A 288,358-nucleotide genomic window follows, 5' to 3' on the forward strand; every position below is an offset into this window, starting at 1 on the left:
CCTACTCCCCAGTACTTTAAACCTGTGTCCTCTTGTGGCAACCATTTCAGTCCTGGGAAAGATCCTCTGACTATCCACACGATCAATGCCTCTTATCATCTTATACACCTCTATCAGGTCACTTCTCATCCTCTGTCGCTCCAAGGAGAAAAGGCCATGTTCACCTGTTTTCATAAGGCATGCTCCCCAATCCAGGCAGCATCCTTGTCAATCTCCTCTGCACCCTTTCTATGGCTTCCACATCCTTCCTGTAGTGAGGTGACCAGAAATGAGCACAGTACTCCAAGTGGGGTCTGACCAGGGTCCTATATAGCTGCAACATTACCTCTCAGCTCCTAAATTCAGTAATGAAATAGTTTTGAAATGTTGTCATTGTTGTAGTGCTGGGAAAGAGGCATCCAGTATACATGCAACAACCTTCCACAGACAGCACTGGGATAAAGGCCAGATCACTTGTAGCTGCATTGAGTCAGAGATAAATATCAATCTCTCCCCCTCCAGGGATAAATATCAATCAGGGCAGTTGCCTTAGCTTCCCTCCTCTTTTTCAAAATAGCACCATAGGATCTTTCACATCCACCTGAGGGAGAAGACAAGACCTGATGTTAATGTCTTATCTGAAGGAGTTTAAATAAAGGGGAAATTGTTAGGTGATGCCAGCTCACTGCAATTAGATCGCAATAAACTGAAGGTCACAGCTGATGCTGTAGACCTGGAAGAGGATTGCAGTATGATGGAAATACTCAACAGATCAGGGTGCGTCTGTGGAGGGAGAAACTGAGTTAATGACTCAGCTCAGAATGGCCATTGTTGTTATCACTGGATTGAATCATTTGATGAAGCAGACACAAAGCTGCAAGAGGAAAGCCTTTATGAAGGTTTGTGTCAGAGAAAGTACTGGCAAAGTGTTGCAGCAGATGGCGCTGCTCTCTCACAGTTCCAGTGGACCCAGGTTCGATCCTGACCTCTGGTGCTGCGCGGGTTTACCTGGGTGCTCTGGTTGGTAGGGTAATCGGCCATTGTTAATTACCTTTAGCACAGGTGGGTTGTAGGAGAATCGGGGTGGAGTTGATGGGCATGTGAGAGAGAATAAGTTACAGAAAAATGTCGGGGTATGTGGTTCCTCTGAGAGTCAGCATAGATTCAATGGGCTAAAGGACCTCCTTCTAAGTTGCATGAAATATTTGAGGGTGGGGGTAGAAGGTGTAATCCCCAAGTAGACTGTAAAGTTCTACCATGACTTGCATGTCTACTTAGGCACGTTTTTTGTCTGAGATCTTTTTAGCTTAGATTTCAGAAATTGCATCTTGTCCAACTACTAGTCTTCAGGGAAGGGAACATGCTACTTTCAGCCCAGTCTGGCCTGCCTGCTGTTGCCAGCACACTCCACACGGATGTTAAACAGCATCCTTAGCGCTCAGGGAGGTAAAAACTGCCGGATGAGGAAAGAGAAAGCTTCCACTGTCCTCCTGGTCAGGCAGTGTTAGTGACCAAGTCAGTCATTGAACACCAACAATCCGCCAAGAGTCAGAAAGCAGTGGTGATGGATTATTTTTCAACTGGGATGGGTGAGCATACTGTGATGTTCCCCGGAGACCGGTTTGAGGATCATTGCTTTATTCAGTATTTAATAATGAACTCAAGCCTGGGTAAACATGGCATACTTTCAAAGTTTGCAGGAGATGCATAATTCGGAGAAGTATTAAACATGATAAGAGCTAGCCTCTGGCTCAGCCTCAGCTGAGAATCTTGTGTGCAGTTCAAAGGATGTGTCAGGGTTGAGGAGTTTGGTCTTTGGGAGAGATTGGAGATGCTGGGATTACTGGAGAAGGTTAAAGAGGAGATTAATAAAGGCATTCAAATTATCAGGGGGTTTGTTGGAGTAAGCTGGAGGAAACTGTTTCCTCTGGAACAATAACTAGAGGTTCAAAATAGTTGGCAGTAGAACCAGAGAGGAAAGGAGGAGATAGGCAGGGTTGTTATAGAGTCATAGAGTAATACAGCACAGAAATAGGCCCTTTGGTCCAACTGGTCCATGACGATCAAGATGCCCATCTAAGCTAGTCTCAGCATTTGCCCACTTTTGAACCTGCCTCAGCCACTTCCTCTGGCAGCTCGTTCCAGATAGGCACCACCCTCTGCATGAAGGAGTTGCCCCTCAGGTCCCTTTTAAATCTTTCCCCTCTCACCTTAAACCTGTGACCTCTAGTTTTTGATTCCTTTTCCCTGGGAAAAAGACTGTGCATTTACCTTATCTGTGCCCCTCATGATTTTATACACCTCTATAAGGTCAGCCCTCAATCTCCATCACTCCGGAGAATAAAGTTCTAGCCTCCCCAACCTCTCCCTGTAATTCAGGCCCTTGTAAATTCTCGTAAATCTTCTTTGCACTCTTTCTAGCTTAATGACTTCTTTCCCATAAGAGGGACACCAAAACTGTATACAATACTTCAAGTGTGGCCTCACCAACATTTTGTACAACTGCAACATGACATTCCAACTCCTAAACTCAATGCCCTGACTGATGAAGGCCAGCATGCCAGACGCCTCCTTCACCACCCTGTCTACCTGTAATGCCACTTCCAGTTATGATCCAGAGCAAGCTGCCCAGTGGGCTGGAGAATTCACATTCCATCGCAATGTTTCAATTGCCATTGGACGTGTTCTTCAGGAGAATTTATCAGCAGAGCTGGTGGGAAAAGCTGAATCTGACAGTTCCCTCAAAGGACCAGAGAGGCAGATAGGGCCAGCACTTGTGCACCGTCAAATCACCTCCAGGGCCAGGACCTCACCCAGAAAATATGCTAAATGCCATCAGTGGATCACTGGCCAGTATGCTGTGTGTGTTACCCATACATGGTCATACCTGGGCCCCTCAGCACTGTATTGCCACTGTTGCAATGTTATGCTATTTTTATGCTATGTTGTTACATTTCCCTTTTGGGAACACTGTGTTTCTTCTTTAAGACTACATAGAATCCCAGTGTCTCGGCTATGGTATTCAAAAAAGTAGCCATTGTTTACATTGTGCTAAGCAGTGAGTCTGTATAATTAATCACAAATATAAGTGGGAACTTAAAGTGTTCAAGCAGTGACTAATGGCAGAGAGGTAGATCACTGAGTGAATAAGGAGTCCTTCAGCAAAGGACAGCAACCAAGAAGATGAATTCTTTGTACACAGCATACCTTACGTGCAACTTGCTAGTCACAAGAAAAAAATAAGAATAAAGGTGCTTGGTGGCATGTTGGAAGCCACACTTGGTGGACATGCCAGCACCGCCAGAATTGCTCGGCTCATTTGTTCCAGAAGATCCTTTCAGGAAGAATGCGTGCCCTAAGCCAGTTTGCAAAGATTGTTGCATCTGCAGGCAAGAGGTTTTTTTTGGGGGCCATGCAGCATGTTGTTTAAGCAAACATTTACTGAGTAAGCCTTCTTTGGCTTATTTACCTGGAACTGCAGTCAGGCTTTTACTCAGCTGACAGAGTTTCAAGGTCAGATAACTTAGGCAGAACAAACATCTCAGCTGAGTGGTTGTAATGTTCACATTAGATCCAGAACTCTAACACAAAGCACTAAAATATCCCCACACTTCCTGTCCTTCAGGTTCAGGTGATAGATATGAATCTGAAAAACTGCCAACTCCTTTTCCACTTCAAGACATATTAATAACTTTGGAATTTTTAGTCATTTTCTCTAAGAGGCCTTGATGATATTGCAAATATTACTTTGCCAAAGCCTATTGTGACCTCCATGTAAACTTTGTCATAGAGTCACTGAGTACTGCAGAACAGTACCTACTGTATTTATATTAATCCCATTTACCAGCCTTTGACCCATAGCCTTCAATACTTTGGTGATTATAATGCTCATCCAAATGCTTCTTAAATATTGTGAGAGTGCCTGCCTCCACCACCCTCTCATGCAGTGCGTTCCAGATTTCAACAACCCTCTGGATGAAAAAAAATCTTCCTCAGATCCCCTCTAAACCTCTTACTCCTTACCTTAATTGTATGTCTCTGGGTCTTAGACACCTCTGCTATGGGGAAAAGTTTCTTAGTATCTATGTCTCTCATAATTCTGTGTACCTCTATCTGGTCCCTCCTTATGTCTGTGGTATGGCAACCAGAACTGCACACAATATCCAAGCTGTGGCCTTATAACGTACCAAGACCTCTTTGCTCATATAGTCTAAGCCCCAGCAATAGAAGGCAAGTGGCTTGTATGTCTTCACCACCCTACCTAGTAGTGCTGTTGCCCTCAGTTTTCTTTGATCTTGTACACCAATGTTCCTCAATGCTCCTTCGGAGTTTAAGAGTTCATTGTGCATTTCCAACCCTTATCAGACCTCCCAGAATGGAGACATGAGAGACTGCAGGTGCAGGAATCTGGCAACACACAAGATATGGAGGAACCCAATGGGTCAGGCAGCATCTGTGGGGGGGAAATGGACAGTCGATGTTTTGGGTTGAGACCCTCCATCTGGACTGAAGGAGAGAAGAGGAGATAGCTAGTATTAAAAGGTGAAGGGAAGGGGTGGAGCAAGAGCTGGCAAACGATAGGTGGATCCAGGTGAAGTAGGGTGATAGGCAGATAGAGCAGGGGAGAGTGGGAATACCGATAGAGGCTGGGAGGCATCATGTCACACTTATTAGGATTAAGTTCCATGCGTATGAGGAAAAAGACTCGCATTTACTATTTTCTTGTTATTCAGAAGATATGTGTTTTGCTGGCAAAGTCCAGTCATTGACTCTGAAAGACAGTGACAGCTACATTGCTGTTGTACACTTGAGACCACAAAGAGCTGAGCATTCACTGCTGAGAATCACCAGGGAACACAACTACAATCACAGCATTTAAAAGGCATTTGAGAGGTATGTGGATGGGAAAGGCTTAGAGAGGTGTGGGCCAAACACAGGCAAGTGGGACTAGCTCGGATAGACGCCTTGGTCTGCATGGACGGGTTAGGCTGAAGGGCCTGTGTCTGTCCTGTATAATTCTCTGACTCTAACACAAACCAAGCTTCATAAGCAAGCTTGGCAGCAAACTGTGTCCTTTCCTCCTCTAATTAGTAGACGTGCTTTTACCATGAGAGACCTGCTGGTCTGAGATTGACCTCCTCTCTTTAATATCCACCAGAACAGGCAAAAGGAATTTTGTCTCTATAAAGCAGGACCTCCCTCAATACAGCACTAACTCAGCACTGTGCTGAATGCCATCCTGGAAAGTATATTCAAAAATCATTAGAGTATTGTGTAAAATACAATGAAAAATAAAGCATGATTTAGAACCTATTCCGCAGCCTTCCCTATTGATGCACAATCCTCTAGAACTGAGGTATAGTAAGGCCACTTTTCTTTCCACTGACGCAACTGGTGAAATCATTGATTTTTACTGTGTTGACATTTTAACCCCAGCATTAATATGAAACCTAAACTGGATTTTTATGAAAATTATAATTTTCCAATTGCAGCCATGATACAAGTAATGGAACTTACCCCATAACAATTCAGATTATTATTTTATTTGTTGGTTTGATAAACAAGCAGGTCATAATGTACAGGACCTTAATTTCTCAATCGTTGGTCATGCACACAGGTTTAGATGCCACATTATTATAAAAAGGATATCAAAGCCCAGTTATCAAGACAGTATATTCACCAGGAAGATGCAAGGGAAGAACTGATTCAATTAGTTATAATGGGCCAGATTATGCTCAATCCAGCCAGCTGCTCGCATTTGCCGTCCATGGTATCGGTGCGGCCACACCGACTTTCTGTTGCACCTTGGGTCCAATTGAACCGGAGGACTCATTGTCGTTGTTGTCCCGTGTTGCAAAACAATTCACAAGTGACAACAGGGCCTCAGGAAGTGAATTCTGATGCACCACACCCCTCCACCCCTGCCCCCCCCCCATCCCCACCCCCCACCCTCATTGCCCTGGTGACTTTGGGGCGGCTGGCTGCAATAATAGGCTTTGAACTGCTTATACATCTCTGATGATCAGCAGCATTTGAAAAGGGCCCAAATGGATTTAAATAATGAAAAGGAACAAAAAGGAATTTTCAAAAAGATAATACATTTCCTTAAAAAACACATTGAAGTGATGGGAAATGTTAAAATTAAATAAGACAAGGAAATAAGAACAATAAAGCAAACTTCTGGAGGAACTCAACGGGTTAAGCAGCATCTGTGGAAGCAGAGGGGTGGTCGCATTTCAGGTTGAGACCTTGCATCCAGGAATCCAGCAGTTTGCTTTTTGCTGCAGACTATGGCATCAGTGGTCTCTTGTGTCTCAATAGAAACATTAAGCTGCACTTATCATTTCTTAGAACCATAGAACCAGAGAACAATACAGCACAAAACAGGCCATTCAGCCCACCATGTTGTGCCAACGTTTAAACCTCGCTTAAGACTATCTAACCCCTTCCTCCCACACATCCCCCTATTTTAAGTTCCTCCATATGCTTATCTAACAATCTCTTGAACTTGACCAGTGTACCTGCCTCCACCACCACCCCAGGCAGTGCATTCCATGCATCAACCACTCTCTGGGTGAAAAACCTCCCTCTGATATCTCCCTTGAACCTCCCACCCATTACTTTAAAGCCATGCCCTCTTGTATTGAGCACTGGTGCCCTGAGAAAGAAGCGCTGGCTATCTACTCTATCTATTCCTCTTAATATTTTGTATACCTGCATCATGTCTTCCCTCATCCTCCTTCTCTCCAAAGAGAAAAGCCCTAGCTCCCTTAGTCTCTCCTCATAATGCATACTCTCTAATCCAGGCAGCATCCTGGTAAATCTCCTCTGCACCCTTTCCAACGCTTCCACATCCTTACTATAATGAGGCGACCAGAACTGGACACAGTACTCCAAGTGTGTTCTAACCAGAGTTTTGTGAAGCTGCATCATTACTTCGCAGCTCTTAAACTTGATCCCACGACTTATGAAAGCTAACATCCCATAAGCTTTCTTAATTACCCTATCCACCTGCAAGGCAACTTTCAGTGATCTGTGGATATGAAGCCCCAGATCCCTCTGCTCCTCCACACTGCCCAGAGTCCTGCCATTAACCTTGCACTCCGCCTTGGAGTTTGTCCTTCCAAAGTGTACCACCTCACACTTCTCCGGATTGAACTCCATCTGCCACTTCTCAGCCCAGCTCTGCATCCTATCAATATCCCTCTGCAATCTCCTACAGTCCTCCACACTATCCACAACACCTCCGACCTTTGTGTCGTCTGCAAACTTGCTAACCCACCCTTCTACCTCCTCATCCAAATCATTAATAAATATCATGAAAAGTAGAGGTCCCAGAACCAACCCTTGTGGGACACCACTAGTCACAGCCCTCCAATCTGAATGCACCCCCTCCACCACAACCCTCTGCTTTCTACAGGCAAGCCAATTCTGAATCCATTCGCCCAAGCGTCCCTCGATCCCATGCCCTCTGACCTTCTGAAGAAGCCTACCATGTGGAACCTTGTCAAACGCCTTACTAAAATCCATGTAGACCACATCTACTGCACTACCCTCATCAATCATCCTGGTCACCTCCTCAAAGAATCCTATCAAACTTGTGAGACATGATCTTCCCTTCACAAATCCTTGCTGGCTGTCCCTAATCTGTCCATGATTCTCTAAATGCTCATAGATCCTATTTCTATGAATCCTTTCCAACAGCTTGCCCACCACAGATGTAAGGCTGACTGGTCTGTAATTCCCTGGACTATCCCTACTACCTTTTTTGAATAAGGGAACAACATTTGCCACCCACCAATCCCCCGGTACCATTCCCGTGGACAACGAGGACTCAAAGATCCTAACCAATAGTTCAGCAATCTCCTCCCTCACCTTGCGGAGCAGCCTGGGGAATATCCCATCAGGCCCCGGGGACTTATCTGTCCTAATATTTTCTAACAACTCCAACACATCCCCTCTCTTGATATCTACATGCTCTAGAACATTACCCTTACCAACACTGTCCTCAGTGTCATCAAGGCCCCTCTCCTTGGTGAAAACTGAAGAGAAGTATTCATTGAGAACCTCACCCACTTCCACAGCTTCCAGGCACATCCTCCCACCTTTGTCTCTAATCAGTCCTACCTTTACTCTCGTCATCCTTCTGCTCTTCACGTACGTGAAAAAAGCCTTGGGATCCTCCTTAACCCTACTCGCCAAGGCCTTTTCATGTCCCCTTCTCGCTCTCCTCAGCCCCTTCTTAAGTTCCTTCCTTGCTACTCTATATTCCTCACGAGCCCTATCTGATCCTTGCTGCTTACACCTTATGTATGCTATCCTCTTCTTCCTAACTAGATGTTCCACCTCTCTTGTCACCCATGGTTCCATCACCCTGCCATTCTTTCTCTGCCTCACCGGGACAAATTTATCCCTAACATCCTGCAAGAGATCCCTGAACAATGACCACATCTCCATAGTGCATTTCCCTTCAAAAGTGTCATCCCAATTTACATTCCCAAGTTCTAGCCTTATAACCTCATAATTTGCCCTTCCCCAATTAAATATCTTCCTGTCCTCTTTGCTCCTATCCTCGTCCATAACAATACTAAAGGTTAGGGAGCGGTGGTCACTGTCCCCCAAATGCTCACCCACTGAGAGATCTGTCACCTGACCCGGTTCATTACCTAATACTAGATCTAATATGGCATTCCCTCCAGTCAGCCTGTCAACATACTGTGACAGGAATCTGTCCTGTACACACTCAACAAACTCCGCCTCATCTACACTTTTGACACTAAGTAGGTGCCAATCAATATTTGGGAAGTTGAAGTCTCCCATGATAACAACCCTGTTATTTTTGCACCTTTCCAAAATCTGCCTCCCAATCTGCTCCTCAGTATCCCTGCTGCTACCGGGGGGCCTATAGAATACTCCCAGTAGAGTAACTGCTCCTTTCTTGTTTCTAACTTCCACCCATACTGACTCTAGAGAGGATCCTTCTACATTACCCAGCCTTTCTGCAGCTGTAATAGTATCCCTGACCAGTAACGCCTCTCCTCCTCCTCTTCTGCCCCCCTCCCTATCCCTTTTAAAACACTGAAATCCAGGAATATTCAATATCCATTCCTGCCCTGGTGACAGCCAAGTATCTGCAAGAGACACAATATCATAGTTCCATGTATTTATCCAAGCTCTCAGTTCATCACCCTTATTCCTGATACTTCTTGCATTTAAGTAAATGCACTTTAGCCCATCCACCTTTCTACTTTTATACCCTGTACTCTGCTTCTCCTTCCTCAAACCCTCTCTACATGTTAGATCTGACTTTTCCACATCCACTTCTTCCTCTGACCTACCCCTCCAGTTCCCATCCCCCTTGCAGACTAGTTTAAACCTTCCCGAACCACACTAACAAACCTGCCTGCAAGGATATTGGCCCCCCTGGGGTTCAGGTGTAACCCGTCTTCTCTGTACAGGTCCCACCTTCCCCAGAAGAGATCCCAATGATCCACAAATCTAAAACCTTGCCCCCTGCACCTACTCCACAGCCATGCATTCATCTGCCATCTCCTCCTGTTCCTACCTTCACTATCACGTGGCATTGGCAGCAATCCTGAGACTGCTACCCTTGAGGTCCTGCTCTTCAGCCTTCCACCTAGCTCTGTACACTCACTTTTCAGGACCTCATCCCCCTTCCTACCTATGTCATTGGTACCAACATGTACCACAACTTCTGGCTGTTCTCCCTCCCGCTCAAGGATACTGTGGACCCGATCAGAGACATCCTGGACCCTAGCACCTGGGAGGCAACATACCATCCGGGATTCATGCTCACTTCCACAGAATCTCCTATTTGCTTCCCTGACTATCGAGTCCACTATCACTACTGCCTTCCTCCTCCTCCCTTCGCTTTTGAGCAGCAGTCCCAGAGCCAGAGACCTGGCTACTGCTGCTGGATCCCTGCAGGTCATCCCCCTCAACAGCTTCCAAAGCAGAAAACCTGTTACTGAGGGGAACAGCCTCTGGGGTCCTCTGCACTGTCTGCCTGTTCCCTTTCTTTTTCTTTTTCTCTCCCCTGACAGTCACCCTTCTATCTGCTTCCTGAACCCTAGAGGTACCTGCTCTAAGGGGGGTGACTGTCTCCTGATGCACAGCATCTACATAACTCTCTCCCTCCCTGATGCTCCATGGTGTTCAAAGCTGCGACTCCAGCTCATCAATTGTGAGCAGAAGTTCCTCCACCCTCCAGCACTTACTGCAGAAGTGGTCACCGTGCAGCACAGCAGGGTCCACTAGCTCCCACATCATGCAGCTGCAGTACATCGCCATGTCCTCCATCTGAAACTATTCTTTCCCAACCTAGCTGTATTCTACTTAAAAGTTACAACAATAAAGGTAAACCTTACCTTTACTTACCAGCTACTCACCCGCCTCACCCCGTTACCACCTAAGCCCGTTGAGCCAAAGCGCAATCACTCTGCTCCCTCTCACTCCGCAGCCCACTCCAAATGCTGCCCACTTGATTTCAGTCAATGTTGTTGACCCAATTCAACTGAATGGGGCTCTGTGACCAACACCAGCTGGCATAAACCTGAGGGTTTGTACAATGCGCTGGCTTTTGACCTCCGTGCAGAAGGCAGGAATGGGCTGTCCTGCAGACAACAGCTACCCAAAGTTTCTCTACTGATGGACAGCCCGATCTGGCCCCTTGGAAAGTGCAAAGGAAAAGGTACATTCATTAGGCAGCAAGAATTAAGGGGACAAAGAATTGTTCAAAATAATGGAAAGGTTGTGCAGGATATATTGTGAAAGATTATTTCCAATGGGTCAGAGCTCCAGGATTTGTACAGTAATTATCCATTAACCTGAAGCTTGGCAGTAATGCAATTTATCTGTTCCCAACTTTTGATCGTGGCTCTAATCTTTATCTAAACACTTTGTTTAAGATTAAACTAACAGCAGTGAACATGATTGGATAGTCATAAAGTGAGTACAATTCTAAACATTTTTTCCTACAAGGTAAAGAACTAAAATAAACAATTTATTTGCAGTACAGGTTTCTGAGTGGTGCAGACATATTGCAACCATCTAAATGACCTTCCAGTTGCTTATTTTAAAATCCAACTGTATCTGCAGTCTAATTAACATCTGAATTAAATAACACAATAGTAATTCATTCCCTGCGTCACTGGTGCACAGTGGCTGCAGTATGTACCATCTACAAAATGCACTGCAGTTACTTACCCATGCACCTCCCAACCCCCGCACCAAGAGGTTTCAAAGGGAGCAGGTGCCAGGAGTGGTAGTGGAGGCAGATACAATAGAGGCATTTAAGAGGCTCTTAGCTAGGCATATGAATATGCAGAGAATGGAAGGATATGGACATTGTGTAGGCAGAAGGGATTTGTCTAGTTAGACATTTAATGAGTTTGGCACAACGTCATGGGCTGAAGGGCCTGTTTGTGTGCTGGACTGTTCTATGTTCTATGCCCAATGTCCTACGTAAGTACCTGTGGGGTCCCCTCCAAGCTGCACACGATCATGATTTGGAAATATATTACTGGTCCTTCATCATTACTGGAACTCTCTAGCTAACAGTGCTGTGGGAGTTTCTTCACCAGGAGTACTGCAGCTGTTCAAGAAGGTAGCTGCCACCACCTTCTCAAGGGCAAATAGGGCTAAGCAATAAATGCTGGCCTTGTCATCGATGCCCTGCTGTGAAAAATGATAACTTTTAAAATGGACTTTGGGACAACTGCAGAGTTCAGCTCATTAACACCTCCGTTAATGAAACAGCAAATATCGGCACAACAGCAGAATCAGCACTACCCCACACTTGGGATGGTAAATACTAGGCAACAACAACCACAAACAGGTAAAGGCCCAAACAGTGATCTTCATCACCATTCTTCAACGACGCTGCCATCATTTTATCCCTCGTGACCTTTGCCATCACTGACCAGGAGCTTAACTACAAGAGGGTAGAGTCATAAGGTCTTTGAGGGGAAAGTTCTTTTTACACAGAGAGTGGTTGATATCCGGGCTCCCAGAGGAGGTGGTGAAAACAGATTCAGTCACTGCATTTAAGAGACATTTAGGCAGGCACTTGAATAAGCAAGACATAGAAGGACACAGACCTATTGCAGGGAAATGGGCTTGGTGTAGATGGACAAAAAGGTCAGCATGGACATAATGGGCCAAAGGGACTGTTCCTGAGCTGTACAGCTCCTTGACTGTGACTTGAATTCTCTAATCTTCTCCAATATACATGAAGATCTTTTGTATTTGCCTTTGGGTAATACTGAAAAACGCCACATTTATTACCAGTTCCCAGTGCTCCTGGAAGCCTGACACTTTTCTTAAAATTAATTTTTGAAATTTCAGCTCACTTAACACTTTTGGAGAAGGGAGTTCCAGGATTTGGACCTAATGATGGTGAAGGAACAGTGAATAGATCTCCCAAGTCAGGATGGAGTGTGACCTGGAAAGAATCCTGGAGTTGGTGACATTTCCATGCACTGCCTGTCCTTGTCCTTCTTGGTGATGGAGGTTGAGGGCTTGGAAGGTGCTGTTGGAGTCGCCTAGGCAAGTATCTGCAGTGCTATTTGTAGAGGGTGCATACTTTATAGGTTTAAGGTGCTGGGGAGTAGGTATAGAGGAGATGTCAGGGGTAAGTTTTTTACTCAGAGAGTGGTGAGTGTGTGGAATGGGCTGCCGGAAATGGTGGTGGAGGCTGATACGATAGGGTCTTTCAAGAGACTGTTAGATTGGTATATGGAGCTGAGTAAAATAGAGGGCTGTGGGTAAGCCTTGTAAATTCTAGGGAAGGGACATGTCCGGCACAGCTTTGTGGGCTGAAGGGCCTGAATTGTGCTGTAATTGTTCTATGTTCTATGTTCTATGCACTAGTGGTGGAGCGAATGAATAGTTACAGTGGTGAATGGGGTGCCAATCAAGTGCGCTGCCACGTCCTGAATGGTATTGAGTTTCTTGAATGTTTTTGGAGCTGCACTCATCCAGGCAAGTGGACAGTAGATGATGGAAAGACTTTGGAGTGTGAGAAGATGAGTCACTCATTGCAAGATGTTAAGCCTGTGACTTGCTCTTGTAGGCACAGTATTTATGTGCCCATTGAGTTTTTGGTCCGTAGTGACACTTGGATATTGATGATTTGTGGTTTGGTGGTGGTAATGTTATTGAATGTCTCGGATGATTGGTCAACTCTCCCTTGCTGGAGGCGATCATTGTCAGACACTTTGGTGACACTCATGTTACTTGCTATTTATTAGCCTATGCCTGAATGCTGTCCAGGTCTTGCTGCTTGCAGGCACAGTTGCTTCATTTACTGAATGGAATTGAATGTTGGGCAGTCATTGACAAACATCCCTACTTCTGCCCTGATGATGGAAGGAAGGTCATCGATGAAACAGCTGAAGATGGTTGGGCCTAGGGTTCTGCCCAGAGGGACTTCTGCGGTGATGTCCTGGAGCTGGGAAGATTGACTTCCATCAACCATTTCCATCTTCCTTTGTGTAAGCTAATACTCCCGCCATTGGAATGTTTTCCTTTGATACCTATTGACTTTAGCTTTAACAGAAATTCTTGATGTACTTGGTTAACTGCTACCTTGATGTTGAGAGCAGTCATCTCACCTCACCTCTGGAACTCAGTTCTTAATCCAAGCCTGCGATAAGGTTCAGAACTGAGTAGTCCTGTAAGACCCAACCTGAGCATCAGTGAGCAGGTTATTGGTGAGGAAGCACTGCTTTATGGTGCTGCTACTGACAGTTTCCAACACTCTGCTGATGATTGAATGTCAACTGATTAGGTGGTAATTAGCTAGATTGGATTTGTCCTGCTTTTTGTGAGCAGGACACACCTGGGCAATTTTCCATAGAGTCAGGTAGATTCCAGTGTTGAACCTGTGGTGGAGCAGCTTGGCTCAAGGCACAATTAGTGCTGGAGCACAGGTCTTCAGCACTACAGCTGAGATGATGTCTGGTCCCATAGTCTTTACTCTATCCAGTGTTCACAACTGTTTCTTGATATCACAATGGATTGAATCAAATTGGCTAGAGACTGGTTTCTGTATTGGTGGGATCTCAGGAGGAAGCGGAGATGGATCATCTGGAACATAGAACAGGACAGTGCAAAAACAGGCCCTTTGTCCCACCACGTCTGCGACGACCATGATACCAGTCTACCTAATCCCATCTGTCTGCACGTGGTCCATCTCTCTCTATTCCCTGCCTGTTCATGTGTGTATCTAAATGCCTCTTAAACAGTGCTATCGTATCTGCTTCTACCACCTCCCCAGAAAGCATGTTCCTGGAACCTGCCACTCTCTGTGTAAAAAATGTGCCTTGCACATTTCCTTTAAACTTGCTGCCTCTCACTTTAAATTTATGTCTTCTAGTATTTGACATTTCCATCCTGAGAAAAAGACCCTGACCATCTACCGTATCTGTGCCTCTCATAATTTTATTCACTTCTATCGGGTCTCCCCTCAACCTCCGATGCTCCAGAGAAAACAATCCAAGCTTGGCCAGCCTCTCCATATAGGTAATACACTGCAATCCAGGCAACATCCCGGTGGACCTCTCCTGCACCCTATCAAATCCTCCACATTTCCTATAGAGTGGCAACCAGAACTGCACACAGTGCTTCAAATGTGCCCAACCAAAGTTTTATTCGGCTGCAACTTCACATCCCAACTTTTATACTCAGTGCCCCGACTGATGAAAGCAAGCATGCTGTACACTTTTTTTACCATCCCACTTTCAGGGAGTTATGGACTTGCACCTTAAGATCTCTCTGTACATTAATGCTTTTAAGGGTCCTGCCATTAACTGTATACTTTGCATTTGATCTCTGAAAATGCAACATCTCAGTTGCAAATTTGTCCAGTTTGGACTCCATCTGCCACCTTTCTGCCCAAATTTCCAACTGATCTATATCCTGCTGTATCTTTTGACAACCTTCCTTACCATCCATAACTACACCAATTTTCTAGTCAGCATTTCTGACTGAACGTGGTTTGCAAGTGCTTCAGCCTGGTCTCTAACACTCACATGCTGGGCTCCACCTTCAGTCAGGACGGGAATGTTCTTGTAGCCTCCTCCTCGTGTTAACTATTGACAGCAGAACTTTTATCTGATCCATTGGTTGTGAGATCACTTAGCTATTGCCTGCTGTTTTTGTTGTTTATTGCAATGAGTTTTTTGGCACCCCACCTTCAGATACATTTGGTACTGCTCCCAGCATGTCCCTCTTCACTCATTGAACCAGGATTGATCCCCTAACTTGATGGGAATGCAAGTGTGAGGGATATGCCAGGCTATGAGGCTACAGATCATGTGGTGTACATTTCTGCTGTTGCCGCTGGCCCACAGTGCTTCACGTGTCCTCAGTTTTAAGCTTCCAGGTGGGTTCTGAGTCAACCCCATTAGCATGCATTGTGTGCCACACAATATAATTGGGGGGTGTCCTCAGAGTGAAGATGGGACTTTGCCTCCAGAAGAACTTCCATCACTAACACTGATGCAATCGTGGACAGATGCACCTGCCGTGGGCAGTTTGGTGAGGACCAGTTCAAGAAGGTTTATCCCTCAAGTAGATTTGCTGACTAGCTAGTAAGAGTCCGACCTTTAGGACTCAGCCATCTCGGCCAGTGATGTTACCCACAACTCTTGGTGTTGGAGGGGAAGACTCCCATCCAGACTGCATTCTGTGCCCTTGCTACTTTCAGAGTGTTGTTCTCTCAGATTTTCTGATCTAAGAGGCTTTTCAATGTTCTCATTTGTTACCATGACACACCATTACTTGTACAGGTGGGGCTCACAGAAACATAAAAATATTGAGGACAGGAATAGGAATAAATTTATGGTCCAATAGTGCAGAAAGTAGCCAGCTCTTCCTTTCTCAACCACAGCACATGAGATGGCAACAGCCAATGTGTAGAGATTTGGTCTGTATAAACCTTAGGAACTGGAACAATCAGCAAAAGAAAGAGACAGCACAGTCCGAGCTGTCGGCCCTCTGAAATCCATAACAACTGGGCAATAAAGGGAGGCATGGAGTTGAGTTGCCTCCCCTCCCTACAAGGCTCGGCAGAATTCAATGGTTACTTTTTAATGACTTTCCTAGAAAATAAAACAAAGCTTCGTTTTCAGCATTTGTTTCAATTTTTGTCAATTTGAAGTTTCAGGGCTGCACAAACTTAGCCGAGTTTGGGTAGACAATACATCAATGATGGTTTAGCATTGACAGCTCTATGCAGTCATCTGCCAAAATAAAAGCAATAGGTATGTGTAACTCAGAAGTATAAATCTTAGCCCTCTATCACTGTGTTCATTTGTCAGTTACATTACAACCATATAAAAAATCGAAGTATAGAAATACGACTCATTTGGGCAGTCTGCTTCATCTTAAAGGGTTTATTTTATGGACAGTTTCATAATGAATTCCAATTATTCATGATTTGTTTCCATGGGGTGTGAAGTGAAATCAATATTTATTGATCTACTTCCAATAGAAACACATCCTGACAAGTGCAGTTATTACAATCCAAACAGTGAAACAACCGTTTCCATGGTACCAAAAGCCACGTCTTCTGTGACTTACACTTCTTCCTATATACAGTATAGTTGGAAAGCTTCAGTCATCAGCTGCACCTTCCATTTGTTATTTTGCAAAGAATTATCACAGGAATTTTCAGCACGGAAATAGATCTATGCAGCTGTTTGTACTCTGAACGAGCTGTCAGCTGAGGAGTGCACTTACCTCTGAGATGGAAGGTTGCAGGTTCAACTCCCTCTCCAGAGACTTTAGCACAAAGATCTAGGCTAAAACTCTAATGCAACATGGAGGGAGAGCAGTACGATATGAGGTATTAAACTGAAGCCCATCAACCCTTGTAAAAGGTAGCAGGGCACTATTCCAAAATTATCTCTGGTGTCCCGGCCAATTTTATATCCCCAATCAACATCACTAGAACAAACATAGAACAGTACAGGACAAACTAATTGAACTAGTAATTAAAAGTCCACTAAACTAATCCCTTCTGTTTACACAAGTCCATATCCCTCCAGTCTCTGCATATTCATGTGCCTCTCTAAGAGCCTCAAACGCCTCTATCATATTTGCCTCCACAACCACCACTGGTGAATGATCTGATTATTATCATGTTGTTGCTTGTCTACTTTTGCCAGTTGGCTGCCATGTTTCCAACTCTAACCAAACTTCAGAAACACTTTATGGTTTTGAAATAAACTGGGACATCCTTAGAGTGTACACAGTGTAAGGGGAGCGTAGCTTGTGATATGACTTTGTATGTTGTTGTACCTGGCCTCATTAGCCACTTCGGGACCCACAAAACTGGAGTGAAAGTGAGGCATCCTTGACCCTAATGGTTACAGGTTACCTCCAGGTTTCAGCAGGGTTCCGTTCCTGAGAACTGTTCGTAACCTGAACAGTTTGCAAATGTGGAAATGTGGCTGCATTTCGAGTTCCTGTATGGCAGAAGATGCCTGCAGCTCTGCAGCAGCCAACAAATCCATCCGCCGGTCTCCCAAACGCTCGTTTGTATGCACAGGCTGTACATAAATCAGGCGTCATAAGCTGGGGAAGACCTGTGGTTGGGAGTTTCTGTCGGGAGGATGTTCTACCTCTTGCATTGCCTCAGTCAGCAGCAACAGTGAGAGCCTGAGGACAACTCTAATCCTGAAATAGAATAAAATGGGATTAATATGGGATTGATGGAAATAGGTTCTCAATTGTCAGCATGGAGTGAGTGAGCCCAAAAGCCTGCTTCTGTGTTGGACAACTCTATGACTCAATAGTTATACTGAAAATAAGAGCAGTTGTCCAGGGTCCTCGAAGCTGCAACCCCATTCAATAAGATCATGGCTAGTCAGATTGTTAGCCTTAAATCATTCCTCTCATTCAAATGCCTCTCTTCCCACCACACTTCGTCTCACTGACTCCTTATAATTCCATTCCTTTTTCAGTTTATTTAATTAATAAACATTTATTCATGATCTACCATAATGTTAAGGCCAGATTCCCAGTTTTAAAAAACAAAGAACTTCAAGACCTACAGGAAAACATAACAGTTTGGATCTTAAGATACTCCAGCCCAGGTTTTACTGGCAGTTTGTGTCATCCTTAACAAGTAAACAATTAGATACTTAGGCCTCAAGGGTCTCAGATTAATTGATGCAAAGATTAACTTGTTATTTACTTGGAGGATTTCAGAGGGCTTGGGCCATGTAGAATGCCCATTCAAACCTCGCTGAAAAGTGGGGAATAATGAGCATCTGAAGGCATTACTGGAAGCTTTCTTTGAAGGTTAGCTCAGTGCAGACTCTGAAAAATCAATAATCCACCCCTGGGCTTCCAAAGGCAAGAAGTAAGTATGCTCACTTGTTTTACAAGCTCTTCATTATGTTTTGTAGACTTTATTAAGCAGTGATAAATACTTATATTGCAAGTTTTAAGTCCTATTTAATGAAGCTTTGCCTACACCTGACCAGTGGCTTTGCACATTCCTTATTTATGAAGTTATTATAAGTCAGTGGTTTCCCAGTCCCGTTGCTGGTCTCCAGTGTCGCAGTGACAGCTCCAGCAGAAGAATCAAAAATGTGCTTATTTAACCTTTTCCTAGCTTGAAAACTCGTTCCTAAATATAATCTTGGTGCTATGGTCCTCTCATTAACAATTTGCTAGCTAGTGTAAACAATATTTACCTCTGATCAATCCAAGCAACCTATTCCTTTATTTTCCACGAATCTGTTAACTCCTTCTTGAATTGTTTCAATTCCTTTATAACGATAATGCTCGTTCTCAATACAGTTCTTCATTCTACTCTTATGGAGCTAATAAGATGTCTGTAATCAAATGTCCCAAACTATATGAAGTTATATATACCTTTTGGCCTGGTGTAGCAAATAATTGTGCAAGAACATCAACTGCCATTTTTTTTATTGCAATTTCCATCTGTAATTTCACTTTTGAAGACTAATGATTCTGTAAAGCGATCTCTGCAGTTTATTATGTTCCTTCTCGCTATTAAGAACCTTGTTACTTGGTTACTAGATGCTTGTTACTTAGTTTTACTTCCTTCCATTGGTCCTTTACTCAAGTGTACTGAATTCCTCCTCTGAACTGGGCTCGCAACCAACCTTCCATTTTTTTTCAATGCAACCATGTGTCACTAGAACACAGAATGAATGACCTGGATCTCCCCAGAATTTCTCAGTACAGGTTCCCATGTATTGGAATTGGTTTATTATTGTCACTTGTACTGAGGTCTTGCATACCATTCGTATAAATCAATTCATTACACAGTGCAAAAACAGGGTAAAAACAATAACAGAATATAGCGTAAAGTGTCACAGCTACAGGGAAGTGCATTGCACATAGACAATAAGGTGCAAGGTCATGACGAGGTAGATTGTGAGGTCAAGAGTCCATCTCATCATATAAGGGAACTGTCCAATAGTCTTATAACAGTGGGATAGAAGCTGTCCTTGAGCCTGGTGGTATGTGCTTCTGTACCCTCTGCCTGATGGGAGAGGGGAGAAGAGAGAATGACCCGGGTGGCTGGGGTCTTTGATTATGCTGGCCGCTTCTCCAAGGCAGTGAGAGGTATGGACAGAGTCCATGGCGGGGAGGCTGGTTTCCATGATGTGCTGGGCTGTGTCCACAACTCTCTGCAGTTTGTTGGCTGGGCTTCACCAGCCATTCCCTGGCAATGCTCTGCGGTGAAGTTGGGTCTTGCTGAGATGCCCCAGCACTTATGCTGGACCAGGTTAGACCTGGTGCTGTGTCCACGTGCCCATTGACCTCAATGGGGTTTGTGCAGGTGGAGAAAGAAAAGAAGTAACTTGCGTTGTTTAGTTATTTTTGGCTTTTATTATTATTAATGCTTTTATTATTATTATAGTTTTGGGTTACAATACGTGAGTGATGGAATCCTAATATGGTATATCTAGCACAGAAACAGGCCACTCAGCCCAGCTATTCATGCTAGCATTAATGTTCTACTCAAGCTTCTACTCCTGCTTCACAGAATCATGGAATTGTACAGCACAGAAGCGAGCGCTTTCAGCCCACCTCTTCCATGCCGACCAAGATTCCTCTCTCCACTAATCCTATTTGCCCAAATTAGGCCAATATCTCCCTCTGCCTTTCCTACCCAAGTACCTGTTCGAATGCCTTATAAACGTTGTAATTGTACCCACCATTCCTCTGGCAGCTTGCTCCATATAGCCATCATCCTCTATCTGAAAAATGTGTCCTTCAGGTCCTCTTTCTCCAATGCCCTCTTGTTTTAGACTTGCCTACCCTGGGGAAAAAGACTGTCACTATCTATATTATCTATGCCCTTCATAATTATATAAACCTCCATAAGGTCACCTCTCATAGCAGTGAAAATAAACCTAGCTTCTCATAACTATAGGCCTCCAGTTCAGGAAACATCCTGCTGAATCTCTTCTGCACTCCTTCTATTGTTACCACATCTTTCCAGAACTGTACTCTGTATGGTCTAACCAATGTTTTGTATAGCTACAACATAACGTCCCAATCCTTATACTCAATTCCTCGGCCTAACAAGGCAAGCATACCAAGTGCCTTGTTCCTCTAAATCTATTGGTGTAACCCTCTGTTCCCTTCTCCCTCTTGTTCTTGTCCAACCTCTATACATTTCAAGCACACCAGAACTGTCCACAAGAGTAGTCTGACCAAGATACTATTCTGGTTTAGCACAAACTCCTACCTTTCAACTCTTACCCCTCCAGAAATCAAGCCAAGTATTTGGTTTGTGTTTTTTTTTCTGGCCTCGTTAACCTGTGGTGCAATTTTTAATGATCAGTGCCTTTGTATTTCAAGCTCTGGACTCCATCCTACCCTAAGGATTGTGCAAAATCAGCATCTAGATTTGTAGTGACAATTGGAGTATCTTGCTACGATGTCAGCTGTGGCTCATTGGGTTGCATTCTGGCCTCTGAGACTTAAGGCCATGGGTTCAAGTCCCAGTCCAGACACTTGAGCACAAAAATCCAGGCTTTCACTTTGGTGCAGTACTGAAGGGAGTGCTGCACTGTCAGAGGAGATGCCGTCTTTCAGCTGAGATGTTAATCTGAGACCCTGAAGTGAATGGAACATAACTATTCCTACCTAGTATTTATTCCTCAATCAACTTGATCGTTATCACATTGTGGTTTGTGGGAGTTCGTTGTGAGCTAGTTGGCCTTCCCTGTTGCATGTGGGATTAAAAACATCAGAATGGTCTGATATTGCGTAAATCCGTGAAGTTTTTAATAGAGCTATTTACTGGATTTCCTCTTCTGACTGGGACTGCTCTTGACAAGAACCAGTGTGGTGCATTTGTCAAAGGCCAGGAATGCTGTCAGGTTCTGCCTTTGGGCCTCCCTTCTCTCTGGGGCCCAGTGCCAGCAAAGGAGGGGGGGGGGGGGGGGGAGGGAGAAGAACTAATACAGCTGTAAGCGATTGTGGTTCCTGCCAGCCAGCTGCCATGGGCCTCCTGTTGCTGTTGGTGACTAGCAGCCAGGGGGCCCAGGATTTACTAGGAACACACATCTTGCTGACCATTAACAGCAGCAGTCTTCCAAAATGATGAATTTTGGTGAGGGGGGGGGGAGGTGTGGACAGCATATCCTGTCACAGGACATGGGTTTCAAGCACAACACTTATCGCGCCCACCCGTAACCAGCCAAAATGTAGTTCACCATGTTTTTTCAGAGTCAACCGACTTCTTGAGGGTCTGGAGTCGCATATAGGGCAGAATAACCGATTCCCTTCCGTTAGTAAATGAGAATCCAAAAGCAAAGTAATGCAGATGGTGGAAATCTGAATTAAAAACAGAAAATGCTGGAAATACTCAGCAGGTCAGGCTGTATCTGTGAAGAAGGAAACTGAGTGAACACACTTTCATCTGTTCTGTTCTGATGCAATGTCATCAATATGAATCTTAACTTCTTTTCCTTCCACAAATGCAGCCCTCCTGCTGAGTATTTTGAACATTCTTTAAATTAGTGAACCAGATGGATTTTTAGAACAATCTGGCACTTTCCAAGCAACCTGTAGGATATTGATCTTTTAATTCCATATTTATTTAATTAACTGAAATCCCCTGCTGCCATAGTGGGATTTGAACTTGTGTATTCATGTCAGTAATGCAGTAACGTAACAACCATGCTCCATTTGTTAGCTTGTGTGGCCCTTGAAAGCCCATTGCAACAGGTAGGTTCACTGTTTAAAGTTTACCCAAGCACCCCCAGAAATTAAAAAAAATGTTCCATTTCAAAAAACACCCAAATGACCACATTTGATTCAAAGTTTAGAATTCAGGATTTGCTGGAATTGCCCTCCTAACTTTAACGGAAAATTGGAATTGGTTTATTATTGTCACTTATACCGAGGTACAGTGAAAACTTGTCTTGCATACCGTTCATACAAATCAATTCATTACACAGTGCATTGAGGTAGTACATGATAAAACAATACAGAATGCAGAATAAAGTGTAACAGTTACAGAGAAAGAGCAGTGCAAGTAGACAATAAGGTGCAAGGTTATAACGAGGTACATTGTGAGGTCAAGAGTCCATCTTAATGTACTAGGGAAACATTCAATAGTCTTATAACAGTGGGACAGTAGCTGTCCTTGAGCCTGGTGGTATGTACTTTCAGGCTTTTGTATCTTCTGACCAATGGGAGAAGGGAGAATGCCTGGGGTAAGTGGGGTCTTTGATTATGTTGGCTGCTTTACCGAGGCAATGAGAAGTGTAGACAGAGTCCATGGAGGGGAGGCTGGTTTCCATGATGTGCTGAGCTGTGTCCACAACTCCCTGCAGTTTTTGGTCCCAGGCAGGGCAATTGCCATACCAAGCTATGAAGTATCCGGATAGGATGCTTTCTATGGTGCATTGATTTAAAAATTGGTGAGGGTCAACGGGGACATGCCAAATTTCTTCAGCCTCCTGAGGAAGTAGAGGTGCTGGTGAGCTTTCTTGGCCGTGGCATCTACGTGATTGGACCAGGACAGGCTATTGATGAAATATTGGTAGGAAATTACAGAGAAGCAGCCAAGCCTGCTGTTGCTCTAGGATCTCAGCCCAATTGATGGCACGAGGTGAGGGACATCACCTACCTCACCATTCTCCTCATTGGTAATTTTTGTCAGTAAATTTTCTGCAAGTTAATTGGAATCAAACAAATGCACTGGTTAAGTGATTATCTTCTCCAAAATAGAGCAATAATAATTATAGTTAAGTGGCTTTTAGTGTAGAATTGTAGAATTGAAATGCCACAGAAGGAGGCCACTTGACCCTTCGAGTCTATGCCAGCTCCTAGTACAGCGACAGCCCCCTCCCTCATCGGTCCTATTCCCTGTCTTTTCCCCATAACTTTGCAAGTTACTCTCTCTCAATTGAAAAACACTCTGGTGCTGGAGGAACTCGGCAGTCCAGGCAGCATCTGTGGAGGAAATCAGACGGTCAACGTTTCGGGTCAGGACCCTTCTTTAGGACTAAGATAGAAAAAGGGGAAGTGCAATATATAGGAGGGAAAAACAGAGCAGTGATAGGTGGACAAAAGAGGGGAGGCGGGGTGGGCACAAGGTGGTGATAGGTAGATGCAGGTAAGAGATAGTGATAGGCAGGTGTGGGGGAGGAGGGGAGAGCAGATCCACTGGGGGATGGGTCAAAGGTAAGGGGGGAGGAAGAAAGAGGCTAGGAAAGGGAAGAAGAGAAGCATGGTGGGGGTGGGGGGGTTGTGGTGAAGTGGGGTGGGGATTACTTAAAGTGGGAGAATTCAATGCTCATGCTGTTAGGCTGCAAGGTTCCAAGATGGAAAATGAGGTGCTGTTCCTCCAGTTTGTGCTTGGAATTCTGCCTGGCAGTGGAGGAGGCTGAGAATTGACATCAGTGATCGTGTGGGAGGGGGAGGTGAAGTGACTGGCGACGTGGAGGTGCAGATTGCGGTTACAGACAGAGCGCAGGTGTTCTGCGAAATGGTCACCTAGTCTGCGTTTGGTCTCGCCAATGCAGAGGAGGCCACACTTGGAGCACCGAATGCAGTAGATGATATTAAGGGAGGTGTAGGTGAATCTCTGTCTCACCTGAAAGGACTGTTTGGGTCCCTGGATGGAGGTAATGGAGGTGGTGCATGGGCAGGTGTTGCACCTATGGCAGGGGCAGTGGAAAGTTCCCGGGGTTGGAGCAGGATGGGTTGGGGGGTAGGAGTGAACTAGGGAGTCGCGGAGAGAGCGGTCCCTGTGAAAGGCAGAAAGGGGTGGGGAGGGGAAGGTATGCTTGGTGGTGGGGTCCCGTTGGAGATGGCGGAAGTGGCGGAGAATGACGAGTTGGGTACGTAGGCTGGTGGGATGAAATATGAGGACAAGGGGACCTTATCCCTGTTGGCCCTCTCTCAATTGCCTATCCAGTTCCCTTTTCAAGGTTCTGATTGATTCTGTTTCCACCATCCCTACTGACAGTGAATTCCGAATCGTAGCTAATATCTCCTTAGGAACACTTTTCCTCAGAATCTCCTTGTGGCTTTTGTCCAAAATTTTAAACCTCTCTCCCCTAGTGCTTGAACCAGCTCCCTCTGTCTCCAGTATCTAAACCAGTTTTTCTCATGTGCACTTTTATCAAACCTCCTCTCAACCTTCGTTGTTACAAGGAGAACAATCTGCAGTCTAAGATTCCCAATAATCCAACATCTGATTGTTCCTAAATCCTGAGGAACAGCAGCTGGCTCACTCATTAGTCTGGAATGTGAGTCGGGGTCCAAAGTGCAAACAGGGCGTGTGGTCAGAGCTGGGGGTCTGAAGTGGGGCTGGGGCCAGGGTACAGCTGGAGCCTGTATCTTGAGTCCAGAACACCAGGGGTCTGGAATGTGGGTAGGTTTGCATGTAACATGTGAAATAAAAGTCCGTTTGCATCTTGTTAGGAGTTACTTCCAATAGTCTGGAAGATCTGCTAGTCTAGCATCAGCAAGCCCCAAGTGTGCCAGATTATTGGAGTTTTACTGTAGTTGCAAATCAGAAAAGTGTCTGCTTGAGGAGTTGGAGTCACACAGCACGAAAACAGGCCCTTTGTTCCAACTGGTCCATGCTGACCAAGATGCCCACCCAAGCTAGTCCCATTTGCCCATGTTTGTCATATAACCTTCTAAATATTTCCTAGCCATGTACTTGTCCAACTATCTTTTAAAGACAGTTCTTTAAATTATCATGGAGAATTTTCTGCCCAATGTTTTTCTGCCCAATTAGTTTGTTCCTCAGTTATAAACAGCCTGAGGTGGAAGAATCCAACAATGTAGACAAAAGTACTGGAGATGAAGACGTTGATGTATCCAAGTAATCCAACAATAGCTGAAGTTGGTAGGAATCCAATGAAAGTTGCAGAAGAAAGCTCTCCTGCCACTTTCAATGAACCTAAACACAATTGGCCTGGAACTCCCAAAGTAAGTTAATTCATCTGTTTGACAGCCATATGTTATCTTTCTCAGATGGGGAATGTACAATATCCCTGATATCCTGCTGACTCTCTATAATGGTGCTTTAAATATGCACAGAATTACGTGTGGTCTGTGGCCCAAGTTAGTCAAGCACAGAGCTTTCAATGTTGTTACCCCGCACACTCCAGATTGTCAGCAGAACTGCAAGGACTGAGCTCAGTATTAACTCTTAACCATTACAGTTTGTTCTGTTAACTCCCTCTGTGACCTTGGATTAGACCAAAGAGAAAGTCTCCACAGAATGGGGAATAAAATGAGTCATGAGAATTTTAGTGAGGCTGCGGGGAAGGTCCTGATCTTTTGGGGCAGGACATTCACTGACCCCTCCAAGCACTGGCCTTTCCCTGGTTCTGTAAAGTGAGCTCTGGCTTTGTTGGATGTGGTGTGGTTGAGTGTGACGTGGTGGATAGCAGGAGAAGATGAGCAGATGTCACTGGGGTTGGCCCACAGGACTGGGGGCAGGGAGTTAGTTGATCCAAGAGGACAGTCCTGTTTCTTGGCCCTGAAGCAATGCTGTACATGCGGTTTCTTCACAACTGCAGCCCTCAACACCTCCTTTCACCTGGCAGGTTTCCTGAGGCCATGGAACAATATTTGGATAAGCATCCTGCCTCCTGTGAGTAGATTGGTTGCTCACCCCATCTTCTAGTTGTGGGCATTTGTAGAGTCAGAGTTATACAGCATGGAAGCAGGTCCTTTGGCCCAATTGGCCCATGCCAACAAAGTTGTCCACTTGAGATAGTCCCACTTCCCCTCGTTTGGCCCATATCCCTCTAAACTTTTCCTATCTATGTACCTGTATAAATGTATAGAGTTGTACAATGCAGGGTTTCGATCTGAAACATGGACAATTCCTTTCCTCCCACAGATGCTGCTGAGTTCCTCCAGCAGATTATTTGTTAGTCATAGAGTTGTGTTGGTTTCTTTCAGATTTTTAGCATTATAACCTTTCACCCAAACCAAGCCCACCCATTGTAAGGGGTGTGAATTGCTACACCCTGATCTCTGCATTACCACTATGTAACCACCAGAATCCCATCCGGTATACCTCTCTCCCTAAATCAGCCAACCTTGCCTAGAGATGATGGGCTGTCCATTCACGTGCAGCTGTTCCCAATATTATAAACCCCACAAATATCACAATCCTTCCCTTCTGCTGTTTTGAAAATTAATTAAAAAAAACTGAACTGAATACACACCGAATACATTCGCTCAGTCTTTTCCATACAGTTAAGGGTTAAGTTGAATTAACTTGAAGGGTTAATAGTTGATCCACCTAATGGTATAGCTGATGGTGGAAGAAAAATGTCACAATGGGCTCTGAATGGTAATGGCAAAACTTCAAGGAGTCTCAATCTAATGGCCGTGGAACTAGTGGGAAGAGGGAAGGTTGTAAAGAAGAGTCAGTGAAGGAAAACCATGGGAGAGGAAGGTTAAGTCAGTTGTGGCCCAGCATCTGAACCCTGTCTCAAAGCAGACAGGAGCTGTGGGAGTGCCTAGTGGCTGGGAGGATTGGGGTGGGTGCTGGGAAGGAATGCACAATAATGGCTACCCTGAAGTGGAGGTGGCACCTCGAGAGGCTATTATGAGTATGGCAGCCTCCTTCGGGGGAACAGGATTGGCTACATGCCTGCAAATAAATGAAAGCAGATTTGAGGTTGTGTTTGATGGCCCTCCCATTGGATGCAGCACTTTTGCCTCTTGATCATTGATTCTGGATGGACCTGAGCATCCAAAGGCATGTTTGCCAGGAGTTGCCAAAATGCTCAGCCACTTGGTTTGTTTATTTGATGCCCTACCCTGGCATTCCTACCTTCACGCAGCTATCAAATCCAGGACATATGTGGCTACAATGCTCCTGAGGAAATCGCCAGTACAGTTTGACAGCCATTTGTATCTTGGGTGTACAAGTGCCAGAGAGAAGGATCTTGGAGGAGATGTACAAGAAATGTTTGAAGAATAATTTTTTTGGGGGGCATCCCAACATCAGTAATATCTCAGCCTTTCACCTTCCCAGCTTGCCACTTTAACATGCAAAGCCATGACTACCACTTACATATGAAGAAAGGAAGATATGAATGAGGAGCAACAGTAGACCATTCAGTCCCTTGAGCCACTCATTAAGATTATGGTCGATCTGATTCCAATCTCAGCTCCGCATTCCCACCTACTCATGGTAACCTTTCAACCCCTTGTACATCAAGGGACTCTGTTTCCATCAGCCTTTGGGGACAATGGTTCCAAATTTGCACAGCCCTCATTTCTTGAATGTGCGAGCCTTCTGTTTAGGCAATAACTCCTAGTCAAGATTCTCCCACAAGAGGAAACTTCCTCTCCACATCCATTCCATCAAGACCCCTTGAGATGTTGAATGTTTCGCTTGGTGAGTACCTGAAGGAGTATGCCATGAATGTTTTTATTATCTTAAAATGGACAGAGACATGGAAAGAAAAGATTTAGAAGGATATGGGCTAAACACAGGCAAGTGGAACTAACAGATGGAAATCTTGGTTGGCATGGACCAGTTGGGCTGAAGGGCCTGTTTCTGTGTTATGTTACTCCATGACTTTGAAATGGTATTTTATTATTTCACACACTAGTGTTGATGTTTTTTATATGTTTAGGTTTCTTTAGCTGTAGTTCTTGAGCTCTTGATCACAATCAGAGCTTTTACATTGAAATTAATGGAAACTCTTCTCTAATTTTGAAGGCAATATTTTTTGGGAACACAACCCTTTCTTAAATCGAGGAATACCTATACTAACACTCCAAACAATGTTTCATTTACATAATGACTTTGCTCCAAAATAGTTTAATAATATGAGCTTGCGTATGAGGGCAAAGTCTTGGTGTGCAAGCAACAAGAACTTTTAGTACCATAATGGAAATATACCTGATGTGTATTGTCACAAAGCTTGAGGCACTGACTACTTCAGATGAAAGATTTGGAGATTGCTGGGTTGAAGACATGTTGGCAGTGGTGCAAAATAGAGTAATGCTGGAGACGATTGAAGTGTACCACTGACCTCCTGCTGTCTCGTATATATCAACTGATCTCTTTTCACTATTTGACACTTCAGCAGAGATCACTGTCACTTCTAGGAATATGTAAATTGACCCTCAAACTATTCTGACTTAAAAGGAGATAGATATGAGAGATAATTTATAGAAGCAGGCAAGAAATTAAGAGGATAGAAAAGATTAGCCAGCAGCATTGTTGTCAGTTAAAGAGTGATTGCAGAACATGAGGAAAGCACTTGGCCCAGATGGTGTCCCTGGCCGTGTGCTCAGATCTTGTGCTAATCAGCTGGCAGAAGTACTTGCAGACATACTTAACCTCTCCCTGCTTCAAGCTCAGGTTCCCACCTGTTTTAAGAAGACCACTATCATCCTGGTACCGAAGAAAAGCAAAGTAACATGCCTCAATGACTACCGACCCTGGCTCTGACATACACCATCATGAAGTGCTTTGAGAGGTTGGTCATGGCTCACATCAACTCCAGCCTACCAGACAACCTGGACCCATTGCAATCGGCCTATCGCCGAAACAGGTCTACAGCGGATGCCATCTCCCTGGCCCTACACTCAGCTCTGGAGCATCTGGACAGTAAAGACACCTACATTAGACTATTGTTTATTGACTACAGCTCTGTCTTCAATACAATAATCCCAAGTAAGCTTGTCACCAAACTCCGAGACCTAGGTCTCAACACCTCCCTCTGTAACTGGATCCTTGACTTTCTTAAAGACTGCAATCAGTGAGGATAGGCAGCAATACCTCTGGCATGATTATTCTCAACACTGGTGCCCCACAAGGCTGCGTCCTCAGCCCTCTACTCTACTCCCTATACACTCATGACTGTGTGGCCAGATTCTGCTCTAACTCCATCTACAAGTTTGCAGATGATACCACCGTTGTAGGCCGTATCTCAAACAGCGATGAGTCGGAGTACAGGAAGGAGATAGAGAGCTTAGTGGAATGATGTCATGACAACAACCTTTCCTTCAATGTCAACAAAACAAAAGAGCTGGTCATTGACTTCAGGAAAGGGGGCAGTGTACATGCACCTGTCTACATCAATGGTGCTGAGGTCAAGAGGGTTGAGAGCTTCAAGTTCCTGGGAGTGAACATCACCAACAGCCTGTCCTGGTCAAATCATGTAGAAGCCACGGCCAAGAAAGCTCACCAGTACCTCTACTTCCTCAGGAGGCTAAAGAAATTTGGTTTGTCCCCCTTGACTCTCACCAACTTTTACCGATGCACCATAGAAAGCATCCTATCTGGATGTATCACAGCTTGGTACGGCAACTGCTCTGCCCAGGACCGCAAGAAACTGCAGAGAGTTGTGGACACAGCCCAGAGCATTACGGACACCAGCCTCCCCTCCTTGGACTCTGTCTTTACCTCTCGCTGTCTTGGTGAAGCAGCCAGCATAATCAAAGACCCCACCCACCCGGGACATTCTCTCTTCTCTCCTCTTCCATCGGGTAGAAGATACAGGAGCCTGAGGGCACGCACCACCAGACTTAAGGACAGCTTCTACCCCACTGTGATAAGACTATTGAATAGTTCCCTTATACAATGAGATGGACTATGACCTCACAATCTACCTTGTTATGACCTTGCACCTCATTGCCTGCACTTTCTCTGTAGCTGTGACACTTTGCTCTGTACTGTTATTGTTTTTACCCGTACTACATCAATACACTCTGTACTGACTCAATGTAACTGCACTGTGTAATGAATTGACCTTTACGATTGGCTTGTAAGACAAGCTTTTCACTGTACCTCAGTACAAGTGACAATAATATACCAATACAACCAACCAATAAAAGGCACACTCAAAACAGAGAGATTATACTGTCTGTTGTTCCTCTTCTATTCTCTCTGCCTACTTTTCATTGATAATTCCTCATGTTCAACATATCTGATAGAAGACCAACTTCCCTATTGGGCCTTTGCCTGAGCACTTGGGAATTAGATCATTATCTCCTTAAGAATCTGAGTGGCTTAGTTTAATTTTACTTTCTGCAGGCATGTGCTCTTTTGGTAGAAGTTGTCAATTGGGAACCACCTCATTAGGAACTGTCACTTCTGGTTTGCTCTTTTGTCCACTTGTGCAACCACTCGCTAAATAGCAGTTCCTCCAAGGCACTATCAGAGAAATCTCAGTTGACCATTAATTTATAGGAATGCTTAATGGTGCTGGCACATCCCTGTCCTAAATGCAGTGTGGGTGCATGAAGAATTAGCCTTGCACTACCAGCAAAGAACCTTGCTTTACCAGACCGGAATGGTTAAATTACAGGACTATTAATCCAGACTAATCCCTGACTAACAACCCAGCGGAATTAAAAACTGGTAACTAAATCTCGAAAAAGCTAGCCTTAAGGAAACATGAAACTATTGGATTATTATAAAAGTTCATCTGTGTCATATTCTCTTTATAAGAACTGACCTTGCCTGATCTGACCTCTATGGGACTCCAGACTACAGAGCAGTGTAGTACACTCGAAGTTATTTGTTCATCAGCTTTTTGTGCAATTAAGCATGGGACCTATAATTGATGCTAGAAATGTATCCAGCATGATTCCAATAGTATTCTCAATGGGCAAAGATCTCCACTGGGAATGTGAATGTTAATCCCAAGTGATCAGCATTTTGGATCAGAATCACAATCCCAAGCAAGGCATTTTTATCAAGTTAATACTATAAATAACTCTGATCATGTTTCTAGGGGATATAACTAAAATAAATGTTGTCTGATGTCATATACTATCCCACCTGTGCTCTGCACTGAGGTACCATTCTTAATTGAAGCCAACCGTGCAACTGGTGTGTAATAATTTCTGCTACCCTCCAACTCTTTAATTTCCACATCCAGCCAGATACATGGAGAATAAACAGTGGTGCCAAAGAAATTTCCTCTAAATCTGCAAAGAGGGACCATGTTAATCAATATTTGGCCATTACTTTACTGCAATATCCTCTTCTGCTGATTAGGACATGTGACATAGTTCCAAAAAAATAACATGTTGCTGGACCTGAAATAGCATCCAGCTAGCCTACTGAAATTCCACAATTTGTATACTTTACTATTGGAAGTTATAATTTTATATAATTAGCTTAAATTAATTGATTAAAGCCTTGCTTTTAATTTCATACATCTTTCCTAAGTCTTGCTTTATTAGAATCCAAGACTGTGCTTGGAAAAACCAACTTTTTTGTTTTGAACTGTTATACAGGCTTGTCATTCTCCAGTTATGAGGTAGGGACTGTGCTGCTGGTGGGAATGCATTTCACTACTGCAAATTGCTGGCAGTAACATACCTCTTAAAATATCTTAATAAGAGTGACTGATATCAACTTTCCTCGGATAAACGCACTTCCAGTCCCATCTCTCTCAATTCCAAGTAAGAGTTAGTCACCAATGGAAGTGGTAGAGGTGGGTACAATTACATTTAAAAGTCATTTGGACAGGTGCATGGATCGGAAAGGTTTGGAGATATGGGTCAAGTGCAGACAATGGGACTAGCTCTGTTGGGCAACTTGGTCAGCATGGATGAGTTGGGCCAACAGGTCAGTTTCCATGCTGTATAACTCTCAGTACAAAAGGTTATTAATCCCATTTTGAATTCTTTTCTTTAATTTTTTTCAATGGGCCATCAACAGACCTGTTCTGTTCAGTTTTTCCAAGACAGTTTGCTCATGGCTGCCTGTAGTCTAAATAATAGCTCTCAGCCACTTTTACTTATAATATCCTTTGCTTCAGCATCTTCCTTTTTCTGGTGTAGAAACTCTATTCCAAAAGCTGTCTCAAAAAGATGATTTCTAGTTTCTGTTTGCATGAAGAGCTGTTACCTTTAAATCTCTGCAGCCAAAGTTCATCCAGGACTTGAATACTTCTCCCATACTATGACTGAAGGAATAGAACTTGTTTTCTCTCAGTAAGTTACGGAATAAAAAGACATCATATGGGTAAAACCTTTTCTCTAATTTCTCTATTACATTGGGTCTTGCTGGTTCACTTTTCTCAGTCTCTGGATCTACGTTATGTTGCTTCCCAACTCTCTCAGTCGATGAATCCTGCAGCATCTTTATTCTTTTCATGATTCAAGTGTGGAAGGTCCAAAAAACTCTGTTCTGATTCACCTCATGAATTATAAGCATACCTATGAGAATCATAGAACTATACAGTACAGAAACAGACCCTTCAGCCCAACTGGTCCATGCTGACCAAGATGCCCATCTAACCTCGTCCCACTTTTCCTGTGTTTGGCCACTATCCTCCTAAGCCTTTCCTATCCAATCCATGTATCTGTCCAAGTGTCTTTAAATGTTGTTATTCTACCTGTCTCAACTACTTCCTCTGGCAGCTCATTCCATGTACATACTACCCTCAATGTGAAGAAGTTGCCCCTCAGGTTCGTATTAAATCTTTCCCCTCTTACCTTAAACTAATGCCCTCTAGTTCTTGATTCCCCAACCTTGGGAAAAAGACTGTGCATTCACCTTATCTATACCCCTAATTATTTTACACATCTCTATAAGGTCACCCCTCAATCTCCTACACTCCAAGGAATATAGTCCTATCCTGCCCAACATCTCCCTATAACTCAGGTGATCGAGTCCTGAGGGCCTGTGAATCACTTAATTCACAGCCACTAGAAAATTACTTTTCTCATATTTTCTCATCAAAGTTAGGTTAATGGTTGACAACAAGAGAGACTTGCATCTTGCCCAGTGAAATGTGACTATATTCAGATATATGATGGTGATAATAGAGCCCTAGCTGGCAGTATATTCTTCAGGAGAGTTGCCTCATTTGGCTCAACAGGTCAGAAAGTTACCATAGAAGAAGGGAAGTGTCAGTTTTCTGAAGAAACCTGGTCAGGTCAGGAAGTGGCACATGGGCCTTTCCAACATGTAATGCTATCAGAGAACAGTCAGTGAATATCAGAAAACTGCAGACATGTCTGCACTGAGCCAACAGATCCCAACCTTAACAGTGCCAGTAGTGGTAAGCCATGGGCAAGAGATTTCAGTGAGGAAGGTGAAACATATGAGGGGAATCTGAGGGGGATATCACTCAGAGGATGGTGCAAGCATGGAATGATTTGCCAGTGGAAGTGGTAGATGCCGGATCAATTTTAACATTTAAGAGAGGCTTGGATAGGTACATGGATGGGAAGGGTTTGGAGGGATATGGTCCGGGTACAGGTAGATGGGACTCGGCAGATGATCAGGTCAGCATGGACTAGATGGGCTGAAGAGCCTGTTTCTGTGCCATAGTACTCTATGACCCTATAAGGGAAAGAAGTGCTGCTTTGTGCTTTCAACATCTCTGGTGGTTTGTGTAAGCTTTAAAATATTTGCACACTGGTTAGAGCAAAATAGTGTGCATTTACAGCAGGCTACATGGTAGTTGCAAGTAATATGGATTCAGTAGGCCAACTAATTGGTTGTTAATCAGTTCATTAGCAGCTGCAGGAGTGAGTACTGAAGGATATATTGCCTGCCTGGTGTCAGGTTTGGGTCTCCTCAGTACTTGGAGGGGTAGAATCCAGTTCTCAAGGTCCTCATGGGAACCACAAATAGAACTAAAAATAAGGTCCTTATAGAGTCATAGTCACACAGTACAGAATTTTTTTTTAAATTAAATTTTTAAAAAACTTTTAATTACAGCGTGGTAACAGGACCTTCTGGCCCAATGAGTCCGCGCCGCCAATTTTAAACCCAAATTAATCTACCCATACGTCTTTGCAATGTGGGAGGAAACCGGAGCACCCGGAGGAAACCCACACAGATACAGGAGAACATACAAACTCCTTACAGACAGCGACGGGAATTGAACCCCAATCACTGGCGCTGTAATAGCATCACGCTAACCGCTACGCTACCGTGCCGCCCCCTACGCTACCGTGCCACACAGAAACAAACCTTTTGGAGGGAGTGCAGATTGATTTCCTTGGATGGCAGGACTGACTCCTGAGAAGAGATCGACCCAATTAGATTAAAATTGAGAAGAATGAGAGGGGATCTGATAAATATTTTTTAAAAAAAGTAACAGGACTGGACAGATTAGACACAGGAAGGATGTTCCCAATGGCTAGAGGATCCAGGACCGGGTTCAAGTCTAAGGATAAGGGGAATGAGAGAAGAAATTTTCTTTTCCCAGAGATTGATGAACCTGTGGAATTCTCTACCACAGACAGCAGTTGAAGTCAAATTATTGAATATATTCAAGAAAGAGTTGGATATTGTCGTTAAGCTAAAGGGATCAAGGGATACGGGGAGAAAGCTGAAACGGGGTATTGAATTTGGATGATCAGCCATTGAACGGAGGAGCAAGTTTGAATGCCCCCCTCCTGTTCCAAATTTCTATGTCTATGTCAAAACAGAATCATGTAAAATTTATGATGCTGGAAGCTACTTATCCCACTGAATCCATGTATTTGCAAAAGAGTTACGCAGCCTAAGCCCATCTTCCAAGACCATAGCCCCTGAAGGTCACCGCTCATCAAATACACATCCAAGTACTGTTTAAATTTGATGACGGTTTCTATGTCTACCATCATTACATGCAGTGAGTTCCAGACCCCTACCACAAACTCTTTTCCCCATCTTCTTAATTCTTCCACCAACTACTTTAAATTTATGGATGGTGCAGTAGCAGAGCAGGTAGAGCTGCAGCCTCACAGCTCCAGGGACCCGAGTTCAATCCTGACCTTGGATGCAGTCTGTGCAGAGTTTACATGTCCTGCTCATGGACTTGCCCTGAGTGCTCTGGTTTTCTCCCAAATCCCAAAGATGTGCTGATTGCTTGGGAAGTGACAGAAGGATCAAAGGGGAATTGATGGACATGTGGGAGAGAATAAGTCAGGTTACAGTGCAACAGGGAAATAAAGAGAAAAGGGGATAGGACTGATGGAATTGCTCTGTTGGGAGCTGGCATGGATCCAGTGGGCTGAATAGCCTTCATCTGTGTTGTAGTATGTGAATATGCCCTGGTTTTTGACCTCTCTTACTTAGAATAAATGGAAAGGACCCGTTTCTCTATCTAGGCCCCTCGTAATCTTATTCACTTCTCCTAAATCATCCTCGGCCTCTTCTGTTCCAAACTACCCCGATCTTTTCTCATGACTACAATTTTCCAGTCCTAGCAACATATTCCGGACCTCCTCAACTGCAATCACACCTTTCCTCTAATATGGTAACCTGAAGTGCAAGCAGCATGCAAGCAATGACCTACCTGGTGATATGTACACCCCCAACATGATCTCCCTGTTTTTCTATTCTGTGCCTTAGATAATAAAGGTAAACATTCCATGTGGCTTTGTAATCACCTTTATTGATCTGCACTGTTACTCAGTGGATCAGTTTTCATGTAGTGCAAGTTCCCTTAGTTATTCCACCCCACTTAATACCCTCCCATTTACTGTATATTCCCTTGATTTGTTGAAACTCCCGAAGTGCATTACCTCTCCATTCCCTGGATTAAATTGAATTTGCCACTTTACTACCCAAGAGACCAGACAATCTATACATTCTCACAATCTAAAACTTCCCTGCTCACTGTCAACCACAAGGCCAATTCTTGTATCATCTGCAAACTGCTTTATCGTGCCCCCCCTCCCCCCCACATCTAGGTCTTGAACTTAAATAAGCAGGTCTGGGTGATTTCATAAAATAAGAATTTAGGTGAAAGGATTTGCCAGTAGATAATCAATGACAAGCTTTTAATGAAATATTTCAAAATTTGCAACAAGTGTACATTCCATGGAGAATCTCCATAAGGAAAATAATGCCGGGGGAGATATGAGGTGGTGTCCGAGAGCTGGAATGAGATGTTCCAAGGAATTCATTGACTTGCACAAGTGGTCACAGTCATCCTCAGTTGCCCTTTCCTGTCAACATTATCGCAGATCTGGGCATTCACTCAGTCCAACGTGCCCCTCGCTCACAATCTCTATCAGAATTAATTCTTAAAATCACGGTAGTAAAGTGGTTAGCGTAATGCTATTACAGCGCTAGTGACCCGGGTTCAATTCCGGCCACTGTCTGTAAGGAGTTTGTACGTTCTCCCCATGACTGCGTGGGTTTCCTCCAGGTGCTCCGGTTTCCTCCCACATTCCAAAGACGTACGGGTTAGGAAGTTGTGGGCATGCTATGTTAGTACTGGAAGCATGGTGACACTTGCGGGCTGGCCCCAGAACACTCTACGCAAAAGATGCATTTCACTGTGTGTTTTGATGTGCATGTGACGAATAAAGATATCTTGTTATATCTTTAAATACTTTAAATGACTGCTCCAAAACTCACAACCAAATATCACACCTTGAATAGTCTGCCAGCTAGTCAACCATGGCAGACAAATGGATCCACACCATTACCTGTTTCATGGATGAGGATGTCTCATAAAACACCTCCATTCAAAAAAAATAGAACGGAAGAGCACAGGAATAGGCCCTTTGGCCCATACTGTTTCTGCTGTTCATAATGCCAATTGAAACTAATTCCTCCTGCCTGCACATGGTTTATATCCCTCCAGTCCCAGCCTGTTCACGTGCCTGTCTAAATGCCTCTTAAACTTTGCCATCGTATTTGCTTCCACCACATCCCCTGGCAGTGCATTCCAGGCACCTGCAGCTCTCTGTGTAAAAAGTTCAGTAGTCCACACTAGTACTGAAGGAATTTGTTCTTGCAGATATTGAGGTCCCTAGAGGCTTTTATGCGGTATCTGTACATAAAAATGGATGCAAATAAATCCAGAAGAAGTTCCATTCCCCCAGTGTCCAGTTGCTCTGTGGCCAGAAGCAGAGGATTGTACAAGTCAATGGTCAGTGTCTTTGCAGCAATCTGTTGTACATCTGCTTTGGCCATCAAGGTAAATCTGAGGTAGGAAGGCAGGAAGAGCCATTTATTGGTGGCATAGTTGATGACTCTGGTAGGTCACCTGTACAGATCCAAATGGCATGCGTTCAATGAATTCCATGCAGGCACTCTCCTGTGGGGTCATGAAATAACATTTCTGTTACCTGAATGGCCCTGGAGGAGGTTTCAGATGGTTTCCTACATGCTCTTATGACCTGCTACACAACAAACTGAGCAGGAAAGGGGAAGAAGCAATTGAGCCATTTTTCGACGTGACTCTCAATGAAGAAATCATTTATCCCCCTCTGGTATTTACAATCCCAAGTCCTCATCCAACAACTTCCTTCTACCACTGAACATCGCAGAGTCTACTTGGCGATATTCCAAATGAAACAATTCGTGTGCTATTCCATACGAAAGGATTCTAGTCCCTCTTGTTTATTCCCTCAGACAGGAAAAAGCATATGGAATAGGCACTAAGTGCTCTCTCACAATTCCAGCCCTGTGGCAGGAGAACAGATGGTGGAAGACACTAACATTGTGCAGAGGAGACTGCAGGTGGCTGTGAAGTCTAATCTCGAGCAGCTCTGGGCCTAAAGGCACAGTTATAGTTGCACCACGTCAACATCGGCAGTAGTAGTCGGGGCTGGCTGGGTGACAGGCAACAGCAGCGGCACTCGTGGAGTTATAGGGATAGAAGATCAAATGCCATGTCCCTGAGAGAGGTCAGCAGGCTCACACTCCACAGATCCGAGGCAGATTCAGCATTCCTAGAAATGTGTTGAACAGATGGCTCTGGATGGCTGCACCACCTGCAATCTATAGCCAATGTGGTAGAGATGTGTGTGCATGTGGCAGCATGACAGGGTCCATAAGTTTGAAAATGGAGCTGGTCACCACTCCCCTGTGAGATAGGATGGGCTCCCAGTTCTGAAAGATTTCCAGAGTTAGTTGGTGCTGGACTCCTCTACACTCCTTGGCAGTGAGTTGCAAAACAAAAAATAACTTTTTCAGTTTCTGAAGTTTACAGATGTAATTATTCAAGGACTGGGGGCATTTCACAGTGAGCAGTTGACCAGTGAGATTGAAAAGTTAACAGGCCCTGATATTTTTCCTTCCATTTGATTAATGGGCAAAATAGAGTACAATCACCTTAGAACATGGAACAGTACAGCACAAGAACAGGCCCTTCAGCCCATGATGTTGTGCCGAACTAATTAAACTAGGAATTAAATTCCTAACTAAACTAATCCCTTCAGCCTACATGTGTCCATATCCCTCCATTCTCTGAACATTCATGTGCCTATCTAAGAGCCTCTTGGACACCTCTATTGTATCTGCCTCCACTACCACCCTTGGCAGTGCATTCCAGGCACCCACCACTCTCTGTAAGGAAAAAAAATGACCCCTCTCACTTTAAATGCATGCCCTTTAGTATTAGACATTTCGACCCTGGGAAAAAGATACCGGCTGTTTATCTATGCCTCTCATAATCTTACAAACCTGAATCCAGGTCTCCCCTCAGTTTCTGCCACCCCAAAGAAAGCCATCTAAGTTTGACCAACCTCTCCTCATGGCACATCCTAGTAAACCTCTTCTGCACCCTCTCCAAAGCCTCCACGCCCTTACGGGGTGAGCAGAATTGAATGCAATATTCCAGATGTGGCCTAACCAATTTTATGAAACTGCATTATAACTTCCTGACTCTTGAGCTCAATGCCTTGACTAATAAACACAAGCATGCCATATGCCTTCTTTACTACCCTATCAACTTCCATTCAGGGAGCTATGGACTTGGACTTCAAGATCCCTCTGTACATCAACACCTGTTAAGGGTCCTGCCATTAATTGTTTATTGTCCTTTTACATTTGATCTCCCGAAGTGCAACACCTCACACTTGGCCAGATTAAACTCCATCTGCCATTTCTCCACCCATATCTGCAACTGATCTATATCCTGCTGTATTCTTTGGCAATCTTCTACACTGTCCACAATGCCACCTATCTCTGTATCATCTGTGAACTTACTCACCCACTCATCCATGTTTTCATCCAAGTCACTTGTATGACAAACAGAATAAATCACCTTAATACACGTTCCAGTTTATCCTGGGTAATGGCGCAGTGGTTGTTCTTGACTAGTGACCCAAAGACCTGGACCTGGTTGGCATTTCCATTCTAGATCAATCATCTTTCTAATGCCATTTTGTGAGAAATGTGGCCCAAAATAATTTTGTATAAATCCTTTCCTAGCTGAGGTAGGAGATTGAAAGTGACTTGAGCATTCATACTTGATGTAAAATACCAGTTTGACAAACCATCATAACCTTTTATGTAGTTAGAAAATAAAACCTTAGATGATTCCAAGGTGATTCACAGGATGTAACCACCAAAAGAGTCTAGTTCATTTATTTTTTTTGTCATTTTGAGCACTGCCTGTTCTGTGATTAAATACAAAAAGGAATATAAAGACGTAATAAAATTCAACTATCAAAAACGTTGGATTCAATAAGATTTATTGAAGAAATTCATATCATATTTTGTATTGGAAAAGCAAACAAAATTTCACAGAATCCACAATGACCATCCTAGTCCACAAAGACTATTCCCAAAATACCTGTATACTTGTAATTAGGAGTTTATTGGCTTTTATTGTTGATTGTAAACTTGGAATAAGAACTTAAGTGATTGAATAGACTTTCAAACTGAAAAAATAATATCATTTTTATTCTTAAAGAGAACTCTACCTTGCTTTTCAAAAGGGTATAGTTAGTCAGAAATAGTATCGTAGTGTTGGCTATGGCACGATGTTACATCAGCACAACATGCTGTGCAAGTGCCAGAACATGTAAGTAGGTCTCATCATAAGATAGAAGAATGGCAAATGGTCCCAGCATGTTGTACTTGTCAGCAACAATAAAAGTGAAGGAGTTGCCTGCCTGCTGGGCCAATAGCAAGGAATGATATGAAACCTGTACAAAAACTAATGATAAAGGGGGAGATGAAAAATGTTGAGACAGGAAATCCTATGAATTGTTTGTCTTCAAGTCAACGTCATTACTCTACCTAGGAATAATGTTCTCCCTATGGCTAGTATGTGCTCTGCTTCCCAAACACTTTAAAAATTGGATAGAGTTCTCTTTCAGCTTAAAGCAGAAAAAGCTTACTCAAAGCAGTCAGGAAATTATTGTACTAACATTTCTAAAATACTACAGCAATTGTTTACTTTTATAATTTTTTTCTGAAGATTGCTTGGATGGACAATTAGCAGCAAACCATATGACACCGTTTAGAATTACGGGTCAACTTTCACATCAACGGAACTATATGGTACTAATGCAAAACATGTTTAGTTTTCTGGCTTAATTGAAGTTTATCCATCAATGCTTAACTGAAATGAAACTACGATGCAACACATAAATCATTGAAATGCAATAGCAAGAACTAGTGAATTTCGTATATACATAAGAAACTTAGGTTACATTCATAGCTATTAGATTTTGTGGTCCAATACATTTTTCAGGTACAGTATAAACAATACACATTTTTATACAGTGACTTGTATACAGATTCTCTAATCACGAATACAGTATAATTTCAAACAATACAAATAACTTGCTAAACATTTATAGCATAGGTCTAATTATAATTTGACCTGCCAAAATTTTTAATTAGGTTCATGTTATGAACACATCTAACATAATTTTAGTTTACTCATGTAGTGCGATGCTACTTGCAACTCCCTGAAACTGTTCAGTGGTTTACAGAGTTATGGCCAGTGCCACTAATAGAGAGAATGTTTTCTATGTTAACATTTATATGTTTGAATGCTGTAAGTTTACACTGCCCAGAGTATCTTTTCTTCTGATTTAAGTTTTTGGCTGTGCTGGTGTTGTCGATTAGATAATTATATCAAAATCCTCAAGATGATCAGCATAGCATCAGGGCAAAAAGTGAATTTAAAGTTGCAGTTTATCAGAGAATCCTTTGAACATTGTATTTTACTTGGGTAATTTTGTTATTGTATCTTAGAAATTGACAGAAAACATATTTTCCTTGTGCACTAAGCTTGAAACAGGGTTTCAATCATGGAGGGAAAATCATAACTTGGGGGAATACAAGTTGAACTTTAATTTCATTGGGTATCCACTTTAATACTTATGGCATGAATGACTAAGAACAGCACAGAAATACTGAGCTGGGAAATTTTACATGACTTTTCCACAACTGGTTTCTTATAGCAGCAATTCTGGAAAACAAATAAGCCTCAAAGCACCAATCTGGAAATGCCTTCTGACATTCTGAAGGTAGAAATTGTTAAAACTGTGAACAGTGCATCTTTCAAAATAGCATATGCTTTGGACCAATTATTTCAAACACCTTGTACTACTCTGGTCTTTTTAACATGGTCTGCAAAAAATCCACTATTAAAAAAGATGACATAATTCGTTGTTTTTTTTTAAATGGTGTGAGAATTCTTAAGCCCTTTGAACCAGACAAATTCCAACTGTACTTATTATTTTTCAATAACTGAATGTCAAATACATCTTTTTGTTTCCTTTCCTTTCCCTCTCCCCTACCTTCACCATAAAAGGTTTGTTAAGTAGGCATATTATACCAGAAATGTCCAGGTTTTGTTTTCAAGCACCATTAAATTTCTAACAGGACTCTGGCTGTAAATACAGCACTGGCCAAGATCCTCATGTCCTCTCATCCCATGCACCTGAATCTGAATGTACTGAATGCATGAGAAACTTTGGCAAAAGTGACAAGCTTCTGTAAGTTTTCTGCAGTAGACCAGGTGGTCCAGGACATACTGTGCTTCACTTTATTGCTACAATCCTCAGAATAAAAACACAATCTGTATCTGTAAGGGTAAATAGCAGTGGGGTGGATTCTAATCTTTCGGCAGTTGAATGGCAGAAATTGCCAAGTTTAAAGCAGCAAAAAGGGTCAGATGCCATTCTGGAGCCCCATTTTCTTTCCTTCCTCACTGAGGTGCAGATACCAAACATGGAGCTCTTTACAACTTGATAGGTTGCAAGATGATTAAGTTGTTGGGAGGGACATGTTCAATGTGATCTTTACAAATACATGTGCTATCAGTGCATGAGGTTATTTGATTGTGTATGCATCATTGTGCAGTTGAAGGAGGACTTGGAATAAACCAGACATGCCACTCAGAGGTCTCCATGCTTCCCACACATTACTTCACTAGACCTCAGGAACCCACAGCAGCATGCACCTATTTATGCTCCTCTTGTGTTAGTGAGTGGTGTATCTGGAGCTATTGATGGGAATGGGGAGAGAATAAAATGGGATTAGTGTAAATGAGTGCTTGATGGTCTGTGCGGACTCGGTGGGCCAAAGGCCCTGTTTCTGTGGCGTAGGAGTCTGTGACTCTATATGGCTTATATATATTACACTGCCAACAAAGGTAGGTTAGAAAAGAATTGAAGCTGCCTGAAATTTTTAATTACGTTCATATTATGAACACCTCAAACATTATTTTCTTTCATTCAGGTAGTGAGGTGCTGTTTGCAACCCCACTGATACTATTTGGTAGTCTACAAAGTCAATGGTCATAAAATTTCTTCCATGCTACTTCTTTTATGTTAGAATATTGCAAGCCTCCACAGTCCAGACTACCTTTTCATCAGATTTAAGTTTGTGTCAGTCCTGGTGACGCGGCGGTAGCATTTGTTGAACAACCACATCAAAATCCTTCAGACCAACCATATTCTCATTATGTCAGGATGAGTTTAAGAACTCATGATTATAACTCCAATGTGCAGGCTTGAAGTGATGCAACTTGTTCAGCCTTGAGCACAGGAAGAATAAAGAGTATTTCCTTCTGATAATTGAATAAGCACTTCCGTGTGGACTTTATATTTGACAAGAAGATCAGGAAAGGTGTGCAGTGATCTTTGCTGAGGTTCATCATGAGCAGCTGCAGAACACAGGATTTTGTGATCTACAGGCTATTCCCAGCGATGCATAATGAAACAAACATTGATCACTGCTGGAAGATCCTCAAAAAGATGTGTTTCGATCTCCCCTAAACTAGTTGGTCTTCCAGTGCAAGGAAATGTCCTCAGCCACATGCTACCAACTGACAGATCCCAAGGTGCTGGAGTATGTGCTGAGGGATGTATTGAAGCTTGCTGCAGCAACTGTAAAGGCTCTTTTGGAGAAACAGCACAGTCTAGGGTGTAGTTACCAATGGACACTGATGGGCTGAGCCCTGTGTAATACCATCCCAAACAGTTCACCGATGCAATGAAATTGACATATAGTAAGTGAATTGATTGGTGCGGTGAATGACGACATGTGCTGATGTATAACTATATGTTTTATGATTGGAATATATTTTGGAGGGGGGGGGGCGCGGTTGAAAGCCTTGTAACTGTTAAAGCAAGAACAGTAAGAACAGTGCAAGAGGGCAACTCAGGGCCAGTCTGGTTGTATCAGGAACCTCGCTGTTTATGACAAAACGTGTGAGTTCTCCAGTTCTTGTGTAAAATTGAGATATTCTTCAGGATAAACAGCACTGTTCATACTTCAGGTGAGAACAAAAGCATTCCTGCTCAAAACGAAGTCACACCAGTACATTAATAGGCAATAATAGATGGACTTAGGGACAGTACCACTTTGGCTGCTTGCCTGACACCAGGCACGACACAAGATGCCTCACTCACCGAGGTTAATCTGACACCTTCAGAGGTTGTATAAGCTATAAATTCAGAATCAGACACCAAAGGTCAGATGAGACCATTAGTGATTGTATAGGAACATTGAAGAATCTTATGTTGACACTATAATTTTGGGTTTGGGTTGAGATAGGAATCAAGTACTGCAGGTTAAATTTACATGTGGTTTAAACAGACAAACAAATTTAATTGAAATTATTACATATGCAAATTTGATGTTTGAGTGTACTTTTTAATATTTATATTTGGGATTTAGGCATCACCAGCAAGGCTTGCATTTATTGCCCATCCTTATTTATCCTTGAAGGTTCTGGTGAGCTTCTTCTTGAGCTACTGTATACAGCATGGGTCTATCAGCTCACCATAGCCTTGCCAACCATAAACTACCTATCTATACTAGTCCCATGTACCAGCTCTTGGTTTGGAGCCTACTATAGCGATTCTATGACTCTGACCCAACCACGATGAAGGATTGACAATATATTTCCAAGTGTGGATGGTGTGCAACTTGGAGGGGAACCTGTGGGTAGTGGTGTTCCCATGTATCTGTTACCATTGTACTTTTTGGTAGCAGAGATTATGGGTTTGGGAGATGCTGTCAGAGCAACCTAGGCAAGCAAATGCAGTGCATGTCATTGACAGTACACACTATAGCCATTGGGCACTTGTGGTTGAGAGAAGAACATTTTAGCGTGGTTGATGGGGTGCCAATGAAGCAGGTTACTTTGTCATGGATGGAGTTGGCTTCTCAAGGATTATTAGCACTGCATTCACTTGGGTAAAAGGACAGTATTCCATTACACTCCTGATTTGTGCCTTGTTGATGGTGGAAAGGTCTTGGGTGTCAGGATGTGAATCATTCTCTTCACTTCAAGGATACCCACTCTGTGACCTTCTCGCATAGCCACAGCATTGACGTGGTTGATCCAGCTGAGTTTCTGATCGGTGATTGCACACCAGAATGTTGATGTCACCAGACATGGTGATGGTAATGCTATTGAATATCAAAAGTAGGTGACATGATTGTCTCTTGTTGCACTTTGGTGGCATGAATGTTACTTGCCACCTAACAGCCTGTGCCCGAATGTTGGCGAGGTCTTGTTGAAGGCAGGCACATAAGTTGAACATTGAGGATGTTCACAGCTGATAGAATACTTCTGACCTTATGATGGAAGGAAGTCATTGATGAACCAGTGGACGATGGCAGAAATGGCTTCCAAAAAGCACTAAGTAATTTCCACCAGTGCATATTGTAAATGGGCAAGCATCATTAGCAAAGGGAGCTCAAGTCATGTAAGTGGAATAGTAAGTCCGAGTTATGAGAGTGAAATTGGAATTAAAGATGAGACTGGTAGGAAGACCTGCTGCTGATCTAAAGGAGATCATCCATCACGGGTACTAATTTAGAGGATTTAAAGTGCTTTAACTATAAAAATTAAGACTATATGTTCCTTGTGCAAGGGTAGAACCTAAATTGCAAACCAAATATTGTTAGCCAATTAGTTTTGCATTGCAAGAGCAATATTTTCAACAAAAAGCCACAGAGAAGCTTCTACGATATTGAAGCTAATGAGCAGGATGAAGATTTAAGCTTTAACGGCATATATGGCACTGGTAACTATAATGAAAAATGCAGCAATTATAAAATGAGTAAAAGTGAATGATAAGTATATTAATATGAACATTGATACAATTGCTGACTGATCAGTTATGGGTAGAGATTTATTCAAGAAGTTAAGAACAAGCAAAAGACATGTTCTGGCAAGATACTGAAAATCCTAGATCAGATGCAATGTGTAGTTTCTCACAATGGTCATGAAATGAAACTACCATTCATAGCAGATAAGCACATCAACAGACCAATTCTGTTAGGAAAAGATTGGCTCAAAGAACTAAGTGAATTGGAAGAATGTATTTGGTGTGAGCACTTTGTAACAATATCTAGTTAATATTCCAGAGCAGTATATTCAAAGATGCATGCACCAGCATTAAGGGACACAGAGCCCATTTATGAGGTAAACTTATAATAATTTACCAGTACCTAGATTTGTGCCATTCAAGATGAAGGATCAAGTAAACAAGAAATTGAACAAGCTCAGACAAGGTGTATTAGTTGGCACTGCACAGAATGATCGAGTGACCCCTATGCAACCAAGATGATGCTTTGATCACAAAAATCATAGAAGAAGAAAATCTTTGCATACTCAAGAGATATTCGGGAGGTTTAATGAGTACAAGTTGAGAAAACCTGAGAATATCACCAAAGTCTCCGAGGGTTGGTCCAATATTAGCCCTGTTTCTGCTAGACCTTGCAATGATACTGACACTGCTGCATTACCTGCTGAAGAAGAATGAAGCACGGTGTTGAGGAAAGGACCCACAGAAGGCTTGTGCTCTCTATAAGAGAAGTTTTAGTTGGACTCCCTCTTGGGTCCCTCTAGCTGATGTTTACAGGGACCTGCTGTTGGACAGTCAAAGTGTCTACCCTAAGACAATGGGTCCTTTCTGAAACCCAAATCAGCATCCCACAGTGTATTTAAGACCACAGTGGCCATTTTTTGGAAATTTCATCAATCATTCTCTGATTTATTCCACTGGCAGTACAAGAAAAGTCCCACCCAAAAAAATTATGTTCCAAAATTATTTTCATATAATCGGAAGGACCAAGAGTGCTTCTCCAGGCTCCACAAAAATAATCTGGGCTACTATTTCACTGGACCCACCAATCTCCGTGATGGTAATGTATGTGGTCCTATGGAGTAAGAATAGGGTGCAACAGCTTAAAAATTTGGCCTTGGTCATTGCAAACAGGATAAGTGCTAAACAAATTGATTTTTTTTAAAGAAAATGAATAGCCTTCTGGCTTCGAGAGATGAATTATGAGGGTCTCAACTCACTTTGTAATCTACTGTTAAAGCCAAATTATCATTTATCAACAATCACTTCAACTCCACTGTCCCATGTTATATCTCAAAGCAGTACAATATTGTTTGGGTACAGAAGGAGCTCAGTTTGTCAGCATTTTGTCTGATTTTAGTACTTTGGCTCAGTGCTATTTATTGCACAGGGACAACAATGGAAAATACTACGCAAGTTGTTCTTGGTCTGCTACTCTTCCATTGAGCTGCACTGCATGACCAAACCTAGAGGTACATTAGTATTCCATTTTTATTATTGTTTTGATTTACTTTTAAGAAAATACAATCAAATTAATTAATGCCCATTTCATTTAAAAGGTTTTACCCCACCAAGATTGCCGCCTTAGACATGTAAATTCAGCATGTAGATGAAGGCTGGCATTTTATACTGCACTTTTTGGAATGTCCCAGAGCCTTTACAGCCAAAAAAGTACTTACAAAGTGTAATTAATGTTGTAGTATGGCAGTCAATTTGCACACAGCAAGCTTACACCAATAAAGTGTAGAGTTGACTAAATAATATTTTGGTTAAGAGATGATGCTGGTCAGGAAATTGGGGATAACTTCCCTGCACGGCTTCCAAGTTGTGCCATGGAACATATCCAGGCAGGGTCTCAGTTGAAGATCTAATTGGAAAGACCACCCCTCCCTTTGTATTATACCAGACTGTTATGCTAGATTTTTGTGCTCAAGTCACTGAAGTGGAACTTGAATCCAAACCTTCTGATCAGTGGAGTGATGCATTGTCGGAGCCGCCAGCTTTTGGATGAGGTTTTAAGCAGACTGCTACAAGTGCATATGAAGGATCTCATGGAATTATTTTGTAGAAAAGCAGTGAAGTCCTGGGAAATATTTATCCTTTGATTAATATTTCTAAAGATATTCAGATCACTTGGTCATTATTATATTGCTTTCGTGAAATCTTTGAGTCCAACCTGGACACCACATGCTTCAAAGGTTCTTACTTCATTGGCTGTAAAGCACTTTGGGATGCTCTTAAAACAGCATGCAAGGTACCACATAAAGGCAACATTTTCCTTCTCTACTGTTATGGGAATCACAAATCAAAATGCAAGCATTTTGTTCCTCCCAACTTTATGGGCCAGCACACTACTTAACAAGTGAAGGTTAAATATTTTTACAAGCTGGTAAATTATAATTTGTCTTTGCAGATCTACTAACAGTGACATTGTGGTACCCTTGGAGATATCTATAGTCGGTAATCTCCTGCCTGTCTGACTAGAGAAGACAATGTGAATGTAGGAGAAAGGACACGGTCAACCTTGGGCACATAATTTAAAAAATTATTACCAGGATTTTTTTTAAATAGCATTTTTCTTTGGAGGACAATGTACTACTATTTGAACCCAGCTTATAATAATCATGTAGTGTACTTTTTTTATTTTCATTACTGCCACAAATTTTGTTAGTGATGAAGAATGTTTTACATACAGGTTCTTAAAGAGAGAAGGAGCTTCCTGTACTTGGTTCCCAATCTCAACAGTTTTGTGGGTAGATACTTAGTGGAAACCAGGCACCATCTCACAGGAAAGGAAGGGCAGCTCAAAGGATAACTGCTTAAAGGCCATAATGCAGGTTCACAATGACATTAGCATTGAACGTTTGCTTGGAGCAGGTATATGATCCAAGGTTAAATCCAGTGGGTAAAGATATCAAAAGGAGTTTTGCCCACAAGATATACAATTAAAGTTTTGATGCATATTTGTCAGTACTGGCAAAAAATGAATACTTCTATTTTCTAACTTTTTAGGATCTGGACATAGCTGGCAACACATGTATTTCCAAGCCCAACTATTGAACCCTCTAAAGTAGATTGGAATCTAATTGAACTAATTCTGAAACATAATATTTTTTTGGTCAACAGAATAAAAATATCACCTTTCTTGACTCGAAATTTGTGCAGCTGATGCAACAAAATTCTTAACTTGCAAATCTGCATTCCCTCCCCAAAACGCATCTCTCACCATCTAGTTCTGAATAATGTTATTGAAGACCATAAGTAGATCTGCGTCTCTATTTTCTAAGACATCTATTTGAATCAATAACGTTGAGTAGACTTTTTACTAGAAGAGACAGTTAAGGAATATAAAATGCAGCCTACTGTAGGCTATGAATTGGACTGTTATCAGTCAATATTCATTTTGCAGTTAAATTTCAATTCATGTAAATCAACACGCACTATAATTCATATGAAATTATTTTCTGCCTTTCTAATAGACTAATTCCAGACCACCATTATCTAAAGAAGGGATAAACTACAAAAAATTACCTTAGGGTCTACTTTACATATTATTATTTGTATAGTTGCCAAACTGCTACTATATCCTAGTTAGTTCACAGATTTAAGATGTTAGTGACTAATCAGGATTATAACCTCTGCCTGTTTCAAGGCTTAGTGATGAATAAATGAGTTTTACAACCTTGTTAAATGTTCAATTAGATTCTGCTCTTCCTTTGACTTCTCCATACCATCAGTAATATAGCCTTGTTTCTCAATTCTCACCATGGCAGCACTGCTACCTCCATGTTTTGAGGCTTCTTTCTCTTGCTTAAGTTTTCTTTGCAGTTCTGCAGCCTCCTCGAAGGTCTGGGTCAGAGGCCTCCCAAGCGTTTCCGGGAGCAACAGGGTCAAGAAGCCAGTCAGAAAGGACATGATTCCAACAATCAGCTGCCATAGAGAGACAAAAGTACAAATATTTACTACATTTAAAAATTTCTATTAAATCCAGTCTCATCACATTTCTTTTAATTGGCTTTGTTATCTTTATTACAAACAAAGAAAATTAAACTCAAAGATATTAAAAATGACAACTATTTTATAATAATGTAGAAACTACACAACTAGAATAAGCTGGGCCAGCAGTTCATTGTAGTAAGATCAACAAAAGATTTTGGAACTCTGGATGACCATTTCAGCTAATTCTTTCCAATTAACCCAGGACAATTTGCTCTGTCACAGCTACTATCCTCTTCCATTAATCATCAAAAAGGAGAGATGCTGAATTTTCTTCATTTCTAAAGATGTCCTCAGAGACAGTATTACAAGACACTCAATTGTACCATGAATGCTGCAATAGATACAGAGAAGGAATAATGAACAATCAACAAGACTTGCAAGAAGTACAGAAAACAGTAAGGCCACAGAATGTATTCTGGGTGGGGGATTTCAATGCCCATCACCAAGAGTAGCTTGGTAGCATTAGCACTGACTGAGCTGGCTGAGTCTTGGAGGACATATCTGCCAAACTGGGTCTGCAGCAGGTGGTAAGCAAACCAACACAAGAGATAAACCTATGTGATCTCTTCTTCATTAATTCATATTTGGCAGATACAGCCCATCCACATCAGCACTGATAGAAATGACCACCACACAGTCCTTGTGGAGAAGGTTCTGCATTCACACAAAGGACACTCTCTGTGGTGTGGGCCACCACAGTTGTGCTAAATGGAATAAACTCTAAACAGAGCTGGCAGCTCAGAACTGGGCATCCATGAAGTGCTGTTGACCATTAACATCAGCAGAGATATTCACCACTATAATACGTAACGTTATGGACTGGCACATCCCTCACTCCACCATTACTATCAAGTCAGAGGCATCATCCTGACTCAATGAGGAGTGCAGAAGCGCATGATGGGGACAGCACCAGGCACACCTAAAATGATCAGATGCCAGCCTGGTGAAGCTGCAATACAGCACTACATGTGTGCTAAACAGCAAGCAATAAACAGAGCTAAGTAATCGCAAAACTAATGGAGCATATTAATGTACTGCAGTCCTACCACATCTAGTCATGAATGGTAGTTGACAATAAAATAGCTAATGGAATGAGCATCCAAGAACATCCCCATCCCTAATGGGGATGGGACCCAGCATGTGAATGCTAAAGACAAGGCTGAAGCATTTCTTACTATGTTAGTGTCTAGTGAGTGATCCATCTTGCCTTCCTTTTGAGATCCTCACCACAGATGCCAACCTTCAGCCAATTCTATACACTTCACATGCTATTCACAAAATAGCTAAGAACATTGAACACAGAAAAGGCTATGGGACCAGACAACATCTCAGCTATAACGCTAAAGACCTACACTCCAGAAGTAGCCATGCCTCTGTTGCAACACTGGCATCTACTTGGCGATGTGGGAAAGTCCCCAAGTATACCCTGTTCATAAAACTCTGTAAAAATCCAATCCAGCTAATTACCACTGAATCAGTCTCAAGATATGCAAGGTGTCATCGACAGTACTATCAAGTGACTCCATCAAGAATGACTCCATCCCAAACTACCAATCTAAAGTTGTTCAAAACCAAATAGTTGCCTTCCACAGCTTATGGCCACAGGGCTGCTATGCACTTACAAGTTTATATGAAATTTATATGTGCATATATTGGAATTTGAAAAACTTGGGGTAAAAATGAGACAGATTTTGTAGGGCCAAAATGCACACAGTCAATCCATCATACATTTGTCAGCTTTGAAAGAAGGATCGTTTACCTGTGGTAGAAAGATCCACACTGATGAAAGGAGAACACAAAAAGGGGCAACTGTACTTCCAACTCGGGCCATCATGCTCCCACTGCCAACAGCCAACGAACTGAAAAGAAACGTTTTCACCATTATTCAATAGCTCTTATCCAGAATTAATAAACAGAGCAGCATTTGGAAATTCAGGTGGGAGATTGATAAAGACCCTGGAAGAATGGCAATATAATGCTAAATATGAATGTTTAACACCTTTTTCTGGGGATTTGCCAACCTTCCACCCTAGTTATGGCAGATAATTAGAATCCAGCAAAAATTAGAGACCAACGTTTGTTGCCACACAAGTTACATTTCCAATTAACACATGTCCTTTCACAGGATATGGGCATTGCTTGTAAGCTTCGTGTATTTCCAATCCCTAATTGCCTGCGAGAAGATGCTGGTGAGCTCCTTTCTTAAAATGTTACAGTCCTTCTGGTGAAGTATTTCCATAATGCTGTTGGATATGAAGGACCAGTAATATATTTTTAAGTTAGTATGATGTAATGTTACAATGCTCCTGAGTTGTTTGATGAAGTAACAGTCAATGAGAATCCCCACAGCATTTGGTGACCCTGTGACCTCTGTCTTGAAGGCTGATGTCAGAATATCCTTCAAGGGGATGAACCCTTGCAAGGCGTCAAACACCATCTATAAATTCGCCAATGACACCACTGTTGATGGAAGAATCTCAGATGGCGATGAGGAGGTGTACAGGAGTGAGATAGATCAGCTGGTTGAGTGGTGTCGCAACAACAACCTCGTACTCAACATCACCAAGACCAAAGAATTGCTTGTGGACTTCAGGAAGGGGAGTCAGGAGAACACACACCAGTCCTCATTGAGGGGTCAACTGTGGAAAGGGTGAACAGCTTCAAGTTCCTGGGCGTCAACATCTCAAAGGATCTATCCTGGGCCCAACACATTGATGCAATCATGAAGATGGCATGCCAGCGGTTCTACTTCGTTAGGAGTTTGAGGAGACTCAGTATGTCACCAAAGACTCTTGCAAATTTCTACAGATGTACAGTGGAGAGCATTCTGGTTGCATCACTGCCTGCTATAGAGGCTCCAATATGCAGGATCGAAAGAGGCTGCAGAGGGTTGTAGACTCAGCCAGCTCCATCATGGGCACAACCCTCCCCACCATTGAAGACATCTTCAAGAGGCGGTGCCTCAAGAAGGCAGCATCCATCATTAAGGACCCTCGCCACCCGGGACATGCCCTCTTCATGTTACTACGAGCCTGAAGACCCACACTCAACGATTCAGGAACAGTTTCTTCCCCTCTGCCATCAGATTTCTGAACGGTCCATGAACCCATGAACTCTACCTCGTTATTCCTCTTTTGCACTATTTATTTATTGTGCAACTTGTATCTGTGGAGAAAAGCAGGCAGTCAACATTTCAGGTCAGGACCCTTCTTCAGGACTAAGATACAAAGGATATTCACAAGGCTAATTCATTGTGCTGTTCTCCAAATTGTTTCTTGTACAGAAAGTTTATAGTGCCCTTTTATGTTTCAGGGGTATCTTGAAGCAAGTTATATCCAAGTGACCTGGATAAACTGGACACGGAGAGGATGTTTCCATTAGTAGGACAGTCTAGGATCTGAGTGCACAGCCTCAGAATAAAGGGAAGTCCCTTTAAAACTAAGGTGAGGAGGAATTTCTTCAGCCAGAGGGTGGTGAATCTGTGGAATTCGTGGCCACAGAAGACTGTGCAGCCAAGTCAATGGGTGCATTTATGACAGAGACTGATAGGTTCTTGATTGGTAGGGGGCTTAAGGATTATAGGGAGAAGGCAGAAGAATGGGGTTGAAAAAAAATCAGCCATGATTGAATGGCAGAACAGACTCAATATGCCAAAAGTGTAGTTACTGAGGTACACTGTTGGAAAAGAAGCAACCAATAGGCACAAAGCAATGAAATAGTGATCTGATAGTCCCTTTTAGTTTGTTGGCTGAGCTGCAGAGGTAAAATTGTCCTGTTCTCTTTTGAATTGTGATGTGGGATCTTTTACATCCACTTGAAAATATAGATGGCTTCTCATTTACACATGGCAGCATACTGCATAATGCAAATTTCCTTCAATTTTTCACTGGAGTCTCAGTGTGGGTTTTGTGCTCATCTTTGGAGTGGGACCATCTGGCAGAGATGAATATTGTCACTAGCCAAAGCTGACATCTAGCTTTATTGATTGATAGCTTCAAAAGTGCTAATGTTTAGACCCAACACAACAATGTCCCAAACATGGGAACAAAGTATTTATTTATAGAAGAATAAAAACCAGAACATTTTGCAAACACTCAGCAGGTCAGGCAGCATATTTTCTGGGGGGGTGGGGGGGAGGCACATTAATTTCCATAAGAACTGTTCACTGAATGCCAGTGGCCAAGTTAACTGTTCTTGTGTAGCTAGACTATACAAGTCAAGAGAGGCCAAGGGAATAACCATTGATCTCTGCTGGAGCAGTAATATTATCAGTTTTACCCCACCAATTTCTGCCAGAAAACATGGACTTTGGGGAAAGTGGTCTCGGGCTTATCTATAATCTTTCTCGTGGACAAATATCTTTCCAGTGTTAGCTGTGCATGATGCGGTAAACGTAGTGGGTGTAAAAAAAACACTGTACCTTTTGACCCACTTTAAAAGGTTTAAGAGGGAGAAATATGAATGTACTGTCTGAGATGGATAGCCATCTGAGAAATACAGAGTTTACCTTTCTTAGTCAATAGCCCTTCAGAAATATGTGCCTGCTTCTGCAGGAATGCCTTAATCTTTACAAAAAGCAAGTTATATAATCCTTATTCTTTGAATTTATTTTCTCTTTATTTCAGTTTCTTTCCTTTCCCCATTTTACCAGATTAACAAATCATTGCTTGGTAGATAGTGTAGTTTCATACTATACTCTTACAGTTTAACAGCTGAAAGTATGGTTATAACAGTTACAATTTTATCATCACACATTTGTGCCACATACCGTATTATAGTAGGGTACAGTTCAGCAGTGTACAGGTAAATCAGTCCAAATGCCACAGCGATTGCAAACTTTCCAATCATGCTGAGGGTGATAGACAGAGCCTCAATGTCCTAGATAAATTACAAAAAACATTTATTCAGTGTCACTCCTTTCAAAACTTGCCACTTTGGCAGCTTCCTCACCTCAGGTACAAAACATCAGAAACTCATCAGGCTATTAAATATGACAATAGGAACTGAATAAATTAGCTGATATGAACTCATGAGCCTCATTAGCAAAGTGAAGAGCTGATGGTTTGAAATCAATGTGAAGGGATATCTGGCTACATCTTAAGGAATTATAGAAACTGTATGTTGTTATAGAAACGAGGTTGTTTGGTTCATTTTGTCCATACTGGCTCTCTATTTAACAATCTCATCATCTCATTGCTCTGATTTTTCACCCTGCAAGTTACTTTCCCTCTAGTGTTAAGTGTGTTAATGAATTGTTCTCTTTTCAAGTTAGAGAAGGAAATCTGGAAGGGTATAAGAGAGGCCAGTGATTAATCACTGCCGATCAGTTTCTGCCCTAGAAGCTTTTATAATACAATGCATTTCAGATATTTTGCATGTTGTAGAGCTAATTTTCGTGGCATTTATATCCTGTGTATGTATGCCTATGACAACAATAAACTTGAACTTGAGATATGTCTACAGTGGGATATAGATCATAGAAACATAGAAAACCTACAGTACAATTCAGGCCTTCGGCCCACAAAGCTGTGCCGAACATGTCCCTACCTTGGAAATTACTAGGCTTACCCATAGCCCTCTATTTTTCTAAGCTCCATGTACCTATCCAGATGTCTCTCTTAAAAGACCCTATAGTATCCGCCTCCACCACCGTTGCCAGCAGCCCATTCCAAGCACTCACCACTCTCTGAGTAAAAAAACTTACCCCTGACATCTCCTCTATACCTACTCCCCAGCACCTTAAACCTATGTGCTCTTGTGGCAACCATTTCAGCCCTGGGAAAAAGCCTCTGACTATCCACACGATCAATACCTCTCATCATCTTATGCACCTCTATCAGGTCCGCCCTCATCCTCCGTCACTCCAAGGAGAAAAGGCCGAGTTCCCTCAACCTGTTTTCATAAGGCATGCTCCCCAATCCTGGCAGCATCCTTGTAAATCTTTTCTGCACCCTTTCTATGGCTTTCATATTCTTCCTGTAGTGAGGCGACCAGAACTGAGCACAGTACTCCAAGTGGGGTCTGACCAGGGTCCTATATAGCTGCAACATTACCTCTCAGCTCCTAAATTCAATTCCACGATTGATGAAGGACAATACACCATATGCCTTCTTAACCACAGAGTCAACCTGTGCAGCTGCTTTGAGGGTCCTATGGACTCGGACCCCAAGATCCCTCTGATCCACCACACTGCCAAGAGTCCTACCATTAATACTATACTCTGCCATCATATTTAACCTACTAAAATGAACCACTTCACACTTATCTGGGTTGAATTCCATCTGCCACTTCTCAGCCCAACTTTGCATCTTATCTATGTCCTGCTGTAACCTCTGATAGCCCTCCACACTATCCACAATACCTCCAACCTTTGTGTCATCCGCAAACTTACTAACCCATCCCTCCAATTCCTCATCCAGGTCATTTATAAAAATCACAAAGAGTAAGGGTCGCAGATCAGATCCCTGAGGTATACCACTGGTCACCAACCTCCATGCAGAATACGACCTGTCAACAACCACTCTTTGCCTTCTGTGGGCCAGCCAGTTCTGGATCCACAAAGCAATGTCCCCTTAGATCCCATGCCTCCTTACTTTCTCAATAAACCTTGCATGGGGTACCTTATCAAATGCCTTGCTGAAATCCATATACACTACATCTACTGCTCTTCCTTCATCAATGTGTTTAGTCACATCCTCAAAAAATTCAATCAGGCTTGTAAGGCAGAACCTGCCCTTGACAAAGCCATGCTCACTATTCCTAATTCCTAAATTCAGTTGGAAATCTGGGCAGCGAAATGGCAGATGGAGTTTAATCCGGTCAAGTGTGAGGCGTTGCACTTTGGGAGGTCAAATGCAAAAGGACAGTATACAATAAATGGCAGGACCTTCAGGAACATTGATGTACAGAGGGACCTTGGGGTACAATTCCATAGCTCCCTGAAAGTGGTAACACAGTAGAGTGGTAAAGAAGGTGTATGGCATATTTGCCTTCATTGGTCAGGGATTTGAGTATAAAAGTCAGGAAGTCATGTTGCGGTTGTATAAAACTTTGATTAGGCCACATTTGGACTACTATGTACAATTCAAAATGCTGGATTACAAGAAGAATGTGGAAGTTTTGGAGAGGCAGAAGAGGTTCACCAGGATGTTGCCTGGATTAGAGAGCATTAGCTATGAGAGGCTGGACAAACTTCGATTGTTTCCTGTGGAGTGTCAGAGGCTGAGGGGTGACTTGATCGAATTTTATAAAATTATGAGAGGCATAATTTGGGTAAATAGTCACAGTCCCTTACCTAGGGTGGAAATGTCAAATACCAGAGGGCAAAGCTTTAAGGTGAGATGGGAGAAGTTTAAAGAGGATTTACAAGGCAAGCTTTTTTTTTACACGGCGTGGTAAGTGTCTGGAACGTGCTGCCAGGGGTGGAAGTTGATACAATAGGAATATTTAAGAGGCATTTAGACAGACACATGAACAGACAGCAAATGGAGGGATATAGACCTTATGCAGACAGATGGGATTAGTTTGGATTGCTACCATGTTCGGCACAGACATCGTGGGCCAAAGGGCCTGTTCCTTTGCTGTACTGTTCTATGTTCTATATTCTAAGTCTTAAAAAAAAATTCTTTTAACTGTTATTGAAATCATAGGAACACAAACTGTATGTTTTCTGCAAGATAATTTTGATACATCCAAACATAATGTTGATTCAGCAGATTTTAGTTGTAGAGGCAATCATACACACTCCCATTTTTGTTAAATGGATCCACTTGTTCAATTTTTCTTCCAGCAGAATCAGACATGGCTCTGTGAGGCAGAAAATTGTGGGTTCAAGTCCATAGGTTTGAGCACAAACATCAAGGCTGATACTCTGGTGAGGTAGCTGCCACTTTATGTTAACCCAAAGATCTACCTCCTCCATTGGATGACATTTTACAGCCTATAAGACTTCTTGAAAGAACTGAAGTTATTTCTGATGTCCAGTCTAATACTTATCACTCACTAAAGCTTATTATAGAACAGATGATCTCTTCATTATCACATTGCTGTTAGTAGGAGCTTACTGTGATCATAACAGCAGTGACTACACGTTAAAAGTATTGCTTTGGTTGTAAAGGCCACCCTGAATGGGATGTGAAAGTTTATTGCGAGAAGTTCCCGAACATTTTACTAGAAAGGTTATGCAATTAATATCCATCTGCATGGTATTGTGTTATATATGATCAGAGTTTCTGGCCAAGAAATAGGAGGCATCCAAAGTGCACTGGCACCATAACTTGCATTTGCATGTCACCTAATGCCATGTTTCAGTTGGGTTTCCTGAATTTAGAAAGAATGGAAATAGAGTTTATGACACAGAAGGTGGTTAATTGTGTCCTTCCTGGCCAAAAATAGAGCTTGTTGGTGTTTCGTTTACCCCCATTTCCCAGCCCGTGTTGCCTTTAGATTATAGCTCTTCAAATATTCATTCAGGACCACTTAATTGTGATGAGGGTTTCTGCCTCCATCACATTTCAGTCACCAAGTTCCACACTGCCAAAAAAATCTCCTCATCTCTGCTTTAATCCTACCAATTGACTTCACGCATGTTCCCTAGTTACTGAATTCTCTGCTGAGGGAAATAGATTCCCTTTTCAACTTCTCCAGGCCTCACCAATTTTATACACATCAATAACAGCTACTCTTAAGCTCCTTTGTTTCAAAGAAGAACCCCAGTCTAGTTAGATTCTCCTCATAGCTATAATTCTCCTGCCAACATCCTTGTAAATCTCTGCATCCTTCCTAGTTCTATCACAGCCTTCCTGCAATGAGATAACCCAAACTATACACAGTATGCCAGCTGTAGCCTGATTAGTGCTATATACAATCCCTAGCATGATCTCTTTATTTTACATTCTACGGTTTGGTTGATAACGGCCAGTATTCTTGTTGCTCACAAGAAAATAGGAGCAGGAATAAGCCATCAGGCCTGCTCCACTATTCAGTACGACCATGACTGATCTACCCCAGGACTCTTCTATGCCAGTTCCCCATAGCCCTCAGTTCCCCAATCTTTAAAAAAAAGTTATTTATATCCTCCTTAAATGCCTCCAGTGATCTACCCTCTACAACCCTTCAGATATTCACCACCCTCTCAGAGAAAAAAAATTCTACACACCTCAATTTTAAATGAATTGATATTATCTTGGAACTATGTCCCATCATGTGAGGCCTCCCATTAGTGGAATCATCACAGTATCTACACTGTCATGCCCCCTTAGCATCTTATATGTTTCAGTAAGATCACCCCTCACTCCTCTAAAGTCAATGAATACAGATCCAACTTCCTTAGCTGTTCCTGATAGGACAACTCTCTCATCCCAGGAATTACCTTAGAGAGTTTCTTCTGGGCTACCTCCATTGCTAATATATCCTTTCTAAAATAAGGTGACCAAATATGTGAATTCATCTTTACCCTGTAAGAATACTTCTCCATTTCTAAACTCCAATCTTCTTGCAGTAAAGACCGATATGCTATTTGTGTTTCTAACTACTTGTCGAACCTGCCTGGTCACTTTTTTATGATTCATTCACAAGTATTTTATTGATTTGCAATTGCTCTCCATTTAGATAACCAAGTCATAGAGTACTACAGCACAGAAATAAGTCCTTTGGCCCATCTAGTCCATGCCGACCTGATCTTCTGCCTAGTCCCATCTACCTGCACACGGACCATATCCCTCCAAACTCCTCCCATCCATGTACCTATCCAAACCTCTCTTAAATATTACAATTGAACTCGCAACTACCACTTCTGCTGGCAGCTTGTTCCACACTCGCACCAGCCTATGTGTGAAGAAGTTTCCCCTCAGATTCCCCTCATATATTTCACCTTTCACCCTAAACCTATAACCTCTAGTTCTAGTCTCACCCAACCTTAGGGGAAAAAGCCTGCATGCATTCACCCTATCTATACCCCTCAGAATTTTATATTCCCCTATAAGATTTCCCCTCATTCTCCTTTCTCCAGGGAATAAAGTCCTAACCTATTCAACCTTTCCCTATAACTCAGGTCCTCAAGTCCCAGCAACATCCTTGTAAATTTTCTCTGCACTCTTCCAAGCTTATTGATATTTTTCCTGTAGGTAGGTGACCAGAATTGCACACAATACTCCAAATTCGGCCTCACCAACATCTCGTACACCTTCAACATAAAATCCCAACTCCTGTACTCAGTGCTCTGATTCATGAAGTCCAAAGTGCCAAAAGCTCTCCTTACAACCCTATCTACCTGTGACTCCACTTTCAAGGAATTATGGATCTGTATTCCCTGTTCCCTTTGTTCTACCGAACACCTCAGAGCCTTACCATTCACTATATAAGTCTTACCCCGATTGGTCCTCCCAAAGTGCAACAAGTCACACTTGTCTGCATTAAATTCTATCTGCCATTTTTCAGTCTACTTTCCTAGCTGGTCAAGATCACACTGTAAGCTTTGATAGCCTTCCTCACTGTCCACTATGCCCCCAAACTGGGTGTCATCCACAAATTTGCTGATCCAGTTTACCACATTGTTATCTAAATCATTAATATAGACGATAAACAACAATGGACCCAGCACCGATCCCTGCAGCACACCACCAATTACAGCCCTCCAGTCAGAGAGACAACCATCTACTACCACTCTCTGGCTTCTCCCGCTAAGCCAACATTGAATCCAGTTGTCTACCTCATCCCGAATGCCAAGCAACTTAACCTTCTGGAGCAGCCTCCCACATAGGACTTTGTTAAAGGCCTTGCTAAAGTCCACGTAGACAACGCCCACAACCTTTCCGTCATCGATCTTCTTGGTAACCTCCTTGAAGAACTATAAGATTGGTTGGACATGACCTGTCATGTACGAAGCCATGTTAACTATCCCTAATCAGGCCCTGTGTCTGCCCAAATACTTATACATCCTGTCCCTTAGAATACCTTCTAATAATTTACCCACGACTGACGTTAGGCTCACCAGCCTATAACTTCCCAGATTATTCTTAGAGCCTTTCTTGAAAAACGGAACAACATTAGCTATCCTCCAGCACCTCACCCATGGCTAAAGTTGTTTTGTATCTCTGTCAGGGCCCCTGCAATTTCTGCACTATCCTCCCACAAGGTCCAAGTGGGACACCCTGTCTGGCCCTGGGGATTTATCCACCTTCATTTGCCTCAAGACAACCAGCACCTCCTCTTCCGTAATCTGGATATGGTCCATGACCTTACTACTCTTTTACCTCGAAAGTCTCTGTGTCTGTCTCCAGAGTAAATACGGATGCATAAACTTCATTTAAGATCTCCCCTATCTCTTTCAGCTCCATGCATATATGACCATGCTGATCTTCAAGAGGACCAATTTTGTCCCTTGCTACCCTTTTGCTCTTAATATAGTTGTAGAAACCCTTGGGATTCTCTTTCACCCTGTCTGCCAGAGCAACCTCATGTCCTCTTCTTAACACCCTGATTTCTCTCTCAAGCATTCTCTTGCATTTCTTATACTCCTCAAGCGCCTAATTTGATCCTAACTGCCTATACCCGATATATACCTCCTTTTTCTTTACTAGGGCCTCAATATCCCTCGATAACCAAGGTTCCCTGAACCTGTTAGCCCTGCCTTTTTATTCTAACAGGAACATACAGATTCAGTATTTCACCTCTGAAAGCCTCCCACTTACCAAGCATCTCTTTGCTAGAAAACAGCCTATCCCAATCCATGCCTGCCAGATCCCTTCTGATGCCATCGAAATTGGCCTTACTCCAATTTAGAATCTCAGCCTTTTGATTCCTCTTACTGGAATGCATGACTTCAGACTTTGCCACATTAAATTCCATGGTTTACACCCACTCACTCAAGCTATCCATATCCAAACACCCTATCTTGCCTTGTCTGTCTTTCCCAAATGCATTATCCCACATTTGTATGGATTGAATTCTTAATTACAACCCCTACATTTAAGTTAAATCATTAGAATATGTCACAAAAAGGAAGAGACCTAATACTGGGCCCTGTTGACCTCCACTGCAAATACCTCCAGTCACTCAAACTCCTGTTGACCACTGTCTTCTCCTACTGAGACAATGTTTAATCCGATGTGCCACTTTCCCTAGATCCCATTGGCTTTTACTTTCCTGATCAATTTGCACATGGGACTTTGTCAAATGCCTTGTTAGAATTCAAGTAGACTATAATAAATGTACTTTCCTCCTTGAGTTTCCTTGCTTCTTCTTTTAAAAAAAATTCACTCAGCTTAGTTAGACATGAATTTCCTTTCCCAAATCCATGCTGACTCTTCTCAATTAGCCAGTGTCTCTCTAAATGTTATTTACAACATCCCTCGGCTTACCATTGAGATGAGGCTATTATTGCATAATCTATCTATTTTTTCCCCTTTAAAAAGCAGTAACATATAAACAATGTGGAGAACATTTTGTATGGGAAGCTTACTTAAAATTGATCTATCATTAATTTTAGGTTCAAAAAGCAGACAGACACGCTTCAGATACAGAGTAGTTTTTAAGGAAAAATAAAACTGAACATTACCTGAGGAATGACCATGCTGAGAACACAGGTAATGCCAGTCAGGAAGAGCGATGGTGCTAATGTATTTCTTCTTCCCAGTCTGTCCATCACAGCACAAGCAACAATATAGGAAGGGATTTCCACTGCACCTGTCAATGGGATAATGTTTTAAATAGTGCATTAGATACATGAATACAAGATAGCTAAAATAGAAGTTACTTAAAATGATGCGCTAAGTTCGTTTTAAAAGGCATATTTTCCTCCTCGTTTCCCCCCCCCCCCCCCCCAATCTTGATTGGTCAGCTCTCCGGGTACATAATACTCCGAGGTAGATTGTTCACTGTGGGAAGTACTCAGGCACCCTATAGAACACTGAGAGTATCATGAGCACATACCTATGTTAAATGGAAGCTTAGTTTTAAAACACTGAGTCACATTAATTCATCAAGCAAATATTTTGCTGCTAAAGATATATTTGGGTGTTGAGAAGGATAAAAAGTAATTTGTTATACACCAAAAGAAATCATTTTGTGTGTATTTGTGCATTTTTTTAAAGTTGTGTCAAGGTGGCTAGAAAGATTAAATGCAATTCTGATGAAGGATATACACTCAAGGCATAAGCAACCTTCTTTACAGATGTGGTCTCATATGGTACATATTTCAAGTACTTTGTTAAACACATCTAGATTGCTTAAATAGGCAAGAGCTTTCTAATCACATCACATTTGAAGGAAATACATGTAATGAAAGAGAATATTGTTGTGTACTGGAAAGTCAATCAATGAATCAACATTTGCATCATACTTAAAACATCGTTTATCATCCTATAGAGACTAACTGTTAAAACAACTGTAATTAAGATTTGTGGTAAACACTAATATAAAATGTATTTGTAAATCAATCCAGAAAGCCTGACAATCCAATTTGATAAGTGAGCAATATCTGCTAAATATTTTCAGAACTAAGTTTGAATTACAAACTTGGTAGTTCTTTACTAACTTTTTTTTTCAACGTTGTGTTGATTCCATAACTGGAGTTCAGTGTCATGTTTATTTTGTGGATTCATTAGCATTCAAACTACTTTTATGAAAGTAAACCTTCAAGGGAACATTTCCATCTGGAAGAGAAGTTTCCCCTGGCTGGAACAGAAAGGGAAGCTTTATACTTGCTTTGAGATCAGCACCTGACTTCAGAGTGATTTTCAACAAGGGCCTGATTATGTACTCTATATTTCTGTTTTGGATTGGGGACGCCAGTGTTTACTCTTAGCTGGGAAAAGGTGGAAAATGACATGAAAAGTTTAAAAGGGCAAGTGGATTGCTAGGATAAAGAGAAAGGTCTGCCGAAGAAGCAGCAGATGTGTTACATTTTCAGAAGTATGTTTTATCATCAAGAAATTTACCCACCCACCCCCTCACTATCAACTTCCTGGGGGTCATCACTGAGCAGAATCTCAACTGGACTAACCATATAAATACTGTGTTACTCAATGAGTTACTGAGTTACTCAATGGCTGGGTGTTCTACAGTGAGTGACTCTTCTCCTGACTCCCAAAGCTTTTGCATCAACTACCAGGCATAAAGTCAGGAGCATGAAGAAATTCCCTCCATTTGCCTGGATGGGTGCAGCTATAACAACTCTCAAGAAGCTCAGCACCATCCAAGACAAAGTAGCTCATTTGATTGGTACCTCATCCACCACTGTAAACATACATTCTCTCCATCACCAGCACACAGTGGCTCCAGTGTCTACCATCTACAAAATGCACTGCAGTTGCTCACCCAGGCTACTCTGACAGCACCCCACCCCCCAAATCTGTTACCTCTACCACCAAGAGGGACAAGGCCAGCAGGTGCATAGGAACATGACTACCTGCTGGTTATCCTCTTAAAACTTCATCCCAACTTGGAAGAATATCATTGGTCATTCATCGCTGCTGGGTTTAAATCCTGGAACTCCCTACCCAACAACATTATGGGAATTCCCTCTGATTCCGAGGAATTGCAGTGGTTCAAAGTGGCTGGAGCAATTAGGGTTCCAGGTCATAAAAATTAATGGTTAAGAGGAAGTCCTCAGAGAGGCTTGGCAAAAGAGGTTCATGAAAGGAGTATTTCTCAGAAATATGCAAGCTTGTTTGGGTTGCTGTTGGGGTGCACACAGTGTCAGGTATCCAGACGACTTCAAAATGACATATAGAAACTCTTAGCTTCAGCAAGCACGTTGAAGTAAGGTGAGCCAATCCTGCTGTATATCCAGTAGATAGGGAAAATAATTCAGGCTACTGAAGCAGGGGTGAGTGTGTGGGAAAGGTTCACGGCTTGTCCAGCTTTGAGGTCAGCCAACGTGGCTTCAGTGTACTGCCTTCTATTTTATCCAGCAACATCTGACATCTTTCTTTCACCCCGTAAGATTGGCCTAAACAATTTATGTTTACTAAATATATTCGTTCTGACCTCAACTTTCCTTCTGGATGTTGGCCAGATCTTGAGTTCAACCTCAGTAGTCAGCCAAACTCAAGTGTCTTGCTTGCAGATTCCTTTCATCAGTTTCTCCTTGACCAAAGCTGTCTGTCCAATTCTTAGCGAGCTCTTTCCAAGCTACACAGCCATCTTGCAGCATGGCACACTTTTTGCCACTTGAGACTGTCGTCGTTGTCACATGTCCCATTGTAAATGTCACCCCTGCAAGCAAGCTTTGCAGGTGACCAACACTCTGAATGTTTGTTTATTCAACGTGATACAGGAATACCACATCAAACCAACTCCAGCATGCCCCTCCATGTCAGATAGGCTGAGTGATTGCACTCTCACCAGCGAGCCAGAATGTTGTGGATTCAAGACCACTCCAAGACAAACCAGGTTGACATACATGAATCGCAGTGAAAATCTTGAGATATTTCAGATGAGATATTAAGCTGATAAGTATTCACGTGGATGCAAACATTGATTAAGGAGAGAGTGGCCACCTGGATGCAATATTGGCTCAGGGAGAGAAAGCAGAGAATAGTAAATTCTTTTTCAGAAGTAAGTAGTGGAGATTTCCCCTTCTGCACCACCCACCACCAGACCCACCTGTTCCCACCTGGGAACACCCATAGGACTTTGCTCCTTTGTGATACTTAATAGGGTATAATTTCAAAGTCTGCAGGTGACATAAATTCAGAAATTTAACAGATTTACCAGTTAGGATGAAAGTAGCAGAGTTCAGGATCAGCTCATTAGCAAAATGATGGGAGGTGATGTGAATATTACTACCAAGCAGCAGTTGTTTTCCTTTATTTTATTTGGATTTTCCAGGACTGTTCCACTCCAGATCTCACTTAGTCCAGAAGAGCTGAATCCCAAGTGTGGAGGCAGTGATTACCCTTGGCATAACTTTCAATCAAGTTTAGCATCAGGGAACCGAAGTAAAATTGAAGTCAAAAGAAATCTGGGGGCAAACTCTTCACTAGCACAAAGCAAGATGGCCATGGATGTTGAAAGTTGACCAAATTGGCCCCAGTATTTTGCTGCAGGAATTGCTTGCTGAAGTATCTTATCTCTGCTGGGTCAAAAATTCAGGAACTCTCTGCAGAAGTAGCATTTCATACACAGTCTGGACTGGTTCAAAGCAGTGGCTCACCCATACCAACTCAATGGCAATTATAATGGGTAATAAATGGTGGCTTAGCCATCAACATGATTTCTCATGGAAGAATAACATAATGCAAGTCAAATACTATGCACTGAAGGTGGTTTCAGTTTCATTCCAAGTCTCTGCTTGCACTGCAGAGTTTTGAAATTTGTGAGTATGAGCTCAGATCTATTGATAGATATGACTGTTTTTGTACCACATGTCCCTGATGTGTGGATTACAGCATAATAAGATTCCTTATACATTGGAAGATAGAGGAAAACGTGGGGGAGGCCAAGTATCTTTTCAGATTCCCTGTACTGTTGGAAGTATTTGAAATGTAACATTGGAAGTGCAGTTACGTATGTTCTATTCTTAGTCAGTTTGGAATATAATTTGACCAATCACCGGCAGATGGTGGGTAATAGGCAAGTAGCAAGTTGCTGATGCACCAGGACACATGGAGATAAACTATCAAACTGAGTAAGCTCCAAATGTTCAATACTTTATTAACAATAAGACTGATGCCAGTTGAAGTAAAGTTAAACATTTGTGACATCCTATCACTTCTGACAGGCTCAGGCTGTTAGAGGGATCTTGTCAGTTTCTCAGGCTGGCAAAAATGAAGGTTGCTTGCAGCATCTCCCTTCCATTTTAAAACACATTAGCCTTCAGGGCTACACAGTCAAAATGGGAAGAAAACCAAGCTGAAAAATTGTCAAGGAACCTCGGTTATAAAAGGCATTTGTTGTTATGAATGTCTTGAAAATTGGTTGCTAGATTTTTTTTTAAAAAGTACCTACTGGAATGAGTACTCTTAATTATTGGTGCTGTCCATCTTTCTTTACTTATGCCTTAAATGAGGTAGCTAAACAACTGGCAAATTCCCAAATCCATCTTCAAATGAAATTATTGTTTATATTAAAAGGTAAGGGTGATCAGTTAATATCCTGCTTAGATAAAAATAAGTTGGCAGTTCTTAATTACAGCCAGTTTAGTCACATAATTAAAAAAGGTTTTACTTTCAAAACAGATACCAAAATTATAGCTTAAGGGTTGTTTAAGTTTGCAAACAGGAGGTTTCTAGTGATGCAAACATTTGAAAAAAGCTAAACAAAACCTAACACCTAGAAAGCTTTTGACAATGATGCATATCAAGTAGAGAACAGTATAACCAAATGGCAGCTGATGGGTCAAGCCAGTTTCCCAAGGAATGTCCATGTAGCTCAGGTGGAGTCCCACACAGTGGTTTTGAATTCTAATCCTTTTCTTATTAGATAACACTTGGGTGAGTCTTTGCAGCTGTAATGAACTAATAGATGGTCCACTTCTTTGTAATGAAGTAATTGATCACAGTAATGATAATGCCATGTTATTTTAGCCAATTACAACCACTTTCAGCAAATACCAGAGAATTGACTATACATCTTCATACTATGCTGATGTTCCAAGTCTGCACCACTACATAGTAAAACAAAACTATGGATTTACAGTGGAATACATCCACAGAAACCCACATTGACAGGCTGGTACTCTCCTAGGTGATGTGGAGAATATGTACTTCTTTCCCATAACTACTTCAGGACTGCTTGGCCATGCAAGTTTACAATTCCTGGTTCTTTAGTGAGTCTTATGTATGACAGAGATACTTTGCAATTTGAACCAAGGAAATCTGTCAGCACCAACCTCACTTCCTTAATATTAGACTAAGATTAGAAAGGTCCCTGGGCTAATAAGAAACCTAAAGTACCTGGAGAATTGAGTAGAACGTGGGAAATAGAACGTGAGAAGTTGGTAGAGTCATACAGCATGGAAACAGGCCCTTCGGCCCAACTGGTCCATGCCGAACAAGATGCCCATCTACTCTTGTCCCATTTGCCTGTATTTGGCCCATATCCTTCTAAACCTTTCCTATCCATGTACCTGTCCAAATGTCTTTTAAATGTTGTTATTGTACCTGCCTCAACAGCTTTCTCCGGCAACTCATTCCATATATGCACCACCATCAAAGTGAAGAAGTTTCCCCTCTCACCTTACACTTATGCCCTCTAGTTCTTGGTTCCCATTCTCTGGGAAAAAGGTAAAGTGGCAAAATTAAAAACAAAATCCTGCATGCTGCCTGCGACTGAACAGATTCATAGTTCTATATTTTCCATTTTACAAGATTTTGCTTGCTAAAAATGGCCCAGTTTACAAAAAAGAATTTAGCTTAACTGCAGCAGATGGTCTTAGATGCCAAGTATGGCTTTATATTGCCAACAGCAATGGAACAGAGTGAGATCAGCAGTGTTCTTGCAGGATACTTTTATAACCATGCTTTGTGTAGGGAAGATGTGAGGAAATTTATCCAATTCACACTATGAATCATGGTACCATTCACTGAATTTCCTCAGTTATTGGGTCTACCAATGTTCACAAGCTTTCCTAACAGTAAGCATAATGACTCTGAAGAATATTTATCATTGTATCCTGCGTTGTTCATCCTTGACTAATTGTGTTCCTTATGATGTTTCCAAACCAGAATCTCAATCTGGATAACATGAATTACGGACACCATTCGCTTCTTCACACATTCTTGAACTATATTCTGGTTATTTTATGAAATTTCTCAGATTCCATTGCACATAGCTTAAAACCATTTAGCTTTAGTTAAGACAAACACTGAAAGATACTGACCGCCTGCCATAAAGGGAATAATCAAACCCATTGAAGCAGTCGATTTAGGGACTTTGAGTGTCTAGAATAATCTAAAGAGATTAAAAATTATGTCTTCTGAGAAAACATTGGCTTGAACTTTTTCTGCTGGTTTTCTGGCATTAAGATAGCTCTAGCAACCTCCATATCTCGTTTTGAGAAGTTCTAAAAGATTAATTAGCACCTATTCAATGTGGTGTGATGCAATATCCTTGTATAGCACCCTTTTGTTTCAAGAGTAGCTGGCATTACTGGCTGATTTTTGTGCACCACTAGCACATGTTCTCATAGCTCTGATCTTCGGAAACAACCGAATACAGGCAGCGTTCTTTCTGCTGCTGGGGAATGTTGACAAAGAATGGAAATGTGCTCCAATATCAGAGTGGTAGAATCTTGATGGGGAGGTGGGAAGCAGATGAAACTACATGCAGGAGACTTCCTTCCTACCCTTCACCCTCATGGGAAGGCACCTGGACTCTAACTATCCCATTGTTCTATTACAGTTTTGCTCACCAATATTTGTTTCCACTTTTCTGAATGCCAGATTTGTTCTCATCCAATTGACCAATTTTTATATTGGACTGGTCCACGTCTTTTTTCCAATGCTATTTTTGATCTAAGAAGAATGTAATTACTATTTCCTAGATGTTCCCTCTCTGATACTTGCACCATTTGACCTGGCACATTTCCCAGAAACCATAGACAGCAATGCCACTTCCTCTGCTGTTGGACCTGAAACATATTGATCAAGAGAGTTCTTCTGAACAAAAACTCTCCCCTCTCTTTACCAGCTTATGTTATTACTACCCAAATCTACATTGGACAGTTGGAATGCCCCTTTATCATTACACTACTTTGTGTCTTACAGTTGGTAGAAATTCTTTAGGATATCAGTTAGTGAGTCCCTTGCCACAGGATAGCCAATATTTTTGTCTTCACAAGGAGAGAGAGTGCAGAGATCTTTCCTACTAATGTTGTCAAAGACAGATGCCGCTATTACAGATAGATTTGTGAGGACAAAATCAAGTAGATTGTGTTGGTGCACATACTACCTACTACAGACCTAGTTTGGCAGCTATGTCGTCCAAGATTTAGCTAACTCATTTGGTAGTGGGCCTACAGGCCAATTCGCTGATGTACATTGAAGTCCCCATCCATAATATATTTAGTGTAGTTGGTACTTTCAGTGCTTCTTCCAAGTATTACCCAACATTTTTCAGCTGAGCGAGGACAACAGATAGTAATCAGGTTGCCCATGTTTGACCTGACACCACGTGATTTCATGAGTCTAGAGTCAATGTTAGTTCAAGCCTTTAGGTAACATAACCAATGTCCCACCACAATAATATCTCTAAAGTATAGCCAGGAACCAGTTGGGTATTTACAATAATCTAGCTGTATCACGGCCACCATTACCGATTGAATTTAATTTAATTGAATTTAAATATCCCAGCTATCCTGGTGGGATTGAAAAAAAATGTTTCAGGAACAATAGTCCAGGCCTCTGGATATTAAGCCAGTTACTAAATACCAGTAATTAAGTCGGTCACCACCACCTTCTCAAGGGCTACTATGGTTGGACAATAAATGCAGGAATTGCCAGTGATGTCCAGATCTAGAAAAAATAATAAATAAAAGCTTCTTATGACTTTTCCACCCAGGATGGAAATGTCAAGTACTAGAGGGCATAGTTTTAAGGTGAGAGATGGAAAGTTTAAAGATTTACAAGGCAAGTTTTTGTTTTACACAGAAGATAGTAGGTACCAGGAATGCACTGTCAGGGAAAGTGATAGAAGTAGATACAACAGCAGTGTTTAAGAGGCATTTAGACAGGCACATGAAATGTTCCCAAAATGTTCTATAATGTGATGGAGTTCTCCATTTGTGAGTCAAGCCAAAAACTTCTGAAATCCAATCACTGTTAAGAGCATTACTTGTGAATCAGATTCTCTTCCATCATATCAAATTTGATACCTCTCTTGTAAAAAAAAATGCATTAAATCAACTAGCTTTCCCATTGCCCATCTACAGTCTCCAAAAAAAAGCATTAAAAAATAAAGAACTCAATATATTCTATCACATTAAAAATTTTAGTTTTGACCAGGATAGAGATTTATGCAGAATATTCAAAGCCAATCAGTCAAATGACTAAAAACCAAATTAAAATCCACTCCTACAATGCCCTTGAATGGTATAGCTTCTGATTCAGTAGGATGCTAATCAGCACTGCTTAATCAAGTGTGCATATTTTCTAGATTAGGTTTTGTGTTATGTTTTTGCCCCATGAAAGTCATATTTACCATCAATCCCCTCCATAGCATTTGCTCCGACTACGAAATCTTAGGAACTTCTCACTTCTGACTCAGTTTTGATAAAATACTGGTCATTAAATGTCTTTGCTAGCATTAGCAAATGAAATTAGATCCATTGGACCATTTGAAGAGTTTTGCCCCTTCAATTTTAATTGCAATCTGATATTCACTTATTATGTCACCCATAAGTTTTTAACCACTGCAGAGAGAACGCCGTTGAAGAAAATGTCAAGCACCTGAATCGCCTAGGCAAAGAAGGCTAAGTGCTGGAAGATGGGATTAATACTTGTGGGTCCCCACTGGTTGGCACAGACATACTGGGCTGAATGGCCTGTTTCTGTACTGTATGATTCAATGACTAAAATTTAACATTAGATGCAAAACAAAAACAAGTGTTCTTTGCCAGATGAACATGAAGTTTTTGTATATGTGGGGGCCACTAAAATAATAATGGGCTGCTTACTTTAGTTATATTCAAATGCCAGGTAATCCCACCTGTGTTTCAATGTAACTATACTCTTACCTGCTAGAAAGAGGTTCAGGTATTCGTTTCCACCCAGATTGACAGAGCCCAAAGAGCTAACATAATAGCCCAGACTCCCTGTAAACCACACCAGCCAAACTGTTATGGTCCTCTTAACCAAATCACAGGTACGGAAAAGATCCAAGATGCTCATTTTCTTTTCTTTGGTCACATGTTGATTGTTTGTAATTTCTTTGTCAGTTGAATCCTCAGGACTATTCACCTGCATCACAGAGAGGTGACAAGGGATCTTAACTCTGTTCCACTGGGCAATTCTGTCAACCAGCTTCTGGACATCTTCAATTCGCCCTTTAGCCAGAAGCCACCAAGGTGTCTCAGGTAGCAGCCAGCAGAAAAAGATGAAAGGAATGGTCACAAGCGACAGTATAAGTTGGTAGAGCCGCCAAGTCCGCACCAGGAATCCAACCAAGGCAACTACCATAATGCCAACAGCAAAGTAAGCATGGACGTGCATGGAAGCCCAACTGCGGGCCTTCAATCCAGTATACTCTGTCACATAGACAAATACTACCACGAGGTAGCCACTGGCAACCTGTTTCAAATACAAAAATAAACATGTAACATTTGTATCTAATTCCGTAAAGTTCTTCATTGTTAAAACTTTTAAGCTACCCTCTTTACTTTGGATCTTTTTTCTCCTTTAGCACACAGTACCCATACTGTAGAGGTTGGGTAGATAACCTTATTTTTGGCCTCTGACTTTCCATTGTCAGAGATGAACAAGAACCCTGATATTTTGTTATTTCTATGTCTTGGTTAACATACAGTTTAGCTGAGATTAGGGTTTGGCATGCAGCAACATGTTATTATCCCCTATTTTCTTAGGTTTTAAATATACTTAATTGGATCTAAACACACATGCCCACTAACACCTTACTCCCACCCCTTCAGTCAGATGGGATGATTAACCCATAACAGCAGCAGTAATGCAGCTCTGAGACAATGGCATCTGTGAAGACTGCCATTTTTTTCCATCACAAAGCTCACACTAGGAATTAGCAAGAAAATGGCGGTTGATACTTCCATACTAAGCAATTGAAGCAACAAAGGATAACTTGCATCCATAAAAAGAGGGCAATAACTTGCAATTTTATTTTACTATTGACATATTAAAGGCATTCTCAGCCAAAACTTGGTTCTCTTACGAGTATTAAAGACCCATCGAAGCAAGAAGAAGGGTAAGAATTTTAGATGAATGGGGGAAATTTAATATAATCTACAGGCACAAAACAAATTGGTGTTTCATGCTGACTGATTCTACTTCTTATTCTAGTCAATAGACTATAAAATAATAGAGTGGAACTCAACTTGAACATGCTTGTTTCCTATCCAGAGGGTTTGATCAGAATTACTCTTTAAGTTGAGGAACTCATGTGTTCAGAGCAACTACAAGTAACTTGTTTCTCTCCTCTCATCTCTGCAACTGAATCCAACATGTTTTTTCTCTTTCCCAGTTCTGACAAACAACTTTGGATCTGAAATGTTAACTCTATTTCTCTTCCCATAGATGCTCCTAGATCTGCTGAATATTTTCAGCACTTTCTGTCTTCTACTCATGTCTTGGCTACACAATGCAGTTTTTGTGAAATAAACCTAGGTTTGTATTATTAACGAGGCCCTCAACAGAAATCTTCATCAGTTATTTGCAACAATAATAATATGTGAATCTGCAGACAATTTTGCTCTTACAAATTAAGTTGTTATTTGAATATTATGTACATTTATTTATTTTGGAACAGGGTATACAGTGCTGAAGCATTAGTGATTGTCCAAGATGCAGGTTTCAACCATTGATCGCCAGAGTAAATACCTATTTCAGCCATACCATAATAAGAGGCTCCAAACAGATGTCAGGTAACTTGAATAGGACAAGTGGGATGGTTACAGGGGGAATCAAAACTGATAACTATTGTTGTCCTTGCTGTTTTCAGAACATTCAGATCAAATCACCTGCATGCCCCTTGGCAGTGATGCTGCTTCAGCAGCTTAGAAATAGTCATTTGACATTTTAAAATATATTCTTGCTTTTGTGCTCTTCTTGAGGCTCATTCCACCCTTTCTTTGGAAAATTTGCGCAAAGTCAGGTTTCCGTAAATCAGGTTATTTGTAACCTGGGGAGGCTCTGTATTCAATTCTCAAGACTGAATCACGACTAAATTGAAACAAAGTTGTTCCTGCACTAAAGCCTGTAGGACCACTGCCCATCTATTCCAGTCTAAATAACGACCATCTGTTTTCTTGTTAACTTGGCCCTAACACCACATGCTCTAATTTTAGTTGTGAGTCTACCAACCAAATCCTTTTGAAGGCCTTTTGAAAATCCTAATATAGTACATTTATTTCCCTATCCTTGTTTATTCTTTCTGTTATTTCATCAAATAATTCAATAAGGTTCACTAATCCTGACCTTTCCTCTTGAAATATTTCCTATCTACATTTATTATATTTTCAGTTTCTTGATGGTTCTCTATTATAAATTTGAGTAAAGATTATGCCATTTTTCATACCATTGATGTTAGGCTAACTGGTTTATATTTCACTGGATTTGCTCTATCTCCCATTTCAGATACAATTATTGCTCTATGATAATTATTTCCCAGATGCTTCCCAATGGTTATTTCTCTTATCTACTCTGCTTTACTTCCCATTATCTGATACAGCGGCGATTTCCCCTTCTACCTGGCTTTATACATACAGGATATGAAAGGAATCCTGAGCACACTGTAAAAAATTCCATTCGATTTTCCTTCATTTTTATCTCTTCTTGCCAATTTATCAAATGGTAGTTGAAATCTCCCACTATGCCTTTTATTCCCTTCAGAAGAAAAAGGAGCAGGAATGGGCCACATGGTCTTCCAGCCTTTTCCACCATTCATCAAGATCATAGCTAATCTTCTACCTCAGTACCATTTCTTGCACTCTCTCCATATCCTTTGGTTCCTTTAATATCCAGAAATTATTGATCTCTGATACTACATAATTCTTCATTCAGTTCTCTTCACTGTTAACAAGATGTGTATAATACTCTTATTAACACCACTGATCTCTCAACCTTTAAGAATTATGAGAATTCAGACACAAACTGCAAGGGGAGGTTGGACCGTATAAACTTTTTTAAAAAAAGAATCCCTTTCTCAGAAAAATGAACGCATTATGACCTTTAATGTTTTTTTTATCTTAGCTGCTCAAGTATGTACCTTTTACAACTATGCTAGTTTCCCTGAATCTACATCCTCCATGGTCACCAATAGTCATACATTCTAGCATTACAGCCTTCCTAACATTTTCATCCCCAGTAGCCCATACAGGAGCTGTGTTTCCCAAGGGGGTCACATTTAAAATCCATGCCTTGGCCCACCGGCTTGCTTTGCTCCATTTAACTTCACAATAACATCCTATTCTAAATTTGTAACTCAGAAACAGTTGTTGCAACCTCTCTGTTTTTTTTTAAGGAAAAAACAATCAAGGAACAGTAGATGTAGAACAGATAAATTTACTTCATCAATTGAAAAGAAAGAATAAAACATATCAACTTCATATCATAATCATAATTTACAAAAACAATCCTTAAGTTGGAGACACAAGAGACTGCAGATGCTGGAATCTGGAGCAACACTCAAAACGCTGGAATATGGAGGGAAATGGACAGTCAACGTTCAGGTCAAGATGAAGGGTCTCAACCCAAAACGTCGACTGTCTATTTCCCTCCATAGATGCTGCCTGACCTGTTGAGTTCCTCCAGTGCTTTGTGTGTTGCATTAAGTTGGATTTGTTTAAATGCATTGGTCTGAAATATATTCTGAAACCTGGATTAACTTTCACCAGAAGTGACTATAGTACTTAATTCCTGCTTAAAGGAAATGAACACATAGGGCAGTTCGTACATACCAGGGCCAAGAGGAAGCGGACAATGATGAAGCTGTAATAATCATTGGTGAACGCAACAGCAACTCCAAACACAAATTGAGCTACACTTGTGAACCATAGTATTGATCGTCGACCCAATCTGGACAGGTTTTAAAAAGAAAAGGTTCAGAATGGCAATTTCTAATATCTGAGACAATGAAATATAGCAGTAAACCTAATTTTTGTAGCTTCATAAATACATTCATTATCTCAGGAAATTAATATTTATTGATTTATGTAGTTTTAGCACACTGTGAACTTCAGCTTATACCAAAGTGGTTCCTACTAAAAACCGTCATCAATTCAGATAAGTGGCAGAGCTTGGCTCTGTTCTCCTGAGCTGATACCCTCAGCTGGACTGAGCAGGTAAGGTGCTTTCCCATTGAACAAAAACTTGGAAGGAGATTTTCACCTCGAGACAGTATTATGCGATACTAACAACCATCTTGGAGCAGCATTGGTTGACATAAGGTCCAAGCGGTTATTAACTGTTCTCTGAATTGTAGAATTTATGTGTGTCCTCCAAGAGGAGCACACTCAGAAAAAAAATTATAGGACAATTGGACATATGTAATAGACACAGGAGGAGGCAGCATCTTTACACATATATGTGGCATCTGAAATTCAAATTGCAAGTTCAAAGGGTAAGTCCCAACAATACCACCTAGTATGAAAGTAAAACAATGTGCTGGTAGGCAAGCCAGTGTCTCTGGGAAATATGGAGAATTATGACATATAGTTGACCTGTGATGTTTTGTCCATAGTCACTTTCATGGTAGTTATTTCATATTTCCTTATGATATAGAAGGAGGGTATTTAGCCCCGCAAGTCAATGCTGGCTTTCCGAGCAATCTCATCAATCCATCTCTATTTTGTTTTCTATTAGTAATTCAGAGTTGGACTGTGTATTCTGGGAAATGAGTTTGAATCCTGCCACAATAGCTGGAGAATTTAAATTCAATTAATTAATTATTCCATAATAAAAACTGGCAATAGTGTTGATGACTATAGAACTACCAAAATCCTACCCAGTTCATAATGTCCTTTGGAGAAGGCAACATGGCATTCTTACATATTCTGGCATATACATGACCTTAGACCCACATACTCAAGGACCTAACAAGCCTCTGAATTGCATCAAAATACTACATCACAACAGAGTAATTCCCTATGCAATACTACCTTCACTATGTAGGATTGTGGCACTTCAAAAGCCTGTATCACCAACACCTTTTCAAGATCAACTGTGAACGAGCAATAAACAATGAGCTTACAATGGCCATAAATAGATAAACAGACCTTAAATGACACAAGGAGCCAAAGTCAAAAATGATTCAACTTTGGTTATTTTGGAAATATCAAAAAATATTGATTAAAATTCAGCTTAATACTTATCAAAGTGAAGCATGGATCTTTTATTATTGGGCATTCACTTGTTAGTCTCGTCTACATTCTCCAAGCTAATGAGATTTAATGAAGTGTAAGAATTAAAATGTGGTATCACTTAAAAGAAGTGAGTCAGCTTCCATGTATTATTCCGTACAATTATACAAGGATGAGATAGCAACACAGTTGGGAAATAACCTTTAAAGTTCACCATGCAGAATCACTTTGAGCCTGTAAGTATATTATGTTGGGTTTCAGTAGAGTCAGAAGTGAAATATTAACATAGCAATTTTAGTTTTGCCAAAAGATATGGCAGCAGTTAAGGAAGACTTTTGGCAAGAATGCCATTTGAACACAAAAGCATTTGAAAGAGGAGCAGGAGTAGGCCATTCATCCCCTCAGACCTGATCTTCTTTTCCATAAGTTCTGCTTTTCCATAACCTCAACGTCATTTCCTTGCCTTATCTCCATATACCTTGAATCCTCTAATATCTAGAAATGTAATCAGTCTCTGTTTTAAACAAAATCAGTTACTGGTGCTCCATTCCCCTCCATTGACAATTCGAAGGATTGACCACCCTTTGAGTGAAAAAAAAATTCTTCTCAATGCCTATTCCTTATTATGAGATTTTGGCCCTTATTTCTGGACTCCTCAGCCAGGAGAAACATTCCCTCTGTATCTATACCATAAAGCCTACCAGGGACTTTGTACATTTCAATGACGTCACCTCTTATTCTTATAAACTTTAAAGAACAGAGTCCTAACCTACAAAATCTCTCTTCATATGACAGACCTGCCATTGGAGAAACCAATCTGGTGAATCTTCAGTGCACTTCCTCTACAGGAAGTATATCCTTATTTTTAGGTAAAGACACCCAAATTGTATACGATATTCCAGACGTGGTCTCACCAAGGCCTTATCTAATTGTACTAAGATATCTTTATTCTTATAGTTTAATCCCCTAGCGGTAAAGGGTAATGTACCATTTGCCTTACTAAATGCCTGCTGCACCTGCATGTTAAGCTTTCAGTGTCTTGTGTACAATAACACCCAGGTCTGTTTGAACTTCATTACTTCCCAATTTCTCACCTTTTCAAAAATACTCAGTTTTTTTTCAATCAAAGTGGATAACCTCACAATTATGCACATTGTACTATATCTGGTATGTTATTACCCATTCACTCAGCGTATCTATGTCTCCTTGAAGCTACTTTGCATCCCTGTCACTCTCCACATTCTCACAGTTTCATGTCATCAGCTAACTGGAAATGTTAATTTGATCCGCTCGGCTAAATTGTTGATATATATATTGTGAATATTTGGAACCCAAGCAACAATCCCTGTGGTAAAGCACCAGACACAGCTGCCAACTTGAGGAGGACCATCTTATTTCTGTTCTCTGTATTCCATCTATTAAACAACTCTCAATCTACACTATTATATTAACTTGCATTCCATTTGTCTAATTTTGTTCAGCAGCCTCCAGTTTTTTCTTTATTTTTTTTATTTACAGCGTGGTAACAGGCCCTTCCGGCCCAACGAGTCCACACCGCCCTTTTTTTTTAAACCCAAATTAACCTACCCGTACGTCTTTGGAATGTGGGAGGAAACTGGAGCACCCAGAGGAAACCTACGCAGACACGGGAGAACGTACAAACTCCTTACAGAGAGCGACGGGACCAAATTGAAAGTCTCCTGAAATCCAAGTACATCATACCCACTACTTCCCCTTACCTACCCTCCTGGACACATCCTCCAAGAACTCCAACACATCAGTCAAACACGATTTCCCTTCAATTAATCCACATCAACTCTATTCATATTATTGTTTTCTAAGTGTCTTTATTATAGATTTTAACATTTTCCCAACCACTCACAGGTCAAGTAGTTTTCCCGTTTTCTCTCTCCCTACTTTCTTAAAAAGTGGGTAACATTTGCTACCCTCCAATCTGCCTGAATCTGTTGAATTCTAAAAGATGATAACAAAGCTACTTCTTTCAAAACTCTGGATGAAATTTTTAATAATAAATTATTTCCTTCAAAAACATACTTAATCTAGCACACTTTCCTGAATTAAGTCATCTTATTAATCAGTTTGGTACTGAGGAAACATTTTGAAATGGGCATGTCTCCTTTCTTGGGCTGCCCTCTGGAACTTTTATCTTTATTGCTGGGTAGGCATGTAAATGAGACTAGAAATGCACATGCCTGATTAGTCTAAAAATGTAGGTAGGAATTAATGTGTATGTGGGCTACATTAATTCTCAAATTCTCTCATTGGCAGGCTCCTTCACTAATGGCAGCACACCCACTTTAGATACTAAGCAGCCACTGGTGTCAGCTGTTGCCTGCTCCCAGACGAGTGTGATACTTAAATGCCAATGTTCTCTCCTGACTGAAGTTCCAGCTCCACTGGCAATTTATAATTGGGAGGCAGACAGATTTTGGAGAGTAGCTTAAATTCAGTATTAGAAGCCAAAGCTTAAGTTTGGGCAATGAGGTAAAATCTGAACTTTACATAGTCGCAGAGGTAAATTATTTGCAGATGGGAAGCTACTGAATACAGGGAAAGAAATATATATATATATATTTGGGGATGTCAGCTGATAAGAAACTGTCAAGTTGGCTCTCATCTCATGAAAGTGTTCCAAACGTTTTGGCTGACATTTTGTGAGACTGCTTTATTTGTATTGCCTTGTACTCTAATATATGTGATACTTTATCTACCAAAGTGGTAAAGTGCACCAAGCCTTGCATCTAAAATTTTCCAGCATGTTCCTATCCCTTTACTTTGTATTGCCAGATCCCAATACCACCATACATTTGATTCACCACTTTCAAACTCATTTCCAATGGAGGATAAGCTCATGACACAAGTGCCTCAGTTACATGGCATTAGGAGAGTTGCAGATCTCAAGCTTTCTGCAGCTAGACCTCTTATGGGCAATGTAATCTTTATGATTCATATATGACAAATGGAGCGCAATGACTTAGACTTCATACAGACACAGTTACAGCTCCTCTGCCGATATAATATACATCAGATACAGAGCCAAGTCAGCTCAGTGACTACAAGTCAGTCACATTTTCTCTTAACATGTAAAATGGATGTTATTTGCACTCTTGCTACAAGGCTTTTGAAAGATGTGCTTTATATTTACAGATGCACAATACATTTGCAAGCAAATGGCAAGAAACTGCCAACATTCATCTCATTGCTATTTTGGGATTTATTATGTAGACAATATTTGACTATATAATAGCTAATTTCTACGAAATGTATTGTATGTAAAGGACTTGGTCAGTATGGATAGGGTGGACCAAAGAGCCCTTTCCTGTGCTGTAAAATTCTTATGACTTTGGGATATTTCTCAGACCACTGAGATACCTTTTAAATTTGGTGTGGACTTAGCATCCAAATGCAGGTGCACCTGACCTTACCAGGGAATACTTGATACTTTCATAGTATATAGGAAGTAACTTAATTGAAACCTAACTGATAATGACCTGAGTACTCAAGACTTTTTCTTCCAGAAGTCAATTTTTTAAAAGCAACAAATGGGGCTGGCAAACTGCAATCAAATGCTGATTGCACCTGTGTTTCCTTCCACAGTGATTTCCCAAACAGAGCATTGTATAGATGGGATAGCAACAAAGGAAAGGCTAATTGCTCTAAAACATACAGCAGGGAATAAGGGGCCTTGCCCTTCTCTTACAGTTGATTGGTAAGGAACAGCCTGGATGCAAATTACCCATCTGCCAACTTAGCTGGAGGAAGGGGTTGTAGACCAAGAAATATATGACTAAGAGAAAAAATAGAACAGATATTACAATTGGAACTTAAAAGAATCACTAGAGTTAACAAGAACAGAATACTTACCTGTCTGCAATGTCTCCAAATACCACAGCACCAAGAAGGACTCCAAGCATAAAGATGGGCTGGGTAAGTTTGGCTAACCATGCCCTGTCACAGACCAGGTTCCACTCAGTCACAATGCTGTTTTCAATGTGGTTCTGATCATAGATAAAACCATCAGAGCAGGAATATCGTGACTTGTTGCCTTTAGAGTAATTCCCCAGCTCGAAACTCCCGATTATTTTGAAGCGACTACATTGCTCTGTCTCCCAGATCTCTCCATTTTCCAGTTCTGCAATAACACTGCGTGATCCTGGAACCCATAAGTTCCACAGATCTCCTGGGTCGGCTGTAGTATTTGAAACAAGGATTGTGGTCACATTTCCAGGTAACTTGCATAAAAACTGTGGTGTTGCAGCGAGGAACACCGATGCCAAATAGTGGATTCCACATGCTATAGTTTGGAAATTGACTAAGAAATAGACAGACGCTTGGAATCTGTAAAACACAAAGATACTTGACTTAGGATACTTAAGCAGTGCATCAAAGCCTTCTGCATTTTTTAAATTACCAACTGTCCCATAAGATTATAAACTCAAAGAAAGGAAGTTAAAAGCCAATTTATTTTAATATATCTTCCAATCATAACATATTTTGTAATCTTAACTTAATTTAAATACAATTTAAAAAAGAGATTCCTGATAAAACTAAAATTTTCTGATATGCAATTTAAGATCAGATTGCCATTAGTCTTTAAATGCTATGGCATGTGCAACTTTAGTAGTTACCAAACACAGATACTATGCAACATTTGTTTTAATATTTTCAATTAAATCAAAACTAACAAAGCCAAAACAAAAATTGTAGTATATTTACCTTCCAAAGTGACCAAGTTTGTCAAAGAGCTTTTCCAGGGTCTGTGGTGCCATGGATATTAGTGGTACTTGCTGCCCTGCCTTTCCAGAAAGAGTGAGAATTTAAAAGGACGAAAGGTAATGAGAGACTTGGCACGAGGACAAGTAAGATGATAAATAGGGAATGGAGCAATTTGGACTCCTCCCACAAACCAGTGCAGAAAAATACACATTGCGCATACAAGAGAAATAAACCTCAGTTATTTTCTTTCAACATTCACTTTTTAAAGCATAAAATTGATAAAAATATTAAATGTTACCGTCAACGTACTGACCCTAAAATCTTACTTTTGCTTAAAGATGCATCCATTCACCAGCAACACCCTTCCCTTCCCATCACCCACCACCCCTTCAATACAGTCCCATCACCACCCACCCACCGGTAACCTTGCTTATTCTCACCCTGGATCAAAATTCAAAGCCTGCTGAAGTGTAAAACAATGTCACATCAAACATATTATTTCTTTTGTTTCCCCCGTCAGTTTTACTTACCCTACATTTTATCATCGGTACTTGAGGGTCCCGTCACATTTTGAACTTATCAACCTGATCTGAAAGCTGCATGACACAGTCATTGGAAAAAGTGTTACTTGACTTTTCATTGTTTTAGCACAGTACTGTAGGGGCACGACAGTTCTGTTCCAACAGCAGCTTCTTGTTACATTTAAAGCTGTTCTTATTCAATTATGTTTGTTACTCTACAGAGGCTGCTGTGTGGTAACTTGTGTCCCCCAACATTAACCAACGATTACATTTTTTAAAGAACATTTTATTCTTTATTTTGAACTCTTAACCAACTTGGCTTGACTTGCACATGACATTTAGCTCTCTGTACATATTTGCATTGGCAGTCTAAAAGGGCACCACGTGACCTGTACTTTTTTACCCTAGTAGAAGCATTTTGCTTCATACCAGAGACCACACACAACTATGCAATTTTCTGTCTTGTGATATGTGATAAAATAAACAAATAATACAGCCTCTCTTTCCTGATTTTTTTAATGACTTAAATAGAAACAGTTTAGAAAATATACACTCTGTATACCTTCTATTATACTGTGGATGAATCCCCTATGGATACTTTGGAGTATTTTCATTCTAATTTACTTCCTATCAGGTAAAATTTAACCACTAATAATAAACAACAGGTTACTGGGATTCTCATTTACTATGTCTCCAGAATGCATCTCTAATGGGCAAATGCATCACTAAGAGGTTTCCAACATCAACACTCTGCCTGGGTATGGATAACACATTCTAGAGTTATTTAAGGACTCATACATACTACAAATCAGCATTTAATCCTCCACTAAGCCACGCTCCCTCCGCGAGAGCTGTTCAGTTATGGATCCATTACACAAGGCAGTGGAGCTGCTCTTGCCTGACAGTGACACCCAACATGATAGTTCTGAGTAGGCTGTTAGTAAGAATTAAACTATATTTTTCTCACAGGGCAAAATACTACCACTTGCAACATTGTTCACTTGGACTTCTTTACTACTATGGGTGTACAGGTGCACCACAGGATCAGTCTATGACAGATTGACACTGCACAGTTTCAGATTATTCAGTTAAATGTAGTTCATGTAGGATATAAAAGTTTTTAAGTGATAATATGGTTATCCTTAGCTGTCTTATTTAACCCATTGGATTGCTTTTTAACATGGCCCATACAGTGCCTAGCACTTTAAAACCAAGGTTTCATAAGGCTAAATTATGAATCTATTTCTGACAAAACTCTTGATGTCTTTTAAATTGAATCACCATTTCCTAGACAAATACTATAGTGATATGAACTTTTTACAGCTATAGCAATCACTAGTTGAGCTTTGGTTTCTGATTCCTGCCTTCTGAATACTGAAGTTTTATGAAGGATTGTATATCCAGATGTGACTGAAAATATCATTGAGAAATGCAGGCAAGTGTCAAGGTGCAGGATATAAACAAGATATTAAAAAAGAGAAAATGGGGTAAATTAAGAATAATAACAGAAAAATAACAAGGAAATAATACAGTGATGGAACTTGACAGGTACATCGTTGGAAATGAGATACACTAAATGCAGCTTCAGTATTCACAATTCATATTTGCTTTAATCTTCTGCACCAAGCTTTCTCCAGATGGTTTAAAAAATTTGCAAGGATGCCAGATAGCAACAGATGATTGCAAAATTGGGATATAATCTTCTCTAAGATAAAGATAAGATAATGTTATGTTGGTAATTTGCTGCTTGTAGCAGATTCAGTCATTTCACTGATATACTGCATTTCAAGTGAAAGCCCTCATGTTGGAAACAGGTAATTTGGTCTCTCTCTGCCTGTCAGATAAAAGCTTTTGCTTTCAAATGCTCCAAACCTTTATTCCTTCTTGCATCTGATCTATTTGAAGAACATTGTAAGCACTAATATATTTAATAATCTGTTTTTTTTCAGTATTTTCTACTGTTTTGCTGATTCTCATTTTAAATAATCTGACACATTATTTCAGATATAAAAAAGTATTTGTTCTGGAACCAAAAAAATTAATGTTCCCTGTTTTGAGCAACAGTGACAAAAACCTCTGCCATTTTGTACCGCACTGTGTTCTGATGATTGGAGAGTAATGCCTATTTTCTGGTATGCATTGTAGTAGATTGACATTATTATAACTAAAGTTAATACATATGTGGCTTATTGCATTTTCTGCCAATGGATAATTAAGTAATTCACTTAGAAAGATATTGCAATAATTAACTTTAACAAACAAGAAATGAATTAGATGACCCATGACTTACAGTCTGCTAATGCCATCATTAGAACACTGCAGAAAACGGTAGAGAAGCAATGGAAAAGCCACATTTCACAGAGGCAGAAGGAGAGATGTCTACAAATGAGGCCATAGCTAGAAAGTATCTGTATTTGCCACATCTATGCACTGAAGCATGCAGGCAAGCATGGGAAGAAATAGTGAGTGATTGAATGCTATCCCTAGAAATAAACAAAGCACAGTGATGTTTCCTAAATTACTATAAAAAGGAGAAAAACTGCTAGGTCGCATGTACAATTCAGGTAGATCCCAGTACCTGATGGGAGCTCAAGAAGAATAAGCATCAAATATATTCTCCCTGGAATCTCAGGACTTTATAACACCAGCAGCTAGCTCATTGGTTCTGGATATCATAATAATAATTACCATTACATTTCAACTCTAAGATGAAACAGAACCTTAAAATATAAAGGCAACAAGATAGGGAATCAGCAACACGTGAACAAATATAGAAGACCCAGATCACAACTTGTTTGCGTTCAGTTTCACCACATTATTCCTAACAGAAACCAATATCGCAACTCCTTATCCTGTAACACCCACCACTGACATCAGCAGAGGAAGGCTGTAAATCATGGTAGCAAAATTATCAACATCTACACAACATAAGCACTCACACCTCACTACAGTTACTTAACTGCACCAGGAGGAAAAATATGTAAAGCACTCTACTGGTTCATAATTGTCGACATTTAGCTACCATTCAGCAGAAGTCACAGTATCGTGTGATCATCTACTGGACAAAACTGCTTGGCAGCTTAAGATGTTAGAAGTAGGCAAAACAGACCTACAAACATGCAGTGGAGCAAACCATGCAGGAACTGCACACTGACATGCATAGTGCACTGGCCTTTTGCTTTACTGGAACAATTCACCATGGAGCTAATATACGTAATCTTGTTAACAGTTTGCAATCTAAGCTCACTGAGGGTTTTAACAGCCTTAGTGAGGGATTGCAGACTACACCAACACATGCTTCTATGACATCGGAGCTACAATGCAAATTGCTCTGATTGTGGCTGTTGTCGACATCAGGGAACCGACCCAACAAAATCTGTGTGCAGAGATAGCAAAATGTTGGGCAATTTTGCTCTCCCGATGGGGTCCTTCAGAAATTAGATAGTATTCACATCCACTGCCAACCATCATCAAGTCAATTAGGTAGAAGCCTTCCAAAATCAGCAGAGTAACATTTTAGCATCTGGGATGAGGACTCTCCGGTTCCTTTCTGTAGCTGAGACTGCATTGAGTGACCTCTGTGTGGTAATTTAAGCAGGAGCCATAAGGCTATCCTCTTTAAATGGTATAGGTACTGAACAATTAATTGCGTTAGTACTACTCAGCTGCATTCTAGCTTCCATCAATCCTATGAGTCTCTTACCAAACTGATCTGGATGGCAGTCCTTCCTCTACAGGCAGTGCCACTAATGGGGATGCAGGAAGATCACAGCCACCAATTCATGCAATTGTTAGGGAGCAGTTCTAAGACATATGAAGCGCCACAATTAGAAACTGCAGACACATTATTTTAAAAACAATTTTAAATATTTACTAGTTTATGACTTTTTATTATTCATTCAAGAAACTGAATTTTTCTATTAATCTGTTACATCTAAGTTTCCAGAGCTTGTCTTTGGTATCTTTTAAGACATTAGAATGGAAATGAGGTAAATGAGGCAGAACATATTTTTAATCAAAAAATCAGTTTTATTACATCTTGATAACTCATTATCAAATTCTTTTGGGTGAGAAAGGGAGGGACAGCTTTAAGTGAACAATGAATTATTAAAGTTTGAACTAATGTCTCACCATGGTGTCTCCCTGTCTCAGGATGTGCGAAGTCCTCTTCATCCACTGCAGGAACACAGCCATTCTTCTTGTATGTCGAGATTAATGCTCTCCTAGATTGCAATGTTAGGCAGAATCCACAAGGCATAGTTTGTGTTGTGAATAATATACAGCAACTCCAGAAGGGTGCAAAACCAAAATGTATCTCTTTAACAGCTTATATTTGTGTGCCTAGTTATTTCTGTACTCAGCCTAGATTTACAGCAATCCAAAGGTGTAACTCGAAATCCCACCAGTCAAGTAGTGGTTCTTCCATTCAATTGAACAGGATGGAAGACTACCTAAAATTAGGTCATGTGATAGCACAGAGTATGTTTGGTAAAGAAAATACTTGCTATTGACAAATGCCACTGGATTTGACTGGCTGCACCCATACTTATGTCTGGGCACAACCAACCCCTGATAGTCCTCTGGTAGACCAACAACCGTATTTCAAAAGCTTTCTCTGTAGCTAACAGTTTCTATGCCAGTTTACTGGTCACAAAGGGACATATTATCAGTGCAATGCCACCGAGTTTCCTCCATCCACCTTTAGGGAGGTTGTCTGTCCACAAGGACCCCATTATAACCTGAGTACTCAAGGCTGGTTGCACATATTTAACTGCACCAAGTGGGTGGACAAGCAAAGGACAGCATGGTTCACAGACAACTGTACAACTATATAGCTACTGTACAACAGGAGTCAATGATTGGAACAACTGACTGCAGGACAAAAAATATTATTTAAAATACATAACGTTTCAGGAATTGACTACGCACCTGAAGCTACTAAAAATGAATTAAGACCTTGTGCCAGCACTTAACGGACATTGTTTAATATTATTCTGTGTATCCAATAAGCAAAACATATTTCCGATTGTACCCTTGGCCCTGGACGAATTAACTTTCCTTCTTTCCCACTTCAACCTCAGATCTTCTTTATGCAGCTGACCCCAGTCATCTGTCATGCGGTTGCATAACTGTTGAACTCAAGACAAATCTGGACTATGTTTTATTGAAAAAAAATATCAGAAAATGAAAATTTCATTATTCAAATGACACATATCCTCTGCAATTAGTTCAACTGGGGGATTCAATTTGATAATGGTAACCATTAAGTGAAACCTATCAGAAAATATAGTACTCTTAATACCTTTGAAAATTATTCAGAGCTGAAATCAGCTTTTTTCCTATGACAATTAAACGTATGCACAACAACAGACTGATATTCCCTCCTCCCACCTGTTATGACAGAGATTCATTTTGTGCTTCTTTGCATACATAGAACCATTTTGCTTTTAACATTTTCAGTTAAAGATTGTGGATAAATCTAAAGCATAATGAATGCGATGAATGTGCATTACTATGTTTGGAACTTTAGCAATATTTGAGAGCTTTCTGGAGAATTTGAAAGCATTTTCCCTTTGAATCCTTCCCAAAGGTTAGGGAAGAATTTAGCTTGGACAAACTTGTTTTTTTTTTAATACTACAAATCAAACTCAAGCAACATCAAAATACAAATCCAGTCACACCAACTGAGCTCCACCTCTTTATTAAAAATTGTAGTACAAAATCTATTTTCCATATGGCATATTCTACCAAGAGTAAAATGTATTTGAAAATAGGAGCTTCTTAAATCCACCAGGCAGAAGGTCTTGGGACCACCCAATAGATAATGAAATCTCCTGGTCCTTAGTCCTGAAGAAGGTAAACAAACTTTCCACCTGTAATCAGATGAAAGAGAACCAATTCAAAATTCTTGACAGAAACCATTCACCTATTTCTAGCTGAATAAAACCTCTCGAACAAAATGGCCAATGGCAAGGGTGTAAAGCTGAAGTGGTGCCAACCATCTCTGGTCGCCCATGAATTTGGAACATTGGAAGAGCTGAAAGGAATTTTGCCTCTTGAGTCAAGTAGATCATGCTGAGGCCAAACATCAATTCCCCATGTACTTAATAACTTTAATTAAACTACTATAATGTTTAAGTTGTACCCAGGGTTCTACTTACAATAATAGATGATAAAAATTTAGTTTCATTTCTTCCACAAAATACATTTTTTTGGCTTTCAAAATTATCCCAGTAAAGGAGTCCCTCTCAAGCCTGAACAATTTCAATAGACTTTATAGTTTGTGAAAAAGATGTAATTTTTCCAATCTAGGTGATATTTTTACATCTCAGTGTCTTTGAGGTAAGGGCACCGTGTAAGTGACCACAGTGTCATATTGCACATTTTCTTCCAGTCAGTTACAGGATTTGCTCTGATGAACACCTACCTAATTAAAATATTATGTATGTATGGAAGACTGTACGCGTTTATGTATAAAAATGTAATGACCTAGAAATGCAAGCACAGAACTTTTGTTTCCAGTATTCTGTAATGAAGCCAACTTTACCTGCGGTGAAAAGCAGTGACTGTCATTTACAGGTCAATCAGCACTCTCCTGCAGCTGACACAATTTCTGCAACAGTTGTGCACAGGATTCCCTGTGCAGGGGAAAGTAGGCCAAGTCTCACTTCCCCAGTCAGCACCCTGGTGTGATTTCTACACTGAGCCCTCCCACCCCCTAACTATTCCAGGCTTAAACTTTCAATCAGACCCTCTGCCCAGTCCTGATCCTTCACTCACCCTCCCATCCTGGCATCCATGTTCAGTCAGATAACAATTCCAGGCCCAATCTCTATGCAAGACCCCATGCATCTACACCCCCAAATACTAGCCTCTAACTTTGTTGGCCAACCTGATTGCTGGTCAGAATCCTCAACTCTCTCCTCCTCAAACCTCCAGAGCTTGCCTGGGCCCCATGTGGCATATTTAGGCTTCAGGGACTACTGAAATTTGCTGAGGCACCACAAAACTGGAACATCCATTAGTGCATCACTACTTATCCATTTAGGTGACCAGAATTTCTAGGCAAATGTTCTATCAGCTTGCTGCAACAACATTCAATTCCAAATATTTAAGCCAAAACGTATTCCTTTGTCATTATTAAAACCCATGGTGTAAAAATTCATTCTTAGTTACTTGTGCTCAATCAATGATTTAGTAGTAGTAAAGCATTGTATTCCATTTCTGAAATTCGACTCTAGACTTCAATGGAACTAAACTGCAGTGGTGCATCATAACATACAACATGTTATTATACTGCATATTTAGTAAAAGCACCAGAGAATAAATTTCTACTCCACAACCAGTAGATTATCCTTTTGTTGTTTGTGGGAGTTTATATATTACAGCCATCACTTCATTTCAAAAAATATCTCAATGGGTGCAAAGCATTTTGTGATGACCTGTTCAAATTCATTTTTTTAAATCTATATTGATAAATATATGCAACGTATTGGATGTTATGCATAGTTTTAGGTCACATCAGTGCTAAAGATTCTACAATTTGCATTGAGTTTCTCTTCTAAAATTAGATTTCACTGAAGAAAACTCTCATGAATAAAATATGCAACCAAGGACAAATTTCCACGCCACAGTCTTTCAATTAAGACATAAAATTGAGGCCTCATCTGCCTTCTCAGATGGACATAAAAATCCTTGAGTTATAAACAGGCCCTTCGACCCACTGCTCCTATGCCGACCATCATACCCATCTGTACAATTCCCACTTGCTTGCATTACTTCCACATCTCTCTATGCTCTGCTCATTCAAGTACCTGTCCAGATGTCTCTAAAATGTTGTTACTGTTCCTGGCTCCACCACCTCCTCATTCCAGATACCAATGATTCTTTGTGTGAAAAATTTACCCTCAGATCCTCTTTAAACCTCCTCACTCTCACCTTAAATCTATGCACTCTAGTCTTAGACACCCCTACCATGGGAAACAGTCACAGGCTATCTACCTTTATCAGTGCCTCTCATAATTTTATATACCTGAGAAAAGCAGAGGTTTTCTCTCAACATCCCGACTAATGTTTGTCCCATATTCAACATTACTTTATTCAAAAGTCTGGTCATTATCTCATTCTGTCGTCAGACCCTACATTGCAAGTCACTAAAATCACTACACTTAAAATATTCCATATGCTGCAAAATATTTTGGGTATGTCCTAAGATAATAAAAAATTAAAATAAATGCTTAAATATTCTTTAAAATAAAAGACCGCCATGATAAATTTCTCCGTGAATAACCTATCTTATTTCACATTCAACTACCAGACAAATAAATTTTAAGCCATGGTGTGTCTCTTGCAAATAATGCTTCCCAGCATGCAGCCAAGGAAGCTACCCATTTGAAGTTCTGAAGTGGGTTATGAAGGCTCACCACTTTCTCTTAGCCCTGTTTACAATTACTCCTACATCCAGTTTTCCTGCTGACCTCAGGTAGAATTTAGGATCAGCAAGCAACACTCAGGGAATTATGGAATTATGGTGCCTCAAATAATATTCAAATTTTAATTGATTACATGTTTCTTTACTTATGGAATTATACATTAAAACATTTGAACAGGACTTTTGCCTGACTGTATTAGAATTTTTATTTGTATGAGCCACCTATTTTAAGCTCATTCCCCTTTTTGATCTCCATGTTGTTTAAAATTTTATTTAATTTCTCCAATTCCTTTAATTTACAAAAAAATGCCTCATTTCATCTTCCACATCCTAATTATTCCTGATGTAACGGATATTTCTCTAACATTCAATTAATTCTTATGATTATCTTCAATTGGTATCCTCTTGGTGTCATTTCACAGACCAGTGAAAATAGTTAACTATAATTCACCATCTCATTAACCTGTCAAATCCTGAAAAATTCTATCAAGTAGCATTACTTTCTGAACTTGTGTAAAAAGAAAGGCATCAACTCTGAAGCATTACTCATAATTCTATCATCTAGTCAACAAGTTTAACATTACCTCTGCATCTGTGTGTAGTAAGAGCTAGATCATTTTCTTTGGTGTGTAGTCCACCCTCCATTTTCCCCTGATTCATTTGTTTAACCTGGGGTCAATGAACGATTGTCTCCTGCTGCAAGAAGGACCCTGATATAGCTTATAGACAGCTTCAAAAGTCCAGCTGTGCTTCGATGATGAGAATCTGGAACTTGATACCAGGACATGTTGTTGATGTAAATGCCATTGTTTGCATAAGGTGAAATGAAAGGATGGAAGGCTAGGTGGAGAGGGCGAGATGTATGGTGGCAGGAGACGTATCGAGTTGATGGCCCATTTCTATGCTGTAAAATTCTGTTTAATTCTAAGGAACTAAAGTTTCTCCTTAATTATTTTATCAACCCTCGTTAATTTATTACTTGAAAAACTATAATCACCCCTTAATCTTCTCTAGAGGGTGTAACCCTACCTTGCCTAGCTCCTCCACACAATTGAAATTCTGCACCCCAAAACCATTCTGGAAAATCTCCTGTATAGTTTTGCAGTGGTGTTGACTTGCCTCCAAAACTGCAGTGCTTAGAATTGAACACAATACCACTCTGTCTTGGGGCCTTATCTGCAATTTATATGAAGATTAGTCCTTGCTTTTGTGCGCTTAGTCTCTGTCTCTTTACAAAGCAAAGGAATTTTTATGCTTTTCCTGCAGCCTTCTTTTGAAAGTAACTTGTACAGCTGCTTTCAAAAATTTCTATCCATACATCCTTTGCACTCTCTCTGCTCTATAACCCCAGTTTGAGCTGCACTGTTTATATTTTCACCCTTCTTACCAAAATACTTCAGCGTGTCAACTTTCATCTGCTTTCTGTTACCAGCCTGACTGAGAGGTTGTGTCTAGCAGCAGTCTGCACATTAAATCTACGAGATAGTGGGAACTCTTACACATCAGATATATACTCTGTGCTATCTTGGATAGGAGCATCGAAGAAAGTTTAAACCTATAGCTTTAGATATGAATCCATGGGTATTGACATGGGTAGTGTCAACAACAGCCTTCAGAAACTTTTGCTGCCACCTTTAACCACCAGTGTATTTGCACAGTATGGTCCTTTTCCACCAATCCACTATTAAAAGTCTTGTATTTAAACTACTTCCAAACACTATTCTTACTTTCATAACATATTGCTTCAAAATTTTCCACCTTAATATCTAGCTGTCCCATTTCTGATGGCCTTGTTGGTCCATTTACATTCAGCAGTCAAGCACAATACTCATTACAACTTACAGTTTGCCATTTTCCTCATAATTTTTTGCATTGGCTAATTTTGATATTGCTAGAATGATTCCAAATTATTCATGTATTTTTTGAAAAGCAGCCAAACAAATATATAGTGACTTAGCTTCTAAATTCAAATCACTCAATAAAAGAGATTTCTGAAAAAAAATCATGTTAATTTGTCCTCTTGTGCAATCATCATAAAGCAACAAGGAACATTTATCAATTGTTAATATATAATACTTTTATTCAGATGTTTATTTGGTTCCATCTTAGTGTCAAGAACTGGAAAGGGGGATAAAACAAAAACCCCCTCAAAAATTGTGATTTATACTTATAAATCTAATTTATAAATATATATAAATTTATATATATAAAAGTCAGTAAAACAAATGACTGAGAAAAAAGGTTAGACAAAATGCCTAGGATAATTTATACAGTCTTTTGATGTACAAAAGTCACCCATCAAACAGCACCAAGTTCAAGACAGGATGTTGCAACTAAGGTCTGGCCAAAAATATTTATCCATTTACAATTATTGTTTCAGTTAGGCATGAAAGCACTTTATTTTTTTTATCTACTTATACAGCATATGCTATAGTATGTGAAACTCAGAAGAGAGTATAGACCAAGTTAAAGAAATGCAAGAAAATGCCATAAAAAATGCATCAACTAGAAATATCCAGGAATTCATGGTGGTAATCAGAAAAGAAATTGAAATAATAATTTCTATAAATTACCAAGAGAAGTTTCTATTTGTAATTAATAATAAAACTGCAAATATTTTACAGCTGATAGTCCTTGCTTGAGCTCCATTTAACCACTCTCAGATGAAAATTGTTTTCTATACTGCATCATGGCCATAATTTTCTAATTGGTAAACCAAATTTTACCTTGCACCTCTTCGCTTTTTCACATGATATTATATATGCTTATGATTTTCATTGTAGACATAGTTTATCTTGTCACGTGGCATAATCAATGGATCTTCAGAAAATTGACACAGCAAGAGAAGCACAAAGTTATAGCACAAGCTGACAAAACTTGGTAATTGTGCAATGTCATGTTCCCTCACTGTTTCTCTTTTACATCACCTGAACCTTTTTAACTGTACTGTATAGCTGCACACGATACACTGATTTAAACTATTGCAATATTGCTGGTGATGGGGTGGTGCTAGAAGCTGTTCAAGATGCACATTGAGTAATTTAGAGCAATGCAGGAAGAAAGGGGATGGCCAGTGAATAATGTGCAAAAGGAATGATTTAGCTTTTTTGTGCAGAGGTCTCTAATTTATAATTGATGCAAATAACATTCTTAAGGCTGCTGTTGACCTTTATAAACAATGCCAAGATGTTTTCTGCTGTATATTTTTGGAGTACAAAGCAAGTTCTGTATACCTCATGAAGAGATTATTTTCATTCCAAGCAAATTATGTATAATGTGCAAAATATGGATATTGTAATTAGAGCACAATCAGATTCCCTGTTTACATTATTAGCCATTATGTAGGTAGGACTGCTTACCATAATGAAAACTGTAATTTCTTTCCAAAGTGTCAACAATCGACTGAATGATTTCAGCTTACTTGTGCACAGTAAATATTTTATTATTGTGTACAAATAGTTTATTTTTTGTTGATTTTGATGCATACCCATCTGCAACTAAGCACGTGTGATGGACAATCTAATTTATTTCATTTTTTTCTTGCCCTCTTTTTATGAAGCCAAGATGTTCCATGGTGATAGTTAATCTTTGGTGAATCAATCAAGTGCCCACTGTTACTACTGCTAGTATGTCATCCAACTAGGGAAGACATTACAACCGCGCCAATGTTCATCATCAGTCATCTAGATTCCAACTATGCTTCCTGCTTTCTGATCAGAAATGGAAACAGTGGGTGGTTTATATCTCCCTAACCCAAGGGGGTTTTGGACAATCTTCATTATCCTGGCTATGATCCATCAACTCAAAGAACGATACAGGTAGTTCTGTTATAATGTGTGTTTCCATAACACAAATTGGATATAATACATTGATGAATTATGAAACACTATTTATATTACATGGGCCAAATTGGTTATAACATGATTGTCTCTCAAGAACACAGGCTGCTAGTTTTACCGTGGGACACCATTGGAAATTGACAAGCAATTGCTTATATTGATACTTATGCAACATACAGCCTTTAGTATTTTCAGCCTGCAGTAACAAAATAAATTTATAGCTACTAAAAGCATTTTTATTCTTGAAAATCCTGCAAGAAAAATAACTTTGTTATTGTGAGTCTGAAACTCCCTAGCCCCTAATCCCCTTTTTCCTATTGACACAGTCATTTTTATAACGTTTCTTAGGAATGCAACTGTTGCGTTATAGCAGAACTTCCTGTAATTCAGTCTGGGAGTTCCTTTTTTGTTTGGCTCATGAGCAGACTCTTTATTACTTCGTCATTTGGATTGGAAGTTTTGAATTTTTTTTGACAACTTGGAGCACGTAGGATTAAAAGCAACTATATGTTGACGCCCACATTGAAATATTGGACAGGGAAATCTCATTTGAATACAAGGAATTACATATGAATATATTAAGCATCCATGCTTATTTAATGGCAAGTCTAATATAACACACAGCATTTGCTTTTATGCAATTTTCCCAATGATCAACATTTTCCTTTTATTATGCTATGAAATGTAAAAACCACCCACTTCTGCTAGGGTTTACAAATGTGTAGTTATTATGCACCTTTATATTACTTATTCAGCAGCAGAACTGCTACACCATCATATACCAATAAATTACTGCATTTTGTCCTTCATTACCCACATCATCTTTACTTACTTTTTCCACATCTCTATGCATTGAGAGAATTAAATAAATCCAGAGAAAAACAGTAAATGATCAGGAAAAGCATACAAGTATAACTGTATAGCTCCAAGCATGGCACAGAACTGATGTGCTAACTAGAGAACATTGGTTCTGGAAGAGACCCAAGAGTGCCATACGGTAAGAGTGAGATTCCATTATCTGGCACTGACTGATAGTCCATATAGTGAAAGGAGAAATGAAGAAAGGAATTAATTGCCAAAGGAAGCAGATAGATGGCTGCATTTAGCAGTACTAAAGTACAATGGATTTCTTGTGACCTCTGACAAAGGTGTATAACTCTTTTCCGTACAAAACATCGCAGAACACAGTTATTCAGGATTAGATAATGATACCAAATGTGGCTCAGTACCTGAGTAGTCAAAAGGATGAGAGTTCAAGTCATACTCCAGAGATATAAGCACTAAAAGCTAGATGCACAATCCAGTGCAATCATGAGCAAGTGCTTCATTACCAAGGGTAGTGCTGTCCTTTGGATAAAATGTTAAATCAGGCTACATCCATCTATGTGTACATAAAAAAAATCCCATGACACCAGACTGAAGATGGCCAAGGGTGTTATCTCCAGTATCCTGGCCAATTTTTATCCTTCAATCAATAATCCCCAAAGCATGTTATCAGGTAATTATCACTTTGTTTATGGAAGCCTGGTTATGCCAATTGCCTGCCACATTTCCTACACTTCGGCGAGAGCAGGAAAGAGGCGAGACTAATAGAGAGGGGGTAAGTTATTAGTTTATTTGTTGAACTCAGTGGTATTCAGCAAGATGCATCTGGGGTTGGTTTTATGTTTGGAGTGTCAGATGTGGGGACCCTGGGAGACTACCAGACTCCCCGATAACTACATCTGCGCAAAGTGCACCGAGATGCGGCTCCTCAAGGAACGGATTGAGAGTCTGGAGCTGCAGCTCGATGACCTTCGGTTGGTTAGGGAAAGCGAGCAGGAAATAGATAGGAGTTATAAAGAGTTTGTAGACAGCACCTCTGTGGCGGTCCCCCTCAAAAACCGATATCTCATTTTAGATTCGGTTGGAGAGGATGACCTGATAGAGGAAGACCTCAGCAACCGGGACCTTGGCACCGTGCCTGGTACTGTGGTCCAGCGGAGGAAGCAAAATGCAGTGGTTATTGGGGATTCTATAGTAAGGGGCACGGATAGCAGATTCTGTGATAGCGACAATGAGTCTCAGATGGTGTGTTGCCTCCCTGGTGCCAGGGTACGGGATATCACGGACCGGGTCCAGAATATTCTGAGGGGAGAGGGTGAGCAGCCAGAAGTCTTGGTACATGTAGGTACCAATGACATAGGTAGAAAAAGAGAAGAGGTCCTGAAGGAGGAATACAAGGCATTGGGGAGAAGTTTGAGAAGTAGGACCTCAAGGGTAGTAATCTCAGGATTACTACCTGTGCCACGTGTCAATGATAGGAAGAATAGAAAGCTCTGGCAGATGAATGCGTGGCTGAGTGACTGGTGCAGGGGGCAGGGCTTCAGATTTTTGGATAATTGGGACCTTTTTTGGGGGAGGCATGACCTATTCGCTAAGGATGGGTTGCACCTAAACTCCAGAGGTTCCAATATCTTGGCAGGAATGTTTGATTTAGTTGTAGGGGAGGGTTTAAACTGATCTGGCAGGGGGATGGAAACCAGGATGTTAGGTTACAAGATGCTAAGGTAAAGGAGGGAGTTTATAGAAACAAGTCCAATGAGGATGGCAAGAAGGACAGGCAAGTGAGAGGTCAGGATAATTTGCTGAATAATAGAAGTACAACAAGTCAGGATGTTAGGATACAGAATGTTAGGATAGGGGATGTGGTATATAGGAACATGTCTAAGGTAGTATGTAGTGAAGATGGTAAGAAGGATAGACAGGTGGAAAGCCAGGATAATCTGCTGAACAATAGAAGTACAACAAAATTAATAGCAGATACCGGACTAAACGTACTGTATTTAAATGCACGTAGCATTAGGAATAAGGTAGATGACCTAGTGGCACAACTACAGGTTAATAAATACGACATTGTGGCAATCACCGAGTCATGGCTTTATGACGGATGTGATTGGGAACTGAATGTCCAGGGGTACACAGTGTATAGGAAGGATAGGCGGGTAGGCAGAGGGGGAGGTGTGGCCATGATGGTTAGTAGTGATATAAAATCGATAGAAAGGAAGGATATTGGGTCAGAGGAGGTGGAATCCTTGTGGATGGAGCTAAGGAATAGCAAGGGTAAAAGGACAATAGTAGCAGTCATATATAGGCCCCCTAATAGCAGTCAGCAAGCGGACGATAAGTTGCAGTTTGAGAAAGAAAAAGCATGCCAGAGTGACAATGTGAAGATAATTATGGGGGATTTTAACTTGAAGGTGGACTGGGAAATCCAGAATGGCGGTAGTACTCAGGAGAGGGAGTTTGTGGAATGTCTAAGGGACGTTTTTCTAGAGCAACTTGTTGAAGAGCCCACCAGGGGATCGGCTGTTTTGGATTGGGTGCTGTGTAATGAACTGGAGGTGATTAGGGAACTAAAGGTAAAGGAACCACTGGGAACCAGTGATCACAATATGATTGAGTTCAGTTTCAAGTTTGAGAAGGAGAAACTGGTAACTGGTGTATCGATATTTCAGTGGAACAAAGGAAATTACAATGGTATGAGAGAGGAGTTGGCCCTAATTGATTGGAAGAGTAAGCTGGCTGGAGGGACGGCAGAGGAGAAATGGAAGGAATTTCTACAGGAAATAAGGAAATTGCAGGATAGATATATTCCAAGAAAAAAGAAGGTTTTTAATGGAAAAAGGGCACAAATGTGGATAACGAGAGATGTGAAGGCTAAAATAAAAGCAAAAGGGGCGGTGTACAAAGAAGCAAAAATTAGTGGCAAAACAGAAGACTGGGAAGCTTTTAAAAACCTGCAGAGAGAAACTAAGAAGGTCATTAGGAAAGAAAAGAGGAATTATGAAAGGAAGTTGGCGGATAACATTCGAAAGGATACTAAGAGTTTTTTTAAATACATAAGGTGTAAAATAGAGACACAGGTTGATATAGGACCAATTGATAACGGTGCAGGAGCTATTATAATGGACGATAGAGAGATGGCAGAGGAATTGAATGAATATTTTGCATCGGTCTTCACCGTGGAGGACATCAGCAATGTGCTGGTTAGTCAGGAGTCTCACGAAATGGAATTGAGTTCAGTTAAGATTACTAGGGAGAAGGTGCTAGGAAAACTAAATGGACTAAAGACTGATAAGTCTCCCGGACCGGGTGAGGTGCATCCCCGGGTTCTGAAGGAGGTGGCTTTAGAGATAGCGGAGGCATTGGCGATTATTTTCCAGAAATCGATAGATTCTGGCGTGGTTCCGGAGGACTGGAGGGTCGCAAATGTAGTTCCGTTGTATAAGAAAGGTGGGAGGCAGCATGAAGGAAATTACAGACCTATTAGTCTGACGTCAGTGGCGGGAAAGTTATTGGAATCTATCCTCAAAGACGGGGTTACAGAATACCTAGAGGCGCAGGGCAGGATAGGTCCTAGCCAACATGGTTTTGTGAAGGGAAGATCCTGCCTGACCAACCTATTGGAGTTTTTTGAAGAAATCACAGGTAAGGTGGATAAGGGAGAGGCGGTAGATGTTGTGTATTTAGACTTTCAAAAGGCCTTTGATAAGGTGCCTTACAAGAGACTGATTAATAAGATGAGAGGTCATGGAATTATGGGTAGGATAACAGAATGGGTGGAGCATTGGCTGGTTGACAGGAAGCAAAGAGTGGAAATAAAAGGATCTTGTTCTGGTTGGTTACCGGTTACTAGTGGTGTGCCGCAGGGGTCGGTGTTGGGACCGCTCCTTTTTACCTTGTACATTAATGATTTGGATGATGGAATAAATGGTTTCGTGGCTAAGTTTGCGGATGACACCAAGATAGTGGGAGGAGTAGGGAGTATTGAAGAGATAGGAAGGTTGCAGAGGGACCTAGACAGTTTAGGAGAATGGGCAAGGAAATGGCAGATGAGATTCAATGTAGGGAAATGTGCAGTTGTACACTTTGGAAGCAGAAATAAGCGGGCAGATTATTATCTAGGAGGAGAGAAAATCCAAAGCACGGAAGTACAAAGGGACTTGGGGGTACTCGTGCAGGATACCTTAAAGGTTAACCACCAGGTCGGATCGGTGGTAAAGAAAGCGAATGCTATGTTGGCATTCATTTCGAGAGGTATAGTGTATAAAAGTAAGGAAGTGTTAATGAGGCTTTACGGGGCACTGGTGAAGCCTCATTTGGAATACTGTGCGCCGTTTTGGGCCCCACATCTTAGGAAGGATGTGTTGACGTTGGAGAGGGTTCAGAGGAGATTTACGAGGATGATTCCGGGAATGAAAGGGCTTAAGTATGAGGAGCGTTTGTCGGCTCTTGGACTGTACTCGCTGGAGTACAGAAGAAAGAGAGGGGACCTCATAGCGACATTTAAAATATTGATAGGAAAGGACAGAGTAAATGTGGCTAGGCTGTTTCCCTTGGTGGGTGAGTCCAGGACCAGAGGGCACAATCTTAGAATTAGAGGGTACAGTTTCAAAACAGAGATGAGGAAAAATTTCTTTAGCCAGAGGGTGGTGAATTTGTGGAACTCCTTGCCACGTACAGCAGTGGAAGCCAGATCAGTGGGGGCGTTCAAGGAGGAGATAGATAGATATCTAAATAGTCAGGATATCAAGGGATATGGGGATAAGGCCGGTAATTGGGATTAGAATAGTTTTTTTTTCTTCCCCCATTCCCCATTTCTCATTTCTATTTCCCTTTCCTTGGAGCAGACTCGATGGGCCGAATGGCCTGCTTCTGCTCCCTTGTCTTGTGATCTTGTGATTTCATTGATTAAAAAACACTTTGGAACTTCCTAGCCTGGTGAAAAGCATTATATAAATGGAAGCCCACTCATCCAGCTATGCAGAAAACAGCAACTATTTTAGTACCTTAAACTAGGCAACATTTTACTTACTCTATGTCATTTCCTTCCATTAGATTGAATTAATCTGGTTGTCAGTTAAACTGAATATTACTTTTGCCTCAACAGATTCGCTCCATTACTGTAAAAGATTGGCTCGAATCAGTGATTCCATTTACATGGAAGCAAATCCAGGACTTCCATTCATGTATAATCAGATGTACAGGTCTGAACACACTGACTAACAATGTGCCTCATCTCCAAGGCAGTCTGCCACTGGATTCTATGGATCCAGCACAAGGTTACATATGGCAAAAGATCTGTGACTCCAATGACTCCAACAGGCAATATAGAACTTCAACTCAATAGGGAAGGGAAGTTTCTTTTGTACATAAAAGAAAATTGTTTGTTAAAATTTTTGATGATTTGTATGTTTCTTGTACTTTTAACCATTTAATTAATCTTATCTTATCTTAACTTCTTTACATTTTAGACTTTTAAGTCTTTAAATGATTGAATATCAGAGACCTTCTTTAAAACATATCACATGGTCAGTAGTCACAGTTGTCTGGGAGAACTGTGTGCTAACATAATAAAGTTATTTCTACGGATAAATGAAGAACAGAAAAACAGATGCTGCATGTATAGAAAGGTGAAATGTAACATATTCAAAACTTTTCCTACCGACTAACTGATGCATTCTTAATCATGAAGATGAATTTAGACTTGGAAAACACTTTTAAATGGTTGTTTGCTTGTTGCTTGGCACAAAAACCTTTAATAGTAAACTATTTGGGATTTGAACATGTGATTAACAAAAACCAAACTTGGTGACCAGAACCTCAGGTAGCTTTTTAGCTTTATGCCAGTGGTGCACAACTTTGTGTGAGAAAAACCAAATCGACAATCCAAATCACTTCTGAGAGCCACTTACATGAATATAGATGCCCTGAACTTGCCAGACTTCTCACCATAGTAATTCTGATTGTTTCTAACATTGTACTCCAGCACTGGACAGCCCACTCATGCAATGTCTCAGCAGTTACAGTAGCAAACCTGGATGCTGAACATTTGCCTGTTAAGGTTCAGCAGCAGCATCCATTATAGAGGAATTACTTTTTTCCCGATTATTTGAGTTATCCTGAATCCATCCTCGAACCACAGAATGGTTACTCCATGAAAGAGGCCATTCAACTCATTGAGTCCATTGTTCTGAAGTAAGAACAATCCAGCTGGTCCCATTTCCCTGCTCCTTCCCCAAAGCCTTGCAAATTCTTTCAACTTAGATATCTATCCAGCTTCGCATTGAAAACTACAATTGAATCTGCCTTCATTATACCCTTGGCTGTGCACTCCAGACCCTAACTACTTGTTGAATAAAAATAATCTACTTGAGTTACTTTTGATTCCTTTGCCAATGGATCTATGTCCCTTAGTTCTTGTCGTTTCTGCTAATGGAATAGGTTCTATCTACTCTGTGTATCTTCTTTAAATATCTCCATTAACTCTCCTCAACATATCCCTTGTTCCAAGAACAACAACCAGTCCATCCATATCCCTCTCCCTTGAATCATTTTGGTAAATCTCTCCTGCATCCTCCTTAAAGCCTTCACATCTTTCCTGAAGTGTGGCATAAAACTGGAAATAATATCCTAGCTATGGCTGAACGAGGGTTTTATCAAAGTTCAATATGCAACTTCCTTGCTCTTGTAAATCTGATGTCTATTTCTAAAGCTCAGGATCATGTGTGCTTTTTTAATCACATTCTCAATCTGCCCTGCAACTTTCAACAATTATCCACATACCCCCACCTCTGTGTTCTTGAAACTCTTTCAGGATTGTGCCCTCTAGTTTATATTTCCTCCCATTCTTCCCACGAAAATGTAACACTACACATTTCTCAGCATTAAATTTCATCTGCCACCTACTTGCCCATACCACCAACCTGTCAATATCTCCTTTAAGTACATTACTATCCTCCTCACAGTTTACTACCCAATCAATTTTTGTGTCATCTGCAGATTTGGAAATTGTGTCCTGTACATCCGACCCCAAATCATTTATATTAAGAAAAGCAGTGGTCCTTTTGATAGCCCTGGAGAACTCACTGTACTCGTCCTTCCAGTCCAAAATAGTCTTTCACTACTACTTTCTGTTCCTGTTACTTAGCCTTTTCTATCCATGCAGCCAAAGACACTTTTATTTCAAAGCTTTAAATCTAGATGACTAGCGAATTATGTGCTAACTGAATAAGTTTGTCATCAAGACCTGCTTAACAATGCCCAGTTTGTGTTTTGCCGAGTCCACTTGGTTCCACACCTCATCACAGCCTTGAGATGAATCCTTGACATGAGTTGCAACTGACTGGCCTTGAAATCCAGGGTGTATTTAACCAAATGTGGCATCAAGGAAGCCTGGTAAAGTTAATAAACTCCCAAGGAGAAATTACTCTGATAGCTGGAGCCATTCCTCACACAAAGGAAGATAGTTAGGGCTGTTGAGGTCAATCTTCCCAGCCTTTGGACATCACTGCAGAAATTCCTCAAGGTAGTGTCCTAATATCCTTAATCAGTTTTAAGTGTTTTGCATGTTTTAATTTTTTTAGTTCATTTAAATTTTTAACATTTATAATGTAATTTATATTAAGATTTTGAATATGTTTAATGTATGCAAAATGTCAGGGATGTTCACTGCAACTCCCATGTGCGTAACACACCAGACTGTAGTATCAGCTATAACTTTTAATACAATCCTAGCAGGTGATTAGCCAGCGTCTATTTAATTTATTACAATAAATTGCAGAATTCCCTTTTTTTATTACTGTTTGCATCTGCAACTAGAAAATTTCTTGACTTACTGCCAATTGGCTTTTCTTGGGAATAGTAATTAATTATAGCAGACAGCTAAAGAACAATAATCTAAAATTAACAGACACATATGAATAGTGATTGATATGAAGTCATGATCCAAGTGTCCAACTGATTACTTATACAATAAGTTAGAAAACCTATGGCTTAATTAGACATTTTGTTACTGCAACATTCTGGTACACAACCATAAATTGACTAGACAGCTGGAAAACTGTTTCTTGTCTGACATGATTTAAATAATTTTCAGCTTCTATATTCTTTGTACCAAAACAGATAATGTCACAATCCCCCTCTACCCCACCTCACTCACACTCTCTCTCTCACACACACACACACACACACACACACACACACACACACACACACAATCTACCCTATCTCTTCATCCACCTGCTTAAGAACACAAGAAAGTAGGAGCACGGGCCACGGGCCACTGGCCAACTAGCCATTCAAGCTTGCCACACTATCCAATACCATCGTGGCCAATCTGCCCCAGGCTTCAACTCCTCTTCTGTGCTAATTTCCCATGGACCTCAACTCTACAATCTTTCAAAAATGTATTCACCTCCTCTTTAAATACCCCCGCTGATCTTCCTCTTCTATAAATACCCCTAATGATCACCTCCACTTTAAATACCTCCACAACCCTCTGGAGTAGAGAATTTTGAAGATTCACCACCCTCTGTAAGAAGAAATTCTTATACATCTAGTTTTAAATGAACAACCTCTTATCTTGTGACTATGTCCCCGAATGGAGATTTCTCACTAGCAGAAACACCTCAACAACTACTCTGTCATGCCTCCTAAGAATATTAGATGTTTCAATAAGATCATCCCTCATTCTTCTAAACTCAAAAGAATACAGATCCGTCTTCTTTAGCTGTTCATGATAGGACAACCTTCTCTTCCCAGGAGTTAGCCTGGTAAATCTCTTCTGGACTGCTTCCAATGCTATATCTTTTTTCAACTAAGCAGACAAACCTATTCACGATACACCAGAAGGAGACTCACCAACACCCTGTACAATTGTAACAAAATTCTATTTTTAAACTCCAACCTCCTTGCAATAATGATTAATATCCTATTTGGTCTTCTATCCACTTGCTGCAGCTGCCTAACTTTTTGTGATTCATGCACAAGAGCACCTAGATCCCTCTGTACTCCACTCATCTACAATCTCTCTCCAACTCTGCCTTAACCTAAATACATCTCATTACAGATTCGGAGTGTTCTCTTCAGTCTACTTTCCCACCTGTTTCTGCATCAGCAGCAGGCTTGGCTACAATATACTCATTTTTGTTTCATTTAATGAAACAAAAAACAATGAAAAAATAGCAGAGGTACTTAATGAATACTTTACATCAGTATTCACCATGGAAAAAGATCTGGGTGATTATAGTGAGGACTTGCAGCAGGCTGAAAAGCTTGAGCAAGTAGATATTAAGAAAGAGGAGGTGCTGGAACTTTTGGAAAGCATCAAGTTGGATAAGTCGCCGGGACCGGATGAGATGTACCCCAGGCTGCTGTGGGAGGCAAGGGAGGAGATTGCAGATCCTCTGACTATGATCTTTGCATCATCGATGGAGATGGGAGAGGTTCCAGAGGATTGGAGAGTTGCAGATGTTGTTCCCTTATTCAAGAAATGGAGTATAGTTAGCCCAGGAAATTATAGACCAGTGAGTCCTACCTCAGTGGTTGGTAAGCCGATGGAGAAGATCCTGAGAGGCAGGATTTATGAACATTTGGAGACGTATAATATGATTAGGAATAGTCGGCATGGCTTTGTCAAGGGCAGGTCCTGCCTTACGAGCCTGATTGAATTTTTTGAGGATGTGACTAAACACATCGATGAAGGGACAGCATAGATGTAGTGTATATGGATTTCAGCAAGGCATTTGATAAGGTACCCCATGCAAGGCTTATTGAAAAAGTAAGGAGGCAATGGGATCCAAGGGGACATTGCATTGTGGATCCAGAACTGGCTGGCCCACAGAAGGCAAAGAGTGGTTGTTGACAGGTCGTATTCTGCATGGAGGTCGGTGACCAGTGGTGTACCTCAGCGATCTGCTCTGGGACCCTTACTCTTTGTGATTTTTATAAACGATCTGGATGAGGAAGTGGAGGGATGGGTTAGTAAGTTTGCAGATGACACAAAGGTTGGAGGTGTTGTGGATAGTATGGAGGGCTGTCAGAGGTTACAGCAGGACATAGATAGGATGCAAAACTGGGCTGAGAAGTGGCAGATGGAGTTCAACCCAGATAAGTGTGAAATGGTTCATTTTGGAAGGTCAAATATGACAGCAGAGTACAGTATTAATGGTAGGACTCTAGGCAGTGTGGAGGATCAGAGGGATCTTAGGGTCTGAGTCCATAGGACACTCAAAGCAGCTACACAAGTTGACTCTGTGGTTAAGAAGGCATATGGTGTATTGTCCTTCATCAATCGTGGAATTGAATTTAGGAGCGGAGAGGTATGGTTGCAGCTATATAGGACCCTGGTCAGACCCCACTTGGAATACTGTGCTCAGTTCTGGTCACCTCACTACAGGAAGGATGTGGAAGCCATAGAAAGGGTGCAGAGGAGATTTACAAGGATGCTGCCTGGATTGGGGAGCATGCCTTATGAAAGCAGGTTGAGGGAACTCGGCCTTTTCTCCTTGGAGTGACGGAGGATGAGGGTGGACCTGGTAGAGGTATATAAGATGATGAGAGGCATTGATCATGTGGATAGTCAGAGGCTTTTTCCCAGGGCTAAAATGGTTGCCAAAAGAGGACATAGGTTTAAGGTGCTGGGGAGTAGGTATAGGGGAGATGTCAGGGGTAAGTTTTTTACTCAGAGAGTGGTGAGTGCGTGGAATGGGCTACCAGCAACGGTGGTGGAAGCGGATACGATAGGGTCTTTTAAGAGACTTTTGGATAGGTACATGGAGCTGAGAAAAATAGAGGGCTATGGGTCTCTAAAGTAGGGACATGTTCGGCATAGCTTTGTGGGCCGAAGGGCCTGAATTGTGCTGTAGGTTTTCTATGTTTCTAACTCATTAACATCAAGTCAAGGCCAAGATAAATTCCCATACGTTACAGCCTGCCAGCTTGTAAATGATCCATTAATTTGTATTCTCACTCTGCTTTCCATCTATAAATCAATTTTTTTCGTAGATTCCATATTACCATCAACATTATGGGTCCTTTTCGATTATTACCCTTACATAAAATTGTGTTGTCTCTACCAAATTGTGTTATGATTTATCAAATATCATTAATAATGGATTACAGTGATTTCCTGATGATTAATGTTGGGCTATCTGCTTCTCTTTGTCAAAAAGCAGTGTTACATGCGCTGTTTACCAATTAGCTGAAACCTTTCTAGAATCAATGAACTTTGGAGGACCACAACCAATGCATCAACTAACTCTGCTGTCACCTCTTTCAGAACCCTGGGACCTAAGCAATTGGGTTCGGTGGATTTGTAAGCCTTTAATTCTGCTAATTTGCCAGATAATTTTTCTTGCATATTGCCTTAAGTTCCTCCTTTTATCACCTGCTTACCTACAATTTTGGTATTTTTTTATTGTCTTCTGCTGTGAAATTCAAAATGCAAACTCAACATTTCTGCCTCTTCCTTTTTCTACTGTGTCAGCTTCCAAGAGACCAATTTTTTTTTCCTATATTGCTTCTTACATACATTAAAATCCTATTTTATATTGCTTACTGATTCACTTGCATGGATTATTTTTTTCCTGTCCACTGATTTTTAGTCAGCCTTTGATGGTTTCCAAAATTCTCCTAATCCTGACTTTTCACAATCTTAAAGCCTATTCTTTCAATTTAATGCCATCCTTAAGAATTCTAGTTGCAAGCAGATAGGTCACTTGTATAAAATAAGATGTATTTTCACTGAGAATTATTAATCAATTTTTAAATTGCTAGTGTTTATCTACAATCACATCTTTTTGTCTCATTTCCCCACCTATTTCAACCAATTCTTCTCTCATATCTCTTCAATTCCCTTCTGCCTTTTTTTTAAATCAGCAGTTCCATATTAGTAGCCTCTATTCAGGGGAACTACTTTTTTAGCCAATGAGGATCTAAAAATTAGAGATCCTGTACTATTTCCTCCCTTGCATCTTCTATGAGCCAGATGGTTAATTCACTTTTGAAGATTATAGACCCCTTAATCCCTCTCATTTTTTGTTTACTATTTTCATTACTTCCTATAAAGACCATAAGATATAGGAGCAGAATTGGGCCATTTGGCCCATCAAGTCTGCTCCGCCATCGAACGTTCCACATACGTTAAACCTTTCATTCTGGGATCGTTCTTGTGAACCTCCTTCTGGACCATCTCCAGGGCCAGCACAACTTTCCTTAAAAAGGGGATCCAAAATTGCTCACAATCTTCCAAATGCAGTCTGACCAACACCTTTTAAAGCCTCAGCAGTAAATCTTTGCTTTTATATTCCAGTCCTCTCAAAATGAATGCTAACATTGCATTTGCCTTCCTTACTATCAAGTCAACATGCATGTCAACCTTAAGGGAATTCTAACTAGGACTCCCAATTCCCTTTGTACCTCCGATTTCTGAATTAGTAAATAGTCTACACTGTTATTCTTCCTACCAAAGCGCATAATCCCTCACTTCCCTGTGCTGTATTCCATCTGCCACTTCTTTGCCCACTCTCCTAACCTGCCCAAGTCTTTCTGCAGTCTCCCTGCCTCCGCAACACTACATGTTCCTCCTCCTATCTTTGTATCATCTGCAAGCTTGGCCACAATGCCCATCAGTTCCTTCATCTAGATCATTAACATATAAAGTTAAAATTTGTGGTCTCAACGCTGACCCCTGCGGAACTCCATTAGTCATCAGCAGCCATCCTGAAAAGGACCCTTTTATCCCACTCTCTGCCTTCTGCCAGTCAGCCAATCTTCTTCTGTTCTATTCTTCCACTATTCTTCATGTCAATGCCTGTATTATTCCCCTCCTCACTGAGGACAGATGAAAAGTTTCATTTAAAACTAAACAGGCTTTCTACCTCCACTCTCAGGTTACAGTTGTGGTTTGTAATAGAGCCTATTCTCCTAATTAACCTCTTTCTTTCAATACATTTATAAAATTTCTGTTTTCTCCTTGGTTTTACCTGTCAACCTTTTATCACATGCCCTTTCTGCCCTCATAATTTCCTTCCAAATTTTACCTCTGCAGCTAGTGTGCTCTTCTAGGTTTTGTGGATAGTTAAACTTTTTCATTAGCCTCTCTGTCTTGCTCTACTCTACCCTGTATATCCATATCCATGAGTGTTGGGATTTGAGTATTTCCTTTTTTCTTTTTATGGGAACATAAATGGCTCTCACTGCTTTGACACTTATGTACTTTCAAGTAGCTGTTATCAATTCTATTTCCTTTTCATAACTGTGCTAATTGTAATCAGAATTGTCCTCTCTGAGGAACTCTCCTATTGTCATCCCTGTCACTTGCCTAACCTCATTTCCTAAAACAAAGTCCATCCAAAATATGAACCTGGAGCTTATCCAGTTGACAACAAGAACTACAATGCAAAAAGCATCCTGAATTTCCCACATGGCATAGGACGCGGATTCAACAAGAATGAAGAGCCCTGTCATGGTATTTGCTAGAATAATTAAAATCCAATGAACAAGAGAAGAAAAAAATAACTAAGATACCAACTAATCAATTTCCTTGTGATCAATGATATCATTCATTTTTCTCAAGCCCTTGGAATAATCGCAGGTTTGCTCCCAACACTATACTCAGGTACATTGAGTTGAGGCAGCTGCCTGCACACCTTCCCCCTTCTAAATGTAAAACTAAGTTAAATTTCATTCAGAGATAGTCACCACCTTTGATACCACTCCTTCAGCCATGTGTTCAAATCTCTGATCTGTTCAACATCATTCAGATGGTGATCCACAGATTATCTTTGTGGATTTATTTATTAATTTTGATCTTCATTCCTCATACTCCCTCTTTCTTAATCCTACCAATGTCATTGATTCTGTTGTCGACCAGAACAACTGATTTTTTTTCATCTCCAGCCAATGGAGATGCCAATAACCTGGCCTTGAGACACCCTTGTAGCTATTGAGAACAATACCTATCCCTGGGCTACTGTCTTCTTTCACTTCCACTTTTTGTTCTACTTTCTAAACTGGTGAAGAAGTAATTGAACAGACAGAGGTGTAGCCAACTAAATTAGTCTTATCCTATGAACTATTTGAACATAGAACAGTTAGTGCACAAGGACAGGCCCTTCAACCCACCATGTCTGCCGAGACCATAATGCCAATCTCATCTTCCTGCACATAGTCCATGGCTCCCTATTTGCTGCCAGTTCACGTGTCTGTCTAAATGCCTCTTAAATGTCACTATCATATCTGCTTCTACCACCACCACCCACCCCCAACCCCCTAGCAGTGTGTTCCAGACAGCTACCACACTGTGTGTAAAAATAAATTCCTTCACAAATATCCTTTAAAATTTCCATCTCTCACCTTACCTTAAACCAATGCCTTCTAGTATATGACATCTCCACCTTGGGAAAAGGACTCTTACTATCTACCCTGTCTATGCCTCTCATAATTTTATATACTTCTATCAGGTCTCCCTTCTGCATCCAACACTCCAGAGAAAACAATCCAAGTGTGTGCAACTTCTCCTACCTAAAAAAGGATATGGTAATATTGGAGGCAGACTAAAGGAGATTCACCAGACTAATTCCTGGATAAGAGGGTTGTCCTATCAAGAGAGGCTAGACAGTTTAGGCCAGTATTCCCTGCAGTTTAGAAGAATGACAGGTGATGTTTTTTAAATATGTAAGATCCTCAGGGGGTTTGGCAGCATAGACATTGAGATGTCATATTGAGATGTTTGCACCTGCAGGGAAGTCATAAACAAGAGGGCATCACTACAAAATAAGGGACCTTTCTTTTCTCGGAGGGGAGTGAATCTCTGGAATTCTCTGCCCATGATGGTGGTGGAGACAAGATCATCAGATATTTTTTAAGGTGGAGATAGGTAAATATTGTAACAGTTGAGGGATTGAGCTTATGAGAAAGTGACACAGGAGAGGAGTTGAGGACAATGTAGATCAGTCATGATAATATTGAATGGCAGGGCAAGCTTGAGAGGCCTGGTGACCTACTACTGTTTGTACTTTCTTGTGTTCTTGCATTAGAACTATTTCTGTCTATCGTCATTTCGGCTGTTTTTCTTTTTCCTCAGTCATTTGGTCTCACCTTATCAGAGATATTCCCTTTGTTCTACCCATCCCCTTCCCCTACCTTCTCTGCTACTGAAACTATCTTGTTTTCTCTCCTTCCCAGTTCTGATGAAGGGTCACAGAGCTGAAACTTTAACTGTTTCTCTTTCCATGGATGTTGCCTGACCGACTGAATGTTTCCAGCAATTTCTGTTTTTATTTCAGATTTCCTGTGTCTGATTTTTTTTTGATTTTCAACAAGACACATGTTTGGATTAAATCATATCCTAAGAAGGTGATGATTAATTTCTTCATCTTTCATATTAATCCTTGAACCGTATAATTGAGAGCTGATCATCTTTAACTCCATTCTTAAATCTCATTCTTAAAACAAGGGAACATAAAAGGAATATGGCTTTTCCCTCTTGCATTGGTTATTGCATCATTTACCCAGCACAGACTAGCCTGCTTAATTTGAAATTCTGAACTGCTGAATTTGAAGCCTGTAACATTTTTAATGTCTTTTTCAGTGTGCATTTCCATTCTCTATGAATTGCTTCTCTGTATTACCACTAACAAAATAAAACAGTATACATTGGGTTCAATTGGTTCATCTGATAAGGGTTGCTTTCTTACTCAATAACCTGAACTCATGATTAATTCTTTATAAAACCAATTATCCTGCTATCCAGTATCTTATTAAACAAAATACATCCAATGTCATGCCTTTGCTACTCAGGAATGCATATACTCGCACTAACTATGAGCTCTGAGAATGCTCTAAAAGCACAGGCATAATATCCTTCACAACTCCTTTAAACAATTACATCAACAAATTATTCACTTTTAATACAGAAAAAATGGTAATGAAGCTGCCTCTTAGTTTCATTCAGATCCTGCTATTACACTTCATATATTGTGAAGATAAATCATGTTATCGATTGGGAGAATTGCGGACGCAATTAAATTTAAGGCATCCTATATCAGCAATATCATTGATGTTAATGATTAAAAAATAAACACCACATTGATAATGTTCAACACATGGTAATTGGTAAAATAATGATGATGCACATTTAATAGTTAATTACACAGATATCAGCTGGATAAGAACATGTGAGCTGTGTTGCTTTCCATTTGAAAAATTTAGGAAATTGGTAGATAAATAACATGCATTTCTACTTCACTTGAAATCCTCCCACTCATCTGAACCGCCGGCATACCACTTTAGTTATGACATTGCATCTCAGTGGTCCAATCTTTTAGCCAAATGTTAGAAAGAAGTCAAGTCTAAATGATAATTATTTTGTGTACGATGATGGTTCTAAATGGCATATTTGAAATGTTGATAGTTGTTAGTCCAGGGAATTACCTTGAAACTAGTACTATGCTTGTTAATCATTCCATATGAACAGGATCAGTAAAGGCTTGACTGGACCCTTCAGCCATATCACATATCAACAGACCTAGTATAACTGCAGCCATATAGCAAAGTCAGAACCATCTTGCCGGTTGTAGTCAAGGTCAAAGTTGCCCTGAACATTTTTGCCATGAGTTCCCTCATCAGTGTACCTTTAACATATTACAAGTTTCAGCACACCTCTGCATTAGGGAGGACACAGAGGTGCTTTAATGTAAGAGATGAACATTCATCTCCTTTCTCCTGGAGAGAACAGCCAGCCCATATAAGGGGCTTTGCCAGACTTCCTGATTGTCCAGGAGCAATCACTTGTGTCCACGTTATCCTTGAAATTGCCCCAAACAACCCAAAGATTGACACCGACCAGGAGTTCAATCAATTAAAGCACAGCTGGAATGCAACCACAGCCTGAAAATCTTATGGCTTAATTCAAGGAATCTGGAGAACAGCCATCATAGCTTTATTACTGATCCTCAACATTTGATCCAACTGGCTAGACCAGCAGGTGGTTGCTATCTCCAATGACCTGGACACTCACCTATGCACCAGAGCTAAGTGGTCAAACAATGAGCCACACAGCAACTCATAAACTTAATTCATGACACAATATCTGACCAAAAGCAAAGCTTCTGCTCCTTGGACAAATCTTATGGGACCTCACAGAATAATCGAGAGACGATGACTAGATTTGTGGTGGGTAACTGCATTCTACAATAACTGGCACAAATGCCTGCTCAAGCACAACCAGAGTCTGGGCACTGGAAGAAGAACCACAAGAAGAAGGGGAGGAAGAACAGGCAGCAGATAGAAGGAAACACATTAGTTGGGCAGAGACTGATACTTTGGCTTTACTTGATTGAAGATTGGCCCCGAAATCACAACCACTGCATTTCCTATTTTACTCTTCCACTGCAACTCACAATACACCAATTACTTTCTAATTCATTTTTCTACTTCTATATTGTGCTTTTGCCCGTTCTACTGCTCCTATGTGGTGTTCACCCAGTGACTGTAGCACGGCTGATGGAAGGCTCCCGATTGCTCCTGGCTGCTAATGCAAGGGGTGGCTGGCGTACCCTTGCAGCAGGAAAGTATCTTCATGATTTCCGGCACCACTCCAACAAACATCATCAATCCTAGTTAGTATGTTTGAGAACAAATTCCTGGGCTGTCGTGACAGGCTAAAAGGCCCATTCAACTCTAGAACCAAACGTCACAATGGCAGCTGCCCAAGTCTACACTGCAACACCAAAACATTGGGTAGCTTCTGCTTGTACTACAATGGAAGTCAAGACAATGGCCAATGTTGCATGATGGTTGGTCAACTAATGTGGTATGGAGTTACCAATATTTTCCAAGCTCAACACAAAGCCATCTGCGAGGTTTAAGCTGGACTCATATTCCTTGATATTCCATACAGACTTTTGTACAATCAATCCACTATGTATTTCATTGTACATGCAGTTCAGCCTTGCTCTGTCATAGTCCTGATCTAACTCCTTTGCAACCAAAATCATGTGAGATCTCACCCTTTCCTCCCATCCTGACTGTAAGTCACTGGTGCCCAGTGACTTGCTATAGATAGATATCACCCTACACAAGTAATTGTTGTTCTAGTAGCTGAATTGCTGAATCAAATAAAAGCTTCCATCCCGATGTTATCCAGCATTTTATCAAATGTGTCCTCTGCTACCTGAAAAATACAAGGGTGGTGCTCTGGAATAGAGGAGTCGACCTGAAATGTCGACAATTTCTTTCCCCCCACAAATGCTGCTTGACCCACTGAATTCCTCCAGCAGATTGTTTGTTGCTCCAAATTCCAGCATCTGCAGTCTCACAAGAGATACATGCCTTCAATATGCCGATCACATATATCAGAAGATATTGTGCAAGAAGGAGCGTGGAACATGAAGAGGAGGATGAGTCATAAGCATAGCGCCATCTCCCCAGTTTCAGCATCACCTACAGCAATGGTTTGTGCAACTGAACCACTATATATAACAAACACTCTCTCCTCCAGGACAACGAGCAAAAGGTATGCTTGTGCTTTGCCATCTGCTACAATTGCCACATTATCCTGCAAGAGATGGGGAAATGTGTTCGTGATTGACATGCAATATTCCTGGCCGACATTCTTGCTAAAGTTTAAGAAATGGCAATCTGTGAACAAGTGCGTGTTGGAGTACAGGCTGTCCCTGGGTTACGAACCCCGAACTTAAGGACACTCATTCATAGGAATGAGCTCCCATAATATGAAATTCAAAAGTCCAACATACATACATATGTATGTCAAGTTCCTCCAGCATCGTAGTGTGATGCTGTCTGGCCTGCTGAGTCCCTCCAGCATCAAAGTGTTTTTCATTTACACACATATGTTTGTTCCCAATGAATGGCAGAAATAGTTTCCTCTCTCCACTTTTTGTAATTCTTCTTTCTTATCAGTCTTATGTGATTTTGATGCCATTCATTACAATACTGCGGAGGGGTGGTTACCATATCGAGTGATTTTTATGTATTTTTCAACTTACAGACAAAATCAACTTAAAGATGTCTGTATAAATGGAACCCATTCATTACCTGGGGCGGCCTGCAGAGGTAAAAATGTGATCAGGCACATGACTTATTAAACAGGAATCCTAATTGCTGTTTACTAAATAATGACAACCTATTGCACTGTGAAATGTGAAAAGACTTTGAAGCATTGATCACTTATGTGAGCATTAAATATCTTCTCGTACCAAATCCAGGTCCTTGCACTTCCCATTGATTGACTTCCTACAGAGCTTCTTCTATGCAGTCCTTCTCTCCACCTCTTCCAGTAGTACCTCAAGTGCTCTATCAGAGAAATGGGAAGCATGCCTGCAGCGATTAACCTTCACATAGCACAATGCTCTCCAACCTGTGCAAGGATTTCTACCACAAAGAATCCATTGATATATGTAAGAAACTAAAACTGTTGGTTCCCACTGCAGAAAATACTTACCACCACTAAAGGTGGCAATAGAATAGTTAGCTCTGCCTGGTTACTCCAATCAAGATAATAAGGTCTAAAATTTCTCAGGTAATCAATACTGGCTCAAATGAGCACAGAATAGACAATGAGAGCTTTGTGCCAGTTCTTCAGTGACATCTAATCACTTCTTTCTGTGTAATCTAGATTATGCAGATCAATTCAACAGTGTAAAATTCCTTAAACCAGATAAATACTTATACTGACAACCTTGCTTTAGAAGAAATTGTGTTGGGAACATTAACCCAAATGATAAGAAAGATTAGGAAAACCGAAGGATACCTCATTACAAATCATCAGCTCTCAACCAGGCATTAAACTCCAAGACTGATGGACAGTCATCAGATCAACAAGAAATATGCAATCCCCAACATTCCAGTCCCAAAAGGAAACTGCAGGTTACAAGCAGAATGCGGGAACATTCATCATCATAATCATCATCTCTACCTTTCAATAAGCAGAGTTCTTTAACATTGTCTAAAATTCATGACAGAGATCTGAAGTTCCATTAACTGTAAGAAACCAATCTACCATATCAAGATCAGCCTAAATCAAATCACCCAGATTTTTCACAATTGATCCCATAGGTTGGGTGGCCCAAACCACAGTTTTGGACTACACACATAGCCTTGGAAGGTTAGAAACCATCAAACTTCATTTATTATTGAAAAATGAAATAGTTATTCTTAGTGTCTTTAGATATGTCAATCAAAGCCAATCTCCAGTCTTCAGTGGTGCTGTTGTGATGGTACACTGAGGCATCATACAGTATGCCCTTGGGTACTGTAAAGATTCCATTGCCTTACTAGATATCACAGGAGTTTAGAACCCAAAAAGAAACAAAGCAGGTCAAACAGCATCCGTGGAAGCAAAAGGTCTCAGTGTCTAAGTCAACATTTAGGGTTGAGACCCTGCAACAGGAATGGAAGTTTGCCAGTATATAGTAGCACGAGGGAGGGGGGTGTGGGGGGGAGAGTAGAATAGAGTCTGGCAGGTGATAGGTGGAGCCAGATGAGGAGGAGAGATGGGCAGATGGCCCTGTGGTGTGGGGACAGGTGGAAAGGGTAAACAAAGGAAGAACTAGGTGGACAGGTGATTGTGTGTGGGAGCAGAACATTGGGGGTCCACCTAGTTTTCTTCTCCCTTTGTTCACCTTCCCCATCCCCTGCCCATATCTGGTTCTATCTGCCCATCTTCCCTTCCATATCTGGCTTCACCTATTACTTACCAGCTTCTATCTCTCACTTCTCTCCCCCCACCCCCAATGTATTGCTTCATACAGGCAATATTTTGTCTTCCCTCTCAGTCCTGATGTAGGGTCTCAGCCTGAAATATCAACTTACACAATACACCTTTTGCCTCCACAGATGATGCTTGACCTGCTGAGTTCTTCCAGTGTCTGAATCTTGGCCTTTTCTTTTAAACCAGTTGACATGCTGGACGATTATGTAGTTTGGGCACAAGGCATCAGAAAAAGATTCACTTTCATTAGACTTTATGGAAAGCCTAGTTCCATTTTTTAACAATAACCACTTCCATTCCAATCAAATAGAAAACAACAGATATTCTGTTCACAAATCGTGATTGGTATTATATTAATAATTAGACTAACATTCTTACTTTGACAATAATTACTTCGAAGCTCTTGGAAATGATACGCCGGAAGAAACTGTTTCAGCATATCAGTCACAGCATCATGGAATGAATCACCAATTTTACTTCAGTTTGCACAGCTAACCTGTGATGCTTGCTCAGTGCAAAAATGAAGTGAGCTTCCTGATGTCCAATACTCAGGGAAAGCAGTAGTCCCCTAACATTTCCAGCTGGTCTTTGCCGTATTCTGGTTAATTTTCAAATTAGATACACATCTTGTTATAAGGGAAGAGCACTGTGTCAGATTTTTATTCCCATCAAAACACAAGGACTAGGTTGCTTCATTCACCTAACTCAATTTTCTCATTGACTCAATCTGCTTGAAGCAATGGCTATTCTGGGAAAAACAAATGCAGTCAGTCCAATTTTGACCTAAAAGGGTATTTTCATACTTTTTCTCTTTATAGACATTGTCTTCCTAAGGTTCATTTGCAAATCACACAATGCTTACATTATGGAATTAGCTTACATTATGGAATTACATTCAGCGCATGAAGTCCATACTGGCATCATGCAAAACCAATCCAGCTGCACTGAGATACAAAATGTAATTTTTTGACCACTACCTCGTAATCTCAATATACATAAAAACTACTTCTCATGCTAAAACATTACAGAAGATACCTTGTATGCCAATTTCCCAAATTGCTTAATTTTCAGTGCCAAAATTTAGCATTGGTCTTTCAACATCGCTCAAGAATAGTAATAATAAATGTAACTGAGCAGTCTCCATTACTGACATGGAGGGGAGATTGGCACAGATGTGCCTGAATAGCAACCCTTCGTTTCATACTTGTCACGAACCAGCAACAAAAGAAACACACTGAGTCATGATTCAGTGTTAAAAACTATTTTATTAATCACTACTTATAATAATACGAAAAATAGAAGTAAAAATGTTAATATGTTAGAATTAAAAATGTTAAACCTTGAACATTAACCCCACAACTAAACTCTTCGTGTGTGTGTGGCAAAGTCCCAAACTCCAAGTCCAGGAATGGTTCTTAAAGTTCAGTTCCGCAAGCCATAAGGTGAAACATGAGCAAAGGCTTCTTCAACAACCACCTTTGTCGGAAGATAAGACGTAGATGTAGAGAAACATAGAGAGAGTAATTACGAAGTCCAAATGTTCCACGATGGAACCCAAACAACACCTCAGTGTTGACTCGGTAGTGACTTCCTCACCCTGAAAAGCATCCGAATCGTGGTCGTCCACACAAATACCTGTTTCCTTCTACAGGTCAGCAACAAAGTGAACTCCACCGGATTACTTCCAATTTCCAGCAATGGATTTCAATGGCAGACACAGTTATTGTTTCTCATCCATCGATAAACTAGCAGGCTGGTGTCTCTCTCCCTTTTCTCTCTCTCTCTCCCTTCTTCTGACCTCTTCAACAACGTCATTACGTCCTTTATCTTCTATTGATGTAAGCACGCCACACACACGCACACACACACTCTATCTTAAAGGGACTTTCACCGAGTCCGTAACATACTGTAAATAAAATGTTTGGCCAAAGCCACATGACCTGGTGCTAGATTTTTAAAAAAACATATAGCCAATAGAGAGATGCAATATCATCTTCTGAGATTATGTTCAATTTATTCTTTCTTGTCTGTGTAAAGTCCCTGGCTTTATTACTTACAACCAGTTAATCTTACAACCATTGTAAAGCTGGTTCCAAACATTAACAGCTGCAACCAAGTTTTATTCAAAATTGAGCAGGTCTTTAAAAGATAAAGGGTAGCATTTGTTTTATATCTAGAACACAGAAATTCTTACCAGGATAGTCCCTTTTGCACATGGCCAGGAAAAAGAGGAATATCCTCAAAAACTTTTATCACATTTCTGAAGGGAAGAATTATATGTTAAAATGGAAATTAATTATTTCAAACTGGGCAAAATTCTCAGCCTGTTACAACCTGAGTAATGCCTGATGCTTTATCTTTTTTTTACAGAGTGTATATAATGTATCAAACCGTAGAGTCATAGACCACATCTCTTTTTAAGAAGTTTGTACCCTTGCAACAATCTTCAATTTACATTCATCTCCATAGCCTCCATATAACTAATTGTTTTTATAAACTTCTTTAAAACTCTTCACAATACACCAGTAAATTCGAGAATTTCTTTGTGCGCATTCATAAAGAATTGTCACACTGAAGTTCCCAACACTGCAAGATTCCAAGATGTTTGATACAAAGAATTATGTTGTCTATGTTTGGGCAGATGAATGCTATGGGTAGCTTCTCAATTTTCTTCCCCTGTAGTTGTTAATTCGCTGACAGAGTTTCTATCATTGCACACAGATGACAAAGACTTTTGGCAGCAATCATGTCTTTGCATTGGATAGTTGCCACCATTCTTCTCATACAAGGACACTGGGTATCTGTGGGAATGCATAAGGAATCCCTAACATAGAAAGGTTTTTAAAAAATTTGATGGTAGCATGTTTAGATTAAGAAACTGTTTCTTGAACCACATTTCTCGAGTGTCCCATGAACATTGGCAAATGGCAAAAATGGTCCTTTCATTTTGGCAAAGACTACATGGATAATATCAGCCTCAGTCGAGAGAAACAAATAAGATTTCAAGCACACAATATAGTAATTCCTCAGAAAATATTAACCAGGTTAGTTCAACTAAAATAGCTACCATTTTGCAGTCTTGATTCAGTGTCAAGTTCAGTTGCAATTCAGACATACCAATTTCCAGTAGAATTGTTTGATTTTACTCATTACTTGTCACATGGGTTTGATGCTACAAGAGGGTAAAAATGGTAATACTTCAAAAGCCAACACCTTGATGACCTCAAGAAAGCAAAATAGGTGAGGAAAGAAGCATAAGAAGAATAGGTATGAAAGGATTAGAGGCAGAGGCATGTTGCATATGTTTTTGATTTTTCTTCAATGGTTTTACACTATTAGTTTAGGAAAGGCAGAAATTCTGACACGATAAGCAAAAATATGTAAGCAGCACTCTTTCACTGACCTCTCTGCTCACCCAGTAAAATTTCAAATGAATGAAGAGAGCAGGAATCAGCTCTTTTCAACTAAATATAAATGTTTACACTTTTTGCTTGTATGCTTTTAAAATAAAATCAGAACAACACATAAACTGCATTTATATGACCAGCAATCCTTACTGGCAGGAAATTACGTCTTCCAAGAGAACACAGTTATTCTGGTATGTGCTTTTTCTATTTGGTGTTAAATCCACACACAAGAAACTACTGAACCAACACCAGAATAAAGGCAACTGATAGAAATGGCTTATTTTAGTGCAGAAATTAGAATATGGGTGATACAAGAAGCCAGAAAAATGTTGGCCAGGTCAACAAACTTCGCAGAATGTGACCAAGTTCCAAAGCTGAGCTTTGATGACTTTAGTTTGGGAAGATTAATCCAAAGATTCTGATGAAGATAGGGAAATATACCTAAAATATAGGAAGAAACACAGGAGTCAAAAGGGTCAATAAACTGTTTCTGTACTACAGGACAAATTAAAGCCTGAACAGTGCCTTATACTGATAGAAAATATATTTTTGCATCAGGATGTGCATGTAGGCTAATCAAAAATTTCAATCCTATTGATCACACTATTCAACATTTAGCTGGTGCATGGACATTACAAAACTCCCAATTTCCTGACTGCAAGTTTGGTGGCAATGGTAAGAGGTTATAGACCTTCAAAATAAATAGTCTGGAACTCATCTCCTTGGAAGCTTATTCAAACAATTATATATCTACAAATGACACTGACATATTGATAATGAAGTTACTGTTTTATTAGCCAACACAATGCAATGCACTATTTTTTCAAATAAATGATTTTTAATTGCTTATATATACAAGTTTTTGTTCTTTTATCCTGGTAATCAATTACCATCACAGATATTTTAACATGAAAACAAAGAATACTGCAGCTTAGTAATGGTCACTACTCCATTGCACTTTCTAAAGTAACTTGGTTCATGTAATACTCCTTTATTCTCTCCACCTTGCTCTGTATATACATACATTGATATAGATTTGTATCAATTAAAACTGATTTAAATTTATATCAATATCTTTCCTTGCAGATCAAGTGCACAAGATAATGTAATCATCCTTGGCCATTTTAAAGATTATTTTGTACCTGGACTAAAAATGCTCAAATGTAGGTGTGAACAGCTTGAAAAATGAAAGATTAAAAGTCCCATTATTTAACAATTTGCATCAGATTCATACTTAACACAAAATATAGATATTTGTGAAATAGTATGTCAAAGGTATTAATTTCTCCTTTGATTTATGAGACCTGATTTGTTTAAACCTGATAACTATTATTCCCATAAACAGTAACAAATCCACTAAAATCCATGCACACTGATTCTAGTGTGGCACATGAAGTTGCTTCTCCCCTTTCTGGTGCAGGGAACCATTCATCTTCTGTCACTGACACTGGTATCAAAAGCACAGAACACATCATCAATTGGTCAGATTATGAGAATGTGCAAGGAAATAGGAGGGAGTAGGCTACTTGGCTCCTCAAGCTTGCCCCGCCAAGCAAGACAATCATGGCTGATCTGCCCCAGGACTCAACCCTTCTCCTATGTGAGTTCCACATAGCCCCCAATTCCCTTATCTTTCAAAAATGTATCTAACTCCTTTTTTTAAATACCTTGTGATTAAGCCTTTTTAAAATAACCTTGTGATTAAGCCTCCACAATTATCTGGGGTAGAGAATTCCACAGATTCACCACCCTCTATGAGGAGAACTTCCTACTCACCTAAGGCTTAATGGACTGCCCCCTTATATCCCCTTGTTCAAGACTTTCTCACTAGTAGAAACATGTCAATATTTACATTGTCATTCCCCCTAAGGTACATACATATTTTAATAAGACCTGTCTTCATTCTTCTGAATTCCAAACAATACAATTTTAGCCATTCATGCTAAGACAACCCTGTCATCGCACAAATTAGCCCAATGAATCTCTTCCGAACTGCGTCCAATGCTAGTGTATCCTTTCCTAAATAAGGGGACTAAAACTATACACAGTATTCCAGATGTGGCCTCACCAATACCCTTTGAATTCTAACAATACTCCTCTGTTTTTAGCAATAAAGGCCAATCCGCTACTGCTCTTCTTAATTACCTTCTTCAGTTGCAGGCTTACATTTTGTGTCCCATGCACAAGTACACCCAGATCCCTCTTCACTCTACTCATTTGTAATCTCTCTCCATTTAGATAATAATCTGCCTTTTGATTCCTCCTACCAAAGTGCACGTCCTCACACTTCCCAATATTAAACCCATTTACCAAGTCTTCACCCACTCATTCAACCCATCTATATCCAGTTGTCGATTCAAAATATCCTCATCACAGCATGCCCTCCCACCTATTTTCGTGTCATCATCAAACTTGAATACCTTCTGCTCATTCCTCCGAGTTACTACTATAGATTTTATAATAATTGAGGGCCAAGAACAGATCCACTGCACTAATTACATCTTTCAAGACTGAAAAAGACCCATTTATTTTGACTCATTGCCATCAATGTGATAGCCAGTGTTCAATACACATTAACATACTTGTCCAATACTGTGAGCTCTTACCTTGTCCACTAAATCTTTGTTGTGGTATCTTATAGAATGCTATCTGGATATCCAAATACACTACTCTCTTTTATCCTTGAAGAACTCTAGCAAATTTGTCAAACTTGATTTCCCTTTCATAAAACCAGGTTGACTTGGTTTGCCTGCATTAAGGTTTTCTAAATGACTAGCTATTTCTTCCTTGATTATAAACTCCAGCATTTTCCCAAAAACAGATGTTAAGATAACTGTCTTATACTTTTCCACTTTTGGTCTCCCTCTTTTCTCAAACAAGGGCATTACATTTGCAGTTTCCCAAGTTGCTGGTACCTGCAGGGAGTCTTGAAAAACTTCAACCAGTAGCTCTGCAGCCATTTTTCTCTTAAAACCCTTGGATGCTGGCTATCAGGATCTAGCAATTTGTCTGCCTTTAGTTTTTCCAATACTTCGTCAGTTGTGGTAGGGATTGTTACAATTCCTCCTTCCTATTTGAAACTAGCTCATCTGTTATCTTTGGGACATTTGCAATGTCCTCCACCATAAATTATCTGCCATTTCCTTGTTTCCTATTATTACATTCATTTACACTCTCCAGGAGTCCCATACTTACCTTTGCTACTCTCTTCCTTTTTACATATTTATAGAAGCCCTTGCTGTTTGTTTTGATATTACTTGTCAGTTTATTATAATAATTTTCTCCTTAATAGCTTTATAATCCTCTGCTGCTTGTTATTGAAAGATTTCCAGTCTTTTGATTTACCACTAGTTTTGGCACTGTAAATGCTCCAGTTTTTAATTAAATATATTTATTGATCTCCTTTAATAACCAAGGACATTTCATCTTTCTCATCCAGTCCCTCTTTCTGATTGGGATAGGTTTCTGCTCGGCATTATAAAATAGCTGCTTAAATATCTGTCACTGCTCACCTGACCTTTCCATTAATGTATTTTCCTAGTCCATTCTAGATAACTCTTCCTTCATATCTTTGTAAATGCCCTTATTTAACTTGTGGATGAATATTTTGGGCCCGAGATGTTTGCTCTCAAATTGTATCAGGAATTCCACCACTTTGTGATCACGAGTCCCAAGAAGATCCTTAACTACAAGAGCTCTATCTTAATCCTACTTCATTACACATCACTAAATTTAAAACGGCCTGTTACAGGGAAGGTTCCATAACATACTGCTCTTAAAAACAATCCCTGATACACTCCACAAATTTCTTGCCAGTTTGATTAGTCCAATCAATGTGCAGATTAAAATCACTCATGATAGTTGCCATTCCCATTTTACATGCCTTGAGTTTCCTCAGTTATGCTTTGTCCTACTGCAAGGCAACACATAGGCAAGTAGTAAAATTACGTTCCTCAAATAGCATTAGATCCAAAGGTACAACTAATGTTTGTGAAGCAAATTATAAGCATTAGCTTTTACCACCTTCTGCCATAATGGCTTTACTGAAAAGTCTGTTTCTTCCAAAGTTTTGGGTTAATTCAATCCAATTAAACAGTTTCCTTTTTACAAGCATGGTGTGACTTTTAACAGGAAAATATATACTTTCTCACATCTCATTTTATTATAAAGATTGGCATTAAAACTCTGTAGTTGGTATAGTTAATATATCACAGAGAGAATTCTCCCCCATCCCAAGAACGCAGAAAATTATTTTGGTTTAATTTAGTGAGCTTCAGTTTACATATATATTTTTAATTGATTTGTGCTATCTGTTGAGTTTAACTTTTGAATATCATAAACAATTTGAGGATCAAAACAGACTTGCATATGAACATCACAACTGTTTTTCAACAGTTCATGCCTTTACTTGAATTAAAATGAGTTGATCTAGATTAAGTTGTGACCTGTTTGTGTCCATAAATTCAACAACATTATGAGAAATCAAAATTTAGTCAGCTGCCTCATAAAACTCCAGCAGCCTGTGTTATTCATTTGGGAACATGAATTTGAATCCAATCATGACCACTAAAGAATTTAAAGTAACTGAATGACTTTCATCCAAATCAATATTAATGATTTGGATGAAGGGATTTAGTGTTATATATTCAAGTTTTCTGATGATACAAAATTAGTTGGCAGTGTGGACTTTGAGGAGGATGCACAAAGACTTTGGGGTTATAGATATTTGATGCCATTGTTACAAAAATAGAAACCAAAGTACTATTTAAATGATATGAGGTTGAAAGTTCCTGGTGTTCTGACGGAACTGGTTGTTCTCGTGCACAAATCACTGAACATTAACACGCTGCTACATCAAGCAATTAGGAATGGAACAGGTAGGTGGTCTTTATTGCAAGAGGTTTTGAGTACTAGAGTAGTAATGTCTTCCACCAATTTGACAGGGCCCTAGTGAGACCACACTGAAATACTGCATACAGATCTGGTTTGTAAAAACGAGGGATATATTTGCCATAATGTAGTTATGTTTCACCAGAATGACTTCTGAGATGGTGTTTGCCCCACGAGCCTAGAAAGAACGGACTGGGCCTATGCTGTCTAGAATTTTAAAAACTGAGAGTTGATATCGTACATCCTTAAGGAGCTTCACAGAGTAGATGCACAGTTGAAGATTCCCCTTGTTAAGGTATCTGGATCCAGGGATTATAGTCACAAAATAAAGGACCAGCCATTCAAGATAAAGATGAGAAATCTCTTCAACCAGAGGGTAGTGAAACTTTGGAATTCTCTACTCAAGAAGCCTTGGAGGCTAAGTCACTGGGTACATTTTATACAGAGATCAATAGGTTTTTAGATATTAAAGGAATCAAGGCATATGGTTAGTATAGAAAAATAGTACTTAGATTAGCCATGAGCTAACTGAATAGCAGAGCAGGCACAAAGGGCTGAATGGTCTATCCAACAACTAATTTTTATGCTCTTATGTAAGTTTGGAATAAAAAGCTAGTATCAGTCAGCAATGGTGACCAGAAAACTACCTGATTATTATAAAAAACCATTTGCTTCACAAATACAGTTCAAGAAAAGGAACTTTCAGTTCTTACCTGGTCTGTGACTATAGACCCCACCATGTTGATTCCTAACTGTACTCTAGTGACTGAGTAAGTTCATCAGTTCAAGGAGCAATTAAGGATGGACAAAATGCTGTCCTCACTGGTGATCCCACAATTGCCAATAAATTGTAGTTGTCATAGTGAAACTGTCAGTGCTCATCATCAGCACTATAAAAACTAACACAGAATGTTTCTCCACAGGGTTGCAGGCTCCGAATCAATGATTTGACATTTTTGTGTGCTTTTGTTGCTGTAAGAACAATGGAAAAATGGGCCTGGTCAAAATCAGTGGCTTTTACTTTTGTTTTGCTGTGAGAATTCTTTAATCTGTTTTGCTGTTCATCCTGCTTGAAATTATTGTCAGGTGCCAGTTTAACAGCCTTTGCCCGAGAGCAAATCACACTGAAAAAGGGAGACAAGTAGCTTTGGTCCTGTCAGGTTATTTGGAAAGAGGCTCTGTATTTGTTTTTGATTTGGAGTATCCTCACCATTCTTTTGTTGACTGGTTTGATTTTGACCAACTCCTCTCTTTCCATCCACCCCACCATACACTGTTGTGTGGCACAGTTCTCTATCCTGACTACAACTATTTCTCCACATGGAGAACACAATGACCAGAGGTTCCTTCTCTTTTCCCTCTCCCTCCTGAAAGTGACATGTTACTTGGGAGTTCACTTTAGGTGAAAACCCCAACTTCCAGATTTATGGTATCGTTTTGACCTAGAATTCTTCTGCTAAGCTCCAGGTTAAAAGGAATGTACAATATAACAATCATAAGGAAATGTGTTGATGGTCTTAGTTTCATGATTGATCATTATGTCTATCATTCTGCCATTAGAACTTGATACATCCACCTTTTTCAAACTGAGTCAGTCCTGTTTAATATGACCCCATTAATCTTTAGATTTTTAGCAATCAACAGCTTTTAAAGCACCCTTTACAATCAGTTTTACATTCAACTTTGGGCCCCACAATCAAAAAGGACAATAAACCTGGGAGGAAAAGAATGTTACTTTGTAAAAGCATTAAAAATAAATATCAAGGTTATGACAAGAAGAGAATCAGGACAAACAATAAAAAGTGAAATTGAAGTTTTTTTTAATTTAGAATGTTGTTTAATTTAGTAGCTTGCTTCACATTAATGACAAATCTATTTTTGACATATGAATAGTCTTAATACTTATGGTAAGCTTTATTTCAGTATGGTAACATTCAGGTCAAAAACTCATGAGCCATCAAAAGTAACTTGGAATTCCCTGGATTTGTTGGTGCTTTGAAGGTTATTGTGTCAAAAACATTACAATGTCTCATTACCAACAGTTGTAACATACTGTATGTAAAGGTACAGTAAGGTTGCGCACACAAGATAATCCAGGTGATTGATAACGTCTGAGGTGTTACTAAAAAAAAATCAATAATTCTTCTTTTCCTGACTAGTTGAGAAATTACAAGGCCAAGGATTATGACACAAATCCATGACGGTATTCCTGGTGTGGCATGCCACTTTATCTATTGTGTGGACATCTAAACATTGGGCAATCAGAAATGTCAGCATTTCACTGGTTATCTAGGGCTGCAGGGACATCACACAGCTGATGTAATGATGCATTCTTCTGAGGCACTGACTTGAGTAGTAACTCTAATTTCAGGCAGATCTGCGTAGGCAGTTGACTGATGCTCCTCATCCAACAAAAAGCAGGGATTCTCAAAAAAACCTCCCCATCACTGAAAGCTCATATCACATTTGAACACTTAACGTGTTTTATTGTTTCCATCTTACGAGTGATGGAATATTGTTTGGCAGGGTATAGAGAACCCATCTTTACTTCTGGACATTACAGTCCAAAACAATTTAGTTGGTTCAGATTAAGTTGGTATACTTCATTCTCCGCAACAGCTGCAGCACAATGCCATTCTGACAATCCTCTTCAAGATCATGATTGGAGCAGTGCCACAGGAGCTGTTTCAGCTTTAGCTAGGCCTCCATGTTTATGCCAGGAACACAAGAGCTGATGTAGTTGCACTTCAACATCCTGTATCATTCCAAACAGTCGACATGGAACACCAACAGCAAAGCTTCACATATTCTTGCTCCTACTTGTGGAGCTCTCTCCCAAAAAGCACCGCCACCTTGAAGTCTGTCTCGAGCGCAGAAATTCAATCACAGTTAAACATTAGTTTCTGAAACTGGAATTGTAAAGAGCACATGGGCCATGGAAAAGCTCTGGCTTACCAGTCGGTATTCCAGAAATATGTCTCCAGACCTTTCAATGCTCTAAACAAACCATCAGGGTCAAATTTGAGTCATGTGTTCTTGTTACAGTTGCCTCTGGTTGTAACCTGTTGTTATTCCACCTAATATACATTCACAGGGAAGAAAAACACTGGTCACACAGTATTTACTTACACGGGGTTATTAGACACGAATACATGAAACAGTGCCAATCATACCAATCATTGAAACTAATACATCATCAGTAATTCCTGACAAACTAATCTTTCACAGTAAATGCACCTGCACCAACAATACCCACCCACACAAACTAAGCAAAATATATAATGAACCATTTCTCAGAATCACAATTGTAATTTACTCCAATGCAATTCTGTACCAAGTCCATGGAGAGGAATTGAGGTACAGAGCAATGAAATAAAGATGCTAACAGTTTAAACAAAGATGTATATGATGCATTAAAAAAAATGCCTCACACATGCGTAGAATACATTCTAATAGCACATCCAATACAGAATATTACACATACAGAAATCTTTAGCACACAGCATATCAAGAACACAGTGCAGCTTTTGCAATAAATTGAACAATCTGGGAACAAATTGTTGTAATATACAGCAATATACGTTCAACACTGAATATTCAAAATGAATTCCAGCTCAAACTAACAGAAAGAATTTGAGTTGCCTTAACCTCGGCCCAAAGTACAAAACTGCTCATAATATTTAACATTAACATGTCACTTAATTAGGAACCATAAAATTTGCTGGAGTGGGCTGGAGTGGTCAAACTGCTGCAGTAGAAAATGCAAAAATCATCCAAAGGATCGAAATACAATGCATTCTTTGCCTGCAGACGACTCCAGACACTGTAACCACAAAATCCACTTTAAATATAATAGGAAGTTTTAATGGGGGAGATGCACACTTGATTGGGGATGAGAAAGGAGCAGGCAATCTGAAAGGGAAAACCCACTGTGTGAACAAAAGGCAGGAACAGACTGGAACAGAAAGAATAAATTGGGGATGAGATCACAAAAGGGAAAGATTAAATTAACAACTGGGGAGATACAAAATGACTTTTTTGAAGCTAAACTAGATTAATTAATAAAGCTAAATATAATGGATTAAATAAAAATTAAGGCTGGAGAGCCTGGCAGTGACTCAGTTGGAAAATTTAGTCAACATTCTTGTCTGTTATTCATGGTAGGGCACCCCAAATCCGTTGCTATATAGCACTCCAGGATACTGCTCAAATCCTGGATCAACTTGGACAGAAGTGTGGTCAGCATAACGAACACAAGTTTCAGAGCTTAAGTGGCAGCTGGCAGTGCATTGGAAAGACTGAGGACTTGTACAGCTCAGAAGCTGGTTACCCCATGGTTTAAGTATAGAAAGAGAGAGGGAATGGATGAATGTTACTCTGGGGATAACCAGGCAGACTGTGCATAAATTGCCCCCAACTCTCTTACCAATATTCAGCTCTAAATACTGTACAAGGTTCTTGCTGGGATACTGTCAGAGCCAGGCCCATGCCACTATCGATGGAATCAGGAAAGCAATAATTAAAGGGGACTCAATGGTTAAGGAGCAGACAGGGACTTCTGTGGATAAAGATGTGGTTCCAGGATAGCATGTCTCTGACTTTTGTCTGAGTCAGTGATATGCTACCTGCCACAGAACCAACTCACTGGAGCCAAGGTCAAGGATGTCACTGGGCAGCTGTAGAACATTTGGTGGGAGGAGTCTGAAGGAGGAATGGCCAGAAGCCATTGTATGTCCATAATACTACCAAAGATACCAGGTAAGAGAAGGATAAATTCTTCCAGGTATCGTTTGGAAGCTAGAAAACAGGTTAAAAACAGGAAAAAAGACAGCAGATGAGTTGAGAGCATGGAAAAAAATGGTACCATAGCTTTATTGAAACATGGCTTAAGGGGCAGGAATGACAATAATATTCCTGGTTTTAGGGCTTTCAGGCTAGACAGGGGAAGTGGAATAAAATATTAGTCAATAAAACAACTGCATCTGTAAGGAGGGATGATATGCCAGTAAGATCAATAAATCATGTCATGTGGGTTAAACTAAGAAATAAAATGAACAATCATAATGACCAAACAATTGGTAATAAATCTATGATTAATTGCAAACTTGTCTGCCTAACATCGGTGATGCAGACTATGGGAAAAAGTTCTGGAGGGACTGAATCAGCTGTCACTTAGAAAGGTCAGTCATCATGGATTTGATAAGGAATTCTGCATCTGAATAGTAATTGAATTTTGTGAAGTTAACGGGAAGAGATGGTGAATAATGAGAAAAGTAGAAACCAATAGGATGCAAAGAAAATTGAATCTGGAATCAAAGTTGACTCTGTCAGGCAGCATATCACTCAAGGGAGGGGCAATAATTAAAAGTTCAAAAATTGAGAGCATGACAGCAAGGAAGAAAGCTGCAGCAAGATATCAATTTAATTAGTCCTGTGGGTAGACAAGTGGCAAATGGAATTCTATCTAGAGAAGAACATTTGAGAAGAGCAAAAAGCAGAATCAAGCAGAAGGAGAGAGCATATGATGGATGTCAGTTAGTTAACACAAGTGAGAAGCAGGGTAATTACAGGAAGTTCAGAAGGGAACTAAAAAAAATAGTATGGGGACAAGAAAGCATGAGAATAGATTGACAGCAAACACAAAAGAATCCAAAAAATTCTAAAGGCATGTAAACAGAAACAGCACTGTTAGAAGAAAGGAGGGGTTGATCAAAGACTAAAAAGGAAATTTACCCATGGAGGCTTAGGGCATGGATTAGGTACTAAAAAGGATGCTGCTCGAATCTCAGCAAAGAAAGATGTAGTTGAGATTCTTGTTGGGCTAAAAATTGAGGTACATGAAAGGCTAGATGCACTCAAAATTGATAAATCATCTGGTCCAGACAGGATGAATCCTAGGTTTCAGAGGGAAGCAAGGGAGGAAATTGCAGAAATTTTGGCCATAATCTTCCAAACATGTATAGATTCAGAGGTGGTTTCCAAGGACTGGAAACTGAAAATATTACAACTTTGTTTAACAAAGGGTGTAGGGATAAATCTAGTAACTACAAACCAGTCAGCTTAACCTCAAAAGTAGAGGTTACGGAAACAATAGAGACTGAAGTAGCAGTCATTTGGACAAGCGCTTAGATTATTTAGAGAAAGCCAGTATGAATTAGCCAAAGGCAAATTGTGCCTGACTAAATTAATAAAGTTTGATTAAGTAAGATAGGGTTGATACAGTTGATGCTGTACATGTGGACATCCAAATACCATATGATAAGGTGCCACGTAATATAGGCTTGTCATCAAGGCCATGAAATAAAAAAGGGCTGGGACAGCATGTATAACAAATTTGGCTAAATAACAGGAACATTTTTTCTGGACTGGAGATAAAGAGTACAAGGATCAGATATGGGACCAATACTTAACTTATATTAATGTCCTGGACTTGGAGATTTGGAAATTTGCAGATAACATGTAATGAACTCTGAAGAGGAAAGATATCAAAGTGATATAAACAGGATGGTCAAAATGGGTGGATAGACAGCAGATATTTAATGCTGAGAATTATGAAGGGTTACATTTTGATAGGAAGAAAAAAAATACAGGCAATATAAACACGAGGAAACCATTCTGAAAGAGGAACCCATTCTGAAAGTGATAGAAGAACAGAAAAAAATTGGGTGTATGCTTATAGTTCATAGAAAGTAGCAAGGCAGGTTTCAAAGATGGTAAGCAAAAACCATACAAGATCCTAAACTTTGTCTATAAACACAGAATGCAGGAGCAAGGCTGTAATGATGAACCTTTATAAAACACTGATACAGCCACAAGCAAAGTATTATGTCTAACTCTGGGTGCCAAACTTTAGGAAAGATGCAAAAGCTTTAGAGAGGGTGCAGAAGAGATTTACCAGTATAATTCAAAAGATGAGGGATTTTATTTATGCAGAAAGACTGAAGAAGCTGGGATCCTTCTCCTTGGAACAGAGGAGACGACAAGGAGATCTGCTGAAAGTATTTAAAATCAATAAGGATATAGATGGGGTAGACAGAGAGAAACTGTTCCCACTAGCAGAGAACTAGGGAATTTTTGTTTCAGACAATGAATGTCGGGGTCTGGAATGCACTGCCAAGGGTAGTAATGGAGGCAGATTCAATTGCAGGATTCAAGGAGGAGCTGTAAAAGTATCTGAAAGGAAAATATTTACAAGGTTATGAGGAAATGGTGGGGGAATTGACAGGATTGTTCTTACATTGCTCTTGAGTTTAGAAGAACAAGAGGTAACATCACTGAAATATACAAAATTCTTATATGGCCAGCTGAATAGTTGGAGAGATGATGTTTCTCCAGGCTGGGGTGTCTTGAACCAGGGGTCACAGTTTCAAATAAAAGGTCAGCCTTTCAGAATAGACAAGAAGAAATTTGTTTATCCAGGCCCTAGTGAATCTTGGAATTCTCTACAGAAGAGGACTATGATTCTATAAACTATGGCCAATAAATGGTAAAATACCATTAGGTGTAAAGATACAGAAAGAGTATGTGTACAAATTCCTCTACGTGACAAAGTTGGTACAGAAGGTTACTAAGTATACAGGATACCTTTCACTATTGTTGGCTGAGGTACAGAATAAGACAATGAGGATCATAAAACAACTGTATGATTTATGTTAGGCCACAGTTGGGAGTATTGAAATATGAATGCAAAACCACCAGTTATTGTTGTGAGGAGATTTACAAAGATATAACGAAAACTGGAGAGGCTGGCTAATTCCTCTAAAACAGAGGCTGATGGGAGATTAAGGTGTTTAAGATTGCGTGCAACCAAGAAAGAAGGGAGATAGAAGGGAACTACAGATCAATTAGCCTGACATCTGTAATAGAGAGTATGCTAAAATCTATTATTAAGGATGTGGTAAAAGGGGCATTAGAAGATGATAATAGGATTGGGGAGTATCAACATGGGTTTATGGACTGTTGTTTGTGATATATATATACACACACACACACACACACATAAATGATTTGGACAAAAATGTAAATGGGCTTATTAGTAAATTTGCAGACAACATGGAAATTGGTGGAGTTGTGGATAGTGAGGAAGGTCGTCAAAGGATACAGCAGGATATAGATCAGTTGCAAAGATAGGGAGAGAAGTGATGTGCAATATACTCCGGACACGTGTGAAGTATTGCTCTTTGAGGGGTTAAATGCAAGAGGAAGATATATGGTAAATGGCAGGACCCTTAGGAGCACTGGTGCAGAGGGATCTTGAGGTGCAAGTCCATAGCTCCCTGAAAGTGGCAACACAGGTAGACAAGGTGGTAAAGAAGGCATATGACATACTTGCCTTCATGGATCGGGGCATTGAGTATAAAAGCTGGCAAGCCATGCTGAAGCTGTATAAAACATCAGTTAGGCCACATTTGAGTATAGTGTGCAGTTCTGGTCTCGGCATTACAGAAAGGAAGTGGAGGGTTTGAAGAGTGTGCAGAAGAGGTTCACCAGGATGTTCACTGGATTTGGAAGTATTATCCATGTGCATTGACCATGTGCAGGCAGATAGGACTAGTTTAAATTGGCATCATGGTTGGCACAGACATTGTCAGCCAAAGGCCTTTTCCTTTGCTGTACCGTTATATGTTTCTATGAAAGGGAGATCATCTTTGACCTACCTGCTAAGAGCTATTTGATGTTCTTTGAGGTTGTAACTAATAGAATAGATAAGAGCAAACTAATTGATGTGGTGTATTTGGAATTTCATAGGCCTTCTATTAGGAGCTGCACAAGAGATTATTAGGGACAATATACTGGTATGAATTGAGAATAGACTAATGGACAGAAAACAAGAGAAATAAATGGGTTATTTTCAGACTGAGAATCAAGTGCCGGAGGAATTAGCACTGATTTGGACAAGGAGATCAACAGATCCAAAGCCAGGTGGCAGTACAAGCTTTAAGGTAGATGTTGAGACACTTCAGGGGAAGTACACAGATTAAGTGAATGGAGAAGGACATGGCAGATGGAATACAATGTGAAAGAATGTGCAATCAGCCTGTTTAGTAGAAAAAATAGAAAGGTGGATTTCTTTTTTAAATGGTGAGAGATTGAAAAGTGTTGCTGTTCATAGGATACGAGTATCCTCGTACATGAATCACTGAAAGTTAACATTTAGGCACAGCAAGAAAATAGGAAGGCAAGTAGTATGTTAGCCTTTACTTCATGTGGATGAATTCAAGAGAGATATTTTACCATTTATGTAGGGCTCTGGTGAGACTGCATCTGGAATATTGTTTACAAGTCCAGCCTCCCGACCTAAAGAAACATGCATTTGCCTTTGAGTGAATGCACCAAAGGTTCATCAGAATGATTCCTGAGTTGGCAGATGGACCTGTATGTTCTTGAATTTAGAAGAATGAGACAGAATCCCATAGAAATATATAAAATTCATACAAGGCTTGAAAGGGTAGAGGTAGAATTGCTGTTTCCCCTGGCTAGGGTTTCAGATCCATGATTTGCAGTCTCAAATAAGGGATTCAGAACAGAAGAAATGAGAAGAAATTTCCTCAACCAAAGGGCAGTGAACCTTTGGAATTCTTTACCGAAGAGAACTGTCGAGGCTCAGTCCATCAGTATTTTCAAGACAGAAGATCGACTGATTTTTAAGATAACAAGGAAATCAAGATATAGGGCTATTGCAGGGAGGAGGCTCTGAGGTAAAAGATTAAAAGATCAGCCACAATCTAACTGAATGGTGGAGCAGCCTCAAGAAGCCAAATGGCTTTGTACTGCTTCTTTCTTATTTTCTAATGTAGAGAATGGATCAAAAGCACCTACTCCCCTTTGCAAAGATCAAAACTGCACAGTATGTCAAATTAGGAAAAGGATAAGTGGGGATTTGAAGAGAACATTTTTCACCCAGAGAGTGGCAGAGTACAGTGCTTACTGTCTGAAAAGGTGATGGAGGCAGAAAACCTCAATCTTTAAAAAGTGGTCAGTTGAGCAAGTGCAGAAACCAGCAAGATTCTGGAAGAGTAAGGAAGTGGTTTTAGGCTGGATCACTCTTCTTTGCCTTCTTGGATGTAATGGGCCAAATGGCCAACTCCCTCTGATTCTAATTTCGCTTGTGACATGTTCTTCTGCAAACATGTCAAATGTTTCTTCATCTCAGTTTACAAACTTCAATATCCAGATAGTTTCTGACAAATCCCCATGAACCACAATATTGAATTGGAGCTATATTTTCCAATAATGGCTTCCCCTTCACTTCCAAAGAGTCTGCCTATCCTTCCCCAAGGCCCATGCTCTTATTACACCGTAATCTCCTTAATAATATTCAGTTCCCTTCTCCAACATACAGTTCACAGCCACAATTTTTGCATGGCTCTGATTACACTGTTGAGCCTTTCTTTGCTCTAGGATAGGTTCCTGCTGTTTGCCCTAGTCTACTATATGTGTCACACATTCTTCCTTTATAGTTTCAGTCTCCGCATTTCTTTGGTTCCAAATGGTTATTCCATCTACCAATACCTCAGACATCACCCTCCCACATCCTGCTGTATTCCACTTTACATTCCAGTACCAAGTTCTTTGTTTTACCTCAAATGCAATTTGGCTTTGTTTCTCCACACCAATGTGACAATTACTGCCTATCCAATCAGACTCTTCTTTGACCTATGTGCCCTCTCTCATTTCAATGCCGCTCCCTCAAGATTTTGTTGTTTCTTTATTGTGTGACTGAGAGCTCCCATTCTACTTTCCACCCCAACTGCCACGTCCACTACAATCACCCAGGTCTCTGTCCAGTACTCCCAAAAGCCCTTGTATCACTGATCTGCTTCTCCCTACAATAACCCTATCAATGACATTGGTTGCTGTTGCATTAGGTCAACAGATGAATGCAACCAAAAGCAAGCTTAAGCAGTTGTCCTGTTACTTCCAATTCTATCTGCCTAGCTGTGTAGACCTTTCTTCCTCTATTATCTCCATCACCACTCTACTTCAGCTACACCAATTCCATTATATCCTACCAATCATTTTCTCTAAGTATTATCTCCCAAAACATTCAGTAAATATCTGACACCAAATTAAATTCACTTACCAATGCTCAATCTAAATTAATCTGTTCACTTTCCACCAGCACCCCCAGTGAAAGGTTATCAACCTTAAATGTTCAGTTTCCCTCACCACAGATGCTGTCAAACCCAATGAGTATTTACACCATTCTCTGTTTTTATTTCCTTAAGTCTGCTCTCTTCCCTCCATACATTTCCTTCTAATCACACCATCATCACCTCCACTTACTTCTCTACCCAACATCAGTCAGTTGCACATCTGCCTTGTCACGTCCAAACCTATTGGTTTACTTCCCAAATGCTGACATACATTTAACCTTCATCCTTCAACAAACTCTCATTTCTGCCCCATTCCACATATCCAAATACCTGTTCCATCCTATGTGCCACCTTGATGAAAACGTTTTCTTTCCTCCACCAGCATCGAGGTAATTCCCAGTTCCCAGCACACTTCTACCCATTCAACTTCCCCACATTTCTGCAAGTCTGTATTCAGCTGCCTTCAGGATTCAGTCCCATTGAAAAATTGGGAATATTCTGGTCTCCACAGCATAATCAACCAATATCAACATCATCCTGGTTGCTGTCACTTTTCCACTCATACAATGGAGACTGCAGTTATTATCCCAATTTTCTTTACTTGAGGACCTGTACTGAATCCTGGCAATGCCAAAACTGAAAAGTGAAGCAGGATGGGAAGCAAGGGAAATTAGGGATATTACATGATCTGTACTGATACTGAAAGTGGAGTAAAGAAATCAAAATTCCACAGAAAGCACACAAACATCCCTTAAACCAATCAACTTCCCTGACCCACTTTACAACATCTCTAGCTTATTCTGTCTCCAGCAAAGTAGCTAACATTATATAATTTGCTTGCTCATTAATCTACTGGAAAGCTTTAAGCAATTTACCTTCCCGCCCAAGATAAGAAATTTGTGTGGGGGAAGAGATTATGAACCCACATCTTACCACCATTTTATATGTACGATTTTATTTCAATTGCATGATGTCAAATTCTTACAATATATTCCTGTTGAGAGAGAATTTAAATAAATATTACACGCACCGGCCTTTCGTGATAATAAACCCCGTGTGTATACATTTTAAGCAAACCAGCGAGATGATTAAGATTCCGGAGAATATCAAAAATGTCTCCTTGTTATGCGTGAGTCTGCGCTGGCTGGGTAGGAAAAGGCGAGCTCTCGTTTTTTTATAAATATGTTGGTTTGTTTTTAATTTTTTTTTAATTGGCATTCTTAATTGCTTCTGGCGAGGAAATAGCCAGCTGGGTCATTTGTTTATGGAGTTAGTTTAATATTTAAGTAACGAAAATAAATGAACCGTTAAATATGAACTTGGAGACCTACTACTGTTGGTGATTTTTAGATGTTTCCTAGAGCCAAAGGACAGACAGAGAGATACCCAGTGAAAAATTTTTTTGACACCTTGCAGAAAAATATGTCCCAGCAAACCACCAGGAGGCTTCGAGCTGCTGGCATGCGGACACCAAGTGAGGTCCAGATAAACTCTGGCCGCGGTCAACAGCCGCAACGCGAACCGCCGGTCGGTTTGGCTCCAGTCAGCATCCATAGTCCTCCCCGATAACCGTTAAAAAACGGTCGGCAGTCGGTGCCGGTTCCATCCCTGAGGCGGGCGCGAACCGGGTCGTTTGAAACTCCCCCGGCATCGAATTAATGAGTGAGTGAAGAGCTCATTGTGCTTGGTCCGGTTACTGCACCTATCTGAGATGTGAATTACAACTAAAGGTTTTTTTTAAAAAAATAATTATTATTGCGGCTGCTGTGTGTGGCGGCGATGACCGGTCCCAGGGATGGAGTGGGAAGAGGGACGCGGCATCACCCTCGGTGGCCAGGCGGTAAATCAAACCGAAGCCCGCCGACTGTAACAGTCGGCGATGCGGAGCGGGTTGAAGAGACCTGGGGGGTTGGGGCGGGGAAGAGATGGAAGAGAAGGGGGGCGAAGGAAGGTGGAAATGCTGAACCTCCAGCCTTTCGCCACCATTCAGCCCGCTGGTTGTCGAACTTTTATGTCACGCTTAATGAGAAAAGGTGTGTTTTTTTTTATCCTCCTTACCTCATGGCGATAAAATTCGGCCGATCTGCCACCATCTGCCTTTGCCGCCATTGCGATGCTGCGCTCCGTTCGTTCGCTCGCTCCCTCGCCCGCCAGCCGACTGATGACGCGGGGGGGGGGGGGTGAAGAGAGAGAGGAGGCGACCGCGGCCCCGCCCCAATACCCCCTCCCCCCACCGCCGCATCCCCGGCTACCAGCACCGCATCAATTCCCTCATCGTCCACAACGTTCAACCTCGCCTGCGCTGAGCAGCCCCCCCACCCCCCGCCTCAACCCTTCATTGTCTCCCTCCCCGCCGCTTTCCTCCGTGCGCTCCTTCATCCACTCGGAATTCTTTGGCCAATCCCCTTGGCCCGTTTCCTCTCCCTCCTGCGCCTCCCGTCCCTCACTACAAACCCTCAGTCTCTTTCCTTGCCTCCTCCACATGATTCCATCTTCGCCAATGTAACCCCTCAGATCTGCATCTCCTCCTGCTACCCTGCATCCTTCCTCAAGCCCGTGACTGGTATTGATTTTAGGGGTTGGCATCGGGATTAAAGTTAATGATCGGAAACACAACCAATAATGTCTGTCTTAAGCAGAATGAGAAATTTTGTGAAGGCAATATCAAGTCTTCTTGTAAAAACTGTATAATTTGTTTTTCTTGTGAATGTTGCTTGTATAATGCTATGTGCCTGTGATGCTGCTGCAAGTAAGTTTTTCATTGCACCTGTGCATACATGTACTTGTGCATATGACAATAAGCTCTACTGATTGCCCATTGATTAGCCCTATCCAAAAGATAAGATTATTGGTATAATAGAATTTAGTAGCTGGAACATATGAATTAGAAGTGGGAGAAAGCCATTCAGTGTTTTGTACTTATCTACCTCTGCCTTTAAAAATATTTAAAGATGCTGCTTCTATCAGCCATTGAGGAAGAGAGTTCCAAAGACTCACAACTCTCACTCCAGTCTAAATTGGTGACCTCTCATTTTTAAACAGTGACCTCCCGCCTGCACATTTCTAGATTCTTCCACAAAAGGAATATTCTTTCCATTTCCATCCTGTTAAGATATCTCACGAACCTGTATGTTTCAATCAAGTTTCCTTTTGCTCTTCTAAATTCTAACAGAAATGGGCATAGTCCAGTCTTTCTTCATAAGACAACCCATATATTCCACATTTTATACTAGTAAACCTTCTCTGAACTTCCAACACAACAATCTCCTAATTTAAGAAAGAATGTTAATACAGTACTGCAGTTGTGGTCTCACAGATGCCATATATAACTGAAGTATAACTTTTTTCATATTTGATTTTCTCTCAGAATAAATAATAACATTCTGTTAGCTTTATTAATTAACTGCAGTAGCTGCATACTAGCCTTTTGCAAATCAAGGCTAGTGACACCCAGATCTCTCTACATCTTAGAGCTCTGCAATCTTTCACCATTTGGATTTTATGCTCTTTTATTCCTTCTGCCAAAATGGGTAACTTCACATTCTCCCACATTAAATTCCATTTGCCAGATCTTTACCTACTTATTTAACCTATCTATATCTCTTTGTAGCCACATGTCCTCTTCCCAATTTATTTTCCAATCTCTCTCTTTGTGTCATCAGAAAATTTGGCAACCATGCATTCATCTAAATTATTTTTTAAAATTCATTTTCAGGATCTGGGTGTCATGGTAAGATCAGTATTTATTACCCATTCCTGATTGCCCTCGACAAGGTGGTGATGAGCCACATGCTTGAACTGTTGTAGACCTGGTGCAGGTACTCCTTAAAGCATTGTTGATGATGTAATTTTGAGATTTAAATGCAGTGGTGATGAAGGACTGGTATTCCCATGCATCAACTTGAGATGTAATTTTCTGAGCTTTGAAAAAGATGTTACTCATTCAGATATACTTATAGCAAATATCTTGTAGTGACATCCAAGGATTGGAGACAAGCCAGAAAGACATAACAGATTAAACTGTGGCTTTCTTTGAAAATACAGAATTCATGGAAGTATTCTTCCTTTATCACATTGGAAGCTTAAATTGGGAACGATGTTCTCAGGGAAAAGTACGGAAGAAATGTGGCAAATATTCAGGGGATATTTGTGTGGAGTTCTGCATAGGCATGTTCCAATGAGACAGGGGAGTCACGAGAGGATACAGGAACCGTGGTGTACAAAGACTATAATAAATCTAGTCAAAAGGAAAAGAAAAGCTTACAAAAGGTACAGAGAGCTAGGTAATGTTAGAGATCTGGAAGAGTATAAGGCTAACAGGAAGGAGCTTAAGAAGGAAATTAGGAGAACCAGAAGGGGACATGAGAAGGCCTTGGCAGGCAGGATTAAGGAAAACCCCAAGGCATTCTACAAGTATGTGAAGAGCAAGAGGATAAGATGCGAAAGAATAGGGGCTATCAAGTGCAACAGTGGGAATGTGTGTATGGATCCGGAAGAAATAGCGGAGGTACTTATTGAGTACTTTACATCAGTATTCACTACAGAAAAACATCTGGGGTATTGTAGTGAGGACTTGCAGCAGGCTAAAAAACTTGAGCATGTAGATATTAGGAAAGAGGAGGTGCTGAAACTTTTGGAAAGCATCAAGTTGGATAAGTCACCAGGACCGGATGAGATATACCCCAGGCTGCTTTGGGAGGCAAGGGAGGAGATTGTGGAGCCTCTGACTATGATCTTTGCATCATTGATGGAGACGGAAGAGGTTCCAGAAGATTGGAGGTTTGTGGATGTTTTTCCCTTATTCAAGAAAGGGAGTAGAGATAGCCCAGGACCAGTGAGTCTTACCTCAGTGGTTGGTAAGCTGATGGAGAAGATCTTGAGAGGCAGGATTTATGAACATTTGGAGACGTATAATATGATTAGGAATAGTGAGCATGGCTTTGTCAAGGGCAGGTCCTGCCTTACGAGCCTGATTGAATTTTTTGAGGATGTGACTAAACACATCGATGAAGGGAGAGCAGTAGATGTAGTGTATATGGATTTCAGCAAGGCATTTGACAAGTTACCCCATGCAATGGTTATTGAGAAAGTAAAGAGGCATGGGATCCAAGGGGACATTGCAATGTGGATCCAAAACTGGCTGGCCCACAGAAGTCAAAGAGCAGTTGTTGACGGGTCGTATTCTGCATGGAGGTCGGTGACCATTGGTGTACCTCAGGAATCTGATCTGGGGCCCTTTACTCTTTGAGTTTTTTTATAAACGACCTGGATGAGGAATTGGAGGGATGGGTTAGTAAGTTTGCGGATGACACAAAGGTTGGAGGTGTTGTGAATAGTATGGAGGGCTGTCAGAAGTTACAACCCAGATAAGTGTGAAGTGGTTCATTTTGGTAGGGCGAATATGATGGCAGAATATAGTATTAATGGTAGGACTCTTGGCAGTGTGGAGGATCAGAGGGATCTTGGGGTCTGAGTCCATAGGACGCTCAAAGCAGCTGCACAGGTTGACTCTGTGGTTAAGAAGGCATATGGTGTATTGTCCTTCATCAATCATGGAATTGAATTTAAGAGCTGAGAGGTATTGTTGCAGCTATATAGGACCCTGGTCAGACCCCACTTGGACTACTGTGCTCAGTTCTAGTCACCGCACTACAGGAAGGATGTGGAAGCCTTAGAAAGGGTGCAGAGGAGATTTACAAGGATGCTGTCTGGAATGCGGAGCATGTCTTATGAAAGCAGGTTGAGGGAACTCTGCCTTTTCTCCTTGGAGTGACGGAGGATGAGGGGGGAACCTGATAGAGGTATATAAGATGATGAGAGGCATTGATCGTCAGAGGCTTTTCCCCAGGGCTGAAATGGTGGCCACAAGAGGACATAGGTTTAAGGTGCCGGGGAGTAGGTGTGGAGAAGATGTCGGATAAGTTTTTTACTCAAGAGTGGTGAGTGCGTGAGTTGCTGTTGGAACTTTCTGTGTGCAAATTTACTGAGAGCAAATATACATTGTAGCAATGATTACATTTCAAAAGAACTTCATTAACTATAAAATATTTTGTGGCTTTCCAAGTGTGGTGTAATACTGCACATGCCATCAAGCATGCTGACTACTTCCAGCACCAGCAAGTGCCAGAGAATTTAGAACAGGTCTGTGGAGGACATGCTTTACAAAATCACCAGAAAAGAGAAGAATTTAAAAGTTAAAAAGGGAAGGAGAAAGACTTTGCTAGACTGTTAGCACATCGCATATGTCAATCACTACGAAAAGGTCTGCTGTTAATCTACTTTAGTAGATCTACAAGTCTTCAAATATTCAGTTTTATATTTGGTTCATTTTCAGAAGTTTTTTTGGTCATTATCAGTGTTCGATAAAAATTCTATCAGATAATCACAATTAAATCTGATTGGTCCATTGTCAATATACATTATCCACATTTTGAAATCCATATTCTAAAAGAAAACTACACAGTTAACATAAAATATATTCCCAACACATGGTTCCTTTACAGTATGAATTTTCCTCTGCAGGTATTCAAAGTTTTCATTATTATCAATGAAAAAAGTACAAGCCTTACGTATTTACAAACATAGAACACCTACAGCACAATTCAGGTCCTTCAGCCCAAAAAGCTGTGCCAAACATGTCCCTACCTTAGAAATTACTAGGCTTACCCATAGCCCTCTATTTTTCTCAGCTCCATGTACCTATCCAAAAGTCTCTTAAAAGACCCTATCGTATCCGCCTCCACCACTGCTGCCGGCAGCAATATAAAACTGAATATTTGAAGACTTGGGCCGAAGGGCCTGTGTTGTGCTGTAGGTTTTCTATGTTCTATGATGATAACCTTGTCCACGTTGGCTACAGGGGTCATAGATCTGAGAAGTGCTGTCAAAGTAGCCTGACAAGTAATTGCATTTTGTACACATTGCCTCCAGTGTGTGTCAAAGGTAGAGGAATTGAATGTTTAGGATGATTTATGAAATGACATGGACAGTTTTGTCCTGAATGTTGTTAAGCTCATTTAGAGAGGTTAGTGCTGTAACTGAAGACTATTCCATCATGCTCAAATTGTGCTTTGTAGATGGTGAAAAGGCATTGGGATATCAGTAGGTGAGTCACTTGCTGCAACATCTGATCTGCACTAATACCTATGGTATTTATCTGCCTAGTGCAATTGAGTTTCTGGTCAATGACATTTTATTTTTGGGGGTATTCAGTGATGGTAATGCCATTGAATATCAAGAATAGGAGGTGGTCATTGCTTGGTATTTTTGTGGCATGGATGTTACTTGCCCATGCCTGAATTTTGCCCGGGTGTTATTTCATACAAGCATTGGCTGCTTCATTTGGTGAGAAATTGTGATTGGAATTGAACATTGTGCACTCATCAGTGAACATCACCTCATGACCTTTATTAATGAAGCAATTGGGTCCAAGGCACTTCCCTCAGGAACTCCTGCAGTGATGTCATGGGGCTGAGATGATTGACCTCTGACAAACCCCACAACCATCTCCCTTTATACTAACAGCAAAAGCAGCATGAAGTAGACAGAGCTATGCAATCTCACAACCAATAGGTTAGTCATTGGAGTATTTGCTTTTTGATGCCCATTGACTTCAATTTTACTAGAGTGACTTGATGCTACACTCTGATATCAAAGGCAGTCGATCTCACCTCTACAATTCAATTTCTTTTGGTGTGTATTGGACCAAGACTGATATGCTCTGGAGTTGAGTAGTCCTAACAAAGCCCAAGTAAGACATTTATGAGAAAATTGTTGGTGAATAACCACCACTTGATAGCACTATCGACAACATCTTTAATCACTTTTCTGATAATTGAGAGTAGATTAGATGGTAATTAGCCAGTTTAGTTTTGTTCTGCTTTTTAATGAACAGGACGTGTATGGGCAACTTTCCACATTGTCAGATTGCTGGGTACTCAGTTGGAACAGCTTGGTTAGAGGTGTAGCTAGTTCTGGAGTGCAAGTCTTCAATTCTAAAGTTGGAATGTTATTTAGTCTTGCAGGCTTTACTGCATCCAAGGCTCTCTGCCAATTCTTGATATTATGTGGAATGAAATGAATTGGCTAGAGTCCAGCTTCTGTAATGGAGGGATCTCAGGGGGAAGCAGAGATGGATCATCTATTCAGAACTTATGACTGAACATGCTTGCAAGTGCTTCAGCCTTTCCTTTTCTTTCTCATTTGCTGGGGATTGAGGATGGGGATGTCTTGAGGCTGCTACCTCCCGTTAGCTGTTTAGTTGTCCAGCACCATTCATGGCTAAGGTGGTAGGACTGCAGAGCTTCAATCTGATCCATTAGTTGTGAGATTGCTTAGCTCTACTGCTTGCCATTTTTGCTGTTTAGAACAGATGTCATCTACATTGCAGCTTCATTCAGATGGCATCTTGTAAGTCTGATAACTATTGTAGACAATTTGATTATTGGGGAATTCCGTTACCATTGCCGGATAAAATGGATTGTTATTTCCTGGCAGAACTTTGCTCAAATATTATCAGTCTCGGCTGTTTCATTGCTGCACTAACCTTATGAATTTCTGAGAATTAATATGTCTAGTTCTCCAACTTGAATCATTCCAGTTAATACAAATTTTCTAATTATACAGATTATAGATTCCATGAAAGTGTTAGCATGTTTGAGACACTGTTAGCAATAAAGAGCCAAGCGATAAGGAAATAGGCGAGCCTGAAACTGGCATGCATGGCCAAGGTCAATTGCTCTATATTTTCTGATCATTTATGATCCATATCTTTAAATTCCAAATAGTACCATCTTTGTACCAAACTTCAACAAAATGGAATAATGGTCTAATACTACATACCACAGAAATGTGCTGGCTGGCAACCACATCAAGATCTCTGGTCTTAGTTATGACAAGAGAAAGGTAAGAATATTTACTTGAAACAAAAGGCTGCAGATGCTGGAAAAAAGACAAATTACAGATCAGGCAGCATCTATGGTGAGAGAAAGAGTTAATATTTCAGTTCTATGACATTGCCTTGTAAGAAATGCCTACATTTCGGAGAATTCTCAAAATATATAAAGGCAAGTAATTGTGAGAAATTTGTTGTCGAGTATGAATCCTTAAAACCCCTGTGCTACTGAAAGTTGTTCTGTGGTGAGTGCCTTCTTTTGTTGTACATTTGTCCTCTGTTATGACTATAGACTGTCAATGCTTTAAGAGGAAATTTAGTCTGTGAGTGAATATAGTGATACAGTTGTTGGGCAATAGGATTTGTTCACTAACCTGCACATGAGGTTATTAAACTTCTGGCACTGCATTCAGTTCCTTACTAGCCTTTTAATGCCAAAAGGCCTTCAAGGCATCTGATAACGCAATGTACTAAAGACTTCTAAGATGGGCAGAGTTGCATTCCAGAATTGGGGTGCATGTTCTTGTCTGTGTCTGTCTCTTGTGCTCAGAAAAATTGAAGTTTGTAATTGAGTATTTGGAATACCCAGTGCCTAACAACTCTTAAAATGTTTTCGTCTTTCTTCTGGTACTTTTGTCAATTATCATGATTCTGCCCTCTGGTTACTACTTATTTGTGGAGAATCTCAATGTACTTTTAATAATATACAATATCTCAGAAACTCTGTGTATAGTTTTGTAGATGTAGTAATATCCTATCATCACTATTCTGTTCATGAGTGGGAGTGCAAAATGCGCCACAAATAATTCAGTTTTACTGGGGACTGGTATGATTTTTGAAAAATCATAGTGGGGGGGGGAAGAGAGGAGAAAGGTGACAGCACAACTACAACAAATAGATGAAATGTTGTTGAGGGCTCTGTCAACAATTGTAGATTTAAAAAAATACACAAGGAGAATTCCAAAACCTTAAATATTTTGGAAGCAAGAGAGTAGCTAGGGAAGAGTAGGGCCCCCAAGGAATGAAAAAGAGAGCCTGGGAATAAGTGTAGTGTCCTGAATGAATACTTTGCATCAGTATTCACCAGTGGAGAGGGTGTAGAGTTCAGGAAGGTGTACGTTGACAGTCTGGAATGTGTGTACCAGGAAAGAGGAGGTATTAAGGATATTGACGCACATTAAGGTGGACAGATCTTCGGGGCCTGAAGAAATCTATCCCAGGGCATTATGGGAAGTCAAAGAGGAAATTGCTGGGGCTCTGAGAGATTTTTGTATCGTCTTTAGCCACGGATGAGATACCGGAAGACTGGGGATAGCTAATGTTCCCATATTTGAGAAGGGCAGTAGGGATAAGTCAAAAAGCTGCAGGCTAGTGAGCCTTGCATTAGGTAAAAGGGAAACTACTGGAAACAATTATTAGGGATAGGATTTATGATCACTTGGACTGATTAGGGGGAATATGTATGGTTTTATGCATGGGAAATCTTGCCTCTCAGGATTTTTGTGGAGGTGATCTTAGGGGTTTATGAAATTGAGGGGTCTTTTTCCAAGGGAGAGGAGTTTAAAATTAGAGGACATGTCTTTAAGGTGAGAAGGGAGACATTTTGAAGGAGACCTGAGGGGCAAGTTTTCCACGTAGAGGGTGGTGGGTATATAGAATAAGCTGTAGACACAGGTGCAAACATAGCTTTTAAAAGGCATTTGGACAGGTAAACAGATAGGAAAGGAAGAAAAGGATATAGGCCAAATGCAGGAAAATGGAATTAGCATTGATGGGCATCTTGGTCAGCATGGACAAGTCAGGCTGGTTCCCTGCTGTAACAATTAAGGAAAACTGAAGACATCAGAGATGTCTCGACAGAGCAGACATGACAAAGATAGAGGAATCGTGAGAATGGAATGGCATCCTTCCAGGAGGCATGGTGGGAGGAAATGTAGTTAGATGGCTGTGGAAATATGTGGTTTTGTAATGAATATTGGTTGCTCATCTATCCCCTGAGATGAAAACAGAAAAATCAAGAAAGGGAAAGGAAGAGTCAGAGAGGAACCATGTGCCATTTGAAACTGGCAGCAAAAAGAATGACATTTTCAAGTTCTGTATGAGTCCAGGAAGTGGCATCAAAATACCGGAAAACAAGTTGAGGGAGGGACCTGACGTGATACCTTGTTTTCATAGCTACATCTTTGATCTGGTGAAGGTGAGTGGAGGTGAAGGAGAAGTTGTTCAATGGGACACCAAGTTTAGCCAGACAAATTAGTGTTTGGTGGAGGGGAACTGTTCGAGGAGGAGGCAAAGATTTCTCAGACTGTAGTGGTGTGGCATGGAGATGTTGAGAATTTTCACATTGGTGGTGAAGAAATGCCAGTTGAGAGCAGGAAAATGCAAACTTTCAAAGCAGCAGAGGGCATTAGAGGTGTCCTGGATGTACGTAAGAAAGGATGACTGTGGGAGAAAGGAATAAAAAAAAGTGGTGGGGGGGGGGGGTGAAGAAATGTTTGGTGGGACAAGAGCAGATTGAAACAATAGGTCTACCTAGACAGTCCTGCTTGTGGATCTTGGGAAAGAGAAAGAAGTGAGCTGTGTGTGGTTGGAAGATGATGAGACTGGAGGCTGTGGAGGGCAGATCTGAGGATAAGAGGCCAGTGACTGGGGGATGATTACCTAATTTTCATTTTCTATTTCAGATTCACAGTTTTTGATTCTCCTATTCGCGTCTCCTTTTGACTGATGTTTTTATTTATTCACTTGTCCCATTACTGGCTTTCATTTTGTAAATTTCTCTTCTTGCCATTTAATTTTTCCTGCCTTTCAGTCCATCAAAGACCTTCCCCTTTGTTTTCTCATCCCCTACCTCTTCTTTCCCTATCTTACAACATGTTTATCTCCAATGTTTCCCAGTTCTGTGAAAAGTCATCAACCTGAAACATGACCCTTGTAACTCTGACCTAGATGCTGTGTGACCTGCTCTCTTTGGTTCATGGACAGAAAACAAAGATCCAGAGTGGGTAATGCAGGTCATTGTAAGTCATTCTCAAACCTTTGATGTAACTAACAGAACCCCTAGAAAATCATAACATGATTAGGCAGAGTGAACATTATTGTGAAGGGAAATAGTATTGACAAAATTTCACTTTTGAGGATATAACTAAAAGTATTGATAGCATTATGTGGTATAAAGTAAGTAAATAACTTCATTAGAGTTGTAATGCAACTCATAACATTCTTTTTCAATAAAATTGCATCTCAAAGATGCGGCAATTATGATTTCTCTTAATATTTAGTAAATTTCTAATAAAGCTTTTGGAGTGAAATTGGAGGAAGGCTAATTTTAGTGGACTTCAGGAAGAGGAATTTGGGAGAACACACACCAGTCCTCATTGAGGAGTCAGTGGTGGAAAGGGTGAGTAGCTTCAGGTTCCTGGGCATCAACATCTCAAAGGTTCTATCTTGGGCCCAACACATTGGTGCAGTCATGAAGAAGGCACACCGATGGCTCTGCTTCATTAGGAGTTTGAGGAGATTTGGTGTATCATTCAAGACTCTTGCAAATTTCTACAGATGTATGGTGGAGAGCATTCTGACTGGGTTGCATCACCATCTGGTATGGAGGCTGCAATGACAGGATCGAAAGAGGCTGTAGACTCAGCCAGATCCATCACGGGCACAATCCTCCCCACCGTTGAGGACATCTTAAAGAGGCAGTGCCTTGAAGGTGGTATCCATCACTAAGGACCCCCGCCATTCGGGACATGACCTCTTCATGTTATTACCATCGGGGAGGAGGTACAGGAGTCTGAAGACCCACACTCAATGTTTTAGGAACAGCTTCTTCCCCTCTGCCATCAGTCTGCTGAACAGTCTATGAACCTATGAACACTACCTCATTTTGCACTTTTTTTTTTATTTTTGTAACTTGTAGTTATTTTTATGTCTTGCACTGTACTGCTAGCACAACACAAATTTCATGACATATGATTTGATAGGATTAGACAGGAACTGATTGGAAGAGGCTATTTTCAGATAAAGGAATGTCTGGCAAGTGGGAGGATTTAGTGCAGAGAATTCAGGGCCAGCATATTCCTGTTAGAGTGAAGGGCAAAGCTAGCAGGCTTAGGAAACTGTGGCTGATGAGGGATATTGAGGTTCTCGTCAGGAAAAAGGAAGCATTTCCTTAAGTGTATTCCTACATCCCTTATTCTCAAGGGATTTGCATGGTATAGGCAGCTGGGACCATGAAAATCCCCAGAGAATAAGGGATGTAGGAATACACATAAGGAGGAAATCAGGAGGGTAAAAAGGGGACAAGAAATATCCATGGCAGATAAAGAAAAGGAGAACCCTAATACATTCAAATCTATTAAGAGCAAAGGGGTAAATAGGGAGAAAATATGTCCCCTAAGGGATTAGGGTGGTCATCAATGTGTGGAGCCATGGGAGATGGGTGAGATCTTAAATACTACTCATCTATATTTACTATGGGGAAGGTCATGGAAGCTAGGGTATTCAGGGAAGAGAACCATAATGTCCTGAAATGTATTGATGTTATGAAAGAGGAGATGTTGGCAGGATTGAGGGGCATGAAGGTGGATAAATCCCCAGAGCCTGACCAAGTGTACCTTTGGATGTTGTGGGAAGCAAGGGAAGAAATTGCTGGGGCCCTGGCAGAAATCTTTGTATTTTACTTAGCCATTGGTGAGGTACCAGAAGACTGGAGATTGGCTAATGTTGTGCCTTTATTTAAGAACGGCCTCAAGGACAAGCCTGGGAACACAGGCCAGTGAGCCTAACATCAGTGGTGGGTAAGTTACTGGAGGGGATTCTGAGAGATGGGATCCATCTGCATTTGGAAGGCAAGGGCTGAAGATAGATGGTCAGCATGGCTTTGTGCATGGGAGATCATGTCTCATGAATTTGACTGAGTTTTTTGAAGATGTGACTGAGAGGATTGATGAGGGCAAGGTGATAGATATTTCTATGTGGACTTTAGCAAGACTTTTGACAAGGTCCTGCATGGAAGACTGGTCACATGGGATCCAGGGTGAATCAGCCAACTGGATGCAAATTTAGCTTGGTGAAAGGAGTCAGAGGATGGTAGTGGAGGGTTGCTTTTCAGAATATTGTGCTGTAGTGATAGGTGCTGAGCCCCTGTTTGTCATGTATATTAATGCTTTGGATGTAAGTGGCATGATTAGTAAGATTTTCATAGGATTTATACTCTATGTATGTCTATGACAATAAACTTGAACTTCAATTGACACAAATTGGTGGTGTGATGGACTGTGAAGAATTTTGTCTAAGGTTACAACAGGATCTAGATCAACTGGGAAACCGGGCAAAAGAATGACAAATAAAATTTATCTCTGACAAGTGTGAAGTGATGCATTTTTGGGGGTTAAAATAGGGCAGGACTGCACAGTAAATGAGAGGGCACAGACCATTTTGTATATTTGTATCAGATTTTCCCCTTAGCCGCCTCTGTTCCAAGGAAAACAAACCTAACCTGTCTAGTCCCTCTTCATAACTGAAATGCTGCATTCCAAGCAACATCCTGGTAAACTCCTCTGTACCCTCTCTCCAGTGCAGTACATCCTCCCTATAGTTTGGCAATTAGAGCTGCATTGGTTCTGCCTGTTTTACTAATTGTTAAATATCTTTTCTGTAGCCTAGGACTATCCTCCTCACTATCAACAACATGACATCTGCAAACTTGCTAATCGTGCCTCCCAATAATCTCCTCCATTACCTCCCATAGCAGCCTAGGATGCATCTCATCTGGCTTGGGAATTTATCCATCTTTAAGCCCACCAAGACATCTAATAACTCCTTTTCAATGATGAAATTTTCTAGAATATTATCCAATCCACTTTGTAGTTGGAGAATTCACAATGTCCTTCTCCTGAGTGAATACCGAAGAGAAGTATTCATTTAAGACCTGGGCTACTTCTTCTGGCTATATGCACAGATTGACCCTTTTCCTAAAGGGCTAGACTCTTTCTCTGGTTACTCTCTCTTGCCCTCAATATACTTAATGTCTTGGGATTCTTGATCTTCATCACCAGTGATATTTCATGGCCCCTCTACCCTCCTAATTTCTTTAAGTAACACTGATACTTTCTATATGTCTGTAAGGCCTCCCCTATTTTCACTTTTTATTCATTCGAGGAATGTGTGCTTTGCAGGATGATCTAGCATTTAATTGTCCAACCCTACTTGTTCTTGATAAGGTGGTGGTGAGCTGCCTTCTTGAACCTCTGATCTCTACACCTGCCATGTATTTCCATTTTTTTTTTCAATCCAACCCTCAATTTCCCTTGGCATCCCGGTTTCCTTGGAGTTGCTGTTGGCGTTCACCCTTACAGAAACGTTGGCCCTAAACTCTCATTATTTCACTTTTGAATCATTCCCACTTGTTGGATGTAGATTTATCCATAAGTAGCTATTCCCAGTCTATTTTGCCAGGTCTTGTATTATGGTTTTGAAATTGACCTTCACCCAGTTCAAGATCTTAATTTCCAGAACATCCTTGTCCCTTTTCATAACTATCTTGAAGCCAGCAAGGAACAAGGCCGAGGACTGATGGGTCAGTGTGGGAATGAGGGGGGATTTAAAATGGCAAGCAACTGGGAGGTCCAGATTGACATTGTGGACAGAGCGTAGGTGTTCCACAAAATGGTTATCTGGCCTATGCTTGGTCTTCTCAATGTAGAGAAGGCCACATTGAGAGTACAGAATGCACTAGATGAGGTTGGAGGAGGTGCACTGCCTCACCTGGAAGAGCACTTGGGTGCCTGAAGGTATAGAGACTGGTGTTATACCTCCTGTGGTTGCATGGGAAAATATCTGGGAGGGAGAAAGATGAGTGCATAGGGATAAACAAACCAGCAAGTCATGGAAAGAGTGCTCCCTGTGGAAAGCAGATGGGTGGGGAGGGGAAGATGTGACTAGTGGTGGGATCCTGTTGCAGCTGGCAGAAATGACAAAGGATGATGTGCTGGATGCGAAGGCTGGTAGGGTGAAAGTTGAGGACCGAGGGAACACTATCTCTGTGCTGTCTGGGTGGAGAGGGTGATAAGAACAGAAATTTGGGAAGTGGAAGAAATGCATTTGAGGGCTGCAATAGCCACAGTAGAGGGGAAGCAACATTTCCTGAAGAAAGATATTTCAGATGTCCTGGCACAAAAAAAAACTCAGACAGATATGACAGAGGCAGAGAAACTGAGAAAAGGGGATGGAGTTCTTGTAAGAGACTGGGTGGGAGGAGGTGTAGTCAGGGTAGCTGTGAGAGTTGGTGGGTTTATGATAAATGTCAGTAGAGAGTTTCCATCCTTTAATGGAGATGGAGAGATTCAGAAAAGGGAGACAGGTGTCAAGTGGTCCAAGTTATTTTGGGAGTAGGGTGGAAGTTTGTAGCGAAGGTAATAAAATCAAATTCCGCAGGAGGCAGCACCAACACAGTCATTGTTGTAGGGGAGGGAGTGGGGGTGGGGGGGGGGGTGCAAAAGTAGGCTTGGAACATTGACTGTTCCACGTAGCCAACAAAAAGACAGGCCCATGGTGTGCCTTTGATTTGTAGAAAGTGAGAGGAATTGAAAGAGAAGTTGTTCAGAGTAAGAACAAGTTCTCCCAGGCGGATGAGAATGTTGGTGGGGGGAGCTCATTGAACTATACTATAGCTGAACTCTAAAAATGAAAATGCCGACCACTTATCTGACTGGTACCAGTGACATAATGTCCAACCAAAGCCCAATGTTGAGAAATTGCCACAGATCCTTCTCACCAAAGCCTGCAATATGCACACCAAGGACCACTGTAAAAAGCACTCGTGTGAAATTTGACTCCGGATGATTTGATACAGTCAGTTTTCAAACTGTAAAGGAAATTATCTATTTCAAGCAGTGGAAAAGTGCTTAATCTAATTATAGCTCTCTAAACTCTGTCTTTTGTAAGCAAGTCTTTGGTTTTTTTAATCTAGTGACCTCTGCAAGAAGAGACTTTGGGTCATTTCATTCATCAAATGTGCAAGAACTTCTGGGAGCCATAAAGGTTTGATTTTTTTTTTCTTATTTTTACTTGACAGGGAATTTTATTAATTAGTTTTCTTTTACTTGGGAGTTAATAGGAGGACATTGATACAGGATATTTGGATGGGAAAACTAGCAGTTATTGCTTCTAAAACAACCATTTGAAGAATTTTGAACAGCAAAGAAACAAAAATACACTGCAGTATTCAAAGAGTTGTACAATGGGAGTTTCAAAAGCTGATGTAGCCCCTGAAAATGAACAGGGAGATTGTGATTCACAGTGAGACCTTGCTTTTGGTCACAATACAGGTTTCAGGCCAACAAATTGGTCTGTGATTTTTATTCCCCCCCCCCCCCCCCCCGTTTCTGTTTCATATACAAATATCCATTGGATTAAAGTGTGCATCTAAAGGATTATGCTTTCTTGCTGTGCCTTAGTTCAGCTCGCTTTTGTGCCTTTCCCAAAGTATAGCTCCATTGGTGTAGTAAAGTTTGTGCTCCACTCAAGGCTCTTTTGAGCTGAAACACTGACTCTTGCTAAGACAGGTCAAGAACCATTATGGAAAAAAAAACTGCAGATGTTGGAAATCTGAAATAAGAAAGAAAATGCTGGAAACATCTAGCATGTTGGATAGGGATGAATCTGTAGAAAGGGAAGCAATGTTAGCATTTTGAGTTGTTAAGTTTTAATTTGGGAGAAAATGGTGAGGTATGGAGAATGGAATCTCTCTGATAGGTTGAGGCCATGGTTGTCATATGGATAATTTGTAGAGATTATCTGGTTGATGGGTTAATGGGGACAGCTAGAGGGGGGAAAAATGGAACAAAAGCTATGAGAGGAGGACATTTCATGAGAATACTGATAAAAGAATGTGTAAGATGTCATGCAGCCCTGCATTTACACGCCCAGCTGCTGAGGCTGCACTAATGGAGAGAAAAACCTAAGACAATATCACAGATGGATGACTTGCAGCCAAAGTGGCCTGTCTTGACTATATCAGTTGACTGGAAGGTGAGAACATTGAGTTGCATGATGTCTGAGGCTAGTACAGCAACTGATCGAATGTGGTATTTGAAGATGCAGTCACTGATCTTTGCCTCGAGTGAGAGATCATTGAACTTCTTTTTGCACTGCACCCAGATGCTTGGAGCTCAACCTCTGAAAATAGGCCACTTTGTTCTCTGTCTCTCTCTCATCAGACAACTCTCTCATCAAAGCCCTGCATAATTGTAGCAAGCCTTCGGTTCTCTTGTACTCCTCCCCCTTTATTATAAAGGCCAACATTCCATTTGTCTTCCTAATTACTTGCTGCACACTTGTGTTAAGTTTGTCTTTCCTGTTTAGGCAGGGAATTATGTTCCCCCTACCTTGCCATTCGAGTTGCCCAAGTTCCTTTATCATAACGGAAGTATTCCAAGATTTGGTCAGTGGATGAGGAAAAAGCATTTTCTACTGGAGGAGGTAGGATTTCTTGCTATAGACAAAAGTTGCATTTGTTTTCTCATTCTTGATGATCCTCGTGAACTAAGCATGCATGTGAATGCACAAACATGCCTACCGGCGCTTTGAATTGATCGGTGCTCTGATTAGCATAACATTGTGTGAAACAGCTGGATGGAGGAATCTGGCTGGCACAGAATCTGGTGGGAAATGAGTATCGGGATTGCAAAAACCTACCTGATTTATATTAACAAGATTGTAGGCTAAAATGGTGCTTGTGCCTCGCTGCTCAATTTTCACTGTGATTTGACCACTTGTGAGGGAATTTAGGTGCAATCCACTCACTGTTACCACTTTGCAAATGTTGCTTTGGAAGTTTTAGTAAAGGAATGACAAAGAGCAGCAATGGAACACCATCGGCCACCTCTTGCATGACCAAGGACTTGTCTTTGATTGTGTCTTTTTTTTTGTATTTGGATCTTGTTTTTGCAGTTTTGTTTTCTCTCTTCTGTCTTGTATAATTTATATTTTGTGTGTTGTCTGTAGCTATGTGCCTGTGATGCTGCCGCAAGCAAGTTTTTCATTGTACCTCTACCACACTGTACTTGTACACATGACAATAAACTTGACTTGAGGAGTGGTACAGTAAATGGATGCATAGTTCAGGGGGTTGCTGTCTCTATTGAGAGAAAGTGTTGCAGTAGGCTCTGGTTGGTAAAGGATCTTCTGTCTTTGGGATGCTGAAAGCAAGGCCCATGGCCCATCCTGTTGTATGTTTCAATAAACATTTTGAGCTTGGAGCTCAGCCTTTGAGCACTTAAATACAAGCATCATCTGCATACTGCAGACTGACTACTGAGGTTCGAGTAAGATTCTGCAGAGTAGTCAATGTAGTTTGAGAAGTTTCCCATTTGAGAAGATTAGCTCTGCTGCTCTGTGATCTTGCATAGATTTGATATCTCAAAATGGCCACCTTCTCAGGAGATACATACAAGAGACTGCAGGTGCTGGAAGCTGGAGCAAAAAATAAAATGCTGGAGGAACTCTCACCTAGTCAATCAGCATTTGTGGAGGCAAAGGGGTGGTTATTTTCTTTTCAGAGTGGGTGAGGGGAGTGGAGAAGTTGAGGCTGTAGATGTTGTGTTGGCAATTGGAATTGGAAAAAGTCAAGAGAGGGTAACAGGCCAGAAGGGGGTGTCCAAGAGAAAGGGGAGTGTTGGAGATATGACAAGGGGTCTTCCATCACCTCCACCTTTGTGCCCATTTCTTTGGGATTCCTCTCCAAAGAAATGGGCACAAAGGTGGAAGTGGTGGAAGAAGACCCCGACATCACGTCAGGCCTGGATTTCTTTGAGGTGCGAACATAAGACCAGATCACTCAGTGTCATGTTTTGATTTTGGAGTGGGTAAGGGGAGTGGAGTAGTCGAGGAACTTCCTTTTGCCTCGATAGATGCTACTTGACCTGCTGAATTCCTACAGCAGTTTGTTTTTTGGCCTCTTATGCTGTAAGGAAAGATGGAACTAATATAGCCACAAACAATCTGCTGGAAGAACTCAGTGGATCGAGCAGCATCTGTGGGAGGAGAGGAACTGTTGACATTTTGGGCAAAACCCTGCATCAAGATTCAATGAAAAGATGAGGTGGTGGGGGCCAGAGAATGGTGGAGGGTATGTGAGGTGTCCTGGATGTAGGTGGGAAGTGACTGAACAAGGGGAGACGGAATGGAGTCAAGGTATGAGGAGAAGTTTGTCGGGGCAAGAGCAGGCAGGAACAGTGGGCCTACCGGGACAGTTCTGTTTGTGGATCTTGAGTAAGAGAGAGAAGCAGGAAGTGTGGGGTTGAGGCATTCTCAGGTTAGAGGCTGTGGAGGAGAGCTCTCCTGATGTAATGAGATCTGTGACAGTGAGGGAGATGATGGCCTGGTGTTTGTCGGTGGGGTCATCGCCCAGGGGTGGATAAAAAGAGGTATGCGAGAGCTGTTGTCTGGCCCCTGCAAGTAGAGGTCAGTCCGCCAGATTACAACGGTTTGATGACGATTGCGATTGGTGTGAAGTCGATGGAGGGCAGCACATTTGGAGGAGGTGAGGTTGGAGCGGACCAGGAGAATGGAGAAATTGAGGTGGTTGATGTCGTGGCAGTTTGGAGGGGAAAAGGTTGAGAGTGGGTAAGAAGCCTGAAGATGGTACCCAAGAGGAAGGGGGGTGTTGGAGATGTGAGAAGGGGTCACCAGTGGGGGGTGAGGGCTCCTTGCCAAAGAAATAGGAGTGGAGGTGACGGAAGAACAGCTCCACACGATGGCGGGCTCGGAACTCATTGAGGTGTGACGCAGGGGTACAAAGGTAAGGCTTTCACTGAGGATTGACTGCTTAGCATCAGAGATGGGGAGGTCGGGTGGGGGGGGTGGGGGTAGGTGGCTGTGGTGGATGGTGAAGACCCAGCAGGGTTTGGAGCTGGGGAAAGAATTGGGATTAGAAGAGGGTAATGGGAGGGGCAGTGGGCAGAGGCAGTGAGGTGAGAAGAGTAGGGGGGATCTCTGGAAAGAGGGGAGGAGGAATAGTATGTAGCCTTGACCAGTTGTGTGGCCAGAATACTTGTTTGGTTCAATTCCATTTCTGGATGTTGATGTTGGGGATCAATGGTAATGCTTTTGAACATAAAGGATAGGTGATTCAAAATCTTCCTTGGAGATTTTTTTTTATTGCCTGGCACAAATGTTACTTGCCATTTATCATCCCTGTTCTGGATTTGTTACCTGGAGACATGAGCTACTTAATTATTTGAGAAGTTGCAAATGGAATTGCACATTATGCAAATCAACAGCCATGATGTTTTGATGAAACAGCTAAAACTGTTTGAGCCCTGAGGGGGAAGAACCTGCAGCAAAGTCCTGAGTTTGAGATGATTTGCCTCCCATAACCACAACTATCTTCCTTTGTACAAGCTATGAGTGTAGCCATTGGCGACCTTTCCCTTAAGTCCTATTGACTACACTTCACCAGGCCTCTTGACAGTACAGCTGGAAAACTGCTGCTTGATGTCAAGTGCATGCGTTCTTGCCTATCCTCTTTTGTCCATGTTTTCATCAAGTCTGTTATTGGTTCTGCAGCAGAGTGGTCCTGGCAAAACCCAAATTGAGCATTGATTAGGTGTTGCTGAAAAGCACTGTTGACCTTTTCCATCACTTTGATTGATGGTAAACTATTAAGACATTATTTGGTTAGATTAAATTTGTCTTGCTTTGTGGACAAGATAAACTGTCTCGACCCAAAATGTCAACTGTGCATTTCCCTCCACAGATGCTGCTTGACCTGCTGAGTTCCTCCAGCTTTTCATGTGTTGCTTCAATAATCAGAGGGCACTGAATTAGGGCAAAAAGTAATAAGAGACACGATGAGAATTTTTTTGCAGCAGTTTGTTATGGTCTGAATACACAGTCTAAAGAATGAAGTGTGGGGGCAGAAATGAATTTAATAACTTTCAAAAGAGAACTGGAGATAAATGAAAGGAAAAATTTGTAATTGGATAGCACTTTCAAAGAGGCAGCACAGGTGCTGTGGGGGGGGGGGGGGGGGGGGAGGCAAATGTACTTTGTGAATTGCTCTAACGTCTTTTAATAAACTGTTTCTCTTTGGTGCAGGAGACCATATTTATTAACCATGGTGCTTTTGGCAGTACTTTGAAAGATGCTCTGGATGTTGCTCAGGTGAGATTCCAGCAACATTGACTAGAATATTGGCTTGGTCATAGAAGGTGGAGGGGTGTTTCTCTGTCAGGAGGTCTGTGACCACTAGTGCTCAGCAAGGATCAGTGCTGGGATCTCTGATTTGTATATAAATGATCTGGATGAAAAAGTGGTCTGATTAGTAAGTTTGCAAATGATGTGAAAATTGGTAAAGTTGTGTATAATAAGGAAGTTTGTCAAGTTATACAGCTGGATATAGATCAATTAGAAATTTGGACAGAGCAGTGACAGATCATGATTAATTCATACAAGTCATAGCATTAAACAGCATGGAAATGGGCCCTTTGGCCCAACTTGTTCATAAGCATGATGACACTTGTGGGCTACCCCTAGAACACTCGGTGCAAAGATGCATTTCACTGTGTGTTTCGATGTACATGTGACTAATAAAGATATCTTGTCTTATTTTATACCAATCAAGTTGTTTACCTGGGCTAATCCAATTTGCCTGTGTTTGACCCATATGCCTCTAAAACCTTCCTATCCATGTACCTGTCTAAATATCTTTTAAATGTTGTAACTGGACCTGCCTCAACGACTTCCTCTGGCTGCTTTTTTCCATATACCCACCACCCTATCTGTGGAAAAAGTTGCTCCTTGGGTCCACTTTTAAATCTTTCCCCTCTCATGTTAAACCTATACCCTCCAGTTTTAGACTCCCTACCTTGGAAAAAAGACCAACCATTCATCTTATCTATGCCCCAAAGTGTGAGGTGTTGCATTTTGGGAGGTCAAATGCAAGTAGTATATAGTTAATGGCAGGACCCTTGGGAGCATTGATGTACAGAGGAATCTTAGTGCAAGTCTAAAGCTCCCTGAAAGTGACAACACAAGTGAATAGGGTGGTAAAGAAGGTGTACTATACACTCATGACTGTGTGGCCAGATTCTGCTCTAACTCCATCTACAAGTTTGCAGATGATACCACTGTTGTAGGCCGTATCTCAAACAGCGATGAGTCGGAGTACAGGAAGGAGATAGAGAGCTTAGTGGAATGATGTCATGACAACAACCTTTCCCTCAATGTCAACAAAACTAAAGAGCTGGTCATTGACTTCAGGAAAGCAGGTGGTGTACATGCACCTGTCTACATCAATGGTGCTGAGGTCAAGAGGGTTGACAGCTTCAAGTTCCTGGGAGAGAACATCACCAAATACCTGTCCTGGTCAAATCATGTAGAAGCCACGGCCAAGAAAGCTCACCAGCGCCTCCACTTCCTCAGGAGGCTAAAGAAATTTGGTTTGTCCCCTTCGACTCTCTCCAACTTTTACCGAGGCACCATAGAAAGCATCCTATCTGGATGTATCATGGCTTGGTACGGCAACTGCTCTGCCCAAGACTGCAAGAAACAGCAGAGAGTTGTGGACACAGCCCAACGCATCACGGACACCAGCCTCCCCTCCTTGGACTCTGTCTTTACCTTTCGCTGTCTTGGTGAAGCAGCCAGCATAATCAAAGACCCCACCCACCTGGGACATTCTCTCTTCTCTTCCATCAGGTAGAAGATACAGGAGCCTCGGGGCACATAGCACCAGACTTAAGGACAGCTTCTACCCCACTGTGATGAGACTATTGAATGGTTCCCTTATACAATGAGATGGACTATGACCTCACTATCTACCTTGTTGTGACCTTGCACCTTATTGCACTGCACTTTCTCTGTAGCTGTGACACTACTCTATACTGTTATTGTTTTTTACCTGTACTACTTCAATGCACTCTGCACTAACTCAATGTAACTGCACTGTGTAATGAATTGACCTGTACGAACGGTTTGTAAGACAAGCTTTTCACTGTACCTCAGTACAAGTGACAATAATATACCAATACTTGCCTTTATCAGTTGGGACATTGAGTATAAAAGTAGAGAAGTCGCATTGCACCTGTATAGAACTTTTGATTAGGCCACATTTGGAGTATTGTGTGCAGTTCTGGTTACGATGCTACAGGAAGGATGTGGAGCCTTTTGAGAGGGTGCAGAAGAGGTTCACCAGAATGTTGCCTGGATTGGAATGTATTAGCTATAAGGAGAGGTTGGACAAACTTGGATTGTTTACACTGGAGTGTCAGAGGCTGAGGGATGACCTGATCAAAGTGTATAAAATTGAGAAACATAGACATGGTAGATAATCAGTCTTTTTCCCAGGGTGGAAATGTCAAATACTAGAGGACATGGGTTTAAGGTGAAAGGGAGAAAGTTTAAAGGAGATTTGCAAGACTTTTTTTTTACAGTGGTAGGTGCCTGAAAAGCACTACTGGGGAGGTGGTAGAAGTAGATATTATAGCAACGTTTAAGAGGCATTTAGACAGACACATGAACAGGGCAGGGAATTGAGGTACGGACCACATGCAGACAGAAAAGATTAGTTTAAATAGTCATCATGGTTGGTGCAGACATGCTGGGCCAAAGGTCCTGTTTCTGTGCTGTACTGTTCTATGTTTGAATACACATGCTGCATATATGACCTGTTACTATTGGTCTATTAGTTCTCCATTTCAAAACTTCCACTCCATCTGCAAATTCTATTTTCTCTCCAAGATCCTTGAACAGCTTATTGCCCTGTTTTTTTTTTTGTTGTTGATCTTTCTACAACATTTTGTTTGAATCGCAGCCAATCTAACTTCCATCCTGGGACTTCTGGTGATGGCATCTGCAAATGAGTTTTGCTGTCGCTTGCACGGCAAGCACAGATTTGATCACTTGGTGGAATTTATACTGTCAATCTACCAGGTTAATTTTTGATGCTGCCTGAAGTGACCCAACTATCAATAATTGCTACCAAGTGCAGTGAAAAGAACTCCCTGTTTTGTACATAATCTTCCATGACCACAGGATGTTCCACTGAACTACTTTTGAGTAACTTGCATGATTGTAATCTTGTGCACAGTAAGCTCCACATCTAGTAACATAATTGTAATCTATTAATCTGTTTGAGATGATGGTTGAGTGTTAAATATTGACCAGCACGCAGAATGATCTCTCCTGCTTTTCTTTGAAATAATGCCTTGAGAACTTGAGTCCAAGAGGGTTAATAGAGTTTAACACCTCATCCAAAGGATGATACCTCATTCAATGCAAGAGAAGTGTTGGCTTAGATATTGTGCATAAGAACATAATAGTTAGGAGCAGGAGTGGACCATCTGGCCCTTTTGTATGTGCCCTGTCATTCATCAAATCATGGTTTATTTTTTTTTTACCTAGGCACTATTTTTCTGTACTATCCCCATGTCCTTTGACTCCCATAATATCCAGAAATGTATCATCTGTTTGGTATGAAGCTGATGACTGAGCCACCCTCTGGGGCAGAGAATTCCAAAAATTTGCCAAACCCTGAGTGAAGAATTTTTTCCTCATTTCAGTGCTAAGTGCTCTACTAATTCAAAACCATAACCCTTGGTCATGGACTCCTCACCCTCCCAGCATTTACTCTGTTGAGCCCTATAAGTATTTTAAATCTGGATGTCCAGTCTTGATAGCAGTTTGTTCCCCAGTGTTATCAGACTTCTGAACCAATCAGCTCTTTCACACCTCCTTTCTGGTGGTTGCTGCCATGTTCCTGTACTCTTAATTCTACCTCTCGGTTATTCCATTATTGCCACTTTATCATTTATTTTTGCCCTAATTTCTAATTGCACTAGATTCTTTGCACCATTCAGCTGATTGCACTTGTTATATTTGTTGTTGTCTTTAATATTACCATGTATACTGTTTACCCTGACTTCATGTGAGCAAGAAATTTCATTTACCCTGGTGTATATGACAATAAACCAACTGGAATCTTGTGTGTCAATGAGAGAAATCTCATTTGAAATGTACCCTCTCATTCATAACACCAAGATTGAGTGCTGATTTCATGCAATCTAAACTCTAGAAAATATGGGCCTTATCTGCTCAATTTTTTTATATACAATAAATCCACTGTTCTGGGAACCAGTCTGGTGAATCTTTGCACTTCCTCAATGGCAAGTATATCCTTTGTATAAGGAGATCAGAACTCAGCACTCCAGGTGTAGTCTCCCCAGGGCTCTACATAATTCCAGCAAGATGTCTCTACTGCTATAAACAAAATAGCCCTATGATAAAGACCAATATATCAGTTGTCTTCCTAATTGCTCACTGCACCTATATGTTAGCTTTGAATTACTTGTGCAAAAGGATAGTTGGATCCTTTTTGACATCAATGTTTCCCAATCAGTCACCACTTACATGAGAAATAAGGAATAGGAGCAACTGTAGTTCATCCAGTCCTTCAAGTCTGCTCCCTGTTCTTTCAGTTCATGGCTGATCATCTGCTTTAGTGCCATTTCCCAACACTATTCCCATAACCTATGATGAATTTATGGACACTTAATCTGTGTTTTGTGTGTACACAAATAATGGAGCCTCCACACCCTTCTGGGGAAGAGAACTCCAAAGGTTCACCACTTTGTGGGGGGTGGGTATAGTGTCTTCATCTACCCCTTATTCTAAAACTCTACCTCCTGGTCCTTGCTCCTGGATCCTTGCCCAGGGCAATGTCTTCCCTGTATTTATCCTATCGTGTCATTTTGGAAATTTGTATGCTTGGATTTTTTAAAAAATCTTTACTTTCTACTTTGTACACTGACTTTTTACATTGCATTTTATCTGCATGTTCTTGCCTGCCTACTCACTCACTCAGCCTTATTATATCCTCCTCCCTACTTGCAATCCTACTTGACTATGTATCGTCAAGAAACTTGGAGCTATGACATTTGGTTCTCCTTGTACAAATCTTCAATATAGATTGCAGATGGTTCAGGCAGAAGCTTCAATTCTGTGGTACTCCACTCTAGTCGCAGCCAGCCAGCCAATGAGAAAGATACGTTTATTCATTCTTTGCTTTCTGTCTGTTAATCAGTCTCCATCTATGTCAGTACATTATACCCAATTCCATGTATTCTGACCTTGTTGACTAACTTCCAGTGTGGACGTTTTAGAAAATCCAAATACACCACATCCACTACTTTCCCTCTTTATTTATTCTTCTAGGCACGTTGTCAAAGAACTCCAAGTTAGATGTGATTTGTCTTTTATAAATCCATGCTAACTCTGCTTAGGTGGAGGTGGAATGGATAGGACAAAGGGAATATCTCTGAAGCCAGGGTTGTTATCAGGATGAGCTGTCAATGAAGTTATCCAGTTGATGGGTTAATAATGGAGGGAGAATATGAACAAAGGAATATGAAATACAGAGCTTGAGACATGGCCAGCAGGTCAGACAATGCAAATAGAGGGAGAAAATTTGAGCCAATATTATAGGTGGATATGTGAGAAGAACTCATTAGAGAAAGCAAGGTACCTGAAGTTGTAGAATTTGATAGAGTTCAGAATGCTGCAATGTGCCCAGATGGAAGATAAGGTGCTGTTCCTCAAGTTAACATTTGGCCTTATTATAACAGTGCAGGAGGCCACTGACAGGTAGGTCAGAGTGGGAGTTTAATAAAACATTCCAAGTTGTAAGCAGCAGGAAGCTCAGAGTTGCCCCGTAGACTAAATATAGGTGCTCTGCAAAACAGTCACACAATCTGCACCAGATGCAGTACTTTAGTGCAAATGAATCACTATTTCACCTGGAAGGGCTGGTCCCTGGATGGTTGGAAGAGAATAGTTGAAAGTATAGGCACTGCATCCCCTGCAATGCATTTCTAGTGCCATGAGAAGGAGAGTGGGTTTCTGGAGATGGAAGAGCAGATCAGGGAGTTGCAAGGGGAATAGGAAGGGAAGATGTGTCTTCTCATAGTGCTCTGAATGTACTCAGTGGTATCTCATTGAAGGTAGCAGAAATGGCAAAAAAAATGAATGCAGAGGCTGGAGGGGTGGAAAATGAAGACCGGGGAATTCTACTCTTGCCCGATTCAGAAAGGAAATTGGACTAGGAAGTAGGAGAAGAAGAGAGTAGAGGTATGGGAAATGGATGAGATCTGTTCTGAAAACCATGGTAGAAGGAAGGCCACAGTTCAGGAAAAAGGGCGTCATCTCAGGTGCCTATGTAGAAAGTCTTGTCATTGGAGCAGATATGGAGGAACTAGCAGGGTACAAAGGCATGGTAGGAGGATATAAAGTCTAGGTAGGTGTGAGGGTCTGTAGGCTTTTAATGGATGTTTGACCCTAACTATGATAAAAATCCAGAAAGGGAAAGAAATGGTCAGATGGACTATGTGAAAGTGGGAGATGGATGAACATTGCTGGCAAAAGTAATAGTTCTTGAGTTCTATATGAGTGCTGGAATTGGCATCAGTACAGTCATTCAATGTAATAGGAAAAGAGTTGAGCAAAGGGACCCTACTAGAACTTAAAGACTGTTCCAGAAATCCCACAAAAAGAGAGGAATAGCCTGGGTCCATGCAAGTTTCCATGTTGACACCTTTGATCTGGAGAAAGTGAAAACAGTTAAAGGAGAAATTGTGCAGTTTGAGAATGAGTGTAATAGTGGAGGCAAAGAGCTGACAGTTGTCTGAAATCTGACCATTAAGTTAATAAGAGAAAGCTACAAAGCCTTTCAGAAAATTTCTATAAAACCAAAGTTCTTCAAATAGCTAGCTGTTCTTGCTTTAGTCTCAAAGAAGTGGGAAATGTTTGTCCACTAAGTCAGGAAGCTTCCCTATCCATTGTACAAAAAAAAAGTCCTCGCCTTTCATAGCATCACTTTTCTGAAATTCCTCAAGTTCATGTACATGTGGCCATCTCTGACGAGTAAAATCTGTGAGATCATTTGGGGGTGGATGTGCTAATTTTGTACCTATTTCAGCTTTTTCAAAGATATCTTAGAAATTGCACTATGTGCCAGTGAGAGGTCTTGCCAGGCCCCAGCTCTGTCCCTGGGGCCCAGGAGTACCCTTGAGACCACATAGATAGCAGAGGGAGTAGAGTCTTCAGCCACAGATTCCATAACACTCTTTCTAGTCATTAAGGTAAGCTGTTGTGATTTTGCTGATTATTATTTTAATGAACTCTGGCTAACCTTTAAATTCTTGGTCCTGCTCCCAATGGCCTCTTCTGGATTTATTAGACAATTAGCATCCTGTATCATACAGGATGAGCATCTTTCCTTTCAAATTTGTGAAGTGCTGATCAAATACAGGACTGTTGGCAACCCTAAGATAATGCTCCCACCAATGCCTGAGGCTGCTGAGTGAACTTTCCAGAGTTTATCCAAGTGATAGGATATCAATGCATGTTTGAGCTGATCAACAAAACTAGAACAAGACCAATGAAATTAGCAAGTTAAGGAAGGTGGGAACAGACCAATAAGCTTCCATTTTAGCCTTTGGCTTTGCAATTAATTGTTCAGACAACCATGCCATGAAAGAAAGAGCTTCTCTATAGCATCTTCCATGATCTTGGGCTGCCCCAAAACACTTTTCAGCCATTTCTCAGTTGGTAGGATGCTCAGCTGGAGAAAGAAGATTATTCTTCCATGTCCTGCTCCAAAAGTGAATCATATACAGGTTCCATCTGAAATACTGCATGTGAGTTCTGACAAATGACCTGGAATGTTAATTTTGTTTCTCTTTCCACAGATGCTGCTGGGCCAGTTGAGTCTTTCCAGCATTTTCTGTTTTTATTTCAGATTTCTAGCAGCTACAGTTTTTCTTTTTTTATCCCTTGGCACCATTTTGAAGAAGAACGGAGTGTTATCCCCAGTGTTCTAACCAATATTTGTCTCTTGCTCAACATAGTTAAAACAGATTATCTGATTATAATTGCATTCCAGTTTATAGGAATTTGCTATGCACAAATTTGCTACTGTGTTTCCTATCTTACAGCAGTACATTTTCTTTCTTTTCAGCATTTTTTTTCATTACAGAAAATTATATGTGTATTTTTATGAAGCATAGTGTCAGTTTTAAGGTGGAAAGGTGGATAATACAATTATTATTACTAATTTTGTGTATCAGTAACTATCAAATGGAAGACCAGATGCTCCAATGTTATTTGTGAAACAGCATACATCATTGGTACACTTGCCATCCAATTCACTGAATAATGGGTTGTTACTCTTCATTTTAATGTTACAGAACTCAAAAGATTGAAGTCATTTAATTATTTTAAATTCTGTTACAGAAATGGCAGCTATATATTGAAAGGCAACCTCTGCGATTTTATGATAGAGAATTGCTTCCTCATTTGGTCTTTATTACAAAACGATTAGCTGAGTTTGTAGGTATGAAATGTTTTAGTTTGCCTTCTTCCTTTCTCCTATTACATCCTTTTTTCTGTGCCGTGATTATTTTGACAATTTACCATAAACATATACATTCTGTAAGAAGTTTTTGCTGTATTTCAGGATGTTCTCCAATGGATTTGGTGCTGGTACCAAATGTTACAATGGCGATGAACATTATTGTAAGAAGTCAGGATCTGAAAGTGGGAGATACAGTATTCATGCTAAATGTGACCTATGGTATGTACATCAAGTTTTGGTGAAATTCTACTTTTCACTTAAACAAAATATTTTTATAACTTATTCATTCCAAAGTAGTTCCAAGCTCCTCCAGCATCTTTAATGGGAGACCATTAGAAGTGCCCTGGAAAAAAAGAAAAGAACCCATGCTAGGCATTTTCTGTAAACCTCACTGATGAAATAGGGGTGTAAAAGCACAGTCTACCTTCCTAAATGGAGAATAGTTATATCAGATCCACAAATGATATTGTCATTAGAAGAAGTAAGAGCTTGGATATTTGTTTCTTTATTGATTCAGCTATAGTATTTGGATGTCAGTGGCATTTATTGCTCATCCCTAACTGCCCTTGAAAGTGTGGTGAACATTTACCACCAACTACCCAAAAAAATCTCTCCACTTCCTCCAAGTCACAAGAAATGTGACTGAATACTTCCAAATGCCTGATATATTTGGAATTGGTTTATTATTGTCACATGTACCAAGGTACAGTGAAAAACTTCTCTTGCATACCGTTCATACAGATCAATTCATTACACAGTGCGTTAACGTAGTACAAGGTAAAACAATTACAGACTGCAGAAGAAAGTGTGACAGCTACAGAGAAAGTGCAGTGCAGGTAGACAATAAGATACAAGGTTATAACGAGGTAGGTTGTGAGGTCAAGAGTCCATCTTTTCATACTAGGGAACCACCTAGTAGTCTTATAACAGCAGGATAGAAGCTATCCTTGAGCCTGGTGGTACGTGCTTTCAGGCTTTTGTATCTTCTGCCTGATGGGAGGGGGGAAAAGAGAGAATGTCCGGGGTAGGTGGGGTCTTTGATTATGCTGGCTGCTTTACCGAGGCAGTGAGAAGTATAACTCCAACAACCCTCAAGCTCAGGAACATCCAGTACAAAACAGTCTACTGACATTCATGGTCTTGATCAGTGATACCATTTAGCTGAAAAGTAAGTCAACACATCCAAACGGATAGGGCATGGACATAACACCAAAGAACTGATCTCTTTTTCTCAAATTCATGTTATACTCAATACTTATTATATTTGTTATAACATTAATATCATTTTGTAGCCATAAGTTCTCCATCTAGCAGCCTGTGTTTTAAAAAACAATCAACAAATGCACATATGAATTAGGAAAAGGAGTAGGCAACTCAAGCCTGTCAACCATTTAATAAGATCATGATGATCTGACTGTACCCTCAACTCTGCAGTTCTGTCCACCCATCACAACTTTTCACCCCCTTGCTTATCAAGAACCTATCTACCTCTGCCTGAAAAAATATTCATAGTCTCTTTTTCAACGACACTTTGAGGAAGTCAATTCTAAGGAGTTGTGAATCTTTAAGAGAGAGAAAGAAAATATCATCTCTGCCTTAACTGAGTGACCCCTTATGTTTTTTTCAATAGTGGCCCCTGGTTCTAGGTTCTCCTGCAAGGGGAAACATCCTCTTCATATCCACCCTGTCAAAATCTCTCTCGATCTTGTATGTTTCAATCAAGTTCCCTCCATCTCTTCAAAGTTCCATCAGATACCACACTAGGTTGTCCAGACTTTCTGCACAAGATAAAAAGTTCATTCCAGGTATTAGTTCAGTAAATCTCTAAATGGCATCCAATACATTAACATCATTCTTTTATATTTAGGAGACCAATACTATACACAACATTCCACATGTGGACTCACCAATGCCCTGATTGATAAATAACCTCCTGACTTTTGTATTCACTTACCCTAGCAGTAAACAGTAACATCCTATTAGATTTTCTAATTACTTGCTGTACTTGCGTGCAAACCTTTTGTGAATAATGCACTAGGACATCCAGATCTATCTGCATCTCCGAACTCTACAATTTCTCATCATTTAGATAATGTGTTTCATATAGTTTTCACCCCAGAATGGACAGTTTTGCATATCCCTACCTATCTATATCCCTTTGTAGCCTCCTTTATGTCTTCCTCAAGTGGCTATTCCTATCTATCTTTGTTATCAGTCAAAGCATACTTGCACAGCAAACCTTGACTGGAAAATAGATGCTTCAGTCACCTAAAGATCCTATTTGTATTTGTCTTCTAAGCAAACTATAAGTTGCTGTCAATATAGAGACTAATGAATTAATTACTAATTATGCAGAAATGCCATAGCAATTTCAGCCAAGGGCAAATGCATGGTTGTATTGGGGTGACAGTGATGCAGCTATTAGAGCTGCTACCACGTGGCTCCAGTGACCAGTGTTCAGTTCTGGGTGCTGACTGGAGTCTGCATGTTCTCCCAATGACCACGTGGGTTTCCTCCCTTTGCTTTGATTTCCTCCATGTCCTAAGCTGGTAGCATATTTTGTTGCTGTAAATTGCCCCCTATGTAGATGGATAGCAAAAGAATTTGGGTGAAGGGTGGATAGTTGATGGAATTGTGAGAAAGAACGGGTCATGGGGAATAAATGGGAGAGCGGGATTGATGGGAATCCTGCAACCCCAAAACGGACAATGAGCTGAATAGTCCCTTCCTATATTATGAGAAAATATGGAAAATAAGTGCAAATGTTGCTGTCAGGGATGTGCTTTTTTTTAATTACGGGAGTCTGGCTTCGGGCATGCAGCTGATGTGGCCTGTCCAATGTAGTCAACTGAGTATAACTAAGGCCTTAATACTGGAGATGTTGGACTGGGAGAGGACACTGACTTTGGTTTGCTTATCTTTCCAATGAATATGGAGCTCTTTTCCAAATTCTGACCTGGGAAAAGATTACACTGGCTACTAAGAATCTCTGGCCCATGACTGCTCAAGTGGACAGTGACTATTTGGGATGATATTGAGATCCTTGAAGCCATGAATAGGGCCTACATGGATGCCTTGTGTCAGTGGCAGAAGGAACGCACCACAAAACAAAAATTACCCACCCATCTGCCCCATTTATGGAAATGTCCGATTCATACATTGGCCACTTTGGAATCCATAAAGCTAGAATAGAACCAAGCTGATCTCAATCCCAAAAGACTGACCAAGAAGAAAAAACTTTTTTTATTTTTTATTAATTAATAATATTTTCTCACTGCTTTTCCATGGGACTGTTTTGAATAGCTGTGTTTGTGCAACAGCTATGACTAAACCTCAAAATGTGTTAGGCCATGCCTGTTTCAACCTAATTAGCTCCATAACAAGTTCTGATGGAAAGTTATTGACTTAAAGTGTAACATTGTTTTTCTCTCCACATATGCTGCCTGACCTGTTGAATGTTTCCACCTTTATCTGCTTTTACTTGCCCCTTTTAACAATGTATTGGCCATGACAAAATAAAACTGGTCCTGAAAGTTAACTGTTGCGTGTGAATTCCCATTCCTTCAGGTCTAAGTTGTTGGAATCTTAAGTTTAAAATTTAAAACATTTTGTTTTTTTAATTCTTTCTATCTGCAATTTTCCTTTCTATATCCAAGTATAGAATTGAAGTTGTGTAGCAGCTGCTACTGCAATGCAAAAGTAAGACACTAGTCGATGAGTTGCGGAACAAAACTGATTTATCTTCCCGCCTTGCGTGGGCCTTTTAAGAGGAACAGTTCCCAGCCACCGAAAACAGAAATGACGTATGCGCTACGTCATCAAACCTTTTCCCGCGCATGGGTTCTCCCCATCGTTCGGGGAAGACGAAGGCCCAGCGCCATCTCGGGTCTCGCCGCTCCAACGATGCGCGACCTGACCGCCGAGCCGGTTCGCTTGCTCGGATGGTGAGTCGCTACACAACCCCCCCCCCCAGAACCGGCAATACAGTCCCCAAGGTTCGCGGGCTGTGCTAGCCGTTGCTTAGGAGGTCGGCCTCTGCGTCGCGATGTTGGGACCTCGACCGGTTGTTGTAGATCTAAATGGGCTGGTTTGAGGCGGTCCATCGTGAAGACTTCTTCCTTGCCCCCAATGTCCAAAATAAAGGTGGACCCGTTATTCCTGATGACCCAGAACGGCCCCTCATATGGTCGTTGCAATGGTGCCCGGGGTGTGCCCCTGCGAACGAAAATGAACTTAGTCTCGTAGTTCCTTTGGCTCACAGGATGGGGCTTGACCATGCTGCGAAGTGGGAATCGGTGCCAAGCTGCTGAGCCTCCCGCGCAGTCTTTCCAGGACTGCAGCGGGTTGTTCCTCTTGCCCCCGAAGGGCGGGTATGAACTCCCCTGGGACAACCAGGGGCACACCGTACACGAGTTCAGCTGACGAAGCATGGAGATCTTCCTTGGGGGCAGTGCGTATGCCGAGCAGGACCCAAGGCAGTTCGTTGACCCAGTTAGGACCTTTCAGGCGGGCCATCAGGGCTGATTTCAGATGGCAGTGGAAACATTCTACCAACCCGTTTGATTGAGGGTGGTAGGCCGTGGTGGTGTGCAGCTGCGTCCCTAGCATGTTCGCTAATGCAGACCGTAGGCTGGAGGTAAACTGGGCACCCCTGTCTGAAGTGATGTGGGCCGGAACACCAAAACGCGAGATCCAAGTTGTGAGCAGTGCCCAGGCGCAGGAATCAGTCGTGATGTCAGATAGAGGGGTTGCCTCTGGCCACCTCATGAATCGGTCCACGATGGTAAGGAGGTACCGCGCTCCTCTTGAAACTGGCAGGGGACCAACGAGGTCGACATGGATGTGGTTGAACCTTCTACGGGTAGGCTTGAACTGCTGTGGCGGGACCTTGGTGTGTCGTTGGATTTTTGATGTCTGGCAGTGCGGGCAAGTCCTGGCCCACTCACTGACCTGTTTGCGCAGGCCATGCCAGACGAACTTGCTGGCGACCAGTCGGACAGTTGATCGGATGGACGGGTGCGCCAACCAGCGTACCGAGTCAAAAACACATTTCCACCAGGCTGCAGGAACTATAGGGCGGGGCTGACCTGTTGCAACGTTGCAAAGGAGGGTCTGCTTACATGGACCGACTAAGAAATCTTGGAGCTGCAGGCCCAAGACCGCGGTTCTGTAGCTCAGCAGCTCGTCGTCAGCTTGCTGTGCATCAGCCAGGGCTGCGTAGTCTACACCCAGGGACAGGCTGTGGATAGTTGGTCTGGAAAGCGCGTCAGCCACGACATTGTCCTTTCTGGAGACATGTTGGATATCCGTTGTGAATTCGGAAATGTTGGACAAATGTCGCTGCTGACGAGCTGACCAGGGATCGGAGACCTTGGAGAAGGTGAAAGACAAAGGCTTATGGTCAGTGAAAGCGGTGAAAGGCCTGCCTTCTTAAAAAGTACCGGAAATGCCGGACCGCCAGGTACAGTGCTAGAAGTTCCCGATCAAAAGTGCTGTATTTCAGTTCGGGTGGTCTAAGGTGCCTGCTGAAAAACGCCAAGGCTTGCCAATGGCCTTCGATTAGTTGTTCCAGTGCTCCACCGACCGCGGTGTTGGATGCGTCCACCATGAGGGCAGTTGGGACGTCTGTCCTAGGGTGTACCAGCATTGCGGCATCTGCCAGGGCATCCTTGGCCTTAACGAAGGCAGCCGCAGACTCGTTCCAGGCGATGTCCTTGCTCTTGCCAGACATCAGCGAGAACAAAGGGCACGTGATACAGGCTGCTGCAGGGATGAACCGATGGTAAAAGTTGACCATCCCCAGGAATTCTTGCAGGCCTTTGACTGCGTTGGGACGGGCAAAATGGCAGATAGCGTCTACCTTGGCGGGTAGGGGTGTTGCTCCTTCGCAGGTGATTCTGTGGCCGAGGAAATCGATAGAGTCGAGTCCAAATTGGCACTTGGCCAGGTTGATAGTGAGGCTGAAATCACTGAGACAGGAGTGCAGTTGGCGGAGGTGGGAAAGGTGCTCTTGGCGGTCACGGCTGGCAATTCGTATGTCATCGAAATAAATGAACACAAAGTCCAGGTCGCGGCCTACCGCGTCCATCAGCCACTGGAAGGTCTGCACGGCGTTCTTAAGGCCGAATGGCATTCGAAGGAATTCGAAGAGGCCGAATGGAGTGATGAGTGCAGTTTTGAGGACATTGGCAGGGTGGACCGGGATTTGGTGGTATCCCCGGACAAGGTCCACCTTGGAGAAGATGTGGGCCCTGTGTAGGTTCGCTGCAAAGTCCTGGATGTGAGGGATGGGGTAGTGGTCTGGGGTGGTGGTGTCATTCAGCCTGTGGTAGTCACCGCAGGGCCTCCACCCGCCGGTGGCTTTGGGGACCATGTGCAGGGGGGAGGCCCAGGGGCTGTCTGACCTGCGAACGATCCCCAGCTCCTCCATATGGCGGAAATCTTCCTTTGCCAGGCGGAGCTTGTCTGGAGGTAGTCGTCGTGCTCGGGCATGAAGGGGTGCCCCTGTGGTAATGATGTGATGCCACACCCCATGTTTGGGCATTGAATTTGTAAACTGAGGTGCCAAAACCAATGGGAACCCAGCTAGGAGCTTGGTGAACTCGTTGCCAGACAGGGAAACGGAGTCCAGGCGCGGGGCTGGTAGGCTAGCTTCTCCCAGGGAGTAGGTTTGGAAAGTTCTGGAGTGCACTAGTTGCTTCCCTCGCAGGTCGACTAACAGGCTGTGGGCCCGGAGGAAATCGGCTCCCAGGAGTGGCTAGGCAACGGCGGCAAGGGTAAAGTTCCAGGTAAAACAGCTGTCACTGAATTGTAATTGAACTGTATGGGTACCGAAAGTTCATATCGTTGTGCTGTTTGCGGCTTTGAGTGCAGGACCCTGTTGCCTGCTACAAGTGTCGCGGCTGGTTGGGGGCAAAACACTGACCTCTGCTCCGGTATCGATGAGGAAACGACGCCCAGACTGCTTGTCCCAAACGAACAGGAGGCTGTGTTGGTGGCCAGCCGCCGTAGCCTTCGGCGGCTGGCCCTGGCATTTCCCTGAAACTTGCAGGGTGGGTGGCATCGACGGGCCTCCGTGCCCCACATCTGATGGTAGAAACACAGCTGGTCACCAGTGTTGTCGTCTGTTTCTGGGGTGTGGTCACTCGGTTGCTGGGACTAGTTTAGGTAGGCGTTGGGCCCGCGGTCTGGCGATTTGGCCGACAGACGACCCGCTCTCGCATTTGGCCTTCCACAGGACATCCACCCGGGTGGCTACCTCACGTGGGTTGCTGAAATTGGCATCAGCCAACAGCAGGTGAATGTCGTCGGCTAGTTGTTCGAGGAAGGCCTGTTCGAACATCAGGCAGGGCTTGTGTCCCTCAGCCAAGGCCAGCATCTCATTCATCAGGGCCAATGGGGATCTGTCCTCCAGGCCGTCGAGATGAAGCAGGCAGGCGGCACACTTGCGATGGGAGAGGCCGAAGGTCCGAATAAGAAGGTCTTTGAAAGCTGGGTACTTGCTTTCCTCCAGAGGAGACTGGATGAAGTCTCCGACCTGGGCAGCTGTCTCCTAGTCCAGGGAGCTGACCACGTGGTAGTACCGTGTGGAGTCGGAGGTGATCTGCCGAAGTTGAAATTGTGCTTTGGCCTGGTCGAACCAGACGTGGGGCCGAAGTGTCCAAAAGGTGGGCAGCTTGAGTGCCACTGCATTGGCTGCTGCGTTGTCGTCCAGTGTGTGGGTCCAAAATCCGTTTGGACCGTCGGGGTCACCAATGTAGCGGCTGCTACCGCGATGCGAAAGTAAGACACTAGTCGATGAGTTGCAGAACAAAACTGATTTATTTTCCTGCTTTGCGTGGGCCTTTTAAGAGGAACAGTTCCTGCCCATCGAAAACGGAAATGACGTATGTGCTATGTCATCAAACCTTTCCCGTGCGTGGATTCTCCCCGTCACTCGGGGAAGACGAAGGCCCAACGCCATCTTGGGTCTCGCCGCTCCGACGGTGCGCGACCCGACCGCCGAGCCGGTTTGCTTGCTCGGATGGTGAGTCACTACAGTTGTACACTTATTCTTAGTCCGGCAAGCTAACTTCACAATGCTTCAATTTGATTGATTAAAATAATTTAATGTTTGTTCCATTCTCTGGAATCCAGATACCTTGTTTCCCTTGCTGGAATATTACCATCTGTTTCAGCAACATGGAGTTCAAAACTTGAATAATTAAACAGCTTACTGCAAATCAAACTAATAGTGTGATCATTGGCCTGGCAAAGCAAATTATGGTTTATTTATATTATACTGAGTACTTAACTAAACCTTTTTGGACTCCATAGGTGCTGTGAAGAAGCTTCTCAGACAAGTTTGTGAAGAACAAGGGGCCACACTGCAGGAAGAAAGTCTGGAGTTTCCACTATCAGGGCCTGGTCAGGTATGGCTGTCAGAGCAGTTTTATAGAAGTAATATCTGAAATCCTATTCCTTCTGCTTTCAGGGATGTGTACTAAACTTCAATCCATCTGGATTAATTTGCCCATTTACAATCTTGGATACAGCAGTATTTCTTTGTGGCTCTTGCATGCTTTCATCTCTTCCATTATATAAGAGAAAACAAGTGGCTATCATTTTGGTTCAACTGCATCTCTCGTATATGGAAATGATCTTCAATGTAGCAAAATGTCTGAAAACCCTTTGCAGCAGAAGAAAAGATATATGCCATAGATAGATATTTGGTGACCAAGGGCTTGGTGGAAGAAGGATATTTCATGGGGTGAAGCCACGCGAAAGCTTCTTCAGTGGGTGGCCTGTAGGCAGTTAGGGCAGCAATTCATCATCATCTTTGATGGTAGTCAAGGTGAGCAATAAATACTGTCTTTGTCCATGATGCACATGTATTGTAAATGACTAAACAGATTATAGACTATTAAATAGTTGAAGGAATGGCCACCAATGTCTGATGAGAATTGAATGCCAAGAAGCTGGAGTCAAAGGATTAGTAGAATTTAAGTGCAGGTACAAGGTTGAATAAGGCCGTGGAGATGCGATAAGAAAAGCATTAAACGTTCTGTTCATTTGCCTTCAAGATTTATTGATAATAGTTTGGATCATCCCATTTTAAAATCTGTTCTGCTTGCAACTGACAGCTTTTACCCAAGGAACCATGTAGCAGTTTTGGGACCCCCAAGCAAAAGTAGGAGTCCTGAATTTCCACATAGTTGAAAGGCATTGACAGGAGAAGTATGCTCTGCCTTTGGACTACTCATGTAGAGCAAGTTTGGACAGCTTGCCAGTCAGCAGAAGGTCTGGGAAATGGATTAGAAATCTTGGGACTAAAATTTGATCTGATGTTCTGTACTCAACCCAAGTACTGACAATTTTTTCCCATCATCTTTGTGTGCCAGCCCTTCCTCTCATCTATACCCCATTCTTATCCCTCACATGCACATGATGCTTGCCTCCCTCTGCCTCCTAGACTTTTCTTTGATATCATTCTTTGTGTCTTTTTTTCTCCCCCTGCATGACCTGACCTAAATTTAAGTTCATGAGTATATACATCTGAGTGGTTTAAAACACAAATTGCTGGAAATACTTATCAGATCAGGCAGCATCTGTGGAGAGAGAAGCAGAACTTGTAAAAAGACAAGTCTTGTTTCTTGTTAGTTTCACTTTTCTAGGAGTCAGGAGCTTAGAGTGAGAGCTGGAACTTGTAAAAAGGCAAATCTCATTGATTGGCTAATTGGAGGGCACATTAACATGAAAAGAAGGTGATGTTAAGTGGAATGGCCATTGGGAAAGTCGGCCAGTGTAAGAGTGGGGAACTGAGGCTTTGGCTCAAGAGGCTTCAGCGAGGAGGCACCGGTGAGGAGCAGGTAAAGTTTTTATTTTCCTGTTAATCCAAGACCTTTGACTTAGTGTAGATAAAATGGCAGTCAGGTCAGTGGAATGCTCCTTTTGCAAGATGTGGGAAGTCAAGGAGCTTCACGATCTACCTGACAACTACATCTGTGGGAAGTGCACCCAGCTGCAGCTTCTGACAGACCAAGTCAAAGAACTGAAGCTGGAGTTGGATGTCCTTGGGATCATCCAGGATCCTGAAGATATTATAAATGAGAGTTTTAGTGAGGTGGTCACACCTTGGGTGCAGGCTACAGATAAATGGGTGACGACCAGGAAAAACAAGGGGAGTAGGCAGACAAAGCAGAGTTCCCCTGTGGCCATTCCCCTCACTAACAAGTATACCCCTTTGGAACTGTTGGGGGGATGACCTCTCAGAAGCCAGCAGCAGTAGCCGGGTTAGTGGCACCGAGCCTGGCTCTGAAGCAAAGAAGGAAAGCGTGAAGTCAGACAGAGCGATAGTGACAGGGGACTCGATAGTAAGGGACACAGATAGGCTTTTCTGTGGCACAATCGAGACTCCAGGATGGTGTGTTGCCTCCCTGCTGCCAGGGTCAAGGATGTCTCGCAGCGGGTACAGGCCATTCTGAGAGGGGAAGGTGAGCAGCCAGAGGTCGTGGTCCATGTAGGTACCAATGACTTAGGCAGGAGCAGGGATGAGGTCTTGCAAAGTGATTTTAGGTAGCTAGGTAGAAAGTTTTAAAAGCAGGACCTCCAGGGTCGTAATCTCAGGATTATTGCCCATGCCACGTGCTAGTGATGTGAGAAATAGATGCTCAGTGCAGTTCAATACGTGGCTAAGGAGCTGGTATAAAGCGGAGAGCTTAAGATTTATGGATCATTGGGCTTTCTTCCAGGGCAGGTGGGACCTGTATAAACAAGACGGTTTGCATCTGAACTGGAGGGGAACCAATATCCTCACCAGGAGGTTTGCCAATGCTACTCAGAAGGGTTTAAACTGAGTGGTAGGGGGATGGGAACCACAGCAGCAGGGCAACAGGTGGTAGGGCTGAGGGCAAGAAAGATGGTATGACAAGTAAGACTGAAAAGAACAGCAAGGGACAAGCTAATAAACATGGCTGGACTATGTTATGAGAGAGGTTCTTTTGAATCTTAAAGATAGAGGTATCTGGACACACAGTCTTTGTACTTCAAAAAGGAGAATTTTATTTACAAAGATAGACGCGGGAACAGAATGAGAAAGAACAAATGTACACTCGCACTTGGGTGATTGCGAAACGTGGGAGGAGTCGCAACGGGGGTGAAGTGCTCACACACACACACGCAACGAACTAGTACAAACGATCAGGGAATGAACAAATACGTTGTCTGAACCCCCTGAATCTGGACAAACAACGGCTCTACGCTACTGGGAATCTACTTAGGATGCTCCTAGGCCCCTGTGGAAGTGCACCCTCTCACCTGTGGTCTCGACCCCGGCAGCAATTGGAAAAGAGGGAGAGCCGCCCACGCATACCATCTTTTATAGGGCTGTAGCTGGGTGGAGCCTGCTCAGGTAATTCAAACAAGCCAATGATTCAGGGTCAAGAACGAAGGTGGGTTACAAGCCAATCCTTAGGTGTGCTCTTTAATGGGTGGGGCGGAGCCAGACCCTTGATTGACAATGGTGTAGCTTCCGACCCAATAGGCAATGCTATCATTCGACCATGGGGGTCAGTAGTGTTGTCACTGTCATCTGACCCCTGGCCTTTCATACTACAGACTGATGGGCTGAAATGTGTTCATTTCAATGCTAGGAGTATTACAGGTAAGGAGGATGAACTTTGAGCCTAGATCAGTACATGGAATTATGATGTTCTTGCTATTACAGAGACCTGGTTATGTGGGGGACAGGACTGGCAACTCAACCTTCCTGGGTTTTGTTGTTTTAGGCATGATAGAGAGGGGTATAAAAGAGGTTGGAGGGGTCGCACTACTGATAAGGGAGAATGTCACAGTGGTACTCAAAGAGTACATACTGGAAGGCTCATCCACAGAGGCAATTTGGATGGAGCTCAGAAATAGGATAGGTGCAATTATGCTGATGGTATTATACTATAAGCCCCCCCCCCCCCCCCCCATAGCCACTGAGAGGTGGAGGAACAGATATTTAGACAAATTATGGAAAGGTGCAGAAATAACAGGGTTGTCACAGTGGGGTACTTTAACTTCCCCAGTATTGCTTGGAGCTTCCTTAATACAAGAAACTTAGATAAGGTGGGATTTCTTCAGTGCATCCAGGAAGGGTTCTTGAAACTGTATGTGGAGAATCCAACTAGAGGAGAGAACCTACTGGACCTAGTTTTGGGAAATGAGCCAGGTCAGGTGACAGACCTGATGGTGGGTGAACATTTTGGGAATAGTGACCACAACTCATTATGTTTTAAGATGGTTATGAGTAAGGATAAAATTGGATCTTGTGGGAAGGTACTAAATTGGGGAGGGCAAATTACAACAGGATAAAACTGGAACTAAGGGGTGTTGATTGGGAGCAGTTGCTGTTGGACAAGTCCACGTCTGACGTGGCTGGGAGTTGTTTAAAGACCAGCTGAGCAGAGCTCAGGATTGGCATGTTCTGGTAAGGAGTAAGGACAAGGATAGTAAGGTAAGGGAACCTTGGATGACCCAAGAGGTCCTAAATTTAGTCTGGAAGAAAAAGGAAGCACATGTAAGGTTTAGGAAGCTAAATCAGTCTGGGCCCTTGTGGAATATAAAGATAGAAGGAAAGTGCTCAAGCAGGTGATTAGGAAGGCCAAAAGGGGCCATGAAATGTCCTCAGTGAGCAGGGTCAAAGATAATCCCAAGGCATTTTATACTTGTATTAAGAAAAAGAGGATAACTAAGGGAAGAGTAGATCCACTAAATATAAAAGAATGAATTTGTGTTTGGAATCTGAAGAAGTAACTGAGGTACTAAATGAGTGCTTTGTGTCAGTATTTACCAAGGAGAAGGAATTGGAGGATAGTGAAAACAGAGTGGAGCATGCTAATGTGCTGGGACATTTTGAGATTAAGGAGGAGGTAGTGCTGGGTCTTCTGAAAAGCATTAAGGTGGATAAGTCCCCAGGGCTTGATGGCATATATCCCAGAATATTGGAAGAACCAAGTACGGAGACTGCTGGGGCTTTGACAAGGATCTTTGTGTCAGCAAAGGGTGAGGTCTCGGAGGACAGGAGAGAAGCAAATATTGCGTCTTTGTTCAACAATAGAAATGGGGATAATCCAGGTAACTACAGGCTAGTGAGCCTCACATCAGTGGTAGGGAAGCTATTGGAGAGTATACTGAGGGATAGGATTTATGCACATTTGGAAAGCCATGGCATGCTTAGGGACAGGTCATGCCTTATAAACTTAAGATCAAGTTTTTTGAGGAAGTGACAAAGGTGCTTGATGAAGGTAAGGCAGTGGATGTTATTTACAAGGACTTTAAGGCATTTGATAAGGTCCCTCAGTGTACATTGATTCAGAAGATAAAGATGCATGTTTGAATTGTGTGAATTACAAAAGTGTGAAAACGGTGAATTGCAAGTCTGGATTTGGAACTGGCTTGCCCATAGAAGATGGAGTAGGGGTGGAAGGCTGTTATTCTGGCTGGAAGCTGTGACCAATGGTGTTCTGCAAGGATCAGTGCTAGGACCTTTGTTGTTTGTGATGTATATCAATGATTTGGATAAAAATGTAGATGAGTGGATTAGCAAGTTTGTGGATGACACCAAGATTTTTGGAGTTGTGTACAGTAAAGAACTATCAAAGAATACAGCGGGATATACAAATGTGGGCAGAGAGGCAGCAGATGAAGTTTAAACCGGGCAAGTGTGTGGTGTTGCACTTTGGGAGGTCAAATGAAAGGAGAAAGTATACAGTTAATGGTAAGGCCCTTAATAGCACTGAGGTATGGGGGATCTTGGGGTCCAGGTCTGTAGTTCACTGAAAGTGGCTACTTTCAGTGAACTACAGGAATGCTGTAGTTCCATATGCAAGCATATGGAATGCTTGCCTTCATTGGTAGGGGTGTCGAGTATAAGAGTAAGGAAGTCGTGCTGCAGCAATATAAAATTTTAGTCAGACCACACTTGGAGTATTGTGTACATTTCTGGTCGCCCTATAATAGGAAGGACGTGGAGACTGTGGAAAGGGTGCAGAAGAGGTTTACCAGGATGCTGTCTGGATTAGAGGATATGAGCTTTAAGGAAAGGTTGGGTTGTTCTCCCTAGAGCCTGAGGGGAGACGTGATAGAGGTTTTTAAAATTATGAGAGGCATAGATAGGCTAGGTGGTCAGGATCTTTTCCCCAGGGTAGAAATGCCAAACACCAGTGGCATGGGTTTTCTCCTGGATGCTTCAGCTTCCTCCCACATCCCAAAAGTGTGCAACTGTAAGTTACCCCTAGTGTAGGTGAGTGGTAGGAGAAACATCATAGAATTCATAAGTACATGAGCGAAAATAAGTCACAGGGAAACAAGTGGGGGAGTGGGATTGGAGGGATTGCTTTGAGAGCCAGCAGAGACTTGGTAGGTCGAATGATTCTCTCTCCATCATAAGAGAATATATAGATGGAGTGGCCCCCCCCTTCTGTTGGATTCTAAGATTAAGCATAAGGAATGGCTGTTATTTTCTCCATAAATAAAAATTGATAATGGATCACAAGTGTGAAGATTCTATTGAAGTGCAAGTATTTGTGGAAGTAGAAATTCATTCTCAGTCATACAGCACAATATAGTAGCACATGTTTGGCTTGACTTCTGAAATTTATTTTCCCAGTCGAATAGAATTTTGAAAGTGGAGTACAAAAGCTATCATGGTGTTAATTTAGCATTTGCGACCAAGAATGTATTTCTGCTCCATAGTAGAGTCTGGCTGTCAACCTGAGCGCTAAGTGTTGGACTTGAGCCATACTCTGACAGTGTTCTAGCTGGACTGTGCCCCACCACTGTCCAGTAACCCCATTCAGGTCAGATTGGTCCACCCGGTAAAATCACATGTAGATAGCTGCAACACTCACAACAATGGTTGGGCACGGAATAAACTACAAGCAGTTGCGTTTAGATTAGGTCTAGAATGGACAGGGCAGGGATGGGATGGGCCAGGTACCTCTCAATTTTATGGATAAGTCTTTGCACCACACACTGGGATAAAATTTTCCGTTCAATGAATGCTTCATTAAGATATTTGTATTAACAGCAAATTTGTATTACTTTTCAACTGCTTGAAACAATATTGTAACTATCAGGAGTGTACTGAAGTCATGCTAAAAGTGAGTTAAGTTTCCTTTGAGTGTGTAGGTTACCTTCAATGAATAGAAAAGTGAGATCTGAAGCTTCCAAGATATTACAAGAATCCAGAGGGTGTGGAATGTAGGGATGGAGCTTGGAATTAAGCTGGGGATTGCTGGGGTCAAGCTTTTCATCAGCACAATGTGTTTGAAGGATATGGTCAGGAAGAGTGGAATTTGAGATTGAGAGGTGGAAAGCAGCAAGCATTGAGGGGAGGGACAGCAATTGGTAAAATTGGAAATGCACCTTCTGTCTCTATACTCAGGTTTTTGTTGTTGGGAGTATCTTGTGCTGTTTTTCCTGTATACAGGTAACCTTGGAGCTAGTTACTTCAATACAAACCAATTTTGGAGACAATAACCATGAACCCTTATTTGCACGTGCAAAGGGATGAGCATATTTTAGGCACTGGGAAAGGTTGCCTTGCCCATTAAAGCAGGCTGTCCACTTTTGATTGCTTCTGCATGTCGCTCACTGTATTGTAGGTTTAGTTGAGTGAATAAATAGCAAAAAATGAATAGTTCTATACCATTTTCTGCATCTATTAGTTTTGATAAATGTTCCTATTAATTGAACTTGTTTGTCCATTAGATTTGTAGCCAATATTCATATATAATTATTAATTAAAATTGAAGTAAGAGATTCGATAACACTGTTTTCATCTTTAGATCATTAAAAAAGTGGAGGACACTTTGCAGCCAGGGACAAAATTGGCTGTGTTTGATCACATTCCGAGCAATGCTTCATTCATAAATCCATTGGAGGAAATCATCAATATCTGCCGACAAAGGTAAACTACAAGAAAGTCCAATTGAATCATGCATTGAGTTATATACATTACTTCGAATGAGAAATTGGGCTGCTAACTCTTGGATATATGCCTGTAAGATTAGTTGTATTATCCCCTACCTCAAACCCTCCATCACTGGTCAGTTCACCAAGTGATGTAGCCAATTAGATGGCAAACAGACTCTATTACTTGTCTGCAACATCTTACAACTAGTAAATTTAAATGTTGAAAGAAAGTTGGTGGGGGGAGGAGAGAAGTATTTTTTAATGTCCCCCGTTTGTTGTGGGCATTACTTTTAATTCTTAGAGACTCCAAAGTGATCCTGAAGAGTTAGCAACCCAAAAAGGAAGAAAAGGCAATATCATGATTTTTTGGAAGAAGGTATTGTATTCTTTTAAGGTAAAACTATTTTAAATGTAAAGTGAATTTAAAAAAAACATGAAAGTCAAAGCTGCAGATGCTGGAAATCTAACATAAAGACAGAAAATGTTGTAAGTTACTCAGCAGGCCAGGCCACATCTGTGGGAAGATTTAACAGATTTAACATCGAAGATCTTTTATCTCCTTCCCAGCTTTGATGAAGGAAGCTTGTTAAGCTGCAGGGAGGTGGGGGAAGTGGGATGTCTCTGATAGATAAAACTCAGATGATAATGGGGATAAGCCGTAAACAAAATTGTCTAGCCAATGAGTGGATGGGAGCAGTTAGAAAGTGATACATAGACAAAAGAATGTGGGAGTTGCGAAATGAAGAGCAGGAAGACTTGCCCAGCAACTCAGGCTGGGCATGTCCTCCACTCCTAGAGGAAAAATAATTCCCCATTTAATGTATCATTTTGCCACCTTCAAAAGATTCCACTACTAGACATATCTTCCCCTTTCAGCATTTCACAGGGACTCTTCCCTTCATGACTCCCTGGTCCACTCTTCTGTTCCCACCAACCACCCCCTTGTGGCACTTTCCCTTGCAACCCTTGTCCTTTCACCTCTACTTCACCTGGAAAAGCTGTTTGGGCCCCTAGATTGTGAGAAAGGAAGTGATTCACTTGCATTTCTTCCAATCTGGTGTACAGCATTCAATGTTCACAACTTGGTCTTCTCTACATTGAAGAAACCAAATGCAGATTGGGTGACTGCTTTGCAGAATATGTGGCATTAAGTCTTCAGGGGCGACCCTGAGTTTCCCATTACTTGCCACCTGAATTGTCCATCCCAATCCCATTCTGACCTAATTGGTCCATGGCCTCCAGTACTGTTACAATGAGGTTCAGCACAAGCTTGAGGAATAGCACCTCATCTTCCATCTGGGCACATTGCAGCCTTCTGGATGATATTGAATTATATAATGATGGGTAACTTGATTTCTGCCTGTATCAGTGGACTATCTGTGATAATGGCTCAGCTTATTTGTTGTTTTCCTTCTATCCCCACCCCCCCCCACCTTCCGTTCCCCCCGCATTTTTCTTTCTTTCCTCTGGAAGTGGAGGGCATGCCCAGCCTTGCCTGCTGGGCACGTCTTGCAGCTCTGTATTTTGCAACTCAGTTGTTTTGTCTACAGTATGTTGTTTTGCCTATGTTCTCACTCTCTAATTGACCAGGTAACCCAGTTTACAGCTCATCCCCATAGTCACCCTAATTTTACCCTATCAGAGACATTTCACCTCCCTGCAGTTTAACAAGATTTTTTTCTCTTTCCCAACTCTGATGTAGGGCTTTCAACCTGAAACATTAACTCTGTCTTTCTTACCACAGATATAGCCCAACCTGCAGAGTAATTCCAGCATTTATAGTTTAAAAAAAGGCTACCTGTAGAGTTGATGGAGACATGTTAATTGAAAGTAACATCAAGATAATGTCCTTTACTCGTGCTTTGACTGTTGCATTGTAGGTGTGATGACTTGTAGCTTCCTCGACGTTGCAGAACTCAAATTTATAACAGTATGATTCTGATTCAATTAATATTGGGGAAAATTGTTTTATTAAACATTTAGTAACAAGGAGAGAACAGCTTGGTTTATTAAAGTGAACAATTCTCATAGCACTTTTGCTAGCAGAGACCTTGGCAATGGCACATATAAGAATCATCAACAATCCTTAATACCACTCATAATTATGGATCAAAAGGGAAGTCTGCTCAATTGATCCAAGAAACAGATCTCAAGCAAATCAGTGTTCTCACATTCCTTCTGCTCGTCTGGACTCCTGGCAACAACAAATGTAAGAGTATCTTTTCAGTTTATGTCCCTTGGTAATGCTCACAGCCCCAGTCCAAAGGTGAAGTCCTCTCTATCAGGGGAATAATCTTATTTTATATTAATGATCAAACCACTTCCTGTCACATATAACAAGTCCTTCTTTTCACATGACAAATCATTATAGCAAACCAGCTTAAGCTTTTTAACACATTAACCGTTACCACAACAGTGGTGGTTACAGTGCTAATTACACATCACAAAGTGTTAATAAACTAGGTAGCATGTATAATATCACTGTTCTAAACCAATTACAAAGTTCTTGCTGTCTTCCACATCACACTACACTTAATGGAATTGTTTCAGGGAAATAGCATACAGGGATCATCAAGTTACAGATGCGGAAGTCCAACTTTATGCAAATTCTTCCATACATTTTTAAGGCATTTTTCAAGATAGTAGTAGCGGCAATAAAATGTTTTGTGGCATTCGTTAATGACTGGATACAGTGTATATTCCATTAGTTTAATTCTGAGTAGTGTTGGGGTGAATATTCAATGAAATGAAAGAATTATAGCAAGTGTACGTGGAGCGTTACAATATGGGTAGCTACAGAAAACAAATGTTTCTGACAAAAATTGGCTTATGGATAGTTCTCAGGAATGGAACCCTTGCATAAACCAGGGACTGTCGGTAGTTTAAAAACCAGTTGTTCTAGAAGTAAACAAACTGTAGTGTTCAGAGTAGTGAGCTAGATAATCAGTTGGAGATAAATATTTGGCCATTGTTAATATTATTTTGGGGGGTGGGTGTTTTACACTGAAGCAATGTTTCTGGTGCTAATGAAAATTCTGCTGGTAGTCTGAGATCAAATTTCCAAAGGCTGCTAAAAGGCTCAGAAATGGATGTAGTTTTGCACTTCTTTAGGTTGTCTATTTTCAACTTTGTAACTTCTTTATTTTCAGCAATGTGGGAAAGAACATCTGGGACTCTGTATAATCCAAACATTATTCTGATCTCAATATGTAATTTCATTCCACCATTCTTCCAGTTTTCCTTATCACAATATAAGTAAAATAAATGTAATTCAGACTGAATTATCAACAATTATTTGACATGAAATCTGTTATGTATTTGATAGGGGTACAAAAGTACTAATTGATGGAGCACATGCACTTGGTGTAATGGATTTGAAACTCAGGCAAGTAAATCCATACTGATAATTTTAACAGATACTAATTAGAAGGCTCTTGTGTTTAAATGCCCTTGTGTTTAAATATTGCTCACGTCAGTTCCCTCACCTCTTTAGCTAGCCTAATAAGATAGCTATTTAAACTAATGATTTATAGGTTGCTAATGCAATGCACCTTTATCATAATTGTATTGCTGTCGATTTGATTACAATTATATCTTGTAATAATGATTCTGTATCTTAGCTCTCTAGATGCTGATTATTATGCATCCAACTGCCATAAATGGTTCTGTAGTCCAAAAGGTTGTGCTTTCTTGTATGTTAAGCCAGAGCTGCAAAATTCCTTACGGCCACTTGTGATTTCACACGGATTTGGCTTTGGCTTCAGTTCTGAATACATCTGGACAGGTAATGTAAGCTTTTATAAATGGCTTTACTGTGAACAGATGTATCCAATAAGATATTCCTACAAATGTAATTTACTAATAAATATAAACAGTCTCTCAATCAACAAGCTCAGGAAATCTTTGAGGACTGGACCAGAAGATAATCTTTCTCTATTCTCTAAATCAGAAGGTTATGGATTTGAGACCTGCTACATGGAACACCCAAATCCTTGCCCATGTTTCTGTAAATGTCTTTGAATTCTTCCAGTGAGAAGTTTCACTCCTTGACACAATATCAAGATAGTCTTTATCAGAGTTTCAAATAGCATCTGAAAAGTGCATCTTTGACATCATTTTCAATTGTTATAATGATTTTCTGCTGAGTCAAATCTCACTCCAGAAATTTGAGCACAAAATATCAATACTGTTAGATCAGTGAAGTACCACAGGGACAGCTGTACTGTCAGTGTGCCATCTTTTAGATGAGATATTAAAATACAGAGTTATTCCTAGTGCATGGGGCCTTTGGAAGAGGTGAAAAGAGATGTATTCTGTCGTAGGGGCTCAGGAGTTCCTACTGACAAATTCACTGAGTGCAGTGGGATTAACTGACTATGGATGTCAGTGCAAGGACCTGGATGATGTGCTGCAAGATATTCAATGACTTCACCTGCATAGTCAAGGCGAGGGAATGCATCTTCATACGCCACGTCCTGCTAATTGCACAGTTACATTCGGAGCTCAATTTCCCAAATTCTCATCATTCATTGACCTAAACTTTCTATCAATTAGGATATTGAAACCTTACTCTCACACATACACATCTCTCAGCTTGTACTCACTGCCAATCAACTGTAACAGACATATAACTAAACACATTGTGCAATGCTCATTGATACAGACCCTCTTCTTCTCTGTATCTGTCTGTCTGTTTGTCTCCCTCTCTGTCTGTTTCAGTCTCTGTATTTGTTTCTTTTTCAAAATAAGGTGGTGCAAAAGTAGAGAGCAGCACCTAGCCAACCAGGAAAAAAGGGGGAAGATGTGTTTACATGATTTTGTGCACATGAAAGAGATGGTGCTTGTCATTATTGGAACAGCTGAGAATGTGGCTAATGTCAGGGAAAATGACTATAAGTAGATGATATCCTTGCCTAATTCTGCCCAAAACATTCTACTTTCTCCTCTTTCCATAATGTGTTCTAAGTTGCAATCTGCAAGTAGCATAAGCACTCCATACTTGCAACTCGTCCCCTTACTACATTGCTATACCTCCTCTCGGGTAATCAAGAATAGTATTTTGGCCATGTAGAAAAGAAAACAGTGAAAGTAAACAAAAGCCATCATGTGATTTGATACTTGCTACAAGTTTGGACACCGACACAACATGATTTAGAGGACAGTTTATCTACATGTGCTGGGACACCAGGCAAGAGTTACCAGCAACTCTGGTGGATGGCGTGTAGAAATGGAGAGGAAGCTGCATCGCAAGGTTCCGGAAAAAAACAATGGCTATATTAATCTTCAAATTTGCTAGATTCTTGAATAACCTCAGCACAGTGGATGGTACCAAATATGACACCACTATTTAGAGAAAAATTGCAGAATCGAGATTATTTAGCTGCTGAGCACTGAAAAGTTCACTTCAATAGGGCATGCTACAGAAGAAAGACGATGAGATCTTTGGTGCATTGGGAGACCTGCCAGAAAATTTAGATGTCGAGTATGGAAGGGCTTAGAGTCCAGTAGCAACTTTCTGCAGAATTGTACCACAGGTTGGAGACCATCCTATTTCACATGGAATAGGTGGGCAATTTCATTAGCACACTTCTGGATCCAGCCATGACACAGCATCTGATGTCCAATATCTTGCTCACAATGTAGCATACCACCCATAACCACCCAGTGTCTGGACACTTGGTATAGGGGTTCGGTCTTCTGTCTTGCAAGGTCAGAGTACACTTCATGCAAGTTCAGTCTGTTGTCATGCAAACCCATTATCGCTCTGGATATTTGTAATCAAAGGGATGTCACAGCAATCAGACTGTTCTCCAACAGATTACTGGAATTACAGATTATCTTCCTGAAGAGTGATGGCTTTTGTAAAGCACAAACCAACTGCCTCTTAACATTTCAGCATTCATCCTGCCATCAATGCCATCCTCTCTTTAGGGTGTATTTGCTGTTGCCTATCAGCCAGCCAATTGTGGAGTGAATGAAGTCTGAGCTGCTGGAGGTGATGCTCTAAGGCCAACTGCAGTCTCTCCACTGACTATCAGCATGTTATGTGAGTAACTGTTGATAAAGATGAAATTGTGCTTTATTTTCTAGTATTGTAATTGAATTAACTGTTGGTGCTACGCCAAGCCAAAAAGGGATTGTTTAGGTTTTCCCCTCCCTTGTTCCTCGCTTCCTGTTTCTCCTGACCCTGCTTCTTCTTCTCAGCTACTTCCTGTGTAGCTGGTAGTAAGGCTTGTTCAGCATACAGAAAACATGTTCAGACATGATTCTGTTGTTTCAGCAAGTCATTGGCCTCCATTATCTTTCAACTGATACCACACTTTCTGTAGTTCATGTGTTATGCACCAGATTCATGAACCATATTAGTAGCAATTAGCCCTTGTTTCTGCTTTTGCATTTGAAATACCATGACATTTCAGATGGCACAGGGGACTGCCACAAAATGAAGATCATCATAACCACTGCTAGGATACCTGGCACTGATTGCATGATTTGCTGCATACCAGATGAGCATTAAGGAAGCAGAATCCCTTTTTGTTGCGTTACATCTTAGAATTGACCTGCAGATAAAGTGGAGTATCCATTAGCACCTGCACAGTTGGAAAAGTCTGCAATCCTTGTGAAGCTGCATATTTGTTTCACCTGCTATTCTTTGGCATGAGTGAGTGAAATGTACTCTGCTCTCTTTGAATAGAAAGGACAAGTGACCTTGCCAGATCCAACCTGGAAGAGGTCCAATGCGTTAAAGTTCAAGGCCATGGGCAGCTTGACAACCATTAGAAATGCATTTCCCACCCTCCTCTGAGGCTAAAGTTGTGGATGCAGAAGGTGGTATCTTTCAATGAGACCCTTCCTGAAACATAAATGTCTTATGTTTTGTTCTGTATGGAGGTTTACAATGATCTCCTCTAATAGCTTGTCTTGCTCTGCATGCCCTCTGCTTGTTCTCTGAGTCATATTTTACTCCAAGGGAAATATAACCATGTTTTGCAATAATTGGTTTGGCAAGAAGCTTGAGTTCATAAAAAAATTTTTCAGCACCTGTCACACCACTGTCTGTAAACTAATGTAAAGCATCAAACACATATACAATCATAATAAAGGCAGGAAGAAATCAGCCAATACCTACCCATTTAAATGAACTTGATCCCTTTATATACTGCAGGAAGGGTTAGGCAGGGTTCTTCCTGCAGCTAACTGCCTGTTCAATTCTGCTTTGAGTGGGGCATTAGCTGGAATGCTGAGGTCCAAAGTGACATGTTGATTGATGTCAAGGGATACAGTGGGACATAGATCAGCTGGAAAGTTGGGCAGAGTGGTGACAGATAATGCACTTTGGGTCATCTAATACTGGGCAGACATGTATAGTAAATGGCAGGGAGCTTATAAGCACTGATGTACAGAAGGACCTTAGGGTACAAGTTCATAGCTCCTTGATAATGGGAACACAGGTGGATCGGGTAGTGAAGGAGGTGTTATGCTCATTTGCCTTCATTGGCACAGGTATTGAGTATAAGAATTGGGACATCATGTTGCAGCTGTATAAGGCATTTGGTAAGGCCACATGTGGAATATTGTCTGAAGTTCTGGTCACCACACTATAAAAAGGATGTGGTAGCACTAGAAAGAGTGGAGAAGAGATTCACCAGGATGTTGTCTGAAATGGAGGGCTTAAGTTACAAGGAGAGATTGGATGGGCTGGGATCGTCACTGGAGCGCAGGAGGCTGAGGGGTGACCTGTTTATAAAATTATGAGGGGCAAAGATAGGGTAGATGGTCAGTCTTTTTCCAGGAAGGGGAGTCTAAAACTAGAGGACATAGGTTTAAGGTGAGGGAAAATATTTAAAGGATATCTGAGAGGCAGGTTTTTCACACACAGGATCATATGGAACAAGTTGCCAGAGGAGATGGTAGAAGCAGGTACAATCACAGCTTTTAAAAGGCATTTGCACAGGTACACAGATAGCAAAGGAATAGAGGGATACGAGTCAAATGCAGGAAAGTGGGATTGGCATAGATAAGCTTCTTGGTTGGCAAAGACTAGTCTGGCCTGTTTCGGTGCTGTCTGAATATGTATAATAATTTGCCTACTTTGCACATTTCCAGCATACATGAGCCATGCACATTCAGTATGGCTTCTGCAAATCGAACCACAGATGTATTTGCATGCTTCAGCTTCCTTAATGGAGCTTAAACACTTGTTGTGCACAAAAAACACACTATAGAACCAAATTTTGCATCTACCATACTTGTGAGAAACAATTGAATCATGTAATTATGCTGAGTTAGCCGTTCTCTGACTGGGAAGTTGCTGCGATTGGCCTGTGTGTACCCAAACCAAGCAGATTTTAAGTGCATATCAAGTGTTGGAAGAGTATACTGTTCCCCTCAATTTTTTTCTAGATTCATGTATAATGAGCCATCAGAAAGCTGACAATAGCTATTCAGCTATCCTTCAGTGAATACCTGCTTCAGAATAGGACAGGTATTCAAACTGTCAAAGGTATAAAATTGAGAACAAATCAGAGGGATTTTCTTGTATGGGCTTCTTCTAACAGAAGTTGAGAATTCAAAATCACATTCTATTGGCCTTCCATTGATCTTAGGATGTGTGTAATTCCAATTATGTCCTTAAAATCATTGAGGTAGTTAAACACGGATAGACTTTAGCAGCAGATCAATTATGGATATTCCATTGCATAGTTGTATAAGCAGTACATTATTTAACTATTGTCAAGTTAAATTTGATAATGTTTAAAAGGCATTTGGACAAGTATAATGGACGGGGAATATGGGCCAAATGCAGGAAAATGGGATTATTGAAAATAATCAATACTGTTGAAAATCCAAATTGATATCATCCAATTGATTTTCAGTTCATTTTTGTCCTATCAATTATTTCTTCAAGTTCAATAGACTGTCTAAGCATGACTTTTTTTTAATATATTAGTCCACCCTGACTGATCCTGATTAACATGCAGGACATAGAAACCTTCAGGGCTGTCCATTGTTCAAATAGATCATGATTGATTGTGGTCATTTTAACCCCATTTGTACAATACAAGGGGTAGATTCTCTGCACTGCCCAAGCGTAAAACCATTGGTCACATATTATAGGGACTGTCAGATTTTTCACGTTCATTAATTTCAGTTGGCTCTAGCTTGGCAGCAGTTTTTACCAAATGCTGAAATAATATGTTGTAACTTCAGGGTACTCGATTTATAAAGGGCTCTAATCAACCCAATGCAGAATATGTAGTCAAAAACATGATAAGTTCCACATCCACATTCTGGGCACTGTTTCTGGTTTCATTATTTTGCATTTGACATTTTCATTTTTGGCTGATGTCATATCTGTGTGCAAATTAAGTGTGCTGTTTTGAGGATTTTGCTAATACAGGTACAGAGGTGTCAGAATCAGGTTTATTATCACTGATGTGTCATGAAATTTGTTGTTTTTTTGGCAGCAGTACAATGCAAGACTTAAAAATTACTATAAGTTACAAAAATAAATAAATAGTGCAGAAGAGGAATAACGAGGTAGTGTTCATGGACCATTCAGAAATCTGATGGCAGAGGGGATGAAGCTATTCCTGGAACGTTGAGTGTGGGTCTTCAGGCTCCTATACCTCTTCCCCGATTCTAGGAACATGAAGAGGGCATGACCTAGATGGTGAGGGTCCTTGATGGATGCAGCCGCCTTGAGGCACTGCCTCTTAAAGACATTCTCGATGGTGGGGAGGGTTATGCCTGTGATGGAGCTGGCTGAGTCTACAACCCTCTGCAACCTCTTTCGATCCTGTCACTGGAGCCTCCATACCAGGCGGTGATGCAACCAGTCAGAATGCTCTTCACTGTACATCTGTAGAAATTTACAAGAGTCTTTGGTATTGGTTTATTATTGTCACTTGTACCGAGGCACAGTAAAAAGCTTGTCTTACAAACTGATTGTACAGGTCAATTCATTACACAGTGCAGTTACATTGAGTTAGTACAAAGTGCATTGACGTAGTACAGGTAAAAACAGTAACAGTGCAAAGTGTCACCGCTACAGAGAAGGTGCAGTGCAATAAGGTACAAGGGCACAACAAGGTAGATCGTGAGGTCATAGTCCATCTCATTGCATAAAGGAACCGTTCAATAGTCTTATCACAGTGGGGTAGAAGCTGTCCTTAAGTCTGGTGGTACGTGCCCTCAGGCACCTGTATCTTCTACCCGATGGAAGAGGAGAGAAGAGAGAATGTCCCAGGTGGGTGGGGTCTTTGATTATGCTGGCTGCTTCCAAATCTCCTCAAACTCCTAATGAAGTAGAGCCACTGGTGTGCCGCCTTCGTGATTGCATCAATGTGTTGGGCCCAAGATAGATCCTCTGAGATGTTGATGCCCAGGAACTGGAAGCTGCTGACCCCTCAATGAATACTGGTGTGTATTCTCCCAATCTCCCCTTCCTGAAGTCCACAATCAATTCCACAAATCAATGTACAGATTATTATAGATTTTCTTAATATTTTATGCAGTATTGTCTAATTGGTAACCATTTAAGGTGAGAGGGGGTAAGTTCAAAGGAGATGTGTGGGGCAAATTTTTTTTTACACTGGTGGGTGTCTGGAATGGGCTGCCAGGGGTAGTAGTGGAGCCAAATATGATAGAGGCATTTAAGAGGCTCTTGGGCACATGAATGTGCAGAGAATGGAGGAATATGGACATTGTATAGGCAGAAGGGATTAGTTTAGTTAAATCTTTAGTTACTAGTTTAATTAGTTTGGCACAACATCATGGGCCAAAGGCCCTGCTCCTGTGCTGTACTTGTTCTATGTTCTATTTAATTGATAATTGATGAACTGTGCCCCTCAGTTGCCTGACTACAATGGACAAGTAGTTAATTTACGTATATCAAATACAAATTCATTTTGAATTGCGATTTGTAAACTGCTTCAAAAATCTCAATGTGTTACTTAACAGTAATTTTGTTGTCATTAACATAGGCAGTATTACATTTTTGAATTTTATTTCAGGCTTGAAAGACTACACGGCTATTCTGGCTCTTCACACTGTGTTGGACTTCTGGGAATCTGTGGGTGTGCAAAGAATTCAAGGATATATCAAAGACCTTATGTCCCAGGCTGGTGAGAGCGCTTTATATTCTAGTTGCCCCCACAAAAGTGTAGTAGTCTGGGTACTTCTCAGTTCACATTAAACTGTATGGATTTGAGTTCTGATGCTGCAGTATTTAATATCTGTAAATATGCAGGGATTTTCTAGGTCACTGTTGACTGTTCCTTTTTCAGAAGTATTCTCACTAATTTTCACTATTCTTCTGCAAGCCCTTTATCCAGATAACCATCACTCAAGTGTATGAGTTGAATGTTGATGGTTATGTTGAACTTGAGCAACATCCGTACAACTCTATATAACTCGGGCACAGTAGTGTAGCGGATAGTGTAATGATATTACAGCGCCAGCAACCCAGGTTCAATTCCAGCTGCTGTCTGTAAGGAATTTGTACATTCTCCCCATATCTGTGTGGGTTTCCTCTGGGTGCTCTGGTTTCCTCCCATGTTCCAAAGACATACGGGTTAGGAAGTTGTGGATGTGCTATGTTGGCGCCGGAAGTGTGGCGACTCTTGCGGGCTGCCCCCAGAACATCTTACACAAAAGATGCATTTTACTGTATTTCGATGAATGTGTAACTAATAAAGATATCTCATTTTATCTTATCTTATAAGTAACTGCCATGGATATTGAAAATTCCAGAAATTTATAGGTCAGCAACCATTGAACAAAAAAAAGGGAGTGAAAGTGAAGACTATTAAAGAAAAATTATAAGAATAGAATGTCAGCTAACGTAAAAGGGAACACAAAATATCTTTTACCAGCATATAAAATGGTGGAATGGGATCTATTAGGAAGTAAATGCCACATGCTTCGAGGTGCAGGTTAAGGGTAGAGTACTTACTAAGGACTTTGGTGTTTACTAGGGAAGAGGATGTTCACAAAACATTACCAGAAGCAAATGTGGTAGAGATAATGGTAGAATTGATGGGTACTTAGTTGGGGAATAAATAGTGGCTTTGCCAAAAATGTCCAGATCCTGAAAATGAATAAATAAAAAAGGATATACTGGAAGCTTTGATGTGACCCATTTGGGATACTTTGCATCACAACTGTTAAGGGTAATCAGGGTGATCAAGATAGTGGAAGGACTCACCTGGATGGTGATTTTGGGGGGGGGGGGGGGGGGGGGGGGGGTGGAAGAGTAGCTGGGGCATTGGGAAGTGGCAAATATAACAACATTGTTCAAAAAATCGATGTACAGACATTGTTAGTAACTGTAGGTTAGTCAATTAAATACCAGGAGTGGGTAAGGTTTTAGGAACAATAATCAATGAAAACAATTAACTGGCATTTGCAGAAATTTGAGTTAATTAAAGAAACCCAACATGGAATTGTAAAAGGGAGATCAAATTTCACTAACCCGATTGATTTTTTTTTGATAAAGTAACAGAAGGTTGAGAAATGATTGAAAGAAGGACGGGACTGGCAACTCAACATTCCAGGGTAAAATAGTTTCAGTAGTTTCAGGCATAATAGCTGTTTTAGGGGTGGAGGGGGAAGGGTGGTGGAAGAATGTAAAAGAGGAGGGGTGTTGCATTATTGATCAAGGCTCAAGGTGACCAGCATTACAATAATGAGGGAGGATGACTTAAAAGGCTCTTCAAATTAACCCAAATGGATCAAGTTTAGAAATAAAAAGGGTAATCACTTGGCTGGGATTAATCTATAGGCCTCCCAACACTGCTTGGGAGGTAGTGGGGCAGATTTGTAGGCAAATCACAGATGTGCAAGAGGAATAGAGTTATAGTATTAGGGCATATCAACTTCCCCATTAATAAGTGGGATTGCCTTAATGTGAAAGGATTAAATGGGGTGGAATTTTTAAAGTGCGTGCAGGAGAACTTTTTGTCCCATTATGTATGTGGTCCTACTAGGGATGGTGTTAGACCTAATCCTAATTAAGATGGACAAGTAGATGGTATCAGTGGGCAAGCACTTTGAGGATAATGACCGTAACTCAATAAGTTTCAAACAAGTTATGGAAAGGGATAAGGATAGTTCAGAAATTAAGTTCTGAATTGGGGCAAAGCCAATTTCAATATCATTAGACAGGACCAGGCAAAAGTAGAGTTGAAGTGGCTACTTGCAGGTAAATCTACATTTACGAAGTGGGAAAGTTTTAAAAGTGAAATAGTAAGAATGCAGGACCAGTGTGTTCCCATAAGGGTAATTGGTGAGGATTGCAAGTCCAGGGATGTCAACCAATATCAAGGGTTTGATTGGGGGGAGAAAAGGAATCATATGGTAGCTATAGAGCACTGAAAATGCAGAAGACCCTCCAAAAGTATAGCAAGTATTGGGGGGAGGCTGCTTAAAGAAGAAATTAAGAGGGGAAAATAAGAGGCACAAAATATAACTGGCAGTTAAGATTATGGAAAATTCTAAGGCATCTCATAAGTATATTAAGAGCAAGAGGGTAATCACTGAAAGAGTGGGGTCCATTAGTGACCAAAGGAGTAATATGTGCATGAAGCCAAAGGACTTGAGTGAGACCTTAAATGAATACTTTTCATCCATATTCACCAAGGGGAAAGACATTGTAGATGGCGATCTCATTTGGGACTGTGGAGCAGATTAAGGTTAAAAAGGAGGTATTAGATGCCTTAACGGGCATTAAGGTAGATAAATCCCCAGGACCTGATGAGGTATATCCTAGGTTGCCCTGGGAGGCAAGGGAGGAGATTGCTGGGTCCTAATGGAGATATTGAATCTTCGCTGGCCACAGATGAAGTGCAAGATCACTGGAGGACAGCAAATGTGGTATCTTTATTCAAGAAGAACAGCAGAGATATGCCAGGCTATCATAGGCCAGTTAGTCTAATGTCAGTGGCAGGGTAATTATTGGAAAAAATTCTGAGGGACAGGATTAATATACACTTGGAAAGGCAGGGATTGATCAGGCAGTGTCAGCATGGATTTGTTAGTGGGAGATCCTGCCTGACTGAGTTTTTTCAAGAGGTAACTAAATATATTGATGAGAGCAGTGCATGTGGAAAACATGGACTTCAGTAAGGCCTTTGACAGAGATTTAAGGATTTGGGGAGATGCAGTAGAGAGGTGAGGAGGAACTTATTTTAAGAAGCAAATGGAAATGACCTAGAACTTGCTACCTATGAAGATGGTGGAGGCAGAGGTGATCAACAATTTCAAAAGGAAATTTGATTAGTCCTTGAGTGAACTAAACTTGCAGGGCTATAGTAATAGAATGGGACTGTTTGGATTTCTCCACAAATAGACAGCATGGACTTGAGCTGAATGCCCCCCTGCTATGCCGGAACAACTTACTAAAGACATTATGAAGATACCCAAAATGATAAAACCTGCCTTTTTTTTTCCAGATAGTGGTATATCAAATGAATAGTTTTTTTCATTAGATGTTAGATTCCCAGCGTTTGCAGTATTATTCCCTTCATTTTAATTAGTTACTGGGTAGTGATTAAGAGCAGAAACCTTGCCTAATTTTCTGCATGCTAATAAATAGGTACTGAGGCCTAGTATGGTGCCCCTATCACTAGCTATCCAAAAATTATGATTACTGCTTTTTAGCCATGTAATGGAAACTTTTAATGGAAAAAAGAGCAATCCAAGAAAAAAACTAATATATAAAATATATATGTAAATATCTATCTAAATAGTGAGAAGTTGCTGAGCCCTTAAGTATAGATGGATCTGGGAATCCTAGTGCTCAATTCACAAAAGTATTCAGGTACAGCAATTAATTAGGAGAGTTAACAGAATATTATCATTTACTGCAAAGGAAATTTAATACAAAAGTAGAGAGGTTATAGAGAGACTGGTGTAACCAGACCTGGAGTACAGAGTATAGGAGGATGTTAATACACTGGAAATGGTTCAGAGGTGGTTTACTAGCTAGTACCTAGAATGGGCATGTTGTCTTATGTGGGAAGGTTAGATAGGCTAGGTTTGTAGCTTTTCATCAGGGGAATCAACAGTAGACATGACTTCAGAAGAAAGAAATAAAAGGAAATGTAGATAAGCAAGATGAAGAAGAACAGAATGGAGCATAAACAAGTATGGACTACTTGATCCAAATGTTATAAATTCTATATCTTTTTCTATAAAAAGGCCTCAACTTGTAGTAACTTTTGCCAAAACTGGAAAGCAAACTGCAAGTGCCTGACTCTGTTACTTGTGCAGTCACTCTTTTGCACGTTACTGCAGGTATTCTTTCAGCAGATGATACCTTTTATGTGCCTGACTCTGCTGGCCTAATCCTGTGGAGAAATTTCCACACAGCTATGCTCAATAAAAATTGAGTGGTGATATCTTGGATGTAGCTAGTCAGGCTTTGTTGGCTGATGATCATGGTTATCCACTTCTTTTCATTTAATACCAAATTAACCATGGTAAACTGCAGTTGGAGTACTGAAGAATCTTCTAACCTATGAAGACATGGATGCTCAAAATTGGAGTGCATAGTGCTCTGAAGGTCAAATTACACTTTAAAGCCATTTTGCATTTGTATTTATACATCTGTACCCACTGGAAGTCCTGTTCATCAAAAAATTGGACCTGTCACTCCAAGCAATTTTCACCTTAGCATAAGGAAGGTTTTCAGATGTCATTACCACATGATGACATCATCAACATGTGTGACTCTTCCCTCTGTCCTACTGACTGGAATTGGACAATAGTGAGCAATTTACGGCCTTTATTGCTAATTCCTAGTGAAATGAGGAGCAAATCCTGTAGCAAATTGGCAAGAGGATATGAATTAAAGGAGCTCCCATAGGACATTGATGTTTTGCTGTCTGCATTTGACTGCCTGACCTTTCGTTGCTGTGATTATGTTAGAAATTAATGCAGGGTCTCTCAGTACTCACTGCAGCTACTCACAGAACTGATGTATGCTGCAAACTCTGCAGAGTTATAAGCTTGTGCCTCGCAGGCTACTAATGGCACAGGACTAGTTGCATGAGAACAACTGCTGGTGGAGGGGTATGTGACTACATACTCACAGAGCTTAATATGTAATTGTGTCCCTGCTCCCCCACATTTTCCCTTATCTCCATGCCAGCATTTTCTACAGCTATTCTGGGTGTCATGGAGACTGCTTTTTTTAAAAAAAAGCTCTGCCTTGCTTCATAGTGAGTGTATCACAGTAGCTGTGATCTTTACACAAAGCTGCTCTTGGGAATCATACATATTTGAAGCAAAAGAAGTTGTTCATCCCTGACTGGCAGCATTAAACACACTACATGGTAGCAAGGGCATTGAAGTCCATTGTATCAAAGGAGGTAATGTACAATGTGCTACCGCTAATGTTTAGTGCAATTTACTAGGAATTAATTTGTAGACAATAGACCTCTGTCTATAAAACTCATTTTATGACCTTGAAGTATCCCAAAGTGCTTTAATCAATGAAATATTTTTGAAGTGTAGTGACTGTTGTAATAGAAGAAATATACAAAACAATTTCCACACAGGAAGTTCCACAAATAGTTCAATAACGACTGGAATCTGTTTTGAGTTGCTGGTTGAAGAAGTGTCTAATCTGTAAATTCTGATTGAATGATTTTAAGGATACCATAATATTATTGAATGATAGGTGATATTTTAATCTTCAGTAGTCTAAATCTGTAATTTGTGCCCTTTTTTGCCTGTACAACCTTCAATAAATTATAAATGTAGCTAAACATGTGGTCAAGGGTAGAGGCAACAAATGTATGGATGAGGTTCCAGGTCAAATGGTCTTGGGGAAGGCAAAGGCTTACATTGATGCAGTAGCTGAAGTAGGCATTCTTTCTGTTGGCAAGGATGTACAAATACATGAAGTAGGAGTAGGCCACACATCCCCTCAAGGCTGCGGAGCCATTTAATATGATCATAGCTTTAATCTTATTTATCGCAGGTAAGCTTTCACCCTCCTGCTTATCAAATATCTATAAAAATATTCGAATATTCCGCTTCCACAACACTGAGGAAATGAGTTCCAAAGATTTATGACCCTCTAAGAGAAAAAAATTACCTCATTTCTGCCTTTAATGGGTGACCCTCATTTTTAAACAGAAACCTCCTAATTCTAGATATTCCCACAAGGACACATTCTCTCCAAATCCACTCTGCCAAGACCCATCAGGATCTTGTATATTTCAATCAACTCTTCTTTCGCTCTTCTAAGCTCCAGCAGATAGAAACCTAACCTTACCTACCTTTCCTCATAAGACAACTTGCCTATTCTAGGTGTTGGTCTCAAACCTTTCCTGAACTGCTTCCACTGCATTAACATCCCTTAAGTAAGAAAACCAGTACAAGTACAGTTTTCCAATTATGGTCTCAGCAATTCCCTGTATAACTGAAGTATAACCTCATTACTTTCCTATTCAATTCCTCTACTAATAAACAATAGAGTTTGGCAAACTTCTCTGAATACGTGCTGTATGTGTTTTGCCAACTTTTTGCAAATCATGCACTAGGACCCCCATCTCAAAACTCAGCAATCTCTCACCATTTAGTTAATTTTTTTCAGCCTTAATCAAGCTAATTAAGTTTGTTGAATTTAATTGGCTATTGATTTATCCATTTGAGGTTTTCATTACAAGTTTAGAAAGCAGTAACCATAATCATTGAATAGTTAGTGATAGGGGCACTATGCTATGCCTCAGTACTTTAGCAAGCAGAAATTGATCAAGGTTTTTTTTTCTGTCAATATGGACAATTTCACTTTTCCCCACATTATACTCCATTTGCCATCACTTTGCCTACTTACTTAACACATCTGTCCCTTTGTAATCTCCTTGTGTCCTCTTTATAACTTTTCTGCCCATCTTTGTGTCATCAGCAAATTTAGCAACTCTACCTTTGGTGCCTTTTTCCAAATCATTCATACAAATTGATGCCAATTCCCAGGGCACACTACTTATTACATCTTGCCAACCAGAAACACACCCATTTATGCCAACTTTTTGTTTCCTGTTAGTCAGCCAATCTTCTAACCGCAATTTATTACTTCCTACACTATGTGCTTCTATTTTCCACAATAACTTTTAATACCACACCTTACCAAAAACCTTCAAGAGATCTTAGTATGGTATGAAATTGGAAGGTCAACTTTGGATTAGAACAAGCTACCAAAGTTGCTAGCAAACTAAGATAATAGCCAGGAGGGAGATGGAAACAGAAGCAAGAATAGAGTTTGTTTTAAAAAAAAATTATTATTATCTGGAGGAAGTTAGATAGATCTAGACCCTCAAGGAACCCAGAGCCTTTTTTTTCCAAATTATTAGACAGTTTGCTCTCTTGTGCAGAATCTGTTTAAGGTCTGTATAGGATTGCAAGTGAGGGAACTGCACGTCAAACACACTCGTATGGTGGTGCAGATTTGCATATTAAATGCATATTAGGTCTAATCGTTTGATGTGCACATTCTCCCATCGGAGTGTACTGGTGGTTAGAGATGGAACACATCTGTGTGCTGCATATACATCAGATCATTCCACAACAATAGGTTATAAATAAATGCACTAAGGCTTGTTACTAATACACAAAAGGGGTACCTGCCTACAAAGAGCCAGGGCAATGCAAGTAGCACAAGAAGCTGTTCTTATTTGGGATTTATCTAGACTGTCTACCTAACTAGAGCTTAACTGTATGTGCCTGCTTTGAGTCAGATTGGGTTTTTTTTTAAAATATAAGTTCTGTAACAAAGGCCAGATTCTGACTGGCAGATTTGGGTCAGGTTTTGACTTTATTCCTGAGCAGTCCTCCACTAGTGATTTTGAGCCCAATGTAACTTGCAGGATTATACCCTTTTCAAGGCCAAGCAAGATTTTATTTCCACTTGAGTATTTGTGCAAAAATAAACAATTTATGTTTTACAGCATTATTGTAGCAAAAACAGCCCAAACTGTTTCACAGAATTTGACAATGAACAATTAAAGATGACATTCCTGCAAATGACCAAAAGCTTGGTCAGGATTATAAGCATCTTTGTAAAGGACGAAAGATAAGGGATGCATTTAGAGAGGAAATTTCAGAATTTAGGGTCTGAGGCACTCCCTTTGAGGGTATCCAACCCATTGTGTGCCAAACTGGTTAACTTGCTGTAAAGTACATAATTCTCAGCTGCTGTGGCCATATTACTTACAAAGATTCAGTATCCTTTGGGTAAAGAAATTTCTTCTTGTCTCTCATCTTAGAGGGTAGTGAATATTCAGAATTCTGCATCCAAGAGGGTTGTGGAGGCTTAGTTGCTGAGTATAAGGAATCTCTGCAGACTCTGAAGACTTTGGTGTTTGAGCAGCCTCCAGAGTGTTCGAAAGGGTTCTGGCGAGATGTCCCAATGTCAGCAGTCTAGCTATAAGGCATGAACAAAGCTGGAAAGTAGCCCAGTGTACTTCCAGTTGATGTCAAAAGTTTTAAGCTTCAGCTACTCTTGTATTCCACTTTCCTCTGATCTCATCTCTCCCCCAGTTTCACCCTCTTCTTCTCACTATCCCTTCTGATCTTCTCTCTGAACCCAAATGATTAATCCTCAACAGAGGATTCATCTACATTGCCATTAATAAATTCTGAACCTGATGTGAAGTTGAACTCTCCTTCCTGTTCCTACGTCTCCGTGCCCATTTCTTTGGCCAGGAGTCTTCATCTTACACTGTGGACCCTTCTCCTGATCAACCTGGACCTCTCCCTTTGGCCTCTTGCCCTCTTAAGATCAACTGGCTAACTGTCGAAATGACATTGACTGCCTTGACATTTCCACTCCCCTCACTCACTTTAACCTACTCCTTCTGAACTAACAACGCTCCATTTACTAAGAACCAACCCCAAAATCATCATCAAATCCACCTACAAGAGTGCTGCTGTTGTGATCTGGCAAAATGATGCAGAGGTCTTCTCATACTTCCCTATGAACCACAAACCCACCATTGACCCTTATACGATGAGGTGGACTCTGACCTCATGATTTATCTTATTGTGACCTTGCACCTTATTTCACTGCACTTTCTCTGCAGCTGTGACACTTTACTCTGTACTGTTATTGTTTTTACCTGTACTACCTCAATGCACTCTGTACTAACTCAATGTAACTGCACTGTGTAATGAATTGACCTGTACGATTGGTATGCAAGACAAGTTTTTCACTGTACCTCGGTACAAGTGACAATAATAAACCAATACCAATCAGTTCTCAGCTTGTATTGTCCCAGCCTTGCACAGCCTGCTACCACCTCTAGCCCAAGATCCACAAGCAGGATTTTCCAGGGCAGGCCCGCTTGTTTTGGCCTGCTCTTGGTCAACCAAACTTATTTCTCCCTACCTTAATTTCATTCTTTCTCCCCCCATCGAGTCCCTTTTCACTTACAACTCCGCATCCTGCCACTTTGAAATTCCCAACTGGCTCCTCTTCACCATGAACGTCCAACCCCCTTGCACTGCCATTGCTTAACAAGGTTGTATGAGGCCCTCCACTTCTTCCTTGAAGAGAAGCCTAGCCAATTCCCCTCTTCCACCTGGATCCAATACTTCTCATTGAACTGTGGGTAAACACCAGTAGATGTAGCCAAAAGTCCATTAGTGCTGGAAGTAGACATTGCATGTTTTGATGATGTGAACAGTTATGCGAATAATGCCACAAAATCCTCACTGCTGCATTGGGGTCAAAAGCAAACAGAAGTGCTTGGGCCAGTCTTGTAATGAGTGTTAATTGTACAATAAAAGGGCACTATCCCTTTAAATCATGTGGGGTCTTGATACTAATATGATTGTTCCTCTGGGTGCCAGCATAGGTTCAATAGGCTGAATACCCACCTTCTGCATCATTATAATCATAAGATATGAATAAAAAAAAGATTCTGTGCATTAAACAGTTAAATGTGTCTAATTTCCAGGTACATGGAGACCCTGGACCCTGGAGGGCCCAGTGACTGGCACGCCTGGGATGACATAGTCCAAGTTCCTCTGCAGTGCTCCACATGAAGCATTGTATAGGGCATAATGGCATTCCATGCACTCAGGTCAAAGTTGCAAGTGTGACCAAAGTTCCTGGTCAAATATCTGGAGCAATGCAAACAATCCAAAAGTTAGAAAGTTATGCTGCAGCTATATAAAACTCTGGTTAGGCCACATCTGGAGTTTTGCATTCAATTCTGGTTGCCCCATTGTAGGAAGAATGTGGAGGCTATGGAGAGGGTTCAGAAGAGGTTTAAAAGGATACTGCCTGGATTGGAGGGAATGTGCTATAAGGAGAGGTTAGACAAACCAGGGTTGTTTTTTTTCTGGAGCGGCAGAGGCTGAGGGGAGACCTGAGAAGTTTATAAAATTATGAGAGGCATAAATAGACAGCCAGTACCTTTTCTCCAGGGTTGAAATGTCTAATACTAGAGGGCACGTATTTATGGTGAGGGGAAAGTTCAAAGGAGATGTTCAGAGCAAGTTTTTTTTTACATAGTTGTAGGTGCCTGGAATGCACTGCCAGGAGTGGTGGTGGAGGCAGATACGATAAAGGCCTTTAAGGGGCTCTTACATAGACACATGAATATGCAGAGAATGGAGGGATATGGATCACGTGCAGGCAGAAGGGATTAGGTGTCATTAGTTTAAATAGTTCGGTACAACATTGTGGGCCAAAGGGCCTGTACCTGTGCTGTACTGTTCTATGTTCTAATCCAGAAATGGCCATTGTTATATTCACTCTGGATTTCCAGTTGCATAATACTCTAAAACAAAAATGTGGAAGAATTGCGGTGGAATTTGAGCAATTGTTCCTCTAGATTGTGTTGGGCCTCACCCTGGCAGCAGAGAAGGCCTAGGATGGACAGGTCAATGTGGGAATGGGAAGGGGAATTGAAATGGCATGGAACTGGGAGCTCGGGATGCCTATTGGTATTGGTTTATTATTGTCACTTGTACCGAAGTACAGTGAAAAACTTGTCTTGCATACCGTTCATACAGGTCAATTCATTACACAGTGCAGTTACATTAGGTTAGTACAGAGTGCATTGATGTAGTACAAGTAAAAACAACATTGCAGACCAAGCATAGGTGCTCTATGAAAGGTACTGGCATGATCATTGTGTTTTCCAATTTTAAGTAAATCTCCTCCCAACCCCGATGGGTTATTTCTCTTCCCCCCCACCCCCCACTTCCGATCCTCTCCACTCCTCCCTTTTTTTTTGTCCCCTTCTCCTCAACCCCCATCACCTATCTTCATTCCCTCTCCCCTTCCTAGTTCCGTCCTCCCACTACACGCACAGTTCCCATACAGGCTCCCCCCACCCTCCCAGTTCTGGTTCCAACTGCCATTCACCACTCCCCCAGTGGTTCCCATTCTCACCTCCTTTACTTATCAGAGTCCAGCAGTGGCAGCCCTTTGCATTCCTGCTTATTTCTCTACAGCAGCTGTCTCCAGTATTCACGTTCCCCTTCCCCACTCTCTTGCTCTATCTGCCTCTCAATATTTCTCTCCCTCTCCCTCCCTCCCCCTCCCTCCCTCTCCCTCCCTCTCCCTCCCCCTCCCTCCCTCCCCCTCCCTCCCTCCCTCTCCCTCCCTCCCTCTCCCTCCCTCCCTCTCCCTCCCTCCCTCTCCCTCCCTCCCTCTCCCTCTCCCTCTCCCTCTCCCTCTCCCTCTCCCTCTCCCTCTCCCTCTCCCTCTCCCTCTCCCTCTCCCTCTCCCTCTCCCTCTCCCTCTCCCTCTCCCTCTCCCTCTCCCTCTCCCTCTCCCTCTCCCTCTCCCTCTCCCTCTCCCTCTCCCTCTCCCTCTCCCTCCCCGCCCCCCCCCCACACCTAGCACCACCTGCCTGTCATCTCACACCCCTCCTTAGTCCACCAATCACCTCAGGCACCTGTCTCACCACTCCCCTTCCCCTCTTTATATTGGTCACTTCACCTCTCTACTCTCAGTCTTGATGCAGGGTTTCGACACGAAATGCTAAAAATTACTTTCCTCGCACAGATGCTGCTCTTCCTCCAGCAGATTGTTTGTTACTCTAAAACAAAAGACTGACATGCAATTCTATTTCTAGACAATTATCTAATTATTTAAATCATTGGTGTCTGTACTACATGTTCATGGAAACTGGCACATGCCTGCCCTGGCACTCAATACAATCATGGATGAAGTGCTGAAGTAATTAGAAACTCCACTAAATGGAACTTCATTCTTTCAAAACACCTTGTTGACAACTAAAACTGCCTCTGGGGAGGGGATAAAAGGCAGTGGGAGGTATTTTTTAAGTTACTAAAAGACTTTAGGAGTCAATTTTAACTACTTTGTGAGATATCAGTATTGGTTTATTATTGTCACTTGTACTGAGGTACGGTGAAAAACTTGTCTTGCATACCATTCGTACAGACCAATTCATTACACAGTGCATTGAGGTAGTACAGAGTAAAAACAATAACAGAATACAGGGTAAAGAGTCATAGCTACAGGGAAGTGCATTGCAGATAGACAATAAAGTACAAGGTCAAACAAGGTAGATTGAGGTCAAGAGTCCATCTCATCGTATAAGGGAACCGTTCAATCGTCTTATCACTGTGGGATAGAAGCTGTCCTTGAGCCTGGTGGTGTGTGCCCTCAGGCTCCTGTATCTTCTGCCTAATGGGAGAGGAGAGAAGAGAGAATGACCTGGGTGGGTGGGGTCTTTGATTATATTGGCTGCTTCACCAAGGCAGCAAGAGGTATAGACAGAGTCCATGGAGGGGAGACTGGTTTCCATGATGTGCTGGGCTGTGTCCACAGCTCTTTGCAGTTTCATGTGGATCATTACAGTAATGATATCAGTATCATTCAGCATTAGACTAATTATACCTAGTTTTCGGAGCCAGCCATAGTTTAATCTCTTCACTTTGAAAAATACAACCATATAAATTGAAGTATTATCAGTCTAGAGCAGAAGAAATTGTGATGAGTTTCCAGAACTTGCAATAATAGGCCTGTACTGCAATGTATTAGCTTGGGTCATCCGTGCCAAGTGCTACCTCACTCGCACATCAACTTCTTCTCCCACACACTTTTCATTTCTGGTCTGGAAGGGGAAGAGAGAGATGGAATAGACTGCAGCTGCATCATAGAGGAATGCACAGACACATTGGCATGTATGTGCCCAGGTCAGCAATCAGCAAGCATTAGACAATAAGAAAATGTTGGGCATGGTGGATAGCCTGTGGAGGTTTGGGAATGTGAGCCTGCACCCACCATTGAAGGGCAATCAATGGTGGAGCCTGCTTCCAGGGTTGGATTGAGCGAAGGACAGCAACTGTTTCTCAGCTGAAGCCTCAACACAATGATATCATGTGTTTTTAAAAGATATAAGAAATGTATATGTAGCTTAAGCTAATTATTGCCTCCCATAAATAAATATGCCTATTGATATTTTTCCATATTACCACTATTAATAGAAACTCAGTATAGCTTTTCTGAAATTTGTCTCCCTCTTCTGCAATGTGACCACAATTCTTTAAAGTTCATCCTGCAATATTGGTAGGTCCTTGATGATCCTTCAAAAGTCATGACATTTATTAACTTAAACATTTTTAATAACTCACCATTTCTCTTTGATCCTATCTTAAACAACTATTTTTCAGCTCCTTTTCTTTATCTTGTTTACTGAATAATGGTCAGCAAGGCACGGGAGGGAATGAAGAAGAAAGATATTTAAAAAGGGAGAGAGGAATAGAGAACAGATAAGATGATGATAGCCAGCAAAAGGCAAAAGCTAACAATAGAAGAGAAAAACAATAGTATAAAGAAATGAACTACCATAAAAAGGTAAGAATGCAGTTACAGAAAGAAATGATTAATTTTTTATGTCCAAATATATTTTGCCATCTACAAGTTTATGGGAACCCCAATAGGGAGAAAAAGTTCCTGGAGAGCTACATTCTTTATTACTTCAGCTTATCTTGAAGGAAACAGGGTCAGTTGAGAGAGTGATTCATTCTGCAAATCTGGAACATAGAACAGTACAGCACAGGAACAGGCCCTTCAACCCACGATGTCTGTACCAACCATGATGCTAATTTAAACTGCACAGCTGCCTTCACATGGTTTATGTTCCTCCATCTCCTGCCTGTTCATATGTCAATCTAAATACTTCTTAAACTTTGGTATCATATCTGCTTCCATCACTTCCCCTGGCAGTTGTTCCAGGCACCCTAGCACTTTTTGTTTATTTTTTTAAAAACTCACCTTGTAATCCTCCTTTAAACTTTCCTCCTCTCAGCTTAAAGCTATGCCCTCTAGTATTTAACATTCCACCCTGGGAAAAAGACTGTCTAGCTACCTAACCATGCCTCTCATAATTTTATATACTTCTCTCAGGATGCCCATCATTCTCTGACACTCCAGAAGTTTGGCCAACATCTCCTTATAATTAATACTATCTAATCCAGGCAACATACTGGTGAGCCTCTTCTGCACCTTTCCAAAGCCTCCATATCTTTCCTGTAATGAAGGTGTGAGTTGCTTCTACAAAATGACATCCTGTATTTATTATAAAATATTCTTCAGTGGTTTTAGGTTTAACCATATCTTCATTTATGTGGTACAACAACATCAGGCTGTTACTCGACCAGTTTAGACACCTGAACCCAAATGCTAGTGATAAGGACTTTGCAAAGTCAGGTGGGTGATTTCGCCTTGTACAAATTTGGTATCTAGGTTGATACTAAGTTTTCTGTTTTATTGTAGTTATCATCTGTCTGAGTGGCTTGGTAGGTCATTTCAGAGAGCATTGAAGAGACAACTACATTGTTCTTGTTCCCTTTTTATGTCGTCACTGAATGTGTGTGACCTTTATGTTGACTTAATTCAAACTGTACAATTTATTTTAATGTAACAATGACATGTTCACACACAATTCAGCTTTGTCTTGACAAGTAAAATGGGTTCTAACATCTATAGTCGTGATGCATGTCATTCCCAAAAGTTAATCCTCTGTTTTCTCATTTTTCTAGCTCATGAAGGTTCCAGTCTGTTTCTCTCCCCACTAATGTTGCTTGAACTGCTGAGTGCTTCCAGCATTTTCTGTTTTGGTACTTCAACAGTAGCAGACTATAAAAGTGATTGGAGTTAAAAATTGCATTACTATCAGATATTTAATTTTTTGGATACAAGATTTAGATGTAATTCAATGTCCCAAATGGGTACACCTTAAGCATCAATCAGTACTTGGATTTTCATAGCTTCTACTTTAGGAGCTTCACTCCCTTTTGCACTTACCAAATTAAGTAAACATATGACTAACCCAGTAGTTAAACATACAATACGAATATGGTGTAGCCGGTTGCGGCGCGTTTCCGAAGAAAAATTCGGAGACGAGGAGGTTGAGTTTGAAAGCACACTTTACTTCACAGAACAAAATGTGCGCGCCCAAAAGTACCCGAGAACCTCTCCGGGCCCACGTGGGGCGGACCTGATGTAAGGTCCCTGCCGGAAGGCCCGCCCCGCGGTTCGCTCACGACGCGCTCTTGCACGTCTGCCCGCAGCTGCCGATGGCGGTTCGAGTCCTGTGTATATGGGCCGCTACACCACCCCCCCCCCCCCCCCAAAACATCCATCGGGGACGTGGGGCCCCCAGTCTGTGTCCCGCTTGGGTAGCCTGCCTCGCCAGTGTGGTGCGGGTACCCTCACTGGTTGCTCTATGTCCAAATGCGCCAGTTTGAGGCGGTCCACTGTAAAAGTCTCCTCACAGCCACCCACCTCCACAACACACGTAGACCCGTGGTGCTGGATCACCTTGAAGGGTCCTTCGTACGACCGCTGTAGGGGTGACGTGCATGCCCCTGCGAATGAAAACGTACTCGCAATCCCAGAGATCCTTAAGGATAAAGGATGGTGTAGTGCCATGCGTGGAGGTCAGAACCGATGCCAGGGTCCCTACCTTGTCCTGCAGCCTCGTCAGCACCTCTGCCGGCATCCCTGCTGGACCTCTGGCACGAACTTGCCCGGGACTGTCAGGGGGGTGCCGTAGACCAACTCCATCGAGGAGGTGCCCAGGTCCTCCTTGGGGGCTGTGCGGATGCCCAGTAAGACCCAGGGGAGCTCATTTGTCCAGTTGGGGCCCCTGAGGCGCGCCATCAGGGCCGACTTGAGGTGCCTATGGAACTGCTCAACCAAACCGTTGGACTGGGGATGGTACGCCGTGGTGTGATGTAGCCGGTGCCCAGGAGCTGCGCCAGTGCTGTCCACAAACCTGACATGAACTGTGCTCTTCTGTCAGAGGTGATGCCCGCTGGGAGTCTGAACCTGGCAATCCAGTTTGCGATGAGCGTCCTGGCGCAGGATTCGGTGGATGTGTCTGCTAGCGGCATGGCCTCTGGCCATCTGGTGAACCTGTCAACCATGGTAAATATATACCTGGCACCCCGGGAGACAGGCAGGGGGCCGACAATGTCCACGTGGATGTGCCGAAACCTCCCAAGCGTCAGCTGGAACTGCTGGAGGGGGGCCTTCACATGCCACTGGACTTTGGCGGTCTGGCAGTGTACGCAGGTCCTGGCCCAGTGCCCAACCTGCTTGCGCAAACCATGCCAGACGAACTTGTCCGCTGCCAATTTGATGGACACCTGGATGGACAGGTGGGCCAGGCCATGTAGTGTGTCGAACACCCGGCGCCTCCATGCTGCTGGTACCATGGGCCGGGGTTTGCCAGTAGATGTGTCGCACAGGAGCCGAGCCGCTGTCGGGCCGACGGACATCCTCCAACTGGAGTCCCGAAACGGCAGTGCAGTAAGCCGGGATCTCGGTGTCCACCTGTTGCGCCTGCACCAGCGCCGTGTAGTCGATCCCTGGGGACGAGATGGTCACTGAGTGAATGGGGGCGGGACAGCGTGTCGGCGACCACGTTGTTCTTCCTTGCGATGTGACGGACATCTGTGGTGAACTCCGAAATAAAGGAGAGGTGCCTCTGCTGCTGAGCCGACCATGGGTCCGATACCTTTGCAAGGGCTTGTGGTCTGTATACACGGTGAAATCCCTTCCTTCGAGGAAATACTGGAAATGCCAGATAGCTAGGTAGAGCACTAACAAGCGCTGTACTTAACCTCCGGCGGTCGCAGGTGTCAGCTGAAAAAGGCAAGTGGTCGCCACTGGCCCTCGACGAGCTGCTCCAGGACTCCGCCAACCGCCGTGTCAGAAGTGTTGACTGTGAGCACCATGGGTACATCGACCCTCGGATGTACCAGGAGGGTCACCTTCTCCAATGCCTCTTTGGCCCGCTCGAAAGCCTCCATGGACTCCACGTCCCATGCCACCCCTTTAGCCTTGCCGGCCATTAGACCGAACAAGGGCCTCATGATACGCGCTGCTGCCGGCACGAAAAGATGGTAGAGGTTTACCATCCCCACGAATTCCTGCAGGCCCTTGACCGTGCTGGGTTTGGGAAACTGGTGGATGGCTTGGACCTTGGCCGGTAGAGGGGCGGTGCCGTGCCAATTGACTCTGGCCCAAGACGTCCACCTGAACTGGCACTTTGCCGGGTTGATTGCCAGTCCATGGTTGCTCAGGCATTGGCAGAATTGGCGCAAATGTGCCACGTGCTCTTGGTGTGACTTGCTGGCCACCAGGATATCGTCTAAGTAGATGAAAACGAAATCCAGGCCTCGCCCCACCGAGTCCATGAGCCTCTGGAAAGTCTGAGCGGCGTTCTTGAGGCCAAAAGGCATCCACAGGAATTCAAACAACCCGAAGGGGGTGATGAGGGCTGTCTTGGGCACATCATCGGGGTGCACAGGGATCTGATGGTACCCCCGGACCAGATTGATTTTCGAAAAGATGGTCACCCCGTGTAGGTTCGCCGTGAAATCCTGGATGTGAGGCACTGGGTATCGGTCGGTGGTTGTGGCGTCATTGAGCCTTCTGTAGTCCCTGCAGGTCCTCCAACCTCCTGAGGACTTGGGCACCATGTGCAGCGGGGATGCCCATGGGCTGTCCGAGCGACGGATAATCCCCATCTCCTCCATCTTCTGGAACTCCTCCTTGGTGAGGTGGAGCTTGTCGGGTGGGAGCCTTCGGGCTTGGGCGTGCAGCGGTGGTGAGGTGGAGCTTGTCGGGTGGTCCTTGTGTGGGAATGTGATGCTGCACGCCGTGCTTGGGATCGGTTGTGGAGAACTATGGGGTGATGATGGAGGAAATCTGCCAGCACCCTGGTGAACTCATCACCCGAGAGTGTGACGGAATCCAGGTGGAGGGCCGGTAGCTGGGCTTCCCTGAGCTGGAAAGTCTGGAACGTCTCGGTGTGGACCAAACGCCGGCCCTTCAGGTTGACCAGAAGACGGTTGGCACGTAGGAAATCCTCCCCCAGTAACGGCCGTGATACCGCTGCCACCATGAAGGTCCAAGTGAAACGGCTGGGCCCGAAACACAGCAGGATGGTTCGCGAGCCGTACGTTCGGATAGTGGTGCTGTTTGCAGCGGTGAGATCAGGACCTGGGGCGGCGTTACAGGTGTCCATGTTTGAGGGGGGAAGAACGCTGATTTCGACCCCGGTGTCTATTAGGAAATGTTGCCCGGAGTGTCGGTCCCAGAGGAATAGGAGGCTGTCGTGATGGCCAGCCGTCGAAGCCACTAGTGACAGCTGGCCCTGGCGTTTCCCAGAAAGGCACATGTTGGCAGCAGCAGCCCGCATTTGAACCCCATCTCTGGTGATAAAAACACCAGTGGTCCAAACCCTCGTCCTTGTCCCCCGTGGGTCTCAGCAGCTTTGGTTGTGGGGTCTTGGCCTTGGGCTGCACGGTCGTGGTTAGGCAGATGGAGGCCGTTCCCCACTGTTTACTCTGCCACAGAATGTCCGCCCTGGCCGCGAGCCCGCGTGGGTCGCTGAAATCTTTGGCCGCGAGGAGGAGGCGAACGTCCTCTGGCAGTTGTTCGAGGAACAACTGTTCGAATAGAAGGCACGGCTTATGGCTGTCCATAAGCACCAGCATTTCGTTCATCAGCTCGGATGGCTTGCGGTCGCCCAGGCCGTCCATGTGCAGGAATCGCGCGGCTCACTCGCAGCGGGAGAGTCCGAAAGTATGGAGTAGGAGTGCCTTGATCTTAGCGTACTTGTCCTCCATTGGTGGCTGGTGCAAGAAGTCGATAATCTGGCCTGCCATGTCCTGGTCGAGCGCACTGACCATGTAGTAGTACCGCGTGGCGTCAGCTGTAATGCCTCTGATGGTGAACTGGGCCTCAGCCTGCTCAAACCAAACGTGGGGCTGAGCAGCCCAGAAAGTTGGGAGCCTGAGCAAGACTACGTTGTGCAAGTTGTTGGAATGCATATCGCGGGTTCCAGATGCCATCTGGAAGCATCGGGGTCACCAATGCGCACACTCTCCGGGCCCACGTGGGGCGGACCTGATGTAAGGTCCCCGCTGGAAGGCCCGCCTCACGGTTCGCTCACGACGCGGTCCTGCGCGGCCACCGATGGCAGTTCGAGTCCCGTGTGTACGGGCCGCTACAATGGTTTCAATTTCGTAAATTTTTTGGATTGAATAAATTTAACTTGTCAAGTCCCATTCAATCTAATTTTTTTTCAACCATCCAGAGTTGACTCAGCTTTTTCTATATGGAAAAGGAAGGGAATAGTATGTTTTCATGATTTATTCATTGATAACTGTTTTTTCATCTTTTGAACAACTGTTTAACAAATACAATTTGTCTAGATCACACTTCTTTTGATATTTGCAGATTAGAAATTTTTTAAAAGCTACTATACCCTCTTTTCCAACACCATACAAAATTGAAATTATGGAAAAAATTTTAAGTCTTAATCCTTGTCAGAAGGGCTTGATAGCAACAATCTATGATTTAATTATGAAAATACATCCAGAATCACTGGACAAAATTAAGAATAAATGGGAAAGTGAACTCCAAACATCTTTACCTACAGAGACATGGAAGAAAATTCTTCATTTAGTTAATACATCTTCAATGTGTGCCAGACATTCTTTGATACAGTTTAAGGTAGTTCACAGGACCCATTTGTCAAAGGATAAGCTAGCCCATTTTTATCACCATATAAATCCTATATGTGACAGATGTAAATCGAATGTGGCTTCTCTGACACATATGTTTTGGTCCTGTCCTCTTGGAAAAATACTGGAAAGACATTTTTAACATTATTTCAACTGTATTGAATATTGATTTACAACCTCACCCTATCACTGCAATTTTTGGATTACCAAGGATAGAGTCTGGCCATTTATCTGCTTCCGCTAACTGTATGATTGCCTTTGTTACATTAATGACCAAACGATCCATTTTGCTTAAGTGGAAGGATCCAATACCCCCTACTACTTTTCAATGGTTCTCTCAAACTATATGATGTTTAAAGTTGGAAAAAATTAGGAGTGGTACTGTTGATCCTTCGCTTAAATTTGAAGATATTTGGAGTCCATTTATTCAATATTTTCACATGATATAGATCCCTCTTCAATAACTTAATAATTTAGAGGAACAGAGTTGACGACATAATATTGCTCTGTTTCTATTGAGAAATTTCAGTCCAGTCATTTTTTTCTTTTTTTTCTTTTGAAATTTTTCTTTTTATTTTGGTTTGATATCTTGTTTATAATTTTTCTTATTGATTTGGGGATTTTTTTCTTTTTTTATATACACAATAAATCTTTTTCTTTCCTTTCTTTTACATTATATTCATTTACTAAGAGATCGTGGGATCTACAGATTTTTTTTATATTTTATTATTCTTTATGATTATCTATGCCATGATTGTTCTCCTGATCTCTTTGTATTACATGTACAAACATTGATGTTATATATTAATCTGTATTAATTTGGAAACTAATAAAAAGATTGAATAAGAAAGAAAGAAAGAAAAATTGCAAAGATTCTTGCCCATAATATGACGAAGTTAGAACATGGAACAGTGCAACACAGGAACAGGCCTTTCGGCCCATGATATTGTTCCAAACTAATTAAACTGGTAATTATATGCCTTACTAAACTAATCCCTTCTGCCTACACAATGTCCATACTCTATATATTCATGTGCCTATCTAAGAACCTCTTAAACACCTCTATCATATTGTTCCATTACCATCCCCAGCACCACATTCCAGGCGCCCACCATCCTCTGCCTTTAAAAAAAAACTTGCCCTGCACATCTCCTTTGAACTTACCCCCTCTCATCTTAAATGTATGCCCTCTAGTTTTAGACATTTTGACTGTGGGGAGAAAGATACCGGCCATCTACTCTATCTAAGCCTTTCATAATCTTATAAACTTCTATCAGGTCTCCTCTCAGCCTTTTCAACTCTGGAGAAAACAACCCAAGTTTGTCCAACCTCTGCTTATATCACATGCCCCCTAATCCAGGCAGCATCTTGGTAAACCTCTTCTGCACCCTCTCCAAGCCTTGACATCCTTCCTATAATGGGGCGATCAAAACTGAATGCAATACTCCAGATCTGGCCTAACCAGAGTTTTATAAAGCTGCAACATAATTTCCTGACTCTTAAACTCAAATAACAAAGGCCAGCGTGCCATACACCTTTATCACCCTATCAACCTGTGCAAGAAAGCTTCCTTGCAGTATCCCCAGCAATGTGACTGAACCCCAAAACACTATAGAGGGAGTTCCAGGGATAAGCCCAGTAGAGAATATTACCTTATTGTCAGAAACAATGTTAAACACTGCCTTAGTAGTCTCTGACTTTACTGTGAAAAGGGAAAAGGTCTGGATTTGGCACAGCCTGATAAGTGCTTATATTTCATCATTTTTTAAACAAAGATTTCAGGCAAAGACTAAATAGGGGTACAAGTTCCAGTTTGGGTGAGGCCATTTTCACATGTCTGAGAAGTGATTTAGCAAAAGTCAACTGGAAACTGCTTTGAAGGGTACTTAATCTCTGAGCAATGAGAGGCATTTAAGAGATTCCAAAGGTTGAGGGAAAACATGTTCCCACAAAGAAAAAAGATGGGACAGCCAAATCTATGGCCTCCTGTATGACAATGTGGATGGAGGGTAATATAAGGCAAAAAAGGAAGCACTTACACAGGAAATGTTGGAAACACTCAAGCAGCATCAAATAGCAAGCAGCATCTTAGAGTGGAAAACAGAGTTGACATTTCAGGTCAATGCCTTTCATCAGAACTGAATAATTATAAGCCCGTTTGTTTACCTTGGTAGTGAAAGCGTTATTGAAATCCATTCTGGGGAACAATGTCAATCTTCATTTGGAAAGATATGGATTAAGCAATGACAGTCAATATGGATTTGTTAAGGGAAGATCATGTCTGACAATCTTGAATGAGTTCTTTGAGGAGATAACAAGGAGAATCGATGAGGAAGACATTTAATTAAAAGTTTTTGATGTGAAACTTCTATGCTTGTTTCTGTCTCCACAGATATTGCCCAACCTCCTATGTATTTCTAATATTTTCTGTTTTTATTTTAGATTTCAGCATCTGCACTTTTCTGCTTTTGAAAGGGAAGCATATGCCAGACAGCAAAAATCTGGATGAGTATATCAAAATTAGGAGTGAAACTAAAATAGACATGAGAAAAGCAAAGGGAGGGTTAACAAAAAGTCAAGTAAAACCAAAGAAAACCCAATGATTTTTTTTAAGTATGTGAAGAGCAAGAAGATAAGAAAGAAAAGAGTAGGAGCTATCAAGCTAAGCATGAAACCAGAGAATTTTTTGAACTGAAAAAACAAACTGCTGTAGGAACCCAGCGCGTCAAGCAGCATCTGTTGGGGCAAAGGAATTGTCGCTGGTTTGGGTTGATGAATTCTTTGAGACTGCCTTCACAAAAATCAGCTCTGATGTTGATGTTGTAGTTAAGATGAATGAGTGTCAAAGACTAGATGAGATAAAAATAGTCAAAGAATGAGTATTAAATGGTTGGCCTTTCAAGAATGGATAAATTGGCTGGCGCAGGTGAAATAGATTCTCTCTGTCTCTCTGTCTCTGTGTGTGTGTGTCACACACACACACATGTATAAACAAGGGAGGAAATTGTGGAGCCTTTGGCTTTAGTTTTTCAGTGACTGTGGCTACAGGAGTGGTGCCAAGAGATTAGGGAAATGTCAATTTATTACTGTTTTTAAAACAAAAAGGAGAAAGGGATAAAATGAATTATACAGGCCAGTTAATTTAACTTTGGTGGTGAACATATTATTAGAATCTATTCAAAGGGGCAATAAGAACTGTTTTGAGAGGCAGTTTAATCAGCTACAGTTATGGATTTGTTAAGGGAAGATTGGGTCTGGTTAACTTGATTAAATTCTTCAAGGAAGTTACAAGGAATATCAATGTGGGCAGTGTGTTTGATGTAATTTACATGGAGTTCAGCAAGGCTTTTGACAAGGTTCCACATGGCAGTCTGGTCAAAGAAGTAAAAGCCCACAGGATTCAAGTGAGAGTAGCAAATTGGATCCATAATTGAATCAGAGACAGAAAGGAAAAGATTGCCTGGAAAGGAGTTACCAGTGGCTCCTCAATACTGGGTTCTTTACTGTTTGTGATATATATGATCGAAATGCAGGGGACATAATAAAGATGATGTATGATGATACAAAAATTGGTCTTTTGTCACAGGAAGATATAGATGAACTAATCAGTTGGGCAGAAAAATGACAAATAGAATTTAATCCAGAGAAGTTGCAATAATGTGCAACATGGCATAGGAATATACAATAAATGTGAGGCTATTGAGTGGTGTGGAGGAATAGAAGATCACAGATCTTAAAGGTAGCAGGTCAGGTCAGTAAAGTAGTTTCTTTAAAAAAAAGCACATGGGATGATGTTCTTTATTAACCGAGGCATAGAATGTAAGAACACGGAGATTTTGCTGGAATTGTATACAACTCTGGTTAGCCCACAATTTGAATACTGCATCCAGTTGTGGACACCATATTACAGAAAAGATGTGAGAGGGCGCAGAGAAGATTTACCAAGATATTGCCTGGATTGGAAAATTTTAGCTCTGATGAAAGATTGGATAAACTAGGGTTATTTTTGTTTGGAATATAGGGTGCTGAGAGGAAACTTACTGAGATGTAAATTACTGAGATATGTAAATTTACAAAGACCTTGAATGGGATGAAAAAAGGACCATTTTCTCTTAGCAAAGGGTTCAAAATCGAGAGGACATAGATTTACTTTAAACCTCTTGTTTTTGAACAGAGTAGAGGGAAGTCGAGGAAACATTTTTTTCACCCAGTAGTAGAGATCTTGAACTCACTTCCTGAAAGGGTAGTGCACACATGAATATTCAACATTTAAACAGTACTTGGATATTTATTTGAAGATGAAAAACACTGTGATGCTGGAGGAACTCAGCAGGCCAGGCAGCATCTGTGGAGAAAAGCAGGCGGTGAATGTTTTGGGTCAGGACCCTTATTTATGACTGAAGGTAGGGAAAGGGGAAGCCCAATATATAGGAGGGGAAAGCAGAGCAGTGATAGGTGGACAAAAGAGGGGAGATGGGGTGGGCACAAGGTGGTGATAGGTAGATGCAGGTAAGAGATAGTGATAGGCAGGTGTGGGGGAGGAGGGGAGAGCAGATCCACCAGAAAGTGGGTCAAAGGTAAGGAGGAAAAAAGGGTAGAAAAAAAGAGAGAGAGGGGCTAGGAAAGGGAAGAAAATAAGAGGCATGGTTGGGGAAGAGAAGGGGTGTGAAGAGCTGTGATTTGCAGGGCTATGGATTTAAAATGCTGAAAAATGGGATTAGGTTTGTGAGCTCTTTTTTGACTAACATGGACACAATGGGCTGAATAGCCTCCTTGTGCATTGTATGTTTTCTTTGACTATATAAATTGAAATTTTCTTGCCAGGACAGATGGCATCTCCATTCAAACTAAACATGGCTGCTTTTTGACTAGAAGCCAATACAAGTCATTATCTGCACCCCTGCTGATATTCTTTCTGTTTTTGAATTAGATGAAATTCAGGTCCATGTGCTCTTGCATTATTCAGGATTTCTATCGTGTTAACATCTTGGAAATATGAGTCATAACTGCTGCAAGTGCATACCATATTTCATTAGAAACACATCAGACTAAAAACTGGTGTCACTCTGTTGTAAGATAGTATTCATCTGGATAGGAATTTGGTGATTTGCAATTCTGGTGGAAGTTGTGTAAAAGACTAATTATTTGCTTCAGTTAAAAATAGCATTGTCAATTCAGTTAGCCTCTTCTTGTTTCAACTGCTTGAGATTCTGACAGTCTCTGAATTATTGATAAACAAGTACTGAATCATCTGTTAAAGATGTGAATAAATTGAATCACTGTAATTCTGAGCTTCGGCAGGTGAGTGTTTTTTAACACATAATTTCTATTGGTATTTTCCACATTGCTGAAAAATTTTAGCTTACCTATTTTCATGTAATAAAAACATTTCTTTCTCCTTAAATTGTCTAGGAGCTATTTGAGTACAACAGAAGTGCACTTGGGAGCATAATCTGGGCATTCAAGCATCCTGTGTGTCTAATTAAAGCATGCATCGGTTGCTCAGATTGTGCAAAATCAAATTCCATGTTTGGTTTAGTCCTCTCCTTAGTAATGGAAGTTTTCTTCTAGTGTATGTTTACAACTTTCTTTTAACTTTTTCTGTTTCTTTACAAATGTGCTATTTATCTAATTAATCTGTTCACCTTTCCTCAGTGGATTTACTGGTCAACCGTTGGAAAACTGGACTGCTGGCCCAAAGAGGAATGTTTGGTTCCATGGCATGTGTTCGACTACCAGAATGTCTGCTTAAGGACAATTATGCAAATTATGAGCATGCAGAGATCATCCAGAATGTCCTTTACAGCCAGTATAACATTGAGGTAAGGTAGATGGCTACATTTATCACATTCCTGTTGCCAGCTTAATTTCTATTGTTCCACTTTCATATGAAAAGAAATACATAAAAGGGGAATTATTTCTCACCTGGTATAGTCCGGGAACAATTTGGGCAACATACAACAGATTATACACTGTACGAGTAGTACCCAAGTATTGGCACCCAAATTTTCTGGAGGCCTAAGTTATTTGTAACATTTTCACATCAAGCCTACATCGAGGCAGTTATTAGGTAGAGGGTCGGAGTAGTGCAAATGGTCTTGAAGGCATTACCAGTGATAAGGTAACCAGTAAAATCGAAGCCCCGTTGGAGATCAGAAGGACTTTGAGGTTTAGATTAATGGTCCAGGATTTTTACCTGGCCAGCTTCTGATGATCAGTAGTCATTTTTTAAAAAATAATTTATGCCTGCTAGAAATCTGATTTATTTGTCAGTGATCTTCCTGTTTTGTTTGAAGATTGTGCCCTTTGTGATATGTCCCAAATCTTTGATGGAGTTTGGTAATCAACCTGTCTACTTTAGCCAGAAGTGTCGATGTGAGAGAGGTCAGGTTATTTAGGAAGGACAGTGGAGAAACCCACAGTGTCTGTATCCTTGGGAAATGCACTTTTCAGACATTAATGCTGGGCATGAGGCACAGCTCATCATAAAGACATTTGTTGAACTGTCCAACAGATTTCTTCCCATGCAGAGCAAATATGGCAAAATCCTCTGAAGTGACTGATTTATAGCACTCTTGCTGTTCAGCTGGGTGAGAAACACATCAAGGGATTTGAGGGTTATATTGCAGAGAGCTGGGCAAGAGGTACGTAAAGCAACTCAGGAATTATGTGTACAGAGCACTGAGGAAGAGATATATTAATAGGTTTAGGAGCTTTGTGTACAAGAAGGTTTGGATAGGGCCACACTGAGGACATTGAGGGTTATCTATTCAGAGAGCTGAGGGAAAATCACATCAAAGTAAGAATTCCTCAGGCCAGTGTCCAAGGCCCAAGCATTTTTAACTGTTTCATCAGTAACTTTCCTTCTAAAGGATAGAAGTGAGCATATTCACCGATGGTTGAACAATGTTCAATTCTGTTTACATCTTCTTGGCAAATGAAGCAAATCATGCCTGCATACAGCAAGATCTAGATAACATTAAGGCATGGGCTGATACGTGGCAAGTAACATTATGAGGAGCGGCTCTCTGGATGCACCAACACCCCACCTATTGCTTAACAGAATGCATATGACCATGACCACTTCGAAGTGTTTTGTGGCCAGCACCAATTTGGAACCTCCCATGATCTTATTCTGGTGTTGGAGACAAAGGACTCTCTTTATTGTATCCCCCTAACTGTGGAAGCCAAGTCATTGGGTGTATTTAAGGCAGAGATTGAGAGGTTCTTGATTGGTAAGGGGGTTAAGGGTGACAGGGAGAAGATGGGACAATGGGGTTGGAAAAAAAACTCAGCCAGATTGAATGGCGGAGCAGACTCGATGGGCCAATTGGCCTAATTCTGCTCCTATATCTTGTGGTCTTATGATCTAAAATGGGTGCATGCTAAGGATGTCTCGCTTCTAATACCTTGAACTTCTTATGATGATCTGCAGTTTTAATGGTCTTTAAGTGAAATTAGGCGTGGAGATTAAATCAGAGATTGGTAATATACAAAGTGGTTTGCATCAAAGGGAAAAGCCACATATATATGAAAAATAGTGACTGATTGCCCGAAACTGCAAACAAAACATCACATACCACATTCGTTTTATTTAACTAGAATTTAATTTCCCTGGGTGCCTTGGTGGGATTTGAATATACTGTAGCTCCAGATCAGTAGTTCAGGCCTGTGAATGCTCATCCAGTACTCCCCACAAGCCTGTTGAGAAATATCACCACCAGAAAAACATTTAAGACGATGCAACCTAATTTCCAGTTTCTTTGCAATTAGATCCTTCCGGGATGTTGTTGACAGGTTAATTAGATAGGTAACCGCTCACCATAGTATTGAGAAGATAAACAGTGCAGCAGTCATTCAAATCAATATTCTTCCTAATAAATCTAGGGAAGTAGCTCTCCACTTCTACCTATTTTAAAGGTTCTAAAAGACTCAAGGAACAATTAACAAATACAGAACTATAAATGAGAACCTCCACTTATTCTATAAACAAGAACAGCTTTCATTGGATTAATGTGCAGTTGATGTGCAATGTCAAACAGTACACAACTGCTTGTGAATGATAATCCATTTCCCAGCTCTGTAACTGAGCTATATATCAGGATTGCTAAGTGATCCTCTCCTTCAGTCATACTATCTGATGCAAGTAGGCCCTTTGCAGGCAGAGACCAGGTCAGTAGAATAAACATCAGAGTGGGTTATTTTAAATTTGAGGGTGAAACGGTGACTCTGCAATTGTAGCCCAGTAAGAATTTCAAAAGTCATTGCCGTTTACTGCATTCTACATAAATTTGCGATGGGGATAGGATTATATCTTCCAGAAGCCAGTCTAAGCTTCTGGGTTTAAATTCTTCCCTCCCTAGAAAATCTACGATGATTTTAGGCTATAGATTTCAACATTATTTTTAGACTAACATTGTTGCCTTATCCTTCTTCTGAATCTAATTGCCAAGCTTGTGTCCACTGCTGATGCAAGTCCAGCTTTAGGCATTTCCTGCCTTTCTCCTTCCTGACCTTTGTGTATGGGAAAGTTCAATTATTCCCAGGGCAAGACTAGGGAAACTTAGTCCTTTGCCGTTGTACTTTCTAGCAGCCAATTCATTAACATGGACATGGGTTGTCCTTTCTTTCAGCCATGATTTAGGTTTGTAGCTCAAGTGCAAATTGAGCAAAGAACAGATGTTGATGCAAAAATAGTTGTGCTGTTATTAATAAATTTTCAATTTATTCATGCAAATTGAGAGGGTATTATAAATTAATGTTGCATTTATCTGGTATTTATCAAGAAAATATAAAAAAAATCCTTGCAATCTACAGTGCATTGAAACTGATTTTTGTTTGTGTATTGACATAATTTGCTGCATGCAATGATCTTGTCTATAACCAGGTGCCCATCAAAGCATTGGGAGGAAGGTTGTATGTTCGGATCTCCATACATATCTACAATGAACTGAAGCAGTACCAGAAACTTGCAGATGCAATTGAAGAAATTGCATTAAAGTAAGGCAGTTACAAGCCACCTCTCCTTCAATTTCCCAGCAGGCTGCTGCTACTGTTCTTTCATTATTACCCTTGTCTAAGTGCTTGAAATGAGAAACTACTATTATTGGTACTGGCAACGTCCAGTTTGGATTGCATGATTAGCTGAGATCCGGTACATACACAGCATCAATAGAATTATATTACACTGGTACTATGAATATACTGGATCTCCCAATTTATGTCATTAATCTGCAATATAGCTGATAATTGTGAATTCATACCATTATTTAACAACAGGATGCCGGTGAAAAGTGGAGTTCCACAGGAGTCAGTTTTGGGACTGCAACTTTTCACTTTATGTATTAATGATCTGGATGAACTGATGGCATTGTGGCCAAGTTTGCAGACGATACCAAGATAGGTGGAGGAACAGGTAGTGTTATGGAGGCAGGTAATCTGCAGAAGGACTTGGACAGGTTGGGAGAGTGGGCAAAGAAGTGACAGATGGAATATAGCGTAGGGAAGTGTGGAGTTATGCACTTTGGTAGAAAGAATAAAGGTGTAGACTATTTTCTAAATGAGGAGAGAATTCAGAAATCGGAGATGCAAAGGGATCTGGGAGTCCTAGTTCAGGATTCCCTTAAGGTTAACCTGCATGTTCAGTCAGTAGTAAAGAAGGCAAAAGCAATGTTATCATTCATTTCAAAAGGACCAAAATATAAAAGCAAGGATGTACTGCTGAGGCTTTGTAAGGCATTGCTCAGACTGCATTTGGGATACTGTGAGCAATTTTGGACCCCATATTTAAGGAAGGATATGTTGGCCCTGGAGAGGGTCCAGAGGAGGTTCACAAGAATGATCCCAGGAATGAAAGGCTTAACATATGAGGAGTGTTTGATGTCTCTGGGCCTGTACTCACTGGAGTTTAAAAGGATGAGGGGGAATCTCATTGAAACATTGGATACTGAAAGGCGTGGATAGAGTGGATATGGAGAGGATGTTTCCATTAGTAGGATCCGAGGGCACAACCTCAGAATAAAGGGGCATCCCTTTAAAACTGAGCTGAGGAGGAATTTCTTCAGTCAGAGGGTGGTGAATCTGTGAAATTCATTGTTGCAGAGGGCTGTGAAGGCCACATTATTAGGTGAACTTAAGGCAGAAGTTGATAGGTTCTTGATTGGTAAGGGGGTTAAGGGTTACGGGGAGAAGGCGGGACAATGGGGGTTGACAAAAATCAGCCATGATTGAATGGCAGAGCAGACTCGATGGGCTGAATAGCCTAATTCTGCTCCTATATCTTATGGTCCTAACATTGTGGTATAGCAATATAATTAGTTGGAATTTTAAAAGCAACTAAGTGCAATCCATAAAGTTTGCACAGCCAATCTGCCCCCACAACTTCTAAGGTTTCCAGTTATAGCTTAGTCAAGAAAGACCTTCAGAGGATAAGTTCAATCAATTGTACTAAAGTGTATGTACTTTGTTGTGCCCAGCCTGCTTTGTATCAATAAATACAGTATTGAAAGAAAGTCCCCCACTGGCCTTCTTGTTTAATTGTGATGTAACATCAATCTTACTCTACCATTTATGTGAATGACTGTGCTTTTATAACAACTGGCCTAGAAATCTGAGAGGTAAAGTTCTGCAGGAGCAGAGGCAGGGGATATGTGGTGAAAATATTGGCCAAGAATGGTGAAGCTCAGGATGTGCCTTTTATTGAGCCTTGAGCCATTGTCATAGAGCAGAAGAGTTTTGCAGTTTAGCAGCAAAGAAGGGAGAGAGAAAAGGAACATCAGGCCATTGCTAGCACTGCAGCAATCTTCAAGTAATTGGTCCAGGGGTTTTTATCATTGACAGGCATAGGGATTGTATCAGCAGTTTTCGGGATGGTTCTCCAACATGGGATTGGGATGAGCACTCCTATTTATTCAGGCTGTTCTCTATGCTACTCATAATGACTGTGGCTGCTAGGGAGCAAACCAAATCTAGAACACACCCAAAAATGACAAAAATCAACTATTTTTCCACCACCTTCTAGGTTGTGACCCAGCTGATCCAGTAACTTATTGATAACCACAGTATATGAAGAATTTTTTAGTGTTTTCATGTTATCAAGACCTCAACACCCAAGGACCCCCCCTTATAAGAACTAACAACAAAGAGAAGCTTATCAAAGACAAAGGCAGTCACTGGCCTCTGCAGGGTGCATTTCAAAGAATTCTTCAGTTGTGACACTGTCCTCAATATAAATGCCCTTGAGTCTGTTCTACGGAAAGCTATCTGCTCCAGCCTCACCACCATCTTAACCAACAAGCAGTAATCTGATGTTCTAAAACTTAGCAGAGAGGAATTTCAGTCACTTGACTCATGTATCAAGTTTAGAAAGAGCAGTGAATTTTCCAAAGTCCCTCATACCACCTGAGAGCACTGATTCATCAGCTAAGGGAAGATGGTTGGTGGTAATCAGAAGAAGATTTCCTTCCCCATGATTGATCTGATGCTGTAAGACATCTTGAGGATTCCAAGGTTACCCCTTCCTGCCTGTATACTACTATACAGGTGTTATAACTTTCAAAGAGCCACATGGAATCTGGATTTGTAGTTATAACAGGTCTCTGTACAACATAAGCAAACATGAAGGGGAGACCTGGTGGAAGAATCTCCCCAAACTCAAAATACATCAAATTTTTATACTTTTTAGGTACAAAGGTAATAGCAGGTGATCAAGTACATTTTCAATAGTTAAAATGCATAGCTCACTTCAATATTTTGCGTGTGAACATATTGTTATACATTTATAATGGGAACACATCTTAAGTGACAAGACCAAACACCTTTGTTGAGACAGGTGGTTGATGTCAATATTCTAAACGCTTCAGAGCTCGAAAGAAAGCTCAGACATCCAAAACATCCTTCTTTACCACCATATAAGGAGTGGCTCGCTGGATGCATAAACACCCTCAACAGATTAACAGAACAAATAGGACTATGAGGTGCTATGTGGCAAAGTAGTCATTTTGGAACCTCACGTGATCTTATTCTGATGTGGGAGACAAAGGACCCTCTCATCTATTGTATACCTCTAACTTAATACAAAGGTGCAAAATGGGTGCATGCTAAGGATGTCTCACTTGAAATACCTTGAATTTCACATGTTGTTTCTTAGTATTAATGGATGTCATACTTCCTCTCTGTGTAGTCACGGCTAGAATTTTAATGTCATTCAATTACCCTAGCCCTTTTGTCTGTATTAGTGACCAATCTTTAATAGAATATCTGATTTGTTTTGTCACATTATCTAACGGCATAGAATCATAGAGTTATAGAGCAAGGAAACGGGCCCTTTGGCCCAACTCATCCATGGCAACCAAGTTGTCTACTTGAGCTAGTTCCATTTCTGCACATTTGGCCCACCCTATCCATGTACCTGTCTAAATGTCTTTTAAATGTTATAATTGTACTCTCCTCTACCACTTCCTCCGGCAGCTGATTCTTTATACCCATTACCCTCTGTGGAAAAAGTTGCCCTTCAGGTCCCTTTTAAATCTTTCTCCTCTCACTTTAAACTTATGCCCTCTAGTTGTAGACTCCCATACCCTGGGAATAAGACTGTGACCATTCACCTTATCTATGCCCTCATGATTTTATACACCTCTATAAAGTCACCCCTCAGGCTCCTTTGCTCAGGGGACAAAAGGCCTATCCTATCCAGCCTCTCATTATAATTTTACCCTCCAGTCCCAGTAACATAATCTTGAAACTTGTCTGCACCCTTTCCAGCTTAATGACATCTTTCATATAGCTAGGCAACCAGAACTGCACACAATTCCAAATGCGCCCTCACCAATATCTTGTACAGCTGTAACGTGACATTGCAACTCTTGTACTCAGTGCCCTGACTGATGAAGGCAAGTGTGCCAAACACCGTCTTCACCACCCTGTCTACCGTGACGACACTTTCAGGGAAATATGCATCTGTACCCCTGGGTCCTTCTGTTCTACAACACTTTCCAGAGCCCTACCATTTACTTTGTAAGTCCTGTTCTGGTTTAACTTGTCAAAGTGCAACACCCTGCACTTCTCTAAATTCCATTTGCTATTCTCTGGCTCACTTCCCAAGTTGGTTTAGATCCCCTTGTAAACTTAGATAACCCTCTTCACTGTCCACTACACCACCAATTTTGGTGTCATTTGCAAAGTGTTGTTAATTTTCAAAATGTACCCTTAAGTGCCTTCCTGCTGTGAGCAGTAGCCTGCTCCCTTCACAGATAGTGATGTTTGTTTATGCAATAGTCTGTATAATTTCATAAATGATTACTGCCTGTAAGTTACATTTGAAGGCTAGTTCTTATTTGTCTTTAATGGTTACTATACTTTGTACCGTCTGATTATGGCTGCTACTCCCTAACAACAGCCACCTATGGTGGATCTCTCCTGCCTGTGGAGCAGGACATACCCAGGAATTATATTGGAGGAATCTGGCACACAGAGTCTTGCACTATCAACAATGTGAAGTTGTTACTTGACTAGTTTACGGGTCTGCTCTCAGAAATTTAGACACCAGTCCTTAAATGTTTTGTGAGAAGTTCTTTGCAAGGTCCACCGGCTAAACAACTTTGCTGTTCCTAAATTCAGTGCCAATGCCAGGTGATCCATCCAGCTTTATTCTCTTTCTGTTTGATTGTGGTGGTATTGTGAACCAATGTCAACATCTTCTCCCAGATCAACAGGCCCAGCATCAAGACTCTAAATGCACTCAATCTGCTCTGATGAGTGGGCTATATTGTTCACATGCCTGATACCAGCCTTCAAAGTAGGCACTCTAAACTGTATTATTGTGGTATGAGATTGCAGGGAGGACAGAGAAAACACTTCAAAACATTCATGAAGAAATGACTCATAGGAATCCTTGGCTCAAGACCGATCAAAATGGAAAGGTTCTTCTAGGATGGCACTGAGAACTTCGAATCTCTTTGTCATGAGCATGCAGAAGTCCAGCGACAATGGCAGAACTGCACAGCCTACCATATTACTCACCTTCCCACTGGGCGCAATGATAACAGAGCAGAAGGTTAGAAGAGAGCTTTGGTCAAGGTCCTGCCCCACCTGAGTCTGCATATTGGCCTCCATGAGCCATCTCAGAACCCACAGAACTGGAGTGACTCTGAGAAAAAGAAAAAAATAGAGGTGAATAGTATGGGAGGTAGTTCTTTCCAACACCTTTGATGTTTTTTCCATGTACTCTCAAGAAGGAGAGTTGAGGTTTTCTGTGCCACCTCAGACAGTCCTCCTCCATTTTGATTCACAACATTCTCTTGGCCTGACAAAGCCTGGAGTATCTGTTTCAGTAATCCGGTGAAGGGCTTGGGAACTGTGCCCCATACCATGGAGCTGGTTGAGTACTGGGGATTTTGGCCTGGGGGAGGACCCTGACATTTCTCATTCTGCTCTCTGTGGTTTAGATAGTGGTCAAATTATGTAGTTTTGGCTCATTGAGATAACAGCATAAATTTCCATGTTAAATTCTCTAAATGATGCCATGGGTAGTGCCAAGATGTTTGCAACAGACTGAATTAAAGGTGCGATCTCAGAAGGCTTTGTGTACAACCTTATGCTTCGTTATTAGCTATTAATTCCTTATGCCATCAGCTGCTTCACATCATATCAATGGCTGATTCATCAGTTAGTGTGCTACCTTACAGTTCCCTGAAGCATGTCTCTGCAAAGTTAATTGGGATGAGGGAACCTATTTGTTTTTCATGGGAAGTTGGAAGGAATTAACGTACCTCTAGAAGTTTGATTGTTTAAATAAAAGTAATGGCCGTGATTTTTCTCTGTTAAATAGCAATAGACCTTTCATTCACATACTAAAGCAAATTTAATTAAAAAAAGAAATACAACATGGCTGTTGCATAATGTACTAATGAAATAAAAGTGCGCGTTACTAAATTAATGCTACACTGGTGGGAAAACGGTCTGAGAATATTTTGCAATTCATACAACTGCAGGAAGATTCAACAAAATTAAGAGGCTTTTGCTAAGCTTTTAAACTAAATAGGAATTAAAAAGAATCTGACTTAAATATGCCAAAGAAAAATTAAGCATATTTATTGATCTTTAATTTTTTTTAGATCTTTTCATGTTTTATATAATATAAATGAATTGTTTATTTTTATTAAGCAGCAGAGAATAGGTCAGCACAGAAGCTGAAGAAAGGAATAAAGCAGCGACAACTTCAATGGATTGAAGACTAGGAGGTAAGACGGCATAGGATCAGCAGGGCATGACAGGGTAGACCATTTGCCTGGGATTGATGCCAGTGACTGAAACTCTGGGAAAAGCAATGCAACAGGGCCCAGCAAGAGTGCTTAAGAAACCTTAGAGTAGGAGGGATCGGCTAAATGGGAATGGCAGTGGTGAACTGAAAGTAACTGGAGATAGCTGTGAACATCAACGACAAAGTCTGAAGGTAAAAGACTAGGAGGTGTTGCAAACCAAGGAGGTAATGATCTGAAGGGGCAATAAGAGAGCAAAATATGCTAGCACTTGGAAATGCATAAACTGCAAGCAATCTTTTTATTAAAGTAGAAAGAAATCTAATATTTAAAATAAAGTTTTTAATTTGTAAGTTAAGCATTTAAAATTAACATAACTGCAAAACAAATATGATGAAAAACAATATCTCAGATGGAGATGAAGTTTAGAATCATGTTCATGGTTAGTTGGATTCTGTCCTGTGAGTATGACAGATAATATTTTCATTCTGTGTACTTTAAAACAGCATCAATATCAGCTTCCAAATACTGTAATTAAATTGTTTTGCCATATCACAAAAATAATAGATTTTTTTTGAATACTTTATGAATAGCAATTCCTTGATACTAAATATGAAAAACAGCACATTATTTTCAAAAAACTAACTCAAAGCACTCCCCACCCCGAACATAAACAAGTTGAACTTATTTTAGTTATCAAGATTGCCATTTTTGATAATTCTATAATTTTGTTTTTTTATCAGGCTGTTTGTTCCCTCTTATGAGCTTAACAAGGGGAGTTTCTTATTTATGAGCTTTACTAGATATGACTTATGGTTGTGAGGTATTTGGACAAATAGGTACAGTACAAACAAGCAAATGTCTGGCAATGGAATTAAAATATTGTGAGAAGGATGCAAAGAATCTGCAAAGAGATATGTTAAAGCAAATGGGCAAAAGTCTGGTGGATGAATTATAAACTGGGCAAATGTGAAGGAGAGCAGAGATGAGTCAACCAGAGAGCAAAATGAAACACAGAAAATTAGCAGAAAGGTACAGCAATTAATAAGGAAGATGAAGAGAAAGTTGCCCTTTATTGAAAAGCAGGGAACTCTCAGTAAAACTGTACATGGCATTGGAGAGCATGGTGTACAGTGTTGGTTTCTATATTTAAGGAGAGATGTACTTGCATTGGAGGCAGTTCAGAGAAGGTTCACTACATTAATTCCTGCTATGGGGGGTGGGGTTTGTCCTGTGAGGAAACTTAAACAAATGAGAGGTAATCTTATTGAATCATATCAGATAGAAGCTGAGAGAATGTTCCCCCTCATTGGGATATGTAGAATTAGAGGGCATAAATCAGGAACTAAGAGTCACGTATGATGAGAGGAATTTCTTCTCTTAGAGGGCCATGATTTTTCTGCTTCAGAGAATTACAGAGATCGAATCATTCCCAGACAACAAAATTATCTCATGAATGAAAGATCAGGCTGGAGGGGGTCACATGGCCCATCCCCGCTCCTAATTCGTATGTACTGGGTGGACCACTAGATGGCAGCCTATATACATGTACCATAAATGATCATTGTATCTGAAATTAAAATAAGCTTGTTTGCTATTTTGTTATTTGAGGTTGGTAATGCAAACTGAGAATTTCTGTTTGAAATAATCATCACAACAAACAAATTAGGGTATAAATGGACAATAAGGTGATAGGTGCATGTGAAGAGTCATGTTCATCTGTGTGTACCTTCTTTCAGCCTTAGCTGAGGTGAATTAATATCAAAGAACAATTGACAAATATGAAAGGAAATCTCCAACAGTTGTGATGGTATTCTGGGAGAGAAGGTGTGGTAAACAACTGGCAACATTTTATCTATCTTTACAATGCCATGCGTGTATTTTACAGAAAACGCTGGAAACATTCAGCAGGTCAGGCAGCATCCATGGAAAGAGAAACAGAAAATGTTGGCCAGCTCCAACAAGTTTCCACTGCCAGACCAATATTCCCCTCTCCATCCGTTTCAGCATTTTTAAGAATTACTCCCTTCCCTTCCCTCCCTGATCCACTCCTCTGCCTCAGCCTACCACTCCTTGTCCTTTGGCACATTCCTATGCAACCACAGGAGATGCAACACCAGGACTTTCACCTTTTCCCATCATTCAGGGACCCAAACAATCATTCCAGGTGAAGCAGCAATTCACTTGCACTTTTTCCAACCTAGTGTACTGCATTCAGTGTTCACGACGTGATCTCCTCTACATTGGGGAAAACACAGATGACTGTGACTGTCTAGGTAGCACAGTGGCCCAGTTAGTAGAGCCACTGATAGCAGCACTAGAGACACAAGTTCAATCTTGACCTTGGGTGCTGTCTGCTTGGAATTTGCATGTTCTCCCTGTGGCCGTTGGGGTTTCCTCCAGGTGCTTTGACGCCTCTGACCTGTATTCGATGGAGTTCAGAAGGATGAAGGGGGGATCTCTCTGAAACCTACCAGATACTGAAAGGCCTGGATAGAGTGGATGTGGAGAGGATGTTTCCATTAGTAGGAGTCTAGGATCCGAGGGCACAGACTTAGAATAAAGAGACGTCCCTTTAGAAATAAGATGAGGAAGAATTTCTTCAGCCAGAGGGTGGTGAATCCGTGGAATTTGTTGCAACAGAGGGCTGTGGAGGCCAAGGCAGATATTGATAGTTTCTTGATTGGTAAGGGGGTTAAGGGTTACAGGGAGAAGGCGGGAGAATGGAGTTGAGGAAAAAAAGATCAGCCATGATTGAATGGTGGAGCAGACTCAATGGACTGAATGGCCTAATTCTGCCCCTATATCTTGTGGTCTAATGGCTTTGGTTTCCTCCCACATCCCAAAGGCATGTAGGTACTTCAAATCAAATCAAGTTTACTGTCATATGCACAAGTAATATATGTGAATGATTTGAATGTGGATGGAGCTAGCATGATCTGTAAGTTCAGAGCTGACACTAAGATTGGTGTTGTTGACAGTGTGGAGGCTAGTCAGGCTGCAAGGTGATATCGATATGTTGGTGAAATGGCAGATGGAGTTTAATCCAGACTAATGTGAGGTGATGCATTTTGGGAGGACTGATGAGGCTAGGGCATATTGTGAGTGGTAGAGTCCTAGGAAGTATTGAGGAACAGAGGGACCTTAGTGTTGAGTCCTAAGAACCTTGAAGGTGGCATCACAAGTAGATAATGTAGCTAAGGAAGCATGGGATGCAGGACTTCATTAGTCAGGGCTTTGAATACAAGAGCAGGAAGGAACTTTATAAAATATTGGTCAGACCTCAGCTGGAGTACTGTGTGCAGTTCTGGTTGTCACTCTATAGGAAAGATGATAGTGCTGGAGAGGGTGCAGAGGATATTCAGCAGGATGTTGCCTGGGATGGAGCGTTTTAGTTATGAGGAGAGACTGGAGAGGCTGGGTCTGATTTCCCTGGGGTAGAGGAGGTTAAGAAGAGACATGATTAAGGTAAATAAAATTGAGGGGTATAGATAGGGTAGATTGCAAGAATCTTTTTCCCTTATCAGAGGTGAATAAAACTAGAGGACATAGATTTAGGATAAGGTAGAAGAATTTTCAAGGGGATCTGAGGGGGACCTTTTTTTACCCAGAGAGTGGTAAGTACCTGGAATGTACTGCCAGTGTGGTGGAAGCAGAGTCGTTAACAGCATGTGAGAGGTGTCCAGATAAGCACTTGAAATGCCAAGGCATTGAAGGCTGTGGGCCAAGTGCTGGAAGATGGGATTGATATGGATGGGTGCCCGCTAGTCGGTGTGGACATGGTGGGCTCAATAGGTTGTTTCCATGCTGTATGACTCTATGATAATAATAGTGACCGCTGAGGAGAGAGAGGCTGTAAGGGCAAGGGAGGGAGCTCCATATTTCACTTAGAGAGACAGGTCCCTTGTAACTGAGATATGTAGCAGAAGGGAAGTTCTGTGTGTGGGGCAAGATGAGGGCCTTGGCATGGCCAGCTTTGGAAGAACCCAGGAGTAGTGCTGGTCAGATTACTAAACTTACCCTTGATGTGATTAACTGTAGATACCCTCATTGCATTGTTTTGCTGCATCACCACAAACATGTCTTAACCACTGCCTACAAAAGCAGCTATCTTCTGTTTTGTCTTTGAGCATGTTGAGATAGGCCACCTGTTTGCCCTCTTCCCAGAGCACCATTAATCTGAGCTGGAGGCCACATTGGAGAGAGAGAGAGAGAGGAGGAGCTGAAGGGATAGGCAAGGAAGAGGAGAATGTTGATGATCATAATGAGGAGTGCAGTCAGACACACCATTGCACCACCTCAGAGACGGGGACTGCAGAAGATGAGCAGGGTAGGGTGAACAGACATGTCACAGGAGGTACACCAGGCACTGGCAGGTTGTAGTCTGCCATCTGGTCTCGGAAATCTCACGCATGAACTGTTCCAGTTTGCATGATTTGGGTGCTTTCATGACAACTCTGATGCAGATGCACACAAATATGCTGAGTGCATTGTCAGGCCCACCAGACCGAATGCAGGAGATGTCAAAAAGCCCATGGCCATGTTCTCATAGGAGGTTCAGTGGAACTGGGAGACATGACCTCTTCACAAAGTTTCTTTATCTCTGAGCTATCTAACACTAAACCAGCTAGAACTCCAGGGGTGAAGAGTAAGATAAATTCATGAGGAGATCGCTGCTCTCAATGAACGGATGCTACCCACGAACAGCTACTGTTCTTTATTGACAGAAAAATGCTGCACATTAGCAGATTGCTCTCGTACATTGCTGTCCTGTATTCTCTCAGCTCATCCATGTCTGGGAGCCAGCAATCCCACATTGCGTCTTTAGTTAGTCCTGGGCAGAACTCTGAAGCCCTCATCTAGGGCAAATGCTTCTTATGGGCAACTCAAGAACATCTGTGCAGATTCAAAGTGAAAAGGACAGTCTCCCAGCCACCAGGCAACAGACACTGCAGCAGAGAGCTGGGACATTGAGACCCATTTACGTAGTTGTGAAATGGGAAGTGTGCTAGACTGCCACATTTTACTGGAAAGCACGATAATTTCCACAGTTGTATATTTTGATTTTACATTGCATTCTCAAGATGTGAGCACTGTTGAAAAGCATTCTCATTTAGTCACAGTTTGGGATCCAGGCATTGCTGGGAAGGTCTGCATCAAATGCTTATCCTTAATTGCCCTTGATATGGTGGTAGTGAGCCGGCTTCTTAAACTACTGCAATCCTTTCAGCACTGTTGGGTAGGGTGTTCCAGGATTAAGGTCCAATGTCAATGAAAGAAAAGCATGGTAACATGCCTCAATGACTACCGACCAGTGGCTCTGACATACACCATCATGAAGTGCTTTGAGAGGTTGGTCATGGCTCACATCAACTCCAGCCTACCAGACAACCTGGACCCACTGCAATTTGCCTATCGCTGAAACAGGTCTACAGCGGATGCCATCTCCCTGGCCCTACACTCAGCTCTGGAGCATCTGGACAGTAAAGACACCTACGTTAGACTATTGTTTGTTGACTACAGCTCTGCCTTCAATACAATAATCCCAAGCAACCTTGTCATCAAACTCCGAGACCTAGGACTCAACACCTCCTTCTGTAACTGGAATCTTGACTTTCTAACAAACAGACCGCAATCAGTGAGGATAGGCAGCAATACCTCCGACATGATTATTCTCAACACTGGTGCCCCACAAGGTTGTGTCCTCAGCCCTCTACTCTACTCCCTATATACTCACAATTGTGTGGCCGGATTCTGTTCTAACTCCATCTACAAGTTTGTAGATGATACCACCGTTGTAGGCCGTATCTCAAACAGCGATGAGTTGGAGTACAGGAAGGAGATAGAGAGCTTAGTGGAATGGTGTCATGACAACAACCTTTCCCTCAATGTCAACAAAACGAAAGAGCTGGTCATTGACTTCAGGAAAGGGGACGGTGTACATGCACCTGTCTACATCAATGGTGCTGAGGTCGAGAGGGTTGAGAGCTTCAAGTTCCTGGGAGTGAACATCACCAACAGCCTGTCCTGGTCAAATCACATAGATGCCATGGCCAAGAAAGCTCACCAATACCTCTACTTCCTCAGGAGGCTAAAGAAATTTGGTTTGTCCCATTTGACTCTCACCGACTTTTACCGATACACCATAGAAAGCATCCTATTTGGATGTACCATGGCTTGGTATGGCAACTGCTCTGCCCAGGACTGCAAGAAACTGCAGAGAGTTGTGGACACGGCCCAGCACAGCACGGACACCAGTCTCCCCTCCTTGGACTCTGTCTTTACCCCTCGTTGTCTTGGTGAAGCAGCCAGCATAATCAAAGACCCCAACCACCTGGGACATTCTCTCTTCTCTCCTCTTCCATTGGGTAGAAGATACAGGAGCCTGAGGGCACGTACCACCAGACTTAAGGACAGCTTCTACCCCACTGTGATAAGACTATTGAACAGTTCCTTTATACAATGAGATGGACTATGACCTCACTATCTACCTTGTTGTGACCTTGCACCTTATTGCACTGTATTTTCTCTGTAGCTGTGACACTTTACTCTGTACTGTTGTTTTTACCTGTACTACATTAATGCACTCTATACTAACTCAGTGTAACTGCACTGTGTAATGAATTGACCTGTACGATCAGTATGCAAGACAAGTTTTTCACTGTACCTCAGTACAAGTGACAATAATAAAACAATACCAATGCCAATACCAATATTACCAAGTCAGGGTGGTGTGCAATTTGGAGGTGTACCTGCAGGTGGCATTGCTCCCATTTCCATGTCCTAGATGGTCGAGTCACAGGAGGTGCTGTCAGAGTAGGTGAGATGAGTAACTGCAGTGCATGTTGTAGATGGTACACATTGCATGCAACTGTAAACCTGTGGGAATAGTAATGAATGTTTAAGAGTGGTTGATGGGGTACCAGCCTAGCAGGCTGCTTTGTCCTGGATGGTGTCAATCTTCTTAACTGCTGGTGGTATTCCACACATCCAGGCAAGTGGAGTGTATTCCCACATATTCCTGACTTGTGCCTTGGTGGAAAGCCTTTTGGATGTGAGGAGATGAAGCATTCACAGCAGGATACCCAACTGACCTGTTCTTGTATCCATGGTATTTCTACAGCTGGTCCCGCTGAGCTTCTCATCAATGGTAGCTCCCAAGATGTTGATGGTGAGGAACTCAGCAATGGGAATGCCATTGAATGTCAATGGTATGTGGTTAGATTCTCTCTTACTAGAGATGGTTATTGGCTGGCACTTCTGTGGTATGAATGTTACTTACCACATTTCAGCCCATGCCTGATTATTGTCAAGGTCTTGCATGTAGGCATGGATGCTTCATTTGCTGAAGAGTTGCTAATGGATTTGAATATAGTGCAATTATTGGCAAACATTGCCATATGCATGTTTTGTCAGCTCTCCTTGATGCCCAGGTAAATGAAAATCAAAAAACTGCAAATAGAAATGGAAAATACTGGAAACACTCAGCAGGTCAGTCAGCATCTGTGGAAGGCAAAAGAGTCAATGTATCCAGTCTGAGACCATTTGTCAGAACTGGGAAAGAGAGACAAGTTAGTTGTTTCCTTGATGCAACACTCAGTCAAATGCTGCCTTGAACTCAAGCGCAGTCACTCACCTCTCCTCTAAAATATGGCTCTTTGTTCCATGTCTTGACCAAGGCTGTGATGAGAATTAGAATGGAATAGTTTTCACAAAGTTTAAACTGGGCAGTAAGTAATTTGTGAGTGAGTGCAGCTTGATATCACTGAAGATGACTCTTCCATCACTTTGCTGATTCTTGAAAGTGGACTGAATGTATAGATAGCCTGATTGTATTTGTCCTCTTTTTTTGTGAATAGGACATATCTCTGTCATTTTCTACATTGTTGTGTCGATACTAGTGTTGTAATTGTGGTGAAACAACTTGGCTGAGTGATTGTGCACTTAAATGAATTGAAATGTTAGCCTCTCAGTGCACCTCCTGATCCACTGAATGACAATCTGATCTTTGTTATGTGAATTACTCTCTGCTGTTGTGACTACAATGTTGACTAGCTACCAGTGATGTTGAGCAGCAATGCACAATCATTAGGGATGAGAAATCCTCATGAGACTCTGACAGAGGTTCATGTTTAACCATTACCATCAGTTGACAATTTCAGGATACAAAATTGGACAGAACTAATGAAGTATCACAGTGGTTAATACTTTATGTGCACTGTACTAGAATACTTGGCTCTCTGCTGTCTTCTTGTCATGTGTGGCAGGTTACTATTACCTCCTTGTTGAAGATGAGAAGAACAATGGTTCAAGAAGTACAAAACCTCAGGAGACTACACTCTAAACACTGGCAGAATAGGCCCTTCTAGCTGCAGCCCTTCTCACCCTCGCCCTGTGATGGCTTAATGTCTCCTCCATAACTTGGTCAGCATGCAGACACAGCCTTTGCCCCTTGCAGCCTAATGAAAGGCTGGTGGAGAATTGACATGTGATCCTCTCTGCATTTGCCCACATGCAACAGTCCTTTCATCTTTCAGTTCCACGGAGGAGCCTGACCAGAATTACCAAGGCTGAGGTAATGAGAGAATCCGTGCCTGCATGCAGTAGCACTTGGGCATCATACAAGCATGGCCTAATGCACCAAGTGACATTGCAGATCCAGCCAGTGACCATTTCCTTTTGGCTGCTCTTTAGGCCTTTATCACAAAATCATAGAGTCATGCATCAGGGAAACAGGCCCTTTAGCCCAACTGGTCCATGCCAACCAAGAATACAAGGTTAATGGCAGTGCTAAGTGTGGAGGAACATAGGGATCTTGGGGTCCACGTCCATAAATCCCTCAAGAATGCCACGCAGGTCAATTGGGTTGTTAAGAAGGCGTATGGAGTGTTGGCCTTCATTAGTTGGGGTATTGAGTTCAATAGCCGCGAGGTGATGTTGCAGCTCTATAGAACTCTGGTCAGACCACACTTGGAGTATTGTGTTCAATTCTGGTCGCCTCATTATAGAAAGAATGTGGAAGCTTTAGAGAGGGTGCAGAGGAGACTTACCAGGATGTTGCTTGGATTGGAGAGCATGTCTTATGAGGATAGGTTGAGTGAGCTAGGGCTTTTCTCTTTGGAGAGAAGGAGGATGAGAGGTGACTTGATAGAGGTGTACAAGATGATAAGAAGCATAGATCGAGTGGACAGTCAGGGACTTTTTTTACAGGGTGACAATAGCTAACACGAGGGGACATAATTTTAAGGTGATTGGAGGAGGGTATAAGGGGGATGTCAGGGGTAAGTATTTTACACAGAGAGTGGTGGGTGCATGGAATGCACTGCCAGCAGAGGTTGTGGAGGCAGATACATTAGGGATATTTAAGAGACTCTTAGATAGACACATGAATGATAGAAAAATAGGGGGCTATGTGGGAGGGAAGGGCTAGATAGATCTTAGAGCAGGATAAAATGTTGGCATAACATTGTGAGCCGAAGGGCCCATACTGTGCTGTAGTGTTCTATGTTCTGTATAAAATGCTCATCTACACTAGTCCCATATGTTCACGTTTGGCCCATATCTCTCTAAACCTTTTCTATTCATGTACCTGTCCAAGTGTCTTTTAAATGCTGTTAACGTACCTGCCTCAACCACTTCCTCTGGCAACTCATTCCATAAACAGACCACCCTCTCAGTGAAAAGGTTGCCCCTTAAGTTCCTATTAAATCTTTCCCCTCTCACTTTAAACCTATGCCCTCTAGTGCTTGATTCCCCAACCCTAGGAAAAAGACTGTGTGCATTCATCCTATCTATGCCCGTCACTATTTTATACATCTCTATAAGATCACCCCTCATTCTTCTACGCTCCAGTGAATAAAATACTAACCTGTTCAACTTTCTCTGTGACTCAGTCCCTCAAGTCCTGCCAACATCCTTGTAAATCTTTTCTGCACTCTTTCCAGCTTAATGGCAGCTTTCCTATGGCAGTGTGACCAAAACTGCACACAGTATTCCAAATGCAGCCTTGCCAACACCTTGTACAACTGCAACGTAACATCCCAACTTCTGTACTTGGTGTCTTGACTGATGAAGGCCAGCATGCCAAAATTCTATAATGCAGCAAGGTACAGGATGCTGTGAGAGTTCTGAGATTCTTTCTGCTGCTAAATGTCAAGTATCATGTGCTTACGTAACTGGTGTTAGCTGGATCACTGCTGCCCAGTTTGGAAGGTGTGGCATGAAAACAGCATTGTACAAGCATAAATATTGCCAACTGCCTTCTCTGAAACAGTAGGAGTACTCCAATACACATATTCCTGCATCTCCCAGTTATTAAAATGTATTTACTTATTCATTTTCCCGGATGTGGGCATCATTGGCAAGGCCAGCATTTACTGTCCATTCCAAGGTGCAATTGAGGAGGTAGTGGTGAGACACCTTCTTGAACAACTGCAATCCTTTGTGTGAAAGTGCTGCCAGAATGCTGAGAGGAGCAATTCCAGGATTTAGACTCAGTGATGTGTAGGAACAATGATATATTTCCAGGTTAGGATGGGGAGTGTGCCTTAGAAGGGAATCTGCAGGTAGCAATGTTTCCAAGCACTAAAGCCCTTGTCCTTTTTGGTGGTAGAGGCTGTGATTTGAAAGGAATTTTGCAGATTCTGAGATCACAGAACCTCTATTATACATCAGGTAGAGCTGTTGCTGCTAAAAGAATCTCAGAGAAGATCTCCTTAATTGATAAGATAAGATGAGATATCTTTATTAGTCACATGTACATCAAAACACAGTGAAATGCATCTTTGCGTAGGATGTTCTGGGGGCAGCCCACAAGTGTCGCCATGCGTCCAGCGCCAACATAGCATGCCCACAACTTCCTAACCCATACGTCTTTAGAATGTGAGAGGAAACCGGAGCACCCAGAGGAAACCCACGCAGGATGGGGGGAAACGTACAAACTCCTTACAGACAGCGGCCAGAATTGAACCCAGGTCACTGGCACTGTAATAGCGTTATGCTAACCGCTGCACTACCATGCCTGCCAATTGAAAAGTTGTGAAGAGAAAGCAAAAGAATCCTAACCTCTGGCATGATCAGCTAACAAGTTGAATGCAAGGTCCTTCTTCAAATAAAATCCCTCGGGGGGTGAATAAACAGGCTAGTTCAATGTAAAGTCATAGGCTTTGGAAAAGTCTTTGGCCAACTCTGTATAACTGGGAAAGTTTGATTTTGATCATGAACATTTAAAAAAGTAAATTAACATTTATTCAAAGACAAAGTTGCTTCAAAGGATGTTTAAATTAGTGTTCTGCTTCCTTCATCAGCTTGGGACTTATTCAGCTGAGTGGGTCTTGGTTTCCTCCCCTACAGCAGCACCTCTTCTGTACAAACACAACTGCACTGCAAGCGAGTCTACACAGGACAAAGCTCAGCTCAGCCTGTTCCTACTGTCTCCTGCTGTACTGTAGATCCAGAAGTTTACTGAATAGGAAAGATTTAGAGGGATATGGGCCAAATGTAGGCAGACAGAATTAGCTCAGGAAGGCACCTTGGTCGCATTAGACGAAGAGTCTGTTCCTGTGCTGTATAGCTCTATGACTCTATATTTGGCTCATAGGAAGTCAGCTCATTTCTGTAGCAGTATTGCCGCTGTGTTAACTGCTGCGTTCCTACTGGCAAAGAGGAACCTGGCAATAATGTGGTAAAATTCTGAGCAAGGAGATGGAGGGGAAGATGGATTAAGATAGTGCCTGGGAGAGTTGAAGGCAAAAGAGGAAAAATTTCCTCAGACAATGAAGGGAAGTGAGGCTGGAAACAGTTTGTTAATTAGTTTGCAATTGTACTCCTCTTTCTGCCAGTCCATCACTGACTACAGCCTCTACCCCATTCTGCTTCACCCACCCCTAGTCTGCAGCTCGGATGGTTGGCTTGATATTCCATTGCATTCACTAAGGAGCACTGGAATAGTGCAGCTGTGGGTCACCAGTGCCCAAGGCTTGTCTCGAGAGAGTGTGGGCCTTGCATATTTTTGTGGACTAAAAGTATACCTGGTCATCTTTCCCGAGACTGGGAGGAGAAAGTAATGAGAAGCTCCAGATATTGTTGAGAGTGGGGTTGAATGTTGTTGGCAAGGAAGGGGATGATCAGAAGCCAGGAATGGTGTTATTGAAAGTGGATGAGGGAATTGAAGTCCCAAGATGTTCATTGGATGGGAATGGGGTGACAAGAGTCCTGGAATGTTTCAAATGTGTGAATCGGATGCCTGGAATGAAGCAGGAAGAGGATGGGGTAGATCAGAAGTCCAGAATTTGCTGTTGAATGTGGATGGGGTTGATTTGAGGACTGGAAGGTGGTTGGATCATTCAAGGGGTGGAGGCTGGGAATGTTGTGATTGAAAATGTATGGCAGGGGGAGCGGAGGCCTGGAATATTACAGTTGGAAAGGAACAGTGGAGATGATAGTCCCAGGCTGCTGCTGTTGGATGTGGAAAAGGGTGATAGAAGTTGTTGTTGGTTGGATGCGGGGTTGGAGGCCCAGAATGTTGTTGGCTGGATGGGGTGCGTTGGAAGCCTGGATGGTGTTGAGGGGGATCAGTGGCACAGAATGTTTTTGTTGGATGTGGAAGGGGTGGATTGGAGGCTGGGAATGTTGTTGTTAGAAGTGGATGGAAGTGACGAGAGACCCAGAATGCGGTTATAGAAAATGGATGAGAAGAATTGAAGGCACAGAATGTTGTTGCTAGAAAGGGTTAGGGATGGATCTGGGGCCAAGAATGTTGGGTCGAATTGGAGGCCGAGAATGCAATTGTTGGTAATGGTTAGGGGGGCATCAGAGACTGGGAATATTGTTGTCATTGGATGGTGAGGAGGTGCAGAATGTCAGTGTTGTAAATGGATGGTGGAGAACAGAGGATGGAATGTTGTCATTGCAAGTGCATGGGGGTGGGGGAATTGGAATCCTGGAATGTTGTTGGAAGTGGATGGGGGAAGGTGGCCTGGAACATTGTTGGTATAAGGAAGTGGGATTGGAGGTCCAGAATGTTGTTTTTTGGAAGCAGGAAGGGTTTAGAGAGGTCTCATTTGTTATTGTTGGTGGTAATGGGGGTATCAGAGCCCTTAATGCTGTTGCTGAAGTAACAATAGAGCTGAGGATTTGGAGCACCTTAGAACTTAGCAAAGGAAAACCAAGAAATTGATGATACAGAAGGAGACCCAAAAATCCTGCTGGAAATACCAGGGTCTAGCCAGATTGAGGAACCGATGGAAATTGGTTTTAGTTTTAAAAAAAAGTTCTAGAAAAGTTGGTGAAACTGAAAGCTAATGAATACCAAAGACTCGATGATCTACATCACAGGATTTTAAAAGAGGCAGCTATATCATTAATGGATGTTCTGTTATCATACTCCAAAATTCTGTAGATTCTGGAAGTATCAGATTTGTGAAAGGGAAATCGTGTTTGACTAGAGTATTGGATTTGGAGTCAAGAATGACTGAAGCAGGAGGTGCTCAGTGGAACTTTTTTTGCTAATGCAAAACAAACCAGAAAGGTTTGTTATTGTGTTTAACTCATGAAAAGAAAATCTATTTTTAATTGCACAAAGCTGAAATAAGGCTTCTATGTCTTCCCATATCAGTGCAAGGCTCCACCAAACAAGGCTCTGAATCGTGCCAGGAAAAATAGCTCTCCTGTTCTGGAGAATTGGCCCAGAATAGAGTGCAACTGGAAATAGTTGCTTAACCCTGAGAACATGATAGAAGACAAAGGAAGAATAAAACCGTAATGCTGAGAAGTGGAGCTTGTAGATTGAAAGAGAGGAAGAGAAATTAAGAGAAGAGTGAGAAAGCTGGCAATAATGGTAAAAGAGAAAATGGACATAGGCACCAAGTTGTGCTTATACAATGCCCTGGTGTGATAAACCATTTCAAGGCATTTCAGGAAGGTTATCAAACAAAATTTGACATAATGATTAGATCTTGGGGAAGATAACCAAAGGCTTAGTCAAAGATAGGATCCATTACGTTAAAGGAGGAAAGAGATTTTGGGGGGAAATTCCAGAGCCTGGAGTTTAGGCATCTGAATGGATACCAATTGAGTATCAGTTAAATTAAGGGGTCTCAAGAGTCCAGAATTGGAAGACTACAGATAGCTAGGGTTAGAGGGTTGGAAGAGGTTATAGAGATAGGGAGAGGCAAGGCATTACATGGATTTGGTATCAAGAATATACATCTTAAAATTAAGATGCTGCTTAAATAAGATCCCAAAAACATCAGCAAGTAAAAGAGGAAGTGTAAATGGTGGTTTGATGCAAGTTAGGAGAGAGGGGTAACAGAGCTTTATATGATCTTTAAGGAGCGAAGGATGAGAGAAGTACCTTGGAATGGAGAAGTCTAGAGAATTTTTTTGACACAAAAACATAGATGAGGATTTGAGTAGTAGTTGGGGTGAACCTGGGCAAACTTAATAGATATGATGATCTTAGTGATGATGTTGATAGCTAGTCCAAAATGCAGGGGTAGGACATTCAGCCCGTCGAACCTGCTCTGCCACTCAATGCAATCATGGCCGATCTTCTTAGTACCATATTTCCATGCTCTGCCCATACGTGATTGACTTTTGTGTCTAGGTATCTATCTCCTCAAGTATATCCAGTGGCTTGTTCTCCACAGCCTTCTATGGTAGTGAATTCCGCAGATTCACCACTTTCTGAGTGAAGAAAATTTTCATCTTTTCAGTCCTAAATGTGCTGAGACCAAGACCCAACAGCCAGGGAAAACCTAACCTATCATATTTTGTCCTCCCTGCAGTCAGTCTATCTAGCCTGTCAGAATTTTGTATGTTTCAATGAGATCCCCTGTCACTGATATGTACCCTCTTATACTTGACAACCACATTGCAAACAGTCTGATATAACTGACAATTCCCATGAGGGGCATTGAGTCAGTGAGCTGGGAATGAAGTTTGTGCTGGAAACTAAAGACAGTGGCTTTGGTTTGCCCAACATTTAATAGGAGGACATTTCTGCTCTTTCCGTGCTAGATGTCGGATAAGCTGACTGGCATTTAGAGATTGGGGAGCACAAGAGAGGCAGTACTGAGCTGAAACAGTTGTATCATCAGTAAACACAAGCTGTTTTTTAAAGAGATGTTGCTAAGGCTTCAGAATGAACACGAAGATAGGAGAGGGGCCAAGGACAGACCTTTGGGAGAGACCAGTAACAGGAAGAAAATCTGGTGATAGACTTGATTTATAAGAATGGAACCAGTGAATGCAATAAATGGAGAACAATGGTGTTAAAAGCTGAAGAAATGTTGACATGACTGCAGAGAGATAGATTACTTTGGTCAGTCAGGATGATATTTGTAACTTTGATAAGAGATCTTTCTGCCTCCTTGTAGGAGGGAAGACATGAATAATAACAAGAAAAGGGAAATCAAGGGAAAACAAGAATAGGTGTATGTTATGGATCTTCAGGATGTTTTAAAGGTTTTTACTGTAGATGTAAACATTGTGGCAGCCAATTTGAGCACAGTAGGATCCCATACTCAGCAGAGAGGTGAATAACTAGATAATTTGTTTGGTGAAGTTATCTACACACTTAGGAGAACCCACATGTTCTTCTTCAATATGGTGATGTAGAATCTTCAATGTCCACCTGAGGAGGACAGATGACAACTTAGTTTTAATGAAGTAGTTTCAATGTGGACGAGGAAGAAGGTTAAATGTGTTTAGAAGATCTCAGGAAGTAGTAGTTCAGGCAGAACAAGAAACCAATGAATTGTGGCAAAGGATGTATAGAGGGATTTTCAGCAAATGTCCAAACAGTCAAATGCACCAAGAAAGTGTGGAAAGAAGTGCATGCACTGTCAGTAACCCAAAAGTATATCAGGGTTGCTCACATTTATATATTAGTAGTGTTGGACCAAAGATTGGTTATGGTCAGTAATAAACTTGTTCCAAGGGACCATGGCAACGTTTCTGAAATGTAAAAAAGCTTCATATGTTATTCCAACTAACTGTTAATGCCCCCGATGCAGTTAACTGTGTACTTACTTGTCATCTTACCAATATAGGCTTCTACTGTTCATGTACCTGAAAGGAAGAGGTGACGTTGGTCTCAATAACTCCATTTGGTAGTGAGTTTTACCTTTTAAGCACTCACTACTATAGTGTGAAAGCTCATGGCTGTCATGTGACTGTGACAACACTGACCCCTCTGGCTGGGATGACACCATTGAGCACATGGCCGAAAGCGACACCACTGTCAATCAAGGTCTGGCTCCACCCCATCCATTAGGTAAACACCTTTGTCCTTGCTGGACCACCTGGATTGGTCCTTATGAGCACCTTTTGTTCCTGGGCACACCTAACCATTGGCCCGTTTAAACACCTTTGTCCTTGCTGGACCACCCAGCCCTCCAGCAGTATAAAAGTGCTGCATGTTTGGTTCTCTCGCTCTCTCTGTCTCTCCGAGGATGTTGAGGTAAGCTGTGCATGACTTCAGGGCAGTTAGTTAAGGACTCTCGAGACCAAAGAGCTAATGTTTGTCCAGAACCAGGGTGTTCAAACATTGTATTGTTTATTCCTTGATCATTTGTAACCAGTTATTTTGTGTGTGTGTGTGTGTGTGTGTGTGTGTGTACCTCACTCCTGTTGTGATTCCCTTCATGTTCGCGATCTCCTGCTTGAGAGTGTGCGAGTGTGCATCCGTTCCCATCCATTCTGTCCCGTTTGTCTTCGTAAATAAAATTCTCCTTTTTAAAGAACAAAGACTTGTGTCTGAAGCCCTCTGCCTTTAAGACCTGAAAGAACCTTTTCTCACAACTACCTATACACATTTCTCCTGAATTCTTCAGTTGATTAGTGATTATTCTTCTACTTATGGCCTCTAGTTTCTTTGGTGTTCTATTCTAGTAAGATTATGTAGTAATATTCTATGTAATATTAAGGATCCCTACTAGGTTACACCTCATGCTCTTCTTCAAAATGGTGGTGTAGAATCTTTAATGTCCACCTGAGAGGACAGATGACAACTTAGTTTTAATGAAGTAGTTTCAACATGGAGGAGGAAGAAGCTTAGATGTGTTTAGAAGATCTCAGGAAGTAGTAGTTCAATTTATTAGTGATTATTCTTCTACTTATATTTTTCTCTAAAAACACCCCAGTAGTATTTCTCTGCCTAAAGCTATCAGGACCTGGCTGGAAGAGAACTTCCCTTCTTATCCAGAATCACCTTTTCTACCTGCATCTTCTGCTGTGGAAATCAGTAGATCACCTTGTATGCAATATGACCATAAGCAGGAGCTCCAAAATGTAGTAACTTGCAAGGTCAGTTATCTAACTTTGACAACCCAACTTTCAATAACTATCACACTTGGAGACAGTAGCAAGCAAAGCTTTTATTACAATTGAAGATACAAAATAAATTCACAGAAATCATTCACAAGTTAATTATAACAGTCGTTTTTTTAATCTCCAAAGATTTTTTTACATTTTTATGCTGAAAGCAATTAATTATGATTTATAATTCCAGTGATGCCCACTGTAACATTTTTGTAATGTTGTTGAAAGCTATGAACTCACAGTAACAATGCTTCAGAATCTCACACATCTGATACATTATACAGTAGTAAAACTAAATGATTATTCATATCTATCTGTTCATACATAAAAATACCAATGTAACCTTTCCAAGGGAAAACTGGGAATTGTGTACAGTTTCCAAATGGTCAGTAATTTGTAATTAAATGGTAAATTTAATTGTGATAAAATTCATCATTCCTGTGAATCCACTACATGACACTTGTTCCTTTAGAGTCGAAGAAGACAATTACTGCTAAAAAAAAATTAAATACATTGGAATAATTTATCCAGAAGATAATGAAGATAACAGTGCTTTCAGGTAAAACTAAGCCTGCAGTGAAGTCCTTTATTGTATAGATTAGTATAAATATTGTAGAATATACACAGAATGCTTCATTAATCTACAAACAAATTAACATTTTAAAAAATTGTCTCAGGCAATTCATTCAGGAACTTTTGCCTTTATAAGTAGTGCTTGTTCCATCTATAAAATATACCCCTAGGGAACTTATCTACAGATGATGTTTCTACTCTGTCAGTCTGAATAAGGAGACTACTACTTTAAAATGATTGCAGATTTAATATATGTTTTTAAACTTTTTTTTGACAAATACAAGTGAAATTTAAACATGGCTTTCTTTCTGAAAGCCTTTACTGCTCCAGTTACATATAGATACACTACTGCTGAGGTAAAGGATGAAAACAAGACTTGTGGAAATCTGTTTAGTGTGCAGCTAGATGTTTCATGGATTGTTTGATGGATGGTTGAGTTTGAATAGCTGGCGTATCTGTCGTATGGTTCTACTTATTGCAGGATCACTACTCTCAAATGTGTAGTAGAAAACTATTTTAGGAAGTACATTATTATACAACTGAAATCTGAGCTGCAGTTACTATTTTTAAAGCATTACATGATTTTGCACCACAGTGGTGCATTTACAGGATGTAAACATTAAGGATATTAAATTACAGACAATACACAGTTCATTGTTCTAGAACACATTTGAAACCACTATGATGCAGTCACCAAGAAACAATGAAACCCCTTTTTGTGAGTGAATGAACAGCAGTGCCCAGCACCTGATATTCATTCACTCAAAGAAATGTTAAGGAAATGTGGGAATATTTCTGTTTTTTTTAAACACACAAGTGCAAATGTAGATTTGTTTAAGGACCCAACTAGTCCCTGAGCAATCGTAGTCTTTTTTCTATTTGTGCACAGCACCAGCGGAATCTAGGATGGACATCTTGTGAGACAAAGAAATGAATGAGGGTGGGAGGGGCTGTACAAAAGGCTATTCCTTGTGACTTGAAAACTTCTTTTTAAATGTCCTCAACAGAGAGTTTCAACAAATGTGATTTCATCATTCATGATAACTTAGTTACAATTTAGTGCAAATAGGGAAGTGAGAATGTTATATGGTGTTATAACATTCCAAGTATTGTGTTGTGTGGTGTAAATAGTGAGAAAACAATAAAATAATCTTTCAAGTCAGGACTGCAAAGTGCTAGAATGTCAAACAACCCTAAGTTGTGGCGAGTGACCTAATAACTGAAACCAGTTACACAATTTACCTATTAAGTTGTACATTACACTCAGATTTGTTAGTAAATTGATGGTAAAATCAATTGATATTTTACTCTGTATGGATCTAAAGTAAAGCAAAATAGAGATATGGATACAGGGCTGGAGAGATGCTCTATTAAAAAGAAACATCACAGGCTATTTCATGTATTAAAGAGCTCTGGATCATGCCAGCACATGGTTTGCTTCACTGTTCAGTATCTGTATTTGAGCAAACTTTTGCTTCTGCATCCAAAGTGCTCAAATTGCATATATGAGATAATAAAGTTATCTGTCCTTTAAATCTGTTCCACCATTCTGTTAATCCCCAGTTGATCTGAAACTTGTCCATTCACCGGACATGACTAAATATTTTTGACACCCTTTTCAATAGAAATCTGTTGATTTCAATCTTGGGGATTTCAGCTGATCGACAGATCACACAACTCCACTCCAACATCTAAAGCCAACACAGCATCACAAAGTCTGCTACATGTCACGGCATCACAGTGCATCTCAGTGTCATTTTCACACATGTATTGGTATTGATGAGACATCACCGTCACCCTACCCACCCTCACCGGGACACACAGACTGACGATGGGTTGGTCTAGAAGATAAAGTTAAAATAAGTTGTCTGCTGAATGTGACTTTCTCTGAATTAGTAAACATTACCACAACCAGACTACAATTGGTAACAGCCCGTTTCTTCTTCTCCTATATGGATGTTTCTCTTCAATACAGAAATACACCAATTGAATTAATTACAGTAATTAGACCAGAGGTGCTGTGACTTGTACAGGAAGTATAATTGCTGCATTAGTTACCTACTTCACTGGATTTCCATGAAATCTCTCATCAAAAATTTGTACATCAAATTATAAATGCAAATTGACCTGATCACTTCAATAATGCAACCTGTTCAATCATTAATGCTTCAAAAGAAAAAATGGTATGATCATTTTAGAGACAGCAGAGACTACAGATGCTGGAATCTGGAGCCACACACAAACTGCTGGAGGAACTCAGCGAGTCAGGCAGCATCTGGGAAGGGAAATGGACAGTTGACATTTTAGGTTGAGACCGTATCAGTCCAGATGAAGGGTCTCGACCCAAAACACCAACTGTCCATTTCCCTCCATAGATGCTGCCTGACCCGCTGAGTTCCTCCAGTGCTTTGTGAATGATCTTTTTTTAGCCAACTAATAATAGTTCAGTCAGCAGTTGGTGGGACCCTGCTGATCTAGCAAAACTGTTAAGTTTAATTGATAAAGTTAAGAAGAGTTAACAAATATATGTTCATTTGGAAATAAAATAGATGTAAAGTTAAAGTGATGGTAGGAGAGACATGAAGTATTAAGCAACCTCCTATAGTTATGCAAAGTCTTGTAAGGACGGTGAGCTACAAATTTGTCTCTGGTTGCTTGCCGTATACTAGACACTGTGCATTTGTAAACTGATTCTGAAATTTGATTCCACTTAAATCACTCAAATGGAATTTCAGAGCTGGAGTGAATTTGGTGCAAGGACGGATTTCCACCCTAAAGTCTCAGAACCCCTAAAGAAGATTCTCCAGTACTTACTGGGTATAATCAACCTAAAGGCAATATTTGATCATGCATGGCATCAGGGAACTCTACAAATATTAACTTTAAAGGCTCAATGGGAAAATCATCTGGTGGTTGGAGATGTAATTGAAACAAAGGAAGATGGCTGAGATGCCCAAGAAATCAAGCATTTCAAGAGAGATGTACTTGGCTGATTTATTCAGTTGCTTCAACACTGACTTTCCATCTATTGAATGAAATGAGTGGTGCTCAGCCTTGATAATTCAAGCATTTGGCTCCATTCACAACTCTTCCAGAAACATGGAAGCTCATGACAATCTAGAGCAATGGAAGTAAAATGTAAAATTCAGACCACATGATTGCTAGGTGCTGACCATGCTGAACAAATTAAGCCCTAGACCTCCCTGAAATCACCACTACTAAGAGCATCGACATCATGGAGGAGGTGAATGGGAGAAATAAATATTACCTGGGGCAAACAGAGGAACATCATAAGTAGAAGGCCAAGATTCTCTGCAACAAGTAGATATCTCTTGACTTTTCAGATCTCTCCAACATCTGGGAGTCCATGGTTTATGTAAGTCCATTCAATATACAATCTTTGATTGGTGCCATGATATAATACTTAAGCAAGTCTGTCTATTCAGCTAGAGTAATTTTGTTTTGTTTAGCAAACATATCACTAAATTCAAATCCTACCAGATAGCTGAGTTTTTGGAGATGACTTGCTTTTACTGAAGATGATTTGGATCCAGACAATCAAATAGTGCTGTCATAGAGTACATGCAAACTTTTCATATTGGAAGATTTCCCAAGTGTTGTTTGGATTTGGAAACCCAGTTTGCTATTATCAGGTCAACAAAGTACCACCAGTTAAAGGTAAGAATCCAGTGCATTCTTATTATCTACAAGTTTTCTTATTAACTACATGCAATCTCAGTCAGAGGCAGTATAAGATTCGTTATTAAGAGGTCAACTTTATTGCCAATAGGAACATTTTTTCCCACTTTTAAGAGTATACTGTCCCCTCTCCATGAGTTATTTCTGTAAAACTATTTACCATATTCAACCTGATGACAGCAGCTTCCTTTGAGGGTCTGAATACAGAGCAGAGTGTAAAATATTTGCAGTTGAACTTTACTTCTCCATTTCTCTGGATTGACACTTTAAACACTATTATTGGATGGGATTTCATAGACATTATTGATGGACTTGGTAGAAAAAGTGATCAAGAAAAAAGTATTTTAAGTTACCCTGATAGATCCTCAGTAGACCCCAAAACTAATTTAACTTTGTTGGGCACCTGGTTCCTGGTGGGATTGATCTGGTTTATGTAACTTGCTTTGAAGAGGTACAGTTTGGCCCACCTTCAAATCCTCTAAAGTCAGGTTAAAGGAATAGCTTAACATTTGACTAATGTTCCTCATGTGATTTATGACATTAGGAATATGGAAATAGAACATTCAACCCCTTGACCCTGCCACAGTCTTCAGTTCCTGTTATAGACCGTTTCATGGTCACTGACTCCATTCCTCTCACTGACAACTATCTGAAATCAAATTGGAGTGTTCATCTTGGCATATATTTTACATATGTAAGATAAGATTCTCTCCTCAGTAAAGTCTGGTTCCTATAATTTGTGCTCCAAGTCCCATTCTCCCATCATCCTGTGCTTCTGAGAGCCTTGGTTTTAAAATTCTCACTCTTATTTTCAAATTCCTCTGTGACCTTGTCCCAGCCTACCTCCAGAATCTTCTCCAGTCTGATAATCCCCTTAGGTTATCCTCAAGTGTAATTGCTCCATCATTGGTAGCTTCAGCCAGCAAGGCTCTGGAATTCCCTCCCTAGGCTTTTCTACCATCCTTTCCTCGTGTAAGACATTCCTTCAACCCTGCCTCCTTAACCAATTGTTTGGTCACGTAATAATATCTCATTATCTCAACCCTGGCTTGATATAGCTCCTGTAAAGCACCTAGACATGTTTCGATGTATTAAAGATATGACACTGCTGTAAATCATATCACTGAGATAGGAATAAGGTTGTATCTGTCTTCCATACCCCATAATACTGCAATTGTTATTGATCCAAAAGGATCTTCCTTAGCTCTATTTTGGTGCAAATTTCAGACTCCCCCTAGGACACTGTGATAGGACATGTCAATTTCCTGGTCCTTATATTGCTTCTACCAGTAATCTCAGATTCAGACAAAAGAATTCCTCCACTCAGCCAACTGCATCAGCCTCCATTCCAGCTCCAGATTCTTACATATTATGGAGATCAATGGATATGGAGTTAGTGCAGGAAAGTGATGCTGAGGTAGAACATCAGCCATGATCTTAATTAGTGGCAAAGCAGGCACAGGAAGCTGAATAGTCTAGTCCCACTATTTCTGATGTTCTTATCCAGCCTCAGTGCCAGTGGGACTACTTCTAAAACGTTGAATGCTCCATGCCCCTTGGATCAACTTAAATCCAAACCCACTTAAGATTGCTGGGGAAGGAAGAAGTCATGTGTTTGTCACTACTGTCAACTTATATTTCTCATGCTATTTGGAGTGGGCCATTTCTGATGATAGCATTCAGCTTCAGTTCTTATAAATATATTTATCCCAAAAAGAAAGTTATAGTAAGGTTAATCATAATTCTTTGCAATAGGAATTTTTAAAAATTATGTACCATAGATATGGCTCTTCCCTTTCTCCTTGTACCTTTATAAATATTAGAACAAAATTCTTTTAGGTGTAAAAACTTTCACACAAAACAGAAGAGTTGAATTAATAAATCAGATATATAGCTCATGTTCAGTCACACCATTTAACCAGTTGTTCTCGTAATTACTGACTTTTATAACTTCTTCAGTACTGTGGGCAGCACGGTAGTGTAGTGGTTAGCGTAACACTATTACTGTGCCAGTGACCTGGGTTCAATTCCCGCCGCTGTCTGTAAAGAGTTTGTACGTTCTCCCCGTGTGTCTGTGTGGGTTTCCTCTGGGTGCTCCGGTTTCCTCCCACATTCCAAAGACATACGGGTTAGGAGTTGTGGGCATGCTATGTTGGCGCTGGAAGCATGACGACACTTGCGGGCTGCCCCAGCACATTCTCAGTAACACAAAAAGATGTTTATTACTCACATGCATATGTACATTTATTTATTACTCACATGTACATTGAAACACTGTGTTTTGATGTACATGTGAGTAATAAATAAATATCTTTTATCTTGCTGAAGTTATGGGGTGAGATCTGTGTACATTTGGAGCAAAATTATTTTCCTTCCTTGTGGGTTCAATGATTGTTGTGGTCCTCCACAATGGTTTGTTTACTTTTTTTTATACACAATTACCATTGATTCAAAAAATTGAAGACATGTTTAAAGCCACTCTGTGATGTAATTTATGCCATCTGCAGTAAGACTGACTGCTGCACAGTACACACCAGTGTATCCCATTCCTCACCCCTGAAAAAACACCCACAGCTGAGTTTGATGTCATTACCATTAGATTAGAAGTCCTTGGACCATATTTTTTGCAAATCTTTAAGCACAATCATTGTCATTTATGACAGGAGATTCCTAACATGTATGAATGATTTGTTCCTGAGGAACATCATGGACTTTTGGGGTTGAACACAAATACCAAAATAAGCAAATTGCAAAACTATATGCAGCTTCCTTTATTAATGCCAAATATCAGAAAGGACAACACCTAGTAGACTGTTGCCACCTAGTAGTTCAGTATTTGTTGTGCTGAAAAAGTTTGCCTATGTCAAATTATTTAATAATTCAATGTAAATAATACAGTGAAGTGGGAACTTGCATAATTTGAATTAACTAAAACTATACCTTAATCACACAGTCAATAGATTAATAGTACACATGCCCTAATATGATGGATTCAGTCCAATACAGTGACAACACTGCCATCTATTCAGATACCTGCTCAGCACTCCCCCACAGAACACTGCTTATGCTGCTCTTGGTTCTCCAATACAAACACACAGGTATACACCTCTTGTACTTTAACAAGATATCTGCTTGGGCTGCATGCTGCTGCACAGGAGCCCAGTGCAACCCCTGGTCTCCCCATTACTTTGCCGAGAACATGTGTCCTGGGAACCCTCTCCACTGCTGTGCTTCGAATCTGTGTCTCAGGAACCTGGATGAATCCCTGCCCTCCCCGTTATTGTGTGCTGCTGTGTTGGAACCCGTTTTCCAGGAACTTGGTGTGATGCCCTACCCTCAGGTGGCCCTCCCTGCTGCAATCTGTAATGAATTACCCGACAAGTAGGTATGGAGACTCTGCCTAGGAGAGCTGGTGTTGGGCATATTGGGGCGAGTGATGTGGCCACTCACTGATTAGATGTAGAGCTTACGGCCACATCCTGGCTGCCATTGCTGGGGACCAGCAGCAGCTGCTCCACATGTTGAGAGTGCCCGGATCCTACGCCCTGGAGGATGTGATGGAAGCTGTGACACCCTCTCTCCGTTTGGCTGCACAGCTCTCCCCAGCCTGAAGAGTTCTCTATGGTAACAAGTGCAAGGATGGTTGCGGGTTACCACAACAATCCATTGCCCCTATTCAAGGGCAATTAGGAATGAGCAATAAATGTCAAGATTGGAAACAACACCCAGATCCCGAAAGACGAATAAACGAAAGATAAATTTTAAAAACTGTACACAATTATTGAAGATAGCTTACAAAATAGTGTGATTATTTAGAATTGCAGTAATGTTAGATTTCAGGATTTTACTGGAGTTTGCACTGCTATATAAGTGATACCGAGAAGCAACATTTCCATGTGTCAAACTAACTGCTGCACTTTGTTGTCAATTACCTCAATATCAGTGTCTAGTTAAACAATACATGAATGATCATTTTCCATGGTCTGGATATCATATACTATAAACAATCTGGATATACTTCTGCATATTCTGAGAAGTATGAAGTCATTATTAGCCTGAAGTGTAGTTAACTTATTGTTAAGACAAATCAGATGAATCAAAGGGTCACTTGAATTGTACAGTGAATAATATCATTAAATCTTTTCACAAAATTTTACTGTAAGCTTACCATGAGATTGTTCATGAAACTGACTGGTCAGATTGTTTGCTGAACAGCACAAATTTGTGGCAAAAGTCCATATCACTTTGTGTTGGAAGGGACTGTCAAAAATTAATTATAGTCTCGCAGATGAACTAATATTGAAGTCCCAAAATGATTTAATAAATCATCTGATGCTCCAACATTTCTGGACTACCATCTAGAGTGGAACTGGTGCATTTGAATACCAGAATTTGGCAGAAGAGAATTGGTTAATATCACTTACAATCCCATGCCATTTCAGAAATACTAATAAATCAACAGGGTAAGAATCAGAAATCCTTACTTAGAAACATAGAAAAACTACAGCACAATTCAGGTCCTTCAGCCCACAAAACTGTGCCAAACATGTCCCTACCCTAGAAATTACTAGGCTTACCCATAGCCCTCTATTTTTCTCAGCTCCATGTACCTACCCATCAGTCTCTTAAAAGACCCTATTGTATCCGCCTCCACCACCGTTGCCGGCAGCCCATTCCACGCACTCACCACTCTGAGTAAACAACTTACCCCTGACATTTCCTCTATACCTACTCCCCAGCACCTTAAACCTATGTCCTGTTGTGGCCACCATTTCAGCCCTGGGGAAAAGCCTCTGACTATCTACCCAATCAATACCTCTCATCATCTTATATACCTCTATCAGGTCCCCCCTCATCCTCCATCGCTCCAAGGAGAAAAGGCCGAGTTCCCTCAACCTGCTTTCATTAGGCATGCTCCGCATTCCAGGCAGCATCCTTGTAAATCTCCTCTGCACCCTTTCAACGGCTTCCACATCCTTCCTGTAGTGAGGCGACCAGAACTGAGCACAGTACTCCAAGTGGGGTCTGACATGGGTCCTACATAGCTGCAACAATACCTCTCACCTCCTAAATTCAATTCCCTGATTGATGAAGGACAATACACCATATGCCTTCTTAACCACAGAGTCAACCTGCGCAGCCGCTTTGAGTGTCCTATGGACTTGGACCCCAAGATCCCTCTGATCCTCCACACTGCCAAGAGTCCTACCATTAATACTATATTCCGCCATCATATTTGACCTACCAAAATGAACCACTTCATACTTATCTGGGTTGAACTGCATCTGCCACTTCTCAGCCCAACTTTGCATCCTATCTATGTCCCTCTGTAACCTCTGACAGCCCTCCAAACTAGCCACAACACCCCCAACCTTTGTGTCATCCACAAACTTACTAACCCACCCCTCCACCTCCTCATCCAGGTCGTTTTTAATTTGTTAATTATCTTGGAGTACTAATTATCTGCCATTATTTTTGCTAACATGAATTCAGAAATATTGATTGAAATGACTGAATAAAATGTTACTAAAGCTGGCAGAAATAACAAGGTCTGTATGAATATTAACACAGCCCTATGAGTGTAAGAAATATCTACTGCGGACTTCAGGTCAATATTATCACCAATGGAGATGAAAGTAAGATTTTACTTGATAAAAAGTATGGCTATTAAATGTAATGCAGGTTGTTGACAATGGATGCTTTAGTCCATTTCTTATTAAGAGACCATTCCACACTGACCAACACAAGGATGCATTTCTGTAATTATTTCAACCTGTCATTTCACTTTGTTTTTAGATTTAGGTAAATGATTTTAAATCTGACTGTATTAAATTAATTTATGCTTATTATCTGTACCTTCATAAATGGACACCTAATGAAAAAAAGGTCAGCTATATCAATTTAATGGAAATCTGTGAATGTTCAATCTGATTTCCACCCTGCCACAATACCAAGGTATTTCTCATCAAGGTCACTATAACAAGATCCTAAGTGATTTGGCAAGGTCATATCTCCCTCATTCTCTTTATCTGTCCAAAGCCTTTAACATGGTTGTCCACACATCAGCCGTTGTATCTTCACTATCCTCCAGCTGGGACCACACTTGCTAGGTTCCATTTTTATCTATCCAGTCCATAGCCAGACACTCACCAGCACTGGCTTCTCTTTCCACACCCACACCATTTGTCCTGCTGGCTCTATCCTTGACTTCCACATATTTCTCATCTACTTGTTACACCTCTCAGTAACATCTTGTTTAAAAAAAAGCAACAATTTTCACATGCAAGCTGAGTACACTCAAATCTTGACAATGCTGCTGTCTCTAAAATGTAAGACTTATTGCCAGCATCCAATATTGAAATAGCAGAGATTTTCTCCAGCTAATTAGTTTTAGGCCCCCTCAGACTCCCTAGCTATTAACTCCTGCATCCCCTGACAACCGTATGAAAATGAACCAGACTGTTTGCAGCCTTGGTGTAACTATTTTAACCCTGGAAAGAACTTCAATCGTATGTCTGTGCCTTCACTGAGTTTGCCTGTTTCCACCACCATAATGCTGCCAACTCTCCCCTGCCTCAGTTCATAGGGTCATAGAGTTGTACAGCATAGAAGCAGGCCCTTCGATCCACCATGTCTCTGCTAACCATCATGCCTATCTCTACTAATCCCACTTGCCTGCATTAATCTCACATCCCTCTCTGCCCTGCTCATTCAAGTATCTGTCCAGTTGCCTCTCAAATGTTGGTGCTGTTCTTGCCTCCATCAGTTCATCTGGCAGCTCATTCTGGATAGCAATTACCATTTGTGTGAAAAACCCCTCAGATCCCCTTTAAACCTCCTCTCACCTTACCCCTCTAGTTCTGGACATTGCAACCATGAGAAACATATTCTGGCTCTCTATCCTACCTTTGCCTCTCATAATTTTATAAACCTCTATCATGTCACCGCTCTGCCTCCTTTGCTCCAGGGAAAATAGACCTAGCCTACCCAACCTCTCTTTATACCTCAAGCCCTCCGATCCAGGCAACATTCTCGTGAATCTTTTCTGCACCCTCTTAGCTAAATCATAGTATAGCGACCAGAACTGCATACATCTGTAATATGACATTCCTTTGCCCACTTTCCCAGTTGATCTGTATCCTGTTGTAACCTAAGACAATCTTCTTCACCACACCACCAATATTGGTGTCATCTGCAAACATACTAATCATGTCACCTACATTTTCACCCAAATCATTAATATACATGAGAAACAACAGAGGACCCAGCACTGATCCCTGTGGCACATCACAGGCCTCAAATCTGAAAAACAACCCTCTCCTACCACCCTCTGCCTCCTACCACCAAACCAATTTTCGATTCCAGTTGACTAGCCCACCCTGGATCCAATGTGTTCCAACATTCTGGACAAGCCTACTATGTGGGATCTTGTCAAAGGCCTTGCTAAAGTCCATGTGGACAATGTCTACCATCCTACCCTCGTCAATTCTCTTGGTCATCTTTTCAAAAAAATCAAGTATCGTTTCTCATGCACAAAGCTGTAGGACTATCGCTAATCAGTCCTTGCCTTTCCAAATGCAAATGAATCCTGTCTTTCAGAATCCCTTCTAGCAACTTTCCCACCACTAATGTAAGGCGCACTGGCCTGTAGTTCCCTGGCTTATCCCCACTGCCCTACTTAAATAAAGGCACAACACTAGCTACCCTCCTGTGTTCTATTACCTTATCAGTGACTAACAAAGATACAAAAATCTCTGCCGAGTGCCCAGCAATCTCAAACCTTGTTTCCCATAATGTCCTAGAACACAGCTGATCATGCACTGGATAAAGATTTATCTATCTTTATGCATTTCAAGACTTCCAACACCTCCTTTGTAATGATGTTACGCTAGGGATATCATTGTTCCTTCCCCTGAACTCACTAGCTTCCATGTCCTTCTCCATGGTAAATAAAGGCAGAGAAGTTTTCATTTAAGACCTCGCCCATTTCCTGTGGCTCACACTGATCCTTAAGGAGACTTCCATGACCATCTTGAATGTAATCAAACTATGGTCACCTGTCCCAAAGTGCTCTCCCACTAACACATCACCACTTGCCCAGCCTCATTTCCCAAGAGGAGGTTGAGTGTAGCCCCTTCTCTAGTAAGGCCATCTTACACATTGCTACAGAAAACTTTCCTGGACACACTTAACAAATTTTGCCTCATCTAATCCCTTAGCACTGTGGCAGTTCCAGTCAATATTATGGAAATTAAAATCACCTCCTGATACAACCCTATTATTCTTGCACCTATCTGTGACCTCCCTACATATATGCTCCTCTAATTCCTGCTGATTGTTAGGGGGTCTATAGTATAATCCCATCAAAGTGAACCCCCCATTTTTTATTTCTAAGTTCTACCCATGTGACCTCACTGGACATTCCCTGCAGATATCCTAAGTACTCCCATGATGTTCTCCCTTATCAACCGTGCAACTCCTTCTCCTCTCTTACCTCCACCTCTGTCACACCGGAAGCGTAGGTACCCTGGAACACTGAGCTGCTGTTCCTGCCCCATCTCTCAACCATGTTTCTGTAATGGCTATAATATCACAATCCCATCTGCTGCTGAAACCCTCGCCTCAGCCATAGACTTGACTAAATCTCAGCTGACTTGTTCTAATCACTGTACACCTGAGATTTACCAGAATTCTGTTGTCCATGTCCTGGCTCACACTTTCATTCCCCATTTGCTGGTTCCTAATTAAGTAATATGTTGATTTTTAAATTCATACCTTGTTTTCAAAATGTATTTTACCCCACTTCCATTACTGTAATCATCAGCTTTATAAATATCACAGATATTTGAGCTTTTCTAATTCTGGCCTCTTAATCTTCCTGAATTGAACTGCTTCACTCTGATTGGTAGTTGGACAGAGACCCTGGACTCTGGAATTCCCTCCCTAAATCCCTCTGCTCCTCTACCTCTCATTCCTTGTTTAAGAAGTTCCTTAAAATCTACCTTTTTGACTAAACTTTTGAGTATCTGCCTCATTATCTCCTTCTCTAGAATAACACTTCCCTGGGACCTTTAGCTATACACTAAGGCCTCATTACATGCTGACTGACTATCCACAGATCCGTGCACTAACAAGGTCAGCCAAGTATTACTGTGATTATTGATAATTATAGCATGTTTTTCCAAAGCCCTCTCCTGTGGTGTTCGGTGAATCTTGTTTGCCGTAAGATGGATTGCATTTCATATCTTGTGCTTGCAAGGAGTGAAATATTATCCATTTCCTGAGCCTCTTCTCTCTCCCTATCTCCTCTGGGACAGAAAAAGGATCAAGTTCCTCTGGTCCTCACCTTCCACCCCACCAGCCTCCGCATTCAACTGATCATTCTTCGCAGTTTCCACCATCTTCAAAGAGATTCCACCACTAGACACACCTTCCCCTCTCCTCCCCTTTCAGCAGTTCATAGGGACCGTTCTCTTTGCGACTCCCTGGTCCACTCTTCTGTTCCCATCAAGCAGCCACCTTCTGACGGCACTTTCTCTTGCAAGCTCAAGCAATCAACACTTGTCCATTCACCCCTTTCCTTCCCAGCATCCAGAGACCCAAATGGTCTTTCCAGGTGAAGCAGTGATTCATTTACACTTCTTCCAATCTAGTGTAGTGCATTCAGTAATCACAATGTGGTCTCTTCTACACTGGAGAAACGCAGACTGGGTGACTGTTTTGTGGAGCACCTGCATTCAGTCTGCAGGGGCAACCTTGAGCTTCCTGTTACCTGCCACTTTAATTCCTCATCCCACTCCCACTCTGACCCATCAGTCCATGGCCACTTGTACTGTCACAGTCAGGCCCAATTGAAGTTTGAGGAATAGCACCACATCTTCCACCTGGCATATTGCAGCCTTCTGGATTCAATATTGAATTTCACATCTTCAGCTAACTTGATTTCTCGGTATCTATCAGTCATCCATCTCTGATATTAACTATGGAGAATGTGCCTAGCCTGACCTCTGGGGCATGTCTTCCTGCTCTGCATTTTGCCACTCCCACATTCTTTTGTCTGTTCTTTTGTATACATTCTCACTCTCTAACTGCTCCCAATCACCATTGACCAGATAACCTTGTTTACAGCCCCACTGTGGTCACCCTGGTTTTACCCTATCAGAGACACACTCCCTCTTCCACAATCCCTGCAGCTTAACAAGCTTCTTTCCTCTCCTTCCCATGAAGGATCTTCGACCTTTACCATTAGTTCTGTTTCTCTTTCCACAGATGCAGCCCGACTGCTGAGTATTTCCAGCATTTTGTGTTTTTAGATAATATGTGAAATCTCAATAGTCAGTGTGTGGCCAAAGTCGGGGTTGTGATTGATAACACTGGGTCTGGAATGTGGGTGCATTTGTAGCAGGAGTCAGATTCCAACGTGTTTGTATACTTTAGTTTGTCTTGACAAGCTCAAACGTTCATTGTGGTTACCATATCCATGGAGGGATTGACAGCATATCCCTTAGAGTCACAATCAGCGGTCTTAGTGGTGCCTACACTTTTTTGTTATCTGTAGAAAGTCTGTGACCCTATCCCTCACAAATAATGAGGACTGTGTATTAAATGCACTATATATAATGAGGGTATTTTGTTATATACCAAGCTTAAAGAGGTTGGAAATGTTCAGCTTCTGCTGCATATGAACAGAGCTGTGGAAGGCAGCTCCTGTCTTTTGGTTGTAATGAGTGCAATTTTAGAATTGGTGTATTTTAAAATGCATTGATATGACAGATAAATTGCATTATAGGTTGATGCCTTAGTGGTACTGAGTTAACACAAACAGCAGAATTTCCCTTCAAACTCATTGTGTTTTCCAATAAGTCTGTAGTAAATGGAATCTTATCCAGTCACTATGAATTTTATTCAGAACTCGTATTAAAGAGCCCTGAAAGTTATTAAAAAATAGTCAATATTTTACACAACAAATGCTGGAAATCATGATGGCTGGAAGATAAAAACAGATACAAGATCTTTAACTTAATCTCAGGATTGCAAAATGATTTTAAATGTTTCAAGTGTGTTTTATTGTGCCATTAGTGTCAGTTAGTTTACAGAATTAGAACTACACCAGACAATTAATTTCTGTGAGAAATGGCTAACAGCAGAGTCAGCCACGGTTCCCGGAGAACCATAAAAATCTGGATGCCATACGGAGTTAAACAAAATCCGTGGAAGCATAGGTTTGGCAGAAAGAAAGTTGAAGAGAATGAAAATTGAAGACTCCCTGAGAAACTGGCCAGCTGGAGGCTCAAAACGATGGGATACATTGCTATGAAAATAAGGAAGACTGGGATAAATGTTTAGAAGATGTAGAGATGTAACATTACATTTTATAATGTGAGCTCCAGTCATGCAGACTTAATTTTAAAAAGCGCATACTGGCAATTCAGGCACTTAGGTTGGTGCATCTGATTTGTGGTTTCCACAATTTTTATCTCCTGGTTCAGAGATATAAATTTATTAGTGCTGACATCGAACACACTTCTCTCTACACCCACATATGGCAAGTGAGTGAAGCTCAATGCTGGAAATTTGCTCTGCAAAAGGTGGGGTCCATTAAAGCGCGGTATAATCAGCAGGTAACTTTTGTGGAGAAAAGCTGAGGCCTGATGTGGGCACTGGCCTCTGCACTGCTATATTAAAACAGAGAACAGATGACTTTCACACTTGCTGCCAACGCTATTAAAACCTCTTTTTATACATGTTACTGAAATTTAAACATCTAAGCACGGCAAATAAAGAAAACCCTCCAAACTTGTATTTCTACTGAACATATTAAAATGTATAGCAAAATGGGAAAAAAATATTTCAATTAAAGGTACAGGTTTAAAAAATAAATCAAAACAGCCATCTACACAAAATCATATAGTGCTTAAAGAGTTAAGTGATTAATGATGTACCTAAGCATGGTGTGTATATGTATTTTAAATATTTTTTTCACAATAAGCTTAAAAAGTTGAATTCCTACATTTAGTTCAGGACAAGCCACACGAAAGCCTGTGAAAGCATCAAAAAAGTGCTCTAAATACACAGTGAACACATTTCACCTGCTCCTTGTAAAAGAGCTCAAGTACTGCGTTCAAATTAATCTTCTTGCTTTTTAAAAGGTATTTACACATAACTTCATAGAAATGACCATAATGGGTAGCTTCCCAGTGCAGTCATTGATAACTGAAAAATTCCAGACTGTCAGACCATTATTTCATTAACAATTTTTTTTCTAATAATCTTCACTGAATAATGCAAGTTTATACTTCTGAATACAAGAAAATTTACGTGCATCATCAAGTTCATGGGAAACTTTTACAGGAACCTTTTACCATAATATTGCTGAAGGCGTTCCTTTGAAGTTCTTCCTGCCAGCAATGCTGATCAGTACCTGTGGGTCTGATGTGAATACTGAGAGCTTTGCTGAGTTGAAGACGCATACCCAGTGTTGCTCTGGGACTGGGAAGAACCCTGAACATTGCTTTGGTAACTCAAGCGGGTACCAGCATGCTGAAAAGAACAAAACCACAAGTTCAACACAACAGGCTGTGCAACAATTGGTTGACATTAGACAAATTAAAATATAAAAATACAGTTTTAAAATCATGTAATCATCAATGCTACATGAAACAGTGCTTAAAGGGTTAACTAATTAATGGTATTCCATAGGTTTGACCTGGATTTCACAGCCTTTACATACCCTTTATTTTTTTCTCTCTCTAACTACCCTCATTAATCTTAAACTGTATACCACCAAGGCAATCCTGGTCTCATCCTGTCAGGGACATTCTTCCCCACCCACTCTGCAGCTTTAAGCCAACTTGGTTTTCCTCACTTTCCCTGTTTCAATGAACAGTCTTCGACCTGAAACATTAACTCTGTTTCTCTTTCCAATGAACCGACCTGCTACGTGTTTCCAGCAGTTTTTGATTTTATTTCAGATTTCCAACGTCTACAGATTTTTCACTTCTGCTTTTTTATGTTTACGCATCCTGTAGACCAGGCTCAAGAAAAAATTCCTTCTGGGTAAAACTGTACGTCTGTTTCAGTCTTCAGAGATTGTTTAACCACAGTGGTAAATAAATTGTAAAGTATTAAAAATAGGATCACCAGCTTAATTTAACATCTAATTGTTAAATCCCTTTTAATAGTAAGAAATATACATTTTCTAAGTTTTGAGTTTATACCTTATGCCACTGCTGCATTAGACAATGGTCAAGCTGGGTTATGGCTCACTACTGCTGGGAACTCTCTGCTTAATGAAATTGCTCTGCCAGTATCACAACTCCCACTCTCATTGGGAGAGGGGAAGTTAGACCCTTTCCAGTTTTAGGACACCATCATGCGGGGATAGAGGGGCAGGAACAGCAATTACTATATAAATAATGCACCAGAGAAATCTCTTTGTTATTTATTGTATTGGTGAATCGTGATCAGAACCATTCAGCAGTCCATTTGCTAAACTGTTATATCTAAAGTTACAGGCTTGAATCAGCATTTTTTCTAGTTATCTTTAACTAAGGTAACGAACCAGCATATTACGGAGAGTGTTACACTCATTCAAACTTTTTATTCTGCATAGCAGCAGTTACTTCTCATTTTCTTTTTTTATAATGTTCCTGCTGGACTCTGGGAGAACAACAACTTGCATTTCATGTAGGAAAAAATGCTTCATAGGAATGTTATTGAATTTGACACCAACCCATGTGTTAGTGATGGGCAACAGCTTGGCAAATAGTACAGGCTTTAGGTAACATTTTCAAGGAAGAGGATATCTGAAAAGGCAGAAAGGTTTAGAATAACAGTCTTGGTAGCTGAAAGTGCAGTCACCAAAAAATTTGGGACAGCACAGATATCTTGAGAGGGTTCTACGGCTGGTAGAGATAACAAAGGAAAAGAGCAGTGATTTGTAAACAAAGTTACGCACATTAAAAATGGAGACATTATGGACAGCTCAGTGAGCATGGGTAATGGCAGTGTTTGGTTGGGGTTCTAGCTTACTGACCCAGTGGCCAGGAAGGGCACTGAGTGTTAAGGAAAGGGAACTGAGGGAGAACAGAATAATGGGTGAATGGGACCTAGGGCAAGTGGGGACACAGGCAGCAGATGTTTGGGGTAGAATAAGCTTATGGAGGGTGGAATAAGGGAGATGACCAACAAATGATATGTGACAAGATGAGTTGAGGCATGGGTGGAGACAGACATTGCTAACAGGTAGATAAGCAGATCCAAAACACAACTTTCAGTCAATAATGTCACTGCTGTAAAAACTAATGCTATGTTTCTGGATGATGCTGCCAAGGAGCAGCACATAGCTGAGAAACAAAAGGGGAGCAAGGACAGATCCTTGGGGACACCAGAGATTATGGAGTGGGAACAAGAAGAGGTGCCCAAATGATGACTCTCTCGCCACACTTGGATGGTTATGAATGGATCCAGGTATCCATAATTTCATCCATAACGGTGCAGAGATACTAGAGGCTAACAGTGTGGTCACTTGGTGTCACAAGCTGCAAGAGGGTTGAGATGTTATCAATGACTTTTGTCAGAGTTGTTTTGATACTGTAAACAGGGAAGGAAACCTATTTGAAGTTCTAGGAAAGAAAAGCTTGGATTTGGGCAGCGGCAGACTTTCAAGGAGTTTAGGAATGAGGAAAGTTGGAGTTGGGATGGTAGTTTGTGAGTGAAGAACAGTCAAAAGTTAGGTTATAAAGGGGAATAATGACAGCAGATTTGAATGAAGGAGACTTAATTTGGTTTAATAGATTTACATTTGATTCACTTTATCTTTCAGTTCCCAAGATTCACTAGCTTATGAGAAGAGAAATTCCTTTTCATTCAGTCCTGACTTGGAAATATATTACCATGTAGCGGCTGCTACCGCGATGCGAGAATAAAGACACATGTCTGCAAGCTGTGGAACAAGACTGATTTATTTACCTGCCTTGTGCAGGCCTTTTAAGCGGCGCAGTTCCCGCCTTCCGAAAATGGAAATGACGTACGTGCTACATCATCAAAATCTTTTCGCGCGCACGGGTTCTCCCCCATCGCTTGGGGAAGACGAAGGCCCAATACCATCTTGGGCCCCGCCATTCCAACAACGCACGCCCCGACCGCCGAGCCAGTTCGCCTACGCGGATGGTGAGTCGCCACACAACCCCCCCACCCCAGAACCAGCGATACAGTCCCCAAAGTTCGCAGGCTGTGCTAGCCGTTGCTTAGGTGGTCAGCTTCTGCATCGCGGTGTTAGAGCCTCGACCGGTTGTTGTAGGTCTAAATGGGCTGGTTTGAGGCGGTCCATCGTGAAGACTTCTTCCTTGCCCCCAGTGTCCAAAATAAAGATGGACCCATTATTTCTGACGACCCGGAACGGCCCCTCGTATGGTCGTTACAACGGTGCCCAGGGTGTGCCCCTGCGAACAAAAACGAACTTACAGTCTCATAGTTCCTTGGGCTCACAGGATGGGGACTGACCATGTCACGAAGTGGGAATCTGCCGAGCCTCTCACGCAATCTTTCCAGGACTGCCACGGGTTGTTCCTCTTGCCCCCTAAGGGCAAGTATGAACTCCCCTGGGACGACCAGGGGTGCACCGTACACGAGTTCGGCTGATGAAGCGTGGAGATCCTCCTTGGGGGCAGTGCGTATGCCGAGCAGGACCCAAGGCAGTTCGTCGGCACAGTTAGGATCTTTCAGGCGAGCCATCAGGACTGATTTCAGATGGCGGTGGAAATGTTCTACAAACCCATTTGACTGAGGGTGGTAGGCTGTGGTGGTGTGCAGCTGTGTCCCTAGCATGTTCGCTAATGGTAGGTAAACTGGGTGCCTCTGTCTGAAGTGATGTGGGCCGGAACACCAAAACGTGAGACCCAAGTTGTGAGCAGCGCCCAGGCACAGGAATCGGTCGTGATGTCTGAGAGAGGGGCTACCTCTGGCCACCTCATGAACCGGTCCACGATGGTAAGGAGGTATCCCACTCCTCTTGAAACTGGCAGGGGACCAACGAGGTCGACGTGAATGTGGTCGAACCTTCTACGGGTAGGCTCGAACTGCTGTGGCAGGACCTTGGTGTGTCGTTGGATTTTTGATGTCTGGCAGTGTGGACAAGTCTTGGCCCACTCACTGACCTGTTTGCGCAGGCCATGCCAGACGAACTTGCTGGCGACTAGTCAGACAGTTGATCTGATGGATGGGTGCGCCAACCCGTGTACCGAGTCGAAAACGCGTTTCCACCAGGCTGCAGGAACTATAGGGTGGGGCTGACCAGTTGCGACGTTGCACAGGAGGGTCCGCTGACCTGGACCAACTATGAAATCTTGGAGCTGCAGGCCTGAGACTGTGGTTCTGTAGCTGGGCAGCTCGTCGTCGGCTTGCTGTGCGAGGAAGGCCTGCTCGAACATCAGGCAGGGCTTGTGTCCCTCAGCCAAGGCCAGCATGTCGTTCATCAGGGCCAATGGAGATCTGTCCCCCAGGCCGTCGAGATGAAGCAGGCGGGCGGTGTGCTCACGACGGGAGAGGCTGAAGGTCCAAATGGGAAGGGCCTTGAAAGCCAGGTATTTGCCTTCCTCCGGAGGAGACTGGATGAAGTCTCCGACGTGGGCGGCTGTCTCCTGGTCCAGGGAGCTGACCACGTGTTAGTATCATGTGGAGTCGGAGGTGATCTGTCAGAGTTGGAGCTGGGCTTCGGCCTGGTCGAACCACACGTAGGGCCGAAGTGTCCAAAAGGTGGGCAGCTTGAGTGCCACTACATTGGCTGCTGAGTTGTCGTTCACTATGTGGGTCCAAAATCCGTTTGAACCGTCGGGGTCACCAACGTAGCGGCTGCTACCACGATGCGAGAATAAAGACGCGAGTCTGCAAGCTGTGGAACAAGACTGATTTATTTACCCACCTTGCACAGGCCTTTTAAGCGGCGCGGTTCCCGCCTTCCGAAAACAGAAATGACGTACGTGCTACGTCATCGAAATCTTTTCGCGCGCACAGGTTCTCCCCCGTCACTCGGGGAAGATGAAGGCCCAGTGCCATCTTGGGCCCCACCGTTCCGATGACGCGTGCCCCGACCGCCGAGCCGGTTCACCTGCGCGGACAGTGAGTCGCCACAACCAGTCCTTTACTGTCACTGGACTTAAATCTTGAAACTCCCTGCCCAATAGCACTGTGGGAGTATCTCCATCAGAAGAACTGCAGTGGTTCAAGGAGGCAGCTCACCACCACCTTCTCAAAGGCAGTTAGCGGTGCGCAATAAATGCCAGCCTTGCCAATAATGTCCAGATCCCAAAAAATGTAAAAAAAAATGCTTACCCCTTATTTTGAGACTATGACCCCTAGTTCTAGACTCCTCAGACAGGTGAAACATTTCCACACCCCCCCACCCCCGCCGTATCTAAACTGTCAAGCCATTTTAAGAATATTAAATATTTCATCTTCTCCACTGTTCATATAATTTAATTTGTCCAGTCTATAGGTAGATTAAAGTCCCCAAGATTACTGGACCTCTAAATTCCTCATTTTATACAGTGCCCTAAATCACTACTCCCACCAATGTTTAGTGCCCCCTGCTAATTCTAATTCTACACCATGATCTGCTAAGCCAATTTCGTTTTCATCTACTTACTTATTAACAGTGCTACCCCACCTCCTTTTCCTTTTTGTCTGTCCTTTCCAAATGTGAATTGTCTGGAAAATTTGTTTCCCAGCTCTGATCATTCTGTAGCCATGTTTCATTCCCCTCCTGACTCTACTGTCTAGTTCCCTTCCCCCTGCCAAACTAGTTTAACCCTCCCCAAAAGCACCAGCAAATCTGCTGTAAGGGCCTGAGACAGAAACAGAAAATGCTCAGTTCTGATGCAAGGTCTGTAACTCTGTTACCCTTTCCACAGATGCTGGCTGTGTTTCCAGCACGTTTTGTTTTTTTTCCAGATTTACAGTTTTTTGATTCCCACCCCCTGGAGGATATTGGATCCAATCCTGCTGAGGTGTAACCATTCTCAATTGTACTGGTCCCACCCCCAGAGACAGTAGTAAAGTTTCAGAAATTTAAAGCTATTCTTCCTGCCCTATCTCCCCAGCCATGCATATATTTGCTCTATCCACCTATATCTGTACATGGCACTGGAAGTAATCCTAACATTATTACCTATGAGGTCCTGTTCTTTAACCTCTTTCCTAACTCCCTAAACTCTGCTTTCAAGACCTGATCCTTGCATCAACCCATGTTATTGTTACCAACGAGGGCCTCAACTTCAAGTTCTTAACCCTTCACTTCGGGGCGCTCTGCAGTCATTCAGTGACGAACTTGAACCTGGCACCAGGAAGGCAACAAAGAACAGCTCCTCATATTCCCCTGGGTAGTCTACAACCCAATGGTATGAACACTGAATTCTCCAATTTCAGGTAATTTGCACCCCCCTGTGTTCCTTGCTCTCTCTTTCTGATTCACCCAGTTTCTCTCAACTCCCTTCTTTCCAAACCCCCCCATCCCCCAGTTTCTTTCCCTTCCCCCACCTGGTATAAGCTGCCTATCACCCACACACTATACCAACTGGGTCTCCTATTCCTCTCCTAACTGCATTAGACAGTGGTCAGTGGCTCTCCTAACTGGTTTCATCTGCCCATCATCCCTTCCTTATCTGGTTCCACTCATCACCTTACTTACTAATCAGATTCTGCTTGCTATCACTACCGCTCACCTAGACTACAACTTTCCCTGGTGTACAACAGAGCCAGTCATGGTGCCACTGATCTGGTAGCTATTGTTGCTTTCCCCTGAGAGGCCACTGCCACCCCCCCCCCCCCCCCCCCCAAAGCATTCAAGTTTCAGAGCGGAATAGCCACAGGGAACTCCTGCACTACCTGCCTGCCCCTCCTGGCAGTCACTCATCTATCTGACTGAACCTTCAGTGTGACTACCTGCCCGAAACTCCTACGCACAACACACTCTGCCTCCTGTATGCTCCTTAGTGAGTCCAACTGCTGCTCCAATTGATCTATGTGGTCTGAAAGGAGCTGCAGCTGGACACATCTCCTGGAAGTGTGGTTGTCATGGACGCTGAACTGCTTCCTGATCTCCCACATTTCGCAGGAGGAACATATCAGTCCACTGACTGCCATTTCTACCTCTAAAATTAGAACTGGGTTAAAAGAAGGAAATAGGAAAGATCTTACCTTGACTTACCTTTACTTGCTAAAGCCTCACTCATCAAAGTCTCTGCACTTAGACCTCAAGCACAGCACTTCCACTCAAAACAGCCTTTCTCAAATTGGCCGTTCTGCTGGAGCTTGCCTCCCTTTTATATCCTGGATTTTGCTTGCTAAGTTTCTTTTTTAAGTTCCAAAAATATTTCTAACTTCAACAAATAGATTTTAATATATCCAAGAGCTAGGTCACCTAATTCTGTTGTCTGTTATCAAAGGATTCTAATTTGAAACTAATTTTACCAATTTATATCAATCCCAGACACCAAATGCATTAAACAAATTTATAATCAGTAGCAGTTCATGTCATGTAACTGAACTGAAGTAGCAACTCCTGTTATTTATTTTGTTAACTTATATTATCTACTAAGTATGGACAATGCCTTAAGTTTAATTGCTGCTAATTATGATTTGAACTAATAAATAATAGCTCACAAGTTATAGTTTGACAGTTTTGCCAGAAAGGGTGACTTCATACATTCAAGGTCTTGTGCAGATCCTGACAGGACTTTGGTGGAGTACATGTTTTTACATTCTGAACTGGTTGATGTAAGACAGCTCCTTCAGCCAATGTAGCCAGCAGTAACCCATGGATATAAACTCTGGTTGGTAAAATGAATGAGGTAAGGTTTTTCCTGGTACTCTTCAATGTTCTCCTTAGGGCACTGATCCCACTGTTTTTCTACAGAACTGTTCACTTTCTTGTTTGCAACAAACAACAACATAGTGGTTTTTCAAAAACCCCACGTTTAGACATTGAGAGAATAATTTTTATTGCACTCTGAAAAGGAGCAGTAGTTGAACCTGAAAGTACCTGGTAATCAGCAGTCATGGCAGATCCACCAGAAGTTGTGGCTGATGTACCTATACGAGGCTTCTTGTTTGGAGGTCCCTGATTGAGACCACTGTCCTGGTTATGCTGGAGGCCTCCTCCAGTTCCTCCTCCACCACCTCCTCCCCCAGCTGCTGTCCCATTTGTCTGTGTGCTGTTTTGTTGCTGGGCTGCCTGCTGCTGTTGCTGATTCTGTTGCGTTGTCTGCTGGTGTTGCTGAGTTTGTTGCTGATTCTGCTGTCCAACGTAACAAAGCAGTAATTGATCAAATGACAACCATAACCATCTCACAATTCTGATAAAACAATCTAGGCGTCATATACATAGGAACAGCACCACTAAGCATAGACCATAACCTTCAGTATGATGGATCTGAATTCCTTTGTCTGTAGGCATCAGCGTTCCAAAAGTTTATAAATGCAAACGTTGCTTAGAAACAAGTACATACAAGTTTGCCCATAATCAGCTAGGTTAGTGCAACAATATTTTAACAAAGTGCAGGTAAATACTTAGGAGATTCACCAGAATGTTAAAAAGAAGCTGCTGGAGGGAAAAGGATAGTTGATGTTTCTGGTCCTGGTGCAGGGTTTTGACCCGAAACGTGGACTATCTCTTTGCCTCCACAGATGCTGCATGTTCCACTGAGTTCCTCCAGCAGTTTATTTTTTGGTCTAGATTGCAGCATTTGCAGTCTGTTGTGTCTCTTCACCAGGATATCGTCTAGGATGAAGCGTTTCAATTTTGAGGAGAAACTGGATAGGCTGGATTTGTTTTCCTTGGAGCAGAAGAGGCCGAGGGAGGCTTGACAGAGGTGTACAACATTATGAGGGCAAAGATGAGATAGACAGTAGGAGAATTTTTTCAGTAGTAGAATATCTAGAAGGCATGGGTTTAAGATAAGGAATAAGAGATTTAGACAGCATCTAAGGAAGAACTTTTTCACTCAGAATCTAGGACAGACTGCCTGAGTGGGTGCTGGAAGCAGAGGCTCTCACATTTAATAAGTATCTATATGAGCCCTTGAATCCTCAGGGCCCAGAAAGGCAACGGACCAAGGGTTAGTAAATGGGATTAGTATAGATGGGTACTTGATGGCTGCATATACATGGTGGGTTGAAGGGCCTGTTTCTATCCTATATGAATCTATGACTCTAATTTGGCACATTCTTCTAATCTACTAATCAACTACCCTTCCTGCAACAGGACTTGCACTTCTTGTGGGAAATGGTTGGCTCAATCTGCCAGAACCAAAACGTTTTGTAGTGATTTCTATCATTCTATCACCTCCTTACTAAATATGTTTCTGATTTTCTTGGAATTTCCATTAGTTTAATACCTAGAGATAATGATTGGGACATAAACCAAAAACCCACTATAAAGAATGATGTGACTTGGGTGCAAATGTGTGTTATAAATATCAGAATTTCTTCACACCTTTATACCTCTCTATCAACCTCCATACCTGAACTAGCCACAGTTCAATCGAATGGCTCCACCGGAGCTGTACATGAGGATATCCTGCTGATTCAAATCAAGTACAAAATTAGGCTCAAGGCTTCAGACAGAACAAGAAGCAGGTATTTTTCAGTGGTTTATCAGAACTTCTTCAGGTGATTTTTTAAAAATCATTTCACTAAGACCTGCACTTCATTCTTCATTTCTTTCTAAGCATTTTTAAAGCATCTGTGTGATGCAAGAAAATGTAAAAATGTCATCATTTTACAATATCAAACACGTGAACAGATTATAGTTGGATGATTTTAGTTTTCGTATGCAAATACATATTGGGACTCTGATTACACTGTTTCTTATCTGTTTGGGTCCATTTCTGCATTAAGGAGCACATCATATCAGCAAGGAATTAGTGTGCAAACAGTATTGTAAAATGGATACCTAAGTGGAGTTAATTTCTGGTGTAACATCCCAATTGCACTCCACATAATGCGACACCTCAAACTGTCCAGACTGCTTTGCACACTGGTCATTGCACCAATTTATTGAAACCTGTAAACTGAAGACAGCATGGATAATGCTGTTAATCATTTATTAAAAATGTATATACAGTATCACTGACCTCTATGGCATTCCACAGCCAACAGCTTTCAGTTCACTCTCCAGCCTCTTTGCTGATAAACCTTGCAGCCATGCATCAAATCAGGCTAACCCTGACTTCTATCACGAGTGTATAGGTCTTGCAAATCAGTCTGCTACATGGCAAAATATCAGTGCCTTCTTGAAATATTACCCAACGCCTCACCCATTACATTCCTATTTCTCTCTGACCTGCACTACAATATTAATTGTGGAATCCCAGATCAAAGGCACCCTTAGGAGATCGTAAGACTAGTTCAGGACAACTAAACTAGTAAATCTTACTGTACATTTAATACCATTGCCTAAATTCCCTGTGTTAATTGTACACGCAGTGTAAGGCTTTCATCAATAGTCCCTCTGTTAACCCTGGCAAACTGACATTCAGATCAACACCCTGATGAGATAACTTTGCTTCTTTCTCCACGGATGGTCACTGACCGGCTGTGTTTCCACCAGTTTTTGTTCAGATTTCACACTTCTAGTATCTGGGGTATTTTTTCATAAATTCATCAGTTATTATAATGCCACTGCTTTAGGTGTCTTTCAATGAAAACATTGTGATGAAAATAGGAATTTGGAACATTTAATGCAGAGAATTGGTTTGCTAGAAGGTGAAATGAAAGAGTGGCAATAATCTTTTAGTGCAAAGGGCGGATCTGTTAGCCATCATACACTGCTGATAAAAAGACCTGTTGCAATACAGGTGAGCCCTGTGTTATGGTGGGGTGTGAGTTGCAGTCCTAGAAAACGGCCCAAATCGTGATTTTACGTAATGCAAAGCCACATTATCTGCACATGCACCAAGAAACAAAGGTTGAAAAAAAAATTGTGTGTTTATTTATATGCCCTTTTTTTCACGTGACTGCCATGAGAATGAATTGTATTCTGTATCTCAAATTTTTGGGTAGTTATTTCTGAATTCTGTAAGGGTGAACACGAACGGCCATAATGCGGGGTTCACCTGTACTTGTCCATTTCATGGGATCATATAGTTGTAGGTGGTTCTGCAATTTTAACTACAAGATTTCTACTTTGTAATTCGTTTCCACCTCTAGTAAGGCCAGAATTTATTGTCCACCCCTAAATGCCCTCTATAATGAGAGAAAAATCATTTCAAGAGGCATTTAAGTGTTGATTACTTTGATAGATATGGAGACATATATAGGCCAGACTAGGTAAAAATAGCAGATTTCCTTCTGAGAGGGGCATTAATAAACCAGAGGATTTTTAAAACAACAATCCAATTTCATGTCCACATTCCAGCTGCCTTGGTGGAATTCAGACTCATGTTATCAGATCAATAATCCAAGGCCTTTATATACAATAAATCAAAAGTTGAAAGCTACCTGCAGACTAAATAGGGAGGTAGTGGTGAAGTTGGCAGGGCTGGGAGGAGCAAAAATGAATGAATTAAGTTTAGATTCAATAAGAACCAGCAGCTGAAGGTGAAAATGTATTTATTGAACTTGATTTAGATTGCTATATGGTCTATCGAATACTAAATAAATATAACTCTTCATTATTCATTTAAATGTTCCATCACAGTAAATAATCAAGTACATGAGGGGGGAAGAAAATCATACTCCTGGTAGACTGGTAAATGTTCATATTATGAAACAGTTTCAGTTTCTCCAATCTCCTTAGAGGTGTAATATCCTGACTAGTTGCATCATGGCCTGGTATGGCAATTCCAATGCACAGGAATGCAAGAAGCGTTAGAGAGCAATGGACACAGCCCTGTCCGTCATGGGCCCAGCCCTCCCTACCATTGACAGCAGCTACAGGAGGTGGTGCCTCAAAAAAGCGGCACCTATCATCAAGGATCCCCACCATCCAGGTCATGCCCTCTTCTTACTGCTACCTTTAGGCAGGAGGTAAAGAAGCCTGAAGTACCACACTACCAGGTTCGGAAATAGCTACCTTCCTACAACCATCAGGTTCTTGAACCGCCCTGCACAACCCTAATCCTACCTCAGCAAAGGAAATCTACAGACTCTTGCACTACCACAGATTTGTCTGATTGTGTCTTTTATTTCTGCACTAATGTCTTTTTTTGCACAGTTTATTTCTCTCTTCACTGTCTTGTATAATTTATATTCTGTGTGTTGTCTGTACCTACGTGCCTGTGATGCTGCTGTAAGCAAGCTTTCCATTATACCTGTACCACACTGTACTTGTGCACATAACAATGAACTTGACTTGACCCATGAGGGTCATAGATAAGATGAATGCACATGGTCCATTCCCAGGAAAAGGGAATCAAACACTAGACAGCATAGGTTTAAGATGAGAGGGGAAAATTTTAAAAGAGACCTGAAGGGACTTTAAAGTGCCAGCGACCCGGGTTCAAGTCCGGCCACTGTCTGTGAGGAGTTTGTATGTTCTCCCCATGTCTGCGTGGGTTTCCTCCGGGTGCTCCGGTTTTCTCCCACATTCCAAAGACATACGGGTTAGGAAGTTGTGGGCGTGCTATGTTGGCACCGGAAGCGTGGCGACACTTGTGGGCTGCCCCCAAAACACTACGCAAAAAGATGTATTTCACTGTGTGTTTTGATGTACATGTGACTAATAAAGATATCTTAACTTCTTCACACAGAGGGTGGTGCATATATGGAATGAGCTGCCACAGGAAGTGGTTGAGGCAGATACAATAATAACATTTTAAAGGCATTTGGACAGGTGCATGGATAGGAAAGGTTTAGAAGGATATGGGACAAATACAGGTAAATGGGCATCTTGGTCAGCATGGACAAGTCAGGCCAAAGGACCTTTTTCCATGTTGTATTACTCTATGACTCAATGACTCCAAACAGTATTTTATGCAAGTTAAACAGCTAAGCACCTGCTCAACATAATATTTGTTATTGCTTCTGCATCAATTGTTGAAACACCAGGTTTCTGTTAACATTTTAGTCATGTGAAGATCCTGCTTACTCAATAAAAATATGGATTAATGCCATATTAATAAAATATTAATGCCATAACAAAATTCTTCAATGTAATTGTTTTGGATTCTGAAATGACATAATAGCAAAAGGAAAATTTACACTTGTTGCCCATTTAACATTTGGAGGAAATGCAGTAATGAATGACCTTGAATCATAAGCAAATCATTCTCCATTCTTATAGTCTGCCTTGTGCTTTTGAAACATTATTTCTTAAGGATGGGGTTTTCCATCTGCTTGGCAGAATATTTGTCAGAGGTCAGGTGCTCAACTGGGTATGAATTTCAGTGGATGCACCAGTGCACTTCTTGTCAGTGATAAAAGCCTTAAGGAAGTTGCTTGCCCACACTCTGTCAGGGAATGGTAAATTTCAGCAATCTTCAGGAGAGACAAGTACTTTTAGTTTTGAATTTGACAATATGTTTCAGCAAATAGAAACTGCTGAAATCTATTTAAACATCAAAACTTGTTGACTGTGAACTTGGTTGCCAAGTAGTTAGATTCTCAGTTAGTCTGCTATCTAATATATTTTGCCTAAGGGATTGTTCTTTCACAGATGGAAAAACATATTTGTCACCTGTTGATGAAGTTATACCCTAAAGATTAACTACTCTTCTGTTAGGTCTTCAAACCATTTTCTGTTTTATTTCTATTTTCCAGCTATTCCAGTTTTCTCTTCACAGTAACTTATTGCACTTATGCCGTCTCTTTACGTCCACATACACTAAATGCTAATAAGTGGCTCCCAAATGACAGATCACAAGGAACAGCTAAAACTTTAATAAGTACTTGAATAATGTACAGCAGTCTAATTTATATAATGAAGTGTTATGATACTTAATACTTCCAAACCATAATGTGGCAAAACAATTTTATGAAAGATTTTAGGAAGAGGTTTCATAATATTTTGAAAAATATTAAAATATCTATTTTTTCAGTGTAGTCAAAAATGTGGTAAATAATATCCTTCTTTACTTTAATAGCAGTCTATACAACAGAGAGCCAATATTCTTCAGGACACGGTGTGATATGTCAAGCTGAATTAATTAATTATTTATACTGAATTACCTTAATTCTAAACAAGAAAGATTCAGCTTGTCATGTTACCTTTATTATATGCGATAGAAATTTATATTTAAACATTAAAACACGGTTTAAAAGTAGTGAAAACATAAACCAAATAAACTGACGTGCATTCAAAAATTAGTACGAGAACACACAGTTTGGTCATGTTTAAATTTGGATTAAGCTGTGAACTCCATTCAATGATTTTCCTCCTACCTTATCACCTTTCTCTTCTGGTTCATCTTCGTTTAGAAATTCTCGCTTTGGATATGGAATCTGACAACCTGCAAATACACTAAAATTTAAAGTAAAAATTGTAAATATGGGAGAGAGATCATAGCAGAAAATTACTGTTTCTGATTTTATGCTTATACTTAAGAACTCAAACACAAAATGCTATTGAAACAAAGCATGCCCAAAGACTGGGAGAAAACTTGAAATGGCTCACATTAAATAACATATTCAACTACCTACTATCAATCTAACTTAAGTAAAGTTTATGGACTTTAGTAACTATTTCAACAGGGTTCCTTATGTTAGGCTGATCCAGAAGATTAAGATGCATGTGATCCATGGTGACATGGCAGATTGGATTTAAAATTGGCTTGCCCACAGAAGACAGAGGGTAGTGGTGGAAGGGTGTTATTCTGACTGGAGGTCTGTGACCCGTGATGTTCTGCAAGGATCAGTGCCAGTCCTCTGTTGTTTATGATAAATATAAACGATTTGGATGAAAATGTGGGTGAGCTTAGTTTAATCAGACAAATGTGAAGTTTTGCACTTTGGGAGGTCAAATGCAAGAGGAAAGTATATAGTAAATGGCAGGACCCTTCGGATCATTGATATGCAGAGTGATCTTGGGTGTAAGTCCATAGCTCCCTGAAAGTGGCAACACAAATAGATAGAGTGCTGAAGTAGGCATACGGCATACTTGCCTTAATCGGTCAAGGTGTTGAGTGTAAAAGTCGGGAAGTCATGTTGCAGCTGTATAAAACTTTGATTAGGCCACATTTGGAGCATTGTGTATATTTCTGGTTGGTGCATTACAGGAATGATGTGGAGGTTTTTGTGAGTGTGCAGAAGAAATTCACCAGGATGTTGCCTAGAATAGAGAGCATCAGCTATACGGAGATGTTGGACAAACTTGGGTTGTTTTCTCTGGAACGTCAGAGACTGAGGGGCCACCTGATAGGGGCAGATAAAATTTTGATAGGCACAGATGGGGTAGACAGTCAGAATATTTCCCCCAGGGTAGAAATGTCAAATAATAGAGGGCATAGCTTGAAGGTGAGAAGGGGAAAATTTAAAGATTTACAAACTTTTTCGCTTACACATAGAGTAGTAGGTGTCCGGAACACACTGCCAGGGTAACTTATGGAAGCAGATACAATAGCAATGTTTAACAGGTAAGTGAATAGCAGAACTGACAGCTCAACATTCCAGGGTTCAGATGTTTCAGACGCAATAGAGAAGGATGTAAAAGAGTTGGGGAGCTGATGAGGGAGAATGTCACAGCAGCACTTAGACAGGACATCCTGGAGGGCTCATCCAGTGAGGCAATATGGGTAGAGCTCAGGAATGAGAAAGGTGCAATCACTATGACAGGGTTATACCATAGGCCTCCCCATAGCCAGTGGGAGAGAGAGGAAGATATGCAAGCAGATTATGGAAAGATGTAAAAGCAACAGGGTAGTTGTAATGAGTAACTTTAGTTTCTCCAATATTAACTAGGACTCCCTTACTGCCACAGGCTTAGATGGGGCAGAATTTGTTAGGTGCATCCAGGAGGGTTTCTTGACACAGTATGTAGATAATCCAACCAGGGAAATGGCCATACTAGACCTTGTATTGGAAATGAACCCAGCCAGGTGAATGGTGTTTCAGTGGGAGAGCATTTTGTGGATAGAGATCATAACTCCATAGGTTTTCAGTTAGTTATGTTAACTAAGGAAAGGGTAGGGAACACTGTTCTGAATGTCTGATAGTACAAAACATAGCTTACCACATTGGGCTGAACAAAGAACATAGAAGAGTAGAACACAGGAACAGGCCATTCAGCCCACTAGATCTGTGCCAACCATGACACCAATTTAAACTAATCCCATCTGCCTGCACATCGTCTGTATCCCTCCATTCCATGCTTGGTCAGCCAAATTAGTCCTGCTATAATGAAGTTTGATTATACTTTAACAGTACTATTCAATGTTTTTTTTTAAATTTCCAGTTATCCTAATGTCTAATCACACTTTTAGTGCAGAATGCTTCCCACATGGAGTGAGGGAAGGAAGGCCTGGAGGGAGAAATGTCATTGGTAACAGGGAAGCATTATGCAGGCTTGAGAGGAATTATGTGTTATGTGGTGTGGGCGAAGTATAGGAAGAAGATGTAATGGGATTATCTCATGCTATGCAGCTGATATTTTTCCAATACAGACAAGTACTATGAGGCTGTTGCAAAAGAAAACAATGCTGGATTGTATTGTAAGGGCATTGAAAGCCAAAACAAAAGTACTGTCCTTATACAAGACCTTGAGTATTCAACTAGAATACTCAAATGATAAATATAGACATAGAATGGAAAAGATTCAGAGGACAGCCACCAGATTTATACCTAATTTAAAAGCCTCTAGTTACCATGGTAAACTTTTCATTCCACAAAAACAAAGAATTCACTGAGATTGGATTGCATTTAAAATAACAGCAGATTAGATTCAGTCCTCAAGGACAACCTATATTGTTTAATAGCTCATAAAGGAGCACAGTAAATAACGATAAGTTACATAAGTATTGAATTAGGTGACATGTCAGGGATAGGACTTAGAAATTCACTTCTGTGGCGCATGTACTTTGTGCAATGCAATTGATTCTGTATTTAAATTGATTATGAAATGGAATTATGATCCAATATGGGAATTTTGACTGCTAACTTCGATGTCCATGAAGCACATTGAATGAGTGTGCATGATATCAATCCACCTTTCTCATGAAATTGAATCACGGAAATGTAACTAACATTCAGCGTAGATCATGCATAGAAAGGCAGAGTAGTCTATCACCCCACATTATTTATAGGGTCATCATTTTTTGATGGATATCAGGACATACTGGAAGGTGTCATTGGGAGCTGACTACACATCATTAAAGACTTCAGATATATGAGTTGCTGGCAAAGACTGGATGAGCCTTAAATGTGTTTGCTGTACACGTCCCTGAAGGACAGGAAAATACATGTCTTCGTCCGAACGAGAACAGGTTTCATGAGCATGTGGAGTTATGCAGATTATGGATTACACTCATATGGCACATGTATGAACCAAGAGTGCCACATGAGAACCTATCACACTTGGGTGCTATGTAACCAACAACAGAAAATACTAACAATCAAATGTTTGCTAGCACTGTTTAGATTCCATAATCACCTCCCCTTCATGAGATGGGGGATTCGGGGCATAAGAATCAGTACTGGCTACTTATGGCAGATGCATTAGACTCAGGAAATTACTCACACTCAATGCATCAATGGAAAAATACTTGGCAGTGCTTCCAAACTATAACTCATGCAAACAAATTGTGTTCACAAATACCACACACCAACATGACAGTTTAGCCCTCTGCAAGTTTTTATGGCACAACTTAAGTGTTAAAGAGTGCAGAGAAGATTCACGAGGATGTTACCACGACTGGAAGGCCTGAGTTATAGGGAGAGGTTGGCCAGGCTAGGTCTTTATTCCTTGGAACATAGGAGAATGAGGTGCGACCTATAAGTGTTTAAAATTATGAGGGGCATAGATAAAGTGGATGGTAACAGTCTCTCCCCCAGGGTAGGGGAGTCCAAAACTAGACAGCATAGGTTTAGGGAGAGAGGAGAAAGATTTAAAAGGGACCTGAGGGGCAACTTTTTCATGCAGAGGGTGGTGAGTATATGGAATGGGCTGCCAGAGGAAGGGGTTGAGGCAGGTGCAGTAGTGTCATTTAAGAAGCACTTGGATAGGTACATGGAGGGGCAGGGTTTGGAGGGATATGGACCGAACGCAGGAAGTTGGGACTAGCTGGGTGAGCACCGTAGTCGGCATGGACTGGTTGGGCTGAAGGGCCTGTATCCGTGCTATATTCCTCCATGACTTTATGACAAATATTTCCTTGGATTTATGAAACAATTTCCTACCATGAGCAGTTATTGCAGATTTTCTGAACTTGTTCAAAGTAGAGCGAGGCATGTTCCTAACTAGCCAACAAACATATAATTTATAAGGGAGATGTTCCCCTTCACTGCATTTCCCAGCATCCTTTGAGGATAAAGAGGGATTTCTAACTTCCACCCATGTTCCACTACTCTAAACTGATTGATGGGCCTTTTCCTCACTGTTGATTACATGGTTCAGGACCGAGAGACAGCATGGCATGAAGCAGATGCAATATGACATCATAATGCAGGGTGTTATTCCTGGCCCTTGGCTTTTGTATATTTGAAATACCTTTGATAACCCCTCAAGGACTTCAGTTCTTTACTTACTTTCTCCATGTTATTTCACATGTACCACCTTGTGAAAGTGTCACTACAACTGAGTTCAATGTTAGTAATATCATGTAAAATTAGTGATAATTCATGTGATATTTATATAAATGATATCTTATTTCAAGCTGTGGCTTAAATTATTTATAAATGATAATGAAAAAAATGGTCAGGTTAACAATTTAGAATGTCAACTGTTTTCCAAAACCAGATTTTTCTGCCACTTCTTCCCTGCAGACGGTGGTTATTTGCTGGAGTTTGGTTCCAAGCATGTGTTTCCTTCTATTACTTTGCTTTTACTGCAAGTACTAACAGGTTTCTCCATGATCAGTGAGAGAGCCTGATCATTTATTTACTCAATGCCCATATGTCGACATTCCAGCAACAAGGACATGTTGAATTTCCCAACTTTAACCTGTGGCAACATCAAGTGACCATGCTGAGCAAAGGCTAGAGATTAAAACAGAGGCACTTTTTGTCTGTAAAGTTATTCATTGGATAAGCTTTCCAAGCTATCAGGGAAATGGCATAAAAAGCCTGACAAAATTACATTTTTGCAACACAATTATTTGTCTTTAGCCTTCATTTCAATCATTTTCTATTCCTTTGACAGAAGTTGCTTTCTGTGCAGGAAAATGAAAAATCGTGGGAGAAAATGTACTTAAATTGGAATTACTTACAAAGTCACATAAAGTTAAGCTTTAGCTTAATAACTAGATCTTATAATGATAGTGAACAAGTGCTGGGCTTGTTTTCTGATTCACTGTTCTTTGATATTCTCCAGAAAAAGTCAGAAGTGAGTGTCCATAACCTCCACACATACACACACAGTGCCATCGGTCACCAGGTCAGATCATGGTCAGTAACAAAATGAACAAATATTGCACCATTTCAGGGGGAATGGTTTGTACTGTATTTCCAAATGCTTCCAAATGAGAATACTAATGCACTGCACGGTGCAAACAGAGCAGACATTTCTTACACAGTCAGCTTCAGCTGTGACATCATCCTGAACTGCCTCTTGGCAAAATGCAAGCAGTTATTTTGGGATTATTGTGCAACCCCTCAGAAGGCACACAATGGCATTCACAGATATCAGGGCAACCAGTGCCCATTATTTCCCCTAAACTCAAGTGACAGATGAGCACTATCAGATGATTTAGAAGGGCCTGTATTAAATAAAAATCACAAAATATCTAGGATTATAATTTACCCAAACTGTTAGATCTATGATAACAAATCTCGTTTAGAAATAATAATAAATGCAAGCATTGTCTTTCATATTAAAAGGAGCAATGGACAGAAATGGGCAAAGTATTCAGTTGATGAACTAAGTTGTAATTAATTACATAAAAGACACCAACACAGACATAATGTGGATTGAGTAATGCAGAGACTATTCTGAACAGATAGTAAGAATTTGTGTGAGCTGCTCTTGTGAAATATTTATTAATTTCGAATGATTTTTTACCATTAAATCTTTTGCATTTTTGAATTCATTTTCAGGATCTGAGTGTCACTAGTAAGACCAGCATTAATTGCCCATTGCTAATTACCCTTGAGAAGGTGATGGTGAGCCACTTTCTTGAATTGCTGCAGTCCTTCTAATAGAAGTACATCCACAGTGTTGTTGGGCAAGGAATTCCAGGATTTAGACTCAATGACAATGAAAGACGAGAGATATACTACCAAATCAGAATGGAGGGAAACCTGCACTGGATAGTATCCCCATGCACCTGCCTGTGCTTATCCTTCTCAAAGGCAGAGGTTGCAGGTTTGGAAGGAGATATCAGAGTAGTCTAGGAGAGACACACTGCAGCCACTGTGCACAAGTGTTGGAAGGAATGAATGAGGTGCCAATCAAATGGGCTGTGTTGATGGTGTCAAGTTTCTTAAGAGTTTTAGAGCTGTACTTGTCTACACATCCATCACATTCCTGACTTGACCCTTGTAACTGAAAAGCTTGAAAACCTTTTGGGGTATCAGATGGTGAGTCACTCACACACAGTATCCAGCAAAGGTTAGTTGCTACTTATCAGCCTATGTCTGATTTTTGTCTAGATTTTGCTGCATGCAGGCATGGGTTGCTTCGTTTGCTGAGGAGTTGTGAATGCAATTGAATATAATGCTATCATCAGCAAATATCCTCACATCTGACCTTAGGATGAAGGAAAATCACAGATGAAGCAGGAGAAAATGGCTATGCCTTGGACACTGCCTTGAGGAACCTGTGTAGCGATGAGCTGGGGCTGGAAGGACCTTCAACAACCATAACCATCTTCCTTTGTGTGAGGTTAGACTTCAGTTACTGGAGTGTTTGCCCTTTAATGTCCATTGACTTCACTTTTACCAGCACTCCTTGAAACCACATTTGGTCAAGTGCCACCTTGAAGGCAAGGGCAGTTGCTGTCACCTCACCTCATAAATATGTTGCTTTGGTCCATAACTGGACCAAGATTGTGATAAGCTCTGAAACTCAATGGTCCTGGAGAAACCCTAACTGGACATGGGGATCTATTGGTTATTGGTTAAGTGCCATATTTTTATGTTTCCATCCCATACAGCACCCTGATTATTCAGATTGAGCTTTCACATGAACAGGTGGACACAGTACATTAACTTATATATATATATATATATATATAATATATATACATACATATACACACACATATATATATGTGTGTGTGTGTGTGTATGTGTATATATATATATATACACACACACATATAAATATGAAAATACACATTGTGTGTGTGTGTGTATGTGTATATATATATATATATACACACACACATATAAATATGAAAATACACATTGTGTGTGTGTGTGTGTGTATGTATGTATGTGTATATATATATATATATATATATATATATATATATATACACACATACACATACACACACACATACAAACATACACACACACATTTCTCTGCTTGAACCAATTTTGTGATTTTGCCAATATAATTTTCCCACAACTGTTTGAACTGTAACACTGGAGTAATTTTCAGCACACGTCCAGGTAGCAGTTCAAACGTTCTAGATTTATCAACAACTGCATGTGAGATTCTATTACATTTTTTTTACTGCTCTGCAGAATCATACTAAAAAGCAAAGGAAAAGAATAAAGCAGTCTCAGGAAAATAGCTGTATATACCATCTGCGTAAGCTAAAACAGATTTCTCATAGGACCTACATACTGAAGTTTAAGAACACAGTTACAAGTTTTTAAAAACTATTTGTTTATCCTGCCACTTTTCTCTCTCCCTTCTGTGGTTGACTATGCTGGTATAAGGTTTTACCATGTACCTAGCTCAAGTGACTATGCAATTGGACCGTGAATATTGCTCATTCAGATATCAAGATTATTACAGCTAAACTTGGCACTGTTTTTCCTTTCAGTTACACATAATCACTTCTGACATTAACTGACGCACCGCAGTTTTGGAGCAGGATCCACAACATTTTTTCTACTTCTAAACTCCAGATGCTAAGACCAAATGTGTGGAGGCTCCTTGGCTACTCTGGCTCCAAGTATGTGACTGTGCACATAATGAGCATTGAACCTGGAGTTTCCTGGCCAGTATTTCACAGACCTAGCATAAAGCTCATGGTCTACAAGCAGCAGTGAGCCCTGCCTTCCTATATGCTTCTGAGACCTAACTACATACACACAACAGGCATCGCAAGGCACTAGAAAAATAGCACCAGGCTGTTTCTGCAAAACCCTCCAAATTCACTGGAAGATTATGCAAATCAACATTGGAGTCCTCTCCCAGGCCAACATCTCAAGTACTGAGGCGCTGGTTACACTAAGTTGGCTACATAGGCTAAACCATATCATACACATGTCTGAGAACAGTGGCCCGAAACAGACACTCAATTCTGGGCTCTGTCACAGGAAGAGGTTATCAGGCAGACAGGATTCAAAGATGTGCTCAAAGTCTCCTTGAAGAATTGCAACATCCCCACTTACACCTGGGAATCTCTGGTCTATGACTGCTAAAGTGGAGGAGAAGCATTTAGGATGATATTGTGAACCTCAAGGCCATGAATTGGGAGCATAACAAAGCTCTGCATAAGCAGAGGAAGGAGCAGATGACTTTACATACTACCCACCCATCCCATTGGCCGCCACTTGATTTGACCTATTTATGGAAGAATTAAAAATTCCACATTACCCTCATTAGCTACCTCAGATCCCATAAAACAGTGGAAAAAATCTTGCTCAATCCCAATAGACTGTCTAAGATTTCTCAGAAAATCTTTTCTAGAAAGTACATTTCATTTTGAACAAACATTTTGAAATGTTTTTTGGTTCAGTAAGCAACCATACTTTGTGCTGGAGTACTGGTATGACTCATGGAGCGAATGGTCAACTATCCTCTCTATAATATTCAATAGCAAGTCAGCCAAGGGAAGTTATCAATTCACATAAACACACATTTATACCATCAGGAGAGAGTCTCCAAAAACACACAAAAAACTCAGATTGAATAGAAAATGCTGGAAACACTTAGCAAAACATGCAGCATCTATGTAGAACACAGAATGGTACAGCAGTAGCACAGGAACAGGACATTGGCCCACCATATCTGCACCAATCATGATGCCAGTCTAAACTAGTCCCATCTGCCCGCACAAGAATTGTATCCCTCTTTTTGCTGCCTGTTCATGTGCCTGTCTAAATGCCTCCTAAACATTGCTATTGTATCTGCTTCCACCACTTCCCTGGCAGCGCATTCCAGGCAAATATCACTCTCTTTGTAGAAAACTTGCCTTGCAAATCTCCTTTAAACTTTCCCCTTCTCACCTTAAACCTATTCCCTCTAGTATTTGACATTTCCATCCTGTGGAAAAAGACTGACCACCTACCCTAACTACGCCTCTCATAATTTTATATACTTCTACCAGGTCTCCCCTCAGCCTCCAAAACTCCAGAGAAAACAATCCAGGTTTGGCCAACCTCTCCTTATAGCTAATACTCTCTAATCCAGCAACATCCTTCTGAACCTCTTCTGCACCCTCTCCAAAGCCTCCATATCCTTCCTATAGTGTGTTGAACTACATATAATACTCCAAATGTGGCCTAACCGAAGTTTTATACAGCTGCAGCATGACTTCCCAACTTATATACTCAATGGCCCGACCAGTAAAGGCAAGCATGCCATATGTCTTCTTTACCACCCTATCCACTTGTATTGCCACTTTCAGGGAGCTATGGACTTGCACCCCAAGATCCCTCTGTACATCAATGCTCTGAAGGGTCCTGCCATTTACTGTATACTTACCCCTTGCATTTGACCTCCCAAATGCATCACCTCACACTAGGCTGGATTAAACTCCATCTGCCATTTCTCCACACAAATTTCCAACTGATCTATATCCTGCTGCTTACTTTGACAACCTTCCTCACTGTCCACAACTCAATCAATTTTTGTGTCATCTGCAAACTTAATATATATTACAAAAATTAACTCTATCTGTGGCAAGAGGAACAGAGTTAATGTTTCAAGATGAAGACCCTTAGTCAGCACTGGGAAAGAGAGAAAACAAGTTAGTTTTGAATTGTAGAGAGTGAGAGAGGGATGATTAGTACACAGGGAATATCTCTGATAGGGTAAATCAGGATTACTCTGGGAATAATGTTGAAATAATCTGGTTGATAGGTTAATGAATGCTGTTGGAGAAAAAAATAGCATGTAAAGGATGTGAGATGAGGGCAGTTAGAGAGAGAAATCGTAAAGAAAGGATTGTAAAAGATGCCAAATGCCAAGTTGTAGGGAATGCTAAGGCTAATGGAGAGAGACCAATTGAGCTAATATTACAGATGACCTGCAGCAGAACTGGTCAGTTTTGCTACAAATGGAGGAAGTTAGTTGAAGCTGTTGAATTTAATACCAAGTTCGGAAGGTTGCACCGTGCCCAGACAGAGGTATTGTTCCTCTTGCTTATGTTCGGCCTCTTTATAACAGTGTAGGAAGCCACAGACCAGTGGTTAATTAAAGTGGGCCAATTAATTTGCAGAATGTCTGTCAGCATCTGCTCCACCACAATCCAACTTCTGCTTTCAGCAGTGCAGACTAGCTTTAACTGAAGCTAGCCACTGATAATATTGGCCCACTAACTGCTGTCCAGCCAATAAGCAGGCAGCAAGGTACTATTTCCCAGCATTGCAATCAATGGACACAGGCTAAATGTCTGATTGGTACTGTACCATTCCAAACTAATGACTGTTTGAACTGATATCCCCAGCACACTACAGTATTATGCTGCATCTTAGCTATGGTGATATTAATTACAATAATGCTTAACAGTACTCGAAAACAAAATTAAGCACAGTCTAGCAATAAGTAAATGGCCTTTGTACAAACAGCTTGAAATTTATTGAAGCCACATCACTCAATAGAAAACTTTATTTTTGCATAAAATCAAGAAGTATACCTACTCTGTGGTTGGCAAAGGCTCTTCCAAGAAGTAAGGGTCCTGAAGAGCCTGTTCAGAGGTGATTCTCTTTGTTGGATCCATGGTCAGGAGTTTTTGCAGCTGAAGCATGTAGAATAGACAGAAATTAGAAATGAGCTCTGCACTAACTCCAGAGGTTAGAGTTCATATTCCAGCATTGATTAGAACAAAACTTAAAGTTTGAATATTTAACATCCAAACTAATACTTTAGTATTGATCATTTTGACTGCAATCCTCAAACAGATTAGCAGTTGCTAAATTATGCTGAGCTGTTTCTAAGTAGTACATGAAGTCCACAAATACTTGTAATATATATACAAGTAATAGAAATACAGCGAAATCAGTAGCAGATACTGGTCTAAGTATACTGTATTTAAATGCACGTAGCATTAGAAATAAAGTGGATAACATAGTAGCACAGCTACAGATTAAAAAATATGACATTGTGGCAATCACCGAGTGATGGCTTAATGATGGATGTGATTGGGAACTGAATGTCCAAGGGTACACAGTGTATAGGAAAGATAGGCGGGTAGGCAGAGGGGGCGGTGTGGCCCTGATGGTTAGCAATGATATAAAGTCAATAGAAAGAAGGGACATAGGGTCAGAAGAAGTAGAATCCTTATGGGTTGAGTTAAGAAATGGCAAGGGTAAAAGGACCTCCAATAGCAGTTATATACTGTAGAGCCCCCCCTAATAGCAGCCGGGATGTGGACTACAGGTTACAGTTGGAAATAGAAAAAGCGTGTCAGAGAGACAATGTCAAGAATATTATGGGAGATTTTAACATGAAGGTGGATTGGGAAAGCCAGGAAAGTAATGGATCTCAGGAGAGAGAGTTTGTAGAATGCCTACGGGATGGCTTTTTGGAGCAGCTTGTTGATGAGCCCACCAGGCCCAAGTTGATCAGAAATGTAAGCTAGTTGGAGGAACGGCAGAGCAGAAATGGATGAAATTTCTACAAGAAATAAAGAATGTGTGGGACAGATATATTCCAAGAAAAACAAAGGTTATGAATGGAAAAATGGCACAAATGTGGCTAACGAGAGAGGTTAAGGCTAAAATAAAAGCAAAAGGGAGGGCATACAAGAAAGCAAAAATTAGTGGGAAAACAGAAGACTGGGAAACTTTTAAAAACTTACAGAAAGAAACTAAGAAGGTCATTTGGAAAGAAAAGATGAATTATGAAAGGAAGTTGGCAGATAACATACAAAAGGATACTAAGAGTATTTTTTTAAATATATGAAGAGTAAAAGAGAGACACAGGTAGATATAGCACCAATCGAAAACGGTGCGGGAGAGAGTATAATGGATAACAAAGAGATGGCAGAGGAACTAAATGAGTATTTTGCATCAGCCTTCACTGTGGAAGACATCAGCAATATACCTGATAGTCAGGGGTCTCAGGGGATAGAAATGAGTTCAGTCAAGATTACTAGAGAGAAGGTGCTTGGGAAGCTAAATGGACTAAGAACAGATAAGTCTCCTGGACCGGATGAAGTGCACCCTCGGGTTCTGAAGGAGATGACTTTAGAGATTGTGGTGATTGGTAATAGAGATTGGTGATGATTTTCCAGGCATCAATAGACTCTGGCATGGTTCCGGAGGACTGTAAGGTCGCAAATGTCGTTCCGCTGTATAAGAAAGGTGGGAGGCAGCATAAGGGAAATTACAGACCTATTAGTCTGACATCAGTGGTCGGAAGGTTATTGGAGTCGATCCTCAAGGACGAGGTTATGGAATACCTAGAGGTGCATGACAAGTCCAAGCCAGCATGGTTTCATGAAGGGAAGATCCTGCCTGACCAATCTATTGGAGTTTTTTGAGGAAATCTCAAGTAGGATGGATAAGG

The 288,358-nt window shown here is 41.3% G+C and overlaps 3 protein-coding genes across 8 annotated transcripts in view; 1 reads left to right on the top strand and 2 right to left on the bottom strand.

Moving 5' to 3' along the window:
- Positions 1-39,880: 39,880 nt before the first annotated feature.
- Positions 39,881-137,523, bottom strand: slc22a16 (solute carrier family 22 member 16). 3 transcript variants are annotated; one of them, XM_052024527.1, is made up of 9 exons: positions 137,292-137,523; positions 81,491-81,570; positions 80,639-81,112; positions 75,353-75,470; positions 71,444-71,996; positions 62,324-62,451; positions 54,536-54,645; positions 51,527-51,626; positions 39,881-49,698 (listed from the first exon to the last, which is right to left on the bottom strand). In XM_052024527.1, exons 1-9 carry the CDS (start codon positions 137,340-137,342, stop codon positions 49,444-49,446), a joined length of 1,869 nt encoding a protein of 622 aa, XP_051880487.1. In that variant the 5' UTR covers positions 137,343-137,523; the 3' UTR covers positions 39,881-49,443. The 3 variants fall into 3 exon arrangements, 2 of the variants coding, with proteins under 2 accessions (XP_051880487.1, XP_051880488.1); XM_052024528.1 differs by lacking the exon at positions 137,292-137,523 and adding an exon at positions 82,021-82,239; XR_007956979.1 differs by lacking the exons at positions 39,881-49,698; positions 51,527-51,626; positions 54,536-54,645; ... (3 more) ...; positions 80,639-81,112; positions 81,491-81,570 and adding an exon at positions 125,962-127,214.
- Positions 136,696-223,017, top strand: LOC127574962 (uncharacterized). Of its 2 annotated transcripts, none has more exons than XM_052024530.1 (13): positions 136,696-136,895; positions 152,099-152,169; positions 153,493-153,609; positions 157,228-157,293; positions 165,418-165,517; positions 165,641-165,757; positions 173,855-173,949; positions 181,351-181,472; positions 184,803-184,862; positions 185,098-185,261; positions 192,493-192,603; positions 218,168-218,334; positions 221,400-223,017. In XM_052024530.1, exons 1-13 carry the CDS (start codon positions 136,892-136,894, stop codon positions 221,514-221,516), a joined length of 1,311 nt encoding a protein of 436 aa, XP_051880490.1. In that variant the 5' UTR covers positions 136,696-136,891; the 3' UTR covers positions 221,517-223,017. The 2 variants fall into 2 exon arrangements, with proteins under 2 accessions (XP_051880490.1, XP_051880489.1); XM_052024529.1 differs by lacking the exon at positions 136,696-136,895 and adding an exon at positions 137,016-137,266.
- A 22,134-nt stretch (positions 223,018-245,151) lies between these two features.
- Positions 245,152-288,358, bottom strand: part of LOC127574823 (cyclin-dependent kinase 19) — a 135,119-nt gene continuing 91,912 nt past the window's right edge. The window contains exons 10-13 of one of the 3 annotated variants that reach the window (XM_052024216.1): positions 286,489-286,586; positions 275,740-275,818; positions 269,402-269,653; positions 245,152-261,903 (exon numbers count right to left, since the gene is read on the bottom strand). In XM_052024216.1, the coding sequence (XP_051880176.1) occupies positions 261,778-261,903; positions 269,402-269,653; positions 275,740-275,818; positions 286,489-286,586 (555 nt within the window). In that variant the 3' untranslated portion in view covers positions 245,152-261,777. Of the gene's footprint in view, positions 261,904-266,050; positions 266,255-269,401; positions 269,657-275,739; positions 275,819-286,488; positions 286,587-288,358 lie in introns of those variants that run through there. The other 2 variants (XM_052024215.1, XM_052024217.1) reach the window with 2 other exon arrangements.

This window comes from Pristis pectinata, chromosome 10, assembly GCF_009764475.1.
Source record: "Pristis pectinata isolate sPriPec2 chromosome 10, sPriPec2.1.pri, whole genome shotgun sequence".
Classification (NCBI taxonomy): domain Eukaryota; kingdom Metazoa; phylum Chordata; class Chondrichthyes; order Rhinopristiformes; family Pristidae; genus Pristis; species Pristis pectinata.

Excerpts from the sequence above, each read along its gene's own strand:
- slc22a16 (XM_052024527.1), bottom strand. The coding sequence starts at position 137,342 with ATGGCGGCAAAGGCAGATGGTGGCAGATCGGCCGAATTTTATCGCCAT. Across the intron at positions 81,571-137,291 it reads CCGAATTTTATCGCCATGAG|GCAGGGCAGCAAGTACCACT; the intron begins GTAAGGAGGATA and ends CTTTCTGGAAAG. Across the intron at positions 75,471-80,638 it reads TTTGGAGACATTGCAGACAG|ATTGGGTCGACGATCAATAC; the intron begins GTAAGTATTCTG and ends AAACCTGTCCAG.
- LOC127574962 (XM_052024529.1), top strand. The coding sequence starts at position 137,113 with ATGCGGAGCGGGTTGAAGAGACCTGGGGGGTTGGGGCGGGGAAGAGAT. Across the intron at positions 185,262-192,492 it reads TTCTGAATACATCTGGACAG|GCTTGAAAGACTACACGGCT; the intron begins GTAATGTAAGCT and ends ATTTTATTTCAG. Across the intron at positions 192,604-218,167 it reads AGACCTTATGTCCCAGGCTG|TGGATTTACTGGTCAACCGT; the intron begins GTGAGAGCGCTT and ends ACCTTTCCTCAG.